The sequence below is a fragment of the Rattus norvegicus genome, chromosome 15 (genome assembly GCF_021556685.1).
Source record: "Rattus norvegicus strain SHRSP/BbbUtx chromosome 15, alternate assembly SHRSP_T2T, whole genome shotgun sequence".
In the NCBI taxonomy this organism is placed as follows: Eukaryota; Metazoa; Chordata; class Mammalia; order Rodentia; family Muridae; genus Rattus; species Rattus norvegicus.
The window spans coordinates 60,662,379-60,935,000 of record NC_141548.1 but is presented as its reverse complement, the minus strand read 5'-3'; the positions used below and the strand labels follow the sequence as shown (position 1 = coordinate 60,935,000).

General features: G+C 42.7%; 5 protein-coding genes, 1 long non-coding RNA gene, 1 other non-coding gene and 2 pseudogenes across 45 annotated transcripts; 4 read left to right on the top strand and 5 right to left on the bottom strand.

The window, feature by feature from the left end:
- Window positions 1-31,457: 31,457 nt before the first annotated feature.
- On the top strand, window positions 31,458-56,145 carry Cnmd (chondromodulin). 2 transcript variants are annotated; one of them, XM_087586641.1, is made up of 7 exons: window positions 31,458-31,708; window positions 32,107-32,250; window positions 37,657-37,797; window positions 43,444-43,554; window positions 48,071-48,224; window positions 51,630-51,796; window positions 55,659-56,144. In XM_087586641.1, the coding sequence occupies exons 1-7, from the start codon at window positions 31,637-31,639 to the stop codon at window positions 55,869-55,871; spliced, it is 1,002 nt and encodes a 333-aa protein (XP_087442767.1). In that variant the 5' UTR covers window positions 31,458-31,636; the 3' UTR covers window positions 55,872-56,144.
- A 9,046-nt stretch (window positions 56,146-65,191) lies between these two features.
- Sugt1 (SGT1 assembly cochaperone of MIS12 kinetochore complex) lies at window positions 65,192-105,916 on the bottom strand. Of its 3 annotated transcripts, NM_001013051.1 has the most exon segments (13): window positions 65,192-65,409; window positions 68,923-69,104; window positions 73,629-73,719; window positions 85,654-85,761; window positions 86,875-86,971; window positions 88,674-88,705; window positions 92,025-92,041; window positions 92,443-92,496; window positions 97,787-97,857; window positions 98,456-98,525; window positions 99,065-99,155; window positions 105,611-105,668; window positions 105,756-105,845. In NM_001013051.1, coding segments are annotated over 13 exon segments (1,011 nt in total). In that variant the 5' UTR covers window positions 105,794-105,845; the 3' UTR covers window positions 65,192-65,307.
- Window positions 102,576-104,331, top strand: LOC148001074 (uncharacterized; annotated as a pseudogene).
- Window positions 105,917-106,034: 118 nt separating the features above from the next.
- Window positions 106,035-112,599, top strand: LOC148001073 (uncharacterized). Its single transcript, XR_015639014.1, has 2 exons — window positions 106,035-106,609; window positions 112,257-112,599. It is a non-coding gene; the product is annotated as an uncharacterized LOC148001073 (long non-coding RNA).
- On the bottom strand, window positions 110,575-206,886 carry Elf1 (E74 like ETS transcription factor 1). 32 transcript variants are annotated; one of them, XM_087586706.1, is made up of 12 exons: window positions 175,341-175,447; window positions 173,837-174,002; window positions 171,020-171,082; window positions 168,262-168,344; window positions 152,048-152,346; window positions 131,736-131,916; window positions 126,354-126,461; window positions 124,520-124,708; window positions 122,486-122,569; window positions 121,243-121,435; window positions 118,664-119,110; window positions 110,575-112,690 (listed from the first exon to the last, which is right to left on the bottom strand). In XM_087586706.1, the coding sequence occupies exons 5-12, from the start codon at window positions 152,117-152,119 to the stop codon at window positions 112,093-112,095; spliced, it is 1,872 nt and encodes a 623-aa protein (XP_087442832.1). In that variant the 5' UTR covers window positions 152,120-152,346; window positions 168,262-168,344; window positions 171,020-171,082; window positions 173,837-174,002; window positions 175,341-175,447; the 3' UTR covers window positions 110,575-112,092.
- LOC134481993 (microfibrillar-associated protein 1-like) lies at window positions 163,850-183,226 on the bottom strand (annotated as a pseudogene).
- On the bottom strand, window positions 206,342-206,413 carry Trnae-uuc8 (transfer RNA glutamic acid (anticodon UUC) 8). Its single transcript has one exon. It is a non-coding gene; the product is annotated as a tRNA-Glu (tRNA).
- Wbp4 (WW domain binding protein 4) lies at window positions 206,541-234,501 on the top strand. Of its 5 annotated transcripts, none has more exons than XR_015637847.1 (11): window positions 206,541-206,657; window positions 206,935-207,130; window positions 207,644-207,716; window positions 210,727-210,789; window positions 210,869-210,992; window positions 214,523-214,696; window positions 216,449-216,495; window positions 217,136-217,211; window positions 219,825-219,957; window positions 227,073-227,239; window positions 232,598-234,501. XR_015637847.1 is itself a non-coding variant. In NM_053766.2 (11 exon segments), coding segments are annotated over 10 exon segments (1,125 nt in total). In that variant the 5' UTR covers window positions 206,554-206,657; window positions 206,935-207,128; the 3' UTR covers window positions 232,806-234,492.
- Window positions 234,502-246,557: 12,056 nt separating this feature from the next.
- Window positions 246,558-248,950, bottom strand: Kbtbd6 (kelch repeat and BTB domain containing 6). The gene is given in 1 exon segment (NM_001012045.3): window positions 246,558-248,950. A coding segment is annotated over 1 exon segment (1,470 nt). The 5' UTR covers window positions 248,704-248,950; the 3' UTR covers window positions 246,558-247,233.
- Window positions 248,951-272,622: the final 23,672 nt, after the last annotated feature.

Genomic DNA, 272,622 nt, shown 5'->3' with positions numbered 1-272,622 from the left:
CGCCCTCTCCAGCGACAAAGTGGGCTTATCCTTTCTGACCTTCCTTGTCTCAGGACCCTACAGTGAACTGTCCCAAACTGTGTGTTTTATAGAGAACAGAAATGTAATCGTCACCCTTCTCAGGGAGAAGAATCTCAAGCCAAAGTACCCATAGATTCGGTGTCTAATGAGGGCCTGTGTCCTGGTTCGAGGATGCTGCAGACACACCATGTCCTCCCATAGTGCAGTGGGCTACACAACACCTGAAGATCTCTTTTTACAATATTTTTTGGGATTTTTGTCTGTCTGTCTGTCTATCTATCTATCTATTTATCTGTACGTATACGAGTGCTTGAATATATATACATATGTATATATAGACCAGAAGAGGGCGTTCGATCTCCTGAGAATGGAGTTAAAGGCGTTTGCGAGCTGCTAGGTGGGTACAGGGAATAAACCTGGGTCCTCTAGAAGAACAGCCAGTGCTCTTAACCACAGAGCCATCTCTCCAGCCACTCAGACCTTTTATTTACATGACTACCATCCCCCCCACCCTCCATTGCAAAAGCAAGAGGTTTATTTTCTGGTGCATTAGAATCAACCCTCAATTAGCCCCTCAAGCGAGTGACTAGGAGGTGATCCCGCATGGCTGTGACAGTTTTTATACTTTTTAAGGGCATGGGGCTACCATTCTTGAGTTCTGTAATTTTATGACCCTCTGACCTCCAAATTTCCTACCTCTTAATATCATCACTTTGGGGTGAAGATTTTAACATGTGGATTTGGGGAGACATAGACATTCTACGACCTTCCTATTCTCACATTCATCTGTGAAAGGAAGAGAAAACCTGACCCCATGGGTCTGCTTCCTCTGAAAGATCCAGTGGAGGCAGTTAGGGACTCTGGGGCTTGTCCTTACACAGATCTTACAGTTTAGTCAAAGCAATAGAACTGAGGTTGGTCGTTTACTCAGTCATCTTATCTGATTATATACAACCCAACTCCGTCTGCTTCCTCCTCCTACACGCTCATCAATGCTCAGCCTTCTCACTAAAGCAAGCTCTAGGGAGAAATCACAGCAAAAGCATAAGAGTCTACCCAACCCACAGATCCGGTCCTCCATGTCCCTAAAAGGGCCCCAGTTGCTCCACCTTTTGGGTCCGTTCTGCAAAATTGTGTCCTTCTATCTAGTCCCTTTGTAAATAGCTTGAACATTACACATTACACTGATAGTCAATGAACATGCAAGATGCAAACTTCATTTTATCATCATACAAGATGTGCAGGATCTCAGTCTATTTTCTTCAGAATAATGGAACCCCACTGACGGGCGCTGCCTGCCAGCCATGGACAGATCTGTGAGCTACTGTCTCCAGAATCAATGGAAGGCTTTTGCATCTGATATAAATCACTGCCTTCGTGATCCCAAGAGGGCACTCATCATTAATTAAGATGACATGATGGCTGTCATAAGAAAGGAACAAAATGCTTGCTAGATCAATGATATTCTGTGGTGGGAGCAAGGAAGTCTTTATGATTGAGAAGTTGCATGCATGTGCATGAGTGCATACACCAGTGTGTTTGTGGATGTGTGCACATGTGTGCGAGGGTGTGCATGGGAAGGCAGAGGTTGATGTCAAGAATCATCCTTAATCGCTTTCCACCTCATATTTTGAAAAAGAGGTCTCTCACCGAACCTGGAACTCATTGGTTGAGCACTGAACTGCTAAACTGGCTGCCAGCAAGCCCCTAATGCCCCTGTCTCCACTCCCAGAGGCTGGGATTACAGGTGAGCACCAATGCAAACCAGCTTTTCAGGGGTTTTGTTTCATTTCCTTTTCTCTCTGTGAATGCCTCACACTCAGGGCTCCATGCCTCCCAGCAAGCCACCTTCCCGGGTCCTGAGGGGACATTTTGTGAGGAACCTAAAGGATAAGGAGAGCTGAAGTTGACAAAGATCAGAAGGAACATTCCAGCCAGAGAGCTGGGGAAAAGCAAATCCAAGAACAGGGGCATTCAATTCTGCCGAGCTGCGCGTGCATGATTGTAAACTGTGGGAAGATACAGTTGGGGGCTGCTTTGTGCTTGGCTGAATGGCTTCTCTTAATTTAATAGGCCATGGGAAGAAGTCATAAAAATCTATCTGAGGCAGAGAATGGCTCGATCTGAGCTATACTTTAAAGAGATTGATCTGGCAGCATTATGTGGGACGGGTTCAGAGGCAGAGAGAATGGGGGCAAGAAGAAGAAGAAGCAACCAGAGAGAATAATCCTGGGCAGAAGATAATGAGGGATTGAACTGGGCCAGCCGAGATGGGAAGGCAGAAATTGATGGATGGGAGAGAAACTGCCAGCGCAGAAAACTGACATGATTTGACAGCCCTAAGTAAGAAATCCTTCACAAACATGTGTATCATTCCTACTCCGTGTTTCTTAGGGCTGTAGAGATCAGCAGACCATCTGTCATTAATGCTAATGAATAAGTCAGGTTCTATCCCACACTTAAAGCCAACTGCCAGGAAATCAGAGACCCCACACCCAGAGAAGTAAGGGAATATCTTTAAAAAGATTTATTTTTATCATTCTTTTGGTGGTGGTGTTTTGCTTTGTTTTGTCGTTTGTTTTATATTGTTTTCTGTTTTGTTTTTGAGACAGGGTTTCTCTGTGTATCCCTGGCTCTCCTAGAACTCGATCAGTAAACTAGGCTGGCCTCAGACTCAGAGATCTGCCTGCCTCTGCCTCCTCAGTGCTGAGATTAAAGGTGTGCGCCACCATCACCCAACTACTTTTATTATCTGTTATATAACAGCGTGTGTTCCTGTATGTGGGGATTCGTGAATGAACACAGAGGCCCTTGAGGAACCGGAGTTCCATACAGATGGTTGTTAAGTTACCTGACATGGGTGCCGTGAACTGAACTCACGTCATCTGGGAAAGTGACACAAACTTAACTGCTGGGCCGCCTCTCAACCCCCCCAAATAAGTTGCTACATCACGGCCAGGACCAATCCCCTCCTTACACCTGTACACCCGGAATAGGGTCAGACTCCCACACCTCAGTCCCAAGAGCAGCACCTGAGCAGGTGTCGTTGTGTTCTTGAGTTTCCTCAGGGTCTATCATGCCTGTGCTGCACCTTGAGGCAAGCCTGTTTCAGAGCTTCCTAAGGAAGTGACCCCAAGGCTCAGTGGAGAAACACAAAATAATCTATAGAGGACAGAAAATAGAAACGCCCTTTTCCCATCTTCATCCTTGCAACTAAGAACAAGGTCTAGTATACAGGAACCACACAGAAGGAAGTGATTTAGTCATTGAGTGAGTTCCTAGCATCCCAGAATGCCCCAGCACTCTCAGGAGACCACAGCAGCTGCTGTCCTGTATGAGCATCATTGCTGTGCACGTTTTTTGGAGTATTCTAGGGAGAAGTGAGCTCTCTCTAGCTTCTGCTACCCCCCTCAGAAAGAGCAGACCGTGACCCTATTTGCACAGACCAGGGAAGTATGAAGGAGGAGGGGCACATGGTAGAGATGTAACTCCTGCCCCACCCCACCTCCACCACCATGGAAATTGACAGCAGTGTCTCTCAAGGGCGGACAGAAGAACCAAATGCACTAAACAGTATTTTTTTTAATTTAAGTCCATAAAGCATTTGAGAATATTTGCAGCACAAACAGCTCTCACAACCAAATAGCATCCCCAGGTCCTTCCCCAGCAATAGCTCCTGTTTCAACACTGGTCCCCTCCTTACCACCCCCCCTCTATTGCTTCAAGCCATGATTTGATGAATCTCGGTGCCAGAAATAAAACAAAACTTATTAAAATGATGCTGTCAAAGTGTTGTAATTTCACTCCGTGGCACTCTTAAAAACAGGGTTCGCTCCCCAACCTTTGGGCTCAAGCTTGGAAGCAGCACTGGCCTCGGGTCTTCCTGCTTCTCTCTTGCATACACAGAAGGTCTTCCTCAAATATTGAAGTCCTCAAAGATCCCCTGGGAGAACGTTCAAGCTCCCCCTCCTCTGACTATTTGCAGGCTGTCATTATGTATGTGTAAAGCTTGGAGATTGAAAAATGACAGTCATCGGAATTCTGCTGCACTGCACTCTAGTAGGAGTCCTTGAAGCCGTTGGGAAAGTCGAGGGTGGGAGAGGGTCGATGAAAGTACATTTATGATATGCTATGGATACACTCAAGTGTACCCATCTCTCGCCATCTCTCTCCAGGTATGACCATGTCAATGATCTTAGACCTGCAGACAAGCTGCTTGGAAGGAACTCAGTAACTTTTGAGGTGATCTTAACACTCCACGTAGGGAAATGAATGCACGTCCTAGTCCTCTACAAATGAGAATGTGACATTATCAAAGAAGGAGGGTGCCCGCCATGGAGTCCATGCATTCAATAGGATGGTTCATTTTGATTGTTGGTTTAACTGGACTGAGAACCACCTAGGAGACTGATAAGTTATATGCCTGACCGTGCCAGGGGTAGAGAGAGATACCAGAGACAGTTGCTCTAGGAGGACAGCAACTGAGGTGGAAAGACCACCCAGAATGTGAACTGTAGCATCCAATAAACTAGAGGTCACCATGGAACAAAAGTGAGAAGGGGAAGAAATGAGGCAGTGTGTGCAAGCCTCACTCTCAGTGTCTTCTGCCACTGCTACCTTTTGTGGGCATCCAACCCTAGTGTCTTCCAGAGAGCCCCAAGGTTTCAGCTTCAGATTGAGCTGAAGCTCCTTACAGATTCCATCTGCTAGGTAATAGTACAGTCTAACCTTCAGTTAAGAGAGAGAGAGAGAGAGAGAGAGAGAGAGAGACAGAGAGACAGAGAGACAGAGAGACAGAGAGACAGAGAGACAGAGAGACAGAGAGACAGAGAGACAGAGAGACAGAGACAGAGAGACAGAGACAGAGACAGAGACAGAGAGACAGAGCACCTCACTTAAGCTGATACCAGGGCCAAGATGCAGGTGTCTGGTCTGGTTTAACCATCAGAGATCAAACCATGCCCAGGTACTTGGAGGAGCAACAGTAAAGGTGAATCAGGGCAGAACAGATGGATGCAGTGTGGAGAAGGCAGAAAAGAGAACAAACCATGAGAATCAGAGGTTAGAGATGGTCCTGGATCGCCCTCATCTTTGGTACTCTTTCTCAGCATCTGCAGCTCCTGGAGTCTCCAGCCTACAATGACCAAAGAGTGTGAGCTACAGACTGAGGAGAGAAGCTTTGCACCCAGATTGAATTGGTCTCGATGACCTAACACACATTGGGCATCTCTAAACTTCTATTGTTTTCATTTGTTTACAGTTGGACCTGCATCAGACATATAGATCTACAGCAGCAGACCTAGCCTGTTGCTAGGGTAACACGAGATGATATATGTAAACCTTCTATGGGATTTCAGAGTTCAGACAACCCATTACCCTTCTAATTCTAAGAAAACTTGCCTCTTCTTTCAGGTAACTGCAGTTCCACTCAAACTTTAGCCATGTTGTCTGGTGAGACTTGCTACTTTTTCAGATGACTCTGATGATAGTGGCTGACCATGTGGTACTCACCCACCCCAAGTTATTCTAAGCGTGTTATGTTTCTCCTGAGAAGCATCCTTGATTCTGGGATGGGTGTATAGCCTGGGCACCTGGGCCCTTTGAAAGAACAGGAGTGCAGATGTTGACATCACCGGCTTTGGCTATCCTGTTTTTCTGTGACTTGGTTACCTACTCATCTGCATTGTCACATTGAAACATGTGAGGAAAAAAAATCCGTATAAGCCAGAAGTGGGATGCGTAACACAACAGAGCCTAAAATACAGAACTGATTGTAATGAAGCAGTTGTTGTCTTTCGGAGCTCAAAAAACCGACATTCCAAGCCCTTCCAGCTTTTCAAGTTTCTACTGAGAAATCTGATGTTATTCAGACAGGCCTGTGACTGATAGAGCAGTTTTTATGTGTCCACAATCTTTTGACACTCCTGCCTTTAAGAGGTAGACCCTCTGTTCTTGGCACTGCCTGGATAAAGGAATCTGGGTAAAAATGGCACTGCATGACTCCTGAAGTTAGGAAAGAAGACACCATGGGGCTTCTACAGTTTCTATAGGACATTCACTCTGAAGTCTTTAGTCCTAAAGAAATACAGTCACATTCCTGTCTACCTGAGGAAGAGAACCATGTGGAGAGAGTGGCCCAAAGAGTCTGGCCTGGTGTGGTCTTTTCAGCCTAGGCACTCTGTGAGATGAAGAGACCTTTCAAAGGGCCCCAATCAACCCTCACTTTTATCCACAGCCTTGACTGAGAACTGCCTCTTTGAGCCCAATAAACGTCCCCAGAATCCTGATCAAATAATTGGTTGTATTTTTCAGCCACTATGTGGAAAGCATTACCAAGTGGAAGCAGATGACTGGGAAGGGGAAGTCAGGGGCCCCCCTTTTGGCAGCAATCTCTGCTAAGAACCAGTAGTTAGCTGTTTGCTATATCATCAGTACCTCGTCTGGGGACATGGCACACTGAGGTTAAAGCTTTAGAGACCCAAGCAAGTTGAGATGATTTAATGCGTCATAGTACCTATACACTGTGGAGTCCATGAGAAGCTATTTCTGAAACCAATGAAAAGAAATGGCCATCTCCCAAGATACACAACGATGCATAGCTGAACCATGTTAGGTAGCCTGACAAAATGCTAGCAAGCTTAAGGATCCATTGAGGATGGATCCTTTCGACCCAAACAGCAGCTTATGAAGCCGAGAACTGAAGCATCTAGACTCTACTGCGACTGGTACTGGATATCCTACGACCTTCTGTCACCTCTACCAAAACAAACCTGGGGTCAGAGATGAGAAGAAGAGAACCATTGTATTCAAGTTTGGTGTTGAAAAGATGTCTATAAAAAAATGGTCTGTAATGCTCAAATGCTGACATAACCTGTTTTTCCAAAAGGAGAACAGTCTCGGTGCTTCACAGGATGATGGATGGAAAAGCCATCCATACACTTGGCTTTGACATCATCTTTGGCTGGCAGATCTATAAGGTGGCGGCTTGATCTACCCTTACCTTCAAAGTCATCTTCAAGACTCACCTACTCTGTCCTCATTAACACATGAATTTGTGAGTAAAGAAATCATAGCGATAGGTGGAGGAAGAGAAGGTTGGGATTACCTCTCCTTAAGATGCTAACATCTATGTGCAGAGAAAGTTACAGAACAAAAAGAATGAAAGCAGAAGTAGCGAGGTTTTGTTGAGTCTTGTCAAGGAACGGCTGCGTTCCTTTTCCTACTGATGCATTGCGATCGTCATGAATTCATTTTCATCCTCTCTTCCATTAATTCTTTTAATCTGCTCTGCTCCGTGTTACAAGATAGGATCCAAGTCCTAGCTTAAGACTTGGTAACAAGACATTCTGTACAGCCTGGAAGGTTATAAGGTTACTATCAAGCAGAGGCTTTCTGGTAAAGAACAAAGATGGCCCATTGCCCTCTTGTGTAAATCACTATGTGCCTGCCAATTGCTTGGACAGACCCTGGTTGGTTGGTTGGTTGGTTGGTTGGTTGGTTGGTTGGTTGGTTGGTTGGTTAAACCATCTGTCTGTTCTAAAGAATTTAGAAATAGTAAAAAATCTACATGAAAATAGGGGTTGACACAACAGTCCTTTGGTCACTCTCACTCCTGAGAATGTCATGCTTGACCTGGTAATAAACTCTACATGACCTCTACACTACCCTTTGTATCTCACCTGAGTTCCTTTCATGGAGATCTAAAGGACCAAGGAGCCAAAAGGGAGGCAAGACTGAGACATGATTTCAGAACATTTCAAAATGCTGAAAGGAGGGCCTGGTGAGGCGGCTCACGGGGAACGCTTGCCACCACCTCTGGTTACCTGAGTTCCTTCCCTGCGGTCCACTCAGCAGAGAGAGAACTGACCTTAGAAAGGTGTCTCCTGGCCTCCATATGCATGCTGCAGAAGACACATGCATAAACACAGAGATAAATGCAAAACAGAAATAATAATGCTAAGATAAGTATGGCTGCAGTTTTTGCATACAACATTTAAATTCAAGTAAATGGGATATGTTTTGAAATGTCTTGGAAGGACTGTGGTTGTTGGTGTGGGACATTGAACAGACAAGGACACAGGCTGTATTGGATTCATTTTTATGGTTACCCAGCACCTTCATTGGAAAACAAGCCTTTCTCTGTCCTCTCCTGAGAGCCTCCCTTAAAAGACCCATCCATCTCCTGCTCTCCTTTCTAAGATGGAAAGCTGTCACTGTCTTATAAAATCCCGACTCCCCTGTCACCAGTGGCCAAGGGACTAAAAACCCAGACAGTGGGAGGAGCTCAGAATCTGCCCTAGCCCTGCTCATACCTGAGTGGGGACTCAGCAGTGTAGGTGAGAGACCCTTTTCCTCCAGATGTTAATCTGGGAAGAACAGTTGAATCTAACAGTGGAAATGGTCCCAGCCTCCATGAAAAACGAAACCTACACTCACAGGGAAGAATTGGTGGGCCCCAGAAGGCCCATGTGGTGCTTCTCCCTGTTAACTTACAGGGCCAACATTGTTTGATTGTCTGCAGTAGAACACATCCTTTACCACACTATGGTGACAGGGAGCATACCTAATAAATGCTTTCACCTCCTGCTGTTTCCCCTGCTGTGCTCCTGGCAAGTTCGAGAAAAGTTGAGCTCATTCAAAGCCACACTCTGCTGGGGTCAGGGATGTGCAGTCCTGCTAGCCTCCTGGAAGACTTTAAGACTTAGAAATGGACAGATTCTCACCCCAGGCCCCTGAATAAGACTCTTCCAGGATGGGATCCAGATATCTATGTATAGTTAAGAGTCTGTGGATGGGTTTCTGATTAAATAAGCATTCATCTCTACTTCCTTCTAAAACCCTCCAAAATGACAGCAAAAGAATTAAGCGAGAAATACTCCAAAAGCAAAAAGAATACATGGGACAACATGTAACACAGAAACTCCATCCACAACAAAACCAAGAACAGAATCCCAGTGGCTACAGGGAAAGCATGATTCTACCCAGGCACTAACCAGCCTAGGACCAAGGACATAGGCCACAGTACATTTCTTCTCCTTGTCTCTTCTTGCATGAGGTTCTCTAGCGTGAACCATACAATCCACTCTTAAGATTGAAGCTGCCATTGGTTAGCAAAATGCCTTCATTTAAAAAAAAAAAAAAAGGGTCTGTGCATGTATAGGGGCATGCGTGTGCCGTGGTGTGGGGTTTCAGGGGACAACCCTGGCAGTCGATTCTCTTCTTCTACCATGGGACTCAGGGGATTGAACTAGGGTCTTCAGGCTTGGGACAGAGTGCTTTTATTCATTGAGTGATGTCAGTATCCAGATAATAAGATTTCTGATGGCAGAAGAGGTCTGAGAGAGGTTAGTCAAAGCCTTCTTAGGAAGCAGTTGGTGCCAGAAGGAAGTTCTTTCCCTGTGGCAGGTAAAGACCCTTCCCACTAAAGCAGAATAGAGGTGTGTCCTCTGCAGGGGATCAACAGCCAGAAACATGACCCTGGGACTTAGGTAAAGGTGAAAGCAGGGCAATTATCTCTGAAAACAGAACTAAGGGCAGTGCTACAGGCTGAATGTGAAAGTAAACTGAAGCTTCTGTAATGTGGGGAGCTAAGGGGTTCCACCCCTTCATTAAATATGCTACACGACTGATTTGACCAGTTAGGACCTCATGATCATGAAGAATACAAATATTGAAACTTGGGAGTCCAAATGATCTTGGCATATATTTACTTCCCTTAAAAGCCATTCATTGGCCACTTCTGTTTCTGACCTAACATCCTTGTGACATACTGGAATGGGGGTAATTTTTGGAATGTATTAACCTATTCTATTAGGTCCCACCAAACCCAAAAGCTGAGGGTGTCATCGGATAGATAGCATCTGAGGCTTACCACAGAGATTTCCTGGCCCACCTCCCAGAGGTTCCTAGGCACATATTTGAAAAGTGCCTTGATTTAGACTTGTCTTCTAAAATCTTCCTATAACTAATTATAAGAACTTCATGAGGGGGTAGAGAGATGGTTCAGCAGTTAATAGCACTGACTGTTCTTTCAGAGGTCCTGAGTTCAACTCCCAGCAACCCCGAGGCAGCTCACAGCTATCTGTAATGGTGTGTCTGGAGACAGCTGCAGTATACTTATATAAAATAAATAAATAAACCTTTAAAAGAATAATTTCATGAAACAGTTACCACATTGGAACATGGTGTCTGGAACAGCATAAATCTATGTTCCCAGGCCATGGCCACTCACAGTTGTTTCGAGAATAAACTCTTCAATTCCCTTTTGCGATAAGAGCTAAGCTTGGGATGGGCAGAGAAAGTTTCCTGCCCTTTTTGTTTCTCATACCAGCTCTTTGGAGTTGCCATCTTTTTTCACAAGAATGCCAACTATATACATACCAAATTCATCTTCAGATACAGGGTTAGGTTTACACAGCGGAAGGATATGGGTAAGGGACAAGAGATATGAATGAGTCAGTGCTGGTCAAGATCTGGTTCTACCCATCATTGTCTCCACTCCCACAAGGTGGTCTGAAAAAGTCCTTATTGCTTGAAGAGAAGCCAAGGGTCTCAGGAGATGATCTCTTCTACTTCAGTCTCTTCCTCATAGATGACTGTCTTTGTGGGATGCTGTCTTCAGGGCCTTCGCCTGTCCTAAAGTGTCAGTAGACTTCATGTTTAAGCCAATGACTCATCTCTGCACCTTCAGCCAAAGTTAAGGAGACAAACAAATAATAAATAAATAAAGATAGGGTGCTATATAATAAAGATGGGTGCTTTTCACCCAAAGTACCACCCAAGGGTCTGTTTCACTACCATGAGAGTCAAACTACCCCAAGAAGGAAAGCCCAGAGACAAAAAGAAACCCAGAGAAAATAAAAATAATGCAGAGAAGAAAACCTCCATAGAAGCTGCAATGAATACCCTGACACATGTTAAAAGATAACATACCAGTGAAATAAAAGAAAATACTGTCTTTAAAAACCATTTCAGAACAAGAAGCATCAGGTTAAATGCTGTGCAAAGGTGTCATGTCCCCTGGAACTGGAGTTACAGACAATTGTAAGCTGCCATGTGGGTGCTGGGAATTGAACCCAGGTCCTCTGGAAGAACAGTCAATGTTCTTAACTTCTGAGCCATTTCTCCAGCCCTAAAGGAATGGTTTTAAAAGGGAAAAACAGGGAGGTCCATACTAGGGTGAGTTAGGATGTGTTGGTTGGTTCTTATTGGTCATTGTTAGTCAGTGTGGCCAAATAGGACATTTGATTGCTGGACCTTGGTGATCACCCTCAGGAATGAGTCAGGCATAAGGAAGTGGCCAAAGAAGGGAATGGAACTTGGTGACTAGCTTTAGGAGTGTGAAGTATCTAAGGAAGGGAGTCTAATAGATTAGCAAGAGAGAGGGAATGGGGAGGGTGGACCTGCCTGCACCATACCATGTTCCCCATGCTTGGACCTGTTAGAGCCTTTCATGGACACATAGTCCTTCATGAGACAGTGAGAACTGTCTCAAACAACAGCAACAACAACAACAACAACAACAAAAGACTAAACCAACCAGCTAACCAACCAACCTACCTACTATCAACCAAACAACCAAACAACCTACCAAACAAATAAACAACTAACCAACCAAAACCTATTCTGAGGGGACAGGCAGTCTTATGTTGAATCCAAGTCCTCAAATTCCTTATTTGTGTCTTAATATTTTCAGCCCCAAAGAGACATAATAATGGTACCAAGTTCTTTGGACAATCATAAAGACTTCATCTTTTTGACACGTCACGGTCCCGATTTTAAGTTGATCCTTCTCTGCTTTTCTCTCAGGGAAGTCACAGAGAACCATAAAAGATAGATGGAAGGGAAAGCCTCCTCATGTGACTGACGTACCAGCTCTCATGGCCCACCAACCTGTCAAGCATCCTTTCCCAGGCAAAACACCCTGGGAAAGAAGTCTTCTGCTCATCCCATCCGATGAGATAGGTACCTGTTGGGGAGGGCTTTGGGACAGTAGATGGAGACAGTGCTTCCACCAAGCCCCGTGAGCTGTGAAGGCCGACTGGCAGTGTGGGTGGATCCTAAGACAAGAGCAGGGAGAGTTTTACTTGTGAAGATAAAGCCAACAACATCTACCTTTGGGCTGCTCCCTACACACTTCATGGGGCTCAACCTACCCCCTCTAAATAAAAGCCGAGATAGAAATTGCCACAGCAAAATGGCTTTTGAGAGCGCTGTGTTAAAAGCCATCAAAACCTCATTAAATGAGTCAGAAGCTACAGGGTCACTGCACAGCGAGAAAAGGCCCATCTTCAAGAATGCCTGTGATACAGTTTGGTAAGGTCCATCTCATCCGCCTATACCTTTGTTTCCATAGCATCGCTCAAGCTCCCTTTCAGCTTTGCAAAGATCTCACATACATGTTGCTTATTTTCTAGCAAAAGCCATCTGTGATGGTCAACTTGACAGGAGCTGGACTCAACTAGGTGACAAGCTTCCAGACATACCTGGGAGGGGATGGTTAGCCTCTAGGGATAGCTGTGGGGGATTATGCTGACTATATTAATTAAAGTGGGGAGATCTCCATGAGCAGTTACACCATGCTTGGGATGGGGTTCTCCACTGCATGAAGGGAAAAAGCCTGAGCCCGCACACTTGTTGCTTTCTTCTTCAAGCCCCCACTTCCCTGACTTCCTCACCAATGACAGAGGGCACCAGGGACCTGTGAGCCAAAATAGACTTTTATCCCTTAAACTACTTTTCTTGGGTCATTTTAATCACACCAACGAGAAAAGATACCCCTCTTCTGGATGTGCAGAGGATGAGAAGTCCAGCAAGGAAACAAGAGCTACTCTGGATAACGAATGTCAGACCGATGTCATTGACTAAGCCATTCAACAGATGAGAAAAGCAAGAGAGGCATTAGCGATGGACAGGAGAAAAGGTGGATATGCTGACACCACTTTCAGAAAAAGTTCTCCTGCGAGGCCACTGAAAGAGGCTTTTTGATAACATAAGAGCAATGATTCTTTTTTAAGCCTCTACATTTTAATTATGCCTTTGAGTGTTTAAAGGATTTTCGAAATCTTAGAAATTATCTGTATGTAGATCAAACTAAATGAATGATAGCATTCAACAAGCTACAGACATCATCAAATCATCCCAGAGTGGGTAATACACAAGCTATTCCACTTGAATATTTTTAAATATGTTGGTGTAATAATAGGAACTATGCAGTTGAACCAGTTTTTCCACATAATTTCTTTTTGGAAATGTAGGACACCATTACTGACTGGAGAGATGGCTCAGAGGTTAAAGGTACTTATCACCAGCCTGATAATTAAGTGCAATCCCTGGGTCTTACATGGTAAAAGAAGAATTGACTCCTGATAGTTGTCCTCTGGCCACTATATGTATGCCATGGCATATGCACAAGAATACACACACACACACACACACATATACACATACACACACATACACACACATACACACATACACACATACATACACACATACACACACATACACACATACACACACATACACACACATACACACACATACACATACATACATACACATACACATACACACACATACACACACATACACACACATACACACACATACACACACACATACACACACATACACACACATACACACACACATACACACACATACATACACACATACACACACATACACACACACATACACACACATACATACACACACATACACACATACATACACACACATGCACACACATACACACACATACACACACATACACACATACATACACACACATACACACACATACACACATACACACACACATACACACACATACATACACACATACACACATACACACATACACACACACATAAACACATACATACACACATACACACATACATACACACACATACACACACACATACACACATACACATCATACACACACATACACACACATACACACACATACACACACATACACACACATACACACACATACATACACACACATACACACACAAATACACACATACACACATACACACACACACATACACACACATACACACATACATACACACACATACACACACATACATACACAAACATACACACACATACACACACATACATACACACATACATACACACACATACACACACACATACACACATACACATCATACACACACATACACACACATACACACACATACACACACATACACACACATACACACACATACATACACACACATACACACACAAATACACACATACACACATACACACACACACATACACACACATACACACACATACGCACACACATGCACACACGTACATACACACACATACACACACATACACACACATACATACACACATACACACATACACACACATACACACACATACACACATACACACATACACACATACATACACACATACACACACACATACACACATACACATACATACACACACATACACACACATACATACACACACATACACACACATACATACACACACATACACACATGCACACACATACATACACACACATACATACACACATACACACACATACACACATACATACACACATACACACATACATACACACACATACACACACACATACACACATACACACACATACACACACATACACACACATTCACACACATACACACACACATACACACATACATACACACACATACACACACATTCACACACATACACACACACATACACACAAAAATACACACACATACACACATACATACACACACATACACACACATTCACACACATACACACACATACACACACATACACACACATACATACACACACACACAATAAATTACAATGAAAAATACATGTAATAAAAGGTTACCTTTATGAAATAGAAAGGTTTGCTCTCTTTGTTTATGAGAAAGAAACTCAGAGACCTAGAAAACTAAGAGATTTGCTAAGGGTCACATCAATATCAGTAAGAACCATGGCTGAATTAATGTAATGGAGTCTATAGTTTGGAACTAGAGCATGCCCCCAAAGGTCCCTATGCCCCTGACCTGATCACTAGCCAGTGCACTACTTGAGGCAGTAGAACCTTGAATAGCCTACTGGGAAAAGGTTAGATCTTTAGGTATGTGTCCATAGAGGGAAATTGGGACCCAAGGCCTTTCAGGTCTCTTTGTTCCTCAGCCACTGTGAAGTGGATGGGTCTCCTGTGCATGCGCTCCTACTACGATATACCATGAACCACAGGCCCAAAGCAGCAGTGTGTGTGAACTGAAACCTTTGAACCATGAGCCAAAATAAACCTTTCTTAGTCAGAAGTTGATCATCTTGAGTATTTTGTCACAGTGGCAGAAAGTCAACTATCATAGAACTACATGAGATACCACGTGAACCTTCCTGATAGCTCTGAGAAAACAATGTTACCCGTGGGACCAGCTAGCTGAAGCTCTGAAGGGGAGAATTTTCTTTTTCAAGGTGTCATAGTAGCTATGATTGGCTCATATGACACATATATTCCAGTTTCCGAAGTCACCCTTTCCCCACAATCCAGGTTTACGGGACAGCAAATCCATTTTAATTTCTGCTAAACCACCGATCCTTGAAGAGGATGGAGAAATAAATCCTCCTTCTTGAGTGGGATCTATTGAACCAGTTATGCTGAGAGCATTCCAAGGCTCTACGTTGGTTCTTCCAGCTCAGTGGGCATTGAAGCACCAGTCTACACAAGTCAACTGAAACTGTTCTCCTAACAGAAGACACCTCAGAAGTATGGAAGCATTGGCATGCCCCTGTGTTGCACAATGCTTAAGACTGGAGATCCAACCAGAAAAAGATGACAGTGTTTAAAGACCTACATGGATCTTAATGTGCCACCACTCAGCCACCCCCCAGGTCCATTCGTTAAACTGAAAGCTGGAAAGGCAAGACCTAAGAAAGCAACTGTTGAGCAGACATCTGCAAAGTCACCCATCGCCCCACACACACCCAAAGCACTCTGCTCAGGACCCAGCGTGCCAGGGAGACACGACTGCATCTATTAACTTGACTGTCGCTTTTTAAAATTCAAAGTTAACTTCATTTCGACATTGATTTTGATGTCTAGTGTAATTTCATTTTTTTTCCAAGCAAAATTTAAAGACTGTCATTTCCCCGTGCCCAATGAGAAACAGCTTTAGTGACAACTTTTTTTTTTATTAAGGTTCCTCATGGCCAAACAATAGGGCTTCATTCATCTGAATTGAAAGACAGGGTTGTCAGAAAATCTGTAAGTAGTTTCTGCATAAATCCACACTCGCTATGAATAGCGCCTCTGTCCAGCCCTCTTCACAGATTGGCTTTAGCACAACGCTTGGCCCGGTGGGTTTCTTAAAACCAATCTTCAGATGCCATAAATGCCCCTGGGGTTTTCTGTTGACTCTGGAAACACCATCAGCTGTATTGAATCTTTTCCCGCGGTGTGCCCCTGTTCCTTCACTCTCAATGTTCCTGAAATATCACAAGGTTCTGGCGTACCCAGGGTGTGCTTTTGAAAACTCAAATTGCTCATTGCTTTTTAAACTTGGTGAAAATAATAAACACCGCTTTTTTCTTTCTGTCAACATTTTTACTTTCCTAAGCAAAGTAAAGGCAGAGACTAAGAGAAAACAAACCTTTACGTTAAATTAGCAAAGTAGAAAGTTTTTTTCCCTGTTTTCGTGTATCCAATTCTTATGTAACTGTGAAACTGGTTTTCTGTTTTATTTTATCTACTTCTTATGTAACTAGTTTTTGAATTAATTCTGAATCAGTGGAAAGTTCAGTCCCATGAGAACCATGAGGGATTTAAAAGAGAAAGAATTCCTCTAGCATATGGAGCTAGCCTCTTTCTGAAAAGTCACCTTGTTGGGGGAGGTTGCTCTGAACTGCAGGAGGGGAAGGAGGTTGATCTGGTGATCTGGTCACAGCAGCTGTGGGATGTGGTGATTCTCAGATTATGTATTTTCTTTTTTTTCTTTCTTTCTTTCTCTCTTTCTTTTTTATTTTTTCTTTCTTTCTTTCTTTCTCTTTCTTTTTTTTTTTTTTTTTTTTTTGCAATTAAATAAAAAGGAACCTCTCGCTTGTTCACATTTGTTTTGCTTACAGCCACTCCTGGGAGGGGCAGTATTCTTACCTTACCATCTGCAAACTGGCAGTAACTCCCAGCCGCTCCATTATAGGGCGGCAGGCATTGGGAGCCACATTTCAGTCTCTAGTGTGCTTGCTCTGCTCCTCCAGCCCTTACTTGAAAGTCACTTTTCCTGTGCGTGCACGCGTGAAAGTCCACCAGCTTTGCTTTGTGAACTGCCGCTGAACGTTTCCACTTAATCAGTACCTCCTCCAAGCCTGCCACTCTGTCCAGGGATCTGGATGTGCCGGTTCATTTCCGTGCTCTCTACAACCTGCGGGGGTGGGTTTTGGTGACCCAGCTTGACAGATGATTAAACCAGGGTTGAGAGAGATAAAAAGTTGCTCATCCATGGTCGCAAAGCTCACTGAAGGGAGACACTGGGATTCAGTCCAGGACTCCCTGACTTCAGAGCCTGGTGCATCCATCCCGGTGTGACCGTCCTTACATAATGCATCACATCTGCCAGGAGAAGTGAAAGGGTCAAGGGTCGCAAACACAGAGAGCCTGGGTGTGGCGTTTGAAGGGTCTGTGGGCAGAGTTAGACCTAGCAAGAAACATCTAGTTCAAGCTTCCACCCCAATAAGCAATTCTGTCTACAACAATCCGAATACTTTCTCAGCCTGTGCTATAGTTATTCTAAAAAGGGGGTTGGGGTGGGGTGGTAAATGGCTATGAATAGGAGCTCATGTAAGCATAAATATTCACCCATGGTTGAGTTTCTGCGGCAACGTTCTGTTTGGGAACAAGCGTGCAAACAGCCTTGGATCAGAGAATTCCCACCCGCAGAGCCTGGTGCCCAGAGAGACCTGCAGGGAGCTGCAATCAGGATCTGCCTTCCTGGTTGCCATTTACATGCCTGCCTGGGGCTCAGAGTCTTGAAAGTGGTCCCCCAAAAGGCTGAGTAGCCCTTTTAAAACCGAACAAACAAGATAAGTATAACGCAAACGCAAAGAAGAATCCCTTGTAAGTCCACCAGCTAAAAATCATCTGTTTGCATTCCTCTTGCTTCCTGCCAGGCCTTACCCACATGTAAACATGATTTTTAGAGTCGTAATCAAATGCACATTCAATTTGCTCTCCCACTTTGCAATAACATTATATCATAAGCATCTGATGCTCTAGGCAGACGGCATAATTACAATTTTTAGTGACTGTATGATGGTCCATCAAAGTGGCATGACATAATTTGCTTAACTATTCACTCTTAAGCTGTTTCTGGTGTTTTCCTTCATTATAAATTACTCCACAGTGATCATCTTGGTTTCTATTGATTTTCCTCTTCTTTTCGACTGTGGACTGTGCCATCAAAGATCGGTGGACCCTTTAGAGACACGTTTAAACGGAACTTACCTCCAATGATGCAGCACACAGACCTTAGCGGGGCCCATGTTGCTTGTGCGTGGCTGTTCTTTCATGCATTACCTAATATTTGCTGTCTAATGAGGGTGTGGTGTAAGTCCCTGAAAAACCTGCTTTCACCAAGCTGCCATTCTAACAGAACAGCGAGAGAAGTGTTCAGGCTTTGGAATATAGCTGAGTGTTGGAGTGCTTGCCTGCCTAAGATCTATAAGGCCTAGGTTTTGGAGAGAGAGAGAGAGAGAGAGAGAGAGAGAGAGAGAGAGAGAGAGAGAGATGATTTTCAAGTCTTTACTAAACTTGTCTCTTTCTGTGCGGGGGAGTTGGGTGGTTGATTGGTCTGGGGGTGTAATTCTTGATGTTTTGTTGAATATTTGTTTACGGTGTTGGGGGTTCAAACCAATGCCTTACACATAGTATGCAAATATTCTACCACAGAACATCTACATCCCCAGCCCTCTCCTTTCCCTCTTCAAATTCTGCCATAGTCACTTCCCTTTTCATAATATTTGTCTTATTTCAGTTGTGTGTGTGCTCACACACATGAATGCAAGTGCTTGTACAGGCCCAAGGTGTCAGTTCTCATAGAACTGGAGTTACAAGGGGTTGTAAATCACCCAATAAGGGTGTTGATAACCACACTTAGGTCTTCTGCAAGAACAGCATATACTTTTAACCACTTAGCCATCTCTCCACCCACTAGATGCAATATTTGGGATCAAACACAGGGTATAACGTATGCTAGGCAAACAATCTACCAAGTTCTTCAGATTTCAGACACAAGAGATTTTTGTTACTGGCTCTGTTATCCAGAAGATAAGAGGCAGAGCTTAAAGGTCCAGTTAAGAGACCACATCAATAGCTCAGAGAAACTGGATGGCATGCTGGAGATGTGGGATGCTCAGAGGGTTACAAGTACGGTGGCATTCCTAGAAAGGCCATAGAGTGAAGTCTAACTCATCCAGTGCGCAAATGTGATCATTACATTCATTTGGTAGTTCTTGGGGGAGGGGGGTCAGAAAAATGATCCCGCCCTGGTATTAGGTATAAGACCCTCTCCAAAAAATCTCTGTGCTTACCTGGCAAAATGCCAAAAACGAACAACAAAGCCATTTGGATTGTCATTTCCCCATCAGTTTCTTCCAGTTGCAATGCAGCCTGCTCTTGAGTACAAATGCAACAAGGACCGCTGAGGTTGGGGCTCTGAGTCCTAGTCTTTCCCGAGTGGTCATGGCAAGTCACTTCCCAGTAGTATCTTCCCAGTAGATGATGAGTCAATGTCTTCTGATTGCTTTTCAAGTTGGCTCCAAGCACTGTGAAGAAGCATGCATGAGATTTGTTTCTTGTAAACTCTGATGTCTACAGAGCGTTGGAAGGTGAGGGAGCTGAAAGGGGAAGCAGCAAGCTGTGTATCCCAAGCCGAAACAACTAAAAGCAGAGTCCTAAAAGAACATCCTGTGAGGTAAGTGCTCATGAGTGAACCTGGAGGACTGCACTGGTCTGCTTGGATGGTTGTAACAAAATACCAGACTGGTTGGCTGGAAAGTCCAATGTCAAGGTGGCAGGGATCTTGGTGAGGGCTCTCTACCTAGCGAACAAGCAGCTACTTGCTAACTGTCTTTGCATAGAAGACAGAGAAAACTCTAGGGTATCTCTCTCCTCTTACAGATCCTGTCACGAGGGCTCCATCCTTGGGACCTTCCCTACATCTAAATTACCTTCCAGAGGTGTCTCCTTTCACCAGGTAGGGCTTTTGCAATCCATATATAACAAGGCTTAATTGGGAGGACAGAGCACTAACAGAAACAGACTTGAGTGAAAAACTGATAGGGCTCTGAGCCCCAAGACAAGAGGAGGCCTGAGGGTGAAAATATGAGTTTGAGAATCCTCACTCCAGCATTGTATGCAATCTAAGTAAGCTACCAATCCTACCACACACTGAACACTTCATCCAAAACGGAGAGTCGGCCATTCACCAAATATGTTATGAAGTAGCTGCCATGTACCGTAGCAAATGTTCTAGGTGCTGGTGGACAAAAGTACGACGGGGCAAGTCCTTGCTAGTGTTGTCCCCACCCTCATTGGATGCTAAGGTGGAGGCACTCAAGAAGTGCATGGTTAAATCTCGAAGGCCCAGTGGCAATGCACAGTACATGCTCTAGGATATTGCCTGTGACCATCCATTTCACCGTGCTTCCTGGGGCTGGTCTTGTTAAGATGCTGTACGAAGAGAACAAATGGATAGAAATCAGAGGCATTAACCCAGAGGTCTGTTCACACATCCCATCTGTTTGTATTTACTCTGTGGAGAGAACTTCCAGGGTCACCCCCACACGGCTCCCCTCACTGAGTAGCCAATATCTGGACACGCTGTTTAACTATTCTCCGGGCTCCCTTCTCCAATGAGTCCAGAAGGGCATTGCTTATTTAGCAAATGACATGTTCCGAGTTATTAATACATTCCAAATATTAAAATTTCAGTAGAAGCGCTGGGAAAATCGTGGCAGGATCATAATTTAGGGATGCCAGGTGGCTAATGAATGCTTAGTGCCCAGGAATATCTCGATTCCTCTGCCCCTCTCTCCCAATTAACAAAAGCGCTGATGATCTCAGGACTGTTTCTGGCCAGCTGGGATAAATCAGCCCCCTGGCAGCTGCCCAAATGATATATTTTAAGGGCGCAGGGCCATGTGGCTCTCTATTGCAAAGCAATTGGGGTCATTCTGTTTGCATATGGATTAACTCACTGCACAGGGATCCTACCCACTTAAGGTGCCCGCTGTGGCTTGACACTCAATAGCTATTCAGCAATGATAAAGAGGAGGCTGACCTATCGACCCCTCAGAATGCTCCCCGTATCCCTTCCTCACCATTTCCATTTATATTACTTTGAACAAGGAGAGTTCAGTTGGCTTCCCCTATGTAGTTGTGCTGTCCCTATTCTTAGAAGGCGTTTTCCACACTTGACAGAAAAAGAGAGCCAGGTGAAGAAGATGATTGGAGGAAGCCCAAAGGTCCAGGCAGATAGGATTTGCAATTTGTCAGCTTAGATCGCTGTTCTTGGTGATTCCAAGGCAAGAAACATGTGAGTTAGAATAGTTTTGAACAAGCCATTAATTGGGTGTGCTGTTCTCTGGGGAAACCCAGGGCAAACCCCAGTGAACAGGCTCAGGTGCTGATTGTTCTGCTGTAAAGGGCGAGGACTCAAGGAACTCCTGAATATTCAGTCTCTACTCCCTGGAGCGATCACCTGCTAAGCAGAGGAGGCAACTGTCTTGGTCCCTGCTCGGCCACTCAATAAACGTTTGCCAAAGGCCTGGTGTGCTCTCTACACCATGTTAAACAAGAGAAGGATGAGGAGAGGTCTGAGAAAGCCCTAGTAAACTAGGGGCTTGGTGTTTTAAGAAGGATTAGGAATCCACAGGAGAACCCAAGGTCATCTTTGTGTAGCAGTGAGGCCTATTGACCCAGGTCTTGAACTTCCTGGCTTGTTTTAATGCTTTGTTTTCTGTGCCGTTGTCCCCATAAGTCATTGATACATCCCAAAGGCACCTTTTCTGTCCGTAAGTGAGACAAAAATCTTCTGTCAAACACTGGGTTCTGATTCTTATACTAAAGCTAATAGCCACTGGCCACCTGAGCACTTCATATGGCAAAAGGGCAAGCCACCCAAAACTCTGCAGTGGCCAACAGGAAGTATGAGATCGTTCGGTGAGGTTTGCCATCCTGTGGCTCTGCGAATGCCTTTGAGAGCCTGGGCTCTGCTCATGCCTACATTGGTTAATTGACTAAGCACCCGACCCATATACAACAGTAAATAAGACAAAATTCTGAGTTCCCAGAAGTTCACACGACAGCTCATTCGGGGGAAACAAATGTCTGAAGAGAACAGGTGAAAAGGCAACCAGGGAGACGGCCTAAGCTTTGAATGTACTTGAGGTTTGCCCTTTGACCTTTACCCTAGCAGCACAGAGAACCACCACGGGACCTTAAGCAGACGTATGTGGGCCTGTAAGCTGTAGTTTAGAAAAGGTGATGTCACCACAGCACAGAGATAGGAAGCAGGGGCAGCCCGTCTCACATAAAGCCTCATGGAAAGGCGTTTGACAGAACTTTTGTTGTGTCTGCAGTGCTGGGACTTATCCCAAGGCTCTGTTAGGCAAGTGCTCCACCACAAAGCCATATCCACTCTGACCTTTTCTTATGTTTTTATTTTGAGATAGGGTCTTGTTAAGTTGCCCAAGGGAGCCTTGAACTTGCAGCCAATGCCCTTGCCTCAGCAGGTCTGTGCCATTGGGCCCAGCTGTGCATTCAGATCTTGAGAGAAAATATGTGCTATGAAGGCCATAAGCCAAAAGCCACCTTAGGGGGAAATTGTCCTGGCTATCTCCCTGGTTTCTCATCAGTATACCCTGCATACTTTAGCACACCCCAACATTTAGGTGAAGAGGAGGATGAAGCTTGGAGGGGTGGAAGCTAAAGTTAGCTTGAATTTAACCTTGCCAAGCAGACCCACGTAAATTAACAAAAACTCTGAGTTGTCTGAGCTAAAGGGAAGAAAGCCTGCTTTGATGATTCCAAAAGAAAGATAATGAACAAAGCCCTAGAATTTCTCTTTGGAGCTCGGCATTTTATTTTGTTTTTAGGGTACAGGTACCATCAGCACAGTATTTTTTTTTAATGTTGCCAATGTGAAAATGTTCTCTCTGTGCTAACTCCAAACAACCTGGGCATCAGGAAGTAGGAAAGGGAAAGCAAATACAATCAGTGAGGGAGGCACCACACAAGAACAGGGAAGGGAAACTGGGGAAAACAGCACGAAAAGGTAATTATCTATGACACCCCCTACATCAGTGCCCTCCAAGTCCCCAAAGGTTGTAGACACCGGTGTCACCATCAAAAAATTCTAGAAGTGGGATGGGGATGTAGCTCAGTTAATGGAGCGCTTACCTAACATGCATAATGCCCAAGGTTCAATCCCCAGTGCTACTCAGACTGGCATGCTGTAATCGCCACACTTGGCACAAATCGGGTAGGTTCAGTCAGATAATGCCAATGGCTCATCATCTGGGGTGGACCTCAAAAGATCCTCCCACCTGTGCTTGGATGCTAACTGGATCGGTCTTGTGTAGCTGTCGTGTCCTGTGCAGAAAGCAGCCCTGCACACAGCCACTCCTCCAGTCGCTTTTATGTGACGTTCACTGAGACTTAGAAGGTTAATATAAACGTCTCATCAGCTAACCACACAATGGTCATTTATTCTCACAATCGTTATGCGTCTCTGAGATCACTTACAAGTATGCAGTGACTGTTGCCCACTGAAAAAGAGGCTTCGAAGCCAGATGTGGTGGTGCATGCCTTTAATCTCTCAGCACATAGGAGGCAGAGGAGCGTGGATCTCTGAGTTCTAGGCCAGACTGGTCTACAGAGTGAGTTCCAGGACAGCCACTCTTGAAAAAACAAAAAACAGAATGATCCAACAAAGAAACAACCAACCAAAGAGAAGGGTTGTGATCAGCACTAATCTATGGGTAAACATAAATGTTTAAAAGGCAATTAGACAACATGCCTACTTAGACAAGGATAGTAGGTCCCCACACCAGGACCATGGATTTTTGACCAAGGTTACAACAGCAGGCATTAATGTCCCCCAATGAAGTGAGCCTCCATCTAGGAAACAGTTGGTTATACCTAGTACAGTGGTGCCACTAATGTCTTGGTGAGCACATGTTGCCCGGCAGGTTCTTCTATGATTATAATCTTTGTATTTTTGTCCCTCTGCTCTATCAGACCTGTATTAGTTAATAGAGCCAATATTAGTTAATATTACCTAATATGCCTTCTGTTCTCTGACATTCTGGCCTTGTTAATACTGCCTTTAATATTCAGATGCCCCTAATGCCACCCAGTGTCTGCTGTTCGCTCAGTGCTGATACATGCTCATGGTCTCTAGTCCCAGTCAGTCATTATTCTTGTGAATTCTAGACTTCACTCTTTGTTTAATAGTTACCAGCTTCTCCCACGCTTCCAAACCCCCACCAACCCCCAACCTCTTATGGCTGCAGATGCAGATGGTTTCTTTATTGACACCACCAGGTGTCAGATCGCCACTTAAAAATTCATGGCTCTTTGATGCAGTGTGTCCAAAATGGAGCCAGTGTTCCCTCCCTCTACCCTGCTCTGTTGGGGGGAGTAGCTCATCAGGATTTCTTTCTCCCTCACCTCAATCTCCAAAGCTGCTCTTTGGACCTCCTCAACTGTAACTGTTCCGTGCCACCCTCCCCATTTACACTTGGATTTAAACCATCATCCTCTTGCACCTGGACCACTTACATGAACTTCTTAAAACCTTGACCTTTGAGAGAAGAGTGAGGATTCCATGGTTAAGAGTGCTTGCTGTCCTCCTATAGGACCTGAGATTGGTTTCTGGAACCTACACCAGGTGGTTGATAACTGCCGATTTCTGCAGCTCCAGGAGGTCAAAAGCTTCTGGCCCCTTTGGGCACTTGCCATGTACATATACATGTAATTAAATCTTTAGAAAACTTCTCCCTTTCACTCTCACTCCCCTCCAATTTGATGAATCTACCCCACAGTGGCCAAAATAATGTTTTTCTCTTTAATACGATCTTGAGTGTGCTAATCCAGTGTCTTGAATCCCTAAATGGCTTTCCAATGCCATGAGAAGAAATTCAACACTTTAATTCTTTATTCATTATCGTATGTGGTTGATGAGTGACGTACCTGTGAGTAGTGGCACATGGGTGACACGGCTTGCACGGGGAGGTTAGAGGACAACTTACCTTCCACTCTTACGTGAGCTCTTGGGGTTGAACTCGGGTATCTGGTTTGCACTCCATGTGTTTAACCAGCTGAGCATCTTGCTGGTTCATAGTGAATGAATTGTTGGGGGATGTTTTTGCGCACTGTGTATTCAAATGCTGATTTCTGGACTCAGAGATCTGGCTGCAGCCTGACTTTGGTATGGTTAATATTTTGAAACATCTCCTAGCTCAGTATTTTGTAAAACACTATTCTCCATTACCTTCTGATTGGTCAAATAAAGAGCTGAACAGTCAATAGCTAGGCAAGAGAGGAAAAGGTGGTTACTTCCAGGCGGGGGGTGGGGGGGAGAGAGTGAGAGACTGACTCAGGTGGGGATCAGGAGTGGCCACTGGGACACGGATAAAGAAGGAGGTACCAGGGGCTGGGGATTTAGCTCAGTGGTAGAGCGCTTACCTAGGAAGCGCAAGGCCCTGGGTTCGGTCCCCAGCTCCGGAAAAAAAAGAACCAAAAAAAAAAAAAAAAAGAAGAAGGAGGTACCAGGGCAAGACTAATATGGCAAGAGACAGACCACGTGGCTGGGAAGTAGGTCAGGATTGTCAAGTTAGAGTAGCTGAGTGTCTACCCAGCTATAGTGCCTGAACTCTTAATAAATGTAAAGCCCCTTATGTCATTATTCAGAGCAAGGGCAGGCATAGAACAGCCCATGCTTTCACAGTTGATTGTGAGTAGACTAGTTAAGGAATCGTGAAAAGAAAACAAAAACCAAAATAAAACAACCACAAATAGGAGGGGATCCAAGGGGGAAACTACCTTTAAGCAAACTTATTTACTTAAGTATTATATTTTGTGTATGTATATGTGTGCAATTATCTCTGTATGGTACATGTGTGTGTATGTGTATGCATGCACATGTACGTAGAAGCCAGAGAAAGAATGTCCTCCTCTATCATCCCCAACCTTGTTCCTTTGAGGAAGGTTGTCTCCCTCAACCTGGAGCTATGGTTTACGGCTAGGTTGTCAGCCAGTCAGCCCTACTCCGGCCTCCCTCAGTGCTGAAGTTATGGGCATACTTGTGACCGTACTTGACTTTATGTGGGCCCTCGATGCTCATACAGCAAGTACTCTCCACCACTCAGCCACCTCGATAGCTAACGTCTTACTGCGATCTAGAAGAACCTATCAGCTGAGATCGCTCCTCGCTCTTCAGCCTCATTTCTGGATGTCCTTTCTTCATTCCCAACAAGCCAATTTTTCTTTCAAATGTCAAACTCTTCACCGAATTCTTCATATCATAGCCTTAGACGATGCAGTCTCTCGATGTTCCCATCTCTCACCAGTTGTCAGCATAGACTCTGCTGCCTAAGTTGCTACTCATTTCCTTGTCCAGTGCAGATTAGATAGGACAGAATCTTAGAGTCGGCTGTACATCGGGACATACTGCTTAGCCTAATGCAATGGCCTCCTTTTGTGATTAACTTCTCTTTTTTTTTTCTTTTCTTTTTTTCGGAGCTGGGGACCAAACCCAGGGCCTTGCGCTTGCTAGGCAAGCGCTCTACCACTGAGCTAAATCCCCAACCCCTGTGATTAACTTCTCAGTGAGCACCTTTTCTGATATTTTATAAGTTTCTTTCAACCTGGAGCCACATGGCCTTGCTAGTGGCATAGCCCTTGTCTTAATGAGGGTTTTACTATTGTGAACAGACACCACTACCAAGGTAACTCTTATAAGGACAACATTTAATTGGGGCTGGCTTACAGGCTCAGAGGTTCAGTCCATTGTCATCAAGGCAAGAACATGGCAGCATCCAGGCAGGCATGGTGCAGGAGGAGCTGAGAGTTCTACATCTTCATCTGAAGGCTGCTAGCAGAATACTCACTTCCAGGAAGCTAGGATGAGGGTCTTAAAGCCCACACCCACAGTGACACATCTACTCCAACAAGGCCACACCTATTCCAACAAGGCCACACCTTCTAAAAGTGCCACTCCCTGAGCCGAGCATATACAAACCATCAGAGCCCCATTCCAATCACAGAAGCCAAGCTGAAGGCAGAGCGGATTCTAACAATGAGCCTGCGGTGAGTCCACTAGCCAGGTGGCAGAGAAGGTAAGTCTATGGAGCAGGTAGTTATCGGACCCAGTTCTCGTGAGCCCCCAGTCTTGCCTCCATGTTGTTTTCTATACTGTCATTCATGAATCATATTCTACAGATACATGCTTGACCCTAAAGTGTCCAAATAAGCTATATTAACAGCGTAAGCTCAGAGAAGGCCAATTCCTACCCACCCTTCTCACCCCAGCAGCTGCTGTCTGTGGGTAGCTGTTCAGGCTATAGGAATGTAGCAAGGTTCTGCATTCTCCACCCCAAATCTTCACTCTCTCCTCAATGTCAATGGGTCTCCAATGTATCTGATCACCACTTGCTCGCTCTAATCTCTCTCTCCTCTAAGTCCCCTTTTCACTTGCTATAGGTCCAATTCTCTTCTCCCATATTATTATTATTATTACTACTATATAACATTGCCATTATTATTACTATTATTATTATCATTCACAGAGTCCAGTTATAGCCCAGGCTAGCCTTAGATCCACTGAGTAGCCGAGGATGACTTTGAACTCCTGGTCCTAATTGCCCCCTAACTCCCTTCATCATGGCTCCTGACCCTCTCTTCTCCCACTCCACACTGGAGTTCTTAAGACAATTGCTCCATTTTCGGCCTTCATCTCCTCCCACCCACTCACTGTTACTTATTATTTTATTCACTCATTTCTTGAATAGCTGATATGTGCTTCCAATTCAGAATTTAAAGTATCACAAAAGATGTACAGTGAACTGCTACCCTCTCACCAGGCTCCCAGGACTCACAGCCATCCCAGAGGCAACCGGGCAAGTGCAGCTCCCCCCTTAATCTCCATAGATCGTATGCATATATACTCATTGGAATTTTTATACCGAGGCATCTCTACATATTTTCTATCCTTGGGGGGACTTTCCACTTAAAATATTTTAGAGGTTGTCCTATGTCAGTATATGCAAAGCTACCTCATTCTTTTAAGCAGCTGCCAAGGTCCTACTGTGAGGTTACGCCATCAACTCTCCTCTCTGAACACTAAGGATCTTTCTGTCTTTTGTTCTAACATGCGACAGTGAACATCCTGCCTTGTGAGTGCTTTTGCAGAATAAAACCCACAGAACAAAATTGCATTTTACATTTTGAAATCAAATTGTTCTCCACAGAAGTCGCACCGTCTCATCAATCCGCAGCAAGATATAAGAAGGCCTTGTTTCCTGTCATACTATGCAAAGGGTTTTTTTTTAAGACAACTGTTTTTTATTTTTGCTAGTTTAATAGGTGAAAAATAAACCTTTAAATTTTTAAACTCCATACACATTTTATAGTAGCCATCCTCTCCTGCCCCTTCAAACTCCTCTGTACCCCCACATTCTCTCTCAAATTCATGCATGTTCTCTTCCTCTATAATTTTGTCAGTATGTGTGTGTGTATCCTAGAACCTGGAGCTAGAGAGGTCATAGACCCTAGATTCCACTTTGCTAAACCGATATGGTATACACCTGTCTTCTAAATGCTATCCTTCTCCATAGATCAGTGTGGCTCTCAGCCCTCATCAGGAAGCATCTCTTGGCAGCAGAAGGGGCTTTACAGAGACCCACAAGGAGTCAAAGTGGAGAGAATATGTGACAGTTGGGAGCCCATCCCCAAATCTGACATTTGTAATGCAAGTCCTATATGATCGTTCAGAGAGCATCTGGGAAGAAGAGATGGGAAGATTGTAAGAGACAGCGTCTGGGGAGGACTGCGGTAAAACGGTGACTTCCAAACAAGACAGGGATGTTACCCCATGAACTCTCACCAAGGTTACCTGCACTAGACTACGCCATGGATGGGGAAGGTCTCACAGGTCCCTACCTCTAGTTGAAAAGCTATAGGCTTTTGGTGTCTGGGGGTAGAGGGGACTCGGTTTTCTCCATAAACAAGCCCCCTGATAGGTTGTCCTTGCCCAAATGGCCAGTCCTGTACTCGAACGCTTATAGATAGCACTAAATGGACACTGCGGGTCTGCACTTGTTCTTAGGAATGTACTCAAGCGCTTCTGATTTTCCAGCCTTTTGTGTTCCTCCCTCTGTAAATCATCTGTTCCTATCTTTCGCCTGGTTGGAGATGGTATTTTACAGATCCTAGAACCACCCTAGATTATAAAATTCCCACGTATGACACTAGTGGCACCTATGTTTAGTCACTATGTAACATTTGTGATACATGCTATATGCCCAATAAGACAAGCCTGTACTATAGGTACAAAATCCAAAGCCCTTCGTTGTCCTCGTGCTTTACAACTCTTGACTCTGCTGAACAATCGCAACATATGCAGTCTGTGCTAAGGCTCACCTCCTGCTTCTCGGTTGGGTCTCTTTGGTTTTACTGAAATTCCTGTGACTGTGTCCTTGGGAAAGGCTATCTGCTCCTCTGTGTTTAGCAGAGGCCAGGAGAAGCCCAGCTGGATCCCACTGGGAACTTCCCCGCACCATTAGTGGGATGTGCGGACAGGTGTTTTACACACATCTAGGAGATGTGCAGAAGTGGGTTTTACACACACATGGAGGGCAAGCAGGCAGAAATTTTACACACATCCAGAGGGTGTGCAGGCCAGGATTTTATACATACCTAGAGGGTCTGCAAGCAAGAATTTTACACACATCTGGAGGGTGTGCAGGCAAGGATTTTACACACATCCGGAGGGTGTGCAGGCAAAGTGGTTTAGACTGATTGATCACTAGATTCTTTTTGCCATCAAGCTTAACAGTCTAGACATTGCCCACTCCACCCACCCCCAACATCCCTACCACCCCCTGGCTTCTGCAACTCTCATAGCCCTGGGAGGTCTGAAACCATCACCCAGGAGTCAGCAGGTGCTTTCAGCTCTGCCATGACAGAGGCGGTCGTCCATTGTCTGCCCACGGCGCCTCACATCCATGTTCTCACCAGAAGAGCCACCTCTCCACAAAAGTATGCCTTTCTTGATCCTCAAACACTCCCCTGCTGCAGTCCCTCTGCTCAGAAAACTTCATCTCCTCCCAAGAAACAGCCCCTCCATCACCTCTCAGCAGAGAATCCTGAAACAACTAAACCTCCCAGTGTGAACTGAGGAACCCTGGCTCCAAATGAAGTAGGTACCACGAGAGAAGACACATTCTTGAAAGGTGAGGAGGAAGAAATTAGGGGTAGGGACGTGCCTCAAAGGACCACCCAAAACCTGGAGCATTGGCCAATACCTGTGATCCCCGCACTCCAGAGCTGGTATGAGGAGAATTAAAAGTTTAAGGTCATTCTCGGCTACATAGGGAGTTCTGGGTTATCCTGAGCTACATGACACTATCAACAACAAGAAAGCAAACTATCTTCTCTGTTCACTTAATGGAGCTATTTACTCTTATATATGCAAGTGATATGTAACTATGTTTTATTTGTTCCTTTGGTCATACCCAATCAGTGTTTGGGAGAAGCATTTCCCACTGTTCCTGTTTTTCTATGGACTTAACTATAGGCATTTCGATCGTTCCAGGCTCCCCATTCCCTCTGCTTCAGACCCTCTCTGCTTCTGCCTCAGTGTTGCGGCAATTAAACCCCTCCCTTGAAGAATCCAATGGCAAAAGGCTGTCTCCAAGACTCTGCTCCATGCTCTAGTTCCAGGAGAGCCCAGCAGTTTCCACCTCCAGTGGAAACCCAAGTGGAAAGGTGTCTTAAGATTGGCACTTGAGATAGGTCCCCTGTCTCCTGTCATACTCCCCTTTCAACCCACTTCCATGGGCTTCAAGAAATAGCCTCCAACCAGTGTCCCAGCAAATCTCTAAGAAATCCTGGCAAGCTAGTAATTGGGGGTGCAGGTGGGGTTCCAAGACTCGACATCCCTTATATACTCAAACATATCTGGATGTAACTTTGGGGCTTTGGACTGGGGTGAGTGAGGAAAGGGCACGTCTGTCTGAGAACACAGGATAAGCAGAGCAGGCTGCTCCAGGGTGGAGGGAAAAGGGAGGGGAGAGGTGAGGTGCTGGAAGGGGTGGGGACAGAAGGGCTGGCCAGAGCAGGACACTGCTGCTGCTGCTGCTGCTGCTGCTGCTGCTGCTGCTGCTGCTGCTGCTGCTGCTGCTACTGCTGCCGCTGTGTGCAGGGGGCATTCACTGTAGGGACAACGGGACAGTTGGGACAGTTAGGACAGCAAGACGGGACCTTTGAGTATCTTTTTCTCCGTCTTCAGTCATGACAGAGAACTCGGACAAAGTTCCTATCACCATGGTAGGACCTGAAGACGTTGAGTTTTGCAGTCCCCCGGTGAGTACCTCCTGGGTCCCCAAGACTGATGTGGAGTGAGTCCAGACACAGGGACCGGGGCTGCGTGTGAGTGCCAGATCCACTTCTGGAATCAGGTATTTGTGCTGTTGGATGTGTGGTGATGAGGGAATCAAATGAGAATGCCCAGTGTGTGGATGGAGTGGCAGGGTGCACAGGACCCACCATAGGTGTGGAGGGGACCTCTTGTGACAGCAGAAGGTGCAGGGCTGAGGGGCTAGGGGCCCTACCTAGGGGAGAGTCTGCTATGCCTGAGGAAGCAGCCTCTGAGTGTGCTTGGGGCCAAGGCTCCCTACTCCAATCCTCACAGTTCCCCGGGGACACGACACAGGGATGGCGAGTGTGGTGGTGCGGTAACCAGTCCATCTCCTGCCCTGCAGGCATATGCCACTGTGACCGTGAAGCCCTCCGGGAGCCCTACACGGCTGCTCAAGGTGGGAGCTGTGGTTCTCATTTCTGGCGCGGTGCTGCTGCTCTTCGGGGCCATTGGGGCCTTCTACTTCTGGAAGGGAAATGACAATCACGTAAGTTCAAAGAGTGGTTCCAGTGGGGATGCAAGGGCCGCCAGGTGCCAGGGTGGCCGAACCCCTAGGTGGATCCAGAGCGCCGGGCGGCCAGTGGGCACAGCCTGCTGCTTCCTTTGGTCCCCTTCGTGGGTCTAGCCCAAAGTGGGTAAAGCACACAGGGTAGGCAAGCTCAGGATTTCTAGGACGAGAACAGAAACTGAGACTGTTCCAGAACGCCTTGGACACCGTGGGAAAGTCACTCTACCATCACAGACTAACGCAGCTACCAGGCAGTTGTGAGGCAGTGGGTGGGGCACGCGGCCTCTCTGAACTTCTTATCCAGAAAGCAAGAAATGAAAGTAAATGACCCTTAATGCCTGTCCCAGCTGAGGAGAGCTAATCGATTTAAATAGGACAAAGGGTAGAAGGAATATTCAGACCCACAGCTGAGGGAAAATATCCAGAAAGTTCTCCTGTCTGTGACCTATTTATTCACTCTCCCTTTTCTGGGTTAAAACAAAAAGTCAGACTTCCTTAGAGGTAACAAATCTCTTTTAAGAATCAGTGCGGTCACCTATGATTTAATGGCAAATGTCTCACTAACTACTCTCCTCCCTTTATCTGCCCATTGCGATTAAGGCTCGATAGACTCTCTCAAGGAGTATAAAAACTGCTTCTGTCTGAACTGGGCAGAGTTCCAGTGTGTTCTCCAAATACCTGACTGTGTCCACCTATGTAAAAGGGGGCATTTTATCTTGATGACCACTGCCACACCGGGTATAAGCTTATTTCAGCTCATGAAAAAGAATTCCATCTCCAGGGCGCACACAAAGGGCTCTTTCTTAATCACTGTCCTCCAAGGATCGCTGACTGCCTCTTTTCCTCCTCTCCCACCATGAAATTCAAAGCATGAACAAATTCCAGTACTTAGAGAAATGGTGCTGAGAGCAATTCAGCCATTTTACACATCACATCTTCTGCAGTCACTGCATAATTTGTATTTTTAACTCAAATGCCTAACGTAGATAACCACGCCACTTAGCACGGAGTCTGTTTTAGAGACTATATCAAATTTACAAGCATCAGTTTGTAAGATCAGAATTGCGCTGTATTTTCTGTGGATTTGAAAAGTGCCTTAATGTATTTGTATTTTAAATATAGACGCTGGTCCGGATGCTTGTATATGAAAGCGCAGAGTGTGAACATGAGAGTGATTTTAATGTCTCCATTAGTAGCAGGGTTGAGATTGTCACCCTTTGGGAAATGGGATGGCGTTAGAATGTAAATACCATCTTCTAGAGAACAAAATCTCCATGATGAAAGTAATTTGAAGACAGAAATAGCTTTGCTTTTTAAGGTTTTTTGTTTTGTTTTGTTTTGTTTTGGGTTTTTTTTTTTTTTTTGGTAAATATTTTGGCCATGAAAGCAATACCATTTGGCACTTAATTAAAGACAAATATGGCTAGCTGACTTCCTTAGAGGTAACAAATCTCTTTTAAGAATGAACCATCACCCTGAAGAAGTGAGTTCCCTCTCTTCATATCTTTCATTTTCCTGCAAGATGTTTGGTTTAAGAGAGCAGTATTAAATTCTAAGAATATGGAGGAATAGTAAATCACATTTTATTGCGAACAATCAAAGTTATTGCTATTTCCTACACAGACAAGAGAATGAAGAAAATCATGGCATTCTTCTTTTTCTGGAAAAAATTGTCTAATGCTGTTCTATATTATTTAAGTCTGGCAAACAAATCACAAAATTTGAAGTAGAGTGCACTCGGCCCTGCCTATGCTATGCACATTCATGGATCTGCTGTCTTTGAATATAACTCTAAATCACCCAAACACGCCATAGTCACAAAAAGGTAAGTGTGTCTATCACACAGGGACGAGCATCGAGCTAATGGACTCCCCATTCTCTGGAGAGTTCCGTGCCTGGGCTCTCTGCATTCGTTCACAAAGGAGAACCAGCTGTAAAGTTCTCGCCTCTCCCTTTCATATGGCTCAGTCCCCAAGGACAAGTCTGCTCACATTTAGCTGGAGGGTTACCAAGCACAGGGTCCTAATAATGAGGGGATCACTGACGGAGCTCAAATACTGAGGCCATTTTTCATCCACGTTATTGTAAATGGAACAAGGCATTGAGATCTGGGAAATTCCCATCGGTGCCGGACAACTGACAACTCTACAGGTTCAGTGAGGGGAGGAGACCGTTGCTTGGGGCCTTGTTCATAGATTAATTTTTCTAGACATTTTCCCAAACATTATGTAATTAATCTTATAGAACCGAGGCCTTATTAAAAACTCATTAGCAAATATCCTTGGCTGTAAAAGGCACCATATTGAGCAGAATTTTGGCAAATAATAAACTTCGTTGTACTCAGTGAGAAATAGCCTTAGGTGCCAACAGCTCCCTGGGCTTAGAGAAGATAACGTGATTGCCTCTCCAGCAACTCAGCCTCCTGCCCTGCTCAGAGCCCAGAGCTTTGGAAACTGCACACTGCCTTCCTCCCTCCCCTACTCCTACCCTACCCTTCCAAGAGGGCACAGGCTTTTCCTGCAACCACCAGCATGGACATGCCAGGCAGGCCAACTCTATCCAAAGGATGCAAGCTATAGCTAAGGAAGCTTCTTCTGAGGAGAAAGGTGCAACTGTTGGAACGTGAAATTAGGCCAGGAAGGGTCAAAGCCAGCCTGGGACATAGTATGATAAACTATGATATGTATGGGGCAGGGAGATAAAGAGGAACCAGCCAAAAAGAATTTCTATTGGCTAAATTCTTTTTCTTTTCTTTTTTTATTTTTAAGATTCATGTATTTATTTTATGTATGAGCACACTGTCGCCGTCTTCAGACACACCAGAAGAGGGCGCCAGATTCCGTTACAGATGGTTGTGAGCCACCATGTGGTTACTGGGAATTGAACTTAGGACCTCTGGTAGAGCAGGCAGTGCTCTTAACCGCTGAGACATCTCTCCAGCCCAATGGTTAAATTCTTTTTTTTTTTTTCTTTTCTTTTTTTCGGAGCTGGGGACCGAACCCAGGGCCTTGCGCTTGCTAGGCAAGTGCTCTACCGCTGAGCTAAATCCCCAACCCCCAATGGTTAAATTCTTAAATGCTGCACTGCCTTAGTTTGCTGTCCTCTGACTGCAGGACAACCATGCCAGGAAGAAACTCACAGGCCAAGGTTCCTCGAACAGTCGCGGCTAGCCCATGTGTACAATGGCTGCTCTGAGCTCCCAGGGCAGAACAGAGCCTGCTTTCTCAGCTGGTATGCAGAAAGGCCTGGTTTTAGCCAAAAACAAAAAACAAAACTTCAGACTTCTATAACTAGGCTGCTTCTGAGGGAGAAGGTGGAACAGGCCGCTGGGCTCTGCTCCATCTCTGTTAAGTCTGAATCCTACGGGGTGGCCCCGCAGTGAGGGTGACTTAGCGAACTGGAGGCGGCTGGGTTCCTGGAAGGAGGCAGGAGGGCACGGACGGACATGCTGGAGTGGTGCCCATATTTCTTCTCTTGCTAAAGGAAGCCGGGTACGGGGGAAGAAGGGTAGGAGTGACAGAGCCATTTCCACATCTCTGATGATAAAATAGTGCTCTGCGAGTCTAGTACTAATGAGTTTTCTCCGAGTAATGATCCTGTAACAACGGCTACGTTTTCTAGTGTTTATCCAGGAGTAATAGTCACTCTTCATAATGAGGGAGGAAAGTCAGACTGGAATAAAATCACAGCTCTTTGCAGTGCTGAGTGGCTGACCTGGCATGAGACAGAAACTTCGTCATCGTTTCTCAGCCTTTCCCCTGTGAAGGCTTGCACATGTGTACTTGTGCGTGACCACACATGTGCTTTCTATGTTAGGCAGACAATAGATAATGGATGATTCATGAAGACAGATAGCTACCTAAAGTCCTTAAAAGAAAGAAAGAAGAGAAACCCTGGCTCCAGTCTAGCAGGGCAGCAGAATGCTCGACAGCAGCAGTGTGTGAATTATTTTTAACCTATTGTAGTGAGTGATAAGCTGTCCAAAAACAGAAAGTCCTTTGGATAATTTCATAGTGGTAGATTTTTGTTTTTGTTTTATCTGTCGTCTTCTTCGTCGTCGTCTTCTTCTTCTTCTTCTTCTTCTTCTTCTTCTTCTTCTTCTTCTTCTTCTCCTCCTCCTCCTCCTCCTCCTCCTCCTTCTTCTTCTTCCTTCCCTTCCCCCTCACCCTCCTCTCCCCCTCTCCCTTCCACCTCCCCTCTCCCTTCCTCCCTCCCCCTCTCCCTTCCTCCCTGCCCCTCTCCCTTCCTCCTCTTCCTCCTCTTCCTCCTCTTCCTCCTCTTCCTCCTCTTCCTCCTCTTCCTCCTCTTCCTCCTCTTCCTCCTCTTCCTCCTCTTCCTCCTCTTCCTCCTCTTCCTCTTCCTCTTCCTCTTCCTCTTCTTCTTCTTCTTCTTCTTCTTCTTCTTCTTTTTCTCCTTCTTCTTCTTCTTCTTCTTCTTCTTCTTCTTCTTCTTCTTCTTCTTCTTCTTCTTCTTCTTCTTCTTCTTCTTCTTCTTCTTCTTCTTCTTCCCCTTTTGAGGAATAGTTTCCCTACGTAACCATTGCTATCCTAGAGTTTGCTATGTAGACCATGCTGGCCTTGAACGTACAGAAATCTGCCTGCCTCTGCCTCTGCCTCCCAAGTGCTGTTGTATATAAGACAGCTCCAAGCACTGTCTGTAATCCTTACCATATGCTACCGCACACATCTAACCTTGACTGGTGAATTTCAAAAGTCATTCTTCAAGCAAAGATGCCACTGTCCCAGCCAAATGCCTTCCCATCCGTCTGTGGGTGGTTCTCCGTCCAGCTACGATAGAATTAAACTTTAGAAAACCAAGCACTGATTCTCAGCCCCCGACCTCACAGGCTTTGGTTTAAGTGGTCCAGATATGGTACCTGGGGCATCAATCTTCATCTGCTCCTGATGTGTAGCCAGGATCCAAGCCCTCTCTTTAAGTAGCTATCAAATGCTACCAAAGAGTTTACTTAGTAAGTATTTGAAAACAATCGGGCTGAGGAGATGGCTCCTTTGCTAAAGTGCTTGCCCTGCAGCCTTCAGGAACTGAACCCACACTGTAAACCTATCACGAGGAGACCAAGACAGGCTTGCGGGCCAGCCAGTCTACTTGAATCGGTCAGTTCCAGGTTCAGTGAGACACAATGTCTCAAAAATAAGATGAAGGACATTAACACACAGAGAGAGGGGGCAGGGGGGAAAATCACTGTATTAACTTACTGGTGTATGAATAGAGTCCTCAAATACAAGTATTACTATTAATTTACTATTAATGCTGTTTTCACCGATCTGTGAAAATGGTGGAACCCACCTCAGTCTGTGGCTCTAAAGATCAGTCCCAAATTGCTTGAAGAAAGAGCACAGCGGAGGTTCTTCTGTTCCCCTCCAGATTTACAACGTCCATTACACCATGAGTATCAATGGGAGACTACAAGACGCGTCCATGGAGATAGATGCTGCCAACAACTTGGAGACCTTTAAAATGGGAAGCGGAGCGGAGGAAGCGATTGAAGTTAATGATTTCCAAAATGTAAGTACATTTCACACATTTACAGAGGCTAACGGGCAAAGCCCTGGCCTTTCCAGCTGGGGGAGCAGCGGCTCTCGGTAGTTACTGTTCTTTACAGCAGCCTCTGTGCGAGCAACCCACCTGCATGTGTAGCTTCTGCTCCTTGAGAAAGCGTCTTGCTTTGTCCTCCATCTCCTTGCAAGGAAGGCGAATACAGAAAATAACAAAGCCCGTTGTGTGCAGTAGGCACAGCTGTCAGGAAGGATATCACTTGAGCCCAGGAGTTTGAAGCAGCCCGAGCAACACGAGATCCCCATCTTCAAGCTTAAAAAAAAAGTTCAGAAGTGAGTTTACCTCTAGAAAATAAAAGATATATGGACTTAGAAGTCAAAATTAAAGCTCAAATAGGAAAATATAACGAACGTCATTGAGGACAGACTCTTCTTGAAATTGCACAGTCTTCAAGAAGGGCTGGTGAGAACCATGTCATTCCGAGTGATATTCTCTAACTTGGTATTTAGAGTGCTCAAAGAGTCTTCAACCACAGCAAGAGCAAAACTTTGGATTTCTAGAGAATAGAGACATTTTAATCACTGGGCGCTTTGTGGATAGTAGATTCTACGTCCATATTTTTCTAATTTCCATTTAATCCAGAAAATAAGCGTGTTTTCTGGCAAGGCCTATCACAAAAGAAACATTTGAATCCCCCTTTTGTTTTGAGCAAAATTTAATCTTCAGGCAATTTGAGACCCTGGGCTCTTTGTTGATACTTCAGTGTGCATCTGCCAACAGAAGTGTCACGGGCTACATTACCCGTTGGCTGACAAAATCTTACTCTCTTCTGTGATGAGGGAGAAGCAATAGTATTTGGGTTCTTCTGCTAAATCTGCAGTAGGCGAAGCTTCATACTGAAGGAGGGCTCTTGAAAATAATGTCTCTTCTGATGGTTCATCGGTCTACAAACATCTCATCAACCCATCCTCCGATTTCTGAGAAAAAAACCAATGAAGCTTTTCATTTACATGAAAGCACTTCTCTGGTGGGAACCAAAACACGCTTTACGAGTCCTTTTGAATTCCCAGCAGATGCTAGCATTAGTGCTCTGAGATGCTGACGAAGCCTGGCTGTGTTCACAGAGGGCCCTGACCTGGGGACAGGCTCTGCAGCCCTGAGTGTGCCCAGCTGCACTTTGTGTGGTCATCACATTGCAAATGGTTCTGGTCTGTGCTCAAGGATAATTTCTCTGGACCTATTAAATGCTTTTACTGCAAAACCCAGGACAGGGCAAAACATTTTTTCTCTGTACCACTCAATATAAACTAATAAAATGTGGCTCCTCTGTTCACATCATTCAATCCAGAACAAAATTGAATACCTGTGATGTGCCGTAATGTCAAAATATGCAAAGGGGGTTGTGAGGATGAATTACAAAAGGCCCCTCGCTCCGGGGAGGTTGATGTGTCAAGAATATCCTCTGAAAATATTTTAATCCCAAACCTATATATCTGTTTTATAATCCTTTGCTTCTTTCTAATAATGGTATTGATTGTGTTTTGTTCTCATAGACGAACAGAGCCACAAATATTTCATAAACTGATCAATTCTCTTTGATAGCTTCTACATTTCTCTAAGTCAGAACTGGTGAGTGGAACATTTTTTTGATGGATGGATCGTACCTGCTATGGGTTTAAACAAGCCTGGCCTTTTGAAAAGACATGAATCAGACTCTGTGGTCATCTTCTATTACTTTTGCCTCTATTTTAAACCATCAGTCAAACGCAGGAAGTGTTGATTGAGGCTCACCGTATGGAAGGATGGCGCTAAGCACAAGGGATGGAAGATGATGGACATTTATCCTTCAAGGACCTTCTGGTCCAGTCTAGAAGAAAGACATGCACACAGAAAAGGCTTGAGGTCAGTCCAGAAATGTGTCATGAGAAGCTACGGGCAAAGTGTGCTCCTCACGCAAAGGCGTCCCTGCCCATTAGAGGCTTTGCACAGACACGGCAGAAGGGACGACACTGTAAATTGAATAATCTTCTGAGGAATGATTTGTGGTGCTGAGAACTGAACCAAGGGGCTTTCTTATGCTACTATGCACCCTTCCACCCAGCTATAGCCCTTTGGGGAAATAGCCTGAACTTTAACAGGAAGAACTAGAAAGGATACCTCAAAAGGATCTACAGCCCCCTTCCAGTGCACTCAACTAGGGCAAGGATGGGGCTGGAGACCGATGGAAATGCAGGTGGGGCTAGATCATGACAGAGAACAGACAGTGTAAAAGAAAGGAGCACTGCAAAAACCAGTGCCCCAAACTTTGTTCCCTGAGACATAAGCAAACAAGGGTTGAGTCACAGTTCGTGATTTGTATTCTAAAAGATTATACCCTGACAAGCATCCACGCTGTTGACCAAAGCCAAGTTCTTCAGACCCAAAGCCATATTTCAGTAACAAAAACCATGAGTAGAAACTAAGAGGAGACTGCAGTGGTAAGCACCTATGGCTATTCTTGGTTTTCAGAAAACAACTCTTTTAATATGTGGATATTTGAAGTTTGTGATTTAAAAGCTAGAGGGGGGAAAACGACAGCATGAACCTACCTTGAAAGTAGGTAGGTTATTGATTTCGAAGATCGATATAACCCTCAACTGTAATGTAAAGGAACAATAAAATGAGGGTAATTTATTATGAAATATGGATTTCATATGTACATGCTCCGCCAGATGCATTAGCGGACATTAATAAAGTCAAGTGCATCCACTGGTTGTTCGAAGACTGTCAGTGCCACACCTGCAGCGCAGATGGTCACAAGTATGCTTTGACCGTTAAATGCTATGCGTTTTTCTCAGACAGTAGGCACCAGTGCCGATGCCTTGACCGGCATGGCTCTGCATGCCTGCCAACCCAGAACTTGGGGAGCAGAAATAGGGTTGTGAGCTTGAGACAAATCTAAAATTCTGTCTCAAAAATAAAGCAAAACTAATTTACTTCAAGTTCTAAGTAGCTGTTCATAAGAAATTGACTGCTGTGAGCTACGTTCAGTCACTGTATGTTTACCTGGAAGATGAAAATGGCACCCTGTGCCAGGCAAGTGCCACAAGCAGCTGTGATTCCTAAGACACAGGACAGTTGGTTCTTCAAGACTCCAGGGCTCTATGAGACCTACCCCCCAAAAATCAGAATATCTCAATCTTTGTACCAGACTCTTCCAAAGGTTTCTAACGTGCCTGTTGGGGACAAGACTCCCGTCCCTCCTTGAGGTCCTCCCTAGGTGATATCATATGGCTCTTTGGATGAACAAAATGTTAGATTATTTTGTTGTTGTTGTTGTTGTTGTTGTTGTTGTTGTTGTTGTTGTTTTCTTCTTTAAATCTTCCTGTGTTGCCTTTGTTAGCAAGTGTCCTCATTATCATGGCTTCTAGGGCCCAGTTTGTTGGAGGAGAGATTTGCTTGACTTTCTTTTTCTTCTCCATCTGTTTAATCTCTTAATATATACGCCCGCTTGTGGATTTGCAGCTAGACTGTATGGTGAAGTGTGAATTCCCTTCCACTGGTCCCATCCCATGGGCTGTCAGCAACCTCTGCAGTGTGTGGACTGTGAGAAGCAACACTACACGTGGACTTTGTATCTGCAGTAGGATCTACTCTCTCCACACATACTGGAATGACGCACGCTTTCCTCCTGACACATCTCATGGTCAGAGAGCATGCGTGTTTGGGGCTAGAAAACATACTATATAAGGGGGCAGTGATCTCTCTCCCTCCCTTCTTTTTTAAGCTACAAGTCCTAGATTTACATGCAGGATAGGAGCAGCATAACTGTGGGAAGTAGCGTAGTAGACACCAGTGGTTCTCAAGCTGCATCCCTAAGGTACCAGCAGGACAACCTCCAAGGGCTTGATGAAAATAACAAACTTAAGCATACTGAACCAGAAATCTTCCCCCTGGGCTTGGAATCCAACCCTCTGAGTTTTGTCCCAATGACTCTGATACGAACAAATGTTTCTGAGTTCCAAGTACAGGGGAAACTTGGGCTGAAAGACGATTATGATCATTTAAAAACTACTCTGCAAAGTTCCCTTTACCCTAAGCTGCTGGGCCTCAATTCTAGCTGTCCATCATTGACATCTGGTGGTTTAATACTCATAGATCAAGGGCTACTATCAGTGCAATGAGAATCTCTTGGGATAGTCCAGGTTCTGTTTTTAGGTTGGTTGTGTTTGTTTTTTGACAACATCTCGTGTATCTCAGACTGGTCCACATACTCACTGTATAACCAAGGATGACCTTACACTTTCAGTCTTCCTGCCTCCACCTCCCTGGTGCTGTACTACAAAGTCAGTTATATCAACCATGTTCTTAAAACCTCTCCATGGGACTTTGGTTCCCAAAGCAGACCTCCGTCAGGCCATGCCTCTTCTCTGTCGAGGAGTTGGGTTGAGAGAAACAAAGTGAGAGGGTTATAACCTGTAGGCCTTAAGCTACAAGTCCTAGATTTACATGCAGGGAAGGAGCAGCAGAACTTTGGGAAGTAGCCTGGCAGATGTCAATGGTTCTCAAGCATGAACAAGTGGCCTGCTGTACGACCAAGCAGGCCTCAAAGCAAAGACTGGGCCATGCAGGAAGACTCAACTTCCCCACCCATTCTAAGTCTGTAACCTGACTCTGTATGTTTCATGTCCTGAGAGTGAATATGGTAGATTCCTGTGATTCTCCTGCAGCATGACATTTGGTTAACTTCATTCTCCATTTAAGAATCCTGAGCCCATAGCACTGGATTTGTGAAGTCTTAGTGACGTCATCCAGTACAGCCTTGTCCTACACTGATCTCAACACAACGGGAGGTTGTCGAGGTTCAGACATGTGGTGGAATCTACATTATTAGGCATAAATGTTATGACCTTTTGGAATATTTAGATCACCTATTCATCATGAAATGACATCAGCCAAGTCAAGTAAACACTCCTGGGACAGAATGTGCAGTTCCCTCTCACATCCTCTTCAGGTGAGAGCAGTGCCCAGCTGTCAACTCAGAAGGAGCTCTGTGCCAATGTGTCTCTTAAGGCTGGTCCCCAGCCAGGAGGAAACACTGTTTATATCTCAGAGGGGACAAAACAAAGCATCAAGTCCTCTGGTAAGGTTTAGCTCCTGGTGCTGTGTAAAGTTTTTCTGTTTACGTCAGACTCAGTGACTTGGGAAAGCTCAGAATTAAGGGAATTCATTAATTTGGCCAACATGCACATGCATACTTCAGACACTGATCTCGAGAATTTTATAACTGAGAACCATAGACTAAGTGCCAAATGAAAGATGAAGCTTAAGAAAAGTCAGAGACAGGGAACTCACCCAGGCCACCAGCTAAGAAAGGGCTGCACGGATGGAGGGGCAATTCCTGAGCTCTGTACACACTGGGGTAACCAACAAGAGCTATGTGGCTATCATCACCCCTCCTGGGCATGGTCTCTATCCTCCCTGCCATTCCTAGCCTTTTCACCAGCACTATTTTTCTCTGTGACCCTTATTTCTACCTGAATTTTTATTTTCTTCTTATTGGAAAACAATACTAAAGATAAAGTCCATGGCAGCCAGTATTTTATCTTACATTTACCTCTACACATAATGGACCGAGTGAATAAGTGGATAAACAAATAAACTTTTATCTCATAGGGCATCACTGGGATCCGTTTTGCTGGAGGAGAGAAGTGCTACATCAAAGCACAGGTGAAGGCTCGCATCCCTGAGGTCAGCACTGGGACCAAGCAGAGCATCTCTGAACTGGTGGGTACCAACACACACGACAGACAGAAGACACTGGAGACCTTTCTCCTTGGCAGGTTCATGACTACAACCTAAGTTTTGTTTCTTCTCTACTAGAAGAACTTATCTATACTGCTGGCTCCAGGCCGTCTCTCTGATGTGGTGCAACATATTTAAGGGTTTGGGAAAGCATGTTTTAAAGTGCATTAGTTGTGATAACTCAGTGAGGAAAGCCACTGGCTGCCAAGTATTACTCCAGAAATTTGAGAGAGAAAAAACAGTCCCGCCATTTTGAGCCAAATTTGAAGCAAGCTTTAATTAAATACCAGCCAGGTTGATGGACTCTGGCCAGGTCCACATTTTACAGAGGCTTAAAAAGGCAAACCCCACAGTTCACTGTATTTCCCATCAGGTCCGATCAGGGGCAAGCATACATCCCTCGTATTATTTCTTGCCTACATACCTTCCGCCTACATTCAGTCAAGCACATCCAATACAAAAATCAAACAAACAAACAAAAAACCCAACTTGTTTAGGGGAGCAAAAACATGTGACTTGAGCAAGTGGGGCTTACAGATTAATTCTGGCTCCTACACAAGCCTGACAATCTGAGCTGGATCTCTAGAACCCACATGGTAGAAAGAACAAACCGGCTCTTTCAAATTGTTCTCCAACTTCCACCTGTGTGCTGTAGCTACACACACAGACACACACAAACACACAGACATACAGACATACACTCAGAGACACACACACTCACACAGACAACACACACACACATACAGACATACACTCAGAGACACACACACAGACAACACACACACACACACAGACATACACTCAGAGACACACACACACTCACACAGACAACACACACACACATACAGACATACACTCAGAGACACACACACACAAATACATAAACAAACAAACAAACAAACATAAAAATACCTAAAAGCATTAGTGATTTGGTACTTAGGTAGTCCTTATTTACCCAATGTTAAGTGGCTATCGGATCAGTGATTAGAAGTTCAAAATAAAATAAAAAGACCACAAGGTAAAATCTTCATAAAAAAGAGACTTCAAGGAGGCCCCTAGCCTCAGCCCCACAAAATGTGGGAATTCTTCCCAAATGTCCTGGATAGTTGGTCACCCAGAAGGTGGGTTAGAGCACTCTTCCCATGGATGTTTCATCCAACCCTGAGCTGAGATGCTCCCCACAGTTCTTCCCTTTGGTTCAAGTCAGGTTAAATGAAGCTATACGAACCTTGTAAATTGTATTTCTTAAAGCAAGAAATTGGATCAAAAGCCTTTCCAGCAGGGCCAAAACTATAGCACTAAGATATACCTTCATAATTTTTTTCTTAATTGCAGGGTCTCCTTAAGTCAGACAGGGTCAAAGTTAGCCTTGAAAGCTTGGAGTAGAGTAGAACTCACTACCTAGCCCATGCTGACCTCAAACTCTACACATTTAAAAACCATAATTCTTCCATTTGTTTCTAGTTTCCATTTGCCTTTAAGCCTGGCACTTTGTTGGTTTTGTATTACTGGCAATTGAACTTAAGTCCTCACACATGTAGGTAATCATTCCACGAGCTGTAGACCAGCCCTAAACCTGATTTTTAAAACTGTGTTTTATGATTACACAGAGTCCTAGAGACACACTTAATAATGATGCTCCCTATCTTACACTTTTACAGTAGTCACAACCATGAGCCGTCTCTTATCTGAGCTGTGGCAGGGATAGTGGGAGAAAAACAGACCCGTGAGCCATAAAAAAACAAAAACCAAAACTGTAGATCCAAAAGCCAGCGCTGCCACCTGCTGTGAATGTGGCTGTAACTTGAACCTCACTTCTGTCCCCTTCCAACTGCTACATACACATTGTGCCCACAGCCTCAGAACCTACTAGAAGGTGAATGGGAAGGCGGTTGCTCATAATTGCTAATTTTATTATGATCGTCTCTGAGCCTTCTGTATCCCTGAGAGAGAAGTAAAGGGAGCCACAGATCCCTCGGGGCCACTGAAGGAAAGGGTGCCTAGAAACCACCTAATTGTTTGTTCCCAGGCGAGCAGCAGCAGGTGACATCTCAAAGCAGAACAAAACACAAGCTACAAACATGCCCGGAGGCTTTGTAAGGGGGCTGGGAAGTCCTGATACTTCTCATGGACACCCAGTTACCCCAAGTTCCCTCTGTAAGGTGGCCTCTGGACCTTCAGACCCCATGTTCTGCTTGTTCTCCCTGTGCTCAGTGCAAACGCCCAGAGGACAGCCTATACACTGGGTGGGAAGCGCCTCTGCTGTAGCCCTGGGCTTCTCTTCACTGTACAGTGTTCACTGATGCTGTGCTGCCAATACACGGCTTATGAGCTCAGCCTCTCTCCTGCCCACCCCAGAGTACCTGGCTCTGAACATGACTTTATAGTATACCACCTTACACCACCACCTCTCTTTCTCTCTCTCTCTCTCTCTCTCTCTCTCTCTCTCTCTCTCTGTGTGTGTGTGTGTGTGTGTGTGTGTGTGTAGGCTTCTGTGGAGGTAACAGGATAACCTTGGAAGTTGGTTGTGGCTTCTCTCCTTCTACTATGTGGGGCCTGGAGATTGAATTAGGTCACCGGGCTTACCCACTGAGCCATTGTATTGGCTTTAATTATTTTCCGCTCAAATGTAAAACAGTACTTTGATACTATAGAAAAATTGATAAGTCAGTCCGCGGTGGCACATGCTTTGAATCCCAAGGCTTGGGAGGCAGAGGCAGGCTGATGTCTCCGTTTGAGTCCAACCTCATCTGTAGAGCTAATTCTAGGACAGCCAGGGTCACACGGAGAAACCCCGTCTCAGAAGAGATAAATTCTCAGAAGAGATAAATACGTGAAGGTGTAAGAAGAGCAGTAGAATAGCATAACGCCATGATCTTGAAGGAACAAATGCTAATAGTTTGATGAACTTTGTGTCTTCGTGTCTGTGATAATCTTTTCAGAGATGAAACTAGACTATTGCAAAATTCTTATTTTCACGTTAGTTTTAAATGTGGGTTATAGTGTATGAATGGTAAATCACCACGTTTGTCCTTTTTTTAGGCAGGGTCTCATTACATAGACCTGGCTATTGTGGAACTCACAATACATACATAGATACATACGTGTGTGTGTGTGTGTGTGTGTGTGTGTGTGTGTGTGTGTGTGTGTCAGATTGGCCTTTAACACACAAAAATCGGCTTGTCTGACGCCTCCCAAGTACTCAGATTAAAGGCACAAGTCATGCCCACTTATGACTCTACTTTTGAGAGTCTTTTTGGTCAAATATTTCAGGTACCCTCAATTTCAGATAATAATACCTGAAAATAATTATTCAAGTGTGGCAAATCTTTTGTATTCCAATCTTTACACTTGATTCTGAGACCGGAGCAGACTGTCTTGTGCTTCTGTTGTTTACCGCATGCATGATAGATCCTCTCATAGATAAAAATCAATGCAGAAAGTACAGTGGGGTCAATTTGCCGTGCTCACAGCCTGCGTGCTCCCAGACTGACAACATCCCTGGCTCGCAGGGTGCGAATGTGTGTCATCCCGAGCACCTCCTCCTCTTCTCCACACCCTTCAGGCTGTGGCGGGACAGATTTATGAACCACTTGCTCTCATAAATTTTTCAACAGTTTTGTATAACTTTAAAGGACTACTGTGCTCAAAGAGCAGTCATTTCCTGGATGGAGCCATTTGATTTAAGGTAAATAACTGGATTACCTGGGTGTTACCTTCCTCCAATAACTCTAAGCTGTTTAATGTTAACCATGCCCCTGAGGGAGAAAGCACGAATGAAGTGATGCTTTTACTGTGGTGAGGAAAAAAAACACATTTTAATTTCTCCAACCTACTGCAAAGTAATAAATACATGAAAGGAACGACTTGGCAAAAAAATAAATTTGTCTCCTGGGTTATCAAACCATCCTCAGTATCTTTCTGTAGAAGGAAATCCGGGGCTTAGCTTTGAAATCTCAGTAGTGTGCTTGATGTGAGAAACATCTGAGATAAGTTTTGTTATAGCTAGGAACAGGAGAAATGGTTTATGTTAAATAACACTTTGAACTGGAGACATTAAAGAACCAATCACTTGCTTTTCTCCATTGTTGTTTGGAAGCTGGGGAACGAAAAAAAAAAAAAAAAAGACTTTTCACTTCAAATGGAGGGTTCCTCTGTCCTTTATCGGATTTCAGGGTCTGTTCAATCACTTTTCCTCAAACACATCTTTGATCGAAAACATCAGATTAACCTAAATCTCAAAGTTGGTATCAAGTAATTTTCACTTCGACTCTCAACACTTCTATTCACACCTTACAGCTGTCTAGAAGCAGGGTGTTGGGAGGTGTGCTGGGTACTGAGGACACTAAAGATCGGAGCCCTACTGCGCCCACTCATCGTGTGTGCACACTCAGAACCCTCCCTGAGTTTACACGAAGCAAAGTAACCCTTCGGTGGCTCGACTCTGCAAGCAGCGTGCACTACCCTCCTCTGTTCACATGGCTTTTCGCGTTTACAGGAAGGCAAGATCATGCCAGTCAAATATGAAGAGAATTCTCTGATTTGGGTGGCCGTGGACCAGCCTGTGAAGGACAACAGCTTCCTGAGTTCTAAAATCCTCGAATTCTGTGGCGACCTGCCTATTTTCTGGCTTAAGCCCATGTATCCGAAAGGTAAAGTTAATTTACATCTTGAAACAGGGCTTCCTGTCTTCAGGGCTCTTGGGAGCCCCCTCCACTGACCTGAGCGTGGTAGGACAAATAGAGTAGCTTGGGATGTTTGTCTCAGAGTCTTGGTAATCAGCAGGAGAGATATAAGAGAAGGAAAATGATGGGGGTGGGGGTGGGGTGGGGTGGGAGTGGGGCGCGCTCCGCAGCATGGAAGGGAAGGCACAGCAGGGTTAACAGGAGGCAGGGCAGGAAGACAGAGCACTTGCTCCTAGCTGTGGTGTTTATTTATGACACCCCTGCTTCTTCCTGTACTGCCCCTTAATCTCAGTTGTTCGCACCTTCCAATTTTACATTTCTTTATTCTCAAAGCACAGCATCAGGGGACTAAGAAGCTGTCATGCTGTCGATGGTTTATTATATTCGAACCCAGAATTATGGGACAGCCAAAAGCTGCTGTGGGTATAGGCTGAGATTCCTCATGTTCAAGGCTGGAGCAGCCGCTTCCAAACACAGAGAAAATAAGTGCAGGGTCCCCTCAGTGTCAGGCAGGAGCACACACCTCTGAGCCATTTCTGGGTGACAAAGGCCAGGTGATCCCAGCAGGCCTCACCGTCTCTCCTCCCCAAAGGGCCTTCCACTTCATTTCTAGTGCGGTCAACACACTGGTCTCCCCAAGGCCTGCTTTGTAGCTGTGGCTCAGGTGAAGAGAGAGGCTTCTCTCCTTGCACAAATGAGATAGGCTGTTTTCAGAAAAGTTTCATTGAATAGTAGGAGACAGCAATGAGGAAATGGACAAAATGTGGGCGTTAAACCCGTCGGCTCGTCAGGATACTGTTCAGAAGAGAAAGAACAGTTACCTGAAAAAAAACAGAAGCAGTTCTGTGGCTGGAGGGTAGGGATGGTTGTACAGCAGCACCGGTAAATGAGCTTAATGCCCTGAACTCTACAAATAAACCTCGCTAAAAACGGGCAAGGCCTGGTAGGAAGCAGTGCTTGCTAATCCAGGCACTAGGAAGGCTGAGGCAGGAGGACCAGCTGAAGGCTGATCTCGGCTACACAGTGAGCAAGGCGAGCCTGTGTCATACGCTACCTTGTCTATTGCCGTGCTTGCTTTACCACAATCAAAACAACAGCCTCCCAGGCGTAGCAAGTATAGATTTCTGATTCTACCATGACTGTTCACAAGTCTCATCTTGCTCTAAAACCTGGAGAAGCAGGAGTCATTGCACGCCTGCCGTCTCTGTCCGTGCATCCCCATCTCATGGCCACATCCTACTTTTCAATCCCCACTACTGTCACCTAAGTGAGGCCTCTTTGCTGTCTACCACCCAGAGCCATTATCCTTTCCATGCACGGACTAGAATCTCCCACACTACCATACAAAGCTCTCCCTGGTCTCAAGACAAGCCTCAGAGCTCCCTTGAGTTCATCCCCTCACTCGTTTACAAAGTGTAATTTACAAAATAGCAGGAAGGGCTGTCCTACACCAGGTAACTTGTTCTAGGCGAGGGACACAGGGAATGCCATGGAAAACAGTCGATACTCTCAGAGTTTCCTGTTGCAGGGCTGGGAAGACAGCTCGGTGGATAAGGACCAGTGGTCAGCCAGGAGTCTAACTGTGAGCCCGGGTCCTAGTAAGAGATGGATATGAAAAGAAAACACAAAAACAAAAGACAAGGTAGATGGCTCCTGAGGAACAACACCTGAGGTTAACTAAGCAATGACCCAGACATACACGAAATAGCTAGACTGTGTATTAGTAAAAGGAGATTTTTGGAAGCTACCTATAGCTTCAAATCTTAGTTCTCAAAAATAACATTTGTATGCCAACATCCTTAGGTGTGGTTTTTCCTTAAAAAAAAAAAAGAAAAGATTTATTTATTTATTCATTTTATGTATGTGGGTACGCTGTCACTGTCCTCAGACACACCAGAAACGGGCATCAGGTCCCATTACAGATGGTTGTGGGCCACCATGTGATTGCTGGGAATTGAACTCAGGACCTTGGGAATAGAGAGCAGTCAGTGCTCTTAACCGCTGAGCCACCTCTCCAGCCCAGGTGTGGTTTTAACCAGCCCTATCTCTAGACTATGAATGAAATATTGCTATCTCCATTTTAGACAAAGAAACTAAGGCTCGGGGAGGCTCTTCAGAAAATGCTACACTGCACCTTCCCTATCTGCTTCTCACCCGTCAGCTGCATGGCATGATTCATGCCGAGATGGTTAACTGGAGCGCTGGGTTGGAAGTCAGGGTTCCTATCTAGACCTGGCTGTTACTCAGTCTGTGGTCTTGGCCAACCACTTGGTCTGTACTTTGATGCCCTTATGCCTAAAAATTCTCATTTTTCTATCCCATGAGGTTTGTTTCTTTAAGAATTAACCAAGACAATATCTCATATGAAAATATAAAGCTTTATATCTATATAACAAGCTACTTATTATATAGATATATATGGTACACACACACATATAATATACTCCCACCCCCATATACTCCCAGTCCCCCATACACTCCCACATATACATTTCTAAGTATATGTAAATACACACACACACACACACACACACACACACACACACACACATATATGGCTGCAGGTTACAGCATACCTGATCAACAGTGTTTTCAAAATGTAAATTGAACTGTATGTATAACCCAAAGTCAATAGGTTTCTGGCATGGCGGCCACACCTTAGTCTCCTTTTCACTTACCATTTTGCTCTCTGTAGCATGTTACCTCATCATCCTTGTGCTTACTTATCGGCTCCAAATTCCAGATAGAACATTTACATCCAGGAAAAACACCCAGAAACAACTTTCACACACACACACACATATATGACTGCAGGTTACAGCATACCTGATCAACAGTGTTTTCAAAATGTAAATTGAACTGTATGTATAACCCAAAGTCAATAGGTTTCTGGCATGGCGGCCACACCTTAGTCTCCTTTTCACTTACCATTTTGCTCTCTGTAGCATGTTACCTCATCATCCTTGTGCTTACTTATCGGCTCCAAATTCCAGATAGAACATTTACATCCAGGAAAAACACCCAGAAACAACTTTCTGTCCTCTTCTATCAGAAAGTAAATTAGGCTTTCCCACCCACGGCGCTAGCCTATTCTCTGTTTAGAAATAGCTTGCCTGGCCGCTCCTCACTGCAAAGACGGCAGGGGAAATGAGTGCTATTTTATTTGCTGGGTTCCAGGAGTGAAGTGAGGATAAAAGGTGGGGAGGCGGGGCTTGAGAACAGAAGTTTGTCAACCAACTTCCAGCGTCTGCTGCAGTTATGAAATTGAACGGGAGGCTGGGCCATGGCTCATCCCTGCAATCGTCACTAAAACACAGGTCTAATCGCCTTAATTGTTCATGTAAAGGAATTAATTTATAGCAAATTTTACAGAAATCCCAAGAGAGAGAAGAGAAGTAGTGAGAAGCAGTGCTCCCTCTACCACAAGGAGACCACACAGCGAACCTCGAGGCAACGCAGGCCCTGGAAGACTGAGTAACAGAACCAGACCCAGCGTTCAGGATGACGAAGAACCTTTCAACCCTGACAATCCTTACCACGTACGTACCGATATTTTTATGACATGCCCAGACAAATGCATTCCATGTGCTGCTGAAAGGTTATTTCTAAGTGAGCTCTCATCCAAGCATAGACTGCTTCTTCATGTGTTTGGTGCGAAATCAAAGTTGTTTCCCGAGTCATCGGCGGAGGGAGTGTGGGTGGGGGGAGATTGTTGGAGGGTTGTTTGGGTTTTTTTATTTTTTTGTTTTGTTTTTGTTTGTTTTGTTTTGTTTTGGTCAGAGGGGGGAAAATCCATGAAAATAAATATCAGGAATCTGACCATTTAAAAATGTTCCCAAGAATATGCTCTCAAGGCAGCACACAGAATCAAAAGTATTCTCTTTCCCTGCCTGTCTCCACTTTGGCCATCCATTCGGCACATGTTTGTGGATTCCCTGACAGTTCTCAGGCCCTGTGCCCAGAGAGTCAACTGCAGCTTTGGCCCTCAGGGCTCTCAGTCCAGACTGGATAGATTCTCACACAGGTAACGATTCTCTAAGCTACAGTGCTGAAAACTTAGGTCCATAAGAAGGGCACTAAGGTATTAACCCCTCCCCCCAATCTAAAAAATACTTATAACTTACCATTACTACACTTTTCAGAGAAAGAAAACAGAATACGTATTTGTAGCTGGTTTTTAAAATAAAGCATAAGCAGTTTTAAAAAAATACAAAGAAGGGGTTGAGGATTTAGCTCAGTGGTAGAGCGCTTGCCTAGCAAGTACAAGGCCCTGGGTTCGGTCCCCAGCTCTGAAAAAAAGAAAAAAAAATACAAAGAAAATATATAGGGAAGTTGAGCTTCCCAAACCTTCTACCGCAGACATTGTCTCGATAACAGCTTATTAATGACTCTTTGCTCCATGCCTTTGCAGGATTATACACAGAGAAAAACGCACCTGTTCAGCACAGAAATTCCACCCTGCTTTCCAATTAGAAGACAGTATTTGGGAAAGTTCTGTCTCTCTTATACTGCTCCACATTCAGATAGCGGCTTCTAGCCGATTAGCAGCACGCTAATGTAAAGACAGGCATATGCTACACCTTGACCCACTTGGCCTTGGTGGGCATAAAGTCTCTCCCTCCCATTCGATACTGCTAATGCTGTTGTGGTGCCCCTCTAAGTGAGGCGGTCTAGGCGAAGCGGGTTTAGCCCAGAGACACTATGATGTAAGTAGGTCCTTGGCATACATACCAAAGCACAGTCCTGATACGTCTGGGTAGAAAGGAGTTGTAGATTTTACTGGAGGCTACCAAATTGCTTCCCAAAAGACACACCATCTATGTGTCTGTGAGAGGTGACGGACCGTCCTATTTCCGATCAGACTTCCCTGGACACGTGGTAAGGCGAGGCAGGGGCTACTGAACACAAGCCTCATGTACACAAGCCTAAGTACACACCCCAAAACTTATCCATCACCTTTGCCACTCTCTTGCCTTCTGCCTATTTATCACGCCCATCTCTAATTATGTGTAAGGCTGACCATCTGCTCGCGCTAAATCAGTGGTTCTCAACCTGTGGGCCATGACCCCTTTGGGAGTCTAAAGATGTTTTCACAGGGGTCACCCAAGACCACTGTTTATATTATGATTCATACCAGTAGCAAAATTCAGTTATGAAGTAGCAGCAAAAATAATTTTACAGCTGTGGGGGGAGGGGGATGACCACAACATGAGGAACTGTATTGAAGGGTCACAGCATTAGCAAGGTTGAGAACCACGGCACTAAATCCTTTGTGTGTTCTCTCCCCACCCCCAATAGTCCTACACTGCTTCACATATTACAAACGTATTTTCTGGTTTATCATTTTTGACTAATGTATTTTAGAAGGATTTAGAGCAAAAGGTATTCTCCAAATAACCCAAGGCTTATCAGAAAATTCAGAACACCATAGCACTTTATTCCCTAAGCTCAAAGAATAACAAGAAGTATAATCTGAATAAGCAAACAAAATTTAATATAGTTTATTCCCCCAGGTAGCCAGGCTAGATGAATTTGTTCAAGGTCTGAAGCTATCAGGAAGTTTACAGAAGGGCAGGGTGTGACCTGTCTGCCCTGGCTACAGATTTGAGTAATCCACATCCCTTGAAAAACCCCAATTATGTCAACTCTCTCTTTATCATATGCTGAGTTTTAAGCAAAAATAGTTGAAGCATTTTCCTCAAGATCTGTCCTTCATATGCTCCTCTAAGGAAAACCCCTCCAGCGACAACTTAAGATTTCCTCCCAGTTCTGTTAATCCTAATGAGCCTCCCTATGAGGAAACGCCTTCACTAACACTTATACACCCTCCACCCCAGAGAAGTCTGAAATTAATCAGGGGCTGTCTGCTTGTTGTTCTAAATGAGTCTATTTCAAGAGATAAGGGGAAAGTAGCCTGAAAGACTGGTCTGAGGGAATAAGGCAGGCATTCTGAAGATAGCACCAAACACATGCCTCAGACAGTGTGAGGACTGCTGATTCTGTTGGGTGTGACAGCAGCAGTGCGGGTGGCAGTGCAGGTGGCAGTGCAGTTGGCAGTGCAGGTGGCAGTGCAGTTGGCAGTGCAGGTGGCAGTGCAGGGGTAGTGCAGTTGGCAGTGCAGGTGGCAGTGCAAGTGGCAGTGCAGGTGGCAGTGTGGGCAGTGCAGTTGGCAGTGCAGGTGGCAGTGCAGGTGGCAGTGCAGGAGTAGTGCAGGTGGCAGTGCAGTGTAGGTAGGTATTAACCACTCAATCCTTTTAGAAATACTTTTCTTATGACTGAAATGTCATGATACCTTCAATCTTCCTTACATTCACATTGGAAACCCCTTTACAGTACTTCAGAAAAACAAGTAAACTTGACAACAGGTTAACATCTGTCAAACTAAGCCAGTGTACTAATGCTCCACAAAGGTTTTCCCATTTTCAAGAAAATTTTGACTCTCCTCAAATTGACTAGACCTAAAAAACAAAAACAAACAAACAAAAAACCCAACAACAACAAACCAATTCACAGGGCAGAGCCCGATACCTCCAGGACAGGTGTTGAGATTAGATCATCTAAAACTAGGGATTTTACTGACCGTGGTGCTCATAACTATAGTCCCAACATTCAAGAGACTGAAGCAAGGGCTGCTTCGAAATCAAGGCTAACCTGAGCTACATACTGAGTTCAAGACTAACCTGGGCTAGTGTGAGGCCCTGTATCACCCTACCAATGCTCCCAAGTAAATCAGAACAAGGGCTTCTTGCCAGTATATTCAATGCATATTTATACACATGCAGAAACCTGACCCTGTAGGTCATCGAAAAGACAAACCAGATATTAAATCAAGCAGAGGGCAGTACTGTGTCTGTCTAGCAACAAGAGTGGAGTCTTCCTTCATCCATAGGATCGTGTTTGGGAACACCTGGGGCTCTTCTTCCCCGTGTTCTGCTGCTGTTAGGCAGGCAGGGGAGAGCAAATGGCTCGGCTGTGGTCTGGGAGCAGTGGAGCTGGAGTAGAAAGCTAGCCTGTCCCACATCAGTGAGTCTAAAGGAAGGCAGCCGTGTCCACTGCCTGAAACATCTGCGTAGCAGTCAGAATGCTCCTTCTGATCTTAATGGCTCTTTTTTATGTTATTTCAAACAAAGTGGGCCGCTCCTGAGTGACAAGCATGGCTCCTTACAGGCATGGAGGCACTTGAGGATGTCATTAAAACACCACACAACTTTCTGCTGGTGACAGGTTAAGTAGGCGAAGGTTCCTTGATGTCAGAAGGGATTCTGAGTGGTGGCAGGTTACAAGTTTGAAACCTTATAACCGATTGTGCTGATCTCTTGAAGCAGTGAACGCAGAATCCGATTTTAAAATAACATGTGTGCTATACAGGGCAGAAAATAATTGTCTTTCATGTCACAGCAGCAGGAAGGAGAGAGCATGACCTTTGACCCTAGACTGGATCACGAAGGAATCTGCTGTATAGAGTGCAGACGGAGCTACACCCACTGCCAGAAGATCTGCGAACCGCTGGGAGGTTACTACCCGTGGCCTTATAATTACCAAGGGTGTCGCTCAGCCTGCAGAGTGGTCATGCCGTGCAGCTGGTGGGTTGCCCGCATCTTGGGCATGGTGTAAATCCATTTCATCTATCAGCACTGCCAAGCAAGAATTAGCACGAGAGTTGAGAACCAAAGAACCATGCCAAGGGACCGCAAAGTATTTTATACTCAACCTGAATAACGTTATCCTAAACGCTGCAGCAGAACCTTGGTTGTGCACCGCTGTGTGCAAATGTACTGAAAGGGTAGTTTTAAGTCTACAGTTACTATCCCTTTACTATTTGCTTTACCAATAAAGTCTACTGCAAGTCTTTAAAAGCTACTTTTGAAATAAACATGAAGTTATTTACTATTTGTCCCAGATCTGTCATATACTTGAATTCCTTTTAATCAAATCATGACTGAGATCATCTCAGTTCTATTGTTTCTATGGAATTCAAATGTTCTTGACTTCACTGTTCTTCACTGTGTTATTTGCAGTCTTGCAAATGTGTCCAAAGTTCCCAGGAAAAGGAAGGAAGGAAAGAAGGAAGGGAGGGAGGGAGGGAAGGGAAAAGAAACAAACTTCAAACAGAAGGAGGGAAGGGACATAGAATGAAATTCATCTAATGAAATTCATTGCAACCTTCAGTGTGATACCCCATGGAATTAACCTATAGCTCCCCCTGGCAAGTGATTAACAAGGGACACCTTGCAGGTTGGGCCATGCCTTTGATCTCAGCACTCAAGAGGCAGAGACAGACAGATTTCTGAATTTGAAGCTGGTCTGATCTGCAAGCCAGGTGACATAGAGAAACCTCTATCTTGGAAAAGAGAAAAAGTTACCTGTCAGGAAGAAAGCATTAGAATAAAGAACAATGCCCGAGAAGGTAAATGGAACACGTGGAGGTTTTAGTGACATTCTAAAAAGCGTGTCTTTACATTCCTGCTGCCGTGCTCTCAGTAAGCGGTCAGAGCGAGTGGGCTTTACGTGTCTAACACAGATCGGGCTGGCAATGAAATCCAATGACCAGGCAGTGACCATCCTGGAAGCCAGCCTGGTAGAGCCACCTGGCAGGGATGGCTGGGAAGGAGGAGCGTGCTTACTTATGACAGGAAAGTCTTCAGGAACAAGCACGGTTTTCAGAGATTGCAATATTAGATCGGGAGGACACCCAAGTATTTTGTAATTTTGACATTTTAGTTTTGCATCCCATAGTTTGAGAGAGGCATGGGGGGTGGGGGGGGAGAGGGAGAGAGGGAGAGGGAGAGAGGGAGAGGGAGAGAGAGAGAGAGAGAGAGAGAGAGAGAGAGAGAGAGAGAGAGAGAGAAACAGACCCGACTTTCCTGAGAGAAATTTTTACCGAAACAAAATTCTGAGATAGCAGAAAGGTCTTAATGCCAGCAGTCCCCCCTTCTGAACAAGCCTTGCTGTTGTGTGTTTGCCAATTAAAATCTGTATGACATAGAATTTTTAAAGCCTGGCTATCAAATGCTTCCACTTGGTGGGATGAAGAGGATCAGATCGTCACCCAAAGAAAGAACACACGTGTAATGATGTCATGCTGTTCTCAGGCAGAAGCTACAGCCTGCAGTTGAGTTTTTCAAGCTCAATCTTTAAAGTGGCTGCTTTTTATTAACCATGAGCTGTATGATTCCACCCATGCTTGCACACCCGTGGAGCCCCAGAAACTTGCACTGAATTCTAGAAACAAGATCAAAGAGATACAGGCAGTCAGGATTCAAAACCCTGAGAATGGAAGCAATGGCCGGCCTTCTTGGAGAATTCCAACTTGGAAGACCTGACGTAAGCAAGAGCTAGCCCATGAAGTGAGAGGGTGGATAGCCCAGGCAGAGAGAGTATGCTGGGGAGAGGTAAAGAGGTGTGACAGTGGGTGGGACAAATTGGACAGAGAACTTCAGTAGGAAATATCAAGACAGAAAAACATCTAGAGGTTATACCTTACATGACGTCAACTTGCTGGATACAGAAGTGGGAACCAACCAGAGTTAGGTAAGGAGATGGCTGGTTAGATTGTCATGTTAGGCGAAGCACCTGGTGGAGGGCATTGCAGGTCAAAGGGCAGCTAAGCAAGGAGCACAGGTCGTAACAGAAAGGTCAAAGGGCAGCTAAGCAAGGAGCACAGGTCGTAACAGAATGCTGTGTCCTACAAGATGCTTCCTTTTGAATGTTCTGTTGGAAGGAAGTACAAACAGATGGTCACAGAAATGGAGTGCTTACTTTATACAGATGAGGGATCACTGTTATAAAGTCACCGAGGACAAAGGACAGCAACAGTTTTAAAAACAAGTATTTGGTTGTTAGGCTCAATGCTGGATGACAAGAAACCCAATGTTCTCTTAGGGAAAGTCTAAGATTACTTTCAGAGAGAGAAGAATCAAGTGAGGAAAGGAAGAACATTTCAGGAAGTAAAGATACAGAAAAAGCAAAAGATTCCCTCGTCTTTGTACTAATCCTCTATTGTCCCTATGCAAGCCAATTCCAAACTGGAAATAGTTGATTTTTGACCAAAACATGTGTGTGTACAGAGACTTGTTTCTCAGTGGTGGTGTAAACCACCCCCTGTAGAACATTGTAGGCTGCTTTTCAAGGTCCTAATATGACCGGGGGTAGAACTGTGAGCCAATTCAGTCTCAGATGTGGTAGGCGTCAATGGCATAACGGTACTGCTGGTCCCAACTATGAATCAGTTGGGTCGTTTAACTTCCGTCTGAAGTACGCCAGCACTCATTGCAGCCAGTCTTAAAACTTGTGGACCCCCAGCTCCGAAAAAAAGAACCAAAAAAAAAAAAAAACAAAAAAACTTGTGGACCTCATTCTGACATTTCTTCTAGCACCTCAAATAATTCTAACATTGAAAAGATACACTACAATTATTCAGTCCACTCAGCCATGTATTTTACACTAGAGTTTATTACAGTGAAATACAATCTCCATTTTACAAAACACGCATGCCTTGAGTGGTTGGTTTCTGGATAAGCTGGCCATATTGATCAGTTCAACAATGTGTACTTCATAGAAATGGCCACACTCTTAGAATTAACTGATTTATCAGGTGGTAGGAATGAACCGACATGCGCCTACATGCATTGCTAGTCCTGACAGGGCATGACAACCATGAAGGCAGATATGAGCGATGACCAATCTCAGCCAGAACACGGACATGCAGAGTGTTCCAGTGGAATAGGAGAGCTGAAGTCCTCTTAGGGTGCGTGCATGCGTGCGTGCGTGTGCGTGTGTGTACATATATACACATGTATATGCATGCTCATATTCTATGCAAATATGCAAGTGTATTTCATCTTGAAAAAAGATCTAGTGTTAAAATCAATTTTTCAAAACAAGTTAGTTTTAACTGACTGGAGGAATCACCATAGGCTTTATTTAAACTATTTATATTCAAAAGTATTTAATTCGATTTTTTAGATATTTAATGTGTGAGGATATATACATATGTATATATACATATATAGATTTGTGCATGTATAATCTAAGTTTAGCAAATAGTTAACACTATTTTCCAAGACATTTATGTCATTGGACCTTTTTCAATCTTAGGTTTTATATAAAAACATGGGTGTCATCCCCTTGCATGGTATGCATGTTACCACCAGAAAGATAAATGCTACTAATGGGGTTGGAAATGATAAACCTATACCATGCTGAAGTAAGTCACTATTGAAAATATCAAATAATAAACTGGGAGTGGTGGTGCACACTTTAATCGCAGCACTGGAGGCAGAGGCAGAGAGATCTCTGTAAGTTCAGGGCCAACCTGGTCTACATATAATCCCAGAATACAAGGAGAGACCCTATCTCAACCAACAAATCTAGGAGTTGGAGGCGTAGCTCAGGAGTGAGGAGAACTTGCTACCCCTGCAGAGGACTCACATGGCAGGCAGTCACAACTGTCACTACAGTTTCAAGGAGACCTGACACTTTCTTCGGGTTTCCATGGCACCAGGCATGCATGTGGCACATGCGCGGGTACACACACACACACACACACACACACACACACACACACACAGTGTGTGCATATACATGCAAACATTCATACACAGAAAATCTTTAAAATACTCAATTATTAAGAACAATTTAAGTGGTCCTGCCCCAACTGTGCCTGATTCACTAAAACCAATGTCGTTTCCTCATTCTGCTCCTCTTTTTGTGCCTGCTCCTATGTAAATATTCTCCTCAGTCATGATTCGGAACAACTGGTTTGGAACACCGAAAAGCTGAACCCTTCTTTCTACCTCATCTGTAGAGAGCTACAGACCTTCTAACAGCAGAGAAACTGGGAGAAGAACCTGTTTGTACCGTTTACCTCACCCGTGTGCAAATTTACATGCAATTACTTTCTTTTTTTGAAACATGACTGTTCCGGCTTCCTTTTCTGAATTCCAAGTTGAGGATTATTTAATAGCTAAGAATTTTATTTTCAAAGGCCTGTATCCTTAACTAGCCCACATTATTACCTATCTTTTTAAAATGAATTTGACTTAAAGTGACAATGACCTGGAATAATCAGTCACCCATGAAATTTGCCTTAGCAGGGCTAATGTAACCAGTGTTCTCAGTTACACTCATATTCTTACAACCAGGCATGGTGCAGTGTCTGTAAATCATAGCACTGGGAGGCCAAGGCTACAAGTTTGAGGCCAGCCTGTCCTAGAGATACCCTACCTCAAAAAACATAACACATTCCTGTGGACTTTACCCTAAGGTCCCCAAGGTTTAAAATAACCACTGAACAATGATCCTCTGTCTTACAAAACAACAGAAAGCCCTCAATATTACTGGAGATTGAATCCAAGGTCTTTAACACAGTGGGGCAAGTGCTCTACCAATAACCTGTATCCCCATCCGTCTTATTTTCTTAATGTGCGTGTTCCCTCATGTATGCACGTGTACTGTGTGTGCCTGCATGTGATCCCCTGGAACTGGGTTACAGGTAGTTAACTGCCATGTAGGTGCTGGAGATAGAGCACAGGTCCTTTGCAAAAGCAGGAAGTGCTCTTAACTCCTCAAGCCATCTTTCCAGCCCCCAGCCCGGTCATTTAATTTCTATTAACAGGAACCAAACTTTTCCTAGCAGCACTGAGAGAGAATAATGTAGCCTCTATGTCTTACCTTTACCCCTAAGGGCTCTACATACCACTGTCAAGGTCACCTGCTTCTCTATCAATAGTCATTAAAGTTACAGACTATCAGTGATCCCAAACCCAGTGGGTCAAATCCTCAAGAGAAGCCAAAGGCTACGTTTAAAGACTGAGAACAACCCCCCTGAGCTTTCCAGGTGGGCTCTATCCTAAGCAAAGCATCTTCCCAATGTCATAATTCCAGTTGCCCAGTGTTCTAAGAGACGGTGATGGCAGTAGACGGTTATGTGGGCTAAGATTCAAGAACCATTCATAAACCATCGGCCATGAACACTGTGAGGCAGGAGGAGGGGACATCTGTAAACAAAAGGTTTGGATTAGACGGTATTTAAAAACCACTCTAGCTCTAGGAAAACCCACCCATTTTTCTTTTGGCTCCTCATCTTGACAGGCAGGGAGTGCAAATGTATGGTTAAGGGAATCAGAGATTTAAAAACTACCTTTAGTCTTAGCAGATGGGCCATAAAAATTGTGCTCTGCTGATCTGGTTTTAACAAGACCATTAAATATAAAATCCTGTACCACTCTTATCCTCATGGCCCTGTTCGCAAGCAGCCATTCTGTGTAATCCAACCTCATCTCTATTTATTCTGCTACGGCTGTACTTACACTGCAAAACAACTGCTTTGGTAAACAAGAATAGCAATAATATGATATTGTCATTTGGTGGGCAAGAAAGAGAAGAAATAAGTAACCAGATTCAGAACTTCCTAAAAACACACCATAACACAAATTAATGCACATCTATACAAACAGGGTATCCATCCTAAGGTGAAATTAAACTATAATTCCTTATAGATATGCAAATTCTAACTGTCATTCCGTCTCGGCCACGTGTTAACATTTGCTGTCACTCCCAACACTTTTTTGTACAGATACTTGGGCAGGTAAGTGTGCCTGTGTGTGTATATGTGTGCACATGCATGCTTTGCGCATGAAATATGGAATCTTTGGGCCTCATTTTCTGGATTTGTTCCAGTGCACATGGCAAATTCTTCAGGCAACCTTCAGCTCTAGGATGTGCCAGGCTGGCTTTGAACTCCTAGATCCTGAGGCAGGAGGGTTGCCTCAGGTTCAAGGTTAGCTTGGATTATGTTGGCAGGCTAACCTGCACCACATAGCACGATCCTATCTGAGAGGAGAGATAGAGACCAGTCTCAGACTAACAGCATACATTCTACGATTGTCAGCTCTACCTCCCGCATCGAGCTTGTTCACCTCTGCCACTGTTCTGGGTGTATAAATCAGGTCTTCTAGCTTGAAGGGGCTCGAGACCCCAAAAGTACAACAATGCCAAGCAACCAGAGCTTCCAGGGACTAAGCCACTACCTAAAGACTGTGCATGGACTGACCCTGGACTCTGACCACATAGGTAGCAATGAATATCCTAGTAAGAGCACCAGTGGAAGGGGAAGCCCTGGGTCCTGCCAAGACTGAACCCCCAGTGAAGGTGATTGTTGAGGGGAGGGCGGTAATGGGGGAGGATGGGGAGGAGAACACCCATATAGAAGGGGAAGGAGAGGGGTTAGGGGGATGTTGGCCCGGAAACCGGGAAAGGGAATAACAATTGAAATGTAAATAAGAAATACTCAAGTTAATAAAGAAAAAAAATGCCACATGAAATGTAAATAAGAAATACCCAATTTAATAAAGATGGAAAAAAATTAAAAAAAAAATCAGGTCTTCTGTCAATTTATCTTGCCCCTGTTTATATGTAAGGCTGACCATCTTTTCACATGCTAAATCATCTGTGTGCTGCCTGCCCCCTGTAACATACTGAGCCCAACACTGCTTCACTACAAATATATTTTCTAGTTTATCGTTTTAGACTAATATATTTTAGAAGGATTTAGAGCAAAGGTATTTCTCCAAATAACCCAAGGCTTATCAGAAAATTCAGAACAGCCTAGCACTTTATTCCCTAAGCACCAGGAGAGAAAAGAGGGGGAGGAGGAGGGTGTGCATCAGAGGTGGGAACGCCAGCCTGGGAGGTGGAAGCAGGGAGGACTGGAGTGAAGGTAAGCCCTGGTGACAGGGCATTTGAGGCTGATTTAAGACACTGAAAGCAGCAAAACTTGAGAAATAAACAGGAAGTCTAAAAAGACAAACAGAGAGAGTTAAAAAAAAAAAAAGACACCCACTAGAGACTCTTATTTAGAACCCTGTGGAAATTTATAAGCTTCCATTATCGGAGACAGGGAAACAAGCAGTCCTCTGGAATGGGCACTTTTGGGCAAGTCTGGCCCATTTCTCAAAGCTCCTTTGACAGATAAATCTAATGTACTTAGGTACACTGTATAATGCTTTTAGTCATCCATCAGGAAGTCCATTTACTCCAGCAGAATCCTGACTCTCAACAGTATGAAGCAAATGTAGCTAATGGGTAAGGTCTCTATATAATGTAGCTTTAAAAATAAATGCAAAAATACCAGACATAAAAACTCTTAAAGTTGAATGGTAAAAATATAATTTATTTACATTCACAATTTTTTAATTTTAAGGCTCTAGATATTATTTACTAAAGGAATTACGATCTAATGGGCTTAGAACTGGAGAGATGGCTCAGGCATTAAGAGCACCTGTTGCTCTTGCAGAGAACCCAGTTTGCTTATCAGCACCCACGTGGAGGCTCAGTGTCTGCAACTCCACTTCCAGAGGACCCTACGGCCCCTTCTGGCCTCTGCGGCACTGGGTGTGCACACACAATACTGCTCATACATTCATGCAAATGCACACACGCAAAATAAAAATACCTCTGGGTGGGGCTTAGCTCTGTTGAAAATTATAAAGTGAGTGGACTTGTACAGTGCTGGAGGTGTCCTGGCTTTATTGCCTCTGTAGCAATTGATTCCCCTTAGGATCAATGACATTGAGAAAATTTAACATCTAGACCACAACCCATGTCATGTCGTATCTTGTTTCCCAAAGGAGAGAATTCCTGAACTCTACTCCAGCAGGAAATCAACTTCGCCTTTCCTTTAGTGCTCAGGAGCAAAGCTTTATGTGAGCAAAAGGACAGTCAGAAGAACTTCAGCACGGACATCAACAAAAAGATGAAGTCACACATGGTGGTGTGAAACTGTAATGCCAGGTCCCTAGCATTCGGCAGTCACTCGGAGGTGAGGCAGGGGCATCAGGATTCAGAGCCAGCCTCTCCTAAGCTCCAGTGTGCTTCTGCAAGCTGTTAACCAAGGGTCTGGGGCCAGCTCACTTATGAACTCTCCTAAAAGGAAGGAACTAATCCCTACACTCTCTACAGCTGAAATGCTTTCCAATGTCTGTCTCCTTCACCTCACTCTCCGCTCTGAGGCAACAAGGGAGTGCCTTACCACAAACACCAGTAACACCTAACAGAGTATAGACCCACCACTACGCTATATAAAGGCTGATAAAATGATGTCAAATCTGCAAGTTGCCAGTGGTATATGCATCATTACAGACTGCAAAGATTCTCATCATGGGGTAATCTTTTTGGTTTCTTAGAACTATTCTGTAGTCCAGCATTCAGCCATTATTAAGTTTTCCTGAATGTTACCCTTCTTTCCGCCATAAACTCTGAGATTAAGGGCATCTCCCCCCATTTTTGGTATGCTTGAATTATCAACAGATCTGGGACACAAAATACTAAATGCGTATATATTAATTTCCTCTCCAAGTAGCTAAAAACCACAGTACTGAAGCCACAGTAGGGGCAGCAAAGGGCCCTGGCGCTCTCTTGGCCTCTGCTTCCGATTACGTAAGGACAGTGACATCTGTGCGCTGTTAAAGAACCTAGGCTTTATTGGAGAATTCCGAAGGCAGGACCAAAACCTTGCTGCAGCTACAAATACTTCTCATAAAAACTAAATGAGGGAATTCTCTGCAGCAATTCCTCAAAGTTCCCAGTAAAAACTTAAGAGAAAGGTAAATAAACCAGACTTCATAGAAAAATTTACAACTCTCATTCAAAAGCAGCTCTTTAAAGTAAATACAACACTCAAGTTGAAAATTTTATACCAACACAAAACTTGCCAGGTCTAATAAATTATTGACAGAACACTGCATCAAAAATAAGGCAATTACCCAAGATGTCATTAAAGATTTCTCCACTTCCTAACAAGACAGAGCTCATCTATCTAGGAGCAGCTGATATTTCATTCAGTTTCAGGGTGTGTGAAATCCTTACGGACAGAAATGATAAGATGTGACTGTCGCTCTTCAGAATACTTGCAGGAAAATCATTTCTAAAGCACAGAGAGGCAAAAGGTTTGTTTAATCTTTCAAAAGACACTGCTTAAAACTCAAGAACGTGATAAAGCACACAATGGGCACTCGAACAAACGCAAGACAGTGATAGCAAACTGATTTATTTAGTACTGTTTCCATTCCATATCATCAGGAGGGTTGATTTCAACTTTCCTTTTACCTACGTCAGACCAGTTGGTGCTCAAGACTGTACCACCAGACTCCATCTGGAATTAAAAGAAAAAATAAAAAGGTTCATCCCTGTATTGTATATCAAAATACAGTATTTTTCTTAAAATGGATCAAACATACTCCCCCAAATATAGGCTACTAAAAAAAAAATTCAATATAAACTCAACATTTTTATTTAATCTTAGGCTTTCCAGAGAGGTTGATGAGTTAGACACATGACAAAAGACAATTCTAGAGTAATTAGGTGGGCACATCATGCAACATATTAAGGACTGTGTACTCTGCTATTAGTAGGGGCCTCATGTGGAAATTTCACCTTCAAATGAAAATAAAATTCCTTCTCCCCAAAATGACATAGTTGTATTTTGCTGAGGACAGTAAAATACCAGTTAAATAGAACTTTAAGGACCCGCACTTAATGCTTCCTCTTTGCCAAGCATATTCTAGTGTGCTCTGAATCTTTATTTAATTAAGGCACACACAATAGAGGTACATAAAGTCAACAACATGTGGCCTGGTTATAATGGAGCGAATACACACCCTACCACAATCTCACTGTGTGCATGGAGCCACACAGTGCATTGAAATGATTTGGCAATGATTAATTGTATTTAACGATACCGATGTCATAAGATTATAACACACAGCTGACGACGCCTAGTGATATTGTAGCCATTGGTAATATTCCTAATACAGCACGTAACTCTAGTGTCTGGTGTAATCAAACTCACTGAACTACTAGCCACATAAAAGAATAGCTCATACAATTACAATACAACCCATAATATGTGACAACAAATACTATTAGTTTCAGTATGTACTAAGCTGAATTTTTTTACTGCAATTTTAGAATATACTTCTCCACTTATTAAAAAATCTACTGTAAAATAATGTTACACTTGCAATAGCTTCAAACATCATCTATTCACAACTCTTGATGACACGGAAGAGCCGCATCAGGCTGTGGGGTCAACATGAAAGCACAACCTTGCATGTGCAGACCCTGGGTTCTCCCCAGCACACACACAGAGGCCACCTCGAGTGACCTACCTGTATGTACAGATTTGTATAAACACCCGATGGTGTTACCTACAAATGAAAATCATCCGACAACACATTTCTCAGAACACAGCCAAGTGCTAAGCAATACTTAACTGTATTATTAAAAACTGTATTATTAAAAACAGCTCGGCTGTTAAAGGCTAAGGTTCATGCTTCTACAGATATAGAGCTTCCATGCATTTGCTGTGATAAAAATTCACAGACACGGATCACAGCAGAGTATAATGTGAACTCCTGAAACCTACAATCTTTTAATTAGCTGCATTCTGACAAACACAGGAAGTTGTTTACCTTTTGAACTGGAACCCCAAGCTAACCAATGCCTTCTCAAACTTCCCTGGATTCCTTTGCATGGGTGCTATTCTCCATCCCAGCTTTTAGATCTTTACTTGCCTTCCAAACATGAATGTCAGCACCTTTTGGCGGGCTCTTACTTTAAATTACATTTAGTGTATGTACATGTACGTATGTGCATGGGCTTGGGCATGTCATGGCATACATGTAGGGGTCAGAGGACAACTAGTAGAAGTCAGCTCTTTCCCTCCACCACAGAGGACCTGAGACTCAGATGATCAGGTTTGGCAGCAAGCACCTTACCTATTGAGTCACCTTGCCAGCCAAATTTCTTAAGACTCAACTGCCAGGATGGACTCCAGTACAGCCTATCCTCTACGTAACCACCATTAATGTGCACTGCACCCTGGCAGGTTAAGGATGGACTCCTTTCCTTTCCTCGATTGCTTTCAAGACAGGGGCTTGCTATGTAGCACAGACTGACCTTGAACTTGAACTCTCCTACCTCAGCATCCCAAGTACTAGATTACCATTACTAAGAGTTTGCCTCTGTAAGTCTAATTCTCATTCTTGACTAGAACTAAAGAAGAGGCCTCTTCAAAGGCATGGACTATATATTTTATCAACATAAATATTGCTTGGTATCTACAGAGGGTCCAGACATATCCCTTCCTCCGTATACAATACTATCTGCAGCCGCTACAAACACCTTTCTACTATGCCACAGATTATCTCTAGAGGACCCATAATATCCAATGCTATGCAAATATCAAGTTACTGTCATACAGTGTTATTTGTGGAATGACAAGAAAGCCTGTATAATAAGTACTCTGTACAAACACACACTTTTAAATCACAAGTCAGTTGGACGCACAGCTGTAGAACCATGCATAACCATGCATGTAGAAAGCTGGATGTGCTCTCACTGTAGCCCTAATCATGGTGGCCTGGCACACGGCAGGCTTCCCATAAAATCACCGAATGAAATGTGATGAGTCTGTAAAATAAGCTACTCCTAAGACGACTCTCAGTGAAAAAACTCACAAAAGTGACTTTAGTTGACAATCTGGTCATACTCGCTGATGACAATTTTCCCTTCTCTCTTTATAGAGGGTGGAATACCGTGCAATTTAGCATCTTCTTATCATTGCTTGGAATATTGGGTCTCACACAGTTAGACTGAAGGACAATAAAGGGTATCTGGTTTGCCTTCCCGCAGAGACAAAAGCAAGCTGCATTTAAGGTCAACGTTACCACACAGATGGCTTGCTTTATGGATATACATCACTCGGTTAACTATCAATTTTCTATATGAAAATGGATGCAGACTCTGTCTCACATCTTTGACCTGACATATGGCTGGTCTCTCTAGCACACATCTTTACAGTCAACAGTAAAGATGAGTCTCTAGCCTGGAAAGATTTGAGTAGCCAACAGTCCTGGTAAAGCTCATGATTACATTTTCAAGAAAAATGACTGCAGGCTAGAGTGGCACACGAGAGCTTGGGAAATGGAGCAGGAGGACCGAGAGCTCAAGGCCGCCTGGGGTTCCACAGAGAGTAAGAGCTAAGTTCCCAGCACCCACAAGGCAGCTAGCCACTGCCTGAGATCCGTCTTCTGACCTCCACCGGTACACACATACATACCTGAGCGCAAAGGAAGCACACAGATCAAAGCTTTTAAGTGTAAATAAACAATTTACACAGTTTTACAGTGGTGAGTTATCAATAAAACCTCAGAAGTGGAGGCTTGATTTCTTAATCAATTAAGCCATTGAAAACTAGACATTTTTCACTAGCCCAATACTACTCTTGAAATTTCCCTTCTATGTTCTTCATTTTAAAGAAGAAAACATCTGTGTATGATTCTGGAAGATAAAACAGTGAGAGCTCATTGAACTGCTGTGACAAACTGAACAAAACAGTAAATTCCCACCAATGCCCTAACCTCAGTATTTCTTAGTCATCCAACTCCTAACGCTAATGAGTTAGAATAAGCCACTTGTTTCTCATCTCACTTCTCAACCACCACTCTAAGTCTGGAAGAACAAGAAAAAATAAATGCTCAGCCAAGTCCACCAAACACTCTTCCAGCTATCCAAGTCATGCAGCTTGGCCTCAATCTCACTATTTAGTCTTACTTTAAAATTCACTCTCATAATGAAGAAATATTTGAAAACTTCATATTCTTACAAATGACTTGTTCATGGCGCGTTTCACTTCATCGGAACCATCCGAGTAGATCTGCTGAAATAACTTGTTTAAAGCTGCGTCACCTTCCAGCTTCTCGTTCTTTTCTTCTTCTTTGATTTCACCAACCAGTTTATCCCAGTTCCTGGTGTAGTGAGACGAGGAGGGATACATGTTCTTTACATCTGCAAAGTAAAGGGCAGATGTGACTGATTGATCAGCATGTCTGATTATGTCAAGAAATATGCAAATGCTGTGACCATGGTATTCAGAACACCTGAGCAAGTAGCTTAGGTCACTGAATTTCAACTTTGCATTCAGTGTCTCTCTGCTGTACACATCACTAACATTTCAAAACCTGGATAAGGTAGCATACTGCAAGATCTAGGATGTCCTCACAGCAAAATAACTCCATAAAGTATACGATATACAAAGCTAGGCAAAAACACTCTGCTAATGCCAGGAGAAGCCGGGTTAAGCAGACAAAACTTCGTAAGTGGAAAGCAGTCCCTCAAAGCTGAAGCAGGAGGAATACTGTGAGTAGACACCAGGACAGCCGTGGTTATGTGGTTAAGATTACCTTCAGATCGTACTAAATGAGAACTGCCTCAGGAAAGACAGTTAACAGAAGAGAAAGAAAAATAGATAAAAAGAAGAAAATTAAAGTCAAAAGACAGCTGGGGGGATGGGCAACAGCCACACAACCTGAGTTCGATTCCCAGAACCCATGAAAAGTCAGGACAGAATGGAGTCTATAGCGCTGTTCTCCGACCTCACAGTATACAACGTTTTACAAAGGAAGCAAAGGTTTGAAAAAAGCGAAATAGAGCAGAAGACAAGGCTCAGTGGTTAGGACGACTTGTTCTTGCACAGAATCTGGGTTCTGCTTCCAGCACCTACAAGGAGGCTCACAACCATTCAAAACTCTGGTTTCAAAGCCCACTTCTCTGTTCTGGGATATCAGGCACACATGGTGCACAGGCATACCTGCAAACAAAACACTCTCACACATCAAATAAGTAAGCCTTCTAAAAAGGCAGTACTAATAATTATAAAAATACCAGTGTGCACACACACCTTAGGATGCTCTATAAGAAGCTGGGAATGTTCGTCAATGGCAGAATGAATACCTCCCATATGTGAGGCTCTTATATCAATTACAGATACTACCAAAAAGCCTATTTAATTTTAAAATATCTAAAGCTTTCTAAAAGATTTAATTTGTGCCCGAGTATAAAACCACTGAACCATCTCTGCAGTCAATCTCTCAAGATTTTAACATTAGAAGTGTAGCTTTTCTATGAGATACTTAGATATTTTTCAACATGGAAATATCTGCCATGTAGTAAGCTAATGCTCAATCTCCTACACACACGCACACGCACACACGCACACGCATAAGATTACTTCAATAGAAAATTTTAAGTAACTCCATGGGGCTGGAGGGATAGCCCAGTGTTTGAGAGCAGTGGCTACTCTTCCAGAGGACCAAGGTCCAATTCCCAGCACCCACATGGTAGCTCACAATTGTCTGTTAACTCCAGTTCCAGGGGATCCAACACCTTCACACAGACACGAATGCAGCCAAAATAACAATGCACATAAAATGTTTAAAAGGAAAATACTGACTGCTGAAAACCAATCCACTTACCCACATCTTGATATAGTATCTGAAAACAACACATAAACTTATCTACATAATATAGAAAACAACAAAACTTTTGTACCTATTTACAATACAGAAGCTACAGGCCCGGCAGCTCGAGGGATGCTGTACGACTAAGGAAATGAAGATCTTGGCACTCAGATAATTGGAAGACAGACAAACTAAATGACCCAGTAGGTCTAAGGACAGCTGTTGACCGTCTAATGAAACCACAGCAAAGGCCAGAAATGTGATCCATATGCACAATTTAACAGCTTTAGTACTGAGATTAAAAGAAAATAAAATACATTTTAATTTCATTTTAAAAATTACGTTTATTAGGAACTGGAGAGATGTCAACAGTTATCAGCACCTGCTGCTATTGCAAAGGACCTGGGCTCAGTTCCCAGCACCCACACAGAAGCTCACAACTGTCCTGAGTTCCAGGGGATAAAGTACACTCCTCTGACCTCTACATGCACCAGACACACACAAACATGCAGTCAAAACTTATATGCAGAAGAAAAAAGCTGGATGGGCGGTAGCACACGCCTTTAATCCCAGCACTCAGAAGGCAGAGGGGGGCAGATCTCTGAGTACAGGGCCAGTCTGGCCAATAAATTCCAGAACAGCCAGAGCTATACAGAGAAACCCTGTCTCAAAAAACAACCCACCAAAATATAATAAAATTTTAAATTGCACTATGTACTTATTGGGGAGGGTCCTCAGTATCAAACCTGTGTCATTAGCACCTTCACCATCTGAGTCATCTAACCAGGCCCTTGACGTATTTTTTACACCTAACAGAGAAAGAATATTATTTCAACATAAAGTTTCCTAGAAAATACTAAACCACATTATGATCCTTTTTCATATTTACATCTTAAAAATTGGGTATGTGGGCTGGTGAGATGGCTCAGCGGTTAAGAGCAGTGGTTGCCTTTCCAGAGGTCCTGAGTTCAATTCCCAGCAACCACATGGTGGCTCCCAACCATCTGTAAGGAGATCTGATGCCCTCTTCTGGCCTGTGGATGTATATGCAGCAGAGAACTTACACATTAAATGAATTTAAAAAAATCCTTTTAAAATATTTATATAAAAAAATTGGGTATGCATTTCACATCTTAATACAGACTTCAAGTGGTAAACAGCCAGCAGCAGTTATTAGAAGGAATGGTATAGTTTACAGTGCAAAGAAAAAGAAAAAGAAAGGGAGGGAGGGAGGGAGGCAGGCTGGCTGATCCTAGCTCCCCGTCACACTGGAACACAATAATCTAAATGCTCCTTCTCCAATACTGTCTTTCTACATCCCTTTTCTAAACATAGTTGAGAAACTACTAAATAAACATTATTCTGTTTTCCTGCGCCTTTTTTTTTAACTATAAATAAACCAACTTTTTCCTTTATCCATTTTTCATCACAGTAAGTCCCAGGAAGACCTGGTGCAGGTCCATCCAGAGTATACATATTGCTTTAAACATCTTAAATGCCACTTCCCTCTACTGGAAACGCTATCTTTGTACATTTTCTGGTAGCCAAGGAAAACAAAACACACAAGACATTGTTAAGGAGCTGGAACATGGACTTAATTAATTCTAACGCTGACTCCCAGGAAGAATGGGAGTGCAGTTTTAACCTCTCCAGATAAGCCAGCCAGACTAGATGGGTAAGCGACTTGCCCTTATCTACAATTTCCAGCTTGCAATACACACGATCTGACAAGCATATTAATTCTTCGAGAAACACAACAGGACAGGAGGGCGTGCATCTTGAATTTCTCAAAGATTCAGTTTAGAAAAACTGTACGCATGCACACACACATGCAGGTACACATACCCTCGATATTTAATCTCAGGACAACTTGAGTAACTGGAGATGGTGGGTGAACTACTGAGAGTAATCTAAGTCTCTGCTCGCTCAACTGTATCACCCAACTGTGACCGCAGAGATCATCTCCCGGACAGTGAATGAGTCCCACAGGACACAGCCACATTACCAGAACCACGCCCACTCTGTCCTGAATTTTAGTACTCCACAAATCAACTAGGAGCTCTGAACAGGTAAAATATCTGGGCTGCCTATTATATGAGCATTGTATTATACAGCTGTTCGCTATATAAACCTCAGCCCCAAGCCTCTGATCAGTACCAAGGGCTACCATAAAACATTTACCCTCTGCAGTATCAACTAGAAATCATCTTTGCTGTCTCTCAGGATTCGCTAACTTTGCTACAAATTACTTAAAATTCTATCACTTCACAAAGAAACACTTACATTTTTGCAACTTTTATACATACATGAAATTAATTCTGACACACATACATACACAAACCTGTTAATAACTCACTTTCTAAACCTTGTCACAAACACATGTAATTTCTACTACATACAGGGTAAAAATGTGAAAGTAGCTGAGACACAATGACTCATTTCAGCCATCAAATCAGAGTATTAAATAACAAAAAGAAATTTCTCCCTATTCAATAATGAGGCCATTACTAAGATACAATCTTAGGTTGCAGTTCTGAGAAGGTCCTGCAGGTTAATTATTCACTAGTAGAAAGATGCTTATCTGCTGACTACACATGCGCAGAACAGACTTCAGCACACAAAAGCTACATAATCAACTCTATTTTCCTCTTCCAGGTACTCCTTTTCTGATCTCTGTCCATCTCTGTATGGGTAACAAAAACAGTCCAAATACTCTACTCTGGGAAGCCCCAAAATTCTAGGAAATCGGAGAAGAGAAATCAGTTGGAAAACAGAAAGGAATAAAAAAGGAACAGGGAAGGGGTCATCAGCGATGCAAATTACCTCACCATGGGAGAGAGCAGCACACCAGACAGCACAGACATGTGCTGACTTGAGTCATAACTGACTCAGGGGACAATTCCAACTCTTCTGGGCCTGGCCACCATGTGTCTGTGTTCAAATGTCAGACATCAGGATGACTTTATTATACTCGAAGTATTTTTTGTCATAAATAATGAAGTAGGGAGAGCACTCCTTACGATTTAATTTCAACTACACGATGAACGAGAAGTTCAAGAGGCAGAGTACAAACCTGCTGTGAACTGTTTCGGGGCGGGCACATCTCCTTGTCCCTCTAGCTTTTCCCATCTCACTGCCTCTGGCTTTTTCATTTTAATTTCAATCTGAAAGAAACACCAAATAAAATCCATTACTCAATGCAAGATACATAAAACAGCAAAACTGCAATCTTCATTACTAATCAAAGTTTTATAAGAATTAAGTGGCTTTGACAGTTTGCCTAAATTATACGAAGTTAAATATGAAGACTTATGAAAGCAATTATTTTGTTTCTACTCTTAAGGTTTACCCTTCAAAAACAATACATATAGGTATAAGTTACAATTAACAAACAGTCTTGAAATTCAGGCCAATGAGAGGGCCCAGTGGGTAAGTGTGCTGTGGTCAAGCCTTATAGTCCATGGACCCCACATGGAGGGTGAGAGAACGGACTCCTGACTGCCACATGCATGTGTGTACATGTGCTTGCTCTCTACATACATACATACATACATTACAGAAGGGTCCTGAAATCTAAATGCTTTATTTTTCTTCTACAAAAGTGTTCTGAAACAGAAATGATTCTGCCATTCAAGGCACATTTGACAACAGCAATGACAGTGATCTTTGACCTAAAGTTGGTAAATGGAAGGGAATACTGACACCCAGTGAGAAGAGACTTGGGAATTCTTTTTCTTTCCCCTCCATCTTTATTAACTTGAGTATTTCTTATTTACATTTCAAATGTTATTCCCTTTCCCAGTTTCCAGGCCAACATCCCCCTAACCCTTCCCCCTCCCCTTCTATGTGTGTGTTCCCTTCCCCATCCTCCCTCCATTACAGCCCTCCCCGCAACAGTCCCATTTACTGGGGATCCAGCCTTGACAGGACCCAGGGCTTCCCCTTCCACTGGTGCTCTCACTAGGCTATTCATTGCTACCTATGAGGTCAGAGTCCAGGGTCAGTCCGTGTATAGTCTTTAGGTAGTGGCTTAGTCCCTGGAAGCTCTGGTTGGTTGGCATTGTTGTTCATATGGGGTCTCAAGCCCCTTCACCTCTTTCAGTCCTTTCTCTGATTCCTTCAACGGGGGTCCTGTTCTCAATTCAATGGTTTGCTGTTGGCATTCGCCTAAGTATTTGCTGTATTCTGGCTATGTCTCTCAGGAGCGATCTACATCCGGTTCCTGTTGGTCTGCACTTCTTTGCTTCATCCATCTTATCTAGTTTGGTGGCTGTGCATGTGGGGCAGGCTCTGAATGGGTGTTCCTTCAGTCTCTGTTTTAATCTTTGCCTCTCTATTCCCTCCCAAGGATATTCTTGTTCCCCTTTTAAAGAAGGAGCGAAGGATTCGCATTTTGGTCATCCGTCTTGAGTTTCGTTTGTTCTAGGGATCTAGGGTAATTCAAGCATTTGGGCTAATAGCCATTTATCAGTGAGTGCATACCATGTATGTCTTTCTGTGATTGGGTTACCTTGCTCAGGAGATATTTTCCAGTTCCATCCATTTGCCTATGAATTTCATAAAGTCATTGTTTTTGATAGCTGAGTAATATTCCATTGTGTAGATGTACCACATTTTCTGTATCCATTCCTCTGTTGAAGGGCATCTGGGTTCTGGCTTCTGGCTATTATAAATAAGGCTGCTATGAACATAGTGGAGCATGTGTCTTTGTTATATGTTGGAGCATCTTTTGGGTATATGCCCAAGAGAGGTATAGCTGAGTCCTCAAGGAGTAAAATGTCCAATTTTCTGAGGAACCTCCAGACTGATTCCAGAATAGTTGTACCAGCTTGCAATCCCACCAACAATGGAGGAGTGTTCCTCTTTCTCCACATCCTCGCCAGCATTTGCTGTCACCTGAGTTTTTGATCTTAGCCATTCTGACTGGTATGAGGTGAAATCTCAGGGTTGTTTTGATTTGCATTTCCCTTATGACTAAAGATGTTGAACATTTCTTTAGGTGTTTCTCAGCTATTCGGCATTCCTCAGCTGTGAATTCTTTGTTTAGCTCTGAACCCCATTTTTTAATAGGGTTATTTGTCTCCCTGCGGTCTAACTTCTTCAGTTCTTTGTATATTTTGGATATAAGCCCTCTATCAGTTGTAGGATTGGTAAAGATCTTTTCCCAATCTGTTGGTTGCTGTTTTGTCCTAACCACAGTGTCCTTTGCCTTACAGAAGCTTTTCAGTTTTATGAGATCCCATTTGCCTAGGGAACTCTTACAACCCTGCGATGGATTCATAGAGCAAAGTCAGCGGTGTCCCTGAGATACCGGCTCTCAACTCTCTAGCGTGCGTGCATTTCGGCTGCTTCAGAGGAGCTTACCTGACTGTGGAACAACAGTGCTGTGTAAAAACTAATGCTGACATCACTGCATCACTGCAAGGCAGGTTCCATTTGCTGAAATGCTCAGGACAGAAATACTTCAGATTTTAGATTTATTTCTTAAAGGGTTTTTTGCTTTTAAATAATATGTCTTGGGATTAAAGCAAAAACTAATAGAAATTCATATCTGTTTTAGACAACAGACACCCAGTTTGTAGATCATTTTATACAATATACAAATGCTTTAGGGTGCATACATTTAGAATTACTTTTATTTTTTAGGGTGTGTGTGTGTGTGTGTGTGTGTGTGTGTGTGTGTGTGTGTGTGTGTGTACGTGCACGTGTGCGCTCGAGTAGTGCCTACAGAGGACAGACAAGGGAGCCTAGTGCCCTGGGGCTGCAGTTCTAAGCACTGTGAGCAGCTGGGTAGCAGTGCTGGGGACCAACCACAGGCACAGAGGTTAAGAGCAACTAATCAAGGTTGGGCCCTAGAATTCTCTCCTTATGCCCGACACACAACTGCTCTGACTCTTCCTGCAGAGACAAACAAACACGTACCTCAAACAGGGCACTGCTAAACCAAAGGACTGCAAATTTAGTCTGGCTCAGTGAACTAACAATCCCCATCAGGTTCATGGGCACACTCTTACTAAAAAGTTCCTTCTTCCACCTGAAGAACATCACATACTAGCTCACATTTCTGAAAGCTACTGTAACCTGGGCATTTGTGCAGTTTGAACAAAGAAGTCTTTCTCTCTTAGCACAGGCTGACCTAACTTGAAGTCATACCTAATCTAGTCACTGATGCCTGCCATAAACCATTTAAGATACTTACTTCTTAAACGTTCTAAAGATGGGGAGAACTGTGAACCCCCTTTTATTCTTAATTTTCCATTCATACAGCTCTTAAAATTTTAAGTCTTGAGGACTCTGGTAGATATTTCTAGAATTACCTGCCCAGTTTCCACTGTAACCATTAATAAGCCAACCTATTTTTATTTAAGTAAAACTTCCTTAAAAGTTTGAGAAGATAGCTCGGTTGGTAAAGCGCTTGCCCCACAGGCCCAAGGACCTATGATCAGATCCTCAGGTACAAAGCATGTGCTCATAACCCCAGAGCTCAGGAGACTGGGGGTATGTGGCGTGAACAAGGGGATCCCTGAAATTTGCTGGCCAACTAATCTAGGCAGTCAACGAGCTCTAAGTTCAGTGGGAGACCATGTCTCAAAAAGTAAAATGAGGAAGACACTAGATGTTGACCTGGCCTTCACACACATGCACTCACACACCTGCATACATCCCCCCAATTATCTTTTTGAACCTTTGTTAGTTTACTTAAATATTACTTTCAAGTACACAGAACATGCTTTTAAGATATCTCAGAGAAATATTTACACACTATATAAGAACCCAAACTGTGTTGGCTCACTAGTTCTCAGTATTGTAATACCACCAACCCACCTCAGAGGACTCTGTGTGTAAGAGAATTTATTAATTTTTCTCAAAGGACAATGCTCTAGCACTACTCCTAGGCAATCATAGCATTTACTGCCTTCCGAAGTAGCCATAAACCCTTTGAGCAAGAGCCAGAAACTGATGGTAGAAGGGTTTTCCTCAGGACCTGAAGAGCTCTCTCCGGCAGTTATTCAGGATGAAGCCTTCTGAGCATTCTATGCAGTCCAATTCCTTTGCTGTTAGAGCAGCATCTCAAGACCGTGAGCAGACGCAGTAATCTTACCTATATTCAACCACGTGTAGGTCACAGGGCAATTTACAGGAAGCTGGTTTTCCCCACCTCTTCTAACTGCTTAATTCTAATATTTACTACTATTTACTAGGATGAGATTACGTCAGGGCAATGTATCCTATACAAGACCAAGCTAAGCTGTCATCATATTCTTCCCTTCTGCTGTATGTTCTGACTTACTACCAAAATCCTATCTCGTGACTCTTTTGAAGACCGCAACAACATTCCAGTGTACAACATGCATACTGGAAAAGAGCTGGTTATTCAGCAGAATGTGTGCTAAAATGTCAACAGTGACTATGTTCTATTCAGAAGATCTGGACGTTTAGATGGAAGCATGCTAAAACGTCATCAGTGGTAGCAGGGATTACCTTCTCAGTGCCTCTGTATACTTCTCTACCTTTGCTATGCTCCCCATGTATAAAGACCTCAATGATGACGGCAAGCAGCCTCGGTTGAGCACTATGTGCTCAGGGCTTTGCATATGCCAGCCTACTTAGCAGAACCATGAAAGATTCCTGTCTATATCCATTTATTTGCGTGCGTGCGTGCGTGTGCCTGTGCAAGGATATTAGATGTCTTCCTCTATCATTCTCTGCTTCCCTTCATGACATGGGGTCTCTTACTGAATGTAGAGTTCATCTTTGCAGCTAGTCTGACAAGACACCTTGCTCTAAGGATCCCTGGTGTTCATCTCCTGTGTGCTGAGAATCATAAGCAACGACCACACCCACCTGATTTAATGTAGGTTCTAGAAATCTGGGCCCTCAGTGCAGCAAGCTCTTTACCTACTAAATCCCATCTTCCTACCACTGGTGAATATAACACTGCCTCCCTCTGCTGTTTGAAAAAGGAAATGATCAAAGATTTCACCATTTAGTTCCCTAAAGAAACATAATTATGAAAAAAGCTCAATTTCTTTTTGTAAAACACAGCAGTTTACGGTTACATATACAAAATATATTGACCCCGGGGTCAGAGCACAGCTTCTTCTATCTGTAAGTCTCTCAGCCCTGTATCCAGCTGTGCAACTGAATCCAGGACCCACAAAGGCTTTGGCAACAATAACGCACAACCACAAGATACAATAATGCACAACCACAAGCTAATTCAGAACCAAGAGTGTAAGGAGCCCATAGCATCTGGGCAGCCCTAGCCACACAACATGCATTCTATGCCCTGCACATGCTCTCACAGCATGCTAACACGCTATAAGAGTACCGCCTGAAACCCCTGCACACACATTTTCATTAGCAAAGTCTCTGGACATTACTATACTCCTGTCACACCGCAACAGAGAAATATCAAACTATGCTATCCTGGGACTTTATTAAGTTGCTGCTTGAGTTGCCAAAATGAATTTCATAAAAATAAATAAGTCATTCAGTGAGTTCTGGCTTGGGATTAGGACAGAATCCCAACACTTTCTGAAGTAGCCCTAAAAATACTGGTCATTTTGTACTGTGTGCTTATGTGAAGCAGCGTTCTATGTGATGGCTACAAAAACAAAGGTCAACAGCTCTTAAAAAACCCAAGACGCTCTAGCACCAAGGAACCACCATGTTTAATTCATGCAAATCCCAATGACACCTACCTTAAGTTTGGTTTTTAGTAAATGGCAAGGCTCTACATAGAACCAAAACACTGTTTAAAATAAAATTCTTTAAAACTTATTATCGGTGAACTCTTGAGTTATATATCTATATATGCCAAGAGCCACATAAAATTTTCTCAAGCAAAATGGTTTTAAAAGCCCTGCTTTAGAACCTTAGAATCTTAAGTTCCATTCAGAAGAAAGAAAAACTTAAGCATTACTCTTGGCTGGATGTCAGAATTCAAATATGTATCCTGGGTCAGCACTAACAACTAACAGAGATCACCGGCCTGAGGGTTGGGACAGTGTGTGCCCCATGCACAGTGACCAATTATTTACTATGGGGTACACTTGCGGAAACCATTTAAACACGTGAGACTTTTCTTCCTCCAGCCTTTAATCCCAGGAATTGGAGTCAGAGAGAGGCCAATCTCTGTGAGTTTGAGACCAGCCTGGTCTATGGAGGGAGTTCTAGGACAGCCAGGTCTACAGAGAAACCCCATCTCAAAAAAACAATAATAAAAACAAACTAAAACCAAAACATTTACTCTATCAACTCCCATTCAGATTCTTCCACAAGAATCACTGAGCACCATGTATATAGGGGGGAGAACTACCAAATTTAGCAAATAAATTAGTGAGTATATTTATGCTAAAAAATTATTCAGTCACCGGGTGTGGTGACACATGCCTTTAATCCCAGCACTCAGGAAGCAGTGGATCTCTGTGAGTTAGAGGCCAGCCTGGTCTACAGAGTGCGTCCAGGACAGCCAGGGCTTGCTACACAAGGGAAACCCCGTCTTAAAAACCCTAAAATAAAAGTCATTCATCATCTCTTTACAGAAATCAATTCTTTTTTTTCTTTTTTTTTTTTTTTTTTTTTAGTTCTTTTTTTCGGAGCTGGGGACCAAACCCAGGGCCTTGCACTTCCTAGGCAAGCGCTCTACCACTGAGCTAAATCCCCAGCCCCCAGAATTCTTATTAAATTACTTCAAATGGATTTGCAGCAGGAAGGGCTGGGAAAACACCTAAGTGGTAAGCTTGCACAAGGGCCCAAGTTGAATACCTAGCAACAGGAGGCAAGATGGGAAAGTGGGTGGGGGGTTCAGGGACAGACTATAACAAAGGACAGTATCTGAATTTTGGTATTCAAAAGGCCAAGGTAGGAGAATATAGAGTTTGAGGTTGGCCTCTGACTTAAAGTGAAAGAGCTAAAAACTCTTAACAAAAAATACACCATTTCCTCACCTGCCTCTCATATAACTCCCCAGCCTGGGGACTGACTGCTCAAAATTCTATTATTAAATAAATTTAACCCTATGTAGATAGAGCAGCAACTGAATATGGTAATCCCTTCAGGAGGTTGGAATATGCTTGGCCCAGTGAGGGGCACTATTAGGAAGTGTGGCCTTGTTGGAGGAAGTGTGTCACTATAGGGTTGGGCTTGAGAGACCTTCCTCCTAGGTGCCTGGTAATAGTCTTCTGTTTGCCTTTGGAACAAGATGTAGAACCCTCAGCTCCTCAGGCTGGCATACATGCTGCTTGCTCCCCCACCTTGATGACAATGGACTAAACCTCAGAACCTATAAGCCAGCCCCAATTAAATGTTGTCCCTTATAAGAGTTGCTTTGGTCATGGTATCTCTTTATAGCAATGGAAACCCACCAGAGACTGGGTTATTGCTGTGATAGACCTGACCATGTTTTTGTTTAGAAGAATGTGGATTTTGGGACCTTGGACTTGGAAAGCCATGGAATGTTTTTAGTGGGGCTTGATGGGCCATCCTAGTAGGAATATGGAAGATTGTGCTGCTGAGGGTGATTTGAACTGCATAGGTCTGCTGGCTCAAGGGTTTCAGAAGAGAAGAATTTTAGTGTGTAGCCTAGACTGCTCTTGTGATATTTTGGTGAAGAATGTGGCTGCTTTCTGCCAATGTTTCAAGAGTATGCCTGAGGCTTAGGTGAAGAGATTTAGATTAATTGTTTTGACAAAGGGAATCTCAAAAACAGTCTGGTATAGATTCTGTTGTGTGGTTACTAAAGTTCACTCTTATGAAGAGCCTTGATGAATAGGGGCGAGCTTTAAAAGGAAAACTACAAAACATATGGTTAAAAGGAGTGTTGTGGGGGTTGGGGATTTAGCTCAGTGGTAGAGCGCTTGCCCAGCAAGCACAAGGCCCTGGGTTTGGTCCCCAGCTCCGAAAAAAAGAAAAAAAAAAAAAAAAAAAAAAAAAAGGAGTGTCGTGGACTTGGTCTAATGCCACTAGCATTATGTTAATTTGGTCCCCAAAATTGCATGTCTGCACATGGAACCCTGTCCCCAGTTGTTTTAATTGGTAAATACAGTTACAGGTGGCTAACAACTGGGTAGGGAGACAGAGGTGGGACTTTTAGGATTCCCAGGCAAGAAACTCAGGAAGGAAAGGGACAGCAGCGGCCATTATGGGGAAGGAGAGGAGACATCACACCTGAGAGGTTCAGAGGATAGAGAGACAGCTGGGGAAGAGTAGGCCCCAAGGGGCATCCCTTTAGACTGGGTCTAAAGAAACATAGATGAAATATAGATTTTAGTAAGTAATAACTCAGAAATATCGGAGGGTGTGTGTGTGTGTCAGCCACTTGGAGGTTTAGAAGTGGCCCAGCCATTGAGCTGTTAAAGGCATATTAAAATATAAGGCCACGCATGCGCACACACACGCATGCATACATACATGCCTTTCATTAGAAAATCCAGAATATTGGGGCAGGTAGCAATGAGTGCCACCACCACCCAGGTAGATTTGATTTAAGTAGGATTAATTGGGTATTACTATGAAGGGGCACCAAAAAGTAGAATGGAGCTGTCCTATGTTCAAGAAGATCAACAGATTAAAAGAGTAGTGACTTTGGAGCAAGATCCCACCCAAGCTGAGGCTTGGCACTGTGAGAGACAGGGAAGGCTACTGGTGAAGGTGCAGCCTCAGTTGCAGTTGATGGCCCAGGCCAGAAGGGGTCATGCAAAGGTGAGGCTTGTTACCATGAAGGGAGCCTATGAGGGGCTATTGGTGAAGCCTGGGTGCAGAAGACCTGAGTGTACCGCGGGATGACCACCAAGAACAGCAGCAGCATGGAGTGGAGTCAATGAGAGCCTAGAGTGCTGCAGAGGGCAGAGCTGGAGATGGGACCCAAGCCCTTTGCAGGAGCCCAGAAGATGGAGTGTGGATTTCAAAAGTTGGTACAAGAAGCTGTAACGCTGAAGTTGCCTTGAAGACCCCAAGATGTTAAAGATGCCAGAGCCATGGGCTACCTGCTGAGGAAAACTGCTCACAGGGCGTGGAAACAAGGATGAAGAGTGGAGATCTGAGGACCGCTTTGGCATCGGACATGAAGATGCAGAGTTTACAGTTTGCCCAGTAGTTCCCTATCTTGCTTTGGTCCAGTATTTCCTCACTATGATATTTTCAAATGGTAACACATAGCCTGTGACGTTAGAGATATGCGATCTGCTTTTTGCTGATTGCTTTTGATTTTATAAGGGATTACAGTTCAGTGTTTGGATGAATCTCAGAAGAGACCTTGAACTTTCAACATTATTGAGACTGCTATAGACTATGAGAACTTTTGAAGTTGGACTAAATGTATTTTGCATCATACTATGGCTCATGTGTTTGAACAAGCCTATGGGGGCCGGGGAGTGGAAATGTGGTGGTCTGAAAATGCTTGGCCCAGGGAGTGGTACTATTAGGAGGTGTGGCCTTGGAGGAAGTGTGTCACTGTAGCTTTGTAGTGTGTGGCTTTGAGAGACCCTCCTCCTAGCTGCCTGTTTGCCTTTGGAACAAGATGTAGAACCCTCAGCACCTCCTGCACCATACCATGCCTGCCTGGGAGTGGCCATACTCCTGCCTGGATAATAATGAAGTGGACCTCAGGACCAGTAAGCCTGCCCAATTAACTGTTGTCCTTTATAAGAGCTGCCTTGGTCATGGTCTGTTCACAGCAATGGAAGCCTAACTTCTCAGACATCCGTCTTCTCACTCTCCATCATCCCACAGAGCGCTGTCAGCCAGGTAGCTGCCTCCTAAGTGACCAGTTTTGTTCCTGACAAGCCATACCTTTCTTAAAGGGCAATTTTAAGTCAATGAAAACTCTACTCCAACAGAGGAAGGTCATCATCCTAATTCCAGGAACAGAGAAGACTACACTGTAAAATGTCCACCTACACAATTCCTCTTTCATTAACTCATTTATAATATGCTTGTATTTATGATAAACCAGTTCAGTTATACAATTACATAGTTTTACATAAAGATCAAGATAACCTATATCTTTCATTTTGGGTTACACAAGTCACACGCTGTATTTGCACTGTATTTTCTTTTTCTTTTCTTTTTTTTGAGGGACGGTCTCACTCTAACCCATGCTGACCTGAAACTCACGCTGTAGCCCAGGCTTGCCTCAAACTCACAATAATTCTCACGCCAGCCTTCTGGGTGCTGGGATCCAGGAATGAGTCACTATATCTGACAGTCTTGATTTTTAATCTTCTTATATTCTCTACTAAGTTGTACTACTTCCTTTTCTTTTGCAATGACATTTAAAACTCTAAAAACTAATTCCATTGTATAGTCTTACTTTTGAAATATATAGGGGGGTTGGGGATTTAGCTCAGTGGTAGAGCACTTGCTTAGCAAGTGCAAGGCCCTGGATTCGGTCCTCAGCTCCAAAAAAAGAAATATATAGGAAACTAAATTATATAATCAACTATAATTCAAATATATCCAGCATTTCCTCTTATAAAATACTCCAGAGCTGGGCAGCAGTGGTGCGTGAGTTTAATCCCAGCACTTGGAATGCAGAGGCAGGCAGATCTCTGAGCTCAAGGCCACCCTGGTCTACACAAGGAGTTCCAGAACAGCAAAGGGAACACAGAGAAATCCTGTCTCAAACAAACAAAATAGCCTAAATTCAGTTTCACTAATAAAAAACAAAATGCAGATTTTTTTCCCTTACAGTCCTTATAAATTATGTAAGACAGAGCATTTGTATATCAAAACAGACCACACTAACAATTCCTGAGTATCAGATCTCATGAAGAGGCTGGTTAGAACTGGAGAGACGGACAGCTCAGTGGAAAAAGTATCAGGCAGCTCACAACCACTATTTTTTTTTTTTTTTAAGATTTATTTATTTTATATGTGGGTACTCTATTGCTGTCTTTAGACACACCAGAAGAGGGCATCGGATCCCCATTACAGATGGTTTCACAACCCCTTTATTATAACTCCTGTTCCAAGGGGATCCAATGCCTCTGGCCTCCTTAGATGCCTGCACTCATGTGCACATATTCCGATACAAATACATGCATGATTTTAACAATAAAGTCTAAGGTATTTGCTCTGCATGGGTGAGGACATAAGCTTAGCTTCCCAGCACCCACAGAAAATGCAGCTGTCATTTGTTCTTAACCCCAGAGCTACACAGCACAAACAGGCAGATTCCAGGGGGTACACTGGCCTGCCAATCTAATAAGACAGGGAGATGCAGTACAGCTAAAGAAGCTACTACAAAAGACAAGGAGAAGAGCAATAGAGAAAGACAGACACGTTGGAACTTCAACCTCAGCCTTTATACATAGATGCTCAAGGAAGTATCACATACACACAGTAACTAAATAGGCTGACTGATATATCTACATTAAATAGAAGCCTGTCTTAGTTAGGGTTTTACTGCTGTGAACAGACACCATAACCAAGGCAATTCTTATAGAGCCAACATTTAATCGGGGCTGGCTTACAGGTTCAGAGGTTCAGTCCATTATCATCAAGGTGGGAGCATGGCAGCATCTAACAAGGCAGATGTGGGGCTGGAGGAGCTGAGAGTTCTACATCTTCATCCGAAGATTACTAGAAGACTGGTTACCAGGCAGCTAGGAAGAGGGTTTCTCAAAGTCTACCCCCATAGTAACACACTTCCTCCAACAAGGCTACACATCTTAATAGTGCTACTCCATGGGCCAAGCATATTCAAACCACAACAACCCTGAGTTTGATTCCCTGGACCCCCGTGGTAGAAGAGAACCAGAACCAGAACCAGTTCCCACAAGATGTCCTATGACCTCTATCCACCCATCACAGCATTCCTGTACACACACACACACACACACACACACACACACACACACACACAATTTAAATGTAATTCTAAAATTTACCAAAACAAAACCTTTCTTCTTACTTACTTATCCCTTTAACTTAATGGTGTTTCTTACAAAAAGCTACGTTGTGGGATGGAAACTCACAATGCTTGCCTAGCACAGAGAGCAGGGGCTGCAAGCCTTACACATGGCCGATTTCATCCTTCAGGATCTTTTTACAGACATTACTTGTTTAATATTACATCTTTCCTGCTTGCTTACCTTTGTTGAGAGTACTTTAAATGTACTCTGTTCTGGTATTATAGGGTGAAGCAACCTCAGTTTCAAACTGCAGTCTTCTCCAGAAGGAATTTTCACCACAGCAGACAACTAATGAAAACAAAGTTAGTATCATACTTTGTAGATGTATATAAAAGGCTAAGTATTTACTATAACTACACATTTCAGCAATGTTGAAGATGAAGTATTTTACAAAGAAATACAGATGTATGTATGTGTGTGTGTGTGTGTGTGTGTGTGTGTGTGTGTGTGTGTGTGTGTGTGTGTGTACTGACAGGTTGTAGGAGTCTGCTTTCTCACTCCATCATGTGGAACCCCAGGATGAAAGTTAGACTGTCAGGCTTGGGGACTGGGGCCTTTACCCTCCATGCCATTTCACCAGCTCTACAATGTCAGATTTAAGCACTTTTCAAAAGAGTGTTTTCTTTTCTTCACATGGCATCTCTCATTTGAATTCTCATATATAGAACCGAATGGTAGAAAAGAATGTTGCATAGTATTAATTACAGATTCACACTATAACATTCAAACCAAGAAGACATAACACACAGAACAAAGTAATAGAGCATACAGCTTTTTTATATGCCTACCCGTATGTAAACTATGTTAATTCTACCACAATAGTGCTTGTAAATAACTATAACGAGGAAGGAAAAAGCTATTAAATCATACTCATTTAATATAGTTAATAAATTTGAAGGCATGTATAAACCCCACACGAGTAAACTGTTTTTGTGTGTGGTGTTGGTGGATAGGTGGTGGTAGTAAACGAAACCTGTTTTAAAGTAACAAGTAGCAGTAAGTTAAATCAAAGCATTGATCTTACTGTCAGCATAATTTTGCTTTGCACTGCAAATACATCAGAGGATGTAAGGCAGCAATGGTAGCTTGGGCCCACCATGCACAGTGACGGGTACCCCAGAATCAGAGATAGGAGGATTGCAACGGGCTTGAGGCCAGCCATGGATGGCTACACAGCAAGACCTCTAGAGACAGCCTGTCTCAAACATTTTCTTAGTCCAAATTTTCAAAAACTTCAAATGAAAAGCAATACTTCTAACACATTTAGTATTTTCCATTTTAGCTCAAGAAGAAATGAAATACATCTAATAAAATGGTATAAACTGTTCATATACTAAATTACAAATTAACTTCTATAATTATACTAATTTAACTTCTATATAAGATTCAAAGACTAAGTACCTCTTTTTCTGAAAAATCCACACGTACATCATTCTTCTGAACATTCTTGATCATAAGTGTAATGATTACATGAGATTCTGTTTGATACCAGTCATACCTATTTAAAGAAATATCTTAATATAATTTCTGATTTTCTTAAAGTTGTCAAATTAATAGTCTGATAAGAACAAGAGCTCCACCTTTAGGAAGCAAATGATAGAGCAGCTATAAACAACTACTTCCTATCAGTAGGTAGACAACGTCAAACCTTTCCAGACCCAACGCCCTAGTTCCTGATGCTGCTGTGCTAATACAGATGAAAATTTAACAGCTACCAGTTATGTGCCGCACCAACACCTTCATCTTTTAACTTTTTAAAGCACAGATTGTGAGTGCTAGCTTAGAAAGATGAAGCAGTTAGCTTCCGAACCAACTGGCAGCAATGACACAGTGGGCATGGGTCAATCTGCGTCAGTCCTCTTAGGAACACTGCACAGATCGCCCACAGTGCCTGCCGACACACTGTGCACCATATTAAAGGAGTAATTCAAGTTCTGAGGGAAGACCAGTGTGTCTAAAGAGATGTCCTCTCACAAGGAAAGCACTGAAAATGTAGGTGTTCTCCCTTCCAAACTACACTAGACTAAAATCTCCAGAGGGCAAAGCTGTCTATCCAGCACTAATCTATTTCTAAGAAGGGCAAGTGCCTACTTCACACTCAACCTAATAAACTGTTTTGAACTGTCACTCACTGGATTCGATTAAAATAAAAGCATCTTGATTAAAGAAATGCACTTCAACAGTCCCAGCACATGCCTTCACAACTGGTGAGACTCCGAAGTCCTACACCAAAGCGACTTGTGTTTTGCTACATTTTAAAAACACAAGCTGTTTCCGTGGCTAGAGAATAGTTTGCATGTTGTGTGCATGTGCATGTGTCCTAGTGAGTGTATGTGTTGGCCAGTGGATGGGAGTCTTCCGTAACTGAGTTTATCACTCAACTGGAGGTTTTAACATGGCTAGACAAGCTGGCTGGCCTCTCAGCGAGCTCCAGAGAGCCATCTTTCTCTCTCACCCAGCACCACCATTACAGATGTGTGCTGCCATGGCCATTTTTTGTTTGCTTGCTTTTGTTACTTTGTATTTATGGGAATGATAGGAATCCGAGATCCTCACACTTGCAGGGCAAGCACTGAATTCATGGACTGAGCCACAGTCAAAGCCTAGCTATTCATCCATTAAGTGATTGCAATACTGGCTTTGAACTCGGGTAGAACATTCCTAAGTAAAACTGAGCCACATGTAAGAAGCAGGACAAAGGCTGAGGGTATAGTTCCCCTACACCGCACTTACCTAGGATGCATGAGGACTTTGCTGGTTCAGTCCTCAGCACCTCTTTCTCATGCATGCAAACGTCTCCCCCCCCACACACACACAGGAGACATGCATACATGCATGCATACACACATGCACACACACACACACCAGCATGGCCAATCTCAATTCTGTGTAGCCTGCTACTTCCTTACAGGGATAGCAGTAACTTAGTTGGAAGCAGCTCTCCTTAATATACACAAAGGCGACAGAACACGGAACCAAGCCAAGCAAGTTTAGAGATGACAGTTATTTCAATTCATTAAAATGTTAATACTAATTAGTAGACAGGCTTAAAGTTAAATTTTTCATGAGGACTGTAACACAATTTTTAAATTAAAAAACACTTAAAATCACAGTTAAGGATCTGCCTTCTGTGAAATCAAAATTCTCTCCTCTTTAAGCACATTTACCACCAGCTGCTTTATAAGAAAAGAAACACTTACTTGATTTTTGACTGGGTCCTCTGAGATGCAGACTGGTTTTGGCAATTTGAAAGAGAAAAATTTTTACATGTTAATTTAGCAGCTATATTTTAAAAATTCACATATTTTGATTAATTGAGCATTGTAGTTCTATCACATGGAAGAAATTGTGTAATTTTCATGATTGGCAGGCTGCTTTTCCAAGCAGCAGAAGGTGCCACACCAGCCTTACACAGTGAGGCAATACAACACAACACAACCCTTCTCATATGACAGGGAGAGCCGACTGAAAGACAGACTCGAACACTGATCAGGTTAACACTCTGAGGACGGTTTTCAGTAGGTGTGGCAGCAGCACACACCTGTAATGCAAGGTAGAGGCAGGAAGAACAGGAGTGAAAGGTCATCCTCAGTGACAAGACCAGCCCAGGCTACAGGAGACCGTGTAAGAAAGAAAAGTCATTAAGACAGTATGACCTGAGGCTTAATTACGATTACCAAACATTTCTCTCGAAACTGGAAAGGCTCATCCCAGCGTTGGCTTCCGAAGGCCATTTTACCACATCCAAGGCATCTCTGCATCCCTAACCATGAGGAAATGAAAGTCCTGGGATAACAAGGGCGAGCTTCAGGGGCTGGGGATTTAGCTCAGTGGTAGAGCACTTGCCTAGGAAGCGCAAGGCCCTGGGTTCGATCCCCGGCTCCGAAAAAAAGAACCAAAAAAAAAAAACAAGGGCGAGCTTCCACACCCAGCCAACAAAATGGGTCTACACAAACCATACCCTGAAACCGCGTGCTCACTGATAAGGCTCTGTACAGGGAAGAAGATGCCCCAGTATAGGTGGCCTCTAACTTGTCCCTGATGAAAAGAGAAGCAACCAGAGGCAAAACTACTTCTAGAGGAACAAAGCCAACCTGGAATTCCTCTCCAGTGTCAGCTCACGGGAAACAGGCGTAGATTCTGACTACAACAAGTACAATTAACCTGGCACCGGGCAAAACTAGCCTGTGTCAGGGCTGGAGAGAGGGATGCTCTCCAGAAGGTCCAGGGGTGATGTATGGCACCCACACCTAGCTCACAGCCTAGGAACTCCAGTTCTAGGGGATCCAGGGACCACTCGACGTCATGATGCACACATGTACATTTAGGAAAAACACTCAGGCACATTAAAAGAAGATAGACAGACGGATGAATGGAGGGATGGACAGACAGACGAACGGACGGATGGACAGACCAACTGACCAAAATAAAGGGTATATACCACTAAAGCTATATATGCTTTATTCCTGGACAAATGTGGTTTTGTTAGCCAAATGCCATTCTGTTGTTTGCAAGCCCTTATAGTTTAGATACTAAGGATCCCCTGATGGTACCATTCTGGGAGTCAGGACCTGTCTGGAAGAAAGGTCACTGGGGAATCGAATGCCTTTGAAAGTTATACTGGGTGTCCTATCTGCCCACCCTTTCGGTTTCCTGGTCACCCTGATGTAAACTGCTATGCTTTGACTGATCTCCCTAAGCAGATGAGCCAAGATAAACCTTTCTTCCCTTAAACTGCTTTTCTTAGTTCACAGTACTTGCGAAAGCCTGGCCCATACTTAAATCTAGATTCAATTCCAATAGTCTATGGCCTGAATAAAAACTATTAACAGGTAAATTAGGAAGTCAGCCTGTACACCCTCTTCACTTAGTTCCTCACTTACCACACATTGCCTAGGCATGAAGGGCAAGTACAAACATACAGAGGTGGTTAACAGGGCTTCAATTCTGGAAGCTGTTGTAAACTTTACCTATATACATGCATTGACTAATACTCCCAAGACATTTGTCTGAAGCAGAATAGCTCTGTTAGATGCAGTTTTTCCAAATGGTATTTCTCTGTGTAGCCCTGGCTGTCCCGAAACTCACTCTGTAGACCAGGCTGGCCTAGAACTCAGAGACTGTCTGCCTCTGCCTCCGATGCTAGAATTACAGGCCCTGCTGAAAATCCTTCTTAAAAGAGGAATAAGCATCTCAAAAAGGTAATTATCCATAAAATAAGTCAGGACTACACACATTTCTCAACTTATGTCATTTTCCTTATTGACTATGTATGTCACAACTACTAGTAAAACACTATGCCACAATTTAAGCCTCATATATGAAAGTCCAAACTGATGAAAACCAAACTGACCCAGGGGCTGGAGAGATGGCTCAGCAGTTATCCACACTGGCTGCTTTTCCAGAGGACCCAGGTTCAATTCCTAACACTCACATGACAGCTCAAAACCATATGCCAACTCCAGTCCCAGGGAAGGGATGACCTCTTCTGACTTCCACAGGTACCACACACATATAAGGTACACAGATAAAACACTAATACACATAAAAGAAATTTCAAAAAACTAAAATTGAATATTTTAAGTTACTTTGCCTTATAATTTCATCGTTTTTTTTCTTAAAGATTTTCTATTTCTCTCTCTCTCTCTCTCTCTCTCTCTCTCTCTCTCTCTCTCTCTCTCTCTGTGTGTGTGGTGTGTGTGTGTATGTATGTATGTATGTATGTATGTATGTATGTGTGCCTGCATAAGTGTCTGCTCACCACATGGGCATCCTAGGGGACCAGAAGGTATCAGATACCCTGAAACTACTAGAGTTACATGTGGTTCAAGCCACTTGATGCAGATACTGAGAACCAAGCTTGAGTCCTCAGGAAGAGCAGCAAGTGCTTTTAAGTACTGAACCAGCTCTACAGCCTTGGCACTGTAATCTGTAATGACATTTTGAACATGAGAACCCTTAACTGTTAACAAACATTAAGAATGAACCAAATGGGGCTAGAGACGGCTCAGCGGTGAAATGCATTGGCTATTCTTCCAGAAGTTCTGAGTTCAAACCTCAGCAACCATATGATGGCTCACAACCATCTTTAATGGGGTCTGATCCTTCCTTCTGGCATACAGCTGCATATACAAACTGCAAAACTCATATACAAAAATAAATCTTTAAAATAAAAAAAAAAAAAAAAAAGGACCAAACAGAAGCCTTTCCAACTATCCTTAAGTCTACTGGAAAAAAACTCCACATGATGACAATTATTTAACCTGAGGGCTGTTGATATTGGTAAAGAAAAGATAGGAAATAACCATCCTGATGACACAAAATCCCAGTCAGCTTGGATTATATACTAAACTCATTAAGACAGTTCAATACTTTCCATGATTATAAACTTGTAGCTTTTATTTCAACAAAATGAGTTATTTCAGATAACTAATATTTAAATGAAATTGTTTAATATCTTTGAGAGCTTATCCCAAGCCCTAGCTTAAATATGAATTTGATTAGTTAAATTTAACATGACTAAGTAAACCGTGAGGGATGAGAGGACTTACCACTTCAGGTTCTGATCCTATAAAACAAAGAAGAACGCATGTTCAGATACTAGTATGTTTACAGGCAAAGCCACATACATGATTTCTACGGCAAACATATCAACCAAAAAGCTAATCTTTTATGTATTTCAAATGAAGCAAACTCTTTCCACTTTGCATCCAGGAGTCAGTTTTTGGTTCCTTGGTTAACTTTAACTGGTAATAACATATTACTATTGGCAAAGCAAAACCATCAAATTTTCCTTCTGACATTAAGACTGAAAACAAGGGTCAGAAGAAAACAGTCTCCTCCTGAGCTGGGGTGTAACTTTGTAGCAGAGCAACCATTTGCCCAGCATGCACAAGGTCCTGGGTTTGATTCCCAGAACCAAGAAAGCAAGATTAAAGAGGACTGTGGAAGCCTACCTAACATACTTACCATTCTGAATCTCTTGGCATCTTTTAATCCAGATGTCAAAATTTGTATCTGTACCTAGAACAAAGAAAAACCTATATAAAATCCCCACTGTGCAAAATGTAGCATATTAATTCAACAAATATTACTGGCCAGCTACTATGCCCCAAGTAGTCCAGGCACTGGGAACCGAGCAGTCAATAAAATAGATATTGCCTACGCAAACAGAAATTACAGCAACCATACTGTTAACACTCTAGTGTAACAACGGGTTTACCATTGACCTGCTCACCTTAGAAAACTACTACGCTAAACAGTTTAAGTACAGCCGACTCCCTGATCTTAAAGGAACGCTCCCTCATACGGCAAAAGCAGACTTGAGTCACATTCCCAGTTCTCACCCCTTCATCTTGCTCTACAACACAGCCACCAACTGTCTACTCTTTTCTGTGACTTTGTCCATCTTCATACTTATACTTTGTGAAAATGTCCCATCTCCAAGCTATATGGTATCCAAGAAAATGAGTATGTATGGTGAGGGGCATATTTATTGACAGCAAGCTGAATGAATCAACAAATTTTTTACCTCTGAAGATTAATATCTAACTAGTTACTATGCCTAGTAAAAGGTGTTAACTATTAAGTAATCAAAAGTTTATTAAATAATCTAAAAATAGTTTTTAAAATTTCCTGATTTATAAAATTAAGTATTCATGCCTTATCAAAATATTAGGCACAGATACAATGTTTTCTTCTGGGGAATTACTGTATTAAAACACTAGTCTTAAATACCCTATTATTCCCCAAACCAATAAAAGTCTCTTACTATACAAGAGGGAAGAAGGAACAAAAGCAAAGAATACAAAATATGGAATGCTTCACATCACAGAATTAGAAAACTAGATGCTTTAAATTGGCAGAGCAATGCTCTGACTTCTTAAATGAACAGCTAAATTCATGTTCCCAGACATGGGTAAACAAATTTAAGCATTACTGTTGCCGGGAAATTTACCCTTATTAAGTCATTGCTTCTATTTGCATATTGGGGCCTATGTGGTTTGAATATGCTTGGCCCAGGGAGCAGTACTATTAGCAGGTGTGGTCTTGTTGGAGTGGATATGATATCCTCCTCCTAGCCACACAGGAATCAGCCTTCTCCTGTTTGCCTTTGGAAGATGAGAACTCTCGGCTCCTCCTGTGCCTGCCTTAATGATACTGGACTGGACCTCTGAACCTATATGCCAACCCCAATTAAGTGTTGTCCCTTATAAGAGGTGCCTTGGTCATGGTGTCTCTTCTACAGAAGTGGAAACACTAAGACAGATGCTGGTACCAGGGACTGGGGTATTGCTGTGATAGGCCTGACCAGGCTTTTGTTTGGAGGAATGTGGATTTGGGGACTTTGGAAAGCAGTGGAATCTTTGAGCGGGCCTTAATGGGCCATCATGGTAGGGATATGGAAGTTGGTGCTGCTTGGGATGATCTGAACTGTGCAGACCTGGCCCGAGAGGTTCCAGTGGAGGAGAATTTCAGGATATGGCCTAGAGACTGTATTTGTGGTATTCTGGTGATGAATGCAGCTGCTTTTTGTCCGTGTCTGAAGATCACTTGAGGCTAAGGTAAAAAGACTTATACGACACAACACAGACTTGTTCTCTAATTTAGTCTGATGAACAACATAGTAATCAAGCATAGAAAGCTCCAAAAGGAAAAGTGCACAATGTGTGGTTAACAAATCATGGGGCAGCAGAAAGTAGAAAGGAGCTGAATCCTGGTTCAAGGAGTGAACAGATTAAGAGAGCGGTGACCTCAGGAAGATGCCAGTTTAGCTTACTTTTTGGGTTTGCTGTTGATCAAGGAATAGTTTTATCTAGGTGTTATTATCTGCTTATTACTTTCATTTGGACTTTGAAGCTGAAATGAACTACAATCCAGAAATAGAGGGCACAAGGTTTTGATCCGGATGAACAGTGACCACGAAAATCTTAGGCCCAGGCACGGCAGCACATGTCTTCAATCCCAGGAGACAGAGAAGCAGACTCTGAATTCAAGGCCAGCCTGGTACAGAGCAAATTCCAGGTAAAGAAAAGCTGAAGTCCAGGCACGGTGGTACATGCCTTTACTCCCAGCACTCAGGAGAGCCATGCAGATCTGAGTTCAAGGTCAATCTACAGAGCAAGCTCCAGGACAGCCCAGCTTAGGCAGAGGAGAAGTTGGAAAACAGGAAGCTGGTGATGATGTAATAGAACTAGGGGCCATGTTCCAGCCCCAGCAAGCAGCAAAACTCTGCAGCTTCAGCCATGTGGCACTGGCTTTAGAGTCAAGGATAGAAGGGACTACTGGGACAATTGATGCTGGTTAACTGGAGCTAAGAAATTAGTGGTGATTAAGAAGAGACCAGCACCACTGAGGTGAAATCTTCTACAAGTGTTTTCTGAGAACACAAAGGAGCTGTGTTCCAGATAGTCCAGGCTGTACCTTGTGCTGCAGCTGACTTGGTAATGTGTAAGAGTCAGCCAGGTGATACTGGTTTTGAAGGCATGAAGGGGTCATGAAGAGCAGCTGAGGCTTGGCACAGTGAGAGGCCAGAGAAGGCCACTGGTAAAGGTGTCACCTCAGCTGCAGTTGACAGCCCAAGCTCAGAGGGATCATGCAGCATGAAGGGAGCCTAGGAGAGACTATTGGTGAGGTCTGGTTGCAGCAGAAGACCCCAGGGTATTGGAGATGCCGGTACCACGGGATGACCACCAAGAACAGCAGCAGCGTGGAGTGGATGAACCTGAGCCTGGAGTGCTACAGAGGGCAGAGCTGGAGATGGGAGCCAAATCCTATTGAGAAGACCAGAAGATGGAGTGTGGATCCCAGATACAGGAACAAGAAGCTGTAATGTTGAAGTTGCCTTGGAGACCCTAAGATGTTTGAGGCACCAGAGCCATGGGCTAGCTGCTGAGGAAAGCTGCTCACAGGGAGAGGAACCAGCCCAGGAGAAAGAAGTTTGTTGCAATCAATAGAGATGAAGGGAGTTGGAGGTCTGAAGAGCACTTTGACATCAGACATGGAGACACAGAGTTTAGAGTTTACTCGGCTGGTTTAGTCTTGCATTAGTAGAGTTAATTCCTCACTTTGAACAGTAATATATCCTGGATGATGTTGGAGGATAAGTGTTTGGATGAATCTCAGAATAGACTTTGGACTTTTAACATTGTTAAGACTGCAATAGACTACAGGGACTTTTGAAGTTGGACTAAAAGTATTTTGCATTATGCTATGTTTAGGTATGGTCCCTATAGATTCATTGTTTGAACACTGGCAAAAGGCCCCTCCCCCCAAGAAGCAGAGTTATTTCCAGTTAAAGAGTCACTGTGGTAAGCTCCACCAAAGGAAAAGATAAACTAATCCAATTAGGGTTATGAAGTTTCCTATCATTTTCTACTTACTTATAAAATCTACCTTGTAGTTTTCTAGCTCTATGCGACTAGATCTTGGCATTATGATAATGTTTCATACACACTTCTTGAAAACATGACAATTTAGAGAAAGCATAATACTTTCAAAATTATTTTTTCCTGAGGCTATAACTGGATATGTCTGCAGGAACCCCTGAGTTTGTTACCCAGCACCATACAAACTCAGTATACTGATGTCTACCAGTTAACCTAGCACTCCAGGGCTAGAGCAGGAAGGTCACGAGGTCAGGGCCACCCTCAGCTCCATAATGAGTTAAATACACAAATGTCTCAAAAACAGGAAGTTCTCATTTTCTTCTGTATCTCACAACGTTCTAAAAGTTAATAATTTACTTCTCATAAAAAGACACTGGGGTAAAATCCCTTTCAGCAATCTGAGTAACTTAAAATGAACAGACATTTAAATCGTTTTATTATTTTATGTGTGCTGGTATCTGCCTGCACGTATGTGTGCACACCTTGTTTGCGTCTGCTGCCCTCACAGACCAGCAGAGGTTGTGGGGGCCCCTGGAACTGGGGCTACCCAGTAATGTGAGCTGCCATGTGGATGCTGGGAATCAAATCTGGGTCCTCAGAGACCAGCCAGAGCTCTTAACCTCTGAGCCATCGCTCTAGCCCCACTAACATATTTTTGAACATGAAAGCGAATTAAATTTTCACTTTTCCAGTAGAAGAAAACACCGCCACACTCTGGAGAGACAACTCAGTTGGTAAAGTGTTTCTCCTACCCTTTACCAACTAAGGACCACCATGTGACTCGTAGCACTCATGTAAAAAGTCAGGTGTGCCGTGAGCTTTAATCCTAGCACTGGGGACCCAAAGATATGAAGATGCCTGAAGCCTGCTGCCAGGTCAGCCTAGCCTAATCTAGCAAGCCCAGGTGCCCGCTCAAGAAAACAAAGACAGTTCCTAAGTAATGCCCTGAGATTACCCCTGGCTGCCATTACCCTGGCTGCCGCATGCACTCAACAAATATTCCTACAGAAGAACACATGGGGATGGGGTTATATATGGAGATATGGAGATTAATTAGTTGGGAAAACACACTGAATGAATGAATACATATAGTTTTTGGCTTTTTCTTTCCTTCCCCTTTCTTCTTTCTTTTCTCTCTCGTGTGTGTGTGTGTGTGTGTGTGTGTGTGTGTGTGTGTGTGTGTGTGTGTGTGATGCCAGAATGAATGAATACATATAGTTTTTGGCTTTTTCTTTCCTTCCACTTTCTTCTTTCTTTTCTCTCTCTCTCGTGTGTGTGTGTGTGTGTGTGTGTGTGTGTGTGTGTGTGATGCCAGAACACGGATGTGCATGTTTGTAGGTCTGAGTTGACAGCAATCTTTCTCAACTGGTCTTCTACCTGTTCTTTAGGGCAAGCGCTGGCTCACTCGCTCGAGAGTTCTCTCTCGCAAGCGAGTTCTCTCGTCTCTTGCCTGCCTCTCCCTCTCCCTCCCTCCCTTCCTTCCTCTCTCTCTATCTCTCTCTCTAACACAGAGCTTGGCTACTCTGGACAGTCAACTTGCTTCAGAAACCCTCTGCCCCAGCCAGTCCAGGCTGGAATTAGAAGCGAGGTACCACCCTGACCTGGAACTCAAAAGTTCTGGGGTCCAAACTCTTGTCCTCTCTTGCTTGACAGTAAGTGCATAAGCAGCTAACCCATTCCCCAGATCCTAATTTTGGGTCTAATTTTCTAGTAGGAAAGTTTATCTGTACTTTAAATACTTAAAAAAAAAAAAAGTCATATTTAATCAAACCTTAAGTGAATTCAAATCCTAAAATCATCACAAAATAATTTTAAAAGAAAGGCGATATTGGGTTTTTGGGAAAATGAGATTTCAGCAAAACCTAACTAGGGTATTTAAGACCCAGAAAGGATATTCGTTATGAAAATGTAACTCTAATACTTACCATCTAATTTCTGTCCTTCTGCAAATGTTTCTAAAGCAGAAGCATAGTCTTTTTCATAGTATTCACATATTCTGTGCGAGAGCATTACAAACAAATTAATATACACGGTAAACCATAGAAAATACCTTCTTTCTAAATAAAATATTTGACTTTCATATATTGAAAGAGAATTTACTTTAATTCTATGCTAATAAATCAGAGGTTTTTTTTTAAGATACTATAATATTCAGTGTAATGGTCATTAAAACTCAATTTTAATACTCATTTCAGAAGAATCTGATTTTAACTGTATAATATATCCAAATATCCATATGTTCTAAGCCACAACAATTATGCAAAAGAATGAGGTTCTCAGTTAAATAAGTCATGCTTATCAGTGGTAATCAACAGTGCCTAACAAAGACACACAAAGTAGACTTTGTTTTGCTGATTATTAAACACAGCTCACCAGCTTCGCTGAGAGAGCATCCGTCGGCTCCATCCATACTTTACAGATATTTCCATCACCCCTGCTTTAGAAATCATACATCTGTCATCCCTTACTTCAGTTAACATATGCTAGTATTAGCATAAGTTAGTATTGTAAGATTACAACATGTATAAATATTACAAATTTACTCAACCAATTAGCACCTACTGGCTATAGTCCAAACTCAGCACATTACATACCCTTTCCTCAGAAGAGCAGTAGAATTATTTGGATTGAGTTCAAGAGACTTCTTTACATCGGCAATACCATCTATATATAAAAAGGTAAGATTGTTTAATCAGATATTTGCAGGTCCAGCACATACTACACACAAAATTTGAATCAAGGGCAGCACAGTGGTTCAGCTGTCACACTTAACAACCTCAATTCAATGCCCAGACTCCCCTGTTATTCAAAATGTTTCTCTCAGAGAAACCATGTTAAAGACCCTCAAAGACAGCGGTGGGGAGAAGACTTGGCCATGAAAAAGACCTTCATCTGCAAGCACAGAGACCTAAGTCAGTCCCCAGCACCCATGTAAGAACCCGGCTGTGCTGACTTACAACCCCCGGGCTCACTGGCCGGCAGTCTCACCTAACTGGTGAGCTCTAGGCCAATGAGACATCCTGTCTTTCAAAGAGGTGGGCGGCATTCCTGAGTGCCCCTGAGCCTGTCCTCTGGCTTCCACACACATGCGCAAGTGTGTGCAAAGGCACTCATGCACACACTCCATTTGAACCTTCTGACTCGGGAAAATGTTATAAGTAAACTACAAAATGACAAAACGGTTTGTAAGAAAGGGTAGTTACCACAGTATTTCCCGAGGAGAATGTGACAATAAGCTCTCTGACAGTAATACTGTGCGTCATCTGGATTCTGTTCCAAAGCCTTCGTCAGCTCCTAGGAATACAAACGTGGAATGTCAGCAAAAACTAATACTTAGGAAACACACTTAAGTTCTTCGTCTGTTGTAAAAGCTTGAAAATGGCAATTATTATCTCATTTACTCCCCAAAGCTCAGCTGAGATACACAGACCAGAATATTCCTTCTCATTTGGAGAAGGCTGAATTTGAGGTACCTAAAGCTAGCTGGATGGTGGCACACGCCTTTAGTCCCAGCACCTAGGAGACAGAGGCAGGCAGACCCCAAGTTAGAGGCCAGCCTGGTCTACAAAATGAGTTCTAGGACAGCCAAGGCTGTTAGAGAAACCCTGTCTTGAAAAACCAAACCAAACCAAACCAACAAAATATAAAATATCTAACATCTATAGCTCATAGAGGTCAACAAAATAAGTGAATGCATAACTACCCAGCCTTCCCTGTCGACTCCAGAAAACCGAAACACACTGCAACATTCTGCTCAAAGCCCAGATAAAATCTAGCAAACAACCGGTTAAGAGTTAGCATTAGAGAGATAAAAACATTCACTGCCCTGAGTAGTCACAGTATTCACACAGTAATTGGACCATTAACAACACAAGAAAACACCACGTGTTAATAAGGCCAATACCAAATGCAGACAAAAAGACTGATTCTCTCCCATACAAGAGTATTTATACAAGATGTATTTAAATAACCACTTACCACTGACTTTAATTTTAATGATTCCCAAAACCAATGTATACCAGAAAATCAAAATAGACCTAGACCAGGATAGGAGGTAGCCTAATTTGCAGAGTGTCTGCCTAGCATGCACAAAGCTTCAACCCTTGCCACCTACATAACTGGATATAGTGGTTCATGCCTGTAATCCCAGCACTGAGGGTTCAAGGTCATCCCAGCTATACAGCCAAGTTCCAGACCAGCCTGGGTTACATGAGACCCTTGTCTGTAAACAAATTAAACAAAGACTCCCACCAAGTACACCATCAATCCACCACTTCAAAAGCACTAAATGTATCTAGTCCAACCAGTAACATCAAAACCCTTCACTGAGTCTTTGCACAAAGCTTTCCAGCTGATGCCAAGCAGAAATCTAGGTCCTTCCAAAGGCTCTTGACAAGACTCCCTTATTATCTCTAATCCTGTGTTACTCTCTGTCCAGCTGAGGTCCAACCACAATAATCACCTAATAGTCCCTCAAAATATGCTACTTCATCTGGCTACAATGGTGATTTTCGGTCTATGGGTTGTGACCCCCCCCTTGGGGGTCAAACAACCCTTTTACTGGGATTGCCTAAGACCATCTGAAAACAGGTGTTTACATCATGATCATAACGGTTGCAAAATTACAGTTATGAAGTAGCAACAAAAATAATTTCATAGTAGGGGATGGGGGGGGAGGTCACCACAACATGAGGAAAGGAGTTCCAGTGTGAGGAAGGCCGAGCACCATGGGGCCCAGCATGCTCTTTCCAGAGCACGCAGTAAATTCTTTCTCTAACTTCCTTAGGGACAAACCAGTGCAAGAGACTACATTCAAATCCAGCTCTGTGAAACCCCAGAGTAGAACTTACACAAAACAGTAGCAACCCCCAAGATCATTTTACTCCAAGCATTTCTCCCTACCACCTGTATTGATGTTTTCTAGTATTCTGAAATCTCTACGTTAAGTAAATCTTTCTACTTAATTTTTAAAAAACTTTGAGATTAGCAAATAAACTGAGAATAATGACATATGCCTTTAATTCCAGTGTAAGGGCAGGGGCGGGGCAGAGGGGTAGGGGATCTCAGCCCGAGACCAGCCTGGTCTATACCGGGAATCCCTAGGCAGCCAGTGCTACAGAGAGAGATCTTGTCTAGAAAGAGAGAGAGAAAGAGAGAGAGAGAGAAATGGATTATGATCGAAAGGTTATTACAGATTATACTGATGTCAAGATCATCAATTCAAAAAAGTATTTTTAGAAACATTATATAACACATAAACCAGATAACAGGTTGAGCCCTTTTGATTGGCTATAAATGTGGCTCAGTAGGCAGAGAACTTCCATACTGAATACAACCCCCCTCCCTTTTCCTCTTAAGAATTTTTTTCATGTACTTTGATGTTTTTAACCTTCCCACAACTCCTCCCAGACCCCTCCACCTCCCTATCCACCTAACTTTATGGTCTCTAAACAAATAAACAAAACCATGGAGTTCACTTTGTACTGATGGATTACTCCTGAGTTTGCCCTGGAGTGCAGTTAATATAAGCAGTGACTACACTGGAGAAAACGGATTTCCCTTTGCCAGCAGATACAAATTGCCAACAGTTTCTTGCTTAGAACTAGGGCCTCCCATCCATTTCCTCTCCTCGGTGCTTGAACCTGTAAGTCTTGAACACACTGCTCCAATATGAGCTGTTATGTGACTTGTCCTATTGTGTGTGGAAGGCACTGTTTCCCTGGAGTCATCCATCACCTCTGGCCTCCCTTCCAGCTTCCTTTTTCCCCTAAGCCCCCCATCCTAAGCCTTCCAGAAAGGGGTTGGATAAAAGTACCCCACTTAGCTGCAGGCCCCAGTGTCTCTCCCCGTCTGCACATTGTCTAGTTGTGGTCTGACAAAACCCCTTTCCAATCCCCAACACCACATAAAAACCAGCATGGTGGTGCTATATGGCTGCATAAGATTATAATTCCAACACTAGAAAAGGAGAGGCAGGAGGACCTTTAGTTCAAAAATTACCCTTGCCCACATAATCAACCTGGGCTTCTGTGTCTTAAACTAAAATTAAAAGAAGTTGAAAAGAACAAAAAGTCAAAAAAAAAGTTATTACCATGTATGTACTATATAGTCTGTAGGATATACTATGTAGCCTAGGCTGGCTTCAAACTTGCTGTCCCCTCCTGTAGCCCCAAGTGCTGAGATTACAGGCATGAGCCACAGGCAGCTTATTGATTCCTCTTCTTATAAAGTCAAGTAAAAGGCTCAGTAGTTCAAGCCACTCGTAAATGTTCTTTAAAACCACTAATCCATTGTTAGTTAAGAAAAACAAATTTAGTAATAATAGTTCAGTCTCATAAAACATGCAGACTTGGAAAGGCTGTAACGAAAAAGTTGTTTCCAAAACAATCATACAAACAAACAAAAAACAGTGAGAGTCAAACTTAAAATGACAAATTTGCAATGAATAAAACGTGATTTATGGATAAGCCAGGTATAATAAAGCCCCAAACAAACCACTAAGACAATGACTCACGATCTTAGTTAGCATGCTTTTAGTGCACCACTCTCTTTCAAGAGTTGCTGCCTACAGAAGCATGGTAGTCAATGGAAGCAGCACCTCAAGAGGCGACATCTCTGGTGCCAACACTTGAATCACAGCAGCAAAAGGCTATGAATTAGTGCAGACCTAAGCCAAACCTATTGTAAACAAGTCCAAAAATACACGTGCAGAAAATGAGTACTGTGGCTCCCGTGGTAGAGCAACTGAACAGCATCAATTCCACTGCCACAAGAAACGGGCAAGCAAAAACCACAGTGAGAAACACACCACTAACCGAACAATAATTGGGGGAGGGGGATGTAGGACATTAAAATTGAGACTTTAGATGGGTTTGGGCTGTAGGTCACTTGGTAGAATGCTTGCCTGGCATACATGAAGCCCTGGGTTTGATCCCTGTCACAGGCCTATAATCCTAGCATGCATAAGGGTCAGAAGTTCAGAGTCACCCTTAGTTACATATGACTTGAGGGTAGCTTAGGATACGTGAAACCCTGCCTCAGTAACAAATACGACTTTGAAGCTGGCGCTGTAGGAATAGGTGTAGAGGCAGACCATGCACTTAACATGCATGAGGACCTGGGCTCAAACCCCAGCAAAGCTTCAAAACAATTTTTTTTAATTAATACTAACTCTTAGTAAATTTTTAAATATTTAAGTTTTTAAGCCCTTTAAAAATGCTAAGGTTCAAAGAACCTCTGTGTGTGTGTGTGTGTGTGTGTGTGTGTGTGTGTGTGTGTGTGTGTATCCGGTTCCTCTTCTTTTCCCTACAGTTACCTAGCTAGGGTCTAAGCATAGAAACATCAGTCCATTTAACTAAGCACTGCTGGAGAGAAAAATGTCAGCACACTACATGTTTATCAATCTCAGCCTGTGCCCTCAACAAAGTGGCTTCCAAGTAGCTACTAGTTGGGGTATCATATAGCCCAGTCCTCTCCCTGCCAGATGACCTTAATCCCTTGAAACCAGAAACCTGTTGCTTCCAAGCTTCTTTGTTTTGAGCAAGTTAACCTTTTTATGCTGTACTTCAACTCCCTACTGAGTAAAAATGTAGCTAATGACAAGTGTGCAAGAATCCGTGCAGGAGAAAGCTTGCCCATCGTGAGCCCCAAGTGCTACCCTGAGAACATAGCAGTAAAGAATCAAGATACACAAAACCCCTGCTGTCTTGAGGCTATTTTCAGGCCTGATTTAGACAGAAAAACTAGTTCCTCTGAGCAGGATCATTTCAGGTGAAATCTAAAGAAACAGGCATCCCCGGGTAAACCAAAATATAGGGCAAGCGTATCTGGGGCAAAAGCAGCAGAAGCACCGGAAACAGTGTAGCTCTACAGAAAGAAATTCCAAGATGTCCACTGCACCAGGCACCCTGCTGGCCATTGTAAGTTGTTTGGACCTTCAGTATGAGGGAAGGTCATGGAAAGTTCTAGTAGGAAAGTGACATGATTCAACTGTCAGTCTGGCTACTGTATCATTAATACAGTAAAACAAAGCAGGACCAGAAACAGTGTCAGTCCCCCCCAAGAAACTCCTTTCCCCAAGTCTGGCATTTAGACAAAAGCCAGCACTCTTTCAAGGGCCTGAAGATAGTTCCTACTTGCTAAAGGAGCTTTCTCCTTATCTCTGGCAAAAGGAATGTAGGCTCTTCTATTAACAGGTTTCAGTGATGCCTATCAGCTTGTCAAGGTCAATGCTAGCCTCTACACTTCTCTCAGTCCCTCACAGGTACAGCTTACCATATAACTTAGATCTCTCTCTCTCTCTCTCTCTCTTTCTCTCTCTCTCTCTCTCTCTCTCTCTCTTTCTCAGCTTTTTACCCTTGTGCCCATGTTCCACTGGTGCTCGTTTTCATTCAAAGTCCAGAATGTGTGGCAGCCAGAGGTTGTAGAGTACCACATTGAATACATTAGAAGGAACAGCATCTGCCAGTGATCCTAGGGTTTCCGGGGCAGCCTAGATCTGTACCCAGCATTCAATAAGCTTTCAATAATTTTTTGTTTCCTCCTCCTTTCTCAGGCCTCCCCCTACTCTCCATTTTGTTTTTATTTCCTTTGGCAGAAAATATAAAAAAATATTTGCCTCTGTAGCCCTAATCTCAAAGTCACTAATGCCTTGGTTTTTGTTTTCTTTTGAGGCAGGGTTTCTCTGTGGAATCCTGGCTGTCCTGGTACTCTCATGGTAGACCAGGTGAGCCTCAAACTCAAAGAAATTCACTCCCAAGTACTGGGATTAAAGGTGTGTGCCGCCAACAGCAGGCTCACTAATACCTTGCTCTCAAACCTGATGACCATTCCGTAGACTTAAGGATACAAAATGGAGCTTGTAACATTCAAGCAACAATGTAGCTATTCTAGTCTGCTAGCCTCTAGAAAAGCGGTTTCTCTAAGGCTCAGAACATAAAAATGTTGCCTTTTTCCAGTGATTCATGGAGCTCTGAAGTGTAGCAGAGTTTCACACATTCAAGGCTAGCCTCAACTCACTAAGTTACTGTGGATGACCTTTAATTTCTGATCCTAGTGCATTCATCGCCTGAGTACCAGAATTACAGGCCTGTACCACCATAGTGGATATGTGCTGATAACTCTCCAGAATCCAGCTAGCGCTCCTAACATCCATACAAAGCTAGTTTGTTCTAGACTTCACCTGAAATGAACCAAAGGAAATTCATATAATATTAAAAATGTAGGCAGGGTTTATTTACTAGTACATCCCAAGCCTTCTCAGGATCCAAACCTTGAGATTAGTCTAGGTAAAAAACACGTTTTAATAAACAATTGTATAAAGAACAAGCAGTCATCTGTAAAGTTGCAGGCACAGAAGGGAAAACGTTCTTTAGTAAACTTAATTAAGGACACTTAACAGTACCTGACACATAAGGGCAAACATAACTGTTAAAGTAAAAAATAATACATCAAGCCCGATTTTCGCCTTTTCCTTGATCATAAATGCCATTATAAGAGCAATCACGGAGGGTAACTATGTGTCCAAGAAATAAATAGGAGGGAGGTACCCCCACCAGGAGCTTGTGGAGAGGAGGGACAAGATCTATAGCAAAGGGATTACTAGGGGACAAAGAAATGGATCTTAATCTAGGGACTGAGACACATTGAAAATTGTAGCTCTGGTCCCACGAAGGTAATGCTGGGAAGAGGCGGAGTCTATAGGAACCCAACAGTCCCAGTGCAAAAGAAGCAGAAATGAACTCACTCACCTCTAACGCCGCCTGGGGGTCCCCGTCGATCAGAGCATCTGGGAAGCTCTGGAAAAACCTGCCAGGAAAACAACGACTTCAGCAGGGCTGTCTAACCAAGGAAAGAATTGAACGACAAATAGCAAAGGTGAAGAAAATCACGCACCGCTGGGACGATGCAGGTCCTGCTGCAGCTGCCGCCATCCCTAGGAGTCACGAAAGCGTCTGCCTGAGCGTTTTCTACCTTGGTTACCAGCTCCGCCGCCGCCCAGGAGGGGAAAACTTCTAAAGAAACCCCAACTGAGCTTCCGTCCTCCGTGGCCAATCAGCGATCGCTCAGCATGCGGCCGCGGAAAAGGAGGCGCAGGGTGGGCAGGTAGGCGCAGGGCCGGCTGGGAAAGAGGAGGAAACGCTCTCCGGCCCCGCCCCTACCCGTGACGCGCACAAGGTCCCGCCCCGAGGGCGTGGCCACGAGGCCTGTGCCTGTCCGCATGCCCGGGGCGGGGGCTCCCGCATGACTTGTAGGCTTTTTAATATTGTTTCAAAGGCCGCTGTAAGGTACTGGAACCCGTTGCGGGGTTTCTCGTATTGTTAAAGCGTGTCACGTTAAGCTCTGTTTCCTCCGGTTTTCATCATGGCTACCGCAGGCGGCCAAGTTGTGCGTGACGTCATTCGTGGCTGCCAAGTCTCTTCCGGCAGCGAGCCGGGTATGGCGCATCAGTTCGCTCGACTATCCGTGGAGAACCCGGACGGGCTGGCTCGCCGGAAGTCACGTTACCGGCATGAAGAATGGAGTTTTCCGGAGGCCCAACCAGGTCCTAGTGCTCCACACTCCAAGCTTCCTTCCTAGTCCGCTTTCCAAACTAAGAAAAGCCTGTTTCGCAGGCACCGCGTGGATGAAAATGACCTACAACTAATGGTCTTGTGTTCCAAGTAACCAATGAGCATCCCCCATCCCCCGCCATCCTTAGAGCCAAACATCAACTGGGAAACTTCCTGCGAGTTCTTTGAGACTAAGTGGTAAGAAGCAACAGGAAAGAGTGGCAATTATAGGTTCAGCGGAGCAAGTAGCAGAATTAAAATATCCGCTGCATTAAGACTGCACACCAAACTTGATTTAAAAGCTGTTAATACGCTCAGAAAGTCTTTTTACGAAATGCATTTTAGCAGGTGAAATGAATAAGGCGGTCCATGGTTTCTTCAATCATGGTATGTAAGACCTCAGGTCTGGAAATATGACAGTCCACGAAGAAAAAAATTACAGTTTAGGCATTTGCGTACATCTCCCCACTGTTAAACTGGCCCACTTTTCTAAGTTCTTACTTTAAAAGAGCTTTTCTAGCACATTTTCCATACTAGCCAAACTCCTGATTGTGCTTGCTAGTTATCCTGGGTATGCTCATTTTTTGTTAAAAACTCCCACCTACCACTCACCCCTTGCAGATGCAAAAAGTAGGGGTGGGAGGGCATTTGAAAACACGGAGAAACGAGTCCATTTTCAAGATAGAAAAAACGAGTCCGTATTCAAGATGGAAAAAATGGAAGTTACAAAGATTTAAGTACGTGTGGGATCATCAAGAGATAGAAGTGTGGAATACTACAAAGTTTAAAGTGTAACAAATTTGCAACCTGTAGGTATATACCATCTATATTGTAAATGAGTGGTTGGAAGGGGGAAAAGAAGGGCTGATAGAAGATAACAGGTCAAAGAAAGGAATCTGAACCCACTTGTAGGAATGGAGAAGTAGGGAGAGACAATTGAGGCAGAACAGGGCCAGCTGGCCACTAAACTCAAAGAGGTGCAGGTTTCAGGTTTGAGTGATTGCTGAGAAGATCGAGTTAGCTGAAGTAAACTGAAGCTAAGCAGGTTTGTAAGGGAAGGTAGAGAGTTTCCATTTGGATCTTTCCCATTTAAGGTTGTTTTGTGTACCCAGCAGACACCAAACAGAAGCATAAAGATGAGGATTGTCTTCTGCCTAAATGTCTTGAAAGCAAATGTTCATGTTGTTCAGTTTGCAGTTCTTTATATCTTAATATCGTCTACAACAAGTTTTCACGTAGATCAACTTATAATCATTTCCTTTGTGCCAGCTGTGAGACTGCCTACTCAAAGGCTACTGAAACATGTCGATTGCTCACTTTCCACATTTAAGTTTATCTACTTGGACTTTATTATTATTATTATTATTATTATTATTATTATTATTATTATTATTATTATTATATAAGTACACTGCAGATGTCTTCAGACATACCAGAAGAGGGCGTCAGACCCCATTACAGATGGTTTGTGAGCCACCATGTGGTTGCTGGGATTTGAACTCAGGACCTCTGGAAGAGGAATCAGTGCTCTAACCACTGAGCCATCTCTCCAGCCCTACTTGGACGTTTTAACAAAGAATAAAAGTTCATTATTTTATCCTCCACACAGATACCAATTAACCCAACCCCACTTACTGAAAAGAATCTTCATTTCCCCTTAGACGTGATGGCCACTTCATCTCTCCATTCAAAAGTCAAGGCATCTTCTTGGAAACAGAGGTGCCAGGCTTACCAGCACATTCATTTCGAATTTTCTAGACCCTAAAACTCTAACGTTCCTGTGCCTAGTAAATGACCCTGTCTTAGAGTTCGTGTTATAGTGGCACAAATGAATTGCTATCCTCCTAGTCAGTGAGAAACACTACTGACCTGAGTTAAAAGACTTGGTTTACTGTCTGGTGAGGCGGCTCAGTGGGTAAATGTACTTGTTACACAAGCCTGGAGAACTGAGTTTGCTCCCCGGGGCTTAGGTAAAGGTGGAAGGAGAGAACCATCTTCACAAAGTTCTCTGACTCTCTCCACCTCTGTGTATGGGTTTGTGTGTCTCTCACAATAACCAGATATAATTTAGCTGGGCTTTGTGACACACACTTTTAATCTCGAATTGTGAGTCTGAGGCAAGAATTGCGAAAAGTGCAAGATCAGCTTGGGTTATAGAATGATTCAAAGTCAGACAGAACTATACATTGAGACCCCCTCTTGAGAAAAGTTTGTTGCAAGTTGTTTATAGTATACTAATATATATGTAATATATATATATATATATATATAAAATGTCATTAGTAGGCTGGAGAGATGGCTCAGAGGTTAAGAGCACGAGCTGTTCTCCCAGGGAATCAGAGGTTCAATTCCTCCGCACACACATGGCAGCTCACGCACATCTATAACTCTCATCTCAGAGGATCCAACACCTCCAGGCGTCAATGAGTACTTCACAAATGTGGCTCATGAGGGTTTGTACTGCTGTGACAAAACACCATAACCAGAAAGAAGTATGGTGAGGAGGAAAAGGTTTCTATTAAGTCCACATTGCTGTCCCTCACTGAAGGAAGTCAGAACAGGCACACAAATGGCATGAACCTGAAGGCTGAGCTGATGCAGAAGCCATAGAAGGATGCTGCTTACTGGCTTGCTCCCAAGCCTTGCTCATCCTGCCTTCTTACAGAACCAAAGACCACCTGCCCAGGTATGGCACGACCCACAGTGGGCTGGGCCCCTCCCCATTAATCACAAATTTAGAAAATGCCCTACCACTGGATCTCATGAAGGCATTTCCTCAACTGAGACTCCTTTCTCTGTGATGACTAGCTTGTGTCAAGTTGACACAAAATCAGCCAATACACCCATACATACATGCACATGTGCAGACAAACAGGTGGTGGTTTGAATGAGAATAGCCCCATAGTCTCTTAGATTTGAATGCTTGGACACTGGGGAGTGGCCCTATTTGAAAAACAAAACAAACACACAAACAAAAAACTAGGATTGGGAAGTGAGGCCCTGTTGGAGAAAGTGTGTCTGTGGGAATGGGTTTTGAGATTTTAAGGGCCCAAGCCAGGGCCAGTGCTGCCTTCCAATGTGGATGTAGACCTCTCAGCTACCATATATCTTCCTGTATGTTGCCATGCTCTCCACCATGAGGACAGTAGACTAACCCTCTGACAGTGTAAGTAACCCCCAATTAATGTTTTCTTCTTTAAGAGTTACCATGGTCATGGTTTCTCTTCACAGCAATAGAAACTCTAGACACACACACACACACACACACACACACACACACACACACACACACTAATGCTTTAAAGGTTATGTATCAGTCCTGACACATGTCTTAAATCTCAACACTTGGGGGGCAAAAGTGGATCCTCTGAATTCAGAGTCACCCAGAGGTACACAGTGGGTGACACCTTGTCTCGACGCGCACATGCACATATACACACAGATGGGTATGAATATCTGAAAATTTACTGTTTACCACTAAGAGAGTAGGGGCATACCACATTACAGAGATTTTTGTTCTGGAATTTTTCATTTTCCATGTTTAGCAATTAATACAAAAGCCTGATTTGGGGCTGGGGAAAATAATCTCAATGAAAATAATCACTTACTGTGTACGCCCCGTGGCCTAGAAGGATCCCTAGGACCCAGGAAGTGCGGGAAGCAGTAGCACAGGGCCTGTAGGACACACCTCAGGTCCTGTCATGGCGAGGACCCACAGCCAGTGCTGTGCTCTCGTCTCTACGTGCATTCCTGCATGTGTACTCAAACATTTAAAAGGCTGACTTAGAGCCACTGCTTCTACACCACAAGTTTATTTTCTCTTTGGCTTTCTGTGACAATCTCATTGCAGAGTGTGTGTTTTCTAAGCATTATTTACTAGGGCTGTGTGATGCTCAGAGGGTAACCAGATTGACCCTGGAAACCCATGGTGGAAGAAAAGGTTGTACTGTGTTCCCCTTCAGGCATGGACATGGATGTGCACACACAGTGTAAGAACCTTGCCAGGTTTGGTTGGTGGCATGTGCCTGTACTCAGGAGTCTGAGGCAGGACAATCACTAGTTCCAGGACAGCACAGAGTTTGTGTCACTGTGTGTTTGTCGGGAGGCTTTGTGTCAAAAAGCAAATGAGTTACAGACAAGAAACATTTTCTTGAAAACAGAAATATTGAAAACTTTTACATGATTTAATAATAACAATTAAAGATACAAAATGTTTAGAGGATTCCAAAATTTAAATTTTTTGTTTAAATACAAATTCATTTTATAATATGAAAACATATAATATTAGACCTCTAAACACAATAATTTTTCTTCTACAAAACTTTCTATACTAAAGAATCTGCAGAAAACAATTTCATGTGACATTAAATTACATTATTTACATTGGAAAAGTAATCTAAAAACCCTACTTCAGAAGCTTGGATATAGAATATCTTTGTATGCAACTTCCCTCCCCCTTCACCCACAGTAAAAAATGATCCAAATAAAAAAACAAGTATGCCTTTATAATAACTGACTCAACCAGACTGGCTCAGGACTCTAGTTGCTTCTCTGGCCCTTGGAGCCCTGAGTCTCTTAGAATAGCAGTCTGTCATTTAGCACTCAGCTTACTAATAAGCCACAGTAAACGGTGGGCTAAGGATTAATGAACAAAGAACTTAGGAAGAATTTATGGCAGACCTTACTGATAGTAATTTTGTAGGAAAACATTTTTAAGCAATATTTTACCTATATTTACTTAAGGAAACAATCTGGTAATATTCCAAATAATTTTAAAGTACAGATAATAAAATCATAAAATTTATTAGTAAGAAGGAAACTTGTAGATCATTTTGTCTAGTCCAATGCATCCCTTTATTTTACCAGAAAGGCACAGACTATCAGGTGAATGGCCTGCCCAGGGTTACACACCAAGCTAGTAGAAATGTCACAAGTGCTGCCTTTATAATATCACATTTTGTGAACTCAGGTTCAGACATTAACATAGGCACACAATATTTTTGTTATTTTCGTTTTTCTGAAAGGTTTCATATAGCCCAGGCTGGCTTCAAATTCACTATGTAGCTAAGACTGTCCTTGAACTCCTCCTGATTGCCCCTTGTCCACCTCCCAAGCGCTAGGATTACAAGTATATGCTAACACATTGGGCATATACATTTCAATTTATGTTACTTTACAGATTCGTAGTATATTAAACAGTCCAGCCAACTAGAGTCAAGCTAAGTGACAGCGGAACAATTTTAATAGTATAAAATAAGTTTCTTGCATCTGAAAAGAGTCAAGACTTAAATTATACAAGTGGAATGAAAATGTTTCCTATATAAATTTCCTCTTGACGTATATTTAAGTAGTATTTTCGAACAATTCAGGAAGCTAATACAGTGTCAAGCTAGAAAAGAAACTTTAAAAATACTTATGATATAGCAACTGAAAAAAATTTCAAGAATTTCTTCATCGTATAAAATTCCTGCTCCTTCACAACTCAGTTCTGAAACATTTAGAGAGGAGACATACATGGGTTTTCCTCCTTATCTAGCAAAGGCAAAGGTCACTGTTTTTAACAATTACAAAATTAAGATCTTCTGTGGATTTATCTTAGAAAAAAATCATGTTATGGTCAGACAACCAAAAATGAGTTCAATTAAAAAAAATAACCACCCATAATTCCTTTGGTGTAGTAATTAAAAAGAGCTGGGCTCTAGCAGTTCATTCTGTGTGATGGCTACCTGAGAGGAAAACCCATTTGAACTGGACACCACCATCACATAAGGCTGGGGCTGCTGTTCAATTTCCTCAGGGTCTCCATTCAAATGACCTTCAGCCTTTTTCTCCACCTCTGCTTTAGGAGTTTTTGTTTCCTGAGCTTTGATAACAGACGTGATCACGGTGCCTGGTGGGTGTGCAGCCAGCTGTGAGCTCCGAGAGAAAGTCACCACAGGTGCGGTAGCACTGAAGTTTGGAGGTGAAGCCATACTGACAGCTCCATTGCCAAGGGACTGAACGCTGCCCGTAAGGACCTGCTGTACTGGGGTAGGGCTGAAGACGATTGAAGGAGGAGAGCCCGGCTTCTGTGACTGTAGCAGGACGTTTTCTTTCAGTACTGTCATGGGCTGTGATGATGGAATGGCTTGTAAAATAAATTTCTGCGGCCCTGCACCTGATGACGGGTCTGTGCTGGCTATAACCGTTGTGAGTGGCACTGTCTGGAGTGTTACTGTATGTAGCTGTTGGTTGCCAGGAGACACGACTACTGGAACCTGGGTTGAAGCCTGTATCGTCCTATTGAGATCAACAAACAGAAGTGAGACAATTAGCAAATGGAACATCTTTTAAAGCTTTAATACGTTACAAGTTACTCTTAAAAGTACATCCCTTGCTACTTCCCTGATTTTCTCACAGCATAATTAACATCATGCCAAACCTTGTGTTAAACATTACACAGGCCTGGTGTGGCACCAGCACACACCTGTAATCAGCACACTCAGGAGGCAGAGGCAGTTGGAGGCTGGCCTCGGCTGTGTAGAAAGCCCATGCCTCAGATGAACTCTGTAAACACCACCACATTACCACAAGACAGTTGGGTACTGACACTAAACAAGGCATTGATGGATGAGACAGACACACTGAAGCAACTCACTGTGCTCACGCCCAATAAATAGCCAACATCAGATAACAGTTTTCAACTTTAACATACAAGGAAAAATGCTTGATTAACTTTAAAAAATCATATCTTAACAGGATTCTCTATTTTTTAAAGGAGTTACTAGGATTTCAGTAGCTCATAATTGGCGTCAGATAGACATCAAAGAAGTCATGGCTAACTCCTACAAGTTCTAAGCCAATAGAGAACAAAATTAGGGCCACATTTTTGGCAAAATAAAATACACATATATTTTAGCAATTTTAAACACCAAAGTAATTTTCACAGTAACTTTTGCAAAACAGGTTCTTTCTGTGTTGCGCAGACTATCCCTAACCCCATCCACCAGCAGATAGAATTATGGCCATGTACTGCCCTACTCAGCATAAAACTATAATTTAACAGAAAAAAATCCAGTTAAGGAACTGGAATGATGAGCTAACCTCATTAGTAAATAAAAGTTTATAAATGATGTGATGACTGTAATTTTAAAAGTTCACACTGTGGAGTTTGTAGGGTTGTTTCCTTGCTTGAGACACATCTCATAGCCTCGTAGTCTATCACCAGGCCCTGTCTCTACCTCACACAACTTAGAGTTTACAGTTGTGCTTTCTGTTATTATCATAAGTCAGTTGAAAACTCTGTGTCTTGAGTTCAACTGTTCTCCCTGAATTTGGTGAAGTTATTTTGTGAGAGTTATACTTCAAATAGCTCAGTGCTAAATTAATCTCAACTAGCAAATTACTAAACGTGGATTTTGTTGTGCTAGTAGTTATAGGTGACCTGTCACACGTGAGAGGCCATATGAACAAAGACCATGTGAACTGGGAAAGACAGGGAAAGGCACGGGCAGCTCATCTGTGTGGGATGCTGTCTCCAGTTCAGATCCCCACCCGAGGCAGCATTGGAACATCAGTCCGTGGGAGAACATTACAGGCTGCTTCTTTTTCTTCTCTTCCTTTTTTCTTAATTTTGGAGACAGGGTCTTGCTGTGTAGCTCTGGCTGGCCTAGAACCTGCTATACCAACCATGCTGGCTTCAAACTCACAGTGATCCTCATGAATGCTGAGGTCACAGATATACACCAGCGTGTCTGGCTTTGCTAGCTTTCTAGAAAGGTAGAGCTAAATGAGAGCAAGTGCCGAGTAATAGAGACTTAGTAGTGGGAGGAGTAGACTCAAAACCAAGCTGTGGTACCATTAGGCAAACAGAGGGAACAGAAAAACGACCTTAGGAGCCAGGCGCTTCCAAATACACTGCATCCCTGTGCTTCCCATCCCTGTGCTTCCCATCCCTGTGCTTCCCATCCCTGTGCTTCCCATCCCTGTGCTTCCCATCCCTGTGCTTCCCATCCCTGTGCTTCCCATCCCTGTGCTTCCCATCCCTGTGCTTCCCATCCCTGTGCTTCCCATCCCTGTGCTTCCCATCCCTGTGCTTCCCATCCCTGTGCTTCCCATCCCTGTGCTTCCCATCCCTGTGCTTCCCATCCCTGTGCTTCCCATCCCTGTGCTTCCCATCCCTGTGCTTCCCATCCCTGTGCTTCCCATCCCTGTGCTTCCCATCCCTGTGCTTCCCATCCCTGTGCTTCCCATCCCTGTGCTTCCCATCCCTGTGCTTCCCATCCCTGTGCTTCCCATCCCTGTGCTTCCCATCCCTGTGCTTCCCATCCCTGTGCTTCCCATCCCTGTGCTTCCCATCCCTGTGCTTCCCATCCCTGTGCTTCCCATCCCTGTGCTTCCCATCCCTGTGCTTCCCATCCCTGTGCTTCCCATGTGGACGAGACCAACTGGGGGAATGAGAGTTTGAGTAGATATCTGACCTGGCCACCTTTCCCAAATAGATACTTAAAGGTTGTGTGCATAGAAAGCCTGTGTGTGTGTGTGTGTGTGTGTGTGTGTGTGTGTGTGTGTGTGTGTGTGTGTGCATACATGCCACAAGGCACACCTGTAGATGTTAGAAGACAACTTGTATCCATCGGTTCTCTCCTTCTACCATATGGGTCCCATCCAAAAAAAACAAACTTAGATCATGGAAGCAAATGTGTTGCAGTAAATTCTATTGCCCTAGATTTTCTTTTTTGTTTGTTTGCAGATAGGGTCTTACTATAATATAGCTCAGGCTCACAACATGATGTTCCTGCCTCAATATCCTGAGTGAGGAGACTGTAGCTGTGTACCACTGAAACAAGCAAGCACAGGGACAGCCTAGCAGCCTGGGGACCCCTCCCTTCATCAAGCTGCATATATCCCCCATGTCAAAGAATGGAATACATTGTTCCTCTCTTAAAAACCATTGGTGACTCCTGTTTTGTGATTAGTTTCCATTCAAATGTGTCTAAGAATATGTCCAGATTCGTGTCCAGACATGAGTCTGGGTCCCCAGACTGATCTGAACTCATTTTAGTGCATTTGAGTTAAGGCAAAGTGTATCCTCTCAGTCAACTTTAAAGGGAAACATCCCTGCTTACCATCTTATGACTATACATAAGGGACACTTAAGTGACTTTAAAGAGTATATTTTTAAAAATAAAAATAACATTCATAATAAGCCATGGTTTATACAACCCTTAAAAACCCTTTTCCTGGAACACAAAAGAAAGTCCTAAATATTACCTACTATTCTGAGGCACCCTGGCTCCAGTAGCCCATGGCAAATACCAAAACTTCTTGCTACTTTACCGTGTTTGTGTGTGTGTGTGTGTGTGTGTGTGTGTGTGTGTGTGTGTGTGTGTGTTTTCAATTCTTTGGATAAGACACCACGAATCTGGACACATCTGATCCAGACAAGAGTATCAGCAACACCACTATACCCAAGCACATACCACTTTTTAAAGTTATGAGACCGTCCTCTACTAAGTGTTTACCTAAGTCTATAGATAAAATAGCATTTGTCATTGTCACAAAAGTCTGTAAGTATACATGATCTCTCTATGTAAATGCTATGATCCTGACTCTACATGTAAATGCTCTGTCGCAAAAGTTGACAGGCTCCTTAAGGTAAACAGATAAAGTAGCTGTCTGCCTTCAGACCCGTCAGAACCATTACAATACTTCTTAAGTTCTGAATAACGCCAGCTGAAGATGAATACTATTTTAATTTTCATTTTTAACTTTTTGGGAGACATATACATATGAATTTTTGTGCTTCACATCCATTGCCCTATCTCATAAATATTTGAACTCTTCCTCGTGCGCTGCCCCCACGTGCATTTGGAAATCCTGCATGCAAACTAGAGCTAGCTCCAGGTCTTCAGCACTGTTCAGTCAGTTTGAAAACAGCCTTTTTGTGATGAGTGCTCTCTCTCAGGAAACATAGATTCTACTTACAGAATAAATAAACTATCTCATGTGAAAAAACTCTGGAGCAATTTTCACTAAAAAGTTGGAAATTACAATAGTGCAGGCTCGAAATCACAACACACAGGAGGCTAAGGCAAGAGGATTGTACACCTTGCCTCAGCTACATATCAAGTCTGTGTCTCCAAACCAAACAAAAGCTGAGTAAGGTGGTCGACTCCTCTAATCTAAACACACAGAGGAGAGGCCGGAAGACCAAAGGTCAAGGGCACCCTCTACTATCGAGTCTGAGGCCCGACTGGGACACAATACACCACGTCAGGAGGAAGACTCAAGAAGACTGCTCTAATCTAAACACACAGAGGAGAGGCAGGAAGACCAAAGGTCAAGGGCACCCTGTACTATCGAGTCTGAGGCCCGACTGGGACACAATAAACCACGTCAGGAGAAATACTCAAGAAGACACCGTGAAGTTCCTGCAGCCACAGGGATGTCCCAACACTTTTCTTTATAATTAAATCGTCACTTGTACACGATTCTGTTGCCTCAGGTTTTTCCTTCAAGTTAACTGCTTTTTTAAATTCCCAAGCTGCCTGTAACTAAGCAGAATCACATTGTGGATTTATGACTCATCAGAATTCTGAGGCTCCTTACATGGCGTTTAGTTTGTGTTGAAAATCGCCTCAGGTGTCAAGAAGTGTCACCTAATTGTTACAGCCGCCTGTACGGTTAAGTACTCGCTGCTGTGTAGATGAGGAAATATCCCAGTTGATTGGTTGGCACACTTAATAACTGCAAGGCTGAGGGCTGAAAGCGTTGGCAGGCTTTCTTCCCACTGCGCTACCTTGCTTTGGAGTTAAACTGCAGCTTCAGACATTTTAGAGGGTAATTTTAAATGTCTTTAGACGAACTATTAGTGAATGAATAAGTAGTAGAGAAAACGGACTTCCACATTTTCAGGGACCATTCTCAGAAAACAATTTGCTTGAACTAGCATGAAGTCAAAGTCAAATGAAAACTTTTAGAGACTAGGGATACATATTATAAATTGAGTCAAAGGAAAAACTGAAATGTTGATGATTTACATAAGTTTACATAAACCCTTTCCTCCCCACCTCGCTTTAGGTCATGGTATTTCATCGGAGCAGTAGTAATCCAAACTGAAGAGGCAGTGGTTCTCCCAGACCCAATAAAGTTCTACATATAATTCATGTTCTGGAAACCCATGGCAGAATAAAGGAAAAAAACCTGAGCTGGCTAGTTTTATGTCAACTTGACACAAGCTAGAGCCATGTGAGAAGAGGAAACCGCAGTTGAGAAAATGCCTCTGTGTAATCAACCCATATTCATCTGCAGAGCGTATTCTCAATTAGTGATGGGGGCTGTGGGGGCGGGGCAGCCCTGGTGGTGGGTCCAACCCTGGGCTAATGGTCCTGGGTTCTATAAGAAAACAAGTCATGAGGAGCACTCCTCCATGGCCTCTGAATCAGCTCCTGTCTCCAGGTTCTCACCCTGTTTCCTGTCCGGACTTCATTTAGTGATGGACTGTGATGTGGAAGTGTAAGCCAGATAAACCCTTTCCTCCCCAGCTTGCTTTTGGGCATGGTGTTTCTTCATAGCAATAGTAACCCAAACTAAGACAAGCCCCAAGAACTATAAATATCCACTTAATTTTAGACCAATATCTCTTGATTTATTCTAAAATCAAATGAGAACAGTCCTAAATTTTTCAGAGAACCAATCTAAAGATAGGATTTTTCTTGGTCAATTAGATATTTAACATCTTTTCAAGTCTGATTTGATTAAAGCAGACTGGGAGACTTTCCAACATCTGGCACATTAACACCTGAAGAAGAGAACCTGACACCTGACTTTCCCCTTAAGCTGCAGAAGTATTCCAAAAGGATCTTCCCAGGTGATGACATATTTTTCCTAGTCAGTGCATCCTGATTTATCGGTTATGAAAGTGAGTTAGGAGCAGGCACTACTCTTGCAGAGGTTAGGGAATTCAATTCCCAACACTCACCTCAAGCAACTCACAACTGTCTATAGCTCCAGTTCCAAGGGATCTAGTGTATCAGACTTCCACAGGCTTCTGAGGTCAGGTACACAAAACCCGGACACAGACACAAACACAAATACACAAAATTAAAAATAAACAAAAAGGGGACCACTGATAGAATTAGAAAACGGATTTAATTTTGCACCTGAAACAATCTGTTGACCAAAACCTCTGCCTTCTGAATCCTGACCCACTAACAAGCAATGACATCACACGTCACACACGGCCATGTGCTCCGGTTAGGGTTTGCTCACCTAATGCCCTGAACTGAAGAACCTGCAGCTTCCTCCTGCATGGTGCTGGTTATGGTTGCTTCTTCGGGGATGGCTTGTACTGGCTGTACCACATGGACAGTCCGGAAGAGCTGGGTAGGATAGGGAGCCTGTGAGGGCTGCACTGTCCTCAAAACTTCTGAAGGCTGCCCAACTTCCACGGTGTCTTTGGGTTTTGCAACTTTAGGATTCCCTGGTTTTAGAATTGTAGTGGCCCCTCCTTTTATTCCTGGACTTGAAGACATTCTTGTTCGGTTTGCTTGATTCCGACTAGAAGTGGTCGTTGAAGATAAGGACTGATCTGAAGACTCTGTGCTGGAACTTGGACCCTCATCGTCTATGTAGATAAGGTCTTTTGGCATTTCTTTAAACTGATACACCAAGCGCTGACCTTCCACTTTTGCAAGAATACCTCTTTGGTAATAGTACCTAGTCAAAGCAGACGATTTCATCAGTATCTTACTAAATCAAATAAAATCTTATTCAACTAAATTAAGATGACATTCAACAAAATTATTTTTTCCCTAATCAAAATTTTAGGGATGAAGTTTTTAAATGAGAAAAATTGTTGTTTGTAGATATATATTATATATAATATATTATACACAAATTAATTCCAATGAGGGACTGAAAAGATGATTCAGCCTGCTTGCCTAAGATCCTGAGCTCAGATCTCCAGCACCCTGCAAAGGGAAAAGAGAAAGGGACCTGTAACCCCATCCTGAGGAGAGAGACAGGCTGATCTCTTCAGCTTATTGACCAAGCAGCCTAGCTGAATCAATGAGCTCCAGGTTAAGTAAGAAATCTGGTACCAAAATACAGCATGATGAATTCTGACTAGGAACTGTGAAGAATGACAGGATGTTTGCTTTTCTCCCTCCCTGTTCTCTGCTGCTAATTTGCTGGGATGATAAAATCTATTAAAAAACTCAAGACGTCCTTCCCTTACTAGCATGAATTCATAAAAATTAATAAATTTAACTCAACTGTGCAAAATTTAGTGATTCAAATGTCAGTGGTTTTAATAAAAATCAAAAAACTAAGTAATTCTTGAAAACACAAACCTGACTTGTGTCTCCTTTCCCTAAGTCTCTTTCCTCAAACACTGGTCCTTAAATCCACATAAAACCTTTCCTTAGGGTTGAAGAGGTGAGTCAGAACCCACATAATGTCTACAACTTCAATGTCAAGGGATCCAATGCCTACCTCTGGCCTGTGTAGGCACTGGGTACTCACATAATGCACAGACATATGTGCCAGCAAAACATTCAAATGCATAAAATACATCTTTAAAAAAAAAAACCTTAGTAAGTTCCAAGTCTGAAAAAGGAGGAGGAAAAGAAACTGGAGAAGAAGAAAAAAGAAACTGTGAGTTCAAGGCCAGCATGGTATACATAATCCAGTCTCAAAAAGAAAAGGGAAGGAGAAGGGAAAGGGAAAGGGAAAGAGAAAGGGAAAGGGAAAGGGGTAGGGGAAGGGGAAGGGAAAGGGGAAGGGGGAGGGAAAGGGGTAGGGGAAGGGGAAGGGGAAGGGAAAGGGGAAGGGAAAGGGGAAGGGGAAGGGGAAAGGGAAAGGGGGAAGAGAAAAAGGGAAGGGGAAAGGGGGAAAAGAAAAAGGGGAAAGGGAAAGGGAGGAAAAGAGAAAGGAAAAAGGGAAAGGGGGAAAAGAGAAAGGAAAAAGGGAAAGGGAGGAAAAGAGAAAGGGAAAAGGGAAAGGGAGGAAAAGAGAAAGGGAGGAAAAGAGAAAGGGAAAAGGGAAAGGGAGAAGAAAAGAAAGGAAAGGAAAGGAAAGGAAAGGAAAGGAAAGGGAGAGAGAAGAGAAAAGAAAAGAGAAAGGGGGAGGAGGAGGAGTTCTAATTGAAGGCTGACAAATCATTTCTATTTCAAGTCTTCCTCATACAACCCAGTTCTGGAATAATTAATTATACAGTCACAGAAAAACAAAACAAAAATGGGCTCAACCTTCTTTTCTCTAATATCAATATGATGTATTCATTCTTCTACTATAGAAATAGATTTCTGAGATTCATATTTTAGCATTTTATTCATGTTCGGATCTCTTTATAAGTAAAACATAGATTGAATATCTAATTTCTGAAATGCTTGGGACCAGCGGTGTTCCGAGGTTTTGGAGGTACTTTTGAATTATTTTTAGTTATTTGCATAGACCTTACCAGTGAGCATCCAAACTTGGAAATGCCCTCCACTCCAAACTACTAACTCTCTTATTGTTGCCCAAAGCTTCAGAATCTGGATGACTGACTTTCAGCCAGATTCTGCTGTTTGCATGACTACTTGTAGAAGAGAAGCATTTTCCTCAATTCCAGTAAGATTTAACCACATGGTTTCTGTATTTTCTGGGGTCTTCCATAAATGCAATTCACGGGCTGGGGATATAGCTCAGTGGTAGAGTGCTTGTTTATCATACACAGAGCCCTGGGTTCATTCCCCCACAGTACAAAAGCAAAGATCATAAATACAATCAGAGTTTTATATTTTTGAAAGCTTCCTGTATTGCAATGCCTTGGAAATAAAGTGCAGCAGAATGAACAGTCCACATACCTGAGTGCTCGCCCCATGGTCTCATAGTTCATGTCAGGTTTGTTTTTGTGCTTCCCCCATAATCTGGACACAGCTTTAGAGTCGACCAACTTAAAAATGCCTTTTTCTCGCTGTGTCCATTTGATGTACTTAGGACAGGTAGCTTTGTCCTGAAGCAGAGCCAGTAAAAACTCCCAAAGGTAAATTGTGTTTCCTGAAACAAAACCAATTGATTTTAAAGGAACACATTTGCCTTTAAAAGAATACAGGAAAACCACAGGACCAAAAAGTCTTAAAAGGCCCATCTTTATCCATACAGAAATGTCACATCCTTCAATTAACTGATGCAACCCCTCAGTATGGTCATAATTCTCAGGACCTAGTGGAGACCTTGCTAATCCCATAAATCACATATGAACAGCAATCTTGTCAATTAGACTCATAATGACCTAAGCGGACACTGGCCTCATTTCTGTCTGGTTTTTAAAAAACCATCACATAGCATAAACAAGAGGGGGGTATCCCTTTCAACAGTAGTTCTCTCTCTCTCTCTCTCTCTCTCTCTCTCTCTCTCTCTCTCCCTCTCTCTCTCTCTCTCTCTCTCTTTCATTTTAAACTTCTTTTTTATTTTATTTTATGATTTGTATTTATTTTTACAGTCCAGTCATTGACTCCCTCCTGGTTCAACATTTGTTCTCTTTATATCAGAACCAGCAGACCAACCATGATAGCGAGACTTGTAAAAACACACTAGCACTCCAACACACCATAGCAAGGACCTACAAAGTGAAATTCTAGACTAGTTAAATTGCTACAAAACTTTGCTGAACACATTAGTGAATTATTTCTATATAAAAATAACTGAAATGGATTTTGTAGGCCTCTCTGTTACTGGACACTTCATAGAGGTTGATAACAGTATTATAAGCCCTGGGCAGCAGCAAGTTCTATTTGGCTATAACAAGAAAAGTGATTGATGAGCCGGGTTCGGTGATGTGTCATCTCTAATTCTAGCACTTAGGAGGTGGGGAAAGAGCAGCAGTTCAAGATCACCCTCAGCTACAAGACAGTTTCAGACCAATTTGGACTATAGGTTTAACATATCGAAGGCAGTCAATTTGGTGCAAGTGTGTGTCAACACACACACACACACACACACACACACACACACACACTTTAAAAGTGACAAGGGGTGGGCTGCAGGGAATAAGAGGAGGGAGGAGAAGACACTAGGCCGGTATAATAAAGAAACCTCAGGACTTACCCTTCCCGTCTTTACTTTTCTTTTTCACAGATATATTTGGTGTAGTGGCCGGGGAATCTGGTCGTGGTGGTTTTGTTTTTCTTCCTGAAATCAGAATAGCTCTGTATAAATATTTGCCCTCAAAACTGAAAGAAAATGGGCAGTTTCACTATCTTGTTGTTTATTGAGTTTCAAATTCCAAACTTTTATACTTTGGCTATACAAACTGGTCTCTCAAAATACTATCTCTTTTATGCTTCAGTAAAAATTAAACATTAAGTAGGTCAGATCACAAGTGATTATTGCTTATATATGAAATTATTACTTCAGGATTAGCAACAGAGTCCTTTCAACAGAGTCCTTGCTTAACATGCACAAGCCTGGAGTCTGACCCCTAACCTAGCAGGGATGGTAAAGAAATCAGAAATCACCCTTTGGCTCACCTGTAAAAAGAAAAGGAGGTTAAATTGCAAATACTGGAGTTTCTCCAAGATCACCACACCAGTGCTTCTAACAATTTTTTAAATATTCATGACATAGACAAAACTTGGGCTTAAAAATTGAGCCACAGGGGTTGGGGATTTAGCTCAGTGGTAGAGAGCTTGCCTAGCAAATGCAAGGCCCTGGGTTCGGTCCCAGCTCCAAAAAAAAAAAAAAAAAAAAAAAAAAAAAGAGCCACAAAGCTGTGTTTGGTGGTGTACACCTGTAATTCCTGTACTTGAAAGGTGGGCAAAGACAGATGGCTCTCTGTGAACTCCAGGCCAAAATGAGCAGGTATGCATTTTTTGTGAGAGAGTGGCTGGAGGTGAGGTGGATCTGAAAACACCCAGGACAGGCACTTAGGCAGGAACTGTGGAGGAACACTCTGTGCTGGTCAAGCTCATGTCTACTTAGCTTTCTTACATAGGGATGGTGCTGCCCATCGTTGGCCGCTTTGCCTCCAACAACAATTAGCGCTCAAGACCCACTGATATCCCCGAAGACAAATCTGATCTAGAACATTCCTGAATCCAGTCTTTCCCCTCAGATGGCTTTAGGTTGACAATTAAAACTAACCAAGACACTCTCAATCTATGAAAAGTTAAAGATTCTCCTTTTAAGATAGTTTAACACTTTTTTCTTCAATTGCCTGTAGAATTCCAACTCTCTGCAGTTTTTTTCCTACTGGATCCATGTAATGGAATCTTTGGTAGACTGGAGGTTTTCAAACTACGCCCCGGGGTGTGAGGAGAAGTGATGCTCGCCTGGATCATTTGGCTACACAGGGAATTCAAAGCCAGTCCTGGCTACTTGAGAGCATTTCTCAGAACAGAGGAACAGGCTGAAACACGGCTCAGATGTTAATAAGAACATTTGCTGTACTTGCAGAGAACTGGGATTCTCTTCCCAGCACTCACATGATGCCTCTGGCTGCTGTGGGCATCCATAATCACATGCATGTGCACACACACAAAATTAAAAGAATAAAAGACAAAATCTTGTAGGATATAAATAAAGTAATAAAACAGAGAATAATGAAACAAAAGGAAGACCTCAAACGCTTTCTAAACAAGGCTGACCCTACCTTTACCCACAGGGGGTTTGTTATTTTGGTTGAGAAAAGGATGTGGATTTTGGATAAAGAATTTAGATTAAAAAAAACTTGAGGCATTAATAATTGGAAAATCTGGGCTGGCGAGTGAGCTCATTTGCCACCACGTTAGCCTGAGCTGGAGCCTGGGCCACAGACTGTGAAGGAGAGAACAGACTCTGTGCAAAGAATTCTCCTCTAACCCATTCATGCACATGCATGCACGCACACCTGCGCGCGCGCGCACACACACACACACACACACACACACACACACACACATTTGATCACAAACAATAAAAGATAAAGTGTTGGAAAATCTACAGATAGACAGAGCAATATTTTAAGCGCCTAGGATACTTTAGTGACTAATATGAAGAAATGTCTGGATTTGTTTCATGTCCTCATTGCTCTTGCATATCTTACCTGGTGTAGAAGCACCTGTAATAAAAAGTATGTTTGGACCCCACATAGCGCTGACTTACGGCCTAGGCAAGTTAGAGACGCACCCTTCTTTCTCTTGGGCTGCTCTGGGGAGGAGGCTCCAGGGGAGTCTGCATTGGACTCTTGCACTTGCTGGGTTTCCATCACCTCAGGAATCCCATCCAGTGTGACAGACACGTGGGTGATTGGGGCAACGATGTCATCTTCAGAAGAGCTAAATATATTATTATCTAATGGAAGTGAAATAAGTTATAGTCAGCTGTGTATTATAAACAAGTCACGTCTTGTTTGTATAAACTCTCTGCTTTTTATTTCCTCTGCCTTAAATCCAGGATCCTAAAACAGACCAGGCTTCGCTTCCTACCCCAGTCTATCTTACCCCAGGCTATCCTACCCCAGTCTATCCTACCCCAGGCTATCCTACCACAGTCTGTCTTAGTCTATCCCACCCTAGTCTATCTCACCCCAGTCTATCTTACCCCAGTCTATCCTCCCCCATGCTATTTTATCCCAGGCTATTTTACTCCAGGTTATTTTACCCCAGGCTATCTTACTCCAGTCTACTATCCCATGTCTACTTTCTGAAACATAGTCCCTATCTTGCTGCATTAGACCTCTATACAAATGCTTTATTCTCTAAAAACTAGAGAAAGATCATAGGGACATCGTCCTATAATTTACTGAGGAAAAATAGAACAAACAACTCAAGATCTCCAGCATGCCTCTCAAAGCTCCCACAAGCTAACCCTAGCTTTCCATCTCATTCCGCACTCACCGGAAGCTTAACACGCTAGCCAGATGTACAACACATCTTTCTCTCAAGAAACTATTTTGTGAGTCAGTGCTCAGATCTACTTCTTGTAAGTTGAATGTTCATTTCTGCCTTCTCTATCTAATGAAGGCTAATTGTCATTAGGTTAAAACAGTCTCTCCATAAAGCAGGAGAACCCACTGCCTGCAGAACACCATGCTATCACTTCTATGGCCTTTTCCCAGGCTTTTTACTCGCTTACACACATGCTTGACTGCGGAAGTTTACTGTAAGACTGAAGAAAGAAGTAAGAGCTATTCTCCTGATATCATGCCACTGCCTCGCACACTGCTGTGCGCATCAGACACGCAGCACGTTCTCAGTAACTATGCCTTCAGATTTCAGTTCTCCCTTATCAAAGGCACAAAGAAGAAATCGATTTAAAGAGAGGTTAATAATCTGGCAATAAATTTTGTACAACAAATGGTTAGGAAATTTGTCACTAGGTTTCTGCCTATTCAATACAGTTATCTGTAGAGGTGACTATGTTATACTAGCCCAGCTAAAACCCAATGAGAGGCCGGAGGGTTGGCTCAGCAGTTAAGAACACTCGGTGCTCTTCCAGAAGACTGGGGTTCAGTTACTAGCACCCACATCATGTTTTACAACCCTCTAGCTCCAGTTCTGTGTATTAAACCCCCTCCCTCCTTTATTGATACTACACACATGCAGGTGCACATGTACACTTTCAGGCAAAACACTGGTGCACATAAGTTTTAAAAAATAAACAGGTGAAGAGGCTAGAGTTTGCAAGTGTGATGGGGATGCATTGTATGAAATTTCAAAATTAATAAAAAAATATTGTGTTAGGGGAAAGAGACAGGATTTTACATAACTTACTATTTCATAAAGGACACATTATTTTTTATTCTAAAAAGTTCATCAAATTTTAAATCAGTTAAACAACTTTTAACAAAGGTACCACAAATAGAATCTGTCCTTTGCAATGTGCTTGGGACCCACAAAAGAAAACATCCTCTCCTGTTCTCCTGACATTTACTCTCTAATGGAGGTGGCGAGGATGCCTTTGCAATGCACACACATGAGCAGTCATTGGCACTCACTGATTCGCTTTTCATCCAGTACAGGGCCAGGAGAGTCCATATTGAGGAGCGCCTCAGCAGCCCCAATGGTCTCAATGGTCTCATCTCCATTGTGACAAGAGGCCTCGACTGCAACAAAGAGAGAATAGTGTTAGCTGCTCTGAAAAGGTGTGTGGCTCTATGAAATAGCATGTGCCACGCTGAAACTCAGCCAGTGTTTATGTCCACGTAATACTGAGCTTGTAGCTTGTATGCACATAAACTGTAAGAACAGAATATATGCCATAATTATAAATGTATGGAAAGTCTCACATAATGCTAGCTGGGATGGCGTTGTTTATTTGTTTGTTTTGCTTTTTGTCAACTTGACAAAAAACTTGAGTCATCTGGGAAGAAGGCATCTCAATTGAAATACCGTTCACATCAGATTGGCCTGCACTGATTCAGGAGTGCCCAACCCACTGTGACTACCCTGGGTAGGTGGCCGTGGGCTGCAGAAGAAAGCAGGTGCAGTCTAGAGAGAGCTTAGCAGCTAAGGACATTTGCTATTCTTGAGGAATCCTGGGATTTGTTTCCCAGCCTGCATGGTGGGTCACAGCCACCTTTAACTGAAGTTTCAGGAGGCCAACATCATCTTCTGGTCTCCTCAAGCACCTGAAGGCATATGATGCCCTCTGGTATTATATAGAGACAAAATACTTGTGCACACAAAATAAAAAATAAATGTAAAAGGCAAAGAGGTGGAGATGGGCTGAGCAAACCAAGGAGAGCAAGCAGCAAGCAGCACCGCTCCATGGCCTCTGTTCCTGCCTCTAGGTTCTGAGCTCCTGCCCTGACTTCCCTGAGGGGTGAGGGGGAAAAGAGTGCAAGCCAAATAAACCCTTTCTTCCCCAAGCTGTTTTTGGGTGTGGTGTTTATCACATCAATAGTGAAGCGAACTCAGACATGTGAGGCTTGGGCTAGCCTCACACTTGCAGAGATAATCCTGCCTCGCCCTCCCAAGTGCTGGGAACCCAGCTGCCAGCTACCAGCCAATTGCCTTTTTGTCTTGTTTTTATCGGGGAGTGTGGATAAAATTATTATCTTGTGTGTGTGTGTGTGTGTGTGTGTGTGTGTGTGTGTGTGTGTGTGTGATATGTGTCTGGATCACAAAGTATGCAGGGAGGTCAGAAAACATGTTTATGGTTATTTTTTTTCCTTCCTCTTTCCCACGGGTTCTGAACACAGGTCATCAGGCTTTTACAGTAAGAGCCACCTCACCAGCCTTCTTTGGCTCTTAGTGACCATGTCAATGTAATACAGTCATAGTTGGCCCAAAAATATAAGACCAGGCTGGCTTCAGAGTGATCCTCCTGCTTCTCCCTCTTGAGTTGTGAGATCAGAGGCATTCACCACCACAAAGTAACTAATCGTCATATTATTAGAGATTTTGGTTGGACAAAATCAAAGTTATAAGACAATAAAATAATAAAGGCCTCTGTGTTCATTCACAGCTTCAAACACAACCAACAAGTGGTTAATCTGTCACCCACAAGTCCTTGCTTCCTACAAAGGATCACTGTGAAGGAGTCAAGTCTCCGTTTTCATTCACTTGTCTGGCTGTTGGTTATTTCTGTAATCTTATTTTTTGCGTGATGTGCACTCATACTACAGCAAGTGTATGGAGGTCAGAGGGCGAGCTGAAGGAGTTGGTTCTTTCTGGCCACCATGGGTCCCCAGGATCAAACTCAGGTCACAGGCATTTGGCAGCAAGTGCCTTCACTCTTTGATCCTTTCCTACCAGCCCTGGTTTTTGTCTTTTTTTTTTCAATTTTAAGACAGGACCTTATTATAGCCCACACTGACCTCAGACTCACTATGTAGCTGAGTCTAGCCTACAGTAGCTGATCCTTCTATCCCTGCCTACCAAGTCTTGGGACTACAAATCTGGGCCAGCAACTCCATATTTTATCTCTAAGTATTTTAGCACATTTTCTAAAAAGAGCCTAACACAGATATCATCATGTATTAAAAATTAACATCAAATAATTACATATTTTTAATTTTCATCCCTCAAAATCCCTTTCAGGTGGTGATGGGACAGAGCAGGCGAGCACTTGCCTCATATACACAGGCCCAGAACCAGGAACAATTACCACAACCAAAGCAAGCAACAGAAGACAAAATAGAGGGTGTGTAGAGTGTCCTTAGAGAGGCCAGTTAAAATGAGGTCATCATAGTAGACTAAATCATTATTCTGTCAACCCACTAGGAAATCTGGGCTTGGGCAGTAATCAGGAAGACTCTCTGAAGACAAGGCAGAAGACAGTTGTCAGTAAGCACAGGAGAAAGAAACCAAGCAGGCCAGCATCTTAACCTACAAGGAAATGTTGCTTTCTGCCAGCTCCCACAGTGGGAGGTACTGTGTTATACTAGCTCTGGCCACAAGGAGGCGCTGTTCCAGTTCTTCTCCTAGGCCTTCTGATCCCCAGCTTCTCAAAGGCTTGGTACTACCTTCCCAACTCCGGAATGAGGGGAATTAGAACTTCTTCCCCTTCTCATCACATTGTTTAGATAAGCAGAGAGGAGGTAAGGGCTGGGGTGGTAAGAAAAGAAGGGAGGAAGAAGGCACAAGCCACAAATCATCTGGCTTTTAAGATACGGCTTGCTTTCAGATACCAGCCGGAGACTGCTGGACTCTAGGAAGGAACCCGTCTATCCTGTCTTTCATTTCACACTACTTTTGTTCTTTCTTCTTTCTGAGATCGCAATCATGAGGCTCATCTTGGTTCTCCTGCTGCTACTTCCCAAGTGCTGGGATTATAACTTGTGCCACCATGCATCAGGCACACCAGGCATATTTTTTTGCTAAGCAAGAACTCTTGCTCATAATATGAGACAGTTATATTTTAATTATTAACATAACTAATCAAATTCTATGACCATTTACAGTTGCTAACTTATTTTTAAGCCCTCTCTACACATAGTCACTTGCCTTTTTATTTTGGTTATAATTTGGGAAAAGAATGAAAGATGTTTGCTAAAAATATCAACACTCTTTCTTCTCCTTTCCACACAAAGAAAACCTTTTGCTACTTAAATAAATCAAGTAATAACTCTTAAAGGTTTTTTTCCTACATTAAAAATTTTATTGACTTGGTATCTCTTTTGCTACTTTAGTACTTTAGAAATATTTATTTTATGTGTATAAGTGCTTTCCATGTATGTATGTATGTATGTATGTATATATGTATGTATGTATACCACATGCATGTCTGGTGCCCTTGAGGGGTTGTCAAAAGAGGGCAACAAACCCCATGGAACTAGAATTATGGACAGTTGGTAAGCTCCCATTTTAGTGCTGGAACTGAGACCAGGTCCTCTGGAATAGCAACCATTGCTTTTAACCTCTAAGTTATATACCCTTTTGGTATAATTTTTAGGTAGGAATCCTTTTTCTCCCCAACCAAAAGCCAGTCATTCTTCCTTCCTATTCTAATTCAAAATGGCACTAGATCATGTGTTAACTTCTTAAATAGACAAGCACCTGCATGTAGACATATTCAGTTCTAATAATTCATTTATTCATTTATTAATATAGCTTGGTTTTCAATATTCTAACTTCAGTTTTAGTATCTGCTAGCATAAGCTATTGAAGCAAGATGTTTTCACCGAATGCATACTGTGTCAGGTATTGTGCCCCATGCTAAGGCAGAGTTGAGAACAAGGCAGTCACAATGCCACCAAAACCTACTACTCTACCTATTACATCTATTTCCAGAACAATTTCTTTTAAGAATCAAAATGCAAATGCTTGCTTCCAAATAATTTCCTCAAATATCCTCAATACTTCTGACCAAAATACAGAAAAGTCAGACATACAAGACTGGGGCCAGAGAGATGGCTCAGTGCCCAAGAGCTGCTCCAGAGGAGAACCCGTGTTCAACTCCCAACAGCCATGTGGTGGCTCACAGATCCAGGATCACAGCTCACAACCAGCTGCAACTCCAGCTCCAAGGGATCCCACACCTCTCTTCTGGTTTCCACAGGTGCCAGACTTGTTCATAGCACACATACAGAGAGCCAGCAAAAACATTTGTACCCATAAAATAAAAATAAATCTTAAAAAATCATAACAGCTAAAGTGTACACCAATGTCTAAAATGGATGAAGGTATTATTACACCTCATTCTACCCAGTCTGTTCTTCAAGTTCTCGTCTTGAATGAACTCTGACCCTGAGCAGAAATCCCCTGTGAATCCCAGGGCTTCATCACACATTAGGTGTGATTTACCGTTTGGTTTTCTATCACTGCTAAGAGAACAACGTTCCTCTCTTTCCCTACAGATAACTCACTTTGTTCTCATGAGTGTAGCTGTGGGTAGCTATACAGGCGCTTATGAAGACTCGACTCTGAATCAAGTCCTCGTTTCAATCGAATCAGGGAGGAAGAGGAGGGGATCAGGAAAGCAGTGTAGAGAGGTGAGATGGCAGGGCGTGTCGGGGCTTTTATTTTTATTTATTTATTTATTGTCCCATAAGCTGTAGCTTCTGCGGGTAATAAAGTTAGCCCAGGACAAGTTAGGGCCCCTCTGTCTAAAAGCTCTGGGCACAGAGCACTGTGTAAAGCTGTACTGTACCAGTATCGTGGTGGAAAGGAGACAGGCAGGCAGAGATGGTTTAGGACCTCTACTCAGTTTGGGGCCAAGCATCTCTCTCCATGGTAATCATACTTACCAGCCTAATTTCCTTACTCGCACATACTATGCACTCCCTATCCTTCTCCAAACAATACATTTAGGAACCCCAGAACCCCTCCTGACCTACACCAGGCTGCACATCTCTTAACCATAACATCAATTCCCTACTTCCTAACAATGGAGAGAAGACTGCAGTCGAGTGTGTTTCAAGCACATGCAAGTATAAGCAATAGAAGGCATATGCACCCCAAACTGGGTTCAGGGGCGTGCACAGCAAGGCAAGCTACCAGAGCTGTCAGAGAAAGCTCTATTTATCAGCTTCTGACTATGTGTAACTGGACGTGCATACAATCAAAACCAAGTGAGTCATGCTATGGGGAATGCATCCTAGAAAAATAATTATATACCTAATCTATCAATTATAGAAGCCCACGAGCTATGTCCTTTAGTACCCAGTCCCTTCTTCTCCCTAGGTTTTATCCTGGGGTCCTTGAATAATCTCATGCCATGACTCACTGTCATCTTGATAGGCTATCCCTCTATAATCTCTATCACTGCTTGACTATGAATAAACTTACTTTACTTTTCCAAATCTGTGTGAGCCCATATTTTCAAATTCTTGGATAAAAGGCCAAGCACCTAAAAACCCCTGGCCCAGACCCTGAGACACACGCGCGCGCATGCACACACACACACACACACACACACACACACACACACACACCTGTAAGGGTGATGTCGTCATCGTCATCCTCTATGATTTCTTCTTCAGCAACATCCAGAGAGCTCTCAGTAATCATGTCATTGGGTTCTTCCACACAGGCTAGCCCGGCATAACCATTGAGAATATCAGCACCAGGAACATGTTCCACAATGACAGCAGGAAATATGGCAGGGTCGCCAAGCTAGATGAGGGGCAGGAAAGAGAAAAGTTCTGCTCTGGTTGGATACAAGCAAAAAACCATTGTACTTTTTCAAAGAACACTTGACCCTCGTAGTACTTATTTGGTCATGTTTTATTAAATGGGGACTATACCCAGGACCTAATGCAAGCTAGGAAAAAACTCAACCACAACCACTGATTTATACCCAACCTTATTTAGTCCTCATATGATTGTGTGTGTGTGTGTGTGTCTTAGCCTTTTGAGACAGCCCCTCTCCATGTAGGCCAAGCTGATCTCAAACTCACCCCCTGAATTCTAGGAGCACAAGCATATCCCACCATACCTGCTCCACCACTTACTTTTTAACCATAGTTTTGTGGTGTGAGGACTATGAACTTCTAACACTGAAATGTTAACTTTGCCTCATTTGTAAGAGACAGGGTCTTGTGTATCACAGCCACCCTGCTTACTGTTTGCCAGCAGATGGTCGTGAACTCCTGACGCTCCTGCTCATGCCTCTTTATTTATATATATATATATATATTTTTTTAAAGATATTATGTATTTATTTTATGTATGAGTACACTGTAGCTGTCTTCAGACACACCAGAATAGGGTATCAGACTCCATGACAGATGGTTGTGAGCCACCATGTGGTTGCTGGGAATTGAACTCAGGACGGCTGGAAGAGCAGTCAGTGCCCTTAACCTCTGAGCCATCTCTCCAGCCCTCCTGCTCACATTTATTAAGTGCTGAGATTATCCACCATGTGCCCACCATGTCTGATTCTTCATCTTAATAACCGAGTTTTCACTGGTTAATTCTAAAAGTACATTTTAAAATGACATGACATTAAAAAATTAAGTTTTAAAATTATGTCAAAGCATGAGCCAGGAAGTGAGATACAATGGCTGTAGAATTAAATAAGCTCTTACTAAAGTTTCCTGCACAATAGAAAATCCCAGCGTAGTTACACTTGGCAAGGAAGCCTTGATTTTAACAGCCTTTGACTCACGTGCAAACAATTAACTTTCATTTTCTATTACTGTCCTCTTTAGGGTGACTGTATTAAGGTTATAAATTTTTCCTACTGATGCCTGTTTATAAAATTACAAGATTTTAGGTAGGTGTGGTGGCGCATGCCTTTAATGCCAGCACTGGGGAAGCAGAGGATGTTCAGCTCCATATGTCTAGGAATCGTCTGATCTACACACTCAGTTCCAGCCTAGCCAGAGCCCCCTGGTAAGACCCTGTCTCAAAGCAACACCAGAAACAACGTGTATCAGATCTGAAAACTTCACCCTCATCCAGCCACTTCACTTTACCACTGAGAAGACTTACTTTCCCAAGAGGTTTTCACAGACATACTAAAACTCAATCCAGCTACTTATTTCCTCTTTTGCCTTGTTTCGTGTTATGTAGCTCAGGCTAGCCTGGAACTCACGAAGTAGTCCAGAGTTGCCTTGAACTCACAGCACTCCTCTGCCTCAGTTTCGCAAGTGCAGGGATAACAGGTAATAAGCCACCATGCCTGACTTCCTTTACATTTCTTATTTTGAAATAATCTCTAACTTAGAAAAATTGTAAAACTACGTCAAAGAATTTTCATACAACCTTAATTCATACTCCTCTAGTTCTAACATAAGCATTTCTATTGTTGTCTTCTGACATTTTTCTGGTTTGTTTTAAAGAGGTAGTAGACATAACTGTTTTTATGGTAACAGGTGTTTGTTGTCATGTACGTCTGTACCACTTGAGTGCAGTGCCTCTCAGGAGGCCAGAGCATTGGACCTCCTTAAACTGAAATGTGGGAGCTACAGACAGCTGGAGCTGCCATGGGCTGCTGGGAATTGAACTGGGTCCTTTGGAAGAACAGCCAGAGCTCTTAGCTACTGAGCCACCTTTCCAACCCTCAGACTTCCTTTGTAACCCAAAATATTGGCTTATTTCCTAAATACATATCTCTACAAAGTATCACAAATATTTTAAAATATCACAAATGAATATGGACAAAATATCAGAAGCAGGAAATGAATGCTCTAACCTACAAATCTGATTCAAATTCCCTAATCATCTCACTAATGGCCATCACAGGGGAGGGGAAAGAGAAGAGAAAAAAAAAATCAGAGGAGGAATTTGTCCTGGGTCGGTCTTTATGCTGCTTGTATCCTATAGCTAAAGCTGGTGCTTCAAGGTGTGGTTGCCCCTGGGCAGGGAGGGGGAGAGAAGAGGATGGATGGAGAGGAGGAAGCCGCTATGGACCATAACTGCATGGCCAGGAAAAACAGCAAGTAACAAGGGGCCTCATAGCTGGGAGTAAGTCAGAATAGCCCAGATCTGCCCAGTCTGGGCATTTGGCTTATGAATAAAATATCTGGATTGTGTGTCTTTTATATGGGCTTATTAGAACTTTAATCCAACAACAGAAATTAGTTCAGGGTTCATTTTAGGATCAGTGGCTTCATTTAGTAAATATCCTACTTATTTCAATATTTTGTTTTGTTTGCTCATAAATGCATCTTGGTAAAGTGGGAAACGGTTCCTGTTTACAGAAAGCGACATTTTCTTCTGGAGTGTGTGTGACACTGGAATTACCTATGCCTTTGCTATATACTAAACAGTGCTGATGTTTCAGAGTAAGTGTTTACACAACTGCAGAGGAAGGTCAAACATTACTCGTAACATAAAAACTTACTCACTGAAAGTTAACACATACCTTGGGTGTTAAACACAGCACCCTTACCTTCAGCAATGCTATGCAATGAAGCTTATAGGTAATGATCTGAAAGCACACTTGGTTTTACTTCAAAATGTTTCTTCCAGTTTCAGGAAAGTAAGCCAGAACTAACTGGCTTTTCAAACTGTAAAACTAGTTTTGAAAGTGAAACTAGGGGCTCAAGAATTCACATTGTGAAACACATAAACACATACACAAGAAGTAAAGAAAACATTTACTTTCCGAAGCAAAATATAAACATTGGACTTTCCTTTCAGAACAGGCCATGTGTCTGTAAGTCAGAAGACAAAGGCAGGACTTGGTTCTCTCCTTTCAAGTAAGTCCCAGAGTTTGAACTTGGGTCAGTAGAAGTAGCAGCAAGTTCTCTTATTTTTTGAGCTACTTCATGGTCCCTCCCTTTCTTTTTCTTGAATACAACCTAGTGAACATTCAACGTGAACATTCGACGTGCTAAAATACTTTACCCTCTCTTCTCTCTCAGGAGTTCCAAACCCATTTCTAAAGGGATTGAGCCCAATGTTCAGTGAATTTTCACATGATTTCACCTTACTTTGTGCAAGATAAGAACAGAGCTCATATCCCATCTATTGACAGGTAAAGTACTGGGTTGAGAACATACCCAAGGTCACCTGCTAAGTCCACGAGAGAGGCCAAGTCAACTGCAACTCACATGTGTGTGACTCACTCAAATAAAACCGGAATGTTCCTCCCAATGCAAACCTACCTAGTTCTTGCAATTTGAATACAGACTGGCAAGAACATGAACACTACAAGAAACACCTTGACAGTTTTATCTGAACCTATCTAGCTCCCACATTTGGGTGTTGATGTATGTTATATCCACGGACTGGGTACGTGTTGAGTGTTTTTCTCTATTGTTTTTACCTATTTTGTAATATGAGGTCTCTCACTTACCCAGGAGCTCATAGATTCAGCAAGAGTAGTTAGCCATGAGCTCAGGGCATCCTGCCATCGGTCTCCCCAGTGTTGGAACTATAAGCCTGCACCATTACACACGGCTCTTCACATGGCTGCTGGTATCCTGAACTCAGTCCTCATGGATTTGCCAAATGAGCCATTTTCCAGCTCTCCTATATTTTATTTTATTTTTTAAGATTTATTTATTTTGTGTACATGAGTACACTGTCACAGTCTTCAGACACACCAGAAGAGGGCATTGCATCCCATTTCAGATGGTTATGAGCCACCATGTGGTTGCTGGGAATCGAACTCAGGACCTCTGGAAGAGCAGTCAGTGCTCTTAACTGCTGAGCCATCTCTCTACCCACCATATATTTTAAATAACTAGGTATTGTTATTATTATCTTCCTTGTTCTAGTCTACAAAACTGTAGCTGCTAGTCTATAGCTAACTATTCTTTCTACATAATTCACAGATCTTATGAACACCCTGTGAAATATCACTATTTTCTACCACAGCACCCTCAGTAGACAAAACTACTGTTATCAGTTTCTTTGTTCCCTGGCAGAAATCATCCATATATACATCATGTAGCTTGTTTTATGCAATATTTTTTTTCTTTTCTTTCTTTTTTTTTTTTTTTTGGAGCTGGGGATCGAACCCACGGCCTTGCGCTTGCTAGGCAAGCGCTCTACCACTGAGCTAAATCCCCAACCCCTATGCAATATTTTTTAATTTATGAAGAATTTTTCAGTACCAGGCATAATTTCCCTCTTGTTGAGAAGGTCTTAAGTTTGATAAGAGAGGCACTGGTTACCACCAAGGTGTGTGTGCCACCACTGCATCCTTAGGGTTATCATACCATGCTGGTTGTTGTAGCTTATAGGTGTCCTAGTTGGATAGGACTGTTAGCTCCTTCCCTCCTTTGGTACCTTCTAGTACAAGGAAAGCTAGTCCTCAGGGAGTAGGTGTTCAGGGCAATTTCAGTTCAGAGGTCTGTAATCTAAAGTGCATGTCTTCAGGAATAATTTCTATCTCTAGAGAACAGCCAAGGTCAACAATAGTTTATAATGTTTTGGGAGTCTCTTGGACAGCACTGACCAACAACTCAAAGAGGGCTTCTCATACTGGTGTTGGGGTTTTTGTTAGATAATCTGTGGCTCTTGGAAAGAGCACTGTCAGCCTGGGTTAAAAAAAAAGCTTCATTTAAATGATATGAGTATAGTTATACAAAGAATTACATGTATCTTAAGTTTTTAAAAGTAGATAATAGCAAGATTCCTAATGACTTTTACAGATATTCTCACTGTTATTTTATCCTCCTGTGCTGGTTTGAATGTGCCTGGCCCATGGAAAGTGGCTTTATTAGGAGGTTTGTCCTTGTTAGAGACCGTGAGTCACTGTGGGGGTGGGCTCCACCCAGTAAAGGAAGACAGTCTCCTGGCTACCTTCTGATGAAGATGTAGAACTCTAGGCTCTCTAGCACCATGTCTGTCCGCACACTGCCATCCTTCCCACTATGACGATAATGGACTAAACGTCTGAAGCTGTAAACCAGCTCCAATTAAATGTTTGCCTCTTTAAGAGCAATCTTGGTCATGGTGTCTCTTCACAGCAATAAAACCCAAACTAAGGCTCTTTATGACTTTTTCAGAAAGTCTTACTATATTTTACCTCCTCTCTCCTTCTGTATTTATCTCCCTCCAGCTTCCTCCTTAGAACCCCTTTCCCCATCAGATCACTTGTGCCCTGCTATTCTCTTTACTGTGCTCCACCCCCACCCCATGGTCAGAGGAGCATGAGGCCTTAATCCTCCACAAAGAACTACAGGCAACTAAGGAATGTTGAGAGTGGGAGAGATAAGACTTCCCCAGGGAAGATCCTTCAACTGGCTATCCAGTAACAAACGGTCAGCCCTGAGAACAAGCGTCAAAGTAATATTACTCAGATTGAGCAAGCTGTATGTGGAAACCCTGCCTCTGTTTCCCAAGGGCTAGCATATGCCACCACCACCCAGCCAATAGAACCCATTCTTACTGAAGAGGTCATAGGTACTTTGTAAAAGATGTGTTTTCTTTTGAAAGAAAAAAATAAGTTTCAATGTACTCATGCCTTAAGGTTAATCATGATAACTGTCATGAGGAAACTTTTTTTCAAAACTGCACTGTGCTTAAATATGTCAAAAACTAAATAACTCAGGGTCAACCTCTAGAAACTTGAACCAACACGGGCTAACTGGTTTTCCTTCATTCATGAGGTTCATTACTCTGCCAGAGGCATTGGCAAGGCCTCCCCACAAGGGCCCCAAATTTGAGATCTGCTGGAGTTATACAGATCCAGGTCAACATGGGCTACATAAGGAGACCTGTCTCAAAAACAGAGACAAAAACAAGATGAAGCAGGAGAGGAGGACGATGTAGGAGAGGAGGGAAGGAAGAGGAAGAGAGACAGAGAACAGGAAAGGAAAAAACTAAAGTTACGCATAAAGCTCAATGGCAGAGAGTACCAGCAGCAGCAGCAACCCCCCACCCCCACCCCATCTCTGCTCAGCAATGGGGGGAGGGGGAAATCAGACACCAGAAAAGGAAAGAAAATATTTCCTGTGATCCAAAAGTTTAATTAAATATGAAGAACACCTTTAAAGTCAGCACTTGGAAGACAGAAGTAGGTGGGTCGATGAGAATTCAAGGCCAGCCTGGTTTACACAGTGAATTCCAGGCCAGTCAGGACTGTATCAAAAAGAAAACAAAGTGGAGAGGAAAAGAAGAGAGGCACTGGTCCTGAGATGTTGGGGCAGCGCCCTGGTGTAAGCAAAGAAAGAATGTAGGAGCCACGAGACAACACTGACAGGAGTGATGATGCTGCACACAGGAAAACACACACGAACCCAGGAGGAATAGCACTGATTCAACCAGCTGCAGATTAAATACCTTTTAAAGTGTATATGGGGCTCGTGGATAAAGCTCTAGCTATACAAACATGAGGACTGGCATTCTGACCCCCAGAACCCCATAAATGTCAGGTTGGGGGGCACCTCTAATCCCAGTGTTGGGAAGTTAAAGACAAAGAACCCTGTGGGCAAGCTGGCTAGCTGGACTACCTAAGTAAGCAAGGGTTGGGTTCCAATGTCAGACCCTCCCTCAGTAGAATAACATACCTGAACAATGACATCTAACTGAGGGTCAGACAAAGTGACAATCAGAGGAAGATTTAACAGAATGAGTCAGAGATAGGATACCCTACTCTCATGAGAACAGACAATAAAGAAAAGCAACTTAAAGAGCAGGGAGGGAGAGGGAATTCAATTCAGTTCATTCAGGTTGGAGCAGTTCAGTTGAGTGCAGTTGAAGTCAGTTCAGAACAGAGCAGTTCAGTTCACAGAGTTCAGAGGCAGTCTTTCCCAGCAGAGCAATTCAGTCAGAAGCCAAGCGAAGCCAGTTTGAATCAATCATCTTGAAGAGGAGTTTGGACCAGAATAGCTGAGTTGAGAGAGAAAGAATTCAGAAAGAGCTAGAAGTGAATTTATTCACCAGTAAGTCTCAGAGGCTAAAACACTCTAGGCCTAGGTTAGCAGACAGAGGCTGAAAACTGACACCTGCAAGGTCCAGGCTTTCAGAAGATGAGATTGTAAAGAAGCTAGAAGCTTCCAGGCCTAGGTCTAGGGATAGTTAAGATAGAAACACTCTGGGTTCAGTCCAAGCCATGTATTCTTATAGCTTGGGTACAGCTCTCTTCTCATCCCTTCCTCTGAGGAAATAAAAGCTATGATTACATTTACAGTGTGGCTTTAACACTACATTCATTCCTGTTACATCAGTCTGCTATAAACTTTCTTGGCATTGTTACTTTCTCTGGGGAATCACTCCTGATTTATGCCTATAGTCTTCCCTTGCTAAGGCACCTTGAGTGTCTCATTAAAATCATGAACATATACCCACAGCCAAACACTGCATGGAGGTCAGGGGCTCTCATGGAATTGTTGGGGGATGAATTGAAGGCCCTGAAGGGGATAGGAACTCCACAGGAAGACCAACAGAACGCTGGGAGCTCTCAGAGACTGAGCCACCAACAAAGACCACAGGCTGAACTGTGGCCCCTGCACCTATGAAGTAGGTGTGCAGCTCAGTCTCCGTGCGGGCCCCCCAACAACTGCAGTGGGCTGTCTCTAAAGCTGTAGCCTGACTGTGGAATCCATTCCCCATCAGGGATGCCTTGTCTGGCCTCAGTTGGAGAGGATGTGCTTAATCTTGCAGAGACTTGATCTGCCAGGGTCTGGGGATACTCGGGGGTAGGACCCACCCTCTCAGAGAAGGGGAGGGACAACTATAAACAACTGGAAGAGCACATCAATTGGTGCCTAGTGCCAAAGGGTAGGTCCTAAAAACATATATTCAAGTAATACCATACAGACTGAGCTAGATATACTTAGGAACACACACACACACACACACACACACACACACACACACACACACACAGATGTATACAATAACAAGTGAAAACTAGAGGCAATGAATTTGAAGGTGAGTCAGGATGGGAAATGGGAGGGTTTGGAAAGAGGAAATGGAAGGGAGAAATGTTGAAATTTTATCATAATTTCAATTTTTTTAAAAAAAATTAATGGGCTTATTTCAAAGTGGTTCACCTCCCACTTCTTCAAGGTGCTATCAAGTCATATGAAATAAACAACTCACATGTTCATAGGAAGACAAGGAGCTGGAAAGATGGCTTAAGAAAACTGGTTGCTCTTCCGGAGGACCTGAGATTGAGTCCAGCATTCACATGGGAGCTCACACCTATCTTTAACTATAATCCTAGCAAGCCAATGTCCTTTTCTGGCCTCCATGGCAGACACACATGTGCTACACAGACGTACATGCAGGCAAACAGACAAAAAATAAAATATAAATAAATCAAAAAATAGAAATAGTAAAGTAAGAAGCCTAAAAGTATATAACACCTCTCAGGTGAACTCAGGATGTTCGGCCCTATTACCATATATGGACAGAAAATGCACACTCCAGGAGCTTTTGATCTGAACTCAAGATAAACTGCCTTTCCTCTGGATTGACTAGCAACTGACTAAAGAATGAGTCATCAAGAATCCAAACCTTCAAATCTACACACTGTAAAATTCCTCACAGAGACAGGAGAATTGCTGAAAGGTAAGGCCAGGATCTACACACCAAGTTTCAGTCTAGCCAGGGCCATGAAGAGAAGATGGTTTGAGCAAACATATAAATTTCACATGTTGAATTATCTAAGATTTAGATTTTTAAAGTAAGTAAAAATAAAATCTGAGACCATTTGTTTGAACTGCTATAATAAGTACTGAAAACTGTGTGCCTTCAACAACAGCAATGTCTTCTCACAGTTCTAAAGTCTGTGATCAGTGTGAAGGTGTTGGAACATGGCTGGTTCCTCTGCAGAGCTGCTCAACTCTCCTTGGCTTGCACTGGCTGTCTTCATGCTCACATGACATCCTTCCCATGTTGCTCTGGGTCTGAGCTCCCCCCTTCTATAAAGAACCACCCTGCAGCATGGGCTTGCTCCATTTACTCTAACTACGTGGGCAATGACACCGTTTCCAGATAAGGTCTGTTACTCTTCGGTAACACAGGTTAAGACTTCAATAGATAAAGAGGGGTTCAGTTACACAAATTCTACCCCTAACACAGCTCTATTTAAATTAGCTTTGAAAACTGATTCCTTCTATCCCAATACCAAAACCTTATGAAAATAAAATACAGACGTAAATAAATTTGCTGCTGCTTTTAAAATTAATAGACTTTAATCTTCAGATTTCAACTCATGTTTTTCTACATTGTTTAAATCTAACTCCTTTCCCAGACCGACTTAGAAAAGTCTTCAGAAAAGGTCAGAACATTGAGCACAGTAGCATGCCCCTGTAGTCCCTGACACCAGGAAGACTAACACAGAGGATTACTTGACTACAGCAGTTTGGAGTCAACATATGACAATACCAACTCAAAAGATAAATAAAATTTTAAATTATTTATAAAATGATGAGACTACAACACCTAGAGAAAATCAGTAGTTTCTTTTATAAAACTTCTTTTATTATTCATCCCTTTTTTGTTGTGTTGGTGTCAAACCCAGGTCTTTGAGCATTGCAAGGGTTATATTTCAGCTACATCCATACTCCTGATGTTCCCTTAAAGAAATAAAGTGACAACCTCTCTTGGGCATTTTTTTTTTTTATTGCTGTGAAGAGACACTATAACCGAGGTAGCTCTTATAAAAGAAAGCACTTATTTGGGGTCTTGTTTACAATAGTAGAGGTTTAATCCATTGTCATCATGGTAGAAGCATGGTAGCATTCATGGCACTGGAGCAATAGCTAAGAGCTATATGCACACACACACACACACACACACACACACACACACACACACGGAGGGAGCTGGCAGGAGCTTTCCAGTGACACACTTCCTCTAATAAGACCACACCCACTCCTACAAGGCCACACCTCCTAATCCTTCTAATCCTTCTCAAGTCACTCCCTGGTGACTAAGCATTCAAATATATGAATCTACGGGGGTCATTCTTATTCAAATCACTGTACAGCACGGTTTTCTAGTCTGCCTTAAAAGATACTAAATTCTATTTGTCTGGCTACTCCTTTAAATCAAGGACATCCTTATTTCTATGAGAACTTTTAGGCTAGTCTATGCTACATAAGCCACTTTCTACAGAAGGAAGGAAGGAAGGAAAAATTCTCTCCAATGATGTCTAAAAGCTTTCCTCATTTAAATAATTAAATTAATCATCTTTTCTACCTTGTTAAACCCAGCCTCATCCTTGGAAATCTGAAAATAAAATTCAGGGCATCCTGCATGCTAAGCAGATACCACTGAGCCACACCCCAGTTCTACCTGTTATCTGAGGAGAACTTCACTAAATCCTAGCATTACTTAACCTTGTCTGTGCACTGAGAAACATTTTAAAACACCAAATAAGTACCAGATAATTCAGAGCATCTGGGGATACAGCCAGGGCCTATAAATAAACTAGCCCGATGGAGTGTGATTTGCACGCAGAGTCTAGGACCACTGATATAAAGGATTACTCAAAACTGCAGTTGTCAACGCTATTACTCATGCAAGTCTCTGCATGACAGAAATCTAAGCGTATATTGCAGGTCTTTTGCTACTTGGCATTTGTACATAATTTTCATTTTGTTTGCGGAACAGAAACAAAGCAAGCCACAAACCCTGGGGACTAGAGAAAAAAGATTTCCTGGAATAAAAAGTCTATCAAGACAGTTTTTAAAGCATCTGCTTCTAAAAGTCTATTTCGCTATAGAGAGAAAAACTGACTTATAGGTTTTTCAAATTTTACTGGAATTCTTAATAGCTCAAGAGGAAAAAATATTATATACACGTAAATCCTAGAGTATATGTTCAAAGCAAAATTTCAGCCAACATTTTAGCAGCAATAATACAAATCAAACCAAGGGCAGTTCCTCACATTTCAACACTATCCCCAAAGTTTCCCTTAGCCATGGTTCATCACATAAGTTATGAGCCAACGCCATCAACCTAAAGGAGAAATGAAGGAACCAATAGGAGCAGTGCATTTTGTGTTTCTGCTAATAAGCTTGTCTAGTTCTCTCACTAGAGCAGGCCCTGCAGTCCTAGATGGAGACTAAAAACCTACAGAATGCTACCTCAGTGCTGTCAAGCAAGTTTAAGTTTTCAACACGCTTTCAGATATTAAAGAATACAAGAGCACTCACAGAACTTGCTTGCCAAGTTCCCCTAACAGCAGCTCTCAATCTGTTCCATGGTGATTGTGAAACATCCTGCACATCCTAGAAAACAGCTCACAGCCGAACAGCAAAACATTTTCCTCAAACAAAAAGCAGGGTAAAAAAAGTCTTTTAAAATTCCCTCAATGCAGAAATTTCTCTTCAAAAAACAAGTGTAAGACAAGCATGCTTTCAAGTAGTTAGTATATATTTGTACCAACACAGAGAGACAAATACACACACACACACACACATACACACACACACACACACACACACACACACTTTACATATCTTGAAAGAACAAGTCTCAACTTCATAAGGAAAAACAAAAAACCCAGAATAGCTAAAACAATCCTGAACAAACAAACAAAATCCTATAAAAACTGCATGGTATTAATATAGAAACAGACAGGTGGATCAGTGAAATCGAATTAAAGACCCAGAAATAAATCTACACACCTACGGACACTTAAGTTTTGACAAAGAAGCCAAAACCATACAATGAAAAAAAAAAAGAGCATCTTCAACCAATGGTGCTGGTCTAACTGGATGTCTGCATGTATAAGAATGCAAATAGATCAATATTTATCAGCCCCCACACACACAAAACTCAAGTCCAAGTGGATCAAAGACTTCAACATAAAACCAGACACACACACACACACACACACACACACACACACACACTCTTAATCTAATAGAACAGAAAGTGGGGAATAGCCTTGAACTTGTTGCAAGGACACAACTTCCTGAACACTTCCTGAACACAACACCAATGGTTCAGGCACTAAGGTCAAGAATTAATAAATGGGACCTCATGAAACTGAAAAGATTCTGTAAGTCAAAGGACACCATCATCAGGACAAAATGACAGCCTACAGATTAGGAAAAGATCGTCCCTAACCCTGCATCCAACAGAGGGTGAATATCCAAGATATTTAAAGAACTCAAGAAGTTAAACACCAAGAATCCAAATGACCCAATTAAAAAATGGGGAACCAGAGCTAAACAGAGAATTCTCAACTGAGGAATCTCGAATGTCTGAGAAGCACTGAAAGAAATGTTCAACAGACTAAGTCTTCATGGAAATGGAAATCAAAACAACTCTGAGATTCCACCTTACACCCTTCAGAACAGCTGAGATTAAAAACCCAAAGGACAGTCCATGCTGATGAGATACACACACACACACACACACACACACACACACACACCACCAGCACCAGCACCAGCACCAGCACCAGCACCCTGACAAGGCCAGCGCCTCATTCCTACCATCTTCAGAATCTCCTTGACCCTAAGAATTCTCTAGGAAACACATAAGCTAAACAACACACTTTAACACAAGTTCCGGTGTCCTGTGTTTCAGTCAGACTGGGTTCAGACCAAGCTTTCAATCTCCGAAGATCTGAAGACCTCAGACTTACTCCTGAAATGACTTCCTTTGCCTCTGATTTTGAAGAGGTCAAATGCTTAGAAGGCCATGTGCTCTGACGTGTATTTCGCCATGCATCAACTGTATTACAAACATCCACGTGAAACACAGTCAGCAGTGAGTCTCAGTCTCTGAGTGTTTAAACACACTTGGAAGAAAAACAATGTGTTGGTGTGTTCAAATTAGCTAGGCTCTCTAAGTCTTATTTTCTGTGTATGTTAAGAAAAATAAACGTGAGACCATCTTTGAAAATTACCATAGGAATTAAATAGCATGGAGCTAAATAACTTTTAAAATTGTAAGGCATAGGAGGTACTCAAGAAAATAACCTGATGAAGCTGTTCAGAATTTTACCTAATAGAAACAGGATCCATTGGTCTCTCTTTTGTTGCTTTTTGGGAATTAGGGGCTGGACCTCTTGTATATTTGGCAAGCACTCTACCACTGAGCCAAGTAAACTGGGGAGGCGGGGCATGCCATGCATGCACACACTACCCCCAGCCTGGCTTTGAACTCAGCAGTGATCTTCATGTCTGTACCTCTCAAATTCTGGGATTATAGGCATACACTGACGAAATAAGCAGTCTCAAAAACTGGCTTAGGGCCAGGGAGATGGCTCAGTGGGAGAAGGTCTCTGCCACCAAGTCTGACAGCCTGAGTTTGATCCTCAGGACCCATACAGTAAAAAGAGAGAGCCAATTCCTACAAAATGTCCTTTGACCTCCATATCTACACCAAGGGGCATGCATACTAAACAGATAGGTAGGTAGGTAGATAGGTAGGTAGGTAGGTAGGTAGGTAGGTAGGTAGGTAAGTTAAGTAGATTGAAAGAGTAGATAAGATAAGTTGATTAGATAGGTAGATAATAGACAGACAAACAGACAAATAAAACAGAAAGAAAATGCATAGATGGATACAGGATGGACAGACGGGAATAAAGAAAAACTGGCTTATATGATTTTTTTATTTTTTTTTTCTTTTTTCTGTTTTTCGGAGCTGGGGACCGAACCCAGGGCCTTGCGCTCGCTAGGCAAGCGCTCTACCGCTGAGCTAAATCCCCAACCCGGCTTATATGATTTTTAACCAATTGGATGATCTTTTTTTTTTATTTCCTTTGCACCAGTCTCTCTTTCTGCATCTCTCTCTCTCTCTCTCTCTCTCTCTCTCTCTCTCTCTCTCTCTCACAGTCCCCCCCCCCCCGCCCCCGTGTGGGCATATGTGTACACATGCTTGTATGTGTATTAAGGCCAAAAGTTAAGTCTGGGTGTTTCTCCTTGGATGCTGTCCACCTTGTTATTGCCGTGCTGTGTTTTGCTCTTTGTTGGCAATCAGCTCTAGCACATGGAGCAATAGGTGCATCCAAAGATGTAGACGTCCAGTTCAAGTGCTGTGTGTCCCAAGACACTATTCCTCCTTCAACCTCTGCTGAGACTTCACCTGAAAAGCTTTCCTTTGTTGTATGGGAAGGATAGCAAGATACTAATGGTTCTGTTGACATTCAAAGAGGAAAACTGTTGTCACCTGCAAGGCACTAAGGATCAGGGACAGCAATGCCTGCTCTTAGTATTGTACACAGGTGTCTACATGGAGCCGCCACACTCTGCACATGTGGCTGTGAACAGTTTGCCAGCCTTGAGTATCACTGTTATGTCCACTTGGTAAAAAATGACTTAAGAAACTCTGAATGGAAATTGTTTAAATAATTCATGAAAGTTTAAGATCATTCACCATTAAATTATTTGGGCCTCTTCGTGTTACATATGTGGAAATCATTCAATGGTAATTTACTCTATTTCTTTTGCTGCTGCTTAGGAATTTTCATTTTAAGCAAAATATTTAATCTAGATTCCTATAATTCTAAAAACACAGAGCATAACTCAAAGCAGTAGCCCAGATCCTGTATCAAATCCACATAGCCCTTGCACCATCCCATCAGCATTTAACAGACATATAATCAAACAAATCAAGTGCAGAATTATCAAACTTACTAAGGAAACGGGTGAGCAGCTATTAAAAAACAAAGTATCCCCTAATAGGTAGTCTCAAAGAAGTGCAACAATCAGAACTGGAATCCAGGCATATATTAAACATAATGTTGAAGAGTACTGATTCTGGGTCCCTTTTCATCCTTGGCTATAAAGTCTATTATAGGGGGAGAATTCTAAGTCTAGTAGTTGTCAGGTAACACGGAATGTTGTGATGTCACATTACAGAAAACCAAGAGGCCACACCATCTCTGCATCCCCCTCTAGTCTCCACCTTTGAAAGCGGTTTAAAGCGATGCTTTTAACAAAAGCCCTGGTGAAAGCGGCTGTCATGCTAAGGACTTTGGATGGTGTGGTGGTTTGAATTGGAGTGGCACTAAGCCTGGATGCTCGGCCACAGAGAGTGGCACTATCCTGAGGTGTGGCCTTGCTAAAGAAAGTGTTATCCCCGCAGAAACAGGTCATGTATGCTGAAGCCTCGCCCAGTGTGGCACACTGTCTCCTTCTGCTGCCTGCAGATCGAGATGTAGAGCTCTCAGCTCCTTCTCCAGCGCCATGTCTGCCTGCAGGCTCCCATGTTTCCCGCCATGATCGTGGACTAAACCTTATGAAACTGTAAACTATCCATAATTAAAAGTTGTCCTTTAGAAGACTTGCCACGATCATGGTGTCTCTTCCCAGCAATATGACCCTAAGACAGACAGATGGCTTACACCACTGAAGCTCCACAACTATGCCATATTGCTGACATTCCCTAGCCAAGCTGCCCAGAAGCAGCCGACGTAAACCCAGACAATACGACTGACGACACCTTGCTCAGTCAGCAGGCTTGGCCACCACAGAGTGCAGGTCTGGGCTCCTCAGGTGAACCATCACTGTAATCAGGTTCATCTCAGTTAAAGCTCGGGTTTGAAGATGTATAGATGGCTATATTCATCCTGAACCCTGTATTTAGAACCACAGCAAACTGAGTTCAATGGCTTTCTCTTCCTGCTGCCTACCGATTCGGGTGCAGAACTCTCAGCTAGTTCTCTAGCACCATGTCTGCCTGCGTGCCATCACTTCCAAGCGTGATAATGGATTAGACCTCTGAAACTGTAAGCGAGTCCCAATTAAATGCTTTCTTTTATAAGAGTTGCCACAGTCATGGTGCCTCCTCAGAGCAACAGAACCCTGTCTAAGACAGCACACATACTGTCTTGCAACAACAAGTAATAAAAACAAAGGGCAGGGACTTGGAAAAGGTGTTCTGTTCTGTTTTGTTGTTGTTGTTGTTGTTGTTGTTGTTTTTAAGTCAGGTTAAATTGTTAATTTGGCCATGCATCTCCCAAAAGTAAGGCAAATAAGGATCATCTTAAGGTTTTTGTTTTGTTTTGTTTTTCCCTTTGTCCTGGCACAGCATGAATGAACATGCGTATTAAAGGCTATAGCCCTAGGTTTAATTCCCAGTACAAGAAAGGGACAAAGTGGGTAAGGGATCCAACCATAAAAAGAATATGTTATGGTTCCATTTATATAAAATGACTATAATATGCAAATATACAAGGACAGAAATAAAATTAGTGGTTTCCTGTGCTGAAAGTGGGTAGAAATAGCAAACCACCTTTGAAGTGGCTTATCCTATACCAATCTACAAAGTGACAACGAAATCAATACAACCTTGGCACCATAAAAAATTATTCAGTTATACAATAAATATAAGTTCAAATTTTATGTCTGACTTAGGGTAATTCAAATAACAATTCAGTTTTAAGATAGAAAAACATGTTTAAAAATCAATAAAAGTAGAGAGTAAAAAACTGTGGAAGAGGGAGAGTTGTCAGATCACTGTAGCACCTCCCACATAAAAATATGAGCTTCTGATGAGCTGAAGAGCTAAAGATGAGAAACATACTAGAAGAAAATTTAGTAACATTAGTGTTAAGGAAAGCTTCCTTAAGCAGAAACTAAGAAAAAAAAAAGCTCAAACTTTATAACATTAGTTCAAAGTACTGATGAATTTTTACTGAACTTTTGAAATTTCACATATAACACATATAATAAAAACTATTAATAGACTAGGAGGAAATGTCAAAAGAGACAATTTACCCAGTCTAGTCATAAAACTAGATTACCAAGAAGTCAATGGTTATACCATATCTGCATTATAAAGAAGTATTGGGCAATTGGACACTATGTAACTCAAAGAAAGTTCAAGTGATCAATAAACAAAATTTTAAAACAAAATGCTACTCATTACTCATTTACAGAAAGGTAAATTAAAATAGTAAAATATCATTTTACTATTTATCTATGGAGACAGGCTGGCCTCAAACTCACAGGGATCCACCTGCCTCCCTCTTGAGTGCTGCGATTAAGAGCATATGCTACTACACACCCAGCAGTGACCCCAGGTTAGTGACTTTTCAGATGACCTCCACAGCTGGAGAGAGACGCTGTACAGAAACAGGTGTCATGACAAGATGGCGGTAGGTAGGTCATAGTCCTGCTCTAACTGGCTCTCAGAGAGGGAAGAGTAGCAGCTCACTCGCCCTCCACACCCGCCCTACAGCTCCTTTCATTTTCATTCTTACCATGCAGAGGAGAAAAGCAATGCGCAAAGGATTAAGTAATTTGCAAAGATCTCAGTAGTAAACTAAGGAACAGGGCTAGTGACCAACCCATGCCAGCACTGCCACTCCATTCCCAAACAGGGATTTTCACTGCCACACTAAGCAAAATACTGGTAATGTCATAGTTAAAGACTAGTAGGGTAAATAATGTTCCACTCAAATATAGAAAAACAAATACTACGGACCCTACACAGACCATTTTACACACTTTTTTTTTTTTTAAAGAAGAGATCGCAAGTCCAAACTCATTTTATCACAGTGGTTGGTACTGAACTCCTAATCCTCCTGCCTCAACCCTCTGAGTGGTAGGATTGCAGGTACGAGCTGCCACATCTGACATACTTCATGCATTTTTGTAGTATGTCATTTTAAGCAGGCAAGTCATTACTTTCATGTGAAAATATAAATTAAACTAAGCCAGTTATGGTGTCACAAGTCAACACTCCAAATCCCAGCACTCAGAAGATGGATGCAGGAGGATCTTAAAGCCAAGGCTAGCTTGGCTACAGAATAAGATCTCATCTCAAAAGTAAAGAATAAAAGTGAAAACAACACCAAACAAGGAAGCAGACCACAGTTCAGATAGCTTGATAATGCGAGCAATGGGTCCCCTGAACACAAGCCCTGCAGAGCAGCCGCAATACACAGTCCTGAAAGTCAAACTGCACAGGCTCTAACCACTAGCTGGACGGGTTGGAGCAGCTACTTCACTACTTTAGATCATGGTTTCCTCATGAGAAAATAAAGCTATTGGCATTTATTTCATACGTTAACATATAAAGTAAGTGTATTAGGGAATGAAAAGAAAAAAGGACAAAGAAAAGAAATGAGAGAAGGAAGAGAAAGGAAAAGGAAGCAGTTGCTAAGTGCGGTGGCCTACATCTGACGTCCCAGCATTCAGGAGGTGGGAGCTGGGAAACCAGGGATTCAAGTTATCTTCAGCTATATGAGGTCAGATCTCGAAATCTAGAAAGTGAGCCAAGCATGCTGGGGAATGCCTTTAATCCCAGCACCTGGGAAGCAGAAGCAGACAGATCTCTGAATTTGAGATCAGCCTGGTCTCCACAGGGAGTTCTAGGCAAGTCAGGGCAACACAGTGAGACCTTTTCTCGAAAAAATTGAATCCAGTAACACACGCCTTTAATCTCAGCACTTGGAAAAGAAGTATCTGTGAATCGGAGGACAGCCTGGTCTCTATAAGGAAGGAGTTTTAGGCCAGCCAGAACTCCACTGTAAGACTCTGTCTCAGAAAAATTAAGCAAGTAGACAAAAAAAACAAATAAACAAATATTAGAGCAAGAACCAAACTACCAGGACCCTTCCTAAAGACATAAAGGGAAGAAAAAAAAAACTAAAATAAATTAAGTACATCTAACACAGTAGTAAGTGTACATCCATTATTTTCAATACATCTTTCAGTTTTATACACACTAAGAAGTCAGAACTATAGTGTAAAACGTACTTCTCCTGGTCAGAGTGTGAGAGCCAGCACACTAGAACATGCCAGTGAGCAGAGCAGTGCTCTGTCCTCTGCTGCCACGGCCTCAGTGCCACAGCAAACCTCACCACCGCTAGCTTGGGACCTGTCACGGGTCCTTTCATCTAGAAAGGAGGCAGGCAGCACTCTTTTTCAAGCTTTCATATGTGCACAAACATCCTGTCTCAAAACAATTCAAAATCACTTTCCCCCCTGGAAACATCTCCTCTACTGTCTCTAGATTAAATTCCTATCAGTGCCAGTATGCTTTCAGGCGTTTGCCTTTTCCTCAGGTGAATGTCATCTTGACTTTAAGGATAGTTAGTCCCAAATTCTCGCCATTTGAAAGTATATTTATAAACTTGGTATTACACCATTCCAGTACACAATACAAAACTACAATGTCCTGCCAAAACTGAGAGCCAATTTTATTATTTGTAGTAACTGTGTCTAGAATAAAGCAGCTATCAGAACTGATCTACTAAGGTTTGGGGAGCAGCCTCATGTCAGGCTATAAATCAGCCCTCTTCAGCACACTTCAACCCCACTGCTTCTCAAAAGCCTCGTAGCAAAGGACCTCTCTCGACACATCAATTCCCACACCACTGCTCACATCCCTGCACAGCCTGTCCTAATTATGAAGTTTAGCCCTTTCACACTGTGGAGGGATCAGAGGCTCGGAGTTAAGGTTAAGACCTTACTTATGTGAAGTCAGTAAACAACACAGCACACAGATTCAATGAAAGGAGACTTAGGAAGTTCTAGGTTCAATTCCCCTACCAAATCACAAATCAAGTTGTCAGAAAATTTCCTTGGGGGGTGGGGCGGTCATAGTGTTTGGATTGAAAAGTGTGGTGAGATGGCCAAAACGGTTTACTCTCCTTGAAATAGTAAATAATTAAAAGGTTAATTACAGACATCGGTTATGTTCTCTAGAACTCTTTAAAATAATTAAAGAAATATTACTAAGGGTAGTTACTATTTGGTCTAATTTTACAGAAAACCAAGATGAACCCCAAATACTACTTCCTTGTTACCACATCAAAATGAACAGTCATATTTACATGTAGTGAATTAAAATATGACATTACTACCTAATATTTAATTTCTAAATTTTTATTTTAGAACATTGTACTATCTCCTAAAGCAAATATTCTGACACTGATGAAAACTCAAAGAAATGTACAAGAGCCCGGCTTTTTCTGGCTCACCTGCTGTTCATCCTCCATGACGTTGCTTGCAAAGTCAAACACTAGGTCGTTCTGTTGGACAACAGCAGCCATAGTAAAGCATTCCCCTTAGATCCACATGAAAAAGTCCCAAGCAGCTTCAAGTCTGGAGCAGTAGGTAAGGTGCAAGGGAATTCGAGGAAAGCCTCTGGGGCAGGTCTGTGAAGTTATTGCAGACAGGACGCTCCTCAGCGAAAGGAGTGCTTCAGATTTGCTTGGTGCACTGACATCCTAAGCAAACAGGCACTTTTTCTGAAATCATTCACTAGGTCTTCTTGTCCCTGAAAGACAAAGACTTAAGTGAGTGGTGAAAAAGCAGTCTCCTGGCTAAAATGTAACAACTGCTTCAGCACAGTATCTCCAAGCGCCATTGTTACTCTTAAGGAAAGTCAGCGTGGCTAGGAAACACAGGGTTCTGGTTTTCAAGACAAACTTTCTTTGAAGACCTCATTCCTCGCTATTTTTTTCTTGCTTCCCGGAGGTGTACTTGAGTAAAGTATTTACTGGTGTGGGGTGGGGAGGGGAGGGATGTTCCAGTAATAATCAGGAAATTTTAAATCCCAGCAGAGCACATAAACAATTTCATTCTCACTCGCCCAGCAAATCACCTGCATGCACAGTAACCACTACTTTCTCTAAGTCTCACAACAAACGCATTCGTCCTTGACAGCAGCGTGCAAGCGCCATCCCCACCATACGTATCTAAATGAAGGCAGTTACAGGTTGTAAATGCCGTTTGAGCTTTTCAAGAGTGAGCAGAAATTAAAGCCTCCTTTTCTGTCCCTGAAAAGCCCGGGGTGAGAAAAAACCGCTAGACCAAGCCTGTCTTCAGGGGCTTCCTTCTGAATGTACTAAAATGTAGCCTTATCTCCAACACAGGCAACAGGAAGGAAACTGTACTTGACCACGTCACGGCAAGTTCGAACATGCAAAGGGCCGCACTTTACAACAGTAGAAAAACAGAAATGCAACCGAGGAGCAAAACCAGCCTCACAGAGCTCTGAAAAGGACTGCCAGCCGCATTTGGGTATTAGTGTTTTTTTTTTTTTTTCCGGAGCTGGGGACCGAACCCAGGGCCTTGCGCTTCCTAGGCAAGCGCTCTACCACTGAGCTAAATCCCCAACCCCGGTATTAGTGTTTTTAAAGGTAAAGCTGCCACTAACAAAGTTATTATAGGTGTTTATTACAATTGTATTAAAGATTAAATGTGCATGGGCCATAAATGTGACATGAAAAGTTAAGATTTTAAATAGTCATGTTTTTAAAATCTAGTTATTTAAAATATCTTTTATAATGTTAACATAAATAATCCAAAAGGATGACCACTTGAAGTAAAGGAAGGTGACTAATCCTAATAACAGTAAACACACGTTTGGGACTGAGAGCCACAGCGAGTGAGCCAGTTTCCTGGAACGCTTACATCTAGTTAGCAGGAGGTAGCCAGGTCAGGTACACCATCTCCTAACCAGTCAAGCCAATGCCCTGTATATTTCAGGTTTTAGAGACCAACATAGATCACTGTAATTTTCATAATTAGAAATCAAAATTAAATAAGGGTTAGGAATTTAAGTCAGATTTTTACTCACTAAACTAACTCAGTTTCAAATCAGTGGTGTTCAATCTGACCCAGTCCGCTCCTTTTAACCGAGATTTAAGTATAACACTAAGAAAGTGCTTTAAACGCTGTCTGGTCGTGTTTTGAGCCTAGAGAGGACAAATATGTATACATTTGTGTTTAATTAAGCTCAGGTGTATCAACATAGGTGCATTCTTGACCTTGCATAAGCATTCCTTATTTTTGCCCTTACATTGTGACATGGCCCATCCTCTGTAGTAGCCCTGCCTTCTCTGTCGTTCTTCTGGCCACGGCATCTTTGTTCTTGTCTCCCTTCTCTCTTTCCATTATCCCCATCCTGAAACATCCCCTCCCACCTCTCAGTCTTATCTTCCCATTAGTCAATGTTTACATCACTTTTTTTCTTTTCTTTTCTTTTCTTTTTTTTTTTTTTTTTTTGGAGAGAGGGACTCATGTAGGCCAGATAAGCCTCAGACTGGCTATGTAGCCAATAGTAACTCTGAACTCCCGATCCCCTTGCCTCTACCTTCCGAGTTCCTTCATAAAGTCTTCCAACTTCATGTCTAAACCCAAAAGGATGGTTCCCTCCAAAATCACAGCACTTCCTGCCTACCCTACGAACTTAGCTCTAAGCACACAGTGTTTTAAATTGCTGCTCACTTAATTCAACTGAATAAATGTTTCAGTGCTTGGTGTCTGAAAACCAGTAGGAATCTGAAATAAGTAGGGCTAAACCTCTCCTAGGGAAAGAACCAGAGTTTTCCATTTCTCCTCTACCCACCAAACCTGGTGCCCACGCTAAGGACAGATTATGTTTTAAACATCTACCACTGAATATTCAAGCTATTTCTACATATGCTCTTTGTTTACCAATGAAGTACTTTTGATAAAGGGGAAACTACTATCATGTTCAAACCCCAGAGCAAGAAAATACAACAAGATTGAGGCACGTTTGAACATAGAGGTTTTTCCGTAAAAGGTTCAAGGGTGCACTAAGGCCTGGCTTCCTTAGTAGGTACAGGCAGAGGACCTGTGTGAGGAGTGGCCTGTCTAAAGTTACAAAGTTACTTTTTCTTAGCAGCATCTCCACAGTGCTATTGTGCTTTATCAACTGCCCTTTGGAAACTTCAAAAGTAATGACAAGCAATGAAAATAGGCTGACCTCACGCCCCATGACTGACAACCTGTAAAAATAACCCAAAATGGCTGCCCTGCATCCCCATCACCCAGCCACATGGTTAGGAAAAGATAACTGAGCTCTGGCCCACAGTTTCAGTTCACATGTGCAGGGAAGTTCACCGACCCAAAACATAAGAAAAGCATTTCTTCGGTTTATTTAGGCCTCTGACACTCTTTGCCTTCTTCCTACTCATCCTCTTTCCTGTTTAGGTCTCTTGTGGCTTTAAAGTGGTTCTTGAGGGGAAAACAAAAAACTTTCTGGTTCTTAAACTAGAAATACCTTCTTTGCACGCCAAGGATAACATAGGTCAGCTGTATTAATTTTATTTAGTAATAGACATATACCTACACCAGTAATTCAGTTTTTCACTAAATTATCGGAGGTGCCGAGATCTCATGATCTGTAAGCACAACACAGCTAACACTACAGTCTCATTTCCTAAATCAAAACTCAATTACTATAAAACATATGTGTTTTATATGTCTTGCTTTTAAATCCACCCAGACCTTTATGCTATTAAACAGTTTAAAACACAGATTTAAGTAAACCTTTATATCAAATTTAAGGCGGCACTCGGCTTTCTGTTTTTTTCCAAATCCAGCCAGTACACCATCAGTCAAGTCCATCTCAAGAGGCTCTGAGTCCTCTGTCTAAAATGTCCAAACAGACCATGATGCTTCCCGGAAGTTATTCCTAAACATGAAAAGCCATGGGCGTCAAGACGGAAAACAAAAGTATCTGATCTACCCTAAGACGACTTGAGAGCCTCACAGAGTTTAAGCTTGTTTAATAATGGACATGGTGGCACCAGCCTATAATTGCAGGCAGGAATCTGAGGCCAGTCTTGGCTATATAACCAACCCTTGCCTAAAACAGTCAAACCTGTTTAAATGTACCCACGAGTGAGCCATATATTCAGGAAGATGGCTGCTACAACAGTTCTCAAATGCGTTTCTGCAACACTACAAAGTAACAAGGAAAAAGGAGAAAGCTTTTCTTCATTTACGGCTCACACGCCGGTACCTTATTTGCATGTTTCAGGAAGTAACCCAGTTTTGAGCATCCATACAATTCCCAGACTATCTCTACTGCCTTTTTCCTTTGGGGGACTATAGCACAGAAACGCTGAGAATTAAGTAAGACTCCTAAGTTCTCATCACCAATCTTCACACTTGAATTCTGATGAACCCTAACCCCAGACCTCTTGGGCTTCGCCTCTGAGGTATGGCCCTGAGCAAGGTTTCCGTACACTTAACGTAAGCCTTAGTGCTCTCCTCATTCTGTTAAGTGAGCATAATAAATGGCAATAAGATCCAGAGCTGTGAAAATCATCTGAGATGCTTGTCCCTGGGACTGGGACTGCAGGTCAGCCACAGAGCACTTGCCTAGAAAGACACCAGCTTCAGTCTCCAGCTCGGCCTAAAGAGAAAGCCAAACACATGTGCAGAGTGCCTGCTCCATAAACTGAACTCAGTAAACATTAGCTTAATTATAGCTCTGTGTATAATGGGCAAAATATGCAACAGGTGCTCCTTAGATTCTAATTATTTCTTAAGTCTCCTTTCTATAACCACTAAGAGTCTTTGACCAGAGCTACTGGTAAGACTCCAGCACCATAGCCCATTAGCAACAAAATCGATGGACTTCAGTGCTTTGCATTTTGGTATCCTTTTGATAAATCCAGTGGTATAAAGATTAGGACTTTAAAACTTTACTTATGAGGCTAGAGAGATGGCTCAGTGGCTAAGAGCACTGCTGCTCTTGTAAAGGAACTAGGCTCAATTCTCAGCACCCACATGGTGGCTTACAACCATCTGTAACTCTGTCCCAGGAAATATGATACCCTCATGCAGGCAAAACACCCATTCATAGAAAAAAATTTTTAAAAAACTTCAATTAACAGAGTCCAGTTAGGACCTGTCCCAAGCACAGTGACATTATCAATTTTAAACACAAAACACTGTTTCACATTAATGGCTATAATAACTCAATTCAAATTGTTTTGTATAACTTAATGTAAAGTATTTCAAATATAAAAAAGCATAAATTGAAACTTGCAAAAATTAATCCCTCTTTGAATATAAAGCCTAAAATATAGGATTTAAAGACCATTTCAGACACAAAAGTATAAAATATCCATTAAGATTATACATTAAAACTGGTATTTATAACTTTTATATTGCTATTTGTTGGTTTTCAAAAATACAAAGTAGAGACAGATATAACAGCCCATAAAAATGTTGAATCCCATGTCTTTTCCCTCAAATATTCCTTCCCTTACAGAACCTTATCCTAAATAAAATACTTAATACATCAAGTTTGGGTTTTTTTAGCCAGATGGTAGGGGCACACTCCTTTAATCTTGGCACTTTTTTGAAAATTACTATAGTACAAACACATGTAATGTAAGTAAACCATGCATTTAATGTAAGGCTCTAGTGTTCTCTGTGGAAATCAATAAATATAGAGAATCAATTAAACAAACAAAAGATTTTAGGGTAGATCATTCTAGCTCAAAAAGGTAAAAGACATCAGTGAGGAGGAAGGGGATAACTGAATGGCTAACCAACTATTCGGAGGACACCTGGTGTATATGTACACAGCTGGCTAGACAGTGGGACCTCAGCAAGTGGAGTTCTGTAATGACTGAACAGCAAATGCCTGAACAGGAAGTGCTCTTGCACCAAACCATAGCTAATGAAGAGACCTTTGCAAGACTTAAAAAAAAAAAAAAAAAAAAAACAAGGCTATTTGGGGAAAAAAATACTAGAAGAAATGCATCGGAAATTAAAGAACACAACATGAAAAAAGAGAGGCTCCACATAAAAGCTAGAAACCAGACTCAGTAGACCCACCACTTGCAATGACTGTGATTTTTCTGTGGTGGATCACAATTGGGCTTTTTTCTAATGTTTTTCATTGTTTTAGAATGCGAGGCAACAGAAACGAAATCCAGTCCGTGGTTATTGAAACAGACTGCACAATGGTCCGCTCATTATCAACCCAAAAGTTTTGTAGAATTACAGGGTTCAGAGTTGAAAAATGCCTAGGAATAACTGAGGACTACACATTTCATGGAAAAGGTAAGGAATTTAGGGCCGTAAGCAAGCTGACCTGCCTAAGGACAGCCAATAAGCAGCAAAGAGAACACTAGAGGCCCAGTCTCTTCCTGCCCCTGTCTCCATCTTACTAGTGGGACTTCATTCATGTTTTTATTAGCAGAGAACCAGGGGCTAGGGAACAGCTCAGTGACAGGGAACTTGTCTTGCATGCACAAGGCCCTGAGTTTAGATCACAGCACCACCAAAACCAAGCATGTGCTCCCAAACATGTTCCCACTCCAGTACACTTATTAATTGAAATGTCTCAGAAAGATATTTTATGCATCCTCTTGATACTTGGAATGCATCCCTTCTAACCATATGTACAGTCGGAGTGAAAAGAAGGTTTGAAGATTTCTCCTTTGTAGCTTGGAGCCTTGGTTTACTATTCCTGTGCATCCCTAAGTCTACCATACCATATTCTTCACAGCGTCAATCAGCCTTAAAATAGGGAAATAAAAATAAAATAAAAATAAAAGCATGTAAGCCTTTTATGCAGCCACCACAACTTAATATTCCGTGCTGTTCACTGATGTTCACAGTTCAAGTACAGTATCGCGGCCATCGTGAAGAGAACAGGTGTGTGAACATGGGGACAGAAGAGCTGACTCGGGTTAGGAGCGCTTACTGCTCTGGCAGAGGTTGGGTTTGGTTGGCGGCACCCACACAGCAACTCCACATTGCCTGAAATCACAGCTCCTGCGAATCCAGTGCCCTCTTCTGGCCTCTGTGGGCTCCAGGCACACATGTGATTCACATACATCCAAAAGAACACACATAAAACATGGAACAAAATACATAAATCTTTAAAAAGAAAAATAAATGTAAACATGGGATGATACCCACACCACAACGGAACTGCCATTATGCAATTACAATTAAATTTCTCCAAATAAGAACAATATTAGTCTACTAGATACCAACAGGAAGGAAGGAAAGGACGGTAATTTTAAGATTTCTTCCTGTGCTTATTGCCTGAATATATGTATGTGCGCCACATGCATGCCCAGGTCCTGGTGGAGGTCAAAGGAGGGAATCAGATTTCCTAGGACTGAAATTCATGGAGTTCATGAGCCACAGTGTGGGTGTGATGAACTGAACTTGGGTTCCCTGCAAGAACAGCAAGTGTTCTCAAGCACTGAGCCATCTCACATGCCGTAAGACAACCATGTTAAAATAAAGCTCGCTCTAAAGATCTAAGTCATGCACCATACTCACAAAAGGGGAGGGGATAATATTCAAAGTAAACAAATCATTTCTCACTGCATTTAGGCCTTTCATAATTTAATTTAAAAAAAAATACCAGATATGGTGGCAGAGAGATCTTTAACCCAGCACTTGAGAAGAAGACACAATCAGATCTTTAAGAGTTCAAGGCCTGGGGTCAACATAGCAAGCTTCTGGCCAGCCAAGGCTACATAGTAAAACCCTATCTCAAAAAAGCCAAACGAACAAACAATTAATAAAATGAGTGGGGCTGGAGAGGCTGGAGAGATGACTTGTGAGTTACAAATGCTCAGTGCTATTCTACGAGGACCAGTATACATTTCCAGGCAGTAAGTGGCATACTCATACACAAACAGACAAACAAAAATTTCTTTAAAAGCAAGACTTGGCTGTTATTCATCTGTAATCTCACATTTGGAAAGTAGAGGCAAGAGAATATTTTCTAGCCTAGACCACATGAGAACCCAAAAATAAATAAACTTGATGTTTTAATCCTTTTTTTTAAATGAGTCTTCTGATTTTTTAAAATTCTGTGGCTGGAGTTGCTTCTTAGAAAGAAATAAATGAATAAAACTAAGTTTCTGCAATTCATACCATACCACATATCTGACCACCAGCTTGGTTTTGTTTGTGTCTTGGAGACGTTTCCCTACATAGCCCAGGCTACCCTAAGAACTCAGGCCTTATCCTGCCTCTGAAGTGCTGGCAATCCACGTGTGTGCAATCACGTTCGCCTCCCACATCTTTTAAGTAGCTAGCTATTCAGTGTAGCTTAGTATTAGGCATTTGTCAACTTAAATAAACTGTCCTTTACATCGGGTATTATTTAATTAAGACAGGAGAAGACTAGACATTCTTAAACAGAAAGAGCACAGAGGAGTGGTAAGCACAACTTTACCAAACCTGCTTTGACTTTTGTATAAGTAAAGCACAAATGGTAGCGTTGAATATAAAGCCCACACACGGTTCTGGGGAAGCTGAGGCAGGGCCTTTCCCAATCACACTCACCTTACCTTCAACTGTGTTGTTAACTTTGAAAGCCCATCAGGATGATGGAACCAATCAGGCTGGCTTTCTCTACTCTTGCCTTTTGCTGACACCCGGAGAACAGTCTCAGGCCTCTGAGGGAGGCTGCAATTACTCCCCACACCTGAAATTCCAGTTCTTTCACATACTTCTCCACTTCCACTATTGGCCACTCAGCGCGCCCGGTGTCAGGTTACCTTCAGTCGGCATTTATTGCACCTGAAAAGCCAACAGACCTCATACCTAGGCCTGTTACTACCTGTGGTCTCAGGATTAGCCCTCTCTGAACATGTTCTGAAAACATGAGAACTTAAAACTAAGAATTTAAAACCGTGACAATCATAAATTTAGTCATGAAAATATTTAATGTCTTTCTCAAAAGGGCTATTATTGTCAAAATATTACCTTATGTTTTACTATGCACGCTAACTGTCTACAGAAACTTTCTTCTGTCCAGTACCCAAAACCTGAACTCTGACAAAAAACATCTACCCAGAAAACACCAACATGCTAAAACACCCTTATCAGTAAAACCTGTTCAGGCAATGAAACATTTCTCTGCAACAAACAAGAATTAACCTGACAGAAATCTGTTTTATTTCTGGGGCTGTTTATTCCTGTGGTTAATATTTTCATTTTAGGAAAGAAGACCAGGCTCTAACGCCATGGTTTGATCCTTATCACTTGGGCTTTAGCACTGACTGCATGGGGAAAGGCAGGGAAAGGCTTAACCTCCAGGGCCACTCTGTTCCACAATAATCCCAGCACTCACAAGTTAGAGACCGAGGCGGGAGGGATGCTTACCAAGATCCCGTCATTGGTATTGGTGTGTGTGTGTGTCACTCAGTCAATCAAATATGTTCGGTTGCCAGTGCCCCCATGTGTTGGTGCCTACTGGCCAGACAGTCTAACCTAATTGAGCTCCAGGCCAGACAAAGATTCTGTCTTATGGCTGGGGATCCTTAAAACCATCCTCATGACTAATGGGCACCTTGGCTTCTAAACTCAATGGAAATAAAACACCAGCAGCATAAAGACCTCAAAGATGAGAGACAGGAGAGCAGAAGGCAGGGGATAGAAGTGTAAAAAACACACTTAAAATACCGAGTGCTTAAAAAGCATGTGTGACTCTATTTTCCTTTTTATGAGTCTCAAAAACAAACTCCACTGTAAGTAATCTGAAGGTATGGGACATATATGGCCTAAATGTTCAGTGTTTTAATCTTTTAAAATATTAAGGGCACAATTTTTAGATCATTTGAATCCATTTCAACTACATTTCATCAATTAAAGCTCAGCTCCTTAGATTGTAGTGGGTCCAGTGACAGAATGTGAGGGTTATGAATGCCTTGAAGAGATTTCTTCTCTATCTCTGTCTCTCTGTTTTGGAGACAAGTTCTCAGTGTATAACCTCTGCTGACCTTGGACTCAATATGCAGACCAGGCTGCATATTGAGCCTGGCTTGAACTCAAAGACCACCTCCCTCTGCCTCTAGAGCAACTGAGATTATAAGTGTTCACTACCACTGTGGGGAAAAAAAGGGTTCCTGACTATACAGAGACAAAAGTCTAATTCAAAATTAAATGTATAATGAATTTGAGATGCTTCTGGAAACACACATCCATATGATTTCACTGTAGCTTTGGTTCAGAACACACATCATGCCTACCTTGCACTGTCCACTATGCAACGCTGTGAGCGCTGCCTGAGACCTCAGCTCAGACTCCAGACTTCTGTATGTCATGAACTGGGGTGGTTTTTACTATACATGTTTTCTGTTCCTACAGAAACGTTTTTACTATGGAAAACAATGAGTTTTAGTATTTTCCTATCATCATTGTTTGATACCTGAGTATCAAATTTAGAATGTTTAGAATGTTTGGTTTTTAAAATCATTACTTGTGTTTATGAGTTGTGTCATTTAAAAAAATGTTCCGTGAGGTCAAGGAGATTGCTCAGCAGGTAAAGGAACTTCTATTATGCCTGTGTTAACCTCTAATACCTGAAACCTAAAGGTGGATGAATTAACTCCTGAAAAAAATGGTTCTCAGGCCTCCACGAATAAGCCACGGCATGAACATACACACACAGGGCATGGATACATACACACACACACACACACACACACTCTCTCTCTCTCTCTCTCTCTCTCTCTCTCTAAGATTTAAAAAAAAGTTCAGTGAATTTTAGTTTTGGATTAAGACAGAATTTGCAACAATTTTGGAAACAGCCCCAAACATACTTCTCCCGTTTTTTTTGTACCATGTATTTATTTGAAGCAACATTCTCAGTTTTGTAATAATAAAATCAAAATATCAATCAACTCTAAAAATGTTTTAGTACCACAATGCTAAGATTTAATTATTGTGTGTGAAAAATAAACAAGTAACCCTCTTTAGCATGTATGCTTTAATAAATGATAAAATTATACACATATGAAAGAATTGTTCTAAACTTAGACTTCTTTTTTTTTTTTTTTTTTTTTTTCAGAGCTGAGGACCGAACCCAGGGCCTTGCGCTTGCTAGGCAAGCGCTCTATCACTGAGCTAAACCCCCAACCCCGAAAGAATTGTTCTATTCAATGGTTTACATTCAGAGCATCTGTGTATGTGTGTGTATGTGTGTGTGTGTGTACGCGCACAAGCGTGCGCACACATGTGTGCACGATCATGTGTAGTTGGCATGTGCCACACATATATGACCACCAGCTTGGTTTTGTTTGTTTCTTGGAGACGATGTTTTTCTTCACAGCCTAGACTGCCCTGTAACTCGGGCTCCTCCTGACCCTTTGCATCTGCCTCTGAAGTGCAGTGAACAGCTTTGCAGGAATTAGTTCCCCCCTTCCACCATGTGGGTACTGTGTGTGGGACTTAGTTTTGGTTGGTAAACTTGGCAGCAAGAACCTCTCCTCACTGACCCTTACAAAATAATCCCTGATTTAGCATCAGTAAACATTAGGTCTGAATACCTATTTTACATATGTATATAATTAGGGGTCATGTAAAATCTCTCAGGACAGAGGTAGCCATGTGCAGAAAGGCTCCACAAACCCCTAAAGTGCATCAGGGACACTGGATGAGGTTTTCTCCAATGGGAAACACACTTCTTTGATGTCTATCTCTGGCTCTGTCTAGAGCTAATCAAAAGATCTCAAGAATCTATGTTCAGAAACACCTCTACTATTAATGGATTCAGTGGTGAGCAATTCAAGAATGACTGCTGAATTTACCTAAGTGCTGTACTGTGGAAAATACAGAAAATTGTGCCTTGTCCTTGATCCATGGAGTTTACAGTGAAGTTTATAGTGTGGTTCAGTAAATAAGACAAGACAGCTAAACCCCAGGAGGCAGCATCTAATTGTTAATAAAGCAGGTCCACAATGCATCTTTTCACCCAGTCCGGGGGTTTCCAAATAGGGTTCTGTTTTGTTTTGTTTTTTTGTTTTTGTTTTTTTTAAAGATTTATTTACTTATTATATATGAGTACACTGTAGCTCTCTTCCGACACACCCATTACAGATGGTTGTGAGCCACCATGTGGTTGCTGGGATTTGAACTCAGGACCTCTGAAAGAGCAGTCAGTGCTCTTAACCACCGAGCCATCCCTCCAGCCCCTGGGGTTCTGTCTTAGTTAGGGTCTTATTGCTGTGAACAGACACCATGACCACTGTAAGTTTTATAAAGGACAACATTTAATCAGGGCTGGCTTACAGGTTCAGAGGTTCAGTCCATTATCATCAAGGCGGGAGCATGGCAGCATCTAGGCAGGCATGGTGCAGGAGGAGCTGAGTTCTACATCTTCACCTGAAGGAAGACAGGAACAGCTTTGTTGGTAATGACTTTGCCATTTCCCAGAAGTTCAGCCCGCCTTTCTTCCTCAGTCAGGTTTCTCATGCATTCAATTTCTGCTTTCTCCTTTTTCTAGTGCTTCTCAGTCTTCTCTGCTCCCCTTGATTCTTTTGAGCACTCGAACCTTCCACACTTCGTACTCCTCATCATTTTCATCATCGATACTGGGTGCATCCAGGGCGGCAAGGGACCGCCTGTTCTCCTCTAGCTCTTTCTTGGTCTCTTCTTCTACAACCTTGAGGACGCACTTTCCCCGCTCCTCAGCCACGTGTTTTACTTCCTGTTCCAGTTCCTTCCGTCTCAATGCCTCAGCTTCTTGTTCTTGAACTGTCACCCAATCCTTCTTTCGAATGAAGGCAGGCTTAAGTCGAGGCTCCACGTCATCTTCACTGTCTGTGTACTCCTCAGACTCAGCCTCTGACTCGGACTCCTCCTCAGAGCGTCCTCCTCAGAGCGTCCTCCATCTTCCAACTCCATGACTTCCACCTCTTCATCTTTTCCTTCCTGTGCTCGTTGCCGAATCATGCCACAGTGCCGCTCTATTTCTTCATCGTCAATTTCTTCCTCCTCTCCCTCACTGCTGTCTTCTTCCATGCGCCAAGCGTCTCCTCCTTCTGAGTCTCTTTCTCCTACTACTTCAGCTTCCACCATGTTTCTGGTCGAGCCAGCCTCTCTTCCACATCTTCACTAGTGCGGTTGTAAACGCCCAAGTCGGGGGTCACTGGATGAATCCTCCTCCTGTTCCTCAGGCTCTGCTTCTTGTTCCTTAGCTTTCTTAATGAACTGAAATTCTTCACCCTCTTCATCTGAGGACTCCATAGGGGCATAATCTGGTCTCTTTCCAGGCACACAACGTTTTACCTTCACTTTTTCCATTGAAATCTCAGTCTGTAGTCCAACTCTCCAACAATGATCAGCAGCAGCTTTGAATGGAAGTCCAAGGACCTAGCAGTGGCTCAGTCCCACAAGGCAGGCAGGCAGGCAGGCAAAAAAAGAGAGACTCTTCCTTCTTCCAATGTTCTTATGTAAATCTCCAGCAGAAGGTATGACCCCGATTAAATGTGTGAACCACCACACCTGGATCTGGGACTTGTCTTGTCCCACGTGACCTTGAACTCAGAGATCTCCTTGCCTTAAGCTCGTGGGATCAAGATCAGGATCACAGGTGAGCCTTCCAATTCTGGATTGTAGTTCATTCCAGATACAGTCGTTAACAACTAGGAAGGGCCTATACAAGTTCTAACAACAGAGGGTGGTCCCTGTGCTCAAAAAGCCCAATGACAGTCCCACTATAATCTGGTACTACCATTCAAAATGGCAGGAAGAGCTGTGACTTGCACAGATGATGCACTGCTGAAGTGTATGTAAGCCACTCCCCTTTGCCTCTTCCTGATGGCCTAGACACTCCCAACAAGCATGGTAAAGTGCTCAGGTTGTGGGAAGAACAAACAAACGTGACTGAAGGAGTGGACTGCAGCTTTGTTCTCTGAGGATGAGGAGGGAGGAAATACAGGAATGGTAGTACACATCTGGAATTCCAGCACCAGGAAGACAGATGTATGAGGAGGAAATTATGACCACATAATCAGTTCCTGTCTCACAAATAAGCCAGGTATGGTGGTGCATGCCAGCCATTATCCCAGCCAACAGAGAGTTGAAGGTCATCCTAAGTTGTGCACTTAGACCTTACCCCCAATAACTTAAAAGCACAGTGAAAGCTACGAGGGTGCACTGGCTTGGCATCCCAGCTACTCAACAGCCTGGCAAGAGGACCAAGAGCTCAAGCCTGGGCTGCACAGGAGATCAAGGCCAGCCTGGCAACTGACACAGAGAGGCCTGCTCTCAAATTTGTTTAAAAAAGAAAGAAATTTAAAATACCAAAAAAGTTAAAAGAGGTTTGGCTTCTCCTGCAGAGTGCTTGCTCAATGTGTGAGACCCATTATCACCCCAATATCACCAAAAAAAAAAAAAAAATTCACAAACTAAAAATTCTCTTTTTCTCTCCCTCCCTCCCTCCCTCCTTCCCTCCCTCCCTCCCTCTTTCCTCCCTCCCTCCCTCCCTCCCTCCTTCTTCTCCTCCCCCTCAGAGACATTAAAGGTGTGGACCTCCATGACCAGCCAAAAAAAATGTAAAAACATGACTCTATTACATTCTTTGTATCTGCTACTCAACTAAACATCAAAATAACCTTCATTCACTTGAATATCAGGAAAAATATGGACTATTTGCATCTATGTTCTCAACTTGAATTAAGTATTTTTGAATAGATGACACTCAGCTGTGAAATAAAGCAAGGTGATATCCATGACAGATTCAAATCCTGTTGCCACTCAATCCAGTCTGCTACCACCAGCATTCAGGACAGCTTTACTTCTAAGGACCCAGCTCAGCAGAGAGCTGAGCACACCTAGCATGTGCAAAACCCTGACCTCGACTCCCAGCTCCACAGGAAAAGGGAAGAAGAGAAGGAAGGCAGAAGGCAGAAGTACTCACTTTATTCCAGGGAGATACCAGAAGTGATATTCGTGAAGAAATGGTTATCTTGAACAAGTAAAGTCACATTTACGCTTAGCTCTTTCCTAGAAGCATTTTTCTGCTTTGCGGGTTTGTTTTTCTTAAAACATTCAGTTATTCGATGTGCACATGTGTGCAGTTGTGCATGTAGAGGCTCTGTCACACTCTGCCCATTCCCTGGAAACAGGGTTTCTCACTGAACCAAGATACTATGCTGACCCCCAGCAGGAGACTGGGTTTGAACTCTTAATCCTCCTGTCTCCACCTCCAGAGTGCTGGGATTACAGGCCTGCCTCACCACACCTAGTACATAGAATCCTGGAGACCAAACTCAGGGCCTCATACATGCTAGGCAAGGATTCTACCAACTAAGCTACAACCCAATCCTCCTTTGATCTTTTACAAATAATTTTCAAGCTTGGAACGGTGGCTGAGGCAGGGTTCCAAGTGAGGCCAGCCTTCAGACACACTGAGTTCAAGATTAACCTGAGCTGTAAGACCCTGGTTTGATGCATGGACCAATAAAAGGATGAGCAAACAAGAGTTGACATTTGAATTATATAAATTGTAATTTTCCCAACCTCTATCAAATTTCAAGTGAAAAAAACCTGATAATACGCAAACTTCATAATTTCCTGGAATAACTGTTCTGAGCTAAATGCCTACTTGTCACAATTCTTGCTCTGTGTCACAGAAGCACATAAGATTTACTGACAACAGGAAATAATATAAATAGACAAAAGATGTCATAAACGTATTCATCTCATTCGATGCATAAATCAGGACTGTAAAGACACACTTTCTAGCAGCCTCAAGGGATTCTAAACTCAGAAATCTAATACAACTAACCTGTCCTCAGCCACAATCAATGCTTTGAACTAGGATAGAAATTAATAATTTAAGATACTTGATTTTCATAAACAATAAAAAAATATGAGGCCCAAATAGATGACATCGAGCTGTTCAGTAAAGCAAGGTGATAATGTGACAGATTTAAATTTCTTCATTACTTGATACAGTCTGCTATCACCAACATTCAGGACAGCTTTACTTATAAGGACCCACAGTTCAATGTAATAGCACTGAGCGCTCACCTAGTGCATACAAAGCCTGGCTATGGAGCTATCACGGACGTGTGCACCTATGCTTGTACTCAGGTGTGACCTAGATATTGAGTATACAAAACTAAAGGCAATTAAGGCATAATCTTTGACCTTACTAGGTTGGTTCCTAGGAAAGACTGGGAGCAGATAACTAAATATAAATACATGTATCAATCAAATATGGGAGGAGGGGAAAGGACAAATACTTATGAGATTAAGCCTTATAAGGGGGCTAGCTCATTAGTGATAACTCCCATCTGATCTTCCCAAGTTCAAAGTCTGTGAAAGAGAGGGAGACATTCTAGTCAGAAGGAGCAATCCTAACAGTAACATTTAAATCTAAAAACGAGGTGGGACAACCTAGTAAAAAACAAAGTTTTCCACCAAGGAAAAGAAATTGTCTCACCCCCTCAGCTGTCTTCAGCGCTTTGTGAGTTTAGTCAGCTTTTCCAAATATAAGACACAATAGAAGCCAAGAAAATGTTAAAGGGTATACAGAAGAAAATGCAGCCATCTACACTATCATAATAAGACCACAAAAACACGTATGTTCTTTTACATTTCCCTCCATTATTTGAAATCAAATATACTTGATAAGGCCAGGCATAGTGGTGCATACCTTTCTTTGTTCTACTGAAACAGGTGGACTTCCATGAGTTTGAAGCCTGCTTGGTCTACATAGTGAGATCAGAAGAGCCAGAGCTATATAATAAAGACACTGTCTCAAAATTAACATTAAATAAATAAGTGTCCCCAGTAAGCCCGATGACGGCTCTGTAGCGCAGCGGCCGCAGCTCAGTGGTAACCAGCATGCCCAGTTATGTGCAAGCTCTGGGTTTAGTTCCCAGTTCTAAAAATAACTCCTAAGTAATACCACCAAGATCGACTTCTGGCCTACATGTGTTCATCTGCACACATATGAACATGTGTGCATGCATGCACAAAGGAACAACACCTTTGGCTCCTAAGACATGCCACCCAAGGTTGACCCCTGACCTTCATATGTACCAATACATGCTCTCAAGCGCATGCACACACACACACAAACACACACACACACACACACACACACACACACACACTCTCACGCTAAGATATACTTGAGTAGACTGTGGTGCATGCCTATAATCCCAGTGCTTAGGAGGCGAAGACAAGAGGATCATGAGTTTAGTGCCAGCCTGAGTGCATATGGAGCCTTTCAGAAAACAAAACAAAATCACAAAAGGAAAAACCTTTCAAATGTGTAAAACTTGTATTTTCTTATAAGTCCTATATCTGATGTCAAAGTGTTGCCAGATATCCATGTAACACCAAGCAGCCTACCATGCCCCTAAAATCAACAAGTACAAACTGTAATGAAACACACTTTATGCTTAACTGGGCTCCCTGATGGGAAATTAAAGCAGCAATTGTACATCTGTGTCTCTGTTCCTCTCTTCGTGGTTTAACTGACAGGAAGCAGAGAGCAAGATAGGGCATACAAACGTCAAGTATTTCCTGCCTTCTCTGCTGCATCTTACTTATAAATAGTTCAATTGCCTGTGTGAAAATACAGTGAAGTATGATATCAGAAACATAAAAATGAAGAAAGACAATGAGAGTATTCTGGTGTTGAGGGCTAAGATACAAAAGAACAATGTTCAAGTCCTCTGAAGGACTCCTAGGAATGAATACCAAAGATCTGATAAAGGCTGTGGCCAGGCTTGTCAGCAAAGGACTGCCATCCCGGCTCTTTCAGAGCTGGAAGGGGGAAGACTGCTACAAAGCAAGGCAAGGAAACCCAGGCACTCAGTAAGAGCCCTGGGCCTAAGAGGTAGGAAAACAAAAGACAAACAAACAAACCAAAACCCCAAACCCACACGACTGAATTAAACAGCAGACTGTGACCTCAGACTGTTATGCTTGTTTAGTTTGTCCATTTTAAGGGTAGCATTTGCTATCCTCCCTAGCTTTACACTTCAGAACAAACAGGGGAGGCAGAGGCAGCTGGGTCTCTCTGAATTTAAGGCCAGATGATCTACATAAAGCATTCTAGGCCAGCCAGGGCCATACTGTAAGCATCTGTCTTTAAATAAACAATTAAAAGAAAAAAACTGTACCTCGGTGGTAGAGCACGTGGCTTAGTATCAAAGAGATGCTGTGCCCCGCCTCCCGGATGACTCAATCACACTGAACCGATTAATTTGCCACTTTGATCTTTGGAGGTTGGTTAGTTGTGCTGTGATAGGTTCTCATACGATCCAAATTGTTCTCCACCTCTCTACGTAACAGCAAGATGACCTTGAACTTCTGATCTTCTAGTCTCCATACCCAGACATGATGATGCCTGCCATATAGGCACTCTATCAACTAAGCTAGGCTCAGATTACTGATTTTTTTTTAAATACAGCCTTTTGTCAGTATCAGATTATTTGTGCCCCAAACCCCCAACAAACTATCTCCATTCTCTCATATGTCCAAAATGTGGTTCCTGTAACTTATTTATATATCTACCATAAATAGGTGCTCAATTAATCATGCCTTCCAAACTAATAATCTTTATGAATAATCATAACCCACCACTCATGCCTCCTGTGTTCAAATAAACATGGTTTATCTTCTCTAATAATACTGGGAAATTCTTACCTAGCTATAAATATAATTTACATCAGCTATAATTTTATCAGGCTTTAGCATTCTATGTCAATGTCCAAAATAACATTGCTCATTCACATAAGTCCATTGTGAGCATCCTGTGGCTTTTTCCCTACAGAGAACTTAACAGGTACTTACTATTTATTTAGGTTTAAGTAAGGTTCTATGTTCCTAAAGTACAAAATTTTGTATGATGGCTTGAATATACAGTTTGATTTTTACCTAATATTTTCAAATGAAAGGCTATAGCTCATTCTTTTCAATGACTATTTGTGTCTTAATATTAATTAATTCTAATTAATATTTCCAATTTAAACCTGAAATATTAGGCTGGAGGTATAGTTTAGCAGTACACCATTTAGTTAGCCTATGTAAGGCTAAGGCGTGTGAAGCAGACAGAGGGGTAGACAGAAAGGGGAGAGAATGAGATGTAAGGACTAAAGACACAGCTCAGTGCAGAAGTGATTTGCCTGGAGCGTGCAATGCGCTGGGTGTAATTCCCAATCAATATAAATAAATAATAACACCTGTATAAATATATATACACACACGCACACATACATATATGTAGCCTTCTAACATTTTCTAACAAGCTTAATAAAAACTTTAAGTAAACACAATATATAAGGACTCTTTAAGCATCAAACATTCTGATTAGAAACATACTGAACCACATTAAGCCAGTTTATGATTACTGGGCTTTCATTATAACTGAGGTGTTCCAGAAGCACAAAGTAACTTGCCTTGGAAGATGCCTCTTGCAAAACGTGCTCTGACTTCATGCAGAATACAGACGCAGTAACTTCCTATGGAGGTTTTAACAGAAGTTCTAAGTTGTTTAAATGCAAGTCTCCTTCTAACTTTCTTAAAATACTTCTTAAATTCAAACTGAAACTCTTTTTTCTCTTGTGGTGCTAAGGATTGAGGCAGGCCACCTGCACGATAGGCTCACAGTCTACCTCAAAGCTATACCCCTGCCTGGCCTCAAGTCTGAAACTTTATATAGCACTCAAAGCTCCCCCAATTAGGAACACAATAAAGAAATGCAAAGTAGGTGTTATGGTGCTTGCCTGGAATCCCAGGGCTAGGAAGCTGAAGTTAAGAGGTTGGAGAACTCAAGGCCAGCCTGGGCTAATTAGGGAGATCCTGTCTCAAAAAGAGAAAGAAAGAAAAAACAAAAGTGGGGTGATGAGTCAAAGGTGGAGAGCACTTGCTGCTGTTCCAGAGACTCTGTGTGTGTGTGTGTGTGTGTGTGTGTGTGTGTGTGTGTGTGTGTATGAAAAACTGAAAATGTAATGAGAACTGAATCTACCAGAAGCTAAATTTAAGGCACATTTCACCTATTGCTAAAACACAGATAAAAATGACAGATACCACTGCTAACTCCTTGTCTGTGAGAATTAAACCCGTAAAATTAGACCAGAAAAGCAGCAGCAGCGGCAGCTTCCCTCTCAAGCTTCCCTTATCTCAAGGCAAAGGCTTGGGCTAATAAGCAAGGCGCAATACTTTCACTTTCTTCGAGAAAGGCTGCTTTCTTCATCGGGTGCAAAAATACTCCACTGTAAAGTCGTGTTTGGTGTAATCTTTAATAAAACTAAACCCCTGCCATAATTCTGTGGATAGGCCATCATGTACTTACCCAATCCCTAATTTCTGAGCGACTGGCTCATCTCCAATGGTGCAGTACTGTGGTAATGCTCAAAGTCCTTCTCAGGCCCACAAAGGACCTAGAGACCTTGTCAGCACTTCATAGCTCAAAATGATGCTCAAACTGCAAGCAGGTGTCAGTTACACCTTCTAGGTGCAGTGACTTGTGAGGTGTCGGTGCGAGAGCACAGGCGGCTGGAGCTCGCCAGCCTCGGCAAGAGTCAAGGCTACGCAGACGAACCGCACTACTTGTATTTTCACCTACTCGCACTGGAAGTTATGAAAACTTACTTCATGTGTATGAGTGCTTTGCCTGCATGTATGTCTGTGTACCACATACTCACCTGGTGCCAGCAGAATACAGGAGTTGCATCTCTTAGAATTGGAGTTACACATAGTTGGGAGCTGCCAAGTAGGTGCTGGGAATTAAACCCAAGTCCTCTGAAGGGTAGCCAGTGCTCTTAAATGTTGAGCCATCTATCCAGTCCCAGCACTGACATATTTTAAAGACAATTTCACTTAGTGTCCACGATGAACAAAAGGAGCTATTCATTTTCTTAAATTATGTTCCTTCAGTCCTTGCAAAGTCCTCACACATCTCAATAAGAAAAACTAATCGTACAGAACTCCTGCACATATGTTCCTGGAAGAGCATGAAAGAATACTTCCAAACTAGAAGAAGTCAACTGCCAACAAGTGGCAGTAACTGTGGCAGGATAGAAAGGGAGCGCAAAGCCATGCTGTAGACAAATTAGCTTCGTTGAGGTGAACAAAGTTAGCAAATGACTGCAGGAAAGTGTGCTCTGGCTTACATAAAGTTCAAGGGAGTAAAACTATCAGAAAGGATTATCACAAAGAAGAAAATAGTCAAATTTTAGGGGAAAGCAAATACAGGCAATAGACATACTCTACTTGCTAACCTAGGATAATGTGAATGGGCAAACATTCACGTTGAAATTTTATTTATGCACTTTTCCAAATGCATATTTAGTATTAAAAAAATGAAAGGTCGGGGTTGGGGATTTGGCTCAGTGGTAGAGCGCTTGCCTAGCAAGCGCAAGGCCCTGGGTTCGGTCCCCAGCTCCGAAAAAAAGAATAGAAAAAAAAAAATGAAAGGTCTAATAATAGTATACTTCCAGTAAGTGGTTTTGATACCAAAAAATGCTAATACACACTAAAAGTACCTCCTTTTATATTATAAAATGTTTGTTTTCTCTATATGGGACCATGTAGTTTCTAAACCCAGAAAATAACTACCTTTAATTACATCTAGATTTGTAAAAGCCATTACCTTCCAGATTTGCACAAATGCAGTGATTAGTCTTTGACTGAGCATCTAGATCATAGATAATACATCATTTAAAGCTGTCTCGAAAGTTTGTAGTTTACATAAGATAATATATCTCCGAGAAAACATAAAGTAAAAAAGAAATGTTTGTTTGTTTGTTTGTTTGTTTGTTTGGGATATTCTGTGTAATCCCGACTGTTGTAGGACTTGACATGCATTAACACATTTGTCCCCCCACCCTGCACCCCAAATTTAACTGAGCACTATACATGTCAGTAATTTAGGAGGCAGAGAGGCAGGAAGGTCTGGAGTTCAAGGTCATCCCCTTCTCTAGGTGTTAACCTAGAGGCCAATCTGGCACTAGTGTTGGTACCTGTTTGTTGAGGCCCTTGAACACTCTTCAGTCAATAACCCCACACTGCCATTTTTACGACTCAATTCAACTTCCCGTCCATACTATGAAGAGGGAGCAGGGTAACTCTACTCAGTCTCCTTTCTGCCATTTTCCATGAGTCCTAATTAGAAAGTGACAGCCAAGCACGGAAGCACATGCCTGTGACCCCAACACTGCGAGGCTGAGGCAGACTAGACAGAACTGGAGACGAGCAGCACAGCAAGGCCGTACCTCAAAACAAGCATGCGAGGAAACAGATATGCACGACCAATGTCCACTTTACTTCAGAAGTATGTACAACTTCTCATTTTAAGAAATCAAATCATTCTGCTTGGTATATATGCTCTTAGCTTGCTTACTTGTGTCCTCCTTGATTTTTCTCCTATTGATCACAAGCCTTACAAAGAAAAGGGGGAAGGGGAAATAAGAAGGTGTCATTAGTCTTGTTTTAGGCCAGACTTGAAGCAAATTCAGCCTTCGCTTAGTCAAAAGCCAACCAAACCTTCAATATGCAAACAAAGATGACTGAGAAGGGCTCACAGTTGAACTGGCAAGATGTCTGCCTTCCTTATAAGACACAGCACTAGGATCTGCTGGTATCAAAAATCTCCCACCATAGCGAGAAGTGACACCCCTCTCGCCTTCCCTTTCAAACCTACAAGGACTTCATGCACTCAGAGAGCTGGAGCCAATTCTCAACCAACTAGCTAGAAACCATTTTGGTTAACAGTAAATGACAACAAACTTGAATCCACGTACTGAAAGTTTGCTTCTACTCAAACGTCAGCTTCACGGATGTTTCAGAGGTAAAATATTGCTGCAAAGTGAATGTACACTTGCCAGAAAATATTAACCGTTTCAGTGATGACAAAGAATTCAGGAAAAGACTGAGCCACTTCCTGCTAACAAAAGGGCTTTACTTTTTTTTTTAACTACAAAAAAGGGGAAAAAAATCAAGCATTAACACTAGCAATGAGGAAGGCCAGCATTCCTCTGTTCTTCACACAGATCTGAACTAGCACAGAACTCCTTCAGAAGCAGCTCCTTTTCTAGAGTGGATATTCCAGGCGAGTTCCTGTAACCCATAAGGCTTCGTTTCCCTCAAACACTGAATGAATCAATCCAGACCATCTTTCTCTTCACTGAAAATGCACTTTTACCACCCAGACTCCATTTAGTTTTCAAGCCTCTCTTTGCTTTTCAAAATGAAATATTTTACATAATTCTATAGCTTTTAAAAAAGGCATAGATGAGCCTGTGAGCAACACTTAAAACTAAATTGACCCAAGATTTCAGCCTTAATTAAAATACTATAACAAAGCCATTGTTCCTGAGTTTTTGGGGTTTTTTTTTTTCAGCATCGAAATCTTATGAGCAGTAGAGTTATTGAAGAGTCACTTCTCAGCCAGCCCCTCAAAGACAATTAAGCTCATTTTAATTAGAACTTGATCTAGTTTGCTTTGCAGGGGTGGGGGCTCTCCTTTATCTGAAGTCAGAGGAGAGGAAAATACTCAGCACAGAAATAAACCAAACGCTTCAGGGGGAAGGCTAGGACTTCTCAGCGTCTGAATACTTGGTTGCCTGTAGTTCTGAAGTGCAGTCAGACATGTGACTCACTACACATATTTTATCAGAGTTAAAGAATACGTTCAGCCATGTTCTGCCACAGGTAAGAACCACGTCTGTTTATCGACTCAAAAATAGCTAGAAGCAAACACACAAAATCACAAGGTACCTTTAAACTTGCTCTTCAGGTCTCGTCCTCTGGGCTTGAAACTAAAAAGCAATCCGGCAAGTTCTGTGCTGTTAAAATGGCTCCTGTAGATTGGGGAAGTGGTGTCTGCTTCAGCTTATGAGTCACACATGAAACTAAGTGTTTCTAAGGGAGGCACGCCCATGTTGCTGTGGACCCAATTATTTTGCTAGGTCAAACATGCAAATGCACAGGTAAAAATGGGGGCGAGGCATCAGACAGGAGCAAGACAGAGCCAAGAAAAGCTACCTAGTTTAAACTGCCACTAACCCATGCTAATTGCCATCTTTTAAAATTAACAGTAAAGAATAGAATGACAAGCTACAAGAGAGTAAAATTAACACTCAAATAAATATGACTATAAAAAGGAAAAGTGAGAGGGGATGAAGGAGAGAATGAACTGTGTCTCTTACCACAGAGACTGACAGGTGCGTCCAACCTGGCTACTCATTAACCCTTATATGAAGGGATATATGGCTATGTAATCTGAAAAGCCGGCAAACTGTAATACTAGACACAGACTTATAGGTTCTCTGAACAGATAAAATTCACTAGAAAATCCAAAGTTCAGTGGAAACATAAGTGTCAATTAAAAATTCATGGTAGACAGTCCAACAGAACAATTTTAAGTAGACCCGAAAAGCAGATGAGTATTTACTTTTTCAAAGTTACCGATGCAATCATGGTTCACAACTCTGTCATTCCCCAGACAGCCACAACTTCACTTGTGGAATAAACTTTCTGCAAGCCCCACAAGCCTTCTAAGTACCAGGCTCCCTTCGCCAACACTGCTGCCCTGGACACAGGAGCATCTGATGGGCAAACCACTACAGCAATGCCGTCCAGGCCACCATCTGACAGGCCACCAAAACTGTTTGCCCTGGCCCCTTGGTGAGCATACTATATTTGAAACAAATACAGTTTATCAAGATGGCCTATTTATTCTGTTTCACTGAAGTTTCTTTGTACTAAAATAATCTCTAGGACTTATTAAATTAATTTATAACTACACAAAAGAAAAGACTAAATCAATTTTGACTACCAAATACCTGAATGAATATTCGGATTCCATACACCTAGGAACAAGCTGCTCTGACAGTCAACAGAAGTCCACTGTCCTCTGGAAAGGCCACCGTCTCATTTTCCAGAGCTGAAATAGTCTGGGTAATATCCATGTAAACCTGACTTTTATAAGCTAATTAGAGAAATTAAAACTAAAAGGATGATACAAAAATAAACAAATGGGGGCTGGAGAGACGGCTCAGTGGTTAAGAGCATTGGTTGCTCTTCCAGAGGATCTAAATTTGATCCCAAGTACCCACATGACAGCTCACAACTGTCTGTAACTCCAGTCCCGGGGAATCTGACACCCTCTTCTGAACTCCTCAGGTACTGCATATATATATATATATGGTATATAGACATACATCCAAGAAAACCCATACATATGAAATAGAAAAATAAAGATTAAAAATAATAAGAAAATGACAACACTGGTTTTTAAAATGACAAAAACAAAAACAAAAAATCCAACTTGGAACAGGGGTGTGGGGACAGCTCAGTCACTGAAGCACTTGCCTCGCAAGCATGAGAGTTCGGTGCCCACCACCCAGGTGATACCTTGGACCTTGGGTTGGGCTATAGCTCCGTAGTGGAGGGCTTGCCTAGCATGAGTAATGCCCTGGAGTTCAATTCCTGGTAGAGCAAAAGAGGGCAGACAGGAGACCTCCGGAGCTTGTTAGCCAGCTAGCCTAGCCAAATCTGACTCAAACACAAGGCGGGGGGTTGGGGATTTAGCTCAGTGGTAGAGCGCTTGCCTAGCAAGCCCAAGGCCCTGGGTTCGGTCCCCAGCTCCGGAAAAAAAAGAAAAGAAAAAAAAAAACAAAACACAAGGTGGGTGGCTCCTGAGAAGTCGCACCCTGTGCTGACCTTTGCCCTCCATTGCAGGTGAGCATACAATAGAGACGCACAAAGTGCTCGGAACAGAGCTCAGTGGCTCATGCCTATTGTTCCAGCTACTGAGGCTGAGGCAGGGACCGCAAGGCCCAATCAAGCCCAGGCTACGTAGCAAGTTCAAGAACAGCCTTAATTACACAGCAAAACTCTTTCTTTAAACAAACAGAAACAGGTTTAAGGGTATGGCTCAGTGGTAGGACAACTACTGAATATGAGCAGTGCTCTGTGTTCAATTCACAACACTATAAAAACTAAGCAAATCATATAACAAGCACGCGTGAATGTGGGGTTTTATAAACACACGCACACACACACTCACACACTCACACACACACATACACACTTAGGTATGAGGCCACTGCCATCCTGGGAGGTCAATAAATTATGCATACCTACCCCATAGGAACATTATAATATACTATCCTGATATCAGATACTTTTTTTACAGATCAGATCACTTTTCAAAAAGTGAAAATCAGACACCATAATATGTGCCCAAAATCTGAGCCTCAGCCAGCTAGCATGCTTAATAGCAGCTTAAGCTGTATTAGAATCTGTACTGGAGCTAAAACTCAAGTCTTCCTGTTTGCACAGCAAGCATTTTACCAACTAAGCACTTCCTAAGCCTGCAACTGTTTCTTTTATACGTTGTTGGTAGGTAGACAGACTGATACAGCTACTTTAGAGGCACTGGCCCTTTTACATAAAGTTAAACACATAAGCATACGCCTCCTACCATCCAGTGTTTCACTCCTACAGCCAGAGCTGCTCGGTTTTGGAGTCAGGATTACACTTTAGGCAGGCTGACTGGAAACTCACCCTGGAACTCAGTTTTTAGTCCAAGCTAGTTTCAAACCCATGCCATTCATCCTGTTTTAGCTTATTTTTGTTTTTTTTTAAAGATTTATATTATCTTATGCATCTGAGCAGTTTGTGTGCACATATGTCGATGTGTCACTTGTGTGTCTGGTGCTCAAGACAGTCAGAAGAAGACTTCAGATCCCCTGTATCTGGAGACTGCGAGCTACCATGTGGGTGGGGGAATCAGACCTGGGTCCTCTGCAATAGCAACAAGTGCTCTTCAGCACTGAACCTCCTCTCCAGCCCCTCAGCTCCACCGTGGCTGAGACCTCACTGTGAGGAGAAGTCTCCTGCCTGTTTCCGACCACTGAAATCATTACCTAAAAGGATCACAGCTGCAGCTCAACAGGAGACTGCTTTCCTGGCCTGCGTCAGTGAAGCCCGATACGCAGCTCTACCACCATGACAGTCTTGTCTCTACCAGTGAGAGTGAACTTGGTTCACCATGTCCTCAATGGAGCTATCCCTTCATGTATGCACAAAATGGTGGCATTACTAGGAGGTGGTAAAAAGGGAGGAGGGGGGCCCTAGTTGGAAAAGTAGGTTACTACCTGTCCTATTTTCAGCTTGGCTTCTTCCTATTTTCCCCCTCTCTCTGCTTCCTATTTTTTAAGAAGCTAAGAACAGCCTCCTCTCCACACCCCTGCTGTCCTCTTCTGCCCAGGCATAAGAAGCCAAGCAGTCATGAACTGAATCTGAAATCATAGGCCAAAATAAACTTTTCCTTCCTTCAATTGTTTATGACAAGTATTTAGACATGGTGACCCAATCACCCCATCTTTAAAAAAAGCCACCATTTATCTTTTTATTCAAAGCTTTTGACATCTGACTCCAATTTTTCTTCTTTTCCCAGCCCCAAATTCATACTCCATTTCTCCACCCACACATTTCCTTCTCTTTTTTTCACATACATACATACATACATACATACATACATACATACATACATACCAAACAGGCATATAAGCATACGAACCCACATGCACACATACGCATAGTCCAGACTTACTGAAACCTTCTGGAGCTTGGAACTGTTCTTTCCCACTTCTACTCACCTCCTTACCACTGTGATTCCTGGGGTTGACCGCCTCATGCCAACCACCCGGGCCGTCTACTGAACATCCACTCAACTCTCAGGTCAAGCATCCCTTCTGCATGAAGAATTCCCTCAACAGATCTATTTACAATTATTGAAAATACTTATCATCATCAACCTGACCACCTTTAGAGATCCTCTATCCAGGCCAGTGGCTTCTCAACTCTGTTATCACTGAGTTTTTATGAGAGTCTTCAGGGAAGTACATTTAAGGCTGCCGTCTCAGTAAAACCTCTTGTAAGGTAGGGTGGTGCAGACCTGTGATCCTCACAGTCAGTAAGGCAAAGGTGGGACAGCCAAGGCTGAGGCCAATCTAGAACAAATGAGCTCCAGGCCGCCTAGGGTTTGGAGGCCTTGTCTTAGTTCTGAAAAGGGGGGTCTGTACATAGAAATTGCTTTCTCAATGTTACAGACTCAATGTCAATCGCTGACTAGGTACTCTTAATCATTCTCACCAGTTAAGAATGTGCCCCGAGCACTGAGTTTGTGTCATCACTGTTCTAACCCCTTGCTATATACACAGTAACCAAAACAGACTACAGTTGTTAGGTAATCTTCAGCACCCATCTGGACATGATCCTGGGAAACAATAACCGTATTGTAGTTTCATTCCTTGGGCAGATTCATTATCTGTCACCTGAAAAGGAGCTACTGACTTAGCAAACACCTTCTTCTCCATGTACATCCAGAAATGGGCCAGAAAGTGTACTTTCAGCTGCTTACAGCCACTTTCCAGCCCTATGGCACAACATGCTGGGGTACTTGTCGAACAAGCAGCAGAGGGCTGTTATGAATGCCAGCAACTACACTAGAACATGACCAGTTACAGAAACTCCTCTTTTGTTAAGAATATATTTGTATAAAATTATATACACACATACACACATGCATGCATGCATCCACACATTAAGTAACTATCTTTCCTCTTAGCCTTTCATCGTGTAACGTAAGATGTACTGACTTTATACAGTACTGAAGTACTATTAATTTTCTATCATTACTTACGGTATAGAATATCAGACAGGTAAAAACCAGGCACACATTTTGAGGATCGCTAGTCTGTATTCCAGACGCATGTGCTGGACATAAAGCTCCAGATCGTGAGACCCTTGGGACACTCCATCACTTAGAGGTGGGCGGAGTGACAAAGGGCTTACAAGGGAGGCTGAGAAGGAGTGTGGAGAAACAGAGAAGGAAAACAAGACCTACGCTATCAGCATGCAGTGAGAGCAGTCCAGGAGCTGAGGGAGCACCAAATGCTGATCTCAGACCAAGTAGATGAGGTCTGAAGAAAAATGACAACTGGTTGTAGCAATATGAAGGTCACTATTAATTTTTTTGAAAAAAAAAAATGGGGTAGAGCATGGAGAGATGGCTCAGAGCACACGTAATTCTTAAAAGGACCGGGATTTGTTTCCCAGCACTGACATAGCAGCTCACTACCGTGTGTAACTCCAGTTCCAAGAGATGCGTTCACATGGGATGCTCACATCCGTGCAGGCAGAAAAGAAAGAAAGAAAGAAAGAAAGAAAGAAAGAAAGAAAGAAAGAAAGAAAGAAAGAAAGAAAGAAAGAAAGAAAGAAAGAAAAGAAAGGCCCTCGTGTACAAATAAATAAAAGTAGGTATGTTCTTTTAAAGAAAGGTTGTATGTGTGATAGTCTATTTTATGTTTTTTTCCTGATTGAAATATTCTTTCCTTAAGATAGAAGAGAGCTCATAAAATTCCTAAGAATCTGGAAAAGCACAGGAAGCCCATAAAAAACTACAAGATCCAAGTCCAGCTACCTGGAGTCATGTCATCTGCTGGGAAGGAGGAGATCCTATCATGGTATAAGGCCCCCTAGGGGTCTCTGGTGACGTAGCTCTCCTAAGCACTGACTCATCCCTGCAGGGCGGGTGCTTTCTCTGTGATTCAGCTGTTGGAGACTCACCCATGCTCCTGTAACCTCAATAAACTCACCGGTTCACTGGCTGAACTTGGATGATGCTGTTACTTTGTTCGATCTCTGTGCTCTCCAGCCAGGAAAAGCAGAAACAAACTGTCCAGAAAAAGTCACACAATGACATTCTAGAGAGAGCCTAATTGAGAGAGGGCCTGATTAGAGAAGCTTCAGGCAGAAGTGAGATGAGATTAACGATAATAGTTCTGGGGCTGGACAGATGGCTCTGTAGGTAAGAGCCTTTGCAGCTCCTGCAGAGGACCCAGATTTGATTCCCAGCACCCATGTGCTAGCTCACGACTATCCAAACTCTATTCCAGGGGATCAGGCACCCTCTGTGGGCACCAGGCCCATCGTGGTACACTCATTTTATACACATGCAAGCAAAACGTCTGCACACAAAACAAAGTTATGAAATGTTTTTAAAGACGGCTTATTTTGTTGATTTAATCATGGGAAGAGAAAGGTGTGAAATTGCATGCAGTAAATTTATACTATCCTCCTGCCTCACCTCACAAGTGCTTATCAACCTTTACTTTCCACATGTATGTATCTGTATGTGGACATTCATATACCCTATGTACAATGGAGAGGTCAGTTCTCTTCCTCCAGTGCATGGGCTGTAGATTAAGCTGAAGTTGTGGGGCTAGAGGCATGAGCCTTTCTTTACTTGTTGAGTCTTCTCTCTGGGCCCTCCATTTTTATTTTTCGAGCTGTCTCCCACTAACCTGAAGATAATCAATCCAGCTATGCTTCAAAGATCTGTCTCCTTCCCCCTAACTGCTTTTGAAGACTGGGCCAAGCTTTTTATGTGGTTTCTGGGGCTCCAAACACAGGTCCTCAAGCTTACACAGCAGGTGCTTTACCAAACAAGCCATTTCCCCAGTCATTTGGTTTTCTCCTTGGGTTTGTGCAGTCCTAGGAATTGAGCCCAGGTTCTTGCATGTGCTAAGAAAGCAATCTACCTGTGCGCTAAATCCCAGCCCATTTCCTGTTCTCGTTAAATACTGGAATCATGGAGATCTGGGGACTTTTGAGACATGTTTCAGTTCTGATTTTTGATTCTATGCCCTTTCTAAATCCTCAGGCTGCTGTTTGCAGAACAAAGTCCTATTAAGGACACATGCAAAAAAAGTCTCAGGGTCCACAAGGTAAAGGCTCCTGCCAAGCCTGATGACCGGTCTTCAGTGCCTGAGTCCCATAAGGTATAAGGAAAAAACAACTCCTACAAGTTATCCTGATGGCCACACAAAGTGTGTCTGGGACATGCTTGTGAGTGACATAGATACACATCTATACAGTCTTCTCTACATTCATGTATGGTGTGTGCGAGTGTATGTGCAGGAGATCTGAACTGAGAGCCTCATGAAGGTACAGCAAACTGCTTCTAACTACGGAGTCATTTTCCTGGTCTTTCTTCACCAAAAATCTGATACCTGGCAGGAAGCTATTCATAAAATGACTGGTCAGTTATGTGAATTTTATAAAACCTTCAAAAATGCAATTATGCTGACTAGACTAATAAGCGGGTATTTTTGATCTGTTGGATTCGTTTCATTTTTAAGAGTGTTTGCCTGTATGTACGCCACTGGTGCACCTGGTGTTCATGGAGGTCAGAAGAAGGTGTTGTAATCCTGAAACCAGAGTCAGTTGTGATCTATCATTTGGGTGCTGGGAACCAAACCCAGGTCCTCTGCAAGAGCAATCTCTCCAGCCTCCATAACAATCTCTCCAGCCTCCATAACAATCTCTCCAGCCTCCATAACAATCTCTCCAGCCTCCATAACAATCTCTCCAGCCTCCATAACAATCTCTCCAGCCTCCATAACAATCTCTCCAGCCTCCATAACAATCTCTCCAGCCTCCATAACAATCTCTCCAGCCTCCATAACAATCTCTCCAGCCTCCATAACAATCTCTCCAGCCTCCATAACAATCTCTCCAGCCTCCATAACAATCTCTCCAGCCTCCATAACAATCTCTCCAGCCTCCATAACAATCTCTCCAGCCTCCATAACATATTTTTTTAATGTGTATTCTTAGCTCAGTGGTACAAAACTTGTCTACCATGTGTGAGGGCCTATGTTCAACCTTCCACAATGCAAAACAAAACAGCATTAAAATAAAAACTGTACTATTAGTCTAGAAATACTTTTATGAAAGATATGGAAGGAAACAGGCTTTGTAGCTCTCTCTTTTAAAATGAGGCACTTTCACACCAAAACTTGCTTATTTCTTCTTAAAATTTTTCTGTTTCATCGTTTCCTTAGGGTCTTATTGCTAGGCTTCCAATTCTCTCTGTAGCCCAGGCTAGCCTTGAACTCTTGCAGCGCACTGCATCTGTTTTGAGAGTGCTAAGGACAGTAGGAGTCTGTAACATGCCTGGCAAAATTCTATGTTTTTAAAAATAAAAAACAAGACAACTACCTATCTTAATTAAACTTAAGGCAGTGTAGGAGAAGTCAGAACTGTTATTTTAGGTAATTTCAACTACTGCTACTTTTGTTTGATATTTATTGTCTATAAAACAAAGATTCTGTTTGGAGGAGATTAAGGAAAAGTGCTATCATGACCTTAATTCTCATACAGATACATTTTATGCTAATTAACAATTAAGGTTTATTTTGATGTAAGCCTCAATCCCAGAAGCCTTGGGTCCTTAAGACCAAAACCCAGCAACAGGAAAATAATTGCCTACAACCATTGTCTTTGTTCCTTGATAAAATTAGACAGAAAAATAGGGGAAATTTGGGGCTTTTCCTTTTTCTTTTTAAGAAAGAAGCTTACGTAATGTGTTACAAAGAGTGGCAGGGGAGCAGTAAGGGAGATCTAGTCACAGCTCAGACTACCTTAAGGCTCAGGAGGGAGGGGTGCCTACAGAACAAGCCTGAACACATGCTTCAGATCCCCAGCACCAACATAAGAGACTGGGCCACCCACGCCTATGGCCCCAGCACTGCAAGGAAGAGATAGGAGAATCCTGGGGCTCACTGGCAAACCAGTCTGGCCTCAAACTTGAGAAACCTTGCCTCGAGGGAATAGGTGAAAGGCGATAGAGTGCCTGATTCCTCTGGCCTCTACACCTGAGGGCACGGGCACACACTGAGAAAATTAACTCTTATTACAGGAAATGAAGAAAGAATTAAGAAACTAACATTAACTATTTGCCCAGTAGACTAATTGTTAAAGGCATTGACTTTAGAGTGTACGACCACAGTGTGAGTCCCAACTCTATATTAACTAGTTGTTCGATCTAGGCCTCTGGGTTAACTTCTCTAAAAGTTGCAGAGATCATCCCTTTTTCACAAAATAATTCACTTAAATTTCTTATGATGGTGCCAAGGCACACATGTTCTCAAATACTTAACAAAAACAGAGTATAAAACATTAGTGCGTGGGGTTGGGGATTTAGCTCAGTGGTAGAGCGCTTGCCTAGCAACCACAAAGCCCTGGGTTCGGTCCCCAGCTCCGAAAAAAAGAAAAAAGATGAAAAAACAAAAAACAAAAAAACATTAGTGCGTAATCCAACCTCAGCGACAAAAAGGGATTACCATTATACCACTTAGAAGATGCTCAGAATGTGTTGTATGAAAGGAGAGAAGGTTAGAAGATGCTCAGAAGCACACTACGGGGAGAAACTAGCATTAAAAGGCTATATACAGTATGATTCCATTTATATGACATTTCTTGAAGAAAAATTATACTGATTTTTAAAAAAAACAGATCAATCATTGCTGGTGGTATGGACTAAGTCATGTGACCATGCAAAAGCATGAGAAGCCATTATGCAGTCTGAGTACATAGGTTTAACCTAGGCTGATCAGACATATCTGAAAGGAATAAAGAAGATGCTACTATAATTTACATAAATTAACCCAAGCTCATTTCTAACATACATGCCTACAGCTTCTATCAATATCAATTCAAGAATAATTTATATTAAGGAATTTCTCAAATTCTATGATCTATAAAATTGATTTCCACTGAAAACAAAAGAGGTGCCCGGCATGGTAATGCACGCTTTAATCCCAGCAGAAGCAGGCCTATTTGTGAGTCCCAGGCCAGCCTGGTGTACACAGTAAGTTCAGACCTTCACAGTGGACCCTGTCTCAAAAGTAAACAAATCAAATCAAGAGGAAAAAAAAAAAAAAAAAACCAAAACAACAGAACCAACAACCTAAAGAGGGCTACCAACATAGCTTAGTGGTAGAGCTCTTGCCCAAAATGTGAGGCCTCAAGTTTGATCTACCCTATTGCAGCCTCATCTTAGTCACCTATAGTCTACATTTTCTAAACAGACCAGCTGAGAACACATTAGGCTTTGCCACCTCCCCTTCTTTAACCATTCTCACTCAATAAATCTCCTGTGAGATCTTCTCTCTTCTGTGTCATTAAATTTTCACTACCTTTTATCTCGTGCACCCACAACACTGTGTAGAGGATCTAAGAGATGCATGAACTATGCAAGGGTTTGCTCATACACTAACACACCATACCACACAAAGCACTAGAGGACTCTCTGCATGACGGTCCCTTGCAAATAAGTTACTATCGCTGCCCAGGTCAGTCTCAAGCCCACTGTTCAGTGAGGTTCTTGACCTCTTCCCTCTCTTGTCCCCACCTCTCAAGTGTTGCAAATAGACCCCAAATGTAGAAATTTTCCTCCAGAGTTCTTGCTGCCTACTTTACTGAAACACCTGAAGAGCATAGTATTTTACATCAGCTGAGTTCATGCCTTGCTGGTTATTTCTTTTAGTCTAGTGGTATTTCTACATCAGAACAGTTGCTTAATAAATATTTGCTAAATGACTCATAAGTCAAACTAGATATTTGCTCAACAACAAACTGTTTTTCCTTCCACATAATACACACGATTCTAAGGTCATTTTTATTTAGGTTGAAATTAATATACAGAAATATTACAAAAGTGGCCATTCCATTATTTTTTTGTCCTCATGGCCCTTTCAAGCCTAAACTGACACAGACCCCACAAATGGAGAAGCCGGCTGGTAAAAGTTTCAGGCAAAGAAATATTTGGCCTGAGGAGATGGTTCCGTGGGTAAAATGTCTGTGGCATAGGGAACTCAGTTCAAATTCCCAGCATACACAGAAAAGGCCGGGTACCACAGTACACAGTTATGACCCTAGCACTGAGGTAGAGTTGGGGAGACGGGAGTTCCCAGAGGCTCACTGGAGCTCTGATATTTGGTTTTAGCTGTGAACACTACCAAGAATCCCCAGAGAAGCAGATCTCTGGAATGCCTTTAAGAGATTTTCTTGATTAGAATGACGGAGATGAGAAAACCCAACCACTAAGGATGGATGGCGCCTCTCCCAGGGCAAAGGACTCTGAACTGTATAGCAAGCTCATCTGTAGCAGGCAGGCATGATTTACTGTTCTCTGCCTGGAACTGTGGTTACGACATGATTAGCTGCTTCAAGTTCCTGCTGCCTTAACTTCCAGACAATGAAGACCTGCGGTGTGGTTGAATGAGAATTTGTTCCATAGGCTCATGTATTTGAACCCTTGGCCCCATTTGCAGTGCTGTTTGGGGAGGCTGAGGCCTTGTTGGGAGAGATCATGTCACTGGAAGTTTAAAGACTCACGCCATTTCGTGTTTGCTTTCTCTGCTCCATGCTTACAGTAAAGGATGCAAGCTCTCAGTATTCTGCCCAGCCACCATGTCTGGGCTAGCCACCAAGCCTCTGCTCTGCTGCCAGGGACTCATCCCTCTGGAGCTGTAAGCCAAGACAAACTTTCCTCCTTGTGTTGCCTTGCTCATTGCATGCGGCACAATAGAAAAGTGCCTCATACAGACAGAACCTGAGATTGTGAACTAAATGAAACTTTTTTCAGAAGGCACTTCTATCTGGGCGCTGCTGCTTCTTCTATTTTACCACAGCAGCAGGAAGCAAAACTAAGATAATAGTCAAAGTGGCAAGTTCCATGTTCAGCGAGAGACTTTGTCTTAAAAAATAAAGGTAGAAGCAACAGTGATCAGCATGGCACCCTAACCCTAAGGATACAGCTGTGGAGCACATATCTTAGCAGTAACAACAGCTCTCTAACTGGTCTTAAGGCCTGCTCAACAAGGGGGAAATCATGCTTGGTACAGGGAACCTAGCCAACTACCCAGAGCTAGTAAGGTCATGGCTCTTGGAGAACCTACAACCACCACTTTACTAAGCTAGTCTAACTCCTAACTGCATTCTAAATGGGACCTTTATTCCTTCAGATAAGTGCTGTCCTCACCCCTCATCAAGGAGACTTCTCTAAGCAAGAGAGATGACTGTAGAAAACCACAGCCAATCAAAATGCAAAGAACAAGTACTCATGTAGTACTCAGGCCCAACTGACACACATTGACCTACAGAGCAATTCCTGCCCTGAGGCTCAGGAAACATGGAAGAATGGGACAGAAATATTATTATAAGAGTCAGGAAAATAGGCAGAATTCTGAGGTTGTGTCTCCTAGAAATGTCAAGAAAGCTATACCCATGAAGTCTCAACCACACTGCTCACCTAAACAAGACTGGAACAAGATACCACTGGTAGTCGTGGAAGGAGAAATTTTCACAGGGTGGCAAACCTAGACAATCAAAAAATACTGAGAGTAGGTGAAACAGCTTTCCCTAGAGAAGAGCCTCCCACTTGACTATCCAATTGGTTATCAAGTGGTCAGCCCTGAAGTCACAAATATACAAGTAACATTATATGGACTGAGCAGAGTGTACCTATAAATTTAGGAAAGGGAGAAAAAGAGAGAAGGGGGGGAGAGAGAGAGAGAGAGAGAGAGAGAGAGAGAGAGAGAGAGAGAGAGAGAGCCCAATTAAAAGGAAAGAAGCCATAAATTTTAGAGAGAAGCAGTACAGGAAGAGGCTGGGGGAGGAAAAGGAAAGGGGAAATGATGTAATTATTGACCTCTGGCCTCCACATGAGCACACGTGGGCAGCAGCACTCACCCACTTATAAATATACATATCACACACACACACACACACACACACACACACACACAAATAATACAGGAATATTCAAATAAGATACTTAACCTAGGCTTTACTTACCGTGCTTTGTAATGCTGTCTATATGATTTATGAAGCCCTCCTCGAACTTTAGTTTTACTGCTGTAACAAAGGAACATGAGCTGTAGCTAAACTGCACTGCTTTCCTTCCATACTTAAGTCAAGTAACTGGCACAAAGTGACTTAAACACCTAAGAGCAGCCATGCTAAGACACCTGTAATCCCAGCGCTGAACAGGTAGAGAAAGACGGCAGACATGAAGCTACCTGGGCTACATGGAGGTGCCCTTTCTCCAAATTCTTATATATTATCCTTTCTGTAAACTGTACATTATGTGGGATCTAAGCAGATACTGCCTCCCCCATTTTGCAGATAATAGAGCAACAACTCTGGAAAGTTATGTTAGTTGCTGTGGTCATGGTGTCTCTTCACAGCAACAGAACTCTGACCGAGGCAAACATCGAGGAAAAGATTTAGTAGAAAAGAATAGACAAGAGGTAACATCAGAAGTAAAGGAAGGGGGAAGACAGGTTATGAAATGTAGCCATAAGACACATCTTCTTTCAGCAGCTCCTCAGCAGGCAGCCATGCTGTCTTCTTTACCCCGTCAGAAGACTGAACGTGAAAACTCTACTGTTCAGTGAGGGGTTCTGTAGCTTCAGAGCATCTAGGACTGACTCAGCTATGTTTCAGCAATGACTTTGATTACATCATTGAACTCTTCTCTACAGTATTCCTGGAAAGATCTCTTAAGCCGCTCAGGATTTGGGAAAGGATTTGCCATTTTGGGGCTTCAGAATAACCTCGGGTGCCCATAAGAACAGCAGTGGTAAGGTGCTCATCTTTTGCAGATTGGATGAGGTTGTGGCCATTTGTCATTTGGTCCAATTACCAATGCAATCTAGTCTCAAAAGGATAGTCAGTGTGATGCATGTAAAACATAAGTCAGATCACCTCACTCCTGGGCATCAAACTCGCTCCACAGCTCCTCCTCTTACACAAAATTAAGGTCCTTATTAGATGCTGACCAGGACTGAAAGATCCTGACCAACATGCCGCTATGATCTTATCTTAGTACTTCCTGCTGTTCCTGACCTCTCCTTGCTGGTCTCATGAACACACCAGGCATTCCTCTCACTTGAATCCTTGAACAATCTGTTCCCGCTTCCTAGGGAGTCTATTTGTTAGACGGTCATAGTCAAGTCTTTTACTTCTCATTGAATATTGGTGGGTGTTAGCAGCAACCAGTCTGTTCATTTTTCTTTGTATGCATGACTTTGCCTGCCTTCTAATCAAAAAGTAGAAGTGTAAGCACGGTACGGTGGCTCAGGCTTATAATTCTAACACTAGGGAGGTTGAGGTAAGAACACTGACTCAAGTTCAAGGCTACCCTGGGAGACAGTCCAAGCTTCTGTCTCCATAGCAAAGACAAGAAAAATGGACTCAACTTCACCACACAGGATCAGTCTAGTGACTTACACGGGCCATGGAATAACCAACAAGGAGAGGCTTCGAGTCGAATGTGTGCCCTGTTCACCTCTCTCTTCTCCTCCCTTCCTCCGCCCCCCCCCCACCTCCTGCACATCTCTATGTAGCCCTAGCTGTCCTGCAACTCCATATGTAGCCCAGGCTAGAGGGCTTGGCTCTGCCTCCTAAATGCTGGGGTGTGCCTCACCCAGCTGGTAGGCATGCCTATTCTTGCTGCTGAAAACACATTTGTCACTATGAAATGTGAGTATCTCACAGAGAAAGGGCCTAGCCACCCAAGAATACGTGTCTACTACCAACTGGGTTGACCCAAATGTGAATACAAGAACACAAATGTGTGATATTATCTCCTTGCTCAAAAAGTATGGCTTGCCCTATGCTGCGCTGCACACCCACAGAACCTAACTAAAGAAATGTATCATTGACTTGGCTGTGGCCCAGTAGTTAGAATAAACCCAGGAGGACTCCCAGGTCTGGGTTCAGTCAGAGAAGGTGCACCTAACCCTCGAGAGACTGCAGGCCTCAGGGAGTTTAGAGGTCTGGTAGGGTGGATGGGTGGGTGGGTGGGGACATTCTCGTGGAGATGGAGGAGGATGGATCGAGGAGGAGGAGGAGGAAAAAGAGGAGGAGGAGGAGGAGGTATGGATGTGGAACTGTCGGAAGGTGGACTAGGAGGAGAATGAAATCTGGAGTGTAAAAGCAAATAAATAAATAAATAAATAAATAAATAAATAAATAAAAAGAAAAAATAAAAACCTTCATAATGTAGATATAGAAAGAAGTTAAGGAAGTTAATCACATTTTACAGTTCATTTTCAAGATAATTTTTTTAAAAATATTGATTTTATGAGCTCAACTATTTACTCAAAGTGGGATTTATTTTGCATGAGTTATGTACATGATAATAAAACAAAACACAAACAACAACAAAAAAAGAAGTCCATTATTAAGCCAGAATCTTTGCCCTTTCTACATAAGATACTAAATTTTAAACCCTGGAAAATATTTCGATTTTTTAAAATTAGTTATTATTTGCTTGGGAGGTTGGTGCATACCATGGCACATATGGGGGTGGGTCTAGGAAAACTTTCAGAGACAGTTCTGTCCTTCCATTGTGGGTTCCGGGGATAGAACATAGTTGTCAGGCCTGCATGGTGTCCTGGTTAGTTTTCTGTCAACTTGATCCAAACCAGCATTATTTGGTAAGAAAGCCTCAGCTGAGGAACCGTCTCCATCAGATGGCCTGCAGGCAAACCTCTGGTACACTTTGTCGATGGACGATTGATAAGAAGTTCCTAGCCCACTGTGGGCGGCCTCACCCCTGAGCGGATGGGCCTGGGTCATATAAGAAAGCAAGCTGAGTGAGCCAAGAGGAACAATCCAACATGCCGTGTTCCTCCATGGCTTCTGCTTCAGTTTCTGCCTCCAATTCCCTGTATGAAGACCTGTGATGGGGAAGTGTCAGCCAAATAATCCTTTCCTTCCAGGTTGACTCTGGTCACAGTGCTTACTGCAGTATGGGAGCCTAACTAGGACACACAGAAAGGGCTTCTGCCCACTGAGCCTTCTCACCAGCACTACTTTAACTTCAGAATTCAGCGTAAAGTACCTAAGGAGGCCTTGGCCACAGTTAAGGATAGCTGTTCTTTCTCACGACACCTCTGGGTGGTTAGCTGTGGCACAACAAACCTAAGTATCTCCTTCCCGGCCACCAGCTGTCAGAAGCTGACTGAGGTGGCAATGAAGGCAAGCTCTGCACTTTCTATGGGAAGGGCATGGCCACCAAAGTAGCCTCTAGATAGTGCTCTGGATGAAGAGTGGAAGGGTTCCATGGTACAAATCAACGGTAGAACAACAAACAAGGTTCTCCTATGAAGCAAAGGGTCTTGACCCAGGGCAGATACTGCATCAGATATCCTGCATATATCACAATTGTATTACATTTTCCGGAAGCAGCAAAATTAGTCCTGAAGTAACAATGGAATGATGTTATGGTTGGGGGTCACCACAGCATGAGGAACTGTGTTAAAGGCTGAGCATCACTGTTACAGACCCAGGAGAACAGAAATGCCAGTCTGTGTTCGCATTGGATATCAACTGAGTGTTACTGTGAGGGGCAGGGACGACGGCTCTGACACACACTACTGCTCCTTGGCAGTGGGGCTGAAAGAGCTAGTGGAGTCCAAAACCTCTTCAGTCTCTCCAAAGATGAGTGTCCGCCAATGTGTTATAGGACAGCCCTTACACAAAGATGAGTGTCCGCCAATGTGTTATAGGACAGCCCTTACACAAAGAGATCCTGTGGCACAAACACTGGCATACGGTTCTGAAGAAATACCACACCAAGGAAAGTGAGGGGGCTGCAGAACACACTAAAGTTTTGGTGAGGAGAATGAAAAATGCCAGGAACAGACTCCCAAGATGTGTCCTCTGCTCTCGCTGATATGGTCTAAGTCTCGGTCCAGTAAGAGAGACAAATAAAGGATCAGACCCAGGAAGAGATGCAGGAATAATGAGCTGCACGGACTTAGGATTCTGACAGCTACAACACAACGAAGGAGCTGCCAGACTCCACTACCTTCTCTACCCTGTGATCATGTTTGCACCGCCTTCGAGACTGCTGAAGGCCAGCAGAGGAACAAGGGCAGAAATCCAGAAGTCTTTAAAAAACAGGAAAAATGAGGTCCAGGTCAAGCAGGGCTATAGAGCAAGACCCTGTGTCGAGAAATAAACATTTTAACAGAGACCAGAGCCAGGCCATAGGCTTAGTGGCTCATACCTGTAGCCCCAGCACTCGGAGGCTGGGGCATAAGGATGGCGAGGGCAAGCACTGGGTACTGATCAGTTCCAAGCCAGTCTGAGCTTGTGAGACCTCATCTCAAAACACAACAGTCACACGCACAAACTTAAGATAATAATTAAAATGGCATTGATGAGAATATTGCTATTCTATTTTACTTGAAAACAGGTATCTGTCACTAATTGGTATTAGCCGACAATTTCACACTCCCGCTAATCTTTTCAAAAATTTCTGCATCACAATCATAACCCCAGAGGGCTGAGGGGGAGAAAAGCCCATTGGCCCTGAAATGAGTCTAACTCAATCGATAAGCTCCAGCATTAGTGAGAGATCCTGTCCCCAAAAAGGTAGAGTGGAGCTGGAGCGATCACTCAGTGGTTAAGGGCGCTCCCTGCTCTTCCTGAGAGCCAGAGTCTGGTACCAACCACATTCCACTTCCCCAGGATCCAACACCTCTGGATCCAGAGGGCACCAACACTAGCATCCACCCACTCACCCCTCCCCCCTACACTGAAAAATAATACAACTGAAGTTTTTAATGAATCCTTCAAAATACTAAGATTAAAACACAAAAAGATGGCACACGATATTGCCTTCTGGCCTACACACAGAGAGACTATGTACACAAACAGCAAAGAGTGGCAGTCTTTATAAAATGGCTTCGATATGGAAAGGCAGTATAGTCAAACAACATATACATATTAGAACAGTGTAGGTGGCAACAGCGACAGTCAGCCTTTATACACGTATGATCGATCTCTGCGTGATGAAATCATGGTCACAGCAGTGGACTTACTCTGTTTAGTCAGATTTCAATTTTCATTTGCTATCCAGTACTTAAGTATCTAGCCTGTGTCAGGCACTATTTCACTGACTTAAACTACTGTGGTGAACAATTCGGGCATAGGAAGAAAGTCAGCAGAGAGAACCAGAAAATGACCAAGAAAGTTTACCCTAGAGTGGTTAGGGATAGCCTGCCTCCATGGACAGATGACCACTGACCAGAGTAATGATGGGTCATTCTGATCCAAAGGCTGAGAGGGAGGATTATTAGCAGAGGAAGTTACAGTAGCCTAAAGACGAAGAGGTCTGAGGAAGGTCCTCAGGATTCAGGGAGGAGAGGGAAATACAGAAGCAGCAGACTGATGTGGAACACACACCTCATAACTAGGGAAATGAGTCAAGCTAGTTTCACATCTTGATGGGGGTGAGGGGGATAAGACAGGGTTTTCTGGATTCCAGGCTAGTCTTGAAAGTTGACAGTCACCCATTGTAAGCTCTGCACTTAAAATCGTCCAGAAGAGGCTGGTGAGATGACTCAGTGGATAAAAAAAAAAAAGCCCTTGACACCAAGCCTGGTGAGTGAAGTCCAACCATGGGAGAAAGGAGAAAACTGATTTCCAAGAGTTGTCCTCTGACCTCTGTGCATGTGCCATAGAGCTTGCACCTGTCCCAAACACACGAAAATGAGTAAATGTAACATTACCCAGAAGCGGAGCAGTCATGGGGCAGCAATCCCACCCGTGAGAGTTCATCTGCACATACAAGCACACACTCCCTAGTCCTACACTACGGACTCAAATGTAGGTCTCAGACCCAGAGTCTCTCCAGACCACCAGAAGTTACTCTAGTAGCAAGAGGACCCTTGTACCTCAACAAGGCCTGGTGGCAGCCATCACACACTGTCCTGGAACACCGTAATTACACTAAATCAGTGCAGTTACACCACGGTGGGACGTTCTCAGCTGCATTCAGCACATGCTGTTTAAGGAATCAGCAGGCATGTATTCCTCAAGTATTTCATGGACCTTATAAAGAAGATTCTTTTATAAATTTCATGTTTCTCTTTTAAAAAGGACTCCTGCTGACTGTCCTTTCTCTCATACCTCCATGTCACATTGGACTTCCTGGGAGCCCATTCCTTCTCCTACTGGACCTAATCCGTCCACATCTGGCTCCCACTGTGACTCAAATTTCTGCTCTAAAAGCAACAGCCTCCCAGAGCTAAGAGCAACCAACACCTTGAGAACCGTCTTGCACTAGTAAAACAGTGCTCTAGACTCTTTCTCGGTCTTTCTTGCCCAGTCTCCTCAACACACTAAAGGATCAAACATCATAGTCAAAGCGCTCATTCCAGGCTCTCCCGAATCTATCCATATCTAGGGCTTCCAATGGGTATGTCATAGAAATGTAAAAGCCATTGGTGTTCAAATACCTGCATAAATCCCTTAAATCCACCCTTTTCATATGTGTTACCATAGTAACATGACACATGGGTGATCTGAATAAATATAACTTAATCTCTCAGCATTCAAACACAGGTTTGTAAAGGTTACTGTATTAGTATTTAAAAGACTGGACATAAAGGAACACACATGTTCTCCTGACTCCCACCACTCTACCTATGTGCCCTCTATTTTTGTTGATGTTTCCTTTTAAGACCACATCTCTCTCGATGTCTGTTGTGTCCCCTCCCCATTGCCCTGCATGGCCTAACACCCTGTATGTTCTGATATTTGGTATCCTGTATCTGCCCACTCCCCAAGCAGGGTCTCACGAGGTTTGGACACAGCCCACGCCAGCCTTAAACTCAGGTGATCCTCCTGTCTCTGCTTCCCAAATGATGAGGTTACAGGAAATCACACTCGGCTTTATATCTTTCTAGTCACGGCTTCCAAGGTCATTCATTTCCCAAAAAGACATTCTTTCTCACATCAGAGAATCTACAAAATGGTCTTCCCTCAACCTCCCTCACTCTGATCCTCCCTACACCGTATCTCCTAGCCAAGACGTACTCTCTTTAGGTCTCTAGTTAAATGCCCTTTATTCAAGGAAACTTTCTCATTCCAGCCAAGGGGTGATACGCACATAAAACTTAAGGCTAGCTTTATAGTTTTCAAACTATCTTAGCCGATAAAACCTAAGTTTCACAAGCATTTGTAGGCATTTACCTTGTACTATCCCAACACACAATATCTAATACTAGTGAAATTAGTACCTTGATCTCATTACAGATGTCCTTTACGCTAAAGAGCAATTTGCATACCTCTGACATAGCAAAATATGCATTTGTTTCCCTTCTAAGTTCCTGGCTTTCTAAGTTCCTGGCTTCTTCTGCTCCCAGAGGAGGCCTTATACGCTTTCATCTGTCGGCTTCATCCAAGCTGTCATAAAGTTCACTGACCTACTCCAAATTGGTACAAGGTGCTAAGATCCTCATTTCGTGGAAAGAATGCTAAAGCTTAAAGTTCTTGCTGGGTTTCCCCAACCAACTAGATAGTCAAAGATGTCTCAATAAAACACAAAGGACAGAATTCAAATAGTTTCTGGATAGCAGAACACACACTCACACACTCTCACACACACACACACACACACACTCACACACTCACACACACACACACACACACACACACACACATTTTTTTAAAGATCTACTTATTTATGTATGTGAGTCCACTGTAGCTGTCTTCAGACACACCAGAAGAGGGCATCAGATCACAGTGTAGATGGTTGTGAGCCACCATGTGGTTGCTGGGAATTGAACTCAGGACCTCTGGAAGAACAGTCTGTGCTCCTAACCGCTGAGCCATCTCTCTAGCCCCCAATATAGTGATTTTTTTTCCTTTCTTTTTGGTTTTTTAGAGACAGAGTTTCTTTGTGTAGACCAGGTTGGCTTTGAACTCACATAGATCCACCTGTCTCTGCCTTCCCTCACTGGGATTAAAGAGATGAGCCACTACCTGAAGATTTAAGTATAGTCGCCTGTTGAGGGCTCATGAGTTCCACCTTTATGCCTTCTTCCATAAACTCAGACTATACATCCCTTGATCTGTATCCTTTGTAATATTCTCTATAACATGCGGACAAACATAGTCTCTTGATTTCTGTGTGCTACTCAAGGAAACTTAATCATCCCAGGAAGGAGTTGTGAGACCTCTGATGAATAGCCAGCCAAGCAGAAAACCAAGTATAACAGTATAGGGTTTGGGATTGGCATCTTGTGAAGCTACCTTGGGGACTGAACCTTCAGCTTGGGGTCTGGTACTATGTGCAGGTAGAAAAGTGTCAGAAATCGACATCACAAAACACTGGGCGGAATCCTGTCTGACTGCTTCCCTGCTGGGGAGAAAGCCTTGCTCACCTGGTGTCAATAACCCTTCTTTGTTGACTGAAGTAAGACCAGAGGGGTAAGATAGGGATTGTTTTTCTGAAAGAACACCAAAATACAAAATCAAATTTGCTATTTAAAACTTTTAACTGGGAGTGGGGCCAGAGAAACAGTTCAGTGCTTAACAGCACTTGCTCTTGCGGAGAACCCAGGTTCAGTCCCAGCACCCACAGGACTGTTAACAGCATCTGTAATTGCAGTTCCAAGGGATGCATCGCCTCTTCTCACCTCGGTGAGCACCAGCATGCACAAGGTATGCATACAAACATGCAAGTAAAACATCCGTACACATAAAAAGTAAAAGTAAAAATAAATTGTCCCGAAATATGGATAAGCTTCAATTTCCCATCTTAACCTGGTTCTAAGCACATGGTTCTGTAACCGTTAACCACATTCCCATTGTTATCCATCGATGAATCCTTTCCATCCACCCTTCAAAAATTAAATTCTATGCACATTACACAACTCCTCCCTTTCCCCAGCAAACACCATGTCTATTTTCTCTATGACCTACTGCTCTAGATACCTAGAAGTAAGTATAATTCTTCGGCAGGATTTTTTGTGACTAGCTTGTCTCACTTAGTACCAAATCTTTAAGGTTTCTCCATGTTATATCACAGTATGTGTCAGAATTTCTGAGGGCTAAATAACATTCTACACACTATGTTTTACTTTTCCATTTATGAATCGGTAGTTGGATTAATTACACCCATGTTGCCATAAATAAATAACTGCGGATACCTTCCTGAGATAATCCACTTTGGGCGGAATCATTTTACATTCTTAGCAACAATACATAAGGCTCGCAATTCCTCCATGCCATCTATTTTCTGGATTATAGTAGCCATCTTGGAAGGTGTGCATTGGTAAATTATCTTTTATATAAACTTAATGAGCCCTTTTGCTATAACTTTATAGTTAAACACTTTAAAACGTGCTTGATAAAGTAAAAATATTTCTAGTGGGTATTGATAACACAAAGAAATAGTCTATCAGTGTGGAATTTTAGAGGACAATAAACTCATGGTTTAGATGAATTGTAAGGGGGACCAGGGGAAACATCACTATTATTCATCTCTAAACTTCCCAGATGCCAGAAGCATGCCTGGAGTTCTCAGTCAAGCCAAGGTTCCACCTCCCTTCAGGAGTCTCACAGCACCCTCCACATAAGGGGCGTTTCCCCTCATGTGGACACGCTTAGCCTGTGGTCAGGACCTTCCTATCCAACCCTTCCCATCACTTCAGCTCTGGTAACTACAAACTGGATATCGTACCAAGGCCATCCTTCCCAGTCAGCAGAGTGAGCTGTCCCCCTTGGCACAGAGTATCAGTGATAAACAAATGTTGGCAAAGCAGACAATTAAGAAAAAAAAAAACATTGTAGCCTTGGAAGGTAAAAAATCTTTGATTAAATCCAGAAATAGAGTCCAAAATAGCTTCACAGAACAATAAATGAACATATCCTGTTATTAAAAGTTTCCTGGCCTCCAGATTCCAAATCCTGAAGAGATTTTTTAAACAAAAGATTAAACTATAAATAAAATTTTAAGACGATTTCAAAAGACTTTTTAAATTCAAAAGTCACTCAGCTAAAAAGCATCTGAGGAACCAAAGAGAACAAAGACGTTTTAAATCGGAGATAATTTACTCAAGAAGAGCCTGTGAGATGTCAGGTGACTGCATGGGGACCTGAGTCTGGAAGGAGAAAACTGACTCCCAAAAGTTGTCCTCTGTCCCACACATACACACTGTGGTATGGAGGGGAACACACACACTCACAAAATAAAATAAAAATGAAATTAGAATAAAAGGTATTTCAGACTGGAGAGATGGCTCAGCAGTTAAGAGCACTGACTGCTCTTCCAGAGGTCCTGAGTTCAATTCCCAGCAACTACATGGTGGCTCACAACCATCTGTAAAGAGATCTGATGCCCTCTTCTGGTGTGTCTAAAGACAGTGTACACATATACATAAAATACATAAATAAATGTTGCTTCCTTAGTAGGGAGTAGTTTACATTCAGAAATATTACAATTCATATACACGTTTTATTAGTTACTGCCTTATAAAAAATCCCAATCCATCTCTGCTAGAGTTATTGTTGCAAGGGGAAAACCTGCATTCCTTGCACAGATGAACAAGGCAGGTGTGAAAGTGAAGGGTGCACGACTACAGCAAGCGCTGCATGGTCAAAGGCAGATGACCAGAGCAGCCTGTGTGTGGAGGCCACAGCAACCAGAGCAGCCTGTGTGTGGAGCCCACAGCAACTAAACACTCTTGCTTGGTACTGCTGACAATCAGTAAAATAGTAGTAGCAAAAGTCACTAAAGAGGGGAAGAAAACATAGATGTATATCTAATATTATTGACCCTCAGAACTCACATGAAAAGGTATCAACTCAGTAAATTGTCCTGTGATCTCCACACGATCATAGCACGCATATGCTTCCCTCAGAATAATTTAAAATGTGAACTATGTATGACAGTATACCTGTTAGGCCTCTTAAGCACTTGTCTTTGCCTTCTGGATGGCAGTGAAGGGTCTCACTACGCAGGCCTGTGTGTCCACAGTGGCCGCCAGCACAGTTCACGTGATACGCCTGCTGCCTTAAGCACCTGTGTGCTTCTCTCACTTAAAGTCCTACATTTTAAACATTGTCTACCTCACTCGAAAGCAAAAGTTACTTATTGATTGTAAAATATAAGCCATACTTCTAGCAAAAGTTAACTGTGAAATGTCACCTACAATCCTACACATTTGCTTTGTTAAATCAAGCCAAGCACTGACCATCTATTACCATGTTCACTGTGCCACACTATAGAGAAAACCACTCAGAAATATTTAAGTGTCAAAGATCCTTAACACTTAGAGCTGCAGTTACCCCAGTAACAAAAGCTCATGTCCCTAAGGTAGGTGCCAGGTGCCTTGTGGGAGGGATGAGGATTCAAGGAACACTTCAGCTAGCTTTAGCTTCCTTGGTGTAGATTTCAGAACACTTAATGATCACTGGCCTGGATCATCACTCCAGCCCACTCAGACTTTACACAATTTCAACACTAAGTGCCTACACCCCACCCATGCTGACACCTCAGGGAATTCAAGCGTGTACGCCATTTACGACATCGTGGACTGTAAACAACTCGTCTGCTGGCAAAGTTATTTTGTGTGGTCCAGGCCTGGCCATTTCCTGAGCTGCAGAAGGCAAGTTGAGTCTTTCCCAGTCCCCACTTCCTTTTAAGTCAGTTTACCACACTTTAATTCTAAAACAGACTTATTTTAAACAAACAACATATAATATTCAAACCCCTTTATGTAAGTACCATTAAGGGCATCCAACATGAAAGAATTTTTACCCAAACAACAAAATATAAGAAGCCACATTCATCTAGGGGAGAGGAAGTCTAGAGGGCAATTCCACGTATATTATAAAATAGTACTTGATAAAAATCAGTATCTGAACTACAAAGTGAGACCCTATCTCAAAACAAGAAAAAAATCAGTACAGGTTTTTTTGTTTTGTTTTAATATTTTAGATAGACCTCACCTACCACAGTGACTTTAAAGAAACAAAGTGTGAGGAGAATGGCGGCCCTCGTCCTATTAGTTGGTTCACTAAGGCAGTAGAACAACTTCAAACCCACGGACGGCCAGGGCTACACAGCCAGCTCCAGGCTGGCCTGGGTTAGACAGAACCTGTCTGTCTCAAAATAAAAAAACAACATGCATACCCAGTAAAATAAATTTAAAAAACCAAACTCATTAAGTTTGTGGTGCAAAGAAACTTACCACCTGAACAGCAGGCTAGGGTTTTGTCTCTGTCGTTTCAAGTCAGGGTCTCACAATGTTGCCTTGGCTGGGTGGGAGCCCTCTATGTACACCGGACTGGCCTCGACTCACAGAAATCCACCTGGCTCTGCCTTCAGAGCTTTTTGAAAGCTACTGTATTTGCATTCCCTTTGTGCAAAAGCCTCAGAAGATGAGCTTTAAGCTTTCTAGTTAATAAGCATGCCCACATACACCGAGGTAGAAGAACTACAGCCAGTTATAAAATCACTGATTTCAAATGAATGAGGCTTTCCTTTAACTCCCGAAGTTCTAAATCACATGTCCACAGGGTGGCAGTGTCAAGGTCTTCACTTGGTTCCTGGAGCAAATTTGAAGTGTGCAAAAAGCAACCCACCTCATGATGTGCAAACCAATTACGATCCAGTGTGTGCAAAACCTGCCTGGCGATCAGAAAACAAAACCGCCCTTCATTTCCCCATTGCTCTCAATGGGATTTACTTTCTGACGTCTCAAATATTTCCTTCAGGCAAGTCTTTGAACCTGATCTTTCTGTTGTGTTGCAGCCACACTAAGGGAGGGCCCAGAAGCAAGCAGAGAAGCCGGTTTGTCACTGCACTGGTGCAGGGAAAGTGACAGTAGATACTGGCAAGGGAAGGTGTGGGAGGCCACCACAGATTCGCTCTCCAGTTGACCCTGCACAGTGCTATCAAATTAACCTCATTAGCTCACATTCCCAGAAATCCACTTTCCTAGCAAGGTAAACTCCTTTAATTCCAAATTCCAAAACCTCTCAAACTTGTCAAGAATCAAGAAGATTCCTGGCATGAACTGTTGTCAACAGACTTTGTAACCTGGCCTTCAGACACTCAGTTGCTTCCTGACCAGCCGCAGATGACATGCTCCAAGTCTGGTGAAAGAAAGGAAAAAAGTCAAAGTCCCCAGCCCAGAGTCACACTGCTGACAGGACAGGGCTAGGGCAAAACACACATTCCATAGGGACAGGGATCGGCTACTAGAAAACCCTAGAGGCTGAGGAGGGCCGGGAAGAGGTTGCAGAACTTGTTAGAGCTCTGACATGATTCCCCACGGACCCTAAGCTATTGCTGCAACCTGGTTTCCCACTCCTATCCTACTATCCCACACTTCAGCCAAAATGTGCTACAGCTTTAATGTGCTTCTGCTCCTGCCTGCTTCCTCTGCAAGCCTTGTCTCCCACCCCATCTGAATCATGAGAGCCTGGCTCTCTTCACTACCCTTCTCAAAGGTTGCTTCCCACAAGGGGCCTGTGCCATTGCTCACAGATGTGAAAGTCCGAGCCCTTTAAGTGCTTGGGCCGTTAGTTTAGTGTGAGCATCTCTCACACTGTACGCTGTCACAGTTACCTGTGAATTTCATGTGACCCCTTGCATGGATTACTTCGAGTATGTACTGCATTATCAGAACAATCTAGGATTCATCTCTCTACTCATCAAATATTTTACCATTATTTTAAGGTAAGTAATATCCAAACGGCAAACATACTCAGAGATAAAATATCCCATAGGCTTCTTTTACTTCAATCCTTTTTAATAGTTTTTGCCAGCACATAACACAACTTAAGAAATAAAGTCTACAATTCCATGCTTTTCTGTATATTTATACAGTTGTATAACCAACTAAAATCTAATTTTATAGTCTTTCAGTACCTAAACATAAGTACATTATCAGGTACCCCTACCCCAACCCAGTCTCTTCTCTACTTCAAAGCAAGCATTCTTTATAAAAATTGTCTGCCGTGGGCATTTTATATAAATGGAATAAAAAACAAAAACTGCTGTTGTTTTGAAACAGGATTTGGCTGACCTAATACTCTCTATGCAGACTGACTAGCCTAGAGCTCAGAGACCCTCCTGCCTCTAACTCCCAAGTGCTAGGATTAAAAGCATGAGTCACACACCACAGGGACTGAACAAGGTGGTCGTTAACACCTTGTTTTTCTCACTAAGCATGATATGCTTGACACTCAAAAGTCCATGCCGTGGTCCAGATTGCCATGCCTGCCTTATCTCCTGCTAGTGTTCCATTGCACAGACAGACACTAAACTCTGGTCCATCCTCGAGCCTTTTCCAGCTTCTGCATATGAGGAAAAGTGCTATAAACATTTACATATAAGTTGTAACTGAGACGTATGTTTTCACTTCCGAGGAACATGTAGTAATTCTGTTTACTATTTTAAGGAACTGACAAACTTTCCCAATTGACTACACCATTACACATTTGCACCAACAATGTGTGCAGTTCCAACCTCTCTGTGGTATAAACTGAGCAGGACTGATCTCACTACACAGTGCCCTTTTCCTCATACTACCCTGATGAAATAAAAGAAACAGGGGGGACTCGGAGGGGGGGTTGCTTCAGTGGTTAAGAGCAGTTGTTGCTTTTAAGAGGACCCAGGTTCAGTTCTTAGCATCCAGTGGTGACTCACAACCATCCTGATTTCAGTCCTAAAGGAATTCAACAACCTCCTCTGACCTCTGCGGGCACCAAACGCCCCTCGTGGAACACATGCATTCGTGTGGGAGGATGCTCATACAAATAAAGGAAATCTTTTTTAAAATTTGAAAAAGGGCCAGGGAAATGGCTCAGTAGACAAAGGTACCAGAGCCAAGGCTGACACCCGGAGTCTCCCCAGGGGTCCATGTGGTAGAGGGAGAACTGAGTCCTACAAGTTGTCCTCTGAACAGAGGGGTGGAGGAGGGAAGGGAGAAAGAGAGGGAGGGAGGGAGGGAGGGAGTAAGAGAAAATATTCTTTTAGTTTAAAAAAGGTCTACAGGTTAACTGCAGCCAAAAGCAAGCAAGGGAAGAAAACATGAACAAACAAGAAAGGTAAATTAAGCAGAAAGTAGCTAAAAAAGAGAGAGACTGGCTGATGTGTCCAGACAGCTATTCATGGTCTAGAGAGAACACCTTAGCCACTGGCAACCTAATGAAAGAATCTTCAGACATTTATCCAGTATATCTTCCCAACTATTCAGGAATTATCAAGGTGTGTAAGGGACACCTGCAATTCACTGCCATAATTTAAACCCAGACTTCATAAGGTCTAATTAATTGCTACTCCATTCTAGTCATCTGTAAATATTCAACGCCCAAACATAAAACCTACAGGCACACAATAGCCTGCGTGTTCCTCTATTGTCCGAGTCTTCTGAAGTAAAATTTCTTATTTCACATCACATACCACAGCCACATTCAGGCTTTTCAGAGACGAACTGGGGTGTGACACATCTGCTAACCTGGGCTTATGACAATAAGGATCAGTCTCACAGTAACAATAACACAGAACAAAGAGTCAAAAATGTTTGCAGACCTCTCCTGATATAAAAGGTCGATCCTTGATTAAAGGAGCATGTAACCTACTCAAAATTACAAACTTTGAGATTCCTGCCTCTCTTCTTGCTCTGCCACCGGCTGCCTCCAGCACGTGCCTACTGAACCCTACTTCCGGCTAGTCTCCTAGTCCTAGTCCCATCCACCTCAGGTTTTCTGATTTACATTCCCCACTGGGAGAAATCCAACCAGTTCTTCAAGGTGCAGGGCAAGTGCTCCCCCTCTCTCTCCATTTTGCCCTTCCCGGAGCCAAACCTCCACCTCACCTCTAGGAGCAATCCATGTGTCCCTGGGACCCTGCCTGCCTGTTCCCACCTGGCCCAGAGCTAGACAGGGGACATCTTGGGCAGGAATGCTATCACCCTACCACCGTCCTAACTCACCCCAAACGTGCAGTATGCCCACCTGTGATCACTCACTGTTCCATCTATGATAGCACGAGTGTTAGCACCAGTCAAATACTTGCAAACATTAAACAAAGCAGGGGTAGGAGTCTGTTCTTCCAAATCTGGGACAAAGTCTTTAGTGCCTGGTTCTTGATGACATGCGATACAGGAAAGTTGTAGATATAAATTTCTGCTCCCACTATCTGTCCAAGATCTATCTAAACGTTGTGAAGAACACACTGGTATGGAGACCCTAGGGGGCTGCTAGAGAGGTTTGAAGCACTTGTTACTCCTGCTGAGACCAGGGTTTGATTCCCCAGCACCCAAACACGGTGGTTCACCACCATCCGTAACTCCAGTTCCAGGATCTGACACACTGTTCTGACCTCCCTGGGCGCCAGACACACACGTGGCACACACGAAGGCAAACGTACATACACACAAACAATTTTAATGAACATTGTTCTAAAATCTAGTCTGGTGTCATAAGCCTGTGATCTGTGCACCGAAGAGGCAGGAGCAAGGGTAAAAGGGCCTCTTCATCACCACAGAGACTTGGAGGCTACCCTGGGGTGCATGAGAAGAGGTCTGAGCATACCTACCTTACCCTCAACCTCAGAAAGACTCTAAAACAGGCGTTGAGGCAAATGCCTGAAATCCCTCTGCTGAGAGACAGAAGGAGGAGGATCCCAAACCCCAGCAGTTCCAGCTCCAATGAGTTCTAGGCTATCTTGAGCCGCACGGAGAAACCATCTTAATACAACGATGATAAGGTGCTTACGGCTCCAAAGCTAGAAGACACCACTACACTAAGGTCGAAGACCTCCACAAGGTCCCATAGCTAATGACTGGAGCGGAAATGAGATTCTACCCAGCATTACCCACCTGCCTAGAGCGCCTGAACAGCGGGAACCTCAAAACATCGGGGGAGGGAGGGAAGATGTGCATAAACACTCATGTTTTAAATATTTGCTAACGGGGTTTTCTGGTTTTAATTTTTACGAGGAAAAGCCAATTAACCACTAATCGCACAGAACACATAAATAGCTATTTTCAAATTCAGCTGTGCCAGTTAAGGCTATAAAATATTTCGGGAACACACAAACAACCAAAACTTCTGCTCAATAATGGCTCTGACCAGAAACTCATCCGCGGGAGTCAGTTTTTCCTTATTTGCGCCCAAAGGCCCAACAGACTAAACATTACAGCTGCCCCATTTTTCTAATTTCAACTTGCATTTATGATAACGCTTTTGTTTCCTTTACAGCGCTCGGGCTGCTGACACAGCTGGGCCGCTTCTTTGTAATAAACACAGGGCTTCTATATTTAAAAGTACAGTGCAACTTTGTTGTAACATCCCCTCCCCAGTCTCCGGGCTAATTTCTGTCTTCCAAGCTCCACCTCCATCCCATGATTTTTTTTTTTTTTTAAATCAGTGACGCTCCAAACAGCCTCCCGGAAAGCCGGTTCTGTTCTTTCAGACGTCTCATCACAGTGGTATTTTTCTTCTCCGCAGTTTTGCCGTGTGTTTGAAGAGGAAAGAGGAGTTAGAAGGAACATAAGAGGCGTTCTGCAAAGGCCTTGCCTTAAGGCGAGGGCTGCTTGAGGGGCGGGCTGCAGTGCACGCGGCGGGGGTCCCAGGACCGGGCGAGCGATAAGGATCGCCAGGGGACCGGCGATAGGGAGCAGCGGGGGCTGGCGTGCCGAGGGGTCTCCAGCCACTGTTGACAGTAACTGGAGCGCGGCGGGCACGCCCCGGCCCGCCGAGTCGGAAGGGGGCGGCGGAGCAGGGTGTGGACCGAGGGGGCACCCGGGCGGGGGGAGATAAGGCGAGGCCCGAGTTAATCATCACCTCCCGAGTGCCTGGAAAAGTACGGGTTGAGGGCGGGGTGCAGCGGCGGGGAAAGCGAAACTCCTCCCGCATAGCCCGGAGGGCACCGGCCGCTCATCCGGCCTCCGCGAGCTAGTTCCCAGCCCCACTACCAACTACACTGTTTGCTCACAAACTCAACCGAACGCAGACGCTGAAGTTAACCAGAGCCACTAGAAAGCAAAACCAGTTCGTCCAAAGTCGAGTATATTAAGAAAAGAAAAGTTACACTGTTCCCATACCGGGAGTCGAACCCGGGCCGCCTGGGTGAAAACCAGGAATCCTAACCGCTAGACCATATGGGAAGTGCTACTGCGAGCACTGCCGTGACCCACCTGACTAGCGTCAGCGATGCTACCGCTCTGCACGACGCGAGCTGAAGCCGCCCCCGCGGCCGCTGCCCCACTCGCGGGCACGAGCCCGGCGGAGCGCGCGGGCGTGGCGGCGGGGAGGAGCGGGCCGACGCGCCCCTGGAAAGTTCTGAGGCGAAGCCCAGCGCCCCGTGCGCTCCCGGAACCGGCGGCTGCGCCTTTCTTTCTCAGCCGTCAGGTCCGGGCTGCTCCCCGGTCACAGAGCGGGCGGGCAAACCGGCAAAGCCGAGGGCGGCGCCGTCTGTGGGAACAGCTGCGCGCGGCGGGGGTTGCGGGGAGGCGGTCGAACCTCTCGGCCGCGAGCCAACTCGGGAGTGGAGGTTCTGGATCCCGGGAGGCGTGAGACCCGCGGGATGGAGCCTGGCTGGGACGCTCAGGGGCCGCAGCTCCGGTCCCGTCGCGCTTTCGTCCCTTCTGGGTGACCTCAACCCCTTTATACCGACCCCACCTCTCAGGCGCCGCGAGTACCGCCCCGTGGGGGAGGGGAAGAGGCGGTGACACCGCGCGCGCGGATTGGGCCGTCGAGGCTGCCGTAGGCCGCCCGCGGAAACGCCGCGTCGGGGGACGCCGAAGCCCGGAGGTCCAGGCTTTCGCCACCGGCGGACATCAGTGAACGGGCTCGCAGGCTACAGACGGAGCAGCCGCAATCATGTGAGTCGGGACGGGTTGGGCTTGCGTCGCGAGGCGCCCGCGAGCGGCCTCCTCCTCCTCCCGCCCCTCCGCTCGCCCAGGGCTGCCCGACCTGCCAGGCGGGTTCTCTGGGAGAACGCGGCCGCCCTTTCGGCCGGAGCCCCGGACCTGGGTGCTGCCCCCGCCCGCCCGCCCGCCCGCCGGCTCCGGAGGCCAGGGTGACGCTGCGGCTGCAGAAGTCCTGTGGCTTTTCCCAGCCTCGCGTCCCCAGAACAAATGAATTAGCTAGAAGGGCACAGGGAAGGGAAGTACTCTTCTTTGAGACTCGTATTTCTTCATTACCGTGCTGTAGCGAGAAGCCTGTCATTTATCTTAGGGAGAGCAGTTTTCCACGGAATTTAGCTTTACATAAATAGTACATCTGCTTTGTTAAGACAGAAGTCCGTCAACAACCTTATATCCCAGTTTTTAACAAGCATAAAAATTCTCTTTCAATTTTTTTGATAAACTTAAGAGTTGTTTTTCCTTTTTCAGGGCCGACTACTGGAAGTCACAACCGAAGAAATTCTGTGATTACTGCAAGTGCTGGATAGCCGACAATAGGCCTGTATGAAATTTTTAGTAAAATATTCATGTGATGTGTTGCTTTTTTACTACGTAGTGTTTATAAACCATTTTCATGTACAGTGCTCTTTATTCTTCAAAACCTAAAAAGATTTCTTTTGAATCCCCTTATGAAAGCTACAGCCTTCTTTGCATCAATCTAACTTAAGACCAAATTATTTCTGAGGCCTTTGAGGAACTGGACAGTGAGTGGAGTGATCTTGTCCTTGTTTATGGAATACCTGCCCCTTAAGAAGAAAAAAAATTCTACTTTCCCCTGTTCTCCAGAGAGGGGAGAACAGCATTATTTCCTCACGAAATACAAGTATAACAACTGTAATACTCCTTATGATGATACACTTGATCCCACAGGCAGGTTGATTTTGGGGGTTTTTTTTTTTGTTTGTTTGTTTTTCCAAGACTGTTTTCAGACAGCAACTTACTCTAGACCAGGCTAGGCTCAAACTCACAGAGATCCTTGTGCCTCTGCTTTCCAACTGTTGGGAATAAAGGTGTGCACCACCACCTGATTCCTGGATCCAACTTTTGGGGCATAAGAGTCAGCTGGCTTTTTTCCCTTTCAGACATGCCTATTAAGACAAACTACTGTATCAGAAACTGTGGGGACTGGAGAGATGGCCCCGCAGTAAAGAACAACTCCAACTCTTGCCAAGGGTTGGAGGCTAGTTCCCAGGACCCACATAGAAGCTCAAAACTCCCTGTAACTCCAGTTTCAGGGTATCTGACAGCCTCCTGTGACCTCCGTTAGCCACTGTCCCCATGTGGTGCATATGCACTTACAGGAGCATAGACCCACAAGGTAAGTTTTAGAAACCTACAGGGTCAGCAAGGGCAGAGGCTGCTCCCACCTCTAATCCCAGCATTGGGAGGCCGGTCCAAGCAGATCTCTGAGCTCAAGGGCCACCTGTTGTACAGAGTGAGTTCAAGGACAGCCAGGTCTACACAGAAAGCCTGTCTTGAAAAAAAATAAAATAAAATAAAACGAACAGCCGTACAGTATCTTGCCTTATGCATAACCTTACTACTTGGCAGAACTGTTGTACACCACGGAATGATGCCATGGTTTATGCTGCATTCCGTCATTGAACACTGTTAAATCATCTTTGGCTCTGAGAGGAGTGTAGCTCTTCCCTTGGCTTTGCTAGTAGTTGCTGAACATTGTGCATATTTTATTTAGCTTAGGTTAATCCTTACCAAAACTGCCATGAGATTTTAAAACTACATAGATCGAAACAAGTATCCTTCCCTGGAGGTACCTACACAGTAAAATAATTTTAATAAGTTATAAAAATAAATTACCTTTCCAGAGGTCTGTGTGTGTCTCCCCATATATCTAGTGATTTAGCTATTAATGAAAAACAGTATTTAATTTTGAGTGGTGCTTTAATACAGTATTCTTTGTACGGTATAATCAACTGTAAGTAACCCAGTATAGGAACAATAGAGATGACTGTTTGCCTTATGAACTCAAGTTTTAAAGAGGTACTCTGAGGAGTATATTAGAATAGCTTGATTAATGCATTATACAGGACTCAACCGGCCAGACTTTTAGGGGATTTCTTATTTCTTACCACCATCTGTAATTTGTGAGAATTTCTGGTTATTTAAGTAGGTCCAGTGCTCAGTCAGCCATCCCTGTCCCCAGCCATCTAATTAATGCTCCTCTTCAGAAGTCACCTCCCCCTTTTCCATGTTGCCCTTTCATTACTTCTGTGTACGTGTATTTTATTCCATCTTGTTTACAAGGTAGCAGGGTCTTATAACTGAACAGTATCTCCTGAAGGTGTCTCTCATGTCAGTACGTAGACTGTGCTCCTTTCCGTTCAGTAAAGGTCTGTGGGAGTGTGCGCAGTTCACTTAGCCAGTCCCCAGTAGGTAGACTTCAAAGTTTTCGCTACAGACAATACTGCGAAGAGTAACTTTGTTTTATTATATCACTTTGCACAATGTGAGGAATTTTTTAAATTTATTGTACGGTGTGTGTGTGTGTGTGTGTGTGTGTGTGTGTGTGTGTGTGTGTTGGTATGGGTGTTCCCTGGTATGGGAATGATGGGAATGGCAGTGGACAACTTCAGGAGTCTGTTCTTTGATCATGTGGGTCATGGGGGTTGAATCTGGTGGTCAGGTTTGGTGGCAAGCACCTTTACCCACTAAGCCATTTTACCTGCCCAAACAAGGAAGTTTTTAGGTATCTTTCTTAATGTTTTAAAAACCAAGTCTTTTACCTACTTTGGCTCTTTGAAACAGGGTTTCTGTGTGTAGCCCTGGCTATCCTGGAACTACCTCTGTAGATTAGGCTGGCCTCCAACTCAGAGATCTGCCTGCTTCTGCTTCCAGAGTACTTAAAAGATTAAAAGAGAGCCCCACCACTGCCCAGCTAAGACCAAATCTTTAAGGATAATTTTTTATTTCTCTTAGACAGAAAAACAGAACAATGAAGTTTTAGAGGCTTTGCCAGTTTTGACATTTGATGTTGAAAGGTAGTGGGTGGTGTTTTTTTGCTGTTGCTGTTGCTGTGGCTTTTATTTGTTTGGTGATTGTTCTGGTTTGGGCAAATAGGGTTTTTTCGTTATTATCTTTTTGTTTCAAGACGAGCTATCCCATGAGCACATAGCTTCAACTGGCTTGGAACTTGAATGGTCTTCCCAGTGCTAGGCTTACAGGTGTATGCCACTGCCCAACTGCGACGTCTTTCTTTTTGCAAGGCTTCATGTCTCAAGCCCTTCTTATACCCATATTCACTGGGCCAGTCAGGAGAGGACTGTGTGTGTCCTCCCACTGGCGTGGTTGTCCTGGCTCATCCTAAGAACCAGAGAACGCCTGGTGGGAGAGCGCAGTAATCTGCTTCACCACTAGCATCATTTGACACGAGGTCAGTTTGCATTAAACTGGTCATTTCTGTTTTCTGCCATGACCATTTTATATTTCAGCCCTGTGGGTACACTGTTAGTTTACTGTGAATTTAATAATTATTTCCCTTTCTCCTTTTCCAGAGTGTTGAATTTCATGAAAGAGGAAAGAACCACAAGGAAAATGTGGCCAGGAAGATCAGCGAGGTACCCCTGGCGCTTTCTTCTCTTTCCAGGCAATGGTGGTCTCTTCTCTCACTCTTGCCTTCACCTGTGTCTTACACAGATTAAACAGAAAAGCCTGGATAAGGCAAAGGAAGAAGAAAAGGCATCCAAGGAGTTTGCTGCCATGGAGGCGGCTGCCCTGAAGGCATACCAAGAGGATCTGAAAAGGCTTGGCTTGCAGTCAGGTACATTAGCACGCACACCTTGGTTTCCACACAGGAGTTCTGCACTTGCAGTAGTCAGGCCAGTGCTTTCATGAGGTACCACACTCCTATTAAGGGTGGACCCTGAAGTACTTTTGTGCTTGTGCTGGTGCAGGTACTGTAGTGGTTTTGTTGTTGAGATGAAATCTAGCATATTCTGGGGTTGTGTTGAACTCATGAGCCTTCTACCTAGGCCTTCTGAGTACTGAATTTAAAAATTACAAGCACGAGTCACCATGCTGGCTTGTTTTACTTTTTACATTCACTCATTTGTTTATTTCTCTGTATGTTTTCGTTGATGAGTATGTGGAGTGCAGAGAACAGCCCAGAAGAGTCAGTTCTCTCTTTGCACCATGTGGGTTCCAAGAATCAAACTCACGTCATGAAGCTCAGTGGCAAGCACCTTTATGCACTGAACCATCTTGCTAGCCTCTTGATTTGCTTTTAATGCTTCATTTTCTGACACTTTTATTCAGATCAACCACATTACCTTTAGTTACCTAGTCCTAGTTACATCCTAGCTGAATGATTCATTTCTCAAACCTTGGGGTTTCTTTCTCAGACACTCAGTAAGTTACAGGCACTAGTCATTAAAAATCAAAACAAACAAACAAACTTGCATTTTAATTATATTTTCAAAATGGCCGAACCTAAGTTGTAGCTGCTTACATGCTTGGCTACATAACGAAGCAGTTGCTTTTGTAGACAGATAATTGACTTTACCTCAAGCGGGCAGCTTATTGAGGGTTTGAGTAAGGGGTGTTTGTGAGCATCTCTGTTGTTGAGTTTAGGCCCTAGAGCAGGAATTTTTTATGAGCTTTCTTCCATGACAAATTATGTTAGTTACTTTTCTCATGACAAAATGCCTGACAAAACCTCCTATAAGATAGACTGTCAGCCGTGGGTCTCAGGCTCAGAGGCCTCAACCCATCACTACTGCACAGTTCTGGATGCTCCAAATGGACTGTGCACACAATACAGACCAGATGCAGAGAGAGGAGCCCAGAGCCAGAAGGTAGACAAAAACTTAGAAGGACCACCCCATTGATGTCCCTCTACCAGCCAGGCCCCACCTAAAGCCTTCAACAAGCTGGGCACCGTGTCCCTAAGGCACAGAGTGGATCTTGATTGTAGATCCTGTGGAGTGGGTAAGGTGGCCAGATGGTTTTGGTGTTTGCTTTTGAGAACCAGTAACCTTAGTGGGCTTACCTAGACAACATGAATGAGAAGTCAGTCACAGGAGCATGGTGGACCCCAAACACTTGCATCGCCACAGAAGCACATCCCATCATAGGTCGCTGCCTTAGAGACCCTGCACCAGGGAGTCTCTTTTCAGTTAACCGTCCCCTTTCATTTGAGCATGTCCCAAGATCACCTGTTGGGAGCAGCTGGAACTCCATGGAATAGTAGCTAGCATCCCAAGTGAGGAGGAACAGGTCCCCTGAGTCCCCTCCTCCTAGGAAACGTCAGCAGTTCCATTACCCTCCGTGTAATGTTGACCATCACTGTATCACGCTGCTCGATTATTTCATTGCCATGACTGGATTGGGGAGTTCTACCACTACTCCAAGATAGTGGTAGGATAGTCATGTTATACCCAGAGGGAGCAGTCACATTACAACGGCATCTCTATCTCCTGGTTCCTGCAGTCTTTCCACCTCTTCCTCCTGATGGAGGTTTACTGAGCTTTGGAAGAGGAGAGATATGGAAAATCCCTTAATGAGCATTGGGTTGTCACACTTATTCTCAGTGATTTAACCAGTCACCACTCTCCGTGAATAGCCATGGCTATTAAGACGGTGTCTTCTGCTGCTGAGGAGGACTGTAGTAGTGGAACTGTTGGCTATGTGAGTAGCACCTTGTGGTACAACAGGCCAGTAGGGTGGGGCCTTCCTCCTCAATCTGAACCATATATTTCAGCATGAAATGATGCTCTTTAGTTTCTAATAAAAAGAACTCTTAATTATGGGTTTAAGCAGAATATTGCTTTCCTTAAATAAGAACAATTGTCAGCTTAATGCATTCTAATGTTAGTATTTAAGGAAAAGAAGGGGCATATGTTTCAAGAAGCCATTTATTTAATAATGATTGAGAGTTCAACTTGCTGCAAACTCACTATGTGATGTCAGACACATTCCTGGGTTCTGGGATTACAGACCTGGATCACTGCCCTCAACTGAAGAGCAAGTGTTTTCAGAGAAAAACTTAGATAGCTGTGTTTCTGGAGAATTGGAGAAGTATTGTTGAAAACGCATGTCATTAATTCACTCATAGATAGATGAAGGAGGGAGGAAGAAAGAAAGAAAAAAGAAAGATTGATTGATTCCATTTTGATGCTCCTGGCTGTCCTGGAGCTCACTATGTAGACTCATAGAGCTCCGTCATGCCTAACTTGACCTGAAATTTATATTGTGAAGAAATGAGACACCATTGGGAACTGGCTGAATAGTTTTGCCTTTGTAGTTTGTTGTTGACATGTCCCAGCATTCTAGCACCCCATTCCTGTTGTCATCAGCATTGGCCTTTGTTGGTGTAGGCAGGATATCCGTCTTAAACAGGATTTCATGTAGCCCAGGCTGGCCAAGAACCCTTGGCCACTGAAGATGGTCTTAAAGTCCTGAGCCTCCTACCTGTGCAGCCCACGTACTGGGAGGCATACACAATCACTCTCAGTTTCCTAATGCCTAAGTACATAAGCCTTCCAGGAAAAAAAAGCACCAGGAGGTCAGTTGACTCTGTGTCTGGCCTGTTCTCTTTAGGTTATATGTTTGCTTATTTCCACATCAATTCTTCACTGCTGGCTTCCTCCTCCCTCAGGACTGGAGGTCTATCCCAGGGCCTGTGCATGTTAGGCAAGCACCCTACTGCTAAGTTATATACCAGACATGGTTTTGTTTTAGATGAATTTTAGAGTAGGTTGTGGGTTAATTCGTCTTGTTCTTTGTTTTCTTCTTAGTATGCTGAGATTAAACCTACAGCCTTGGGCACTCTTGGTAGGTGTACTACCACTGGGCCGCACACACTCCCCAGACCCTTTTAGTGTTTGGTAGAAGTAAATAACCCTTATTAAACTCCCCTTATTTATTCTTGCATGATTGCATCTTAGATAACATCATGATAATATGTTTTGTTCCCAAAGAGAATCTTGTCACATTTTTTTGTTTCGTTTTTTAAAGCATTGTTTACTTGTCATTTGTGAGTACACTGTAGCTGTCTTCAGACACACCAGAAGAGGGCATCAGATCCCATCACAGATCCCATGTGCTTGCTGGGAATTGAACTCAGGTCCTTTGAAACAGCAGCCAGTGGCCTTAATCTCTGAGCCATCTCTCCAGCCCATTTGATTTGTTTTGTTATATTTTAAAATGTTTTTCTAGGCCAGCCTCAAACACATAGTTGTCTATCCTCAGCCTCCTGAGAGCTGGAATTACAGGTATGGCTGGCTTTGCCAGGTTTCTGAGTGATAGACCGTTTTCAAAGGTAAAGTTACCTGTCTTTATCTTTTTTCCTAGACATTTCAGAGCCAACTATATCACCAGTCACCAACACTGTCCAGCCCACCCCTACAGCAAATCAACAGAAAGAGAAGAAAAAGAAGAAGAAAAAGAAAGAGGCTTCTAAGGGTAGATGGGTGGAAGGCGTAACAGCCGACGGCCACTGTTACTATTATGATCTCGTCACAGGAGGTATGCTAGTGAAGCAGGCTACAGGGAAATCAAAAATGCGACTTTTTTTATTTAATATAGAATATGTTAAGCAGTGAGAAACTGTAACTTCATTTTTACCACAAAGCTTAGAATTGTGTGTGTGTGTGTATGTGTATGTGTGTGTTATGGTGATGCACACTCTATAATTTCAGCATTCAGAAAGCTAAGACAGAAGGATTGAAATGAGGCAAGAGACTGGCCAAGAGTGCATAGTGAGATGATCTAGGCCAGCCTGGAGTACAGGGTAAGACCCTGTCTCAAAGAGAAGGAAAAAAAAAAAAAATGAGGAGTGTCCCGCTTATTGAGAATCAGTGTTGTGACTAACCTTACACAGTACTTACAAATACACTTTCTGTTTTCTCAATAAAAAAGTTGAAACTATACAGAAATACAACACTTTACCTCAAGGTAAACTATTCATATCTGTGTCATAACCAATAAGGGTCTTGAAATAAAATCAGAAAAGGTTTTCTAACTAACTAGAAGCCTTTGGAAGCCAGAAGCTGATTTCTGTTTTGTATAGCTGTCTTGATTGACTACTTAAATTTTTCTGTTTGGGCTGATGAAATGACTCAGTGGGAAAAGTACCTACCTCCTTGCCTGACAACCTGACTTCAGTCCCCAGAACCCACAAGGTAGGAGAAAACTGTCTCCCACAAGTTGTCCTCCAGTCGCAATACAAATACACCAAACATAAATGCAATGCCCTAGAAGAGACTCTAGTGTCTCAGCCTCTGAGCCATCTTCCTAACCCCAGTAGTAATAATTTCTAACAGTTTATTTGCATTGGGTCTTAAATGAAATGCACGTTGTAGTGAACAGTAAGTCAACCAGAAGTAGACACTTGGGAGGAGCAGCTTATTTTTGTTTTGTTTTTCAGACTCACTTTGCAGCTCTTGTTCTCTCTCGTCATGTGCCTCCTTTCCTCACCTGGTCCTACTTAACTCCTTTGTGATTTCTTCATTCTTCATCTCTCTCTCTCTTCACCCAAGAAAACAGAATGCCATCCCTTTCCTCTAAAAGCTACTAAATTGACCCATTTCCACACAGGAGAAGTGAGACATAAAGAACTAACTGGTCCTTAATACTGAATACGTGAAGGAGGAGGAAAGAAAAGGCCTCAAAAGACAGGGTCTCACTGTGTAAACCTGGTGGCCTGAGATTCACAGAGGTCTGTCTGAAGTTAAGGCCACTTATCAAAGAAAGCGTTTAAATGGGGCCCATGGACCCAGAAGGTGCAAAGCCCATAACCATCGTGGAGAAAGCATGTGTAGCAGCAGCATGGCCACAGGCAGGCATGGTGCTGGAGCAGTATCTGAGAGCTTACATCTCATCCACAGTCGGGAGGCAGAAAGCAAGCAAACTGGAAATGCTGTAGGCTTTTGAAATCTCAAAGTCCGTCCCCAGCAACACACTTCCTCCAACAAGGCCACACTTCTAATGCTTCCCATATAATTCCACCAGCTGGGGACCCAAGTCTTCAATTTTTGAGCCTCTGGGGGCCATTCTCATTTAAACTACCACGGTAGGCAAGACTTCTTACAGAAAAATTAAAGATCACATAAAGATAGTACAAATAAATTAATAAACTACCAAATATAAACTCCCTAATCTCAATAAACTATTTTGTAGTGTTTTGTATATGACTTGCCTGTGGGTTTTACCTAATTAAATTTTGGTGACTTGTTTTATTTAAGAGCATAATAATTTTATAATGTATTTTGTTTTAAGCATCTCAGTGGGAAAAGCCAGAAGGATTTCAAGGGAACTTAAAAAAGGTAACTGTAGCATTATGTCTTTGCTTTATTCTTTCAAGTGATTGGCTTCTGGGGGTGGGTGAGTTTTGCCAGCGCTCTACCATAAGTTAAACAAATTTCTAGACTAGTTGCTGTGGCTTTTTGTAGAATTTTGTTAAGCAAATTTATTTCCAAATAAGCAGTTTCTCTCCAGCTCCAACCTGGCTTCTTTCTATAATACTGCCGTTAGTGTGCTGAGTAGAGACGGAACAGGGATAGCTACACGTGCGGGCACGCACACACACAAACACACACGCCCAAGCGCGCATACACACCTACACACACACACACACACACACACACACACACACACACACACACACACACACACACACACACACACACCCTAACCCTATTGAGGATAAATATTATCCATTGTTTGGCAGTCATCTATTGTTCACATGTCTTCCCAACTGGCCAGAGTTCCTGGCTTTGAGAGGTGGGACAGTCTGTTTGGAAGTTGATGGTGACTAACAGAAACCAGACTGTTGCCCTGATCTTTCTCACCTCTTCTGACTCCCAGAGGCCAGGCAGAGAAGAAAGGACAGCCACATTTGCCTTAGTTATTCAGTAGGGAGCCACTGTCATTGTTTTCAGTGCATTGTTTTTTCCTTCCTATTAGACAGCAGCGAAGGCCATTTGGGTAGAAGGTTTAAGTGAAGATGGCTACACCTATTACTATAATACAGAAACAGGAGGTGAGTGTTGTCTTGGATTATTTTAACTTAAAATTGTACCCAAAACTGTGTATGAGCTAATATATCAGCTAAACTTGAAAACTTGGATAAGAATTTCTATAGGAAGTATATATTATCTTTTATAAGGGATACTTAAAACCTTTCTATTATATAATGTGTTGTACTATGCATCCATGTTGTTCCTTTTTTTTTTTAATGTGTATAGCTATTTTGCCTACATGAATTTATGGTCACCACATGTGAGCTTGGTGCTCAAGGAAGCCAGAGGAAAGCATTGGACTTTCTGGAACTGGAGTTATGGTTGGCTCGAGACACCATGTGGTGCTGGAGTTGAACCCAGGGCCTCTGAGAGCAGCCAGAATTAACTGCTGAGCCAGTTTCCTATGTCCAATTAATGTTATTCATAATTAGGCATTTTCAAATTTTAAAGTCTTCAATTGTAAAAATCACTGAGTCTTTTGATTGATTTAATAATTTCCCTTCTGAGTGTCTACAGTTATCACCTAGCTCAGCCTTTGTCATGGTGAGGAGCAGACTTGAGACCTAAAGCATGCAAGCATGTGCACTCACTCTCACTGATCTACACCACGGCCTTCACCATTTTCTTCTTTAAAAAAAATAAAATGAAACTGGTGTTAGAGATGTCACTAACATGTAATTGTGGCGTTACAGAAATGGTATGGGGGCTAGGAACGTAATTTGTTGGGTACAGTGCTTCCCATCCAAATATGAGGACCTGAGTTAAAATTCCCCAGCATTTCCATGGTGAGGTATGGAAGCAAGCACTCGAAACCCCAGCACCGGGTGAGCAGAGATGGGCAAACCCCAGGGCTTGTTGGCTAGCCAGTCTAGGTTCAGTGGAAAACCCTACCGAGAGAGAGAGAGAGACAGACAGAGACATGGATGGATGGATGGATGGATGGATGGATGGATGGATGGATGGATGGACGGACGGACGGACGGACGTAAGGTGGAGAATGATAAGGGAAGATACCAGAAGTAGTCCTCTGGCTTCTACATACAAATGCATAGGCAAACACATCCACACATAATACATACACCTATAAGCATATACATACCATATACTCACAAGACAAAAACAGGCGTAATCAAACATGCCTATAATCCTATCACTAGGAAATTGGAGTCCGGAGGAACTCCTATCACACAAAGCAAAAAAATAAATTCTTAGAAAATCACAGAGTTTCTCAGTTAAGTCTTGCTGTTACTTTTCTGACTTATGAGACCATCTCTACCTGGCCTCCAGCTCAATTGGTGGCTTCAATTGAAGTCTTGACGCTGCTGCTTCTCAAGGGCCACAGTTACAGGACTATGCCACCATACCCAGCTAGTCTTCAATGTTTCCTAATACCTGGATTTTTATTTTAAATAGCCTTTTTTTTTCTCCCAGCATATATCTTATGTTCAGGTTCATATCCAACAGGACAGGAGAAGAGAAAGCACTAGGGTCAGGGAGCACAGAGGATATTAAAACTTAGCCATGTTGTTGACATTTATGACAATGTACAATGATGGAAGGTTGCCAGTTGGGTAGTTTCTGAGCCACGTACCACTGGGCATGTCCTTGTCAGTCTTCACACTTTCTGCTGTAAGCTTGGTGTCTTCCTTACTCTGTGTTTTAAATGCTTACTACCCACACCCTGGATTACATCTTTTAGGAAGAAATGGCCTTTTAAACCTTCAGATACGAGTGTTGCCTAGTGAAAGCAGTGTTTCTGGACCAGAGAAGTAAAGTATTGGGTCTTTAGAAAGCACATACAGCCTATTAATATGCTAGGCCTTTAGAATTAAATCTAGTCTGACGCAACACACAGCTTCTTATCAGCAAAGTCACTGAGCATCTAGTCATCCTTCAGAAAAAAGAACTATGTTCTCTGGGATTGGGAGGGGTTTAATCCTGATCAGTGTAATTAGTAGCCACTTTTATTCTTGATTGATTGTTAAGTCAGGGTCTTACTTTGTAGCTGACTGATCTGAATCATGCAAACCAGGCAGAACTTGACTCAGAAATCCTCTCCTCTGTCTCATAGTCTCCTTCACTCTTAAAATTGTCTTGATTGGGAACAAATTGTATATTTTTTTTCCCTTATATTAAACTAAAAGTAGAGAGAAGAAGAAACATCATTTCTTTAAAAGCACAGTGAACACTAGATGGAGGTGGAGTTCAGCCAGTTGAGAGTCCTTTACTGTTAAAGTAGCCTATTCAGATTGAACTCCAGACAATCTCTGTGAGAAGTTCCTGGAAATAATACTGTAAAGTCAGAGTCACTATGTTTCTTGAAATTGTTTTCAGATAAACTGAAGATTTTTAAAACTATACCCATTTCCCAAGTTCTTTTCTATTTAGAGTTAGTTTATGAGTTTGGTTAAGTGCAGACTGTCCTAAATTTTGTGAACAATAAAAGAATAAGCTCTTTCTTGATAAAATATAAATATAAAAATGCATTATTTAGTAATAGTAGATGATAAAAAGTGTTGTATTGCTGAGAAGTATTGCTAAATGAGTAATACAGTTATTAAAATGTGTTGAGCAGAATCCAAATGGGAAAAGCCTGATGATTTCATTCCACATGGTGGTGATGTGCTTTCTAGTAAGGACAGTGAAAAGTTACCTGACACCCTAGAAGACTCCAAATCATCCGATTCTCACAGCGATTCTGATGATGAACAGAAGAAAGCGGGAGAGGCCTCTGCAGAAACAAAGAAGCTAATAATCAAGTTTAAGGTGGGTTCTTGCTTTACTTTTCACAGACATTTGTCAGGCTGGTTTTCCCTGGTTTCTGTTACTCCTGGTCAACTCCAATCTGAAAATAGTAAATAGAAAATCCAGAAAAAGCAAATTCATAGCTTTTAACCTGTATGGCATGATGAAATCTTACATTACAGCGTATCGTTTTAGTAGTTTGCCATTTTCTACTGTAGTTAATCTCTTACTGTACCTAACTTATAAACTAGACTTACTGTTATTGGGTGTGTGTGGTTTGATATATGGTGGATTTAGGCATCTACCCAAAGGAGATCTTGAAGTGAATTACTCAAAATAAGGCTAAGGTCAACTGTATTTTGGCATTTGGATAACTGACTACCATTTATCCTTGAGAGCAAAACACTATGCCTAGTTTAGACCTTCTGACCTTTTACTTTTTAAGATGGAAGCCTCATTATGCAGCCCTTACTGGCCCAGGACTCATGTAGACCAGGCTTAGCCTTAAACTGACGAGAGATCTGCCTGCTTCTGCCTCAGGATGCTGGTATTGAAGGCCTGTGCCATTCCATACATCTGTCTTCAAACCTGTAACTTTTAAGAAGTGCTTTAACATTCAGAAAGCTGTCTGGCCAGTGTGCGTACCTAGACTAGAGATGCAAATGCTAATAAACGGCAACCACTAATGTTGTTGTAAAAATATAAAAATAAAACGGTAATGTTGGTCTTTTACCCCGATAGGTCCTCACCTCGGGTGCCCCAAGATATCTGCTAGATATCTTGGTGGAAACACATCCCAGCCGCACACTTTCCTACACTCAAACCCTCACATAAAAGAACATACAACACAATAATCTTTGACCCAGTTGGTAAGCTATAATTGCCCACTTAAACATACAAATCCCAGTACCATCCATCCCTTGAGAACATTAGTAACAACCTGTAAATACACAGAGCAGAATCTTAACATCACCTGCCATCTTGTCCTGCCACAGCTTCTCTGCCCCTCTCTCCCTTAGTCTCCTCCTCTTCCTTCAAACTTCTTTCCCACCCATCCTTCCTTCTCCTCCAGTGACAGGCCTCCTTCTATCCTGTACCTGCCCCTCACCAGTACTTTACAAATTCAATGGGGAAAAGGTTCTGGTCAAGCCACCTGAGTTCTAAATCCTTGACTAGGCAGCTGTCCTTGGGGCAGTGGAATTAGCATCAAAATACAGTAACTTCAGGGCAAACCACAACACACTAACAGTACTTTAAGTTTCAGTTTAAGCTAGCTTAGAAGAATAACTGTGGGTGTTAAACGAGGTTTTTCAGTCCACTTGTTCTGGAGGTGTGAGGGCCGATGTTGGGGCTGAGAAGTGCTCCTGAAGCCAAACATCAGGTATCAGCTTTATCTCCAGGACACACATGATGGAAATGCACACAACCTGAAAATAAGATAACAAACCAAAACTGTTTTAAAAGGGAGCTATGGAGAAGGCTCAGGAGGAAAGGTTCTTGATGGCTGAGTTCGCTCCCTAAGTACCACATGGTGGCATCGGAAGGAAACCGTGGATATTCACATACATATCCACACAAAATACATAGTAAGAATAGAATTTTTAAGAAGTTTAACTTTTTAAAAGGAAAAAGAAGAATAGTTGTATGTCTATTAAATTTAACAATTAAGAAATCCTCAGTGCCCTTCTAAAAGCTTGATCAACATTTTGGGTAGCAGAACTCATAGGGAGTAGAAAAGCAGTTTATAGTTTAGGTGTTGTTTGGATAAGACGTGAAAAATAGAAACAGAGTACTCAATATTAATCACAGCACTTGGGAGGCAGGCAGGCAGATCTCTGAGTTCAAGGTCAACCAGAGCTATGTGGTGATACCCTCTCAAAAAAAAAGTTGAATCAGACTTGGTCGCAAGGTATTGCCAGGTGGTCTTTTAAAGGGAATCCAAAGAAAGAAGGAAAGACTGTCAACCAAAATGGATGGATAGATTAGTCTTGAAGAAGGTTAGCTTTCACTTTCTATGAGGAGTCTGAATACCAAAGGTAGGCACTGGGGGGAGGGGGAGGATGAGAGCAGTGTGCCTTTTACTTATATCTTTCATGGTGTGTGTGTGTGTGTGTGTGTGTGTGTGTGTGTGTGTGTGTGTGTGTCTGTGTGTGTGTGTGTGTGTCTGTGTGTGTATCTGTGTGTATCTGTGTCTGTGTGTATATCTGTATCTGTGTGTGTGTGTGTGGTGTGTGTCTGTGTATTTCTGTGTCTGTGTGTATATGTCTGTGTGTGTGTGTATCTGTCTGTGTATCTGTGCCTCTGTCTGTCTGTGTGTGTGTGTGTGTGTATCTGTCTGTGTATCTGTGCCTCTGTGTGTCTGTCTGTATGTGTGTGTGGTGTGTGTCTGTGTATTTCTGTGTCTGTGTGTATATGTCTGTGTGTGTGTATCTGTCTATGTATCTGTGCCTGTGTGTGTGTGTGTGTACAGTGTGTGTGTCTGTGTGTGTGTGTACAGTGTGTGTGTCTGTGTGTGTATGTGTATTTATGTGTGATGTGTGTATTTCTGTGTGTATGTATGTATGTATGTATATGTATGGGGTATGTGTATATCTGTATGTGTATTTATGTGTGATGTGTGTATTTCTGTGTGTATGTATGTATATGTATGGGGTATGTGTATATCTGTGTGTGTATCTGTGTCTGTGTGTTTATATCCGTGTCTCTGTGTGTGTATATCTGTGTCCCTGTGTATGTCTGTGTGTGTATTTCTGTGTCTGTATGTATGTATGTATATGTATGGGGTATGTGTATATCTGTGTGTGTATCTGTGTCTGTGTGTTTATATCCGTGTCTCTGTGTGTGTATATCTGTGTCCCTGTGTATGTCTGTGTGTGTATATCTGTGTCCCTGTGTATGTCTGTGTGTGTATATCTGTGTCCCTGTGTATGTCTTTGTGTATATATCTGTGTCCCTGTGTGTGTGTATTTCTGTGTCTGTGTGTATATATCTGTGTCTCTGTTGTGTGTGTGTGTGTGTGTGTGTATCTGTGTCCCTGTGTATGTCTGTGTGTATATATCTGTGTCCCTGTGTGTGTGTATATTTCTGTGTCTGTGTGTATATATCTGTGTCTCTGTTGTGTGTGTGTATGTGTATCTGTGTCTGTGTGTATATATATTTGTGTCTGTGTGTGTATATCCGTGTCTCTGTGTGTGTGTTGAACACTTCTAAAAGCCTCAGGACAACTTTGTGGAGTCAGTTCTCTCCTTCCTCCACTTGGCACAGGATTGACCTGGCAGGAAGGAACTTGATTTGCCTTCCTCATCTTGGCCTGTCTGTGTGGTGTTTTCTTGATTGTTGATTAATGAGGGGGCTCACCGAGCAGTGTACAACAGTCTGGGGACATGCCAGTAAGCTTAGCTTTCTTCCATGGTTCCTGTGTCTGCTCCTGCCCTGAATTCCTGGTGATCAACTGTCATTGGAACATGTAAGCCAATAAACCCTCTCCTTCCCAAGTTGTTTTGATCACCATGCCATATCATAGCAAACTAATGCATCAGGGTTCCAGGGATTGAACTCAGATTACTTACACTTCTCTGATAAGTGACCTCACCCTCTAGTCCACCTTGCTAACCCAAGTCATAACTTTTTTTTCTTTATTAACTTGAGTATTTCTTATTTACATTTCAATTGTTATTCCCTTTCCCGGTTTCTGGGCCAACATCCCCCTAGCCCCTCCCCCTCCACTTCTATATGGGTGTTCCCCTCCATCCTCCCCCCATTACTGCCCTCCCCCCAACAGTCACATTCACTGGGGGTTCAGTCTTGGCAGGACCCAAGGCTTCCCCTTCCACTGGTGCTCTTACCAGGCTATTCATTGCTACCTATGAGGTCAGAGTCCAGGGTCAGTCCATGTATAGTCTTTAGGTAGTGGCTTAGTCCCTGGAAGCTCTGGTTGCTTAGCATTGTTGTACATATGGGGTCTCGAGCCCCTTCAAGCTCTTCCAGTTCTTTCTCTGATTCCTTCAACGGGGGTCCCATTCTCAGTTCAGTGGTTTGCTGCTGGCATTTGCCTATGTATTTGCTGTATTCTGGCTGTGTCTCTCAGGAGCAATCTACATCCAGTTCCTGTCAGCCTGCACTTCTTTGCTTCATCCATCTTGTCTAATTGGATGGCTGTATATGTATGGGCCACATGTGGGGCAGGCTCTGAATGGGTGTTCCTTCTGTGTCTGTTTTAATCTTTGCCTCTCTATTCCCTGCCAAGGGTATTCTTGTTCCCCTTTTAAAGAAGGAGTGAAGCATTCACATTTTGGTCATCCCTTTTGAGTTTCATGTGTTCTGTGCATCTAGGGCAATTCAAGCATTTGGGCTAATAGCCACTTATCAATGAGTGCATACCATGTGTGTTTTTCTGTGATTGGGTTACCTCACTCAGGATGATATTTTCCAGTTCCATCCATTTGCCTATGAATTTCATAAAGTCATTGTTTTTGACAGCTGAGTAATATTCCATTGTGTAGATGTACCACATTTTCTGTATCCATTCCTCTGTTGAAGGGCATCTGGGTTCTTCCAGCTTCTGGCTATTATAAATAAGGCTGCTATGAACATAGGGGAGCAGGTGTCTTTGTTATATGTTGGGGCATCTTTTGGGTATATGCCCAAGAGAGGTATAGCTGGGTCCTCAGGTAGTTAGTTCAATGTCCAATTTTCTGAGGAACCTCCAGACTGATTTCCAGAATGGTTGTACCAGTCTGCAATCCCACCAACAATGGAGGAGTGTTCCTCTTCCTCCACATCCTCGCCAGCGTTTGCTGTCACCTGAGTTTTTGATTTTAGCCATTCTCACTGGTGTGGGGTGAAATCTCAGGGTTGTTTTGATTTGCCAAGTCATAACTTTTAAAGAAGTGAATATTGTTCACAGTCATGCACTCTGGGGAGTTGGACAACATTAATGGTTGGAGTCTTCGATGAGTTCAAGTGAGAGAGGAAGTGGAACAAGCTGTCCCAGGTGGCACTGAGTGCCCACTCATAGCAGGAGAGTGAGACACAGTTTTATAGTCTTGTCAGCTGTGCCCCTTCCAAAGAAGACATGGTAGAGATGACTGACCTCAAAAGTGTAGGAAACCAAAGATGCTAGGGAGGCTTTCCCAGACACCCCTAAGGTCCTGTCATTGCCTGGGATTTCTCTATCTACTCCATCAGTTCTTAAGGGATACAGGAGATGTGTATCACAGTTGTAGAGAAGCAGCAACAGAGCCCTTGTAATAGCCAGCTCAGTGTTCATAGTCAACACTGGGTAACCTCATTTCTTTCTATCAGAACCAAGGTGTCTATTGTAAAAAAAAAAAAAAAAGATAAATTAAATTAAAAATTACAATGTAGAGGTAAACAACATGAAACTACATTTAATTTTGCCTCCTCCCAGAACAATCCACTTAGTAGTCTTGTGTTTGCCTGCAGCTTTCTTTCTGTTCAGACATAGACACGTGGAAAGGTTGCTGGGATTTAACCTTGTACCTCAGGCGTGCACTCATACCCTCTGTAACTGAGGTACATCCCTGCCAGCCAGTTACACATATTATTTTAAATAAAATAATCAACAGTGGAACAAGATTTTACTGTGAGCTTTTAATTTAAGCTTTCACAAAGACATCAGTAACTCTGCCAGTTCAATGACTATGTAATATTCCATAGTATAAATGCATCATTACTTAATTACCCTATGTAGAAGGTTTTGAATTTTTTTAAAAGTAAATATTCAAAGGGCTGGTAGGCACAATACTTAGAAGTGTTAAAAGTCTCTGCTATAATTTTGAGGAGGGGATAACTAGAAATCCAACTTCAGGACATATACAAATGATTATACACCTATGGATATTTCTCAGTGCTGTGCAGTTGAAAAGCTACAAGCAGACATTTCGGGTACTTAGCAAAGGAGAGTATAAAGTAACACTCTGATGAATTGGACCTGTAAAAGAAGGGTGTAAAGTCTAGAAGAGACCAGAAAACTCAGAACACAGTAGTCTTGGAAAGGGTATGGAGTCGGGTGAGCAGTACAGTACAAGTGAGGGAATCAGAAAGCCAAAGAGAATAAGAACTACATAGTCAAAAAATATCATAAGCAAAGCATTTCAGAGTTCCGACTTAGTTTGAATAAGAATGAATGGTGATATTAGGGATTTTTGCTTGGGCCTGAGGGCATTTTTTTTTTTTTTATTAAGACAAGGTCTCCAGTCCAATCTGGCCTTGAACTCCCTCTGTAGCTGAAGCTGACCTGGAACTTCTGATCCTCCTGCCTCCACCTCCTAAATGCTGGAATTATAGATCTGTGCCAGTGTCGTTTTTTCTCTGCTTGGAAAAGCGCCTTCTGCGTGATACTGTCTGAGCTGCATCTCCGACCAGAATTTAATGTTCTAATAGTAGATGACTGAAACACTGTGAAGGTCAAGATCATTGATTTTGGAACTAACAGAAGTAAAAGCCAGGGAAATCACGTCTGAGGACATGGCATTTGCCTTCAATTCCAGAACTTGAGGGGCAGAAGCTGGCAGATCTGAGTTTGAGGCCAGCCAGGGTTCACAGTGAGACCCTGTCCAGGGAAAAGGGAACAAGAAAATCATGTTGCTTAGCATGATGACATATTCGGGAGATCTTGGCACTTAATACGCAAAGACAGGGAAATCAGAAGTTCAGGCCTACCTAGGCTACGTGTGGGATGAGTTAAGAACTATTGTAGAATACAAACGACATTCCAATCAAGCTACTCCTGGCTGTGTAATCTGCAGAGAGGCTGAAAACCCAGTACATGTATGGTGTGCACACTAAGGGAGGAAGTAGGTTAAAAGGCTTTCTTTCTTAGCCCAGTGAAGACAAGTCAGAAAGAGTCTCCTCAAGACATTGTACGGACGGCTTGCATCCCAAAGGGCTCGTCATCAGTTTCTCTGGTAATCCTGGCTGTCCTGGACTTGCTTAAAGGCGTGGGCCACCATGGCCTTTAGTTCTTCCATGTACATTTACTGTGTAGTGTGAAAACTTGAATCATTAAGTGAATGATTATTAGTTTTAAAATAATAATTTTAAAGAAGTTAAAAAATTTTGGAAGTCAACTAGTTTTTCTTGAAGTGTTTTATTTATTGGCCTTTGCATTTCAGGAAAAAAATAAAAGTACTGAGAAAAGAATTGGCCCAGAAATACAAAAAGAAAAAACTACTCCAAAACAGAACCCATCAAATACAAATGAAGAAAAACCCAAAACTCCGAAGAAATCGACAAACCCTTATGGGGAATGGCAAGAAATTAAACAAGAGGCGGAGTCTCAGTAAGTGCCTGATGTCACCCCCTGCTGTGAGCTCGGGCCTCAGCTGCTGCCCTCAAGAGGCTGGGCATGCTGCGCTCTCTTACAGTCTTAGAATGTTTTGTAAAGATTTATTTATTTATGTGAGTACACTGTCACTCTGTTCACACACACCAAAGGAGGGCTTCAAATCCATTACAGATGGTTGTGAGCCACCATGTGCTTCCTGGGAATTGAACTCAGGACCTCTGGAAGAGCAGACAGTGCTCTTAATCACTGAGCTATCTGTCCAGCCTCCATTCTTAGAATATTTTTAATTTTATTTTCTTTCATTCCTAGAGTATTTTTTTTTTCGGAGCTGGGGACCGAACCCAGGGCCTTGCGTGTGCTAGGCAAGCGCTCTACCGCTGAGCTAAATCCCCAACCCCCCTAGAGTATTTTTTATTTTAAAAGATGAAACAGTGCTTACTTTAAACCAAGTTAGTAACTATTTTGTGTCCAAAGCATGACATTTCTAGTGACCACATTCACACACTCATCAGTAGTTTTTATCAGAAAAACAAATGCTTGGAGTAAATACTCTACAAGACACTTTAACTACAGAATGCATTTAAAGGCAAAGAAAAAGTGCGCTTATTCTCTTGAAGTATCTCACTATTAAGTGTTTTGTGTATATTCTTTCCCAAAGTGTATGTCTTTTCTTTTCTCTTTTCTTTTCTTTTCTTTTCTTTTCTTGTCCTGAGTCTTAAGTACCCTGATCTGACCACATCTCAAGTGTGCTAGTATTAATGGGTGTACACTATACCTGGCTCTAAACAAAGTTTTTATGCTCGTATTCAGAGTAGCAGAAGAGGTTATCAATAGTTAAGCACACGGGCTGGGGATTTAGCTCAGTGGTAGAGCGCCTGCCTAGGAAGCGCAAGGCCCTGGGTTCGGTCCCCAGCTCCGGAAAAAAAAAAAAAAGAACCAAAAATATAGTTAAGCACACTTGTGCTAAGGTTGTACGTGATTTCATGTTACTGACTTAAATGCTCAAATAATGTTTTCAAATAACATTTTACCAGATAAACATATGTCACTGTCAGGCAATCATTTTAGTGGGCTGTTTGTTTGTTTGTTTTGTTTTTAACCTTTAAGGGACCCTTCCAGATGAAGGGAAGATGTGCGAAGTAGATATTCTTTAGAGCGGTGCTTTGAGATGATAGTTTTAATGTGCTTCCATTATGAATTGCTTATTATTAAGGCTCTTGCCCAAGGGTGGGTGTGCACACCCATAACACCAGCACTTAGGAGACAGCGGCAGGATTTGCTTCATAAACACGCACTACAGAGTGAGATTCCTATCTCAAAAAGCTATCAAAACCAAAACCTGCTGTTTAATGGAAAAGTTGCCTTTTTTTTTTTTTTTTTTTTTTTTTTTTTTTTGTGGTAGAGTAATACAAGTACTGGGCCGCTCTGTATACCAGACTTTATTCCTCAGATATGACAAGGACATTGATGTCTGGACATGGAAGTTACTGGAGTAGTAGACTCTTCAGTTCTTGTCACTTAAAACAAAGATTGTTTTACACACACTTCGGATTGGAGGACCAAAGGACACCTGACACATAAACAAGGAAGAGAGACTAAGAAGAGAGGTTACTCTGAAGGCTAGGGTGTTAGGAGAGGGAGGGAGGTGAGTAAGAGAACCAGCTAAAGCACACTTCCTGCAAAGGGTGATGCTGTGGTTAACGCCTTGTAGTTGGCTTAACACTTTTTAATTACAACTAGGAAGATTGTCCTGGGTCAACATCTCCTACTTGAAAATTGCGATCTCTTTCTAATGCTAATTAAGCTAGGCAGCTTAATACTTAATGCTTGGTGTCCAACTTCTATGCAGATGAACCTTATTTGTTGCTTGCTTGTTTTCCCTCTCCCCCAACCCCTTCCCCTCTTCCTCTCCCTCTTTCTTTCCAAGACAGGGTTTCTCTGTGCAGCCTTAGCTATCCTGGAACTCACACTGTAGACCAGTGTGACCTTGAACCATTAACCTAGTTTCTTAAGGGGTTTTCACAAACACATCATTGCCAGAGGAATAAAGGCCTGGTATGCTTATTGTTGATTTTTGAAAGTGAAAAAAAGTATACAAATACTTCACTACTTACCTAGAAATAATACTAACATTTTAGAGCATTTTCCTACTTTGACATTTTACATTATTTTCCTATTATGTTAAAATTCTGTAATTACTTATTAATACTATGTAATATTTCATCTTTCAGGCATATCTTGAGTTTACTGGAAGTTACTTTATGTGTCTCATTGACTAGGAGTGTCTCTACTTCCCCCCCACCCAAAGTGCCTGTGTTAGAGCATGTCTCCTGTGTGCAGGTGCCCTAGAGGGCCGGAAGAGGGTGTTAAGATTCCCCAGAGCGAGAATCAATGAATTGAAAGCCATCTTGTATCAGTGCTTGGAATCAAACTCTGGTCTTTGCAAGAGCTGCAAAGCTTTCTTAACCACCGAGACATCTCTCCAGCCCTGTTTTGTCCCCGTCCATCTCCTTCCACTGTCACCCTGACCTCACTATGTAGACCAGTCTCTGCTTTCTCACCTTCTTTCTGGTATGTGTATGTGGAAGTACACACATGTGAGTTCTATTACCCAGGAAACCAGTGGTTTGGTGGGAACCAAACTCTGGTCCTCTGCAAGTGCTGTCATCTCTTCACATAGGGCCTCTCTGCATAGTGTGAACTAGCTTTGAATTTGCTATGAAACCCACAGGGCCTCCCAACTTAGCATCTTCCTGAGTCCACAACCCAAGTGCTTGGTATCACAGGTATGTAGTACCACCACACCTACATAAGATCTTTGAGTTGGGTGTTTTGCTGTGAGGCCTAGCTGGGCTGAGTTCTTCTGCTTCAGCCTTCCAAGTGCTGAGACTGCAGACATGGACTACACAGCTTACTCCAGAATTAAGTTCCTGGATTGTCATTACCACCTTGCTGTCTTTATTTTGTCCTTGCACTTTTGTTCTTTACAACCCTAACAAATGTCTAGCTATTCTTTTTTTTTTTTTGTTCTTTTTTTCAGAGCTGGGGACTGAACCCAGGGCCTTGAGCTTCCTAGGCAAGCGCTCTACCACTGAGCTAAATCCCCAACCCCATGTCTAGCTATTCTTAAATTATTGAGATAACTCTAGAAACATTCATACTCTAGGGACTGTGATTTACTCACATGTAACCTTTATACATGTCTGTGTGAAAAAAGAAAATTTGATATACATTTGACTAAGGTTATTGAGGCTATGGATATAGTTAATAGAGTTCTTGCCTATCGTGCAGCCTATCTGCATTCAATCACGAGCACTTTCAGGAGAACGTTATTTAAGGTAATTGAATAGTATGTATTCAATAAAGCTTAGTTCTAGTAAACAACATAAAAACCAAACTGTCTCTAACTTGTAGTATCAGTCAGCTGATGAGTTACCACTTTGCCCGCATCACTCTTCTGTGGTAATGTGACTCGAGTGCAGTGCTGTCAGGTGTGGCTGGACCCAGGTGCTTAAATAAAATCATCAGGATGCTGTGCAGTCTGTGACCCTTCATTTTCACCTCTGCCTTACACTTGAGATGACTCCTTCCTTCTCAGACAAGCTCTATACCTAATAGCAAAGCTTTAGGCCGATACACTTTTCAAAAGATGTGAGATGGGAGCTCTTCCAGAGAACGGGGATCAAGCCCATGGCAGCTTGCAGTCATTCTTAACTGCAGTTCCAGGGATCTCTTGCCCTCTTCTGGCCTCCACACGCACTATATACACATGTGCACAGACACTCATACACAGTTTAACTTTAAAAACAGCTACAACAGTTAACTTTTTCATGAACCAGTTTCTTACTCCCAAGCTCATCAGTAGTAATTCTGAGTGGACCTGAAGTCAGTGGTTTCTGGAAGGAAACGCTAATAAGACAAGTGCTGATGCTGCTCCTGGAAGAGGAGAATAGTTTCAGACCACTGAGGACTTCTACTCCAGGGGTCATGCAGTGCCTACTGTACAGAAGATACCAAGTATAGCTACTTAAAGTAGCAATGAAGACCCTTATTTATTTAAAGACTCCTTAAGTGATTAAGAGTGCTTCCTGCTCTTGGAGAGGACCTGGGTTTGGTTCCCAATACCCACATGGTGGCTAACAACCAACTGTAAGTCTAGTTTCAGATTATCTGACACCTCCTTTTGGCCCCTGTGGACATTTCATCCACTTGGTACACAAATATACATGCAGGCAAAACATCCATTACACATAAAACAAAACCTAAAGTGGGGTCTCAGAGGCATATTTTCAAAACAAACTAGATTCTTCCTTTCTTGTCCCTGCTTTTCCCTGCTCTATTCTCTGTCTGCTGAATTCTTCTCTCCGAGGGTGGTAATTGGTTTCCAGCAGTTTTCTTAGTCTCAACCACTGAATATGATGATCTTTCTGCTCCATCCAGAAGTTTCATGGGTGCAATTGATGAGCTAACTCTTTCATAGGCCAGTTGATTGTCTCAGGCAATGATTCTCAACCCGTGGGTAGAACAACCATTTCACGGAGATTGCTTAAAACCATCAGAAAACATAGATATTTACATTGAGATGCATAACACTAACAAAATCACAGTTACAAAGTAGCAATGGAAGTCATTTTATGGTTGGAAGTCACCATAGGAGTGGAACTGTGTTAGAGTCACAGCATTAGGAAGGCTGAGAACTACAGGTACTGAGAGGCTCGTGTTAAACAGGTAACTGATTTCCGGTCCAGCCAGATTGTTTATGGACAGTTGAAGGGCTAGTTCTCAGAATAAAAAGATGCTAGGCAAATAGTTTATGAAGTCTTCTATAATAGGACATTAAGACTCCATTCTTTCTGTCTTGTATTATGTAAATTTTCAAAATCTCTTCGTCTATGGCAAAACCAGTTTCCACAAGTTTCCTATTGCCTGTTTATACTGCATGTCATAGACAAATAGAGTGTGTAATAACATGCTGTGTTCTTTGTACAGCAGAAATAGAACAAATGATACTTGTATCACATGTTCACCTGAGGCAGAGTTCAGTGTTTTGAAACTAAAGTCAGCATTATAAATCTAGAGCCAGGAAGTGCACACCTAACCCAGGACTGGAGGGATGGATTCAGAGGCTTGGGAGCTTGAAGTCATCCACAGTAACATCAGAGTGTAAGGTTAGCCAGGACTACATGAAACACTGTCTTTAAAAAGCTAAAACAGGAACAGCTTAGTGTTTCTAAGGTGACCGCCTTCTGATGTACCCTCGGTGTTACCTACCATTGGGAAGGTGCTTGTGGCTCATATCCAAGTATTTACCTTAATCCGTCAGCTAATAGTTTTGTTCTCTTTCCGTTCCAGAGAAGAGGTCGATTTGGAACTTCCAAGCACTGAAAATGAATGTCTATCAAGTTCAGAAGCTGGTGCTGGGGAAATCAAAGTGGTATTTAAAGAGAAAACAGTTTCTTCTCTGGGAGTTGCAGCAGATGGAGTGGCCCCAGTCTTCAAAAAGAGAAGAATTGAAAATGGAAAATCTCGAAATTTAAGACAGCGAGGTGAGGACGAGTGACTGAAGCTGCAGGCAGATGAGGCGTGTCCTTTCCAAGCTCCTGCTTCAAATACTGTAGTGCTGCATTTTACATTTATGCTAAATGTTTTTATGTGAATCAAAATAAATCTTCCTTCATGTGAAATTTATTTTTGTTCCTTAAATGGAAGCCTATCACATTGCATTGTAATACAGTGTATTATGTTCAATGTCTAAAATTGCTAATTATATAATAACTTAAGATGCTATGTATCTGTTATTTAAAACATGGGGAAGGCCTTTGCACAGTTCTTACTCATAAACATATTTATTCTGCATTGAAAATGCATTATTTCCATATGCTGAAATTTACTTGTTACCTGAGAAATAAGAAGTCAGACACAGAAGTACACAGCCCCAAGGCAGTGTGGTTTTGGTAGTCCTTTCCGAAGCCTGGATGGAGAAAGCTGCAGATAGGCTTCTCTTACTTCATTTAAGACAGAAGGCCAGGAGGATCCACTTGAGTCCTAAAGTGCACAGAGACAGCCGGACCAAGGGTTGAAACCTGTTCTTGATGCAAAGTGTCTAAAAGCATTTTAACACAGGGCGAAGCCTCAGGGACCTAGAGATAGGAGCACGGGCTCCTCCTTCATTCACATTCTGGCATAGTCCTTCCCAGTCAGAAGTAGTACTGGATCCATTAGAAGGTTTATCTAAGGTGATGTCAACCAAAGGCTTGAACTGAAATAGATTTCATTGTCCACTTAGATGTTTCCCATTTTCTGGTTACATTTCTTAAATAGAAATTTCATATTCTATTTGAAGTATTTCCCTTTATTACTTTTGAATATTTTTAATCATATTTTTCATAAGTTATATGTAACTTTTGGTAGCGAATGTCTTTTTACAATTGTTAGTGTACTTGTAAGAATAGCTTATTAAAAACCATAAAGTAAATTAAATATTGGGGTTCCTTTTTCTTCTAATATAATCAAAGTTACACGTTATCATTGACAAAACAGTATTTGAAGATTATTTTTTGCAATTATTCAGGCCAAAACTTTGCATTTTGAGGCATTTTGATTTTTGTTAAAGAGTTTTTGCTGTGTTGAGGACTAACCTCAAGTCCAGATCCTCTGGCCTAAGAGTATTCAAGAATACTGGAAATAATGATATACCATCAAACCTGACTCCTTGATAGTTGAGCATCTAGCCTTCAACTGGGGTGGGTAAGGGTCTGCGTCAGGGTCTCAGTGTGTATCTCTGGCTGCCTTCAAACTTGCAGTTACCCTCCTGCCTAAAACTACTTCTGGGATTGTTTGCTGGGGCTTTTTTGTGGTTGGTTGGGTTCTGGTTTTATTTAGTTGCTTGTCTTGGTTTGATTTGGGGGTAGGGGGAGTATTGTTGGTTTGGTTTTGTTTGAGACCCTCTTGTCTGCCATGTTAGCTTGGAACAACCCCCTCCTAAGTAGCTTGGCTAAAGATAACCTTCAACTTCTGACTCTGCTGTTTTCCACCTCCCCAGAGCTAGGGTTACAGGTGTGTGCTATCCCTCCTGGCAGTGCTAGACTGTGAGCAAGCACCTGGTTTTCACTTTTTAATAAGTCATTTCTTATGTGCCTGAGGAATATATATCAGTCCTTGATTCTTTTCAAGTTGGAAAATAAGTGTGATGAATGCTTTTATATTGTATCCACATTTAGTTCCTATAAAATAAAATATTGAAGATATTTGCTAAATCTGGTTTTGTTTTATGAAACAGAATCTCACTATATTCCTGGTAGACCTGATAGCTTTTATCATTATTATTATTATTATCATTATTATTACAATTATTATTGAGAGAAACTTAGTTTACCACATGTGTGCAGGGGTCCAAGAAGGTCAAAGAGAATGTCAGATGCCATGAAATAAGTTTTAGGTGGTTGTAAGTGTTCATGTGGATGCTGGGAACTGAACTCAGGTCTTCTGCAAGAGCAGTAAGTACTCTTAACCACCAAGCCAGCTTTCAGGAACCCTGCCTCCTGTCTTTTTGACACAGGACCTCTATATATACCCTTAGCTGACCTTGAACTCATTATGTAGACCAGGCTGGCCTCACAGAGATCCACTTGCCTCCACCTCTGGAGTGCTGGGATCAAATGAATGAACCGCCATGCCTGCCAGACCCTCTTTGTTATTTGTATTTATTTCTTTTGTTGGTTCTTAAAATGTTCTTGTTACTCAACTGAAAGGTGGTTTTTGTAATTTTTTAATGTGTTTAGCATATTAACTAAAATTAATGTTAGAGTTTATTAGAATAGTGAATTGTTGAAGAGAGTGCTTCTGCTTTAATTTTATATCAGGTGTGATGAACTATCAAAGTGTCAAAGATTCCTAAAGTAATTGTGAACATGAGCCTATATTTTTTATAATGAATCAGTAGGTTTTCTCAGATTCCCATATACTACGCACGGTGGTACATGCCTTTAATCCCAGCAAAGGCAGGCAGAGATATCTGAGTCCTGGTTTACAAAGTTGGTTCCAGTACAGCCAGGGTGACAAAATGAGAGTGTCTCTAAACAAACAAGCTAAACTGTGCTAAATTAAAATCGTAAGACAAATTATAACTTAACGTTCAATGTCTTCTCATTGGCTGCATTTATGATTTTGAGTGTGAAATGTCCCCCGTACACTCCTGCTTGAACATGTGATCCCCAGCTGGTGGTGCTGTTCTGTTAGGTCCAGGAACCTTCTCACCAGGAGGCCTGGTGCAACCTCAGAGGTTACAGGTCACATCTACTGTTGGCCTCAGCTGTTTCCTGATCCATAGAGCCCTATATTCCCATTGCCACAGAAGCTGATAACCTGGTCATGCCCCACCTTCTACGATAGACTGTAATCTCTGAACCAAGAGCCAAAATAAAGCCCTCTTCCTTAAGTTGCTTTTGAAATCCATTATGCCACAGTGTTATAATCAGTACAGCTAGTTCCTATTTAATCCTTTGGACCCTTGTCCTACTCCTTATTTGACAAGAAAAAAATTGTAGTATGTATGGGTGTTTTGCCTTCATGTGTTGATGGCACACTGTGTGCATGCTGTACTGGAGGAGGCCAGAGGAAGTGCCTGGGACTGGAGTTAAAGATGGTTATAAGATGCTCTTTGGATGCTGGGACCCAAACACAAGTTCTCTGTAAGATCAACCAGTGCTGTTCATTTATCTCTCCAGCACCAGAGCCCAATGGAGGAGTAGGGATTAAGGGCAATTTGAATTAAGCTCTTTTATCTATGTGCATACAAATACAAAATAATTAACGTCATTTTATGTGTGAATTTTACCTATATGTGTATGTGTACATCATAGTGTACAGTGTCCTTGGAGGCCAGAGAGAATATCATATCCCCTGGAACTGATGAAGCAATTATACCATTAATGTGTGCGGAGACTGATTCCATACCCTGTGCAAGAGCTCTTAATCACTGAGCCATCTTCCCAGTCCTCGAGTCACTCTAAATTTTACAAGTAGTAATCCTGCAAATAATATTGCATTGAGCATCTGCTGAAAGATGTGTTCATTAATTAAAAAATGAAGACAGGAGCTTTCTCATCACAAATGGATTTCAGTGCTGTTAGCTGTGTCACACGACACAACCAAAGGTTTTATACAGTAAGCAGAACTACTGAATTAAAAGGTCAGGAAGCCCAAGTTTTAGTATGTTTTATGATAATGAATCAGTTACGTGTATTAACATAGATTAATTGATAACTAACCGGATGAAGTCATTTATGAAGCAACATACATTCACTAACTCACAAGTGTATCACAAAACCAAAAACCTTCATTGTAAACAAAGATGCGCTAACGTTTAACCTACGGTTCAAATCAGAAGTTTAAGAGTGACAAATTGAAATTCTTTTACACAACAGTTTGTAGATCCTAATTTTTTAGTAATATCTGGGGCTGGAGAGATGGCTCAGTGGTCAAGAGCACTGTGTGCTCTTCCAGAGGTCCTGAGTTCAATTCCCAGCAACCACATGGTGGCTCACAACCATCTGTAATGAGATTCAGTGCCCTCTCCGGGTGTGTCTGATAGTGAACTCACATACATAAAATATATTAATTTTTAAAAAAATATAATCTGATTAAGACAGGGATAAAGGTTGAGGGAATGGCCAACCAATGACTGGCCCAACTTGAGACCCATCCCGTGGGAGGAAGCCAACTCCTGACACTGTTAATGATGATACTCTGCTATGCTTGCAGACAGGAGCCTAGCATAACTGTCTTCTGAGAGATTTCATCCAGCAGCTGATGAAAACAAATGCAGAGCTCCATGGCCAAACAAGGCAGAGCTTTGAGGAGTCCTGTGGAAGAGTTTAGGAAAGCATTGAGGGAGCCAGAGGAATCAAGGACACCACAAGACCTACAGAGTAAACTAACTTAGGCCAATGGAGGCTCACAGAGATTGGTCCACCAACCAAACAGCATGCATGGGCTGCGCCTAGACCCTCTATACTGATGTAACAGATGTGCAGTTTGATCTTCATTTGGGTCCCCTAACAATTAATGTGGAGCCTGTCTCCAACTCTGCTGCCTGCCTTTGGATCCCTTTACCCTGCTGGGGCTGTCTCTGACTCTGCTGCCTGCCCGTGGATCCCTTTACCCTGCTGGGCTGCTTTGCCTGGCCTCGGTGGGAGAGGATGCACCTAGTACTGCTGAGACCTGATGTGCCAGGGTGGGTTGGTACCCATGGGGGGGCTCCCCATCTCTGAAGAAAAGGGAATGAAGGAATGAGAGAGGCAAGCTGGGATCAGGCTATAAAGTGAATGAATAAATAAATAAGGAAAAATATTGCAAATAATTGGAAACTATATTTGAATATCCTTTTAGATGAAAATTGGTCATTTTTGCAAATACGCATTTTGTATTCCAAAATTAAATTTATAAGCTGGGTTTCTTTTGCTGTGTACATATACACATCTATACTACAAGCGTGTGTTTTGTGTGTGTGTGTGTGTGTGTGTGTGTGTGTGTGTGTGTGTGTGTGTAATTGCCAAGTCTGGCATAACTATGTAAGGGTCAGAATAACGTGGTTCTCACCCCTGGAACAGAGCCAATAGGGAACAGGCCTCCACAAGTGTTGATGGTTGTTATGGGCATAAGGCTTGTTTAATAGTGCACATATTTTCCCGTCCCTCCTTTGACAAATGTCCTCTCTGAAAGGATAACTACCCCATAATCAGAGATAGCATGAGTCTGGGCGGTGAAGTGTGCCTAATGTCTCAGCAAAATGATAAATGCTGAGACTACTGAACAGCCTTGAAAACATATTCATAATTCAAAAATATAATTTCTCAACTATGCAAAAATATAAGAATACAGTATGAACTGTATAAGGAGCTTCACAGATGTAAAGGAACAGAGGCAGCTGCACTACTGAGTTAAAGGTCAGACTGGGACAGAGGGAGTTCCAGGCCCAAGCATGGTAGGAATGGTAATTTGAGGGCAGGCTATCTATCTTACTGTCTGTGCTTGCTGTCTCTTAAGAATCAAGGGGTTGGAGTCATAGGATGCATGGGATAACCAAAAGAGAATCTGGGGTAAAGACTAAAGTCATATGTAAATAAAAGACTGGGCTTTTGATCTACAAGACATGAGCTATCTAGAGAGTTTTTTAAGAATGCAAAAAAAGCTGTCTAAAGCAGACAGCTGTTTGGAGATCTCCAGAGAAAGCAGAACATAGAAAGTGTTGGGGTTCAGGAATCACCACACAAACCATATGAACACTGATTTCAGTTAAGCAAGGATAGTTTATTGAACGCACACCCTAATACTGGTCAGACCAGAGACATAGCTGAGAATTATCTGAACTGTGACAGCTTATAAAGGAAAAAACACGAAAACCATGAGCTCATATGCAGATGAAGAAAGTGCTGTTGGGTGGTCAACTCTGACTCAAGCCATTTTAAACATAACAGTTCACATTAGACTCCGATTTGATGGGGTCCTGAGTAAAGTTTTGTGGAACTTCTTAAGATTAGCAAACCCTCATACACAACATTCAGAACATACAGAACGAAACAGGGTATGTGGTCAGCATTTCCTTTCTCTGAGCCAAGTCACTTCTGTGTCAATAACTGGCATGTATGTTACAGGAACAATATGAAATAGCTGGCTGGCATGAAACAAAATGGCTCCAGCTATTCTGGGTTGGGGAAGGGGTCAGATCACAACAAAGGGTAATCTGAGGCTCTCTGGACAGAACATAGACTGTCAGCTTGTGATCCAGGATTTGACCTCCAGTTGTTTGTTTCGTCACTCGCAAACACCCATTCTCTCAGTGCTACTCTTCAAGCAGAGGCTGGTACTTGACAAATCATAACATATAAATATAACTTAATATATTTACATATATATTTAAAATATGTATATAATATATAACTTATAAAATATATTATAGATATTTGTTTTTTTCATCAATAATAAACCCAAAATCCAGCAAACTCCATTTAACATAGAAAACAGTACATTAAAACATTCAGGGCACAGGTCTTCCTGGTTGCTGCCGCTGCAGAGAGCCCCTGGGCAGCACCCCACGAGCGAACTTGAGCCTCGGGACCACAGGTAAGACCAAATTTTCTGCTGCAAGAAAGCTGCCTGGTGAGCTTGGGACACACGGAAGCAGAATTTCTCTAGAACCGGGCACGTTCTGTGTTTACCGGAAGTCCCACACCCGCGGATCCCGGCCGGCAGCAGCTCTCTGCTCCCAGACCCGGTGAGAGAGAGACCCAACCGCCTGGTCAGGTGGGCACTCCTGAGGCTGCAGAGCGGAAGAGACCACCAACACTGCTCACCCCTGCCCACATCCCTGGCCCAAGAGGAAACTGTATAAGGCCTCTGGGCTCCCGTGGGGGAGGGCCCAGGAGCGGCAGGACCCCTGCCACAGACACCGCCGGACCCTGAAGGAAACAGACCGGATAAACAGTTCTCTGCACCCAAATCCCGTGGGAGGGAGAGCTAAACCTTCAGAGAGGCAGACAGGCCTGGGAAACCAGAAGAGACTGCTCCCTGCACACACATCTCGGACGCCAGAGGAAAAAGCCAAAGACCATCTGGAACCCTGGTGCACTGAAGCTCCCAGAAGGGGCGGCACAGGTCTTCCTGGTTGCTGCCGCTGCAGAGAGCCCCTGGACAGCACCCCACGAGCAAACCTGAGCCTCGGGACCACAGGTAAGACCAAATTTTCTGCTGCAAGAAAGCTGCCTGGTGAACTCAAGACACAGGCCCACAGGAACAGCTGAAGACCTGTAGAGAGGAAAAACTACACGCCCGAAAGCAGAACACTCTGTCCCCATAACTGACTGAAAGAGAGGAAAACAGGTCTACAGCACTCCTGACACACAGGCTTATAGGACAGTCTAGCCACTGTCAGAAATAGCAGAACAAAGTAACACTAGAGATAATCTGATGGCGAGAGGCAAGCGCAGGAACCCAAGCAACAGAAACCAAGACTACATGCCATCATCGGAGCCCAATTCTCCCACCAAAACAAACATGGAATATCCAAACACACCAGAAAAGCAAGATCTAGTTTCAAAATCATATTTGATCATGATGCTGGAGGACTTCAGGAAAGACCTGAACACACTTAGGGAAGCACAGGAAAACATTAATAAACAAGTAAAAGCCTACAGAGAGGAATCGCAAAAATCCCTGAAAGAATTCCAGGAAAACACAATCAAACAGTTGAAGGAATTAAAAATGGAAATAGAAGCAATCAAGAAAGAACACATGGAAACAACCCTGGATATAGAAAACCAAAAGAAGAGACAAGGAGCTGTAGATACAAGCTTCACCAACAGAATACAAGAGATGGAAGAGAGAATCTCAGGAGCAGAAGATTCCATAGAAATCATTGACTCAACTGTCAAAGATAATGTAAAGCGGAAAAAGCTACTGGTCCAAAACATACAGGAAATCCAGGACTCAATGAGAAGATCAAACCTAAGGATAATAGGTATAGAAGAGAGTGAAGACTCCCAGCTCAAAGGACCAGTAAATATCTTCAACAAAATCATAGAAGAAAACTTCCCTAACCTAAAAAAAGAGATACCCATAGACATACAGGAAGCCTACAGAACTCCAAATAGATTGGACCAGAAAAGAAACACCTCCCGTCACATAATTGTCAAAACACCAAACGCACAAAATAAAGAAAGAATATTAAAAGCAGTAAGGGAAGAAGGTCAAGTAACATATAAAGGGAGACCTATCAGAATCACACCAGACTTCTCGCCAGAAACTATGAAGGCCAGAAGATCCTGGACTGATGTTATACAGACCCTAAGAGAACACAAATGCCAGCCCAGGTTACTGTATCCAGCAAAACTCTCAATTAACATTGATGGAGAAACCAAGATATTCCATGACAAAACCAAATTTACACAATATCTTTCTACAAATCCAGCACTACAAAGGATAATAAATGGTAAAGCCCAACATAAGGAGGCAAGCTATACCCTAGAAGAAGCAAGAAACTAATCGTCTTGGCAACAAAACAAAGAGAATGAAAGCACACAAACATAACCTCACATCAAATATGAATATAACGGGAAGCAATAATCACTATTCCTTAATATCTCTCAATATCAATGGCCTCAACTCCCCAATAAAAAGACATAGATTAACAAACTGGATACGCAACGAGGACCCTGCATTCTGCTGCCTACAGGAAACACACCTCAGAGACAAAGACAGACACTACCTCAGAGTGAAAGGCTGGAAAACAACTTTCCAAGCAAATGGTCAGAAGAAGCAAGCTGGAGTAGCCATTCTAATATCAAATAAAATCAATTTCCAACTAAAAGTCATCAAAAAAGATAAGGAAGGACACTTCATATTCATCAAAGGAAAAATCAACCAAGATGAACTCTCAATCCTAAATATCTATGCCCCAAATACAAGGGCACCTACATATGTAAAAGAAACCTTACTAAAGCTCAAAACACACATTGCACCTCACACAATAATAGTGGGAGATTTCAACACCCCACTCTCATCAATGGACAGATCATGGACACAGAAATTAAACAGTGATGTAGACAGACTAAGAGAAGTCATGAGCCAAATGGACTTAACGGATATTTATAGAACATTCTATCCTAAAGCAAAAGGATATACCTTCTTCTCAGCTCCTCATGGTACTTTCTCCAAAATTGACCATATAATTGGTCAAAAAACGGGCCTCAACAGGTAAAGAAAGATAGAAATAATCCCATGCGTGCTATCGGACCACCACGGCCTAAAACTGGTCTTCAATAACAATAAGGGAAGAATGCCCACATATACGTGGAAATTGAACAATGCTCTACTCAATGATAACCTGGTCAAGGAAGAAATAAAGAAAGAAATTAAAAACTTTTTAGAATTTAATGAAAATGAAGATACAACATACCCAAACTTATGGGACACAATGAAAGCTGTGCTAAGAGGAAAACTCATAGCGCTGAGTGCCTGCAGAAAGAAACAGGAAAGAGCATATGTCAGCAGCTTGACAGCACACCTAAAATCTCTAGAACAAAAAGAAGCAAATACACCCAGGAGGAGTAGAAGACAGGAAATAATCAAACTCAGAGCGGAAATCAACCAAGTAGAAACAAAAAGGACCATAGAAAGAATCAACAGAACCAAAAGTTGGTTCTTTGAGAAAATCAACAAGATAGATAAACCCTTAGCCAGACTATCGAGAGGACACAGAGAGTGCATCCAAATTAACAAAATCAGAAATGAAAAGGGAGACATAACTACAGATTCGGAGGAAATTCAAAAAATCATCAGATCTTACTATAAAAACCTATATTCAACAAAATTTGAAAATCTTCAGGAAATGGACAATTTCCTAGACAGATACCAGGTATCGAAGTTAAATCAGGAACAGATAAACCAGTTAAACAACCCCATAACTCCTAAGGAAATAGAAGCAGTCATTAAAGGTCTCCCAACCAAAAAGAGCCCAGGTCCAGACGGGTTTAGTGCAGAATTCTATCAAACCTTCATAGAAGACCTCATACCAATATTATCCAAACTATTCCACAAAATTGAAACAGATGGAGCCCTACCGAATTCCTTCTATGATGCCACAATTACTCTTATACCTAAACCACACAAAGACACAACAAAGAAAGAGAACTTCAGACCAATTTCCCTTATGAATATCGACGCAAAAATACTCAATAAAATTCTGGCAAACCGAATTCAAGAGCACATCAAAACAATCATCCACCATGATCAAGTAGGCTTCATCCCAGGCATGCAGGGATGGTTTAATATACGGAAAACCATCAACGTGATCCATTATATAAACAAACTGAAAGAACAGAACCACATGATCATTTCATTAGATGCTGAGAAAGCATTTGACAAAATTCAACACCCCTTCATGATAAAAGTCCTGGAAAGAATAGGAATTCAAGGCCCATACCTAAACATAGTAAAAGCCATATACAGCAAACCAGTTGCTAACATTAAACTAAATGGAGAGAAACTTGAAGCAATCCCACTAAAATCAGGGACTAGACAAGGCTGCCCACTCTCTCCCTACTTATTCAATATAGTTCTTGAAGTTCTAGCCAGAGCAATCAGACAACAAAAGGAGATCAAGGGGATACAGATCGGAAAAGAAGAGGTCAAAATATCACTATTTGCAGATGACATGATAGTATATTTAAGTGATCCCAAAAGTTCCACCAGAGAACTACTAAAGCTGATAAACAACTTCAGCAAAGTGGCTGGGTATAAAATTAACTCAAATAAATCAGTTGCCTTCCTCTATACAAAAGAGAAACAAGCCGAGAAAGAAATTAGGGAAACGACACCCTTCATAATAGACCCAAATAATATAAAGTACCTCGGTGTGACTTTAACCAAGCAAGTAAAAGATCTGTACAATAAGAACTTCAAGACACTGAGGAAAGAAATTGAAGAAGACCTCAGAAGATGGAAAGATCTCCCATGCTCATGGATTGGCAGGATTAATATGGTAAAAATGGCCATTTTACCAAAAGCAATCTACAGATTCAATGCAATCCCCATCAAAATACCAATCCAATTCTTCAAAGAGTTAGACAGAACAATTTGCAAATTCATCTGGAATAACAAAAAACCCAGGATAGCTAAAGCTATCCTCAACAATAAAAGGACTTCAGGGGGAATCACTATCCCTGAACTCAAGCAGTATTACAGAGCAATAGTGATAAAAACTGCATGGTATTGGTACAGAGACAGACAGATAGACCAATGGAATAGAATTGAAGACCCAGAAATGAACCCACACACCTATGGTCACTTGATTTTTGACAAAGGAGCCAAAACCATCCAATGGAAAAAAGATAGTATTTTCAGCAAATGGTGCTGGTTCAACTGGAGGGCAACATGTAGAAGAATGCAGATCGATCCATCCTTATCACCCTGTACAAAGCTTAAGTCCAAGTGGATCAAGGACCTCCACATCAAACCAGACACACTCAAACTAATAGAAGAAAAACTAGGGAAGCATCTGGAACACATGGGCACTGGAAAAAATTTCCTGAACAAAACACCAATGGCTTATGCTCTAAGATCAAGAATCGACAAATGGGATCTCATAAAACTGCAAAGCTTCTGTAAGGCAAAGGACACTGTGGTTAGGACAAAACGGCAACCAACAGATTGGGAAAAGATCTTTACCAATCCTACAACAGATAGAGGCCTTATTTCCAAAATATACAAAGAACTCAAGAAGTTAGACCGCAGGGAAACAAATAACCCTATTAAAAAATGGGGTTCAGAGCTAAACAAAGAATTCACAGCTGAGGAATGCCGAATGGCTGAGAAACACCTAAAGAAATGTTCAACATCTTTAGTCATAAGGGAAATGCAAATCAAAACAACCCTGAGATTTCACCTCACACCAGTGCGATTGGCTAAGATCAAAAACTCAGGTGACAGCAGATGCTGGCGAGGATGTGGAGAAAGAGGAACACTCCTCCATTGTTGGTGGGATTGCAGACTGGTAAAACCATTCTGGAAATCAGTCTGGAGGTTCCTCAGAAAATTGGACATTGAACTGCCTGATGATCCACCTATACCTCTCTTGGGCATATACCCAAAAGATGCCTCAACATATAAAAGAGACACGTGCTCCACTATGTTCATCGCAGCCTTATTTATAATAGCCAGAAGCTGGAAAGAACCCAGATGCCCTTCAACAGAGGAATGGATACAGAAAATGTGGTACATCTACACAATGGAATATTACTCAGCTATCAAAAACAACGAGTTTATGAAATTCGTAGGCAAATGGTTGGAACTGGAAAATATCATCCTGAGTGAGCTAACCCAATCACAGAAAGACATACATGGTATGCACTCATTGATAAGTGGCTATTAGCCCAAATGCTTGAATTACCCTAGATCCCTAGAACAAACGAAACTCAAGACGGATGATCAAAATGTGAATGCTTCACTCCTTCTTTAAATGAGGAAAAAGAATACCCTTGGCAGGGAAGGGAGAGGCAAAGATTAAAACAGAGACTGAAGGAACACCCATTCAGAGCCTGCCCCACATGTGGCCCATACATATACAGCCACCCAATTAGACAAGATGGATGAAGCAAAGAAGTGCAGACCGACAGGAGCCGGATGTAGATCGCTCCTGAGAGACACAGCCAGAATACAGCAAATATAGAGACGAATGCCAGCAGCAAACCACTGAACTGAGAATAGGTCCCCTATTGAAGGAATCAGAGAAAGAACTGGAAGAGCTTGAAGGGGCTCGAGACCCCAAAAGTACAACAATGCCAAGCAACCAGAGCTTCCAGGGACTAAGCCACTACCTAAAGACTATACATGGACTGACCCTGGACTCTGACCCCATAGGTAGCAATGAATATCCTAGTAAGAGCACCAGTGGAAGGGGAAGCCCTGGGTCCTGCTAAGACTGAACCCACAGTGAACTAGTCTATGGGGGGAGGGCGGCAATGGGGGGAGGGTTGGGAGGGGAACACCCATAAGGAAGGGGAGGGGGGGGGGATGTTTGCCCGGAAACCGGGAAAGGGAATAACACTCGAAATGTATATAAGAAATACTCAAGTTAATAAAAAAAAAATAAATAAATAAAATATGTTTTGTTTATGTTCTAAAAAAAAAAAAAAAAAAAACATTCAGTGAAGGGGCTGGAGAGATGGCTCAGCAGTTAAGAGCACTGACTGTTCTTCCTAGAGGTCCTGAGTTCAATTCCCAGCAACCACATGGTGGCTCACAACCATCTGTAATGGGATCTGATGCTCTCTTCTGGTGTGTCTGAAGACAGCTGCAGTGTATTTATATATATATATATATATATATATATATATATATATATATATATATATATATATATATATAAAATAAATAAAATAAATCTTTTTTTTTTTTTGAGCTGGGGACCGAACCCAGGGCCTTGCGCTTGCTAGGCAAGCGCTCTACCACTGAGCCAAATCCCCAACCCCATAAAATAAATCTTTAAAAAAAAAAATTCAGTGTAAGACAGGAGTTGGGGCACATGCCTGTAGCCCCAGCACTTAGGAGGCAGATGCAGGCAGATCTCTTGTGAGTTGGAGGATAACGTAGTCTACAAAATGAGTTCCAGATATGTAGATAGATAAGAGTTTAACATTGTGAAAGCCTATTACATTGTTCTGAAAAATTATCTTCCAAAACACAAATTAATATAAACATAATAGCAAACCTCTGGATTTGGGGCTCAGTAAGTTGTTAAATAACTAGAGTGCTAACGTTTTTGACATTGAATTATATATTTTAAGTATTAATTCCTCTAAGCCAAACTTTCAATTAACTCTTATAACTTTATGAATAAAGTGCCTTTCTCAAGCATTTTCTACAGAACTCTAATTGGCTGGTCTTGTGAATTTTGCTGATACACTATCTACACCAAAACCTTTATCATAAAAAGAACTTGAAATTTCTGAATCAGAGTCCAGCTCACCTAACCTACCTAAGTCCCAAGTGAAACTACATACCCTAGTTATCTATTCTTCAGCTGGGGAACTGACCAGATTCAAGCAGAAACTCATGGGCTGAGACACAATACACTAAAGTCAAATGTCAATAGGCCTAATGTGGTTACCTATATTGAACTACTGGTTTTCTCCACTGACATACAGTCACCCTGCTCTTTTTCCACTGTCCATGAGATGATAAGTAGCAGTTCTGATCATGTGTAATAATTTGATAACCGCTGGTCCCTATCATGAAAGGAATATTAGTTTCCATTCTGCACTAAGTGGATTGTACATCTTTATGACTGGGATGTCACTGATACAAGAGATCTTATAATTGAAGACACAGGCTTTGTAAAAGTCACTGAGGTGCAGATAAACAAGTATCAGCCACTTATTATGGTGTGGACCATTACATAGCAGATGTGTACTGCAGAGAACACAGAATCACCATTAAGTCAAAGATGTAAAGGAATGTGGGGGTTGAGCTACTAATTGCCATTCGTTCTTCTGGACACTGTAGCATTCTACGTCCTTTAATATAGCTCCAGTAACGGGGTCTTGTCCACCCAAAATGTAAATGTAGCCATTCAGATCTGTCACATCCATACCCTTCGGACAGAGCAAGTGGTCAGTCAGTTGATGCAAATTATTTGGGGCTGGCTTATATACCCATACACCTTTCCTGGGCTGAACAGTGGAACAGATGTCATGGTCTGGAAAAATAGAGACGGCTAAGGTGGAGAGGGCTCTAGTGTCTGCAAGGCAAGACACAGGCAAGAACACTTTGTAAATTTCCCCAGAGTATGAGTAACAGCAGAGAAAGGGATGCTTGCAGTGTTCAAAGAAAACCATCATTCTCTTAACACACATCCCTAACCTATGGGGTGGATTTTCTTCTGCAGGGATGACAGTATTGCTGGTATCGTTGTTATTATTACTATTGCTATTGTTGCTGCTGTTACTGCTGCTGCTTGGCACCCGAATCAGAGCCTTGCACAAATCATCATCCAAACGAAGCTGCAGGAGAGCCCCTTCAATAACGTCCAGGCAGTATTTCTTCACAATAGGCTTAGTCAGTAGCTCCTCTAGGTAGTCCTGATCTTCTGCAGGGAAATGTGCCCAACGAATACACTTAAAGACTTCAGCAGCGCTAGGGCCCCGCTCTTTGGGAGCAGCCTCCAGCCACTGCACCGCCACGTGACACACAGTCTTCTCACTCTCTACATCCAGACTGTCCAGACGCAGGACGGCCAGCAGCTGGGCCAGGGTCAGATCGGCCAGCGTCTCCTCCCGAATGGAACCCATCCTGCTGAGCTGCTTGAAGTTGTGAGCTATGAAGGACTGGGCCTGAGAGCGCAGCTTGTGGTGGTCAAAGGCATCGGCAAACTTGAGGATGGCAGTGCAGTTGGTCAGGTCAAGTCGGCGAGCCAGGAAGGAAGCACAGGCTTCACGCACGTACTCCAGCTGGAGCATATCCGAGGCCGCGTACAGGCGCTGCACATTGGCCTCGCTCAGCGACACGCGGCCAGTGTAGCAGTAGTCCACCAAGACCTCGAAGGACTCGGCATCCACGTCGTGGATGGTCACGCTGGCCTGCTGGCTCTCGTACATGCCCCCTGTGAACATGCTCTTGAAGTAGGGGCAAGCCGCCGCCAGCACGTTGCGGTTGCACGAGAAGAGGCGCCCCGTGCCGGGCCCACTGCCAGGCGTCACCACCTCGATGGTCACATCGCACAGCAGACGCGCGTCGTAGAAAGACTTGAGCTGTGCCAGGAGGGCTGCAGAATGGGCCGTGTCCTTTAATTCCTCTGGGCCGGTGAAAAAGGCCGACACAGAGGGCTTGGAAATCCTCTTGGGCCGCCTCCCGCCGCGGGGACTGGCGAGGCGGCGAGAGCGCGGGGCGTCTTCCCGGGACTGCATGGTGGAGATGGCGGCGGGGCGCCGAGGGCGAGAACGGCTGCAGACGCCGGGCTTCTCCTCACGCCTCCCTCGCCGACGCCGACACAGCGGCGTCCCAGAACAGACTCAGCTCGCGGCCGCGATTACTCAGCTGGGCCTTCGCCGCGGTGCCGCCTCCCTTTATCGCGTAGCCGGCGGCCAGGGTCTTCACATCAGCGCGGGTGCCCCAGCTCCACCAAAAGGGTGGCAACAGGGTGAATTATCAGTTGCTTTTCGCGCCTCGAGGCATGACGGGAGTTTTCAGGTTCTAGGGAGGAAACTGAAAGACTGCAGCTGCTTTGCATTTTGGGAGTTGTAGTTCATCCAAAGTCGCGATCCGTTTTGGCTTTTCATTGTTTTCAGGCTATACTAGATAGATAAATCCCAATTCTCTTGGGATTTATTAACGGTTTTAGAATTTATGGTTTGAAATCCTCATTAATATTTCTGTTCTAATACGTGTTTGGTTTTTTTTTGTAAAACAGCAATAATAGTATTTGACAAGATCGATGATTAAAAGAGCTATATTGCCTTGGATACATAACAACGCTTAATAGTTTTGCTTTACAAAACGATAAATAGACATGCAATTACTTGAGTATAAAAGGCAAGAGAGTTTTAGGGTTTTTTCCCTAATATTTTATTGAAAATGAAGAAACACTGATTTAATATGAGTCTACAGAAAAACATCTTAAAGTTTCTTCAGAAATGTTTCTGTCTTGGTTGCTACATTGGGAAAGATTTTATTTTTACAATAGTTTTAGGCTTTTAGGAAAACTGAACAGGAAGTGTAGGAAACTCCCAACGTTCATGTCTCACAGTTTCACCCATTAATACCACCTTTAATGCCCTGCATTAGTGTAAAATTTGTTAGAAATGATAAATGATTACCAATGCATCAATATTAATATAGTTTATAAAGGAGTTCACTCTTTGTGATGAAAAAAGCTGCAGGTTTTGGGAACCTGAAGCTCTCAAAAGGTGTCCTCTGACTCCACACATGTCCTGAGCTAGGTATCTTGCACACAAAACTAAATATTTTTTCAAAATAGAAACTGCCAAACCAAAAAGGAATCCTATAGATTCCAGCATTTTTGTTTTCCTATAGGCTCACAATTTCAATTTTGTGTGCTTCAACTTTTGTTAATGACCCTTACATACAAGCTCAGTTCCCAGAAGGTAGAGAGAGGAGCACCTCACATTAGAAAACAGCCTACAGACTATCTATTCAAAAAATTCCAAGACAGCCTAAGCTACAAAGAAAGACCTTTAATTCAAGTGTTGTATTTGAGGCAGAGTCTTACTCTGTCTGTATCATAGGCTGGTTGTGAAATTGTGCTATCTTTGTGCTTAGACCACTAAGGACAACCCGATGACATCAGCAGCAGTAAATAGTTTATTTTTATTGCCATTTGATAGAAGGCAAACTGTCAGGAGCCATCTAAAAGAGGCTAATGCTAGTAGGGACGTTTCCTGGAGGTGGTCCACCTTTTGTATGGCCTAAAATGGGACAAAGTCCCAAAAGACTTCATCTCAGGATTGCTTCTTGCAGCTGATATGCCTTTCCTGACACTCTTATAGAGTCTAAGGACTCCTGGATATTACCCATCTTATTGTGAAAATTTCCTGCAGATCAATATAAAGATGAACTTTCATGAATTAATACTGTTTAGATGATCTATAGAATTCCTGATTTGATTAAAAGAATTTTAGGAAGAAAGTTTTAAGATATGGTTATAGCTGTTTTGCCAGAAAGATAAAATAAATTTAGAATCAAGGATAGAATGTCCCCCACTCCTCATAGAATAGTAAATAAAGGCTGCATAATAAGGAATACAATGAGCTTTCATAATTGCACTAAAAAAAAAATAGGCTTGTGACAAATTTGTGGCCAAGGAAAAACATTCATTCCAGGTCAGGTCCAAGGATGAAGCCACAGGTGTGCACTATGATAAAGCAAGGCCATGTGAAACTGTTGCTTTGAACTTATAATGAGCTTACAAAATGATACACTGCTTTGAACTTAATATCAGCATACTTTTGTAACCCCCTTGTTGTGTATGATTTTATCTATGAAGTAATTTCCTAAAGAAATTTGTCTGTGAAGATATAAAAAGGCTAGAGAGAAGGAATAATGTAGTGGTTTCTGGGACTCTGCTCCACCCATTCATCCATCCACCCATCCATATAGATGTATGTGTGGTATTTGAGGCTAAGCCTCATTCACCAAATGTATATATGTATGTGTCCATTTGTCTATATGTACATGTGTAGGTATATGTGTATGTATATGGGCATGCATGGATACCTGTAGAGCTGATAAGACAGGTAGTTGGCCCAACCAGAAAGTGTCTATATATGGATGTACATGTATATGTATGTGTCTGTGCACATTGTCTGTGTAAATGAATTTCTTCCTTTCTTTTTCTTTTCTCTCTGGTTTATAAAGAGTTAATGAGAGATGAAGAGATGGGTCAGTGGTTAAGAGCATTGATTGCTCTTCCAGAGATCCTGAGTTCAAATCCCAGCAACCACATGGTAGCTTACAACTAAGCCACAGATTTTGAAGACTCAGAAAATCTTCCCAAATAGCCTCGTTCTTCCTAGAGTTCCTTAGGTATTGATCTACTTCTTACCCTAGCAGAAAGCAGGTAGTTCAAAGCAGCCATATATACCTGAAATAAACAAACTACAATTACTAAATATTTCTGTCTTCTACATAGTGAAATCCTAGTTCCCCAGTGTGTCAATGATATGAGGCTTTGGAGACCGCAGCCAGTGGGCTGTGAAGCATTCAGCAATTACAATGTTGGTTCTACTCAGGGTTTCTATGATGAGACAAAATACCATACCAAAAAGCAAGTTGGGAAAGAAAGGATTTATTCAGCTTACACTTTCACATCACTGTTCACCATTGAAGGAGATCAGAATAGGAACTCAAATAGGGCATGAACTTGGAGGCAGGAGCTGATGCAAAGACCATGAAAGAGTGCAGCTTACTGGTTTGCTCTCCAGGACTTGCAGAACCTGCTTTCTTATAGAACCCAGGACCACCAGCCTACAGATGCCCCGCCCACAATGGGCTGAGCCCTCCTCCATCAATCATTAATTTAAAAATGCCTTAAAGCTAGTTCTTATGGAGACATTTTCTCAATTGAGGTTCTCTCCTTTCAGGTAGTTTGTGTCAAGCTAGAGTTAGCTTGTGTCAAGCTGACATAAGACTAGCAAGCACAGATGTCCACATAAGAATTGCCTCTTGAGTATGCTCAGTTGAATCACATAAACATTCCTTATGATACTGTGCTAATATGAAGGTTATGAGAATGGTTTATCAGACAAGATAATGCTGGTGCACGGTTCCATTGGGGAATACTCCTGACTAGTATACCCCAGGAATTGCAAATTCAAAGCCAAATCTGCTGTGAAGTCCTTCAGTTGTGTTAGTCCAGGAGGGTGGCTGTATTGGTTGTCCCAAAGGTCTCGGAGAGCATCAGACAGTGAATAGTGTTGATAGGAGGAATGGGTTAATCTATCAATGGCACCAGAAACTCATCTGGAAGCCAGAGACACAAATTCCTCTTACTAATCGGTATCAGTGCTACATCTTGACATGCAGTGTCTTAGGATCAGCAGTTCGATCCTAGGGACCACAGTCTAGTTTCAGTTCTCAAACTCTTTGGATGTGACAGCACATGTAGTTGATCTTCCATATGTTTGACTTTGGGGTTAATATTTTGAACATTTTAACATAATTTTTTCTGTTTTGTTCACAGACAAAACTTGTTATGTTCATACTATTTGTAAATATTTTCTCCTTATACAACAATACTATCCTTTACATCAAACCATGTTTATATTCATTTTGTCAAAACAAATACTTTGCTCAAAATAACATGGCATGTTTTCAACATAGTTTGCAGGTTACACAAAAAATGGTTTCACTCACGTTCAGATAAAGCCTCAAACTTGTGGCAATCCACCTGCCAGAGCCTCCTAAGGGCTGAGATTATAGGCATACACCACATCTAGCTAAATGTTTGGTTTTTATGCTAGGCAATTTTTCAAATTTGGCTATAGCATCCCAAGATTAGACAATCAGGGGTTGGGGATTTAGCTCAGTGGTAGAGTGCTTGCCTAGGAAGCGCAAGGCCCTGGGTTCGGTCCCCAGCTCCGAAAAAAAGAACCAAAAAAAAAAAAAAAGATTAGACAATCAGTGTGTACATCTTTTAAAATATATATACTGCTGTCAGAGCTACACAGAGAAACCTTGTGTCAAAAACCATATATATATACGTATAGATATATACATATAAACAATATATTTATACATACACTGTTGTGCTCAGTTTACAAGCACTTGGTTAAATTTTTTGCATGTTAATCATGAGAGATACTGGTATGCAGATTACTATTTGTGCCTCTTCTGCATAGATTTCATATTCAGGTAGTACTGGCCTCTCACAAAATTCATTGGAAAATGATTGCATTTCTTCTAGAAGTGATCATAATTGGTGTTGGCTCTTCTTTAAATGGCGAGCAAAATTGTACAGTGAACCCATCTGTTTTAATTTTTATCATTCTGTGTGTGTGTGTGTGTGTGTGTGTGTGTGTGTGTGTGTGTGTGTTTGATTTGGGGGTGAGCTGTATCTCTGCCACAGTACCCTTGTAAAAGCTAGAAAACAATTCTGGGGAGTCTCCTCCCCTACCTTTACATCGGATGCCAGGATGGAAGTCAAGTCAGGCTCTATGGTACAAGCCCCTTTGTCTACTGAACATCTTACTAGCCAGGTATAATTACTGATTTTATTGTATTTTGAGCTGTTTTTTTGTATAATTTTAGAAAGCACTAACATTTCTATATCACTTAGTTCATGCTAAACTTTCATATTATATGTACTATTGTATATAAGGAAACTAAGTTATCTGTTTTATTGGGGTTCAATTATTTCTTTAAATGTAAAGCCCTGCTATGTAGCCAGACTGCCCTTAAATTTCTGGTCCTCCCATCTGCCCCTGTAGCAATCCTAAGCAGAATTATCAGTTTGTGCTTGGGTCTGGCTGGAAACTAAGACAGCGGGCAGTTAATTTAGTTAATATTTGCTTATTTACTGCAGCTCTAGAGAACAATTCTTTTTTTTTTTTTTGGTTCTTTTTTTTCGGAGCTGGGGACCGAACCCAGGGCCTTGCGCTTCCTAGGCAAGCGCTCTAACCACTGAGCTAAATCCCCAACCCGAGAACAATTCTTCTTTATGAATTTCTTCCAACAATATGAATATGTAACTTTGAAGACAAGGGTGGGAAGTTGTGACTTGAAGTGAGGTTAAAGGCTGGAGTGGAGACGATTAATCTCAACTGTTAATTTGATAAGATGAAAAGTCAACTGGGAGATAGGACTTTGGACATGTCCATGGGGAATGATTGCGATTAGGTCAGTTGAGATGGAAAGACCTACCACTCACTCACTATGGGTGGCACTGATTCCTGGGATGGACCATTAAAGGGAGAAAGTGACCTGAGCACAGGAGATCAGCCTTCTCCCAACTCTGCAACTGAGGCCTAGTGCCGAGTGCCTTTGCTGTCAGTACAAACTGGACCGTTTTGAAACTGTAAGCCAACACACATGCTTTTCCTCAAATTTTGCTTTTCAGGTATTTTATAACAAAGCAGGCTTTCGTTTTTTGAGAACATGTTCTATGATTGCAACAGGATTCCACACCACCTCTCCTCAGACTTCACTGCTGCTTTGAAACATTCCCATTTAAAAAAAAAAAAAAAATAGGGCCTGTGACCAGAGCTGACCCTGTGACACAGTTCTCTGTACCTAGATCCTATGGGTAGAGAGCTGGATTCTCAGAAGTGAGGACAATCCTGAGAGTATAGGTGAGACCCCCCACTTCTGCTCACATCCCTGGTCCAAGAGGAACCTGCATGGAGACCTCTGGACACAGGAACCAAGGACCAGACTGGAACAGGATTCTTCCAATTTCCACCTGTGCCCAGAGCTGACCCTGTGACACAGCTCTCTACCCAGATCCCGCTGGGAGAAAGGTGGTCTCCAGGAATGCTGATATACATGCTTACCGGAGGTTCAAGCCACTGTCAAAGAAAGCAAGACAAGCTAACACCAGAGATAAGCAGATGGTGAGAGGGAAGGGCAGGTACCTAAGCAACAGAAACCAAAGCCAAACGTGGCATCATCAGAACCCAGTTCCCCCATCTCAGCAAGCCCTGGGTACCCCAAACACACGAGAAAAGCAAGATTCTGATTTAAAAATCACAATTCATGATGATGTTACAGGACTTTAACAAGGATAAACAACTCCCTTAAAGAATTACAGGAAAACACAACCAAACAGGTGAAGGAATTGAACAAAATCATCTGGGATCTAAAAATGGAAGTGGAAACAATAAAGAAAGCACAAAGGGAGATAACACTAGAGATAGAAAACCTAGGGAAGTGATCAGGAGTCATAGATGTAAGCATTACCAACAGAATATGAGAGATAGAAGAGAGAGTCTCAGAGGCAGAAGATAACATACAAAACACTGAAACAACTGTCAAAGAAAACGCAAAATGAAAAAAAGCTCCTAACCCAAAATATCCAGGAAATCCAGGACACAATGAGAAGACCAAACCTAAGAATAATAGGTATAGAAGAGAGTGAAGATGCCCAACTTTAAGGTCCAGTAAATATCTTCAAGAAAATTATACAAGAAAACTTCCCTAACCTAAAGAAAGAGATGCCCATAAAAATACATGAAACCTAAAGAACTCCAAAGAGATTAGACCAGAAAAGAAATTCTTCCCGTCATATACTAGTCAAAATACCAAATCCACAAAACAAAGAAAGAATATTAAAAAACAGTAAGAGAAAAACATCAAGTAACAGAATTACAACAGACTTCTCACCAGAGACTATGAAAGCCTGGAGATCCTGGGCAGATGAACACAATGCCGGCCATAAATATGAACATAAGTGCCAGAACATAAATGCCAGCCCAGGCTACTATATCCAGCAAAACTTTCAGTTAACATAAATGGAGAAACCAAGGTATTCCATGACAAAACCAAATGTACACAATATCTTTCCACAAATCCAGTGCTACAAAGAATAATAGAATATAATTTCCTCCAATATAAGGAGGAAACTATACCCTAGAAAAAGTAAGAAAGTAATCTAATTTTAACTAACCCAAAAGAAGATAGCCACACAAATATTATTCCACCTCTAATAACAGAAATAACAGGAAACAAAAATCATTGGTTCCTAATGTCTCTCAACATCAATGGCCTCAATTCCCCAATAGAAAGACATAGACTAACAGAGTGGATACATAAAGAAGACTCAGCATTTTGCTGCATACGAAAAACATACCTCAGTATCAAAGTCAGAACTACCTCAGAGTAAATGGCTGGAACAAAATTTTCCAAGTAAATGGTCCCAAGAAACAAGCTGGAGTAGCCACTCTAATATCAAATACAATCAATTTTCAAGCAAAAGTTATCAAAAAAGATAAGGAAGGACACTTCAAATTTATAAAAGGAAAAATCCACCAAGATAAACTCTCAATTCTAAATATCTATGCTCCAAATTCAAGGGTACCTACATTCATAAAAGAACCCTTTCTTTTTTTTTTTTTTTTTTTTTTTTTTTTTGGTTCTTTTTTTTCAGAGCTGGGGACTGAACCCAGGGCCTTGCGCTTCCTAGGCAAGCGCTCTACCACTTAGCTAAATCCCCAACCCCCAAAAGAACCCTTTCTAAAGTGCAAAGCACACATTGCATCTCACACATTATAGTGGGAGACTTCAATACCCCACTCTCATCAATGGACAGATCATGGAAACAGAAACTAAACAGAGCTATAGATAAATTAACAGAAGTTATGAACCAAATGAATTTAACAGATATCTATAGAATATTTCATCCAAAAACAAAAGAATATACCTTCTTCTCAGCACCTCATTATACCTTCTCAAAAATTGACCAATTTCCCTTATGAATATCCATCCAAAAATACTCAATGAAATTCTTGCAAACTGAATCCAAGAACACATCAAAATGATCATCCATCATGGTCAAGAAGGCTTCATTCCAGGGATGTAGGGATGGTTCAATATATGGAAATCCATCAACATAATCCACTATGTAAACAGGCCCAAAGGGAAAAAAACTAGATGATCATCTTATTAGATGCTGAGAAATCATTTGTCAAAATTCAACACCCCTTCATGTTAAAAGTCTTGGAAAGATCAGGAATTCAAGACAGGTCATGGGACTGTTTTTCTGACTGGTATTGCAACCTTTGTTAGAAGAAAGCATTCAGATCTGCAGAGGACGGGATAATGAGACACATAGCACAGGCTGTACCACAGAACTGCCATGCTCCCTGACTGAATTTTACCACACCAAAGCCTTCAGAGGAGATGATGCAACATTATTTACAAATGAAATTACCTCAAACTACCAACCGCTAGGAAGTAATGCCTTTTTAAAATTAAATTTGAGCCAGGCATGGTGGTGCACACCATTAATCCCAGTACTTGGGAGGCAGAGGCAGGCAGTTCTCTGTGAGTTTGACGCTAGCCTGTACTATGTATTGACTTCCAGGCCAGCCACAGAGTGATCTTGTCTCAAAAATAATGAACAAATTGCGTGCGCGGGCATGCGCACACGCGCGCACACACACACACACACACACACACAAGCACACACACACACACACACACAAGCACACACACACACACACGCACCCACACACCACATCACAGATACACATACATGAAATTAGACAAATATTTAAAAACTAAATTCATGGCCATCTGGAACCCTGGTGCACTGAAGCTCCCGGAAGGGGCGGCACAGGTCTTCCTGGTTGCTGCCGCTGCAGAGAGCCCGTGGGCAGCACACCGCGAGCAAACTTGAGCCTCGGGACCACAGGTAAGACCAACTTGTCTGCTGCAAGAGAGCTGCCTGGTGAGATCGGGACACACAGAGGCAGAGTTCATCTAGGACCGGGCACGTCCTGTGTTTGCCGGAGGTCCCACGCCCGCGGATCCCGGCCTGCAGCAGCTCCCTGCTCCCAGACCCCTTGGGAAAGAGGCCTCACCGCCTGGTCAGGTGGGCACTCCTGAGGCTGCAGAGCGGAAGAGACCACCAACACTGCCCACCCCTGCCCACATCCCTGGCCCAAGAGGAAACTGTATAAGGCCTCTGGGCTCCCGTGGGGGAGGGCCCAGGAGCGGCAGGACCCCTGCCTGAGACACCGCCAGAACCTGAAGGAAACAGAACCTGAAGGAAACAGACCAGATAAACAGTTCTCTGCACCCAAATCCCGTGGGAGGGAGAGCTAAACCTTCAGAGAGGCAGACAAGCCTGGGAAACCAGAAGAGACTGCTCTCTGTGCACACATCTCGGACGCCAGAGGAAAACACCAAAGGCCATCTGGAACCCTGGTGCACTGAAGCTCCCGGAAACGGCGGCACAGGTCTTCCTGGTTGCTGCCGCTGCAGAGAGCCCGTGGGCAGCACCCCACGAGCGAACTTGAGCCTCGGGACCACAGGTAAGACCAAATTTTCTGCTGCAAGAAAGCTGCCTGGTGAACTCAAGACACAGGCCCACAGGAACAGCTGAAGACCTGTAGAGAGGAAAAACTACACGCCCGAAAGCAGAACACTCTGTCCCCATAACTGACTGAAAGAGAGGAAAACAGGTCTACAGCACTCCTGACACACAGGCTTATGGGACAGTCTAGCCACTGTCAGAAATAGCAGAACAAAGTAACACTAGAGATAAGCTGATGGCGAGAGGCAAGCGCAGGAACCCAAGCAACAGAAACCAAGACTACATGGCATCATCGGAGCCCAATTCTCCCACCAAAACAAACATGGAACATCCAAACACACCAGAAAAGCAAGATCTAGTTTCAAAATCATATTTGATCATGATGCTGGAGGACTTCAAGAAAGACGTGAAGAACTCCCTTAGAGAACAAGTAGAAGCCTACAGAGAGGAATCACAAAAATCCCTGAAAGAATTCCAGGAAAACACAATCAAACAGTTGAAGGAATTAAAAATGGAAATAGAAGCAATCAAGAAAGAACACATGGAAACAACCCTGGATATAGAAAACCAAAAGAAGAGACAAGGAGCTGTAGATACAAGCTTCACCAACAGAATACAAGAGATGGAAGAGAGAATCTCAGGAGCAGAAGATTCCATAGAAATCATTGACTCAACTGTCAAAGATAATGTAAAGTGGAAAAAGCTACTGGTCCAAAACATACAGGAAATCCAGGACTCAATGAGAAGATCAAACCTAAGGATAATAGGTATAGAAGAGAGTGAAGACTCCCAGCTCAAAGGACCAGTAAATATCTTCAACAAAATCATAGAAGAAAACTTCCCTAACCTAAAAAAAGAGATACCCATAGGCATACAAGAAGCCTACAGAACTCCAAATAGATTGGACCAGAAAAGAAACACATCCCGTCACATAATTGTCAAAACACCAAACGCACAAAATAAAGAAAGAATATTAAAAGCAGTAAGGGAAAAAGGTCAAGTAACATATAAAGGCAGACCTATCAGAATCACACCAGACTTCTCGCCAGAAAGTATGAAGGCCAGAAGATCCTGGACTGATGTCATACAGACCCTAAGAGAACACAAATGCCAGCCCAGGTTACTGTATCCTGCAAAACTCTCAATTAACATAGATGGAGAAACCAAGATATTCCATGACAAAACCAAATTTACACAATATCTTTCTACAAATCCAGCACTACAAAGGATAATAAATGGTAAAGCCCAACATAAGGAGGCAAGCTATAACCTAGAAGAAGCAAGAAACTAATCGTCTTGGCAACAAAACAAAGAGAATGAAAGCACACAAACATAACCTCACATCCAAATATGAATATAACGGGAAGCAATAATCACTATTCCTTAATATCTCTCAACATCAATGGCCTCAACTCCCCAATAAAAAGACATAGATTAACAAACTGGATACGCAACGAGGACCCTGCATTCTGCTGCCTACAGGAAACACACCTCAGAGACAAAGACAGACATTACCTCAGAGTGAAAGGCTGGAAAACAATTTTCCAAGCAAATGGTCAGAAGAAGCAAGCTGGAGTAGCCATTCTAATATCAAATAAAATCAATTTTCAACTAAAAGTCATCAAAAAAGATAAGGAAGGACACTTCATATTCATCAAAGGAAAAATCCATCAAGATGAACTCTCAATCCTAAATATCTATGCCCCAAATACAAGGGCACCTACATATGTAAAAGAAACCTTACTAAAGCTCAAAACACACATTGCACCTCACACAACAATAGTGGGAGATTTCAACACCCCACTCTCATCAATGGACAGATCATGGAAACAGAAATTAAACAGAGATGTAGACAGACTAAGAGAAGTCATGAGCCAAATGGACTTAACGGATATGTATAGAACATTCTATCCTAAAGCAAAAGGATATACCTTCTTCTCAGCTCCTCATGGTACTTTCTCCAAAATTGGCCATATAATTGGTCAAAAAACGGGCCTCAACAGGTACAGATAGAAATAATCCCATGCGTGCTATCGGACCACCATGGCCTAAAACTGGTCTTCAATAACAATCAAGGAAGAATGCCCACATACTTGGAAATTGAACAATGCTCTACTCAATGATAACCTGGTCAAGGAAGAAATAAAGAAAGAAATTAAAAACTTTTTAGAATTTAATGAAAATAAAGGTACAACATACCCAAACTTATGGGACACAATGAAAGCTGTGCTAAGAGGAAAACTCATAGCGCTGAGTGCCTGCAGAAAGAAACAGGAAAGAGCATATGTCAGCAGCTTGACAGCACACCTAAAATCTCTAGAACAAAAAGAAGCAAATACACCCAGGAGGAGTAGAAGACAGGAAATAATCAAACTCAGAGCGGAAATCAACCAAGTAGAAACAAAAAGGACCATAGAAAGAATCAACAGAACCAAAAGTTGGTTCTTTGAGAAAATCAACAAGATAGATAAACCCTTAGCCAGACTATCGAGAGGACACAGAGAGTGCATCCAAATTAACAAAATCAGAAATGAAAAGGGAGACATAACAACAGATTCAGAGGAAATTCAAAAAATCATCAGATCTTACTATAAAAACCTATATTCAACGAAACTTGAAAATCTTCAGGAAATGGACAATTTCCTAGACAGATACCAGGTACCGAAGTTAAATCAGGAACAGATAAAACAGTTAAACAACCCCATAACTCCTAAGGAAATAGAAGCAGTCATTAAAGGTCTCCCAACCAAAAAGAGCCCAGGTCCAGACGGGTTTAGTGCAGAATTCTATCAAACCTTCATAGAAGACCTCATACCAATATTATCCAAACTATTCCACAAAATTGAAACAGATGGATCACTACCGAATACCTTCTACGAAGCCACAATTACTCTTATACCTAAACCACACAAAGACACAACAAAGAAAGAGAACTTCAGACCAATTTCCCTTATGAATATCGACGCAAAAATACTCAATAAAATTCTGGCAAACCGAATCCAAGAGCACATCAAAACAATCATCCACCATGACCAAGTAGGCTTCATCCCAGGCATGCAGGGATGGTTTAATATACGGAAAACCATCAATGTGATCCATTATATAAACAAACTGAAAGAACAAAACCACATGATCATTTCATTAGACGCTGAGAAAGCATTTGACAAAATTCAACACCCCTTCATGATAAAAGTCCTGGAAAGAATAGGAATTCAAGGCCCATACCTAAACATAGTAAAAGCCATATACAGCAAACCAGTTGCTAACATTAAACTAAATGGAGAGAAACTTGAAGCAATCCCACTAAAATCAGGGACTAGACAAGGCTGCCCACTCTCTCCCTACTTATTCAATATAGTTCTTGAAGTTCTAGCCAGAGCAATCAGACAACAAAAGGAGGTCAAGGGGATACAGATCGGAAAAGAAGAAGTCAAAATATCACTATTTGCAGATGATATGATAGTATATTTAAGTGATCCCAAAAGTTCCACCAGAGAACTACTAAAGCTGATAGACAACTTCAGCAAAGTGGCTGGGTATAAAATTAACTCAAATAAATCAGTTGCCTTCCTCTATACAAAAGAGAAACAAGCTGAGAAAGAAATTAGGGAAACGACACCCTTCATAATAGACCCAAATAATATAAAGTACCTTGGTGTGACTTTAACAAAGCAAGTAAAAGATCTGTACAATAAGAACTTCAAGACACTGAAGAAGGAAATTGAAGAAGACCTCAGAAGATGGAAAGATCTCCCATGCTCATGGATTGGCAGGATTAATATAGTAAAAATGGCTATTTTACCAAAAGCAATCTACAGATTCAATGCAATCCCCATCAAAATACCAATCCAATTCTTCAAAGAGTTAGACAGAACAATTTGCAAATTCATCTGGAATAACAAAAAACCCAGGATAGCTAAAGCTATCCTCAACAATAAAAGGACTTCAGGGGGAATCACTATCCCTGAACTCAAGCAGTATTACAGAGCAATAGTGATAAAAACTGCATGGTATTGGTACAGAGACAGACAGATAGACCAATGGAATAGAATTGAAGACCCAGAAATGAACCCACACACCTATGGTCACTTGATTTTTGACAAAGGAGCCAAAACCATCAAATGGAAAAAAGATAGCATTTTCAGCAAATGGTGCTGGTTCAACTGGAGGTCAACATGTAGAAGAATGCAGATCGATCCATGCTTATCACCCTGTACAAAGCTTAAGTCCAAGTTGATCAAGGACCTCCACATCAAACCAGACACACTCAAACTAATAGAAGAAAAACTAGGGAAGCATCTGGAACACATGGGCACTGGAAAAAATTTCCTAAACAAAACACCAATGGCTTACGCTCTAAGATCAAGAATCGACAAATGGGATCTCATAAAACTGCAAAGCTTCTGTAAACAAAGGACACTGTGGTTAGGACAAAATGGCAACCAACAGATTGGGAAAAGATCTTTACCAATCCTACAACAGATAGAGGCCTTATATCCAAAATATACAAAGAACTCAAGAAGTTAGACCGCAGGGAAACAAATAACCCTATTAAAAAATGGGGTTCAGAGCTAAACAAAGAATTCACAGCTGAGGAATGCCAAATGGCTGAGAAACACCTAAAGAAATGTTCAACATCTTTAGTCATAAGGGAAATGCAAATCAAAACAACCCTGAGATTTCACCTCACACCAGTGAGAATGGCTATGATCAAAAACTCAGGGGACAACAGATGCTGGCGAGGATGTGGAGAAAGAGGAACACTCCTCCATTGTTGGTGGGATTGCAAACTGGTACAACCATTCTGGAAATCAGTCTGGAGGATCCTCAGAAAATTGGACATTGAACTGCCTGAGGATCCAGCTATACCTCTCTTGGGCATATACCCAAAAGATGCCCCAACATATAAAAAAGACACGTGCTCCACTATGTTCATTGCAGCCTTATTTATAATAGCCAGAAGCTGGAAAGAACCCAGATGCCCTTCAACAGAGGAATGGATACAGAAAATGTGGTACATCTACACAATGGAATATTACTCAGCTATCAAAAACAACGACTTTATGAAATTCGTAGGCAAATGGTTGGAACTGGAAAATATCATCCTGAGTGAGCTAACCCAATCACAGAAAGACATACATGGTATGCACTCATTGATAAGTGGCTATTAGCCCAAATGCTTGAATTACCCTAGATGCCTAGAACAAATGAAACTCAAGACGGATGATCAAAATGTGAATGCTTCACTCCTTCTTTAAAAGGGGAACAAGAATACCCTTGGCAGGGAAGAGAGAGGCAAAGATTAAAACAGAGACTGAAGGAACACCCATTCAGAGTCTGCCCCACATGTGGCCCATGCATATACAGCCATCCAATTAGACAAGATGGATGAAGCAAAGAAGTGCAGACCGACAGGAGCCGGATGTAGATCGCTCCTGAGAGACACAGCCAGAATACAGCAAATACAGAGGCGAATACCAGCAGCAAACCACTGAACTGAGAATAGGACCCCCGTTGAAGGAATCAGAGAAAGAACTGGAAGAGCTTGAAGGGGCTCGAGACCCCATATGTACAACAATGCCAAGCAACCAGAGCTTCCAGGGACTAAGCCACTACCTAAAGACTATACATGGACTGACCCTGGACTCTGACCTCATAGGTAGCAATGAATATCCTAGTAAGAGCACCAGTGGAAGGAGAAGCCCTGGGTCCTGCTAAGACTGAACCCCCAGTGAACTAGACTGGTGGGGGGAGGGCGGCAATCGGGGGAGGGTTGGGAGGGGAACACCCATAAGGAAGGGGAGGGGGGAGGGGGATATTTGCCCGGATACCGGGAAAGGGAATAACACTCGAAATGTATATAAGAAATACTCAAGTTAATAAAAAAAAAATGTACAGTTGGTCTCTGAACATATTAACTCAACTAGCTATTCCAAATTTAGAGTTTGTGCTGTCATTTGTTAGCACATTATCCTGCAGACATATTCTGAATCATAATATCTTGAAACGTCCTGCCCTCGGGATGATTATGTACCTGCCACCCGCTCCCTTGCCTCAGTGTTACATATTTCTTTAGTCAGCATCGTACACCTTTAAGAAGGGAGTCAACTAATGCAAATGAGAAAGTGGCGTGTTCTACAATTTGAATCTGGAGTTTAAAACAGAATAAAAATAGAATTGAAACTGCCAATCAAAATCGTAATGATTATAAAGGTTATTTAAATGGTCTTTTTTTTTAATTAATCAGAAGAGCTATTTCTGTGTTTTGCTTTAACAGTTAATAAACCACTGATACATGGGCCAAATGAATTAAAAAAAAAAAAACTAAATTCATGGCTGTTTGGGTGACCCAAATAAACCTTGCTTTGTTGATCTAATATTATGTTTTCCACACTGACTAATCCAGTCTAATGAAATAATTCTCAGTTCTAGTCCCTGCAATGTGAGGGTGTGGGAGGCAGGCAGGCATGGGGACATAGGCTATGTTGGACCTTTTCAGAGAAAAGCTCAATTTTTGTAAGGCTATAATGATTTGTTAGCTAACCATGAAGGTTAAGTAATGGGTAAGAAGAGGAGAAAATCAGAAGCTGGATAAAAGTTCTTCAGATGCCTCGTTTCATAGTCATTGCCTTTCAAAATGTCCCTGACAACTTGGTCAGCAATGCCATAGAAACTGCAGCTGCCTGTGGGAAGGTTGGAAAACTACAAGAGAATGTGGACATGGTAGGAGTGTGGCCGTGCAACTCACCACTGTGCTTTGTCTTCCTTTGCACTTATTGGTTTAAAGAGATTTGATCTCAATTCTCTGCCATGTTAAAAGATTAAACCTCTTTGTGTCCCTCCATGGTGTGAGAAATGTGATTTATAATGGCACTGTTAGTTCAAAATTTAAAACACCGTTTGCTCTTCTGGGAGAATGAGTATGTCAGAATTGAATTGTAGCCTTAGAGGCTGGTGGGTTGCTATGGCAACCTGAACCACAAAAGGGGGGTGGGGTGGGGATGGGTATAATTATTTTTCTTTAGCTCCAGAGAGCTCTGTGAATGACATGAGCTTTAAATGCAGGTGTTTGACCTATAAATCCAAACAAATGTTGCACATTCATTTGTTTCTTCTTTTATGAGCACCCACTCTGCCCTTAGCACCATCTAGGCCAGTGCTTCTCAGCCTTCCTGATGCTGCAACCCTTTAATACCATTCCTCATGTTGTGCTGACCCCCAGCCATAAAATTATCATTTTTTTGCTACTTCATAACTGTGATTTTTGCAACTGTTATGAATTGAGGGCCACAGGTTGAGACCCACTGATCTAGGGACTGATGAAAAAGACAGATGTGGCTGTTGCCCCAAGGGAACATGTTGTAGCAGAGGGGACAGATAATAAACAAAAAGAGACAGAGATGGGCTACTTTAGTTGAGTACACATAGACACATGTGTGTCACGCAGCCTTCCCTCAAAGGTACAGAACCTTTAATAATGTAAAAACATCTTTTAATATTAAACTAGACTTACAGAAATCACCAACATTTTGAGAAACTTGGTATGAATGATCCTGCTATGATCTACATGGGGTTCACCATGTATATACATGTGAGTGCAGGTGGAGGTCAAGAGTTGACATCAGATATCTTAGTTACTTTTCTACCTTGTTTTTCTTTTTAATACAGCATATCTTAATGAGCCTGGCGCCCACGGATCAGTGACACTGGCTGACCAGCAAGCCCCAGGAGGATGACAGATGCATCCGCTGCTGTGTTCAGCTTTTGACATTGATGTTGGGGATCTGAACTCTGGCCTTCATGCTTGTGTAGGAATCTCCATAGCTGCTGGCTTTCTATGTACCTGAAATTGGCCTTGAACTCGGCCTTGAACTCACAACCCTGTTGTGACTATCTCCTAAGTTTGAGAGTACAGGTGAGAGTACAGGTGCGCATCTCTCTTTTTTTAATTTATTTATTGTATTTTATGTATGTGGTCACTATCTTCAGACACACCAGTAAAGGGCATTGGATCCCATCACAGGTGGTTGTGAGCCACCATGTAGTTGCTGAGAATTGAACTCAGGACCTCTGGAAGAGCAGTCACTGCTCTTAACCACCAAGCCATCTTTCCAGCCCCCAAGTGAGCATCTCTAGGCCTGGTTACTTTCAACAGAAAGCCTTACATCTAGTGCTGGGCCCATAGCTCAGTGGTAAAATATCTGCCTAGCATGTGTAAGGCCATGCATTTGATGTAGCAACTATCCCATAAAATTAGAAAAGAAGAAGAAGAAGAAGAAGAAGAAGAAGAAGAAGAAGAAGAAGAAGAAGAAGAAGAAGAAGAAGAAGAAGAAGAAGAAGAAGAACAGAAGAAGAAGAAGAAGAAGAAGAAGAAGAAGAAGAAAAGAAGAAGAAGAAGAAGAAGAAGAAGAAGAAGAAGAAGAAGAAGAAGAAGAAGAAGAAGAAGAAGAAGAAGAAGAAGAAGAAGAAGAAGAAGAGAAGAAGGAGAAGAAGAAGAAGAAGAAGAAGAAGAAGAAGAGGAGGAGGAGGGGGAGAGGGGAAAGGGAGGGGTAGGGGAGGGAGAAGGGGAGGACAAGGTCTCATGCTGCCCATTCTATGCCCTCATATTACAACATGAGGTAACAAAGTACTTTGGACATTGTGGATGTCAATAGATCCTGAAGCTGGCTTCATTGTGGTATTACTGTTGTTATATTTTGTTTTATTACTATTGTGTGAGAGGCTGTGGGCACAGTGATTGCATGTTCAATTTTCAGGAGTCAGCTCTTTCCTTCCCTCTTGGATTCCCAGGATAGAATTCATGTTAGATTTACATGCAGGTGGTTTTAGCTGCTGAGCCATTTTGCTGGCTGTCATGGTGTTTTAGAAGTCACTTTTCTGTCCACTCATTTCTCCCCCCCCCAAAAAAAATATGGAGATTTGGACTAGCAGTTCAATTATAATTGTAGTAATAACTATTTGACATTTAAAACTATTAAAGATTTTGAAAATATAGCATAAGAACATGAGTTCTTTTTTTGTTATGCAGATCTAAGAAGGGCTGTGAGACCTGTGTTAGGAGTTGGGGTAAACCATCTATCTGTAAGTCTCTTCTTCCCTCTGGCAGTTGCAAACCTTGGGGATATGGTACATGTGTGAGGGGTAAGCCAGTGCTTTCTGGAGGTGAAAGTGAGGGACTGGTACACTGGGTAAGGATTGGAGGGGACTCTGGCTCTCATGACACTCCATGTCTGTTCTGTCTGCTGTTTACCATGAGGAAAGCATTGTCTCATTTCAGTTCCCTGTTACCAAGCACTTGTCCAAATCAAAACTTCTTTTCAAGATACCATCAGTGATGCTCCATCGATCAAGCTAAAATTCATGTGATGTGACTAAGTGGGATACCCCTTGAGAGTGAGGCAGGAAGCTGCTGCTCTTTGGGGAATCTCAGAATCTTTCATAATTGTCCCCTTCTTAGGTCAGGAGGTTTATCTGCAATTCTCATCCTCCATTGCTTAAGGAAGCTTTGCTCCGGAAGCAGTAATTTCCTCGGTGCAGGAGCATTGCTTAAGGGATCTCCTTCCCCTAAGGAAGCCTTTAGAAAGTGACCTGAGGGTGGTGGGGACAGACTTGCCACAACTGCAGTAAATTCGAGGCAGGCCAAAAGAGTGTGAGGTGGGACACCAGGTGCATCGAGTAATTTCCCCAAATCTAATCTGACTCCTGTATGACCAGACTCACTGGCACTGTCCACTTAGTCAGCTGGGACAGAGGACACTGCTAAGTGCCCTGTCTATCAGCCCCTTCTTCTCTTTGGCAGTAGCAAACCTTGGGATTATGGCATATGTATGAGGTAGGTAAACTGATAGCTTTCTGGAGGTGAAAGTGAGGGACTGGGACATTGTTTAAGAATTTAGGGAAGGGGGGCTGGGGATTTGGCTCAGTGGTAGAGCGCTTACCTAGGAAGCGCAAGGCCCTGGGTTCGGTCCCCAGCTCCGAAAAAAAAGAACCAAAAAAAAAAAAAAAAAGAATTTAGGGAAGGGACTCTGGCTCTCATGTTTCAGTTTCCCAAAGAAGCTGGCAAGGATCCTCGGGAGAGCTGTAGACAATGGGTTGTTAGTCAACAGTGGCCCTGACATTTGGCCTAGAGCTAGGAGGAGTGCAGAGTTGAGTCAGTTCCTGGGACATCTGGCTGAGAGAGATAACGAGCCCCGAATTAGAACGGTCCCTGGAATTCTTCAAGGCCTCACCAAAAATGAAACAACATAGAAGCCAATTAAAATTGTATGCTATCACTGCTGCAGTCCTAGCCAATCATGTTAGGGTTGCCTAACCCTTTCAGAAAATTCCCCCAGTCCTGCACAAAAGGGACCTGTGAGCTCCGCTCTGGGTTGCTATTTTGATGAATGGGTGATCCACCTCATGCTGGTTGTTTCTGCAGAATAAATGCTCTTGGCTTTGCATACTGAGTCTGGGGTCTTCCTTCATCGATTTTCAAACCCTAACACAGTGGTGTGAATTGCCTGTCCCACTATACAAGAAAGTGTTCATATTAAAATTGCTTATCATCTATTTAGAACTAGAGTTCCTTAGTCAGGCACACAGTTACTCATCTAGTGACAAAATTCCCCAGTTAATAGTTTGAATCCAAAGGAATATTCCTGATTGAGGTATGGAGGTTCCAAAAGAGCTAAACTTCATAGAGTCAGAGAAAACATGTCTCAGATAGAGAGGAATCTTAATCCAGCTACATGACTTCTCTGGCAAGGGATCATAACCAAGGATATGACCGGACTGGAATGCAAACACACTGCAAGCCTTTAGTCCCTCTGGCCGGAATACAGACACCCCTTTAATCCCAAACAATAATGTCTGATTGAGGGACAGATAAAATGACAAATCAGAGAGAGATTTGACAGAATGAGTCAGAGATAGGATATGTTCAACTCTCAGGAGCACACAGAATCTACTTAAAAAGCAATGGGGGGGGGGGTTGGGGATTTAGCTCAGCGGTAGAGCGCTTGCCTAGCGAGCGCAAGGTCCTGGGTTCGGTCCCCAGCTCTGAAAAAAAGAAAAAAGAAAAAAAAAGGGCTAAAAAGCAATGAGGGAGAGAGTTCAGTTCAATGCAGTGCAGTTCAATGCAGTGCAGTTCAATGCAGTTGAGCGCTGTTCAGTGCAGAGCAGAGTAGTTCAGTCCAGAGCAGTTTGATTTGCTGAGGCAGTCTTTCCAAGCAGAACAATTAAATCGGAAGCCAAGAGAAGCCAGTTTGAATCAGTCAGCATGGAGAAAAGTTTAAGCCAGAACAGCTAAGTTGAACCAGTTAGAATTCAGAAAGAGCTAGAAAGGGTGAATTTATTCAGCAGTAAGTGTCAGAGGCTGAAACATTCTAGGCCTACATTAGCAGACCGAGGCTAGAAGCTGAAGCCTTCAAGGACTGTGCTTGCAAATTAGATTAGGTTGTATGGAGGCTAGATGTTTCCAGGCCTAGGCCTAGGGATAGTTAGAAACACTCTGGGTTCAGCCCAAGCCATGCATTCATAAAGCTTAGGTACAGCTATCATCTCATCCTTCATCTGAGGAAAAAAAGTGACATTTACATTTACACTCAGATGTGGAGGGAATGAAGCACACAACATGCCCTTGTTAACAAATATGGTAACATCATTAAGATCTCCCTTAGGATGCTGGTCTTGAACTCACAACGTAACTAAGAATAATCTTGAACTTCTGACCCTCTTACCTCTAACTCCCAAATGCTGGGATTACAGGCATGCACCACTATGCTTTGTATATGTGGTAGTGGGGATCAAATCCAGGGTTTCATGAGGCAATGCAAATAAGTTATATCTTCAGTCCCATAACAGTCCTTTTAAAGGGGAAAAATTGCACTTCCTTTCCTCTCTTTTTAAGCCGAACAAGAGATACAACTCCCAAGAACATGATTTGTCAATGAAAATGCAAAAACCTGAGCCCACAAACAATCTCGTTGCAAAGAACCGTTCTTCAAATCCCCAACTGCTCATTCTGGACTGAATGCAGAGAAAAGGGGCTCCCTCATATTTTAGGGGTCCTTTGGTACAGAATGTTGGCCTCTGTCTTAATAACAGCATTCAGGAAAGGAACTTGGTCCTTCTTTTCTCAGAGTACCTCATTTCAAAATATATAGTTAGGTCCAGGTCACTTTCAGCTCTCAGACCCGCTCCTGTCTCATTAAGTTCACAACTACTTAATCCACTGAGAAGGACATCCATTGGTCAATAACAGAGCTTTAGTTACTTTCCCGTTGTGATAAAGCACTATGACCAGAAGCAACTCAGAGAAGATCGAGTTCATTTGGGCTTATGGTTCCAGTGGGACAAGGGCTAAGAAGCATGGTAGCAAGTAAGCCTGGTGGTTAGAACAAAAGGCCGAGAGCTCACACCTTCAATGGCACGAATGAAGCCGAGAGACCAAACTGTGAGAGATGAGGTTGGAGACTCTCAAAGTGCCCTCCCCCCACCCCCGTGACATACTTCTTCCAGCAAGGCCACACTTTCTTTTTTTCTTTTTTTTTTTTAACAGAAGCATTAATTATTTTATTTGTCCCACCACTGTTCCCTACAGTTATTTCTTCCTTTGCATCAGATGGCCCACAGACATATCTTTTCAGCAAGTAACCAATCATTCGCACGTGTGTATATTTAAGCGTATCTTGTTCTTGTTCCACTTTAGGGAGTTTATTCATGTAGCTTTGGACATGGATTTTATCACCTGTCTGTCACACACATTCTCTACTTTCCTGTCAAGTCATTTGAAGAGACGTTATGCTGCCAGCACAGGAGTGACTAACTTAACTGGATTATATCCACCGAGGGCAGCTGTAGAATTCATATTTTTTAAAAAAAATGACTGACAGCTTCTAGAAAAAAAAAGTAGACATCAAAACCTACCCAAACACCATCACCAAAGTGGGGAAGGACCAAGTATTCAAATGCTGGTGATTATGGGAGATATTTATCATTCAAAGCACAATCAACATCCCTTCTATCTGTATTATTAATTTGTACACTGCCAATACATTCAGGAGAGGGTCACTAATAAAATGAAACTGTCAAGTCTCTACTTAAAAATTTTCAAGGAGGGGCTGGAGAGATGGCTCAGTGACGAAGGGCGCTTGCTGTTCTCGAAGAGCACCTGGGTGTGTTTCCCTGCGCCCGCATGGCAGCTCACAACACCCATAGCTCCTGTTCCAGAGGACACAACACCTTCTTCTAGCCTTCCAGGGCACTAAACAAAGACATGGTGCACATATACACATGCAGGCAAAATGTTCATATACAGAAACAAGTTTTATACACTTTAATTAAGTTTTAATTGTATCATTCCTCTTCCCTTTCCTCCTTCCAACTCCTCCCATCCATGTTCCCTACTCTCAAACTGAAGAAGCTTCTTCCCCATCTTTATTGTTTTACACACACACACACACACACACACACACACACACACACACACACACACACAACCTGCTGAGTCTGTTTGTAGATGGCTTCTGGGCCACTACATATCCACTTTATATTGGATAACCAATCAATTAAGGGGCTAATTTCTGGGAAATGCTAACTCTCCCTTTCTTGGCAGTTATCAGTTGTCTGTAGTCCCTTGTCCAAGAATGAGATCCCATGAGATGTCCCCCCTTCTATGCTAGCATTGCCTACTGACATTGCCGTTGTTCAGATCTTGTTTGTGCAGCCATTTCTAGGAGACAGACTTTTCAATATTCTGGCTCTTAAGCCTTTCTGCCTTCTCTTCTGGGTACTCCCTGAGCCACAGATGCAGGAGCTGTGATGTAGATGTAGCCATCGTGGCTGGGCTCCTTCTGATCCATTAAGTTCTGCAGTGTCCAGCTGTGATTTTTTGTGACGGTCCCAATGCCCCCTCCCAATCTTTTTTTTTTTTTTCTTTTCTTTTTTTCGGAGCTGGAGACCGAACCCAGGGCCTGCGCTTGCTAGGCAAGCGCTCTACCACTGAGCCAAATCCCCAACCACCCCCTCCCAATCTTAATGAGAATCAAGTAACACATGCCTGTAATCCTAGCACTTGAGAGACAAAGGCAGGAAGATCAGAGTTCAAAGCCAGCCTGGGCCACAGGACAAGACTCTGCCTCAAAAATACAAATAGACAAACAAAAACCTTTTGAAAACCCTCAGTGAATTCATACTGTATGGGAAAAAAATAAAAGCTTTCAAAATTTAATGCCAACCAAGTTTTCTTGTTTGGTCCCAAGTTGAAAGATATTCCAAGATAATCCTCCTTTCCAGGATCAAGTTACATCAAAATATATGATCTATATATTTTGTCTCATTGTAGGACACTTTCCCT

What these genes read in the sequence shown, in the direction of transcription:
- Wbp4 (XM_087584806.1), top strand. An exon ending in GGATAGCCGACAATAGGCCT is followed by an intron (nt 207,717 to 210,726) that starts GTATGAAATTTT and finishes CTCCTTTTCCAG; the next exon opens with AGTGTTGAATTTCATGAAAG. An exon ending in AAACAAGAGGCGGAGTCTCA is followed by an intron (nt 227,240 to 232,597) that starts GTAAGTGCCTGA and finishes TTTCCGTTCCAG; the next exon opens with AGAAGAGGTCGATTTGGAAC.
- Elf1 (XM_087586701.1), bottom strand. Translation starts at nt 152,119, where the DNA reads ATGGCTGCTGTTGTCCAACAGAACGACCTAGTGTTTGACTTTGCAAGC. An exon ending in GTCTCTAACTTGCCTAGGCC is followed by an intron (nt 122,570 to 124,519) that starts GTAAGTCAGCGC and finishes TTCTGATTTCAG; the next exon opens with GAAGAAAAACAAAACCACCA. An exon ending in GAAAAGTAAAGACGGGAAGG is followed by an intron (nt 121,436 to 122,485) that starts GTAAGTCCTGAG and finishes GTTTTGTTTCAG; the next exon opens with GAAACACAATTTACCTTTGG.
- Cnmd (XM_087586641.1), top strand. Translation starts at nt 31,637, where the DNA reads ATGACAGAGAACTCGGACAAAGTTCCTATCACCATGGTAGGACCTGAA. An exon ending in TTGAGTTTTGCAGTCCCCCG is followed by an intron (nt 31,709 to 32,106) that starts GTGAGTACCTCC and finishes CCTGCCCTGCAG; the next exon opens with GCATATGCCACTGTGACCGT. An exon ending in AAGTTAATGATTTCCAAAAT is followed by an intron (nt 37,798 to 43,443) that starts GTAAGTACATTT and finishes TTTATCTCATAG; the next exon opens with GGCATCACTGGGATCCGTTT.
- Sugt1 (XM_087585395.1), bottom strand. Translation starts at nt 86,928, where the DNA reads ATGATCAAGAATGTTCAGAAGAATGATGTACGTGTGGATTTTTCAGAA. An exon ending in TGGATTTTTCAGAAAAAGAG is followed by an intron (nt 85,762 to 86,874) that starts GTACTTAGTCTT and finishes TGTTTTCATTAG; the next exon opens with TTGTCTGCTGTGGTGAAAAT. An exon ending in TTAAAGTACTCTCAACAAAG is followed by an intron (nt 73,720 to 85,653) that starts GTAAGCAAGCAG and finishes TGTTTCTTTCAG; the next exon opens with ATTGAAATTAAAATGAAAAA.